At 44.4% G+C, this 254,870-nt stretch overlaps 2 protein-coding genes across 2 annotated transcripts; one reads left to right on the forward strand and one right to left on the reverse strand.

Moving 5' to 3' along the window:
• The first annotated feature begins 60,151 nt into the window (after positions 1–60,151).
• On the forward strand, positions 60,152–188,285 carry LOC135205360 (RNA polymerase II-associated protein 3-like). Its single transcript, XM_064235849.1, is given in 12 exon segments — positions 60,152–60,399; positions 100,274–100,426; positions 102,973–102,988; positions 102,990–103,117; positions 131,978–132,105; positions 150,515–150,647; positions 167,396–167,636; positions 167,638–167,756; positions 169,493–169,675; positions 183,423–183,557; positions 185,010–185,190; positions 188,081–188,285. Coding segments are annotated over 12 exon segments (1,689 nt in total). The 5' UTR covers positions 60,152–60,213; the 3' UTR covers positions 188,167–188,285.
• A 34-nt stretch (positions 188,286–188,319) lies between these two features.
• LOC135205256 (large ribosomal subunit protein uL29m-like) lies at positions 188,320–237,969 on the reverse strand. The gene is made up of 6 exons (XM_064235606.1): positions 237,869–237,969; positions 203,709–203,879; positions 194,577–194,673; positions 192,143–192,260; positions 190,625–190,778; positions 188,320–188,647 (listed from the first exon to the last, which is right to left on the reverse strand). The coding sequence occupies exons 1-6, from the start codon at positions 237,967–237,969 to the stop codon at positions 188,500–188,502; spliced, it is 789 nt and encodes a 262-aa protein (XP_064091676.1). The 3' UTR covers positions 188,320–188,499.
• Between the last annotated feature and the right edge of the window lie 16,901 nt (positions 237,970–254,870).

Consider the following 254,870-nt stretch of genomic DNA (forward strand, 5'->3'; position numbering starts at 1 on the left):
GTGTTAGAGCAATATGGTAGGCTAGACAAAACTGTTGGGTAAGGTAGGTAGAAAGGAGATCGGATCTTCAATTGTTAACTACTAGGCAGAGTCAGGGGAAACTATGTTACCTGCTGCAACTGCTGAAAATTTCAGAGATTCCAAAGACTTCAAGTAGTGACGCTTAAATACTGTCGGCGATTTCCATCCAGTATATTTTTTCAAATCATCAAAGTTCATATGTTGAAAATAATTAATTGAGGTGGCCACTGCCCTGACATCGTGTGCCTTAGGGAAAGATTCAGGGTTAGCTTGTTTAATAAAGTATAGGATCTGTTGCCTAATACCTTTAATTGATTAAGGTAACCACCACCCTTTTTCTCTCCTAAAGAGGTGGAACCCGAGAGGAGGAGGATGTCCTAGACAGAAAGGCTCGTAAGGTCATCACTGGACAAAGAGAAAGGTCTTGGGGAAGGGGAATGACTTTCCATGGTTCCACCTCAACAAAGGATCCTCATTTTTTGCTAAAAAGCTGCGATCCGGAGAAAGCAGAACTTCTCCTGAGGGGAGAAATTCTACATGACCCGAATCTCTGGATAGTGCCGACAGTTCTGAAATTCTAGCTCCTGAAGCCAAGCTTAATAAAAATAATGTTTTTTCCTAAGAGCATTATGAATGAACATGTCGTATTATCGTATCTGAAGCCAGTTTTAGAACATCATTTAGAACCATGACACTGAAGTAGGCTTACGAAGGTCCTAAGTCTAGCACAAGCCTGGGAATAGACGAAAAGTAAGAGTCTGTTAAGTCTATATTAAAACCCAACTGAAAGATCTTCTTCAAGGCTGACTTGTTTGTCGTAATAGTGCTAAGTGTGCGAACCCTTTTCAAATAAGGACCTGAAAAAGGATATAGCTGAGTTGACTGTCATGATTTTAATGTCCGATTCTCTCAGAAAGATGCCCAACTTTTTAACTGCAGCGTCATACTGCCTCAAAGTTGAATCCCTTTTATCTGATTCTAAGAAGAAGGATATTTTGTGGATCTATATTTGCATCCCTCTGGCCGCAAACTTCATGAAGTCCATAAAGTTAGGGCTTTGAGAATTCCTGAGGAAGCGAACACAGTCTTCATTTGTAACCGACTGGGAGAGTCTGGGATTGGGAATCCGAAGGGGACGAAGACCCAATTACCAGCAGCAGGGGGTACCAATTGCTCTTCGGCCAGTCCAGAGCTACTAGAGCTACCTGACCCTTGAAAGTCCTGATTTTGCTCAGAACTTTCAGGAGAAGATTCACCGGAGGAAAGATGTAAATCTTTCCCAGTTGTTCCAGTCTATGGATAGAGCGTCTGTGGCATAGGCCAGAGGGTCCAGGGTTGGGAGCCACATAACAAGGAAGTTTGTGGTTCGCTTGAGAGGCAAAAACAGATCAATACTTGTAGACCTGGTACCCTCCGGAGTATCCATTGGAACGAACTGTTGTCCAGCGACCATTCCGACTCCAGTGGAACTGAACGGGATAGAGCATCTCGCTATAATATTCCTCACTCCGGCCAGATGGGTGGAGGAGAGGTGCCAACTGAAACTTGTCCGACCAGGGAAAAAGATGGCTACCATGACATGATTCAGGTGTCTTGACTTGGAGCCTACCCCTGTTTATGCAGTGAACTACTACTGCGCTGTCCCAGCAACTAACTTTACATGAGAGTTCTTTGGTGGAAGGAAGCCTCTCAGAGTCAGGAACACTGCCATTGCTTCCAATACATTTATGTGAAGCTGGCGGAATTGGGGTGACCACGTTTCCTTGAACTTTCTTGAACTGAGAATATCCTCACCCAGCCGCTTAATGAAGCGTCTGTGTGGGATAGTGATTCCCGGAGGAGGGAATTGAAGAGGTACTGACATGGACAGATTCTTCCATCTTTGTCCAAGGACGCAGACGATTTCGGAGAATTTGCGGTATTTGCTGACAAACTTGTCCCTGGATCTGACATTTGCTCTTTGAGCGCCAGATCCTGGTTTAAGTCTTTCAGTTTGGCTTTCATCAAGATGTTTGTCACTGAGGCAAACTGAAGGGAACCTAGGATTCTTTCCTGGTTTCTCCTTGAAGCATATTTGTACTTAGAAATTTGCTTCACTGACTTCGCTATTTCCTTTCTTTTGGTTACTGGAATCGACAGATTGTGAGAAGATAGATTCCATTGAATGCCCAGCCATTGAAAGCGGGGACTCCCGGAGTGAGTCTTGACTTTGTCCTGTTTATCTGGAAAACCCCAGATATTCCCAGGAACTGAATGGACTTCTTTGTGGCATTTGCGGCATTCCTCGACTGTTGGGTGCCCAAATCAAACCAGTCGTCGAGGTACGCTACTACCATTATCCCTTGAGACCTTAGTTGTTGAACCACTACTTCGGCCAACTTGGTGAATACCCTGGGGGCTACGTTCAGACCGAAGGGAACTACCTTGAAGGAGAATGCCTGGTCTCCCAGCTTGAAGCCTAGGTAAGGGAGGGGGGCCGAAATGTGTCTTGCAATAGGGATATAATAGTATGCGTCTGTAAGATCGATAGAGGTGGTGACGGCCCCACGGGGAAGTAAGGTCCGCACCTGCGAGACAGTCAGCATTTTGAACTTGTCGCAGCGAATGGCCAACTTTAACTGGGACAAGTCTAAGATTACCCTTCTTTTTTAATGAGCCTTTCTTTGGCACGCTGAATAAGCAACCTTGAAAACTTTAATCGCTTGACTCTCGCTATTGCTCCTTTCTGAAGGAGTTCCTCTGCATACTCTGTCAATTCCTTCGATGGAATGTTGAAGGAACGGTCTGGTGGAGGGGGGCCTCCGATCCAACTCCAACCCAGGCCTTTCGACACAATACTTTGGTTTGCCCCCCATTTGATGAATCCCCACCGGATGCCAGAAGAGAAAACAGTCCCCTCCCTCCTACCTTGGAGATCTCACTGCTGCTGAGCCAAGTGACCTCCGCGGCCTCCACGGAAGTGCTTTCCCCTGTTAAGCAACCTTCCTGATCCTCTCTGACGAAAGGATCCTCTAGCTCTACTTCCCCTGGCGAACCGGTCGAAGTGTTGGAAGGCCTGGCCTTCGAACACCTGGTTAAATGCCGGGGAGACAGCATAGGATGTGGAAGGTTGAGCTTGTGGGGAAATCAGATAGATGGGCTGAGCCTGAGCTTTCGACGTGGAAGGCTGCCCTGGCTGAATGACCGGTACCGCAGACACAGCCTGACTGAAGTGCTGAGGCTTCTTTTGGTAAGGCTGAAACCGTTTGGTCTTCTTTAGTTTCTTGCCTGTAGACGAAGGGTCTTGACGTCTTGTAGCGGAGAGACCCCAACGGTCTTTGAGGCTTTGATTGAGCCTCGTTGCCTCGCTTTGAACCTCTCTAACCATCGCTTCTGGGAAGAGGTCTGCCCCCCAGATGTTGGAGGAGAGCAACTTATTTGGCTCATGCCGAATAGTGCTTCCTGGAGGCATGCTTACGGCAGTTGACCCTCGCAACCACAAACTCCGTACAAGTCCGATTGGACTGTACAAGTCTGTGATTTGGTCAACAGCTTGAATAGCAGCTCCGAAGCGTAAGATATGGCCGCTACCTCCCAGTCATGCCATGGTTGTTAATAGACCTGGCCAGCTAATTCTAGCCCTCAAACTCGGACTGAATGAGGCTATCGGGGAAGTCTTGGAAGCTTCTCGCCGAACTGATCCATCACACAGTCCGGCTTAAGCTTGCTACCGAAAAAAAGTATTTGGCATGGTTCTTCCCACAAACCCACCCCAAGCGAAGGGAGCAAGGGTGATGTGGGGTATGCCTTTTCTTCCCTCAACTGTGGCAAGGGCTCTCCCTTTAAGCAGCCGGGATGGTAACGCTGGCGATCTTAGTCAGGAAAGGAAGAGGAGTCTCTTCCTCCATCGTAAAGATGGTGAAAGGACTCTTGAATGCCTGTATTCTGGTGTTGGAACAGTCCATTTCATCCAGACACCGGAGCCACTCTCTCTGAGCCTGGTCCCTGGAGTACAGCACTGTCTCCCTAGGAACCTTATCCTCCCTATTCATAGCAGCCTCCGTCAGCCTGTGTAGCCAATGAACGGAGGTTGAAGATTCTCTGGGTAAAACTCGAAGTCTTCAATTCTTCGAGTATAACCACACTCCGGGATAGAAATGAACCCGTCCTGGAAAGGAGCGTAGGAAGCCTACTCCGCCAGGGATTGTTCATGGAGGAATGGAGGTGAGAGAATCATGGGGTTAGGAGGGAGCTGGGAGTAGGTGGCCCTGCGCCAGGGGTGCCAGGGAGAGGCAGCTTGAGGGGCCTGATTGAAGCCAGACATAAGATTTCCTGAGTGGCAATCCTGTGTCGACAATTGGGAGAACATCTGCTCCATACTCGTCCTCAGGGACCCTACCAAGTCTCCCATCTGCTGCATCATCCCGACGGAGAAGCGTTGGGATCGAAGCTAGGAACAGATGTCGACGTGGACGGTGTAAACTCACCAGAGGTACCGTAGGGGAAGGAGAGACCACTGACTCCGCCGGAGTACGGGGTCTCTCCTTGGAGGACTTGCTCTTCGAGACTCTAGAGCCTGAAGCAGATGACTTACCCTTCTCTGCTCCGGGATTAGAAGCCGAAGACTTACGAGAGGAAGACGCCGAAGAAGTCTTTTTAGACGACGACGTCTTAGAGTTTTCTGCGCTCTGTGGACCCTTCACTTGGGAACCACAGAAGCGGGCTGGCGGGCGTAGTATACGAGAGCTCTGCTCCCGTTAAAGCCCTGGAAGGAAGCAGGAGAAGGAAGCAAGCAGCAGGGAGAAGAAGATCCAGTGGGAGCCCAAAGGGAAAGCCCTTGAGGCGGCTCCAACGTACCTACCTCGACCAACAGATCATCTACACCTACCATAGGCTCTACATTCAAATCTAAAGTGGCGACCTCCGCCGAGATATCCTGGCCTGGTTCCTTCATACACGCGGCGACCTGCCGTTGGATCGCCGTCATCGTCGGGGCTGCCTCCGCCGGGTCGACGTACCCCGTCGGCTTGCCGCCGGGAAACAGCAGGACAGCCATCCTCTTCTCTAGGATGTAGGGCTGTCCCTTGGCGGCGTTCTTCCCGAAGCCGCCGACCCAAGCTCTCAAGGTTGCAAGAGCAGTCTCTCTAACCACGGCAGCCTGGAAGAGAGGGTGTCTGTTAGATTTTAGGCTAAAGTTGAGGTTCAACCTTAGAATAAAATAAGCTTAAGACTAGACAGTATCAGCATATATTCCATAATATTATGGGGAACTTAAGCTTAAAACATATTTCAGAATTTATAGCGTATGTATATACTGATGGAAAATACTTACCCCGTCCAAAAACTGACTCATGAGATCGTAGCAGATCGTACACGTCTCGTGGAACCAGACCTGCAAATTCCCGTGAGGAGTCGAACACGGAGCATGAGACCTGCAGACCTCATGCCCGCAGGGGTCCTGGAGCACAGCGTTGCACCCCGGGTGCTCACAATTTGGTAGTCTGTAAGTGGAAGGATACATGAGTATCGATATAAACACCTCAACAGGGCTACTTAGTACTCCGTTGCATGCCGGAGAATGATAAATTTTTGGGCATAACCCCTCCCCTATCACCTTAATAGGCATAAAATGAAGACTCCAGTGTAGGTCGGAGAATGAAAACAGCAAGGCAGGGGAGGAACCCGGCTTAAGATAACTTATAAATAACTTATAATTAACTTGAGCATAAAACAGTTAAAATAAATCCGGAGAATGACTCCGAATCGCGGCGCTGTCCGACTCCGCCGGCTACGCCGGAGAGACGAGACGGTGTAAAGCAAAAGTGACCAACTGAAACGCATACACTCCGCCGGCAGGCGGGGCTACCGTACCTCCCCCCCGTAATCGATGGGGCTCCAGGAAAGAGAACAGAGATCCGTCATCACGGGGGAGGAGGCGAGGAGGGGCGAAAACAGTTCCCGAGCATACATCGGAGCGCCGGAGCACAACAAAGAGCCGAGGCCAACCCCCCGACTCCGTCACAGTGAAGCACCACCGAAACCAGGGAGACAAGGTCACTCCCAGCCAAGTGTCTGTCCAGACTCCCCTACTCCCTCCGCGTAGGGAGAGAGGGAGTCAGGCCCGGATGGATGGCGAGCAAGGACAAAACCTCCCTCCCCCCTACTCTATGGTGAGAGCGGGGGGAGGGAAAGGCGACTGGGACGGGCGTCTGGCTGTACCGCGATCACAGGGTGACCAAGGTACGATAACACAACACAATCGATAAAATCGGTAGCTAGGCTAATGCAACCAAACTGATCAGAAGATGCAACAAACGTGATGCAACAAAAACTGACAAAAAGGATGCAACAAAAACTGAAAAGAGGACCATGGGACCACTGATATCTAGGCTAAGCGAACAGACCAGACGCCCTAAGGCTAATCAAAACACAATAAATAAAACAAAAGTAGGGGAAAATAAAATATATAGTAAGAGAAAATATCCAGGAGTGTACGACTAACCCGAAAGAAAGTCTACCACTCAAAGCTAGCCTGGGCCGATACGAAGAGCGATGGCTAGGGTCTGGACCAGAAAAACCTGAATGCCTACGTAAGGTAGAGAGACATGCATGCATGACCTAAAACCAAACAAGGCAGGCTAAATCCCCTAACAATATCATAATAAAAAGGACTAGAGACGCACGTTTAAAAAATAAGGGAAAGGTTCCAGGTATGGGTGAGACCGAGAAAAACCAAACCGCCATGAGGCAGAACAATGCTGCCATGCTCCACCCGACCGGGAAACCTGTATTTATACCTAAAAAACGGCAAATACAGGCTCGTGGAAGGAACGAAACTAAATCGAAACCTTTCGGAATACTTAACTTAGCCGCTGCAATAGCTGAAAGTTCCATGGTGGCGAAAAATCACGCAAACACAGCACAAAAAACAAGAGCAAAAAGAAACGCGTGGGGTCTCTTGGCCTGCTAACATAAAGGATGGCCACCAGAGGCGCGGCAGTCGCTTGGCTTGCGTGGGTTGCAGTAGTAGTAGTTGCCCGCCGCGTTCTGTGGGTCAGCTCTCTCCTTGAGGGAATTTGTTGTGGGAAATTTCTAAATGGCAAGAAGTTCGTGGTAGTGGTCTCACTCGCCCTAGTGACCCATCTGACACCCTTCTTTTATTTTGGGTTTTGTTTTTTTTGAGCGAGTCAGTTATACTGACCTCTTCTTAATTTTGTTTATTCTCTGGTATTTGTTAGATCATTTACCTACGAAATAATGAACTAAAGGATTATTTCGCGCAGCGACACGAACTGAGCCCAGAAAAACAGTTTAAGAGATGCTTGGCAACTAGCAAAGGAGAACGAGAGGGAGAGTCAAGGGGAAACTAAACGGAAACATGATCTTAGAGTGAAAGAGAGACATCTCTGTGTAGGAGATAAAGTTCTAGTATTAGTCCAGAGAGAAGGTCCCTCTTTATCGTATAAGTTCAAAGGTCCTTTTTAAATTTTTGAGAAGAGAGGGAATCTGAATTATTTAAAAGATATGGGTAAACGTAGAGCAAAGTGGCTGCATGTAAATTTGCTCAAGAAACGGTGTCCCAGAAAGAAATTAGTTTTGAGAAAATGCAAGAGGTGTCTTGGTATTTCAAAGTTTTAATCAGAGTTCAGGAAACCGAAAAAGTAAGAGAGAAGGATAATGTTAAAGCAGGTAGCCTCTAGAGACTTCTCAGAATGAGTAGCCTCATGACCGTTTTATGTTTTCGCACGAGTGAGTGTGTGAGTGGAGAAGCGTGCATGTTTGACTGGAATAAAGCTTTATGCAGAATTGTTCCCCTGCTGTTTAATTCTTGTTTCTCTTTAGAAAAAAAATAAAATCAGTTGATTTCATTTTTTTTTTTTTGGGGGGGGTGCGTAATGGTAATCGCTTCATAGCAAAAAATTACGAGTTAAAGGAAAGGAAAACGCATCTTTGAGAAGTTCTGCAGCACAGAGGCTTTCGCGCGTGTGTTGGAGGCGCCTGTTCTCATGATGGTTCTAGAATCGGCAGGAGTGTTGTGGAACTTAACAGGCGCCAATGTGTCATGAGAAAAGCCACGATTTCTAATGCAATACATCTTCGAGACTCTTCTAAATCGTTCCCTTAATCTCGGGAGTCTGTGACGTTCATTGGTGAGCTCCGCCCCCAGAATGCCTTATAAATACAACTGACCAAGTAGGAGACGAGAGAGATCATCAGTAAGAGTCACAGATCAGATTATCAGAGACAGCAGCAGAGATCATCATAGAGAGATAAGAGAAGGAACAGACGAAGGATCAGAGAGGAAAAGTTACTAGAGAGTTTGGTCGAATTCTGGTCAAGTCGTCGTCAGGATTGGACGACAGAGTTATTTCGACGTTGAGCAAACCTTCGGAGAAGAAACGTTCTACAAGATGTTTTGGGGAGTTCCTGCCCTTCAAGTATCAAGAGTAGACATTGTTTTCTGCAATACGGAGGCAAGAAGGCGTCTGCAATTAGAGTTCTCCTTTTGTGAAGCCATCGCTTCGAGTCGCAAAACTGGCCAGCAAGTACTTTCATTACCCCACCGTTTCCCCAGTTCATGCCGTGTAAGATTTTACCTTTTTAATGTAAATAGGAGATACCATTCTGCATTAATCTTTGCTAGTAAGCTTGTAAATAAACCTTTGTTGTGTTTGTGTATCTTTCTATATTCGTATCCCCAGTTTCAACTGTTGGTGTTGAATTCTTTTTTGTTTATTTTCATATCGAACCTGAAGCGGACCTCTCTCGGTACGTAACAGGCATAGAAAAACTTCTGATGGCAGATAGACAATCTTCTGAAGGCTTGTAGGAGTCCCAACTGATGTCAAACCCGACAAATTCCACTTCTTTCTTGCAGAACTTGAATTTTTCTGGTTTTAAGGTGATGCCTTTATGTGCACAGACTGCAAGGAAGTCATACACATGCCAAAAGGCCCCATCCATGCTTGAATCATAGAGAAGTGTGTCGTCCACACACTTGAACTTCCTGGATACTTCTTCAATGGCATCATCGAAACGATGTGTATATGTATCAGAGGCAGAACAATGCCCCTTTGGTGTCCTTTGTATTGTTACCTGCCCCAGGTGTGATGAATGTAGTTAGGGTATGCTTTCCTTGTCCAGTTCTACCCTGGTGAAATCCTTTAATTGGCATCAGCCACAGTCCCCCCCCCACTTGTATGAGCAGAGGGGGAATGCTAGATACCATATTGAAGGGCGTGGGGGTATAGTGGGTCTCCCTTCTACAACTTGCGTTGAGCTTTTGATAGACAACTGTACGTCTTGGTTGCCCTGATTTCTTGGCCACAACCATCATACGCAAACAGCATTCTGTGGGCTCTCCAGGGGGAGCTCGCTGTAAGACCCCTCTCTTGACATCCTCCTCCAACTGGGCTTTCACCTCTTTTTCCCATGCTTAGGTACTGACGCAGGTGTTGTGGTAGGCATAAGGAGCTGCGTCAGGTAAAAGGTGGATACGGTGGGGTTCCTCTTCCAGTACTGGGAGGGATTCACTCTCGGTGTTGAAGGTCGTACTTGAAAAATGGGCTAATAACCAGTCTTCTAATCTGGTAATATTCTCCTCAGTAGGGGGGAAAACAGGATGGTCGGTGGTCTTGCAGGATGATTAGGGTTGATTGTTCTTTTTTTTTTTTTGGCCTAATGTATGGGTTGCACTTGGCTGCTGTGGGGGCGAAGTCCGCGAAGGGAGCATGGTTTGGAAACGTTTCTGGCACAAGACTAGTTTCTTGCAAGCGTCCAAGGATAGATAACAGTCAATGGAAGACTTTATGTACAACTACTATCCGACTTACAACCTGCTCGACATACGACCACTCGTACTTACAACCTTACTTCAGACAGTTGACCATTGAGTTACTTGGCACTGCGCCATCTCATGAGAACTCTCATCACTCAGGCAGCATCAGTTTGAGTTACCCTGCCCTATCTGCAGCATCATTTGGTATTAACTGTATACTGTAGACTGAATTGCAAACCAATTTACGTAAGAATCGACTTCTGACATGCATGCAAGAACCTAACCCCATTGTAACTCAATGCCTGATTGTACGTAATATATACTATTACATAAATGATTAAAATGTATTAGTAGAAGTACATTATGGTAAAAAGATTGAAATAATGATTGTACATTACATTACAGTACTAAGTAGGCACTTTTATATAGCAAAGGTTTGATAGTATACCCTACCCAGTATGTTGGCCACTTTCTAAGGTTCGACTTACATCCATTCTGACTTACAACCAGTGGGTCGGAACCAAACTTGGTTGTAAATAGGATAGTACTTGTAGTACACTTCCTGGGTTGTGTGCCTTCCCTTGTATTCTATAGTACAAGAGGTCGACCCTAAGCACTTCAGATGCAGGTGGCAAAGTCTCGCAATCCTCCCTTCAACCTCAACTTAGCTGGTCTGATGTTCGTCGCAAGAATAGCGGGTCCCGCAACACAAACCTGGGCACCAGGGTCTGGAACTGCTCGTACACCGGACTACTCTCCTGAGTTGGCCAAGCATACACCAACACATATAGTGGGTTGTGGGGACGGCCCATTCCACAACCTTGCCTCTGCTGCTATGACAACTACAATCGCTGCACTCGCTATGTCTGACTCCGCTGCCAGACCACCGACATTTTTCCGGGCTTACCACAGGGTCACTCCTATCACAGTCACTAAGGGCGGCTGCCACCTTGGGCTCCTCCTCACACACTCCAGCAGCAGTTGCTCTAGGGGAGCTGCTAGGCCCTGCCCTATTACGAAGGGCGTTGTCACGGGCGACCTCTAACCAACTGCACATGACTCTGAGGGAGTCAATATCACGAATATCATTACATGATTGAAATACTTACCTTTTGAGCGCTTTATCACTTAGGCCTACCATGAGCTTAAGCAATAGCATATATTCAGATAAATCATGATTACAATTAGGGCATGTGAATGCACAATCGGTAGACTTTTGTGTACAACTAATAAAAAAAATCACTAAAGGCCTCACTAGACTCTTGGGCCAAATAAAAAAACCTAGCATTGCTTGATTAAAAGCTTTTACCACTAATTACTTGAATGCATTGAATGCCCCTTCATTAGAGAGGGCACTCCACTGGGCGTTGTTATATCTAGGATCAAGGGCACATTGCAGTATCGGGACACAATGTTAGGCTTCAACTTGCATAGCTGCAACCAACACTCCATCGACCGTTTCCAAGACCTGAAGGCTGCAGGGGACACCTCAGCCTCATCGCACTTTTCTGGAGCTGCTGACGAAGGGATCCTTGGCCTGGGGGGGGGACACTAAAAATGATACCCCCCTGAGTGGAACAATGCTGCTCTATTCTCAGCCTGAAGACTCTGGATCGCTTGTTGCTGGGTTTGTAACATGTGGTGAGCCTGTAGCATTGAACCTGGCAATATCCTGATGCCGGTACCTGAGCTTCCTGTCCTTGCAATCTTGCCCGTAGGGAATGCAAATGAGGGTCGTCCTGGCAGTGGTGCCATGCTATGCTGTGGTAATGGCTGTGGGTCCTATTTCTTCATTCACTGCCCCATGTTGGATCTAAGGCTAGGCAGGATCAGGAAATGATACTCAGCGTGGTTCAGTATCTTTATTGCAAATAACTCACAGCGGAAGGAAGTACAGATAGCTCCTGACGTGGACAATGACATCACTTACATGGGCGGTGCTCAGGCGCTGCCAGCAGCTTCATCTTAACACATCCTACAGGATTTTAACCTTTTATTATCACAATATTACTGCCAATAAGGTTACTACTTCCTGAAAGATACTTTGGGAGAGATGGGTTGTCTATGGTGCGTCGTTTGATCTGTGAAACTGACTTCTAGTATTGCAAGCTTTCCGTTTTCTTCCATATTAACTAACACTAACAGTCCCTATCTCCTCCCCACACCCATTGTTCACTGGACACTCGGATCATACTTATTCCCACCCTCAACCATTCACTCATTCACATTTTCCCCCGAACATAGTACTGTGGGTTAATTCCCTCCACATACGGAGCTGGTTTATGGTGTCCCCCTAACTCATCCCATCCCTTCCACCTACTCGCAATTTCCCCAGAACATAACACAATCCACTCAGTCCCACTTCCAAAATCTCAAAAGGCCCTTCAAATTTCTCCCTTACTTTATTCACATTCATTCTTCCTATCTCAACCACCTCTTTCAAGACTTTATCCCCAATCTTAAAACTTTCAAATCTTTCACTCGCTTTCTTCCACAAATCCTGGTCACTTTCTGACAGACCCAACTGCAGCCTGACAATCCTTTCAAAATTCAACATATATTTACAAGGAGACATACCTATGCCCTTCTGCAGTGTGGCTTTATTTATCCACACTGCTCGTCCTACATACATATCCCAATCATTGTCGCCCCTACTCATCATTCGCAAAATCTGTCATCGTTCTAATTGTCCTTTCAGCCAAAACATTCGCACTGGGCATATACAGAGTAGAATACACATGCACAATGCCCCATTCCTTCAAATTCCCATCCCACAAACTCAGGTCCATTATCACTCAACATTTTTGCCGGCTTACACACACACATAGGCAACATCACTTGACCCACCATTCGCGCAATAGTTTCACTCCTCTTACCTTTGATGGGAACCACATAGGCAAATTTACTCATGTGATCCACCATCACAATCATCCCCACGTCCTCAGCAAAGAAACACAATCAATCACAAGCATTTCACATGTGACAACTACATCCATACAAATCTTATTCAACTCAGGTGCATACAATCTCTCTCTCATGCATTCCCACAACTTATTTTTCCCAATATGCCCAAATTGATCATGCACCAACAAACACATACTCACAGCAGACTCAACAGAAAACACCAGCACATAAACTTCCCGGTCATACACCCCTTCCTGATGCAAAATGTACACTATGTTTATACACATTACAAACCATTTAGCAACCATCTTATATACATACAACTCACATGGCCAATCTTCCACATGTACTCCTCCCAAAACACGTTGTCGTAACATACTTATCTCCTGGCACTTGTCTTGCATTTCCTCAATCTCCTCCTCACTCAACAGATCATTCTCACTCCTAGCAATATTAATCGTACCCACAAAGTTTGCTACAAATACATTACTATCTTGAATCCTAGCTATTTTTCTGGTCCCCTTTCTAAGAATTCCGTTTCCTACATCTACGCCTATATCATGCATCCTCTAAAAATCTATCCCTATCAAAAAACAAGCTGGCTTATCGTTTTCTCCTATAACTATAAAGTTATGTATTACTTCAAGATCTCCCAACCTAACCTTTAACCATACCACTTCCCATGCTAAAACACTTCCTTGTCTTAACCCATGTATTTTTATTGTACACTGCCTTTTCACTTCCCAATCGCATCTCTCAAGTTCACTCACTACTGACCCACTCACTAAGGAAACTTGTGCCCCCGTATCAACCAAACTACTTAACTCACTATCACTTATTCTGACAAATGTCACCATTTTCCCTTGAGTCCAATGCATTCACACACTCACTACTACGTCCACCTGGTTATCCACACCACAATCATCCTCACCACATTCATCCTCGGTTATTTCCCCATTTCTGCAATTCTGACTCAACTCCCCTTCACAGTCCCTTTTTGTAACCAACCAATTACAACCACATTCCCCACACTGAATCATCAAAACCCCATGCTCACTACTTGTACTTACCCTCCCTCAATAATCAACCAGTCTGTCCAATCCAAAATACAAAAACACTTATATTCCAAACAACTCAGCTACTGCTGACAACAATTTATGCAATATTTCCCCTTCCCCACCTTGTTCCTCCGTATATGCCACTTCCTTCTGCACATCACTCATCAACTTCACTCACAACACATTCGCACTACCGGGTACTTCTTCAACCAGACCCTTACCTTCCAAATCTTTCAATGCTGAAAACAACATCCCTTTCAAACCTCTCTTTTACAACCCCTCAGGTACCATATTCGGATCCCAGTCACTTTTCACGATACCATTGCCCTTACCATGCATCCTAGACATCGTATCAGCAATCACATTTTTACTCCCTGGCACATATTCTAATCTAAAATCAAACTTACTTAAATCCTCAATTGTCCTCGTGATCCTTGCATTCACACTTTCCTTCTTGATCCGTCCTTATGACAAATTTTACCCCATACAACAACAATTTCAACGTTGTCACACAAAACCTTATTGCCACAAGCTCCTTCTCAACCACCGAATACTTAAGCTCTGCTTTATTAAAGGCTTTACTCACATACGCAATCACTTTTACATCTGCACCAAGCATCCTCCCAAACTAAACTTGCTTGCATCAGTATACAACTAAAGCTTACTCGCATCCTCACTATAGTCAGGAAAAGCCAAGGTGACATCTCTAGCAGCCTCCTCTTTCAGTCTCTCAAATGTTCCCACATTCACTCATTCCACCTCAGCTTAGTACAATTTTTCTTCCCAGTCCATTCAGTCAACAGCTTCCCTATACCCGAACAACCTAACAAACTTCCTCCCGAACTTGATCAAACCCAAAAAAACCTTTAACTCACACACGGTCCGGGGACATGGAAACTCCCTTACTTTTTCCACAAACTTTTCACTCTTCCTTACACCACTCGCACTCACCTTATGGCCAAGAAATTCCACTTCCCCAGCCAACCACATACACTTCTCCAGCTTCACTTTCTCTCCAACCTCTTCTAACTGTTCTAACACCTTCTCAAGCAGTTCTATTTCTCCTCAACAGTCTCACTCGCAATCAAAACATCATCTATAAACAGTCATCTTCCTTATATCAAAACCAGCCAAAATTGCATTCATCGCCCTCTGGAAGGCGGCAAGCGTGTTAGCCAATCCAAAACTTAACTGCTTGAATTGATAGTGACAGCTACCACTCAAAAAGGCCTAACATGCCTGCTCCCTTCCTCAAGAGGCATCTGGTAATAGCCCCTTACCAAATCTAATTTTGTGAATACTCTCATCCCATGCATCTTTTACACACAATCAGACACCACATTCATCAGGAATTGCTCCTTCACAGTCACTTCATTTACCCTTCTGTAATCCACAAACATCCTTAAGCTTCTATCTGTCTTACTTAATGGGACTATGGGACTATTCCAAGCACTCTTGCTCCTCTCGATCACTCCTGCTCTCTCAAGTTCATCACACTGTTCCTCAATCTCGAGTAATAGGCGCAGAAAAGTGTCAGGGATGCTGATATATGGGGGTATCATCTTTCAAAACTATCTGGAACTCAGGAAGCTTAGATCCCCCATAATCCTCGTCACCATGACTCAACGCACCCCGCCTATCCCACAACATCTGCATAAACCGCTCCCTCTCATCACCACTAACATTTTCATCCACCTCAATTCTTTCTCTCAACTCATAATACTTCCACTCATCACTTTCTTTCACGTTACCTATCATCACCTGCCATACCTCAACATATCTTCCATTGTCCACATTCACCAACGTATATAACAACCCTACACAATCACCTTCATGTATACCTCGCACTCGCTTTTTCCTAACACTCGGCAATGAGGCTACAAAAACCTGAGGATTCTTCATATCTAAAATCCCATCGTATATATCCACGCTTGCTCTTAGGGTCCACACCCTCAACCACATAAGCACACTTGCCACCTCTGACAATCACATGACTATCCAGCCAACTTTCACACTAACAACTTCTCCAACTACTCGTGGCACTTTTACACTCTTTCGCAACCAATCGCACTCCCTTCCATATTTTGCTGATTACCCCTCCATCCCTATCCAAGTACAACTCTTCACATACATTCCCCTTCCTAATGCAATTCAATCATATTCATGCTCGGACAGACCACCATCCCACACTTCTTCAGGAACCTGTACCCTAACAAAATATCATACTTATCACTCATTCCCTCGATCACATAAAAGTCACTTTCATCCATCATTACCCCTTTGACTTCTACATTTTCACGTAACATTTCCACCACAAGCATACCTAAATTTACTATTCCTAATTTCACACTCACTCTGTAACTTGTCACATCCATTCTTAAAAAGAACATTGACACTGTACCCAGTATCAATCAAAGCAACCAAACACACTCCTTTGCACCTCACTTTTACACTCATACATTCATGAGCTCTCCCTTCAAACCCTTTTTCATGCAACAATCACTTCACACACATGTATCACTCTTACTGACTGCACACCAGAGGACCCACCCAACTGAATCCTCTTTGTACTTAGTTTCCCGAATTCCCAGCCTGAGTCATCCTCCCACCCTACCACACATTCACTTACCAATGCCCCCTTCCATTCCCACTTTCAACACTTTTTCGCAATGCTTGTTTTTTTTCACAACCTCCGAGCCATAAAAGCCCCCCGTTTTTCCCCTTTGTTCCCGGGAATTAAAAAAAACCGCAAGATTTTACAATTCCCCACGTACACGAATTTCCCCACCTTGCTATTTTGCCCCTGCCCCCCCTGTCCCCCCCCCCCTTAAAACACCTGGGTACACTTTAGTAAATCAACTAATTCCCTTTCACCCTTAACACTCCACCTTTTTTTTTTTTTCCTTAAATGCCCCCCCCCGTTTTTTGGCCCACACTCGAAGCACACTCCTTACCCCCACTGACATTCATTCTTCTTGTGTCCTGGCTTTCCACATTAGTAACACTCTTGCTCTCGTTCACGACTATCTGACCCTACTCATCCAATGCTTGCACTCCAATTTCTCTTAGGGTTAACTATATTTATGCTACTTGCTCTAACGCTCCTATCAAACACTTGCTCTGCTATTCGCCTCGGCCCTTCTAAAACTAGTTCCCTATAGCTCTTAAACTCTGGTATAACCTCAGCTACTTCAGTCCTAACACTTCTACTATCTTTCATACACCTATCTAACTCATAATCCTCTACTATTTGTAATATGTTGTTCCACATCAACCTTTCATTCGCCCATCACATTTTCTCCTTACGTTTCAGATTTATAAACTCATACACACTCTTAGGCACAGTCACCAACAACTTCCTCAATAACTCTTTACACACAAACTTTTTCTTAGCTAATGCTTCCAACCTGCACACATACATTGACAATAGACTCACAACAATTCTTTATCCCCTTCACCTGTTCCACAATCCTGGCTTTCACACTCTCATTAGCCACATTCCCCACACTCATCATTACCCCATACATACTCAACAAAAATCCCGTCAAAAAGCTACCCAGACTCTCTTATTATCCCCAAACTTAGCCACACAATACTTCTCATATTCCTTAAAAAAAGTCCCCTATATCCCTACTACCATATTCCTCATATTGTGCACATCGGAGTACCTCTCTCATATACACAGCCTTTTGGACTTCCTGTTCACTCTCACTACTTCCATTCTGATCCCTCTTAACTTTGTCTGAATACAATGAATCAACTTCCATACTAACATCCATGCTCTTGATTACACTCTTCTTACCCTTCTTTCCACCTACCTGTTTCCACTCACTGCTATCTAAATCACTCTCAGTCCTTTCCCCAATGTATTCAGTCCTAGTCTCATCCTGTCCGTCATCCTTACTAACCTTCTTTCCCTTAGCCTTCTTCTTTTCCTCAGCCCCCTTCTTATTCTTGTCCTCAGGTTTATCCTTATCCTGTGTCTTCCCCTTTCTTATCACAGCCAAATCACCTTCGTCACTTGCACTCTCATCCACTTGTGCTTTCACTTTCTTAATTCTTCCTGGCCCATCACAAGACCCAGTAGACCTACCTCCTACTGCTCCCTCTCCCATTAATCCCTTCATTTCCTGTATCATCTCTTGCACACTACTCATCATTACTCCAAATTTTTTGTCTATTTTCTCAACCATTCTCTCTTCCGCTCCTTTCCCCTCTTCTTTCATTTCCACTTTTGCACTCCCTAGCATTCCTCTCATTTCCTCTAACTCTTTCTTCAGCTCCTTACACTCTACCCTCAACCTCTCATTCTCCACTTCCAATCGTCCTCTCACTTCTCTCTCCAACCTGACCTCCTCCTTCAGCCTCTCCACTTCAGTCAAACCTTCCATACTCACTTTCTTCACCAATCATACAACCCACCATACCAACCATCCTGCAGCTGCCACACCAGCAGCCCCATTTTTGGCGCCAAAAAATAATGTGGCGGGATTACACAAGCTAAAAACAAACTCAAAACACTGCTGTCCGCTGGATCTATAGCTAGGCTAGCCGTCGTAACAATCCACAAACAACAGAACATGGCAAGTGCCACAACAGACACACACTTACAACCGCCACTAAACCACTCCCATTTATTCCTCCACCAATCTCTCTCTCTTTCACGCAACCCTCAGAGACGTTGTCAAATATAAACTATCATTATCACTCCTCCATACCGTCACACGTACATATGGAAAAAGGGAGCGGACCCCAGCTGTGATTGTGCTTTCTCGCACCTACAAATATACATATAATTAGGCGTACAGGATGTGTAAATTTATGATACATATATTGGCAGAAAGGCTGTAAACTGCTCTACATTTTGGTACATGTAAAAAAAAGAGGTACATATATACACTGGGAGAACGGACATTTTGGTGGCAATGTCGTCTTTACAGATCTCCCCCCAAAACACAATGATTATGGTAAAGATCATTGGATGATTGGTCATCTGTCGGGGGATGTCTTCTGGTTCCTCGTCTTCAGATGAGTCAGGCAGCAGGATGCTGCCCCTGGTGGTAGCCCTGGGGAGTTCGACTGCTGTCCTTGGGTAACCACGACAATGCCTAGGGGAGCTGGCGGGTCCCAGTGGAACGTTGTTCTGAGGGGAAGGCCTGAGAGATACTTCTGCGGTGTCATCGTCAGAAATGGAGGCGGGTTTTAGCCGATCTATGGAGACCCAGTCGTTGCAACCATTGATTGTGATGAGAAATGCCTTTTTATCTTGGAATATGACTCGATACTGTCCTTGATAGGGTCTCGTTATGGGTGGGCAGGTGGCGCCGTTCCTTACAAAAACGTGTATGTAGGAATCCAAGGCTTTTGGTTGGAATTCCTTTGTTTTGTCAGAGAAGGTTGCACAGAGTCTAGATAGGGGGATGTCCTCATCATGGCTGTCGACCAGGAAAAATTCACCTGACACTGTCAAGGTTTCCTCGTAGACTTTCTCCATGGGTAATGGGTCACTGTTGGCTCTTGGGCTGGTACGGAGGCCAAGGAGGACCCACCCAGGGTAGTTGTGCTTTCCAGTCAGGGCCCGTACAGTGTGTTCATGGAGGCCTTGAGGGCGCGGAGAGTCCTTTCCATCGTGCCATTTGCTGCAGGGTTGTAGGTCATGGTGGTGTGGTGGTTTGTCCCCACCAGGTGTGCACTCCGAACAGCTGATCCAGCTGGAGAAGAGGGCTTTGACACAAGCGTCAGCAGTGACTTCCGACATCAGGGTGGCCTATGGCCCCTTTGTGGACCAGTCGACACCCACCCCCCCTTTTTTGGTCAGAAGGTATCTGGCGCCATCGGATGGGGGAAGCGGGCCGATGACGTCTATGTGTATGTGCCCGAATTTCCGCCTGGATTGGGGAGAGGTGTCTACTCCTGATTTGGTGTGCCTTCCTGTCTTGCAGCTCTGGCATGCAATACAGTTATTGGCCCACTCCCGGAAGTCCATCTTGATGCCGTGACACACGAACTCCTGCGTCAGGAGCCTGGTGGTCGTGTGGGGCAACGGACACAAGAGGCCGTGTATCGCGTTGAATACCAACTTCCGCCGGGAGGCTGGGACCAAGAGGAGCGGGTGGCTGGTGCTGGTGTCGCAGAGGAGCATAGTTTTGGAAGGACCGAAAGGGATGTCCTCCCACCAGAGGGAGATGATGGAGGTTTGCTCCTGTGCTAGGTCCTCATAGTCCACGCCAAGGTGCAGGGGATTTATTTTGATTCTCGAGATAGTGTCGGCTACGGGGTTCCTCCCGCCAAGGACATACTCAATGGAGCACCTGAACTTAAGATACGGCCACAAAGTGTCACTGCTGTCTTGCGGACTAAGCGTCTCCCGCCTTGATGAAGGCGTGGACCAGCGGCTGGTAGTCCGTCCTTATGGAGAACCAGACGCCTTCTAGTAGGTACTTGAAGTAGCGGACAGCTTAGTAGACAGCGAGGAGCTCGCAGTCGAAAGTGCTGTAGTAGGTTTCGATGGGTTTCAGCTTCCTGCTGAAGAAGGCCAGCAGTGTAGGGACTCTGTTGGTTAGCTGTTCCAGGACAGCACCACAGGTGATGCTGCTGACATCGGTTTTGAGAGTCAAGGGTGTGTTGGGATCCTGGTGTGCCAAAGTTGTAGCTCTGCTGAGGGCCTTGGTGCGATTGAAGGCGCGCTGCTGGGCCTCCTCCCATACCAGCCTCTTTGGCTTGCCCTTCAGGACCTCGGTCAAAGGGCACATGGTGCAGGAGACGTCTGGGATGAACCTCCTGTAGTTGTTCACCATCCCAATGAACTCCTGTAGAGCCTTGACTGTTGTCGGTGTCAGAAACTTCACTACAGCTACCTTCAACGTCATGGGATGTACTACGAGCCTGTTCTCCTGCAGGCACTTGAGGACAGCCTGGAGGTGGATCAGGTGTTCTTCCAGCGATCTGGAAAATATGAGGATGTCATCTATGTAGCAAACGCAGATGGGTAAATTACCGAGGATGCTGTCCATTAGGCGCTGGAAGGTATCTCTAGCGTTCCGCTGGCCAAAGGTGGAGAAGGGAAAGACAAAGGGCCTGAATGGCGTGATGATTGCCGTCTTTGGGATGTCATCGGGATGGACGGGGACTTGTAAGTAGGACTTTGGGAGGTCCACCTTTGAAAATATCTTTGCCCCTGTGGAGGGGACTGGAGAGGTCCTGCATGTTCGGCAGGGGGTAGCTGTCGGGCATGGTGATGAGGTTGAGGTGACGGTAGTCCCTACAGGGCCTCAATGTGTGGTCTGCCTTCCTCACCATGTGTTGGGGGGATGCCCAGGGACTTGCAGCCTTCTTGCAGATACACATCTGCTCCATTTCTGTGAACGTGTTCTTTGGTTCCTTAAGGAGCTTCAGCGGGAGGCAGCGGAACTTTGTGTGAGTCGGGGGCCTTAGGTTTTGATGTGGTGGTACACACCGTGCTTGGGCGACCCCTGCTGCCTGGCGGAGCTCAGGTCAGAAGACTTCCGGAAACTCGTGTAGGAGGGAGCCGTACTTGTCGGGGAGGATGGAGCAGATGGAGGGAGCCCTGGCCAGGTCCCATGGTGAGAGGGCAAGAGAGGCAGGTTTCTGTAACCAGGAGGCATTGGCAGGCTATGTCCACTATAAACCTGTGGTGAGCCAGGAAGTCTGCTCCGAGGAGGGGGGGGGGGGGGGGTTTCTGATGTCTGCGATGACAAAGAGCCAGGTGTAGGTCCGATCCAGGAATGCTATAGTCTGGGTCTTGGTGCCCTCGGAGCGATTGGGGGTCCCGTTGGTGGCTACGAGGGCGGTTGGGGCATCAGGGGCGTGGTTGCAGTCCTCTGCTGATGGCGGGAATACCGATTGTATGGCTCCGGTGTTGACCAGCATCCTACTGCGGGAGATTGCGTCTTTGAAGTAGAACCCTCTAAGGTGGGACCTGGCTACTGTTGCAGCCAAGGAGGGTGCTTTTGGGCGCTGCCTTCCTTGTTTTTTGGATGCATGAAGGAGCAGGGGTGCAAGCACTTCCTTGCTTTTTTCCTGTATCTCTGGTGGTAGATAAATCAGCTGACATTCTGGCAGGGCTGCGGGGGTCCCCTCCTGTGGAGGACTGCGTCGATCTCTACATCCTCAGGGTCTTCCTGCTGCAGGCTGTTGGCTGATGACGGGGAAGTGAGTTTATTTGGCATAGGTGGCGTTGTAGTGCGTGTGCGCTCATTCCACCAGGCTCTCCATCACCATGTCGTCGGCGTTGGCGGAGGAAGAGCTGCCTCAGGATGCTTACCTCCTTCCTGCACCCTTGGTAGTCTCTCTTTGGCAGCAATACCAGGGCCTGTAGCTTGTGCCAGGCTAATCTTGGGTCCTTGGTGATCATGGGCCTGACCACCAAGTCAAAAATTTGGTTGGCCCTTTTGGGAACCGGGAGGGAGATGATCTGGATCAGCTGCATCTTGAGGTCGTTGTTGGGGATATCTCCGGATAGGTTGGACATCCACGGGGCAAGAAGGTCAAATATGTCCTCCGGGAGAGCTAAGGTGACCAGGTCCGACTTGGTGTCCTCTGTGGTGATCCCATGACCAAAACTGGATATCTGCGCATTGGAGCCAGGCTGCAATGCTCTGCCATGAGAAGGGTAGCAGTTTGATGGAGTGGGGCTCAGGTGGCATGGCGGCGGCTCGCAAGGGCCACAGGTCAGGGCATCGAGGAACTGTGCAGCGGGTTGGGGAGGGGGGACTGGTAAGCTCCCATGCTTGACTCGAGTTCTCCAAGTCCGCCATCTCACTTAGCTACAGTTGATAGATGTTGTCCATGGCACGCCAAACTGTAAGTTGAGTCCGCTAATGGCGTTTTGGTCGACCGCAGATAGGAGCATTTGGACCTAAACTAAGGCACCATGATAGAGCCACTAAAGGTCTCTGAAGGTAAGCGGCAGTAATTAGTCCCTTAATGACTGAGCCAAGACCACTGATTCACCATCCTAAATCAGGGAGGACACCAGTTGTGAGGACTGGACTGAGACAAGGAGAAATGCTTACTGATTTATTGGTCAGAAAAGGACATATATAAGGAGGCTGTGTGGATGGAATTCTAGTGTCCGTCACACGTACATAAGGAAAAAGGGAGCAGAAACCTGCTGTGATTGTGCTTTCTCACACCTACAAATATACATATAATTAAGCGTACAGGATTTGTAAATTTATGATACATATATTTGCGGAAAGGCCGCAAACTGCTCTTCATTTTGGTATATGTAAAAAAAAGAGGTATATACATTGGGAAGACGGACATTTCGGTGAAAATGTCATCCTTACACTAGTCTGAGATGATGACGACTGTCCCCTACTTATAAATAACTTATATAAATCTGCAAATTACTAAATATCCCAATTTTTGAAAGTAAATTGTATTTTTCCTAACTATACAAACTTGAGGTCCTTTACATAAGGAATTACTTTTGGTGTAGCTGGAATTATGGCCGGTAAGTTCTTGAACAAGGTGGTTAGGCAGTAAATACCGTGTGGCAGGCGGGTGGGCTAGCCTGCCCAGATGTAAACACTCCACTTTGCCTTTCGGCCCAGGTTCAGATTGAGGGGTGGCATGAGGTGGGTATATATGTAAAGGACCTCAGGTTTGCATGGTTAGGAAAAATACAATTTACTTTCAAAAACTGTGATTTGTTCCTACATGATATACAAACCCTCGGTACTTTACATTAGGAAGAATCACTGATTGAAGGGAGGAATATGAGTGAGCCTCTTGAACTGACTGGAGTTCTACACACCTAGGCTACTCCTGATCGTAAGAGCGAGGACGGAGTGCCCTGACTCCTGACAACTTGATCGGAGTATAGGAGCGCATGATCAAGAGTCAAACTTCTGGGCCTTTTCAAAATGAGTGAGGAATCGTAACTCATCCGAAAATGGGCTGTGAAGAATATTTGGAGTCGGAGGCATTAATGCAAAGTTCTGGGAAGGGTTTGCATTATTACCAGTCTCCTTCCTCCCCTTGCTAGAGGAAGGAGTGGGATTGCTTCTATAATTCTGATAAGAAACATAGAAAGGAAGCGCTATGTGTAAGCTTACCGCATCAATCACCCGACCAGCCAGTGTAAGTTCGAGTCCTATCCTCAGCCCAAAGGAAGAGGAGTGGAAGGACGAAGTGGGGAAGGTGGAGAGGCCAGTCACTCTCGCATCCTTCTTACCTCTAGAACTGCACACCATAGGTAAGATGCAACTTGTCCTCTTGAAGGAGCTGGGTAACGTAACCTGCAAGCATCCACCACCAGTCCAGGGAAATGAGGTTCCAAGGACCTGTGGGCAGGCCCGAAGGAAAAAATATTCTTCAGAGTGATGACAAGTACCCATCCACTGGACTATCCAACTGCAGAAAAGTCTCTCACAGTCTCGTAATGCTTGGAGAAAGACGTTTCGTTGGACACTTCTGCAATGGCAGTCCACAGCGGATAAAGACACTGACACTCCATGGTGGGCGTCAATCCTTATGGGTAAAAAACAGCCAAACAACACCAATAGGGAAAAAGTATGACTGATCTGGATCAACCAATACAAAGTCCACAGCGTAGCTCATGACAGTCTTGGACTCTTCAACAGCTGCCGACTGACTGCTCTCAGTGTGAGCTGTCATGCATCTGAGACATAGTCACATGACACTCGCCTTTTGAAGGGTTATGCTGAGAACAACCATACAAATCATCTATCTTGTTTGCCACCAATGTTGGGAGACGAGATGATGATTCTCTCAAGGCATGCGCCTATCAGACGATAGTCAATTGCCTTCTAGAGACCGAGGTCCCTGATGGCAAGACAGAAGTTCTCATAGTAGTTGAATCTCAACTAAGGAGAAATAATACTATATGCTAGTGAAAGACCAAGGTGAATGTGGACCTACGTCTTCATGGCTGAATCGAGAGAAGTAAACTCTCAAGATTCTGAATGTAGAAAAAGTCCTGTCGATGACACCAACCAGTGAAGATGGCTTTAATCCCTGTTGTTTTACAGAGGACTGAAAACGCTAAACCGCCATTTTGTTGCTGTTCGGTGAGAAGTCGGAGTTTGCAATGAAAGTGGAGCGTCTTTCAGTAATGAAAACACAGGGGGGTACTGCCTGAAGAACCGCTGCTCATTGGGCTGGATCAGGGATGACATTTCTATTTACTTTGGATGCAGAGCTGGCAGGGGTGGGGAACAGGCAAAGTCTTCCGTTATTCATCTACAATTCGGGGTGAACAAAGAATAATTGCACACCTACAAATTACGAGATGCATTTTAGAAGACAAACTCAGATTGTCTGAAGAAATCATTCTGCATCATCGCAGCGGCAGGTGCGATAAAGTGGAAGACTAGGCTACAGACTTCTGTTACCGTGAGGTAAACAGAAAGACAATAACGAGTCTGATGAGATATCTGTCTGAAAATTCTCGCAACGGCAAAAGGCGATGCAGGAGAGATGGTCATACATGTATGCGAGAATTCCAGCCAACCAGAGACCTAAGTCTGTGATTGCAGGGCAGAGATTCGATTCAGTAGGCAATCATCACAGAGGAGGAGAGACAATGCCCGACTGAACTATCTCGGAGAGCCAGCCGTACTGGCTGCAGCAGGCAGGCTGGCAGCACCGTAAACCACCGCTAGTTCTCGATAACTGGGGTAATCCATGAGTTGCCAGGTAAGGATGCATTCGGCTAGAACCCAATTGAGCCGCAAGAAAAATAAAGCTCGAGCATTTTGCATTTTAAACAACCAAAATGGGAGGGAAGAAAACCCTCCTATTCGGTGAATGCAAATGCTGTGGTGTTATTGTAAACAATGCCACTAGTATCTCAAAATCGAAACCGGTAACTCTTGGGAGGCCTGCAAGGCAGTCCCTAGTTGTAGGTCAATTAAGAGAAGATACTATTCGTCTTGGTCACATACCCGTAGAGTTAACTACAGTTATCTGTCTACTACTGATAACAATTCACTGTAATTTCATTGCAGTAACTACATTGTGGTAATTTCATCACATGGTAATTACATCTCATACATTTTTACTGCATTGTAATTACATCGTAGTAGATCACATCGTCAGTGATTTCATCGTAAGGTTTCTTTAAATACAAAAAATAAAGTAAAATTATATATTTAGTGATGGGTTTTAAATCTTTTTATTTTTCATTTATTCAATTAATCAGACTAAGAAAAAAAAGAGGATAATAAAGAAAGCAACATTCTTCAAAAAGCTTTTTTAATTATTTATTTTCAAACAAATACATATAGCGCATGTATTAATAAAATATTTCAAGAACAAAAATGAACAAAACAATCACATAGCACATGAACAAAGCGAAGGGGAGGACGTACTAAGGGACGATTTGGCCTTCCAATCCACGTATCCTCAACGTAATCTAAGACAAGCTGGGCTTCCTCAGGAAAATCATTATTGTCAATTAAATATTGAAAAGTGCTAACCACATCGGAGACAGGAACAAATGCAATGGCTGCTATCATACAAATTTTTAATGCGAATTCAGCATCACTTTTGTACAGCTGTTGCAGACCATTTGATTGAATGGTTCTTAATAAACATTGAGAGAAGTGAAAAAAAACTTTTTGATCTGAATTAGGAAAAAATGCTCTAAATGCATTAATCACTGCACGTTCAAAATCAGTCATAATTATGCTTGGTAATAAGGTTGGCTCTAAAACTTTTAGTTCTGACAAAAGCTTATTGTAACTATCTTCAGTTTTGTTACTCATTAAAACGAAAACAAAAGACAAAACGTCACCTTTCATGATACCATGTATTGTGTATAGTTGTTTAAATAAAAGCAGTGCTCTTTTGACAGTCCTATCTGCATACCAATTGCTAGCACTAGATAATACCTGAAGATTTCTCAGAGTCGAAAATAAAATAATCCGGTCTGATCCATCATCACTGTCAAACAGAAGGAATTGCTGATTTGAATGTGTTATCCTATATTGCAGAGGAATGCTTAACTGGAGTAAATTTTCTGGATTTGCAGGAATTTGTGCTGCGGTAATTCTAGCATTTCGTACATTGCTTTTTACGTACTGCTTGGGATACTCCAATGTACACTTGGGTTGCGATGCAATGTGTTGATTCTTGAGTTGTGATTGCTTTTTCTTTAGTTAAGTTAATCACTTTGGCAGCTTCAACACAAGCAATATCTCCTGCATGATTGTGTTCTCTCAATCGTTTTGTAATGGAATCTTCATTTGTATGAACTCTTGCATGGCACTTTGTTTTATCAAACTGGTCACATTTCCAAATAGTTTCTTCGCCACTTGTTCGTTCCTTCACAAATAGATGACTATTATAATCAATGCACTTTTTCTTATTCCTTATGCTTACGACGTACTACAGAGCCATCTTGGGTTTAGTTTTCGTTATTTACAAAATGCCAAAAATGTTTACCACTCAGAAAACAAGTTGATTACAAAACCGAAAATTCTTATGAACAGTTTCTTATATAGGAAAAGTCAACAAGCAGGCCATTTGCTAATAATTAGGTCATTTGCTAGTTAGATAGTTAGAGACTCTGATCTCATCAAAAACTCTAAGAGTCATACTTGGACGTTTTATATTTTATTGTTCCTTTATTTTTTTGCGGCGAAAGAAACCTGACGATGAAATCACTGATGATGTGATCTATTACGATGTAATTGCAATGTGGTGAAAATGTATGAGATATAATTACCATGTGATGAAATTACCACGATGTAATTACTGCAATGAAATTACCTCCAGCCTAAATTCTCTTCCATTCAAGGAACAAGAATAAGGACTGCAAGCAGACCTTCATTCTCTAATGAAGAGAGAGAAGGTGAAGTTTTCCCAAAGGAAGACTTCTATGGTGATAACAGGATACCAAAGACGACTAGTTCAAGCCAAAACAATAGCACTGGAGAGGCACTCAAACTCTCGGTGTTATCCGTCCTGAACAGATTGACATATGTTCGGTAAGATCCTAGGATTGAATAAAAAACGTAGTCTCTCGGGTTTGAATTCCAAGGAGTAAACTCCATCGAATTCCTCTTATTTCCTTGTGTCATTCTGGTAAAACCAAGAAGTAAGGAAAAAAAAAAAAGAGAGGATTGGCTGTTATTACCCATTCTATCCCGGGGGTGATCGTGTACTGAGGCGACGGACGTCAGGTCCATCCAGGCCGAGCCCCTCCCGAGATAATTCTTCCTTCAACAGCAGTACTTCCTTCGAACGCTAGATATTCCAGGAATTTAATGGCTTAGCGAGACTCCCGAGTTTGTAATAACAATTACCGGGAATGTCTGTCTCGACAGTGTGTTTGGAAATTACAGGAAAACCAAAACTCTCCTGAGATGCTGTCATGTTAATCGCTCTATAGTGAAGTATCATATATTAAAGGAAAGGAAAATGGATCTTCTTCGATTAGGTCTGCAGCAAGGAGGCATTCGCACACGTGTTGGAGGCATCTGTTCTCATGATTGTTCGAGAATACTCATGTGTGTTATGGAACTCAGCAGACGCCGTCACGTCGTCAGAAACGCTGCGTATTATGATGTAACTTTTCATCTGGATACTCCTAAAAAGTTCCTGTCGGGAGACGGCGTTCGGTGGTTAAGCTCCGCCCTTTTCAGCCCCGCCCCCAAATTGCCGTACATATATATGCCCTGAGGAAGTAGAAGAGATCAAATCATCAGAGAGAGATAAGAGAAGAAGGAAGAGGTGAAGGATAAGAGGGGAAGAGGACACACGAGAGAGAGTGTTAACGGAAACAAGTAAAGTCGTCTGTAGTCGGAGAGAGAGAGATCCCGACGTTGAGCAACCCTTCATAGAAGAAATGTCCTACAAGTGGTTTTGAGGACTAACCCGCCCTTTAAGTTTCAAGATTAGACATTTCTTCCTGCAGTACGAAGTTGAGAAGCCGTCTGAAGTTTCTACTGTCCCCTTTTGAGAAGCTCTCGTTTCGAGCACTGATTTCAACAGCTGCACAACTGGCCAGCAAGTATTTCATTACCGCACTGTTTCCCCATTTTACAAATTGTCAGTTTTAATTTAGTTATGTAAATAAGAGAAACCATTCCACATTTATCTTTGTTACTAAGCTTGTAAATAAACTTCTGTTCTGTTTGTTTCTTTCTATATTCGTATCCTGAGTTTCAACTGTTGTTGAATCCTTTTTGTTTATTATAATAAAGAACCTGAGCTTAACAAATGCCAGAAATTCCAAGGAATTTGAGCATTTTGCGAGATTTCCGATTATTGTAGTAACAATTATTACAAATTCTCATCTCGCCCAAATGTTTGCAGATCGTAGAAGGCAAAAACACTCGGAGAGTGCTAGAAATTCCGAAGAATTTTAAGCGCTCGGCAAAACTCCCCGAATTTCGTCAAGACGATCATTGGGTGGTGGTCCTCGCCGATTCCTGTGGAAATCGAGGAGGAACGGGCAAGATCCTTCTTCAACGACGTGGACTTGCATCCGGTAGGACCCAAAGGTCCCTCCAGGAACGCAGTCCAGGAACCCCAGTCCCCGACGCTGAATCCTACAGTGAACGCTCTGCAAGATCCCTCCCATTCACGTCGCCCTTCCCGGTGTAGCCATAGGAAGAGAGGGAATGGGGAGGAAGACTGGACACTCACTCGCCTTGCCAGCGGAACTAGCAGCTGGAAAAGCGAGTCACGGGCAGCCATCAACCTGTGGTGATGGCCGCTCCAAGAGTCTAGGAAACTTTACCGTCTGGAGAAAACGTTTTCCCGAGGAGGGTTAAAAAAACTCATACTTTAGGCGAAACGTTTGCTGCTATCGTGACTGTCGTCTGGGTGGGGCTGGGCGTGCACCTGACAGGAGAGAGTCAATACCATCCTTCGACACATCCCAGTCCTTGTCGAGGGTGAAACCTCTCAAGAGGACTGAAGGGGGAGCCCACACCGGTGTCTGCGCGTGCGGTACAGCGGGACTGTCACATGAACAGCGGTGATGGTCACTCCACAAGTCTAGGAAAGCGTCGTCGTCCTCGCCAGCCGCTCCCCTCTCCCCCGCCAACCCCGGATCTCCTCCAACCACTTGAGCGTATGATCTGTTCAGTCCCAAGACCGAACCAGGCTCATAGGCTCTCATGGCTGGACCGTAGGGAGCGCACTCCTCACGGTCTCTCCTGTTCGCCTCGTTCCTCCCTGTGTAGCCCACGCCCAAGGAGGTTTAGCTCAAGGAGGTTAAGAAAGGACAGTGTGAGGGACACCTGATGCTCCTCTCCTGCCTACCAGCAGAACCAGCAGGCTGGGAGGACTGCAGGCAATCGCCAACCCGCGGTGGTGATTGAGCTGCAGGCCTGGACCAGCGGTCTCCTTGCAGCAGCGAAGCACTGGACCAAGGATGGTAGCATCGGTTTCGTGGTCAGGGGAGCTGCTACCAGTGCTCCTATCCTGCCTACCTGCAGAACTAGTAGGCTGGGAGCTGCTACCAGCTGTGAGAGCTGTCCGGTCCCGATGGGAGCGACAGTCAGGTGATTGGTAGCGTCCACTAACTCGGTGAGAATGAGCATCGTCCTTACGACACGCCACAGTCCCTGAAGCAACCGAAGTTGTTCCTGGAGACCAGAGGGGGCGACCTCTTCCCAGCCTCGCCACGTGAACGGTCTGGTGGGAACCTCACTTCAACCCTGGGTACTGGACGATCACTGCATGAGCAATCGCCGGTCTGGTGAGAGTCACCTGAGCGACTCTTACCATCCTTTCGCTCCGTGCCTGGTGACAGTGAGAGTACTCTGCCGTCTGGACCTTGGCTGCACGGTCACCTGTAGGTGACAGTACACTCGGTGACGCTTGAGAGTGAGTGGCCGAGACGGTTCCCAGTCCAGAGGTGGAACCTCTGGAGCTGGAAGTGGAGGTGCGGTGGCTGGTACCTCCATGGTCCCTGTCTTCTTCTTCCCTGAGCAAGGAGAGACGGGCCCCGTTCCCAAGGAATGGGAGGACCAGCGGAAGACCCACCTGTCTCACTGGAGCGAAACAGACCCTTAGAAGTCTCTGTGTGAGACTTCTTGTGGGGGGAGGCCACCTTATTCTTCCTCGATTGGGGGCCTTGGAAGTCGAAGGGTAAGAGGCGGCAGAAGACAACGATGACACCTTCCTCTTCTTTTTCGCCAACTTCCTCAGGATGGCAGAAGGTTCTCCCATACAGGACGGGGCTGCGGCGGCTGCCGAAGCAGCAGGCCCCAGCGCGACCTGGGATGGACCTGATGGAGCAACAGTGGAGAGGATGCTTCCCCGAGGGGGATTACGAAACTCTCGTATGGCAGGCAAAGCGTCTTCCACCACCAAGACTGGTCAGTCGCGTGAACGTAACCGTCATCTGGGTGGGACTAAATGTGCACCTGACTGGAGAGAGCCGATACTGTCCTCCGACTCATCCAGGTCCTTGTCGAGGCTGAAACCTCTCAAAAGGACTGGATGGGGAGCCTCCACTGGTCTCTGCGCGGATGGGGCCGCAGGACTGTCACGTCAACCCTAGGAACCGAGCAATCACCGCAAAAGCGATCACCGGCAAGGCGCGAATCACCTGAGCGACTCGCTCCTTTCTTCCACCCCATGCCCAAGTCATGACGGTGAGCGGACTCAGTGTCAACGACTCTGGATGCACACAAATCCTAAGTCATGCACTCGGGGACTCGCGAACAAGCACCCGACACGGAACTAGTCTTAGGGGCAGAAACTCTAGGACTGGCAGCAGAAGTGCAAACCGAAGCTTACGCTTCTACGGCTCCCGACACGCTAGACCCTGGGGACAGCGTGACGGTTCCCATTCCCAAAAGTATGTAAATAATATAGATGTTGGCACACCTTTGCCGTCGACTCTTAATACAAAGTAGAAAGGCAGTTAAAACGGCTATCACAAAAAGTGGGTTTGCATATTAATTGAATTGATTGAATTTAATATTCATATCAAACACCGTATATACATATTATTCAAAAAACAAAAAGAAAGTTCCCACCAGGAAAATGATCAACGGCCAGTCAGCAAGAGGTCACAAACACACATCTTCATCGGAAGACAGCCAAAAGCAAAATGGAGTACTTTACATCTGGGCAGGCTGGCCTACCCGCCTGCCACATGGTAGTTACTGCCTAACCACCTTGTTCAAGTATTTAATGGCTGTAATTCCAGCTACACCGAAAGTAATTCCTTATGTAAAGGACAGAGGGTTTGTATATCGTGTAGGAACAAACAAACCTGAATAATACGAAATAATACGTTTGAAGGGGGAAGAGAAACATAAGAGATCCATTTAAGGAAACAGTGGATATTTATTTATTTGTCGATTTTGCAAGATCAAATGGAAAAAATTATTATTCTTAACCCTTAAACGCCGAATGGACGTATTAAACGTCGAGTCAAAATGTCTCCCGTATGCCGAATGGACGTACCATACGTCGACTCAAAAATTTTTTTTAAAAAGATTTGCGGAAACAAAAATACTTATAGGCCTACCAGCCGAAAACTTTTGATTTTGCTCACGCGCCTTGGGGGGATGTTGGGAGTTCACGGATCGAGGTGTTGTTTTGTTTACAATCGTTACGCAGGCGCGCAAGCGCGAATTTCTTTCTTCCCGCACTAAAAAGTATCTGTGACACATCTCGGAAATTATTTAGTCACTTTGACATAATTTTTGTACCATTTTAAATTAGCCGTTACATAGAGCATTACATATGAAAATGTGCGCATTTTTATGTAAAATACAACAAAAAATACTCATGATTGTAGCCTTTATCAGTTTTGAGATATTTTTATATAAATAACGATGTGCAAAATTTCAACCTTTGGTCAACTTTGACTCTACCGAAATGGTCGGTAAAAAACGCAATTGTAAGCTAAAACTCTTATATTTTAGTAGATATCAATCATTTACCTTAATTTTGCAACTAATTGAAAGTCTCTAGCACAATATTTCGATTTATGGTGAATTTATGAAAAAAAATTTTCCTTACGTCCGCGCGGTAACTCTTCCGAAAAAAATCATACATGCGATTGTGGTAATGTTTGCACCATTTTAAAATTAGCCGTTACATAAAGTTTTATATATGGAAATGTGCGCAATTTGCCCGCAATGCAAAAAAAAATGACAAACAATACACTAAAAAAACAAAAACCCAATTGGTGTTAGGCTTTCAAATTAATCAATTATTTTGACTATTGTCATATAAAAATGTGACAAATTTTTCGGTAACCTTCGGAAAAAATCAACTTTGACTCTACCGAATTTTCTGGTCGAAAACGCATTGACGCTTAATACTCTTACAGTATAGTAATATTCAGTCATTTATCTTCATCTTGAAAACAAATTCGAAGCATTTATCCTTCATCTTTGAAAACAAAATTCGAAGTCTCTTAGCACAATTATTTAGAATTTATGGTTGAATTTAAAAAAAAAAAAAAAAAAATTTGAAAAAAATTAACCATTTTCTTTACGTTCCGCGCGGTAAACTTCTTACCGTGAAAAATCCATCAAATTGCCGAAAATGTGGTAATGTTTGCCCCATTTTAAAATTTAGCCGTTACATAAAGGTTTTATAATATTGAAAATGTGTGCAATTCCATGTAGGAATTTACAAAAAAAAATAATTTGAAGGCGTAGCTTTTCTTTCATTTTGAAATATTCGCATATAAATCACGATTTTAAATAGAAAAAAAAAACCACGTTCGGTCAACTTTGAAAACTACCGAATGGCAAAAAAAAGCAATTGTAAGCTTAAAACTTTACAGTCTAGTAATATTCAGGCATTTAACCTCAAAATCTGAAACAAAAAATTCGAAGTCTCTAGCACAATATTTAGATTTAATGGTTGAATAAAAAAAAAAAAAAAACTTTCCTTCCCTCCGCAGCGCGGGATTTCTCCGCACAAACTTTTCCAAAATGTGTATGTTCCCATTCTTTTTCGGAAATAATTTGCTCCGGTTATATTAGGCATTTCAGAGAGTTTTATATATGAAAATGTGCGCAATTTCATGTAGGAATATAAAACTAAAAAATATTTGAAGGTGTAAAAGCTTTTCTTATTTTTGAAATAATGGCAAACAAAATATATATATAAACCAAAATCGACATTCAGTCAAACTTTAACTCGTCAGAATTGGTCGAAAAAACTGCATTTGTAAGCTTACAATACTCGTTACAGTATAGTTAATAGTTCAAATCATTTGTCTTCATTTTGGAAAAGAAATTCGGAAAGTCTTATAGGACAAAAAATATTTAGATTTATGGTTGGGAATTTTTAAAAAATGATAATTTGTTAAGAATACAACAAAAAGTTTTGTACATGAACTTACCTGGCAGATATACACTTAGCTATAGAACTCCGTCGTCCCATGACCAGGAAATTCGAATTTCGCTGGCACACGCTGCAGGTAGGTCAGTCGGGATCTACCGCCCCCTGCCGGCTGGGTGGCAGGAATAGGAACGGATTACCGTTCTAGAACCAGACTTTTCTCTTCCACTGTCTTCCTGAGGGGAGGCTTGGGTGGGCCATTCATAATACGTATATATCTGCCAGGTAAGTATGTACAAAAACTTTATTGTCATTATTTAACAAAATATCATTTTTGTACATGGAACTTACCAGCAGATATATTACTTAGCTGATTTGACACCCTTGGTGGTGGGAAAGAGACAACAACTATTTACTGAATAAGACAGGTAAACAAACAAATACGTTGTAGTGTTAAGGTAAATAAATTAAAAAAACCTTGGGTTCCCTACTTGATTCAGGGCGGAAGGAAGAACTCCATGGCTAATGCCTACGGAATCTGCTTCGCCTCAAGAAGGCCTCAGCGAGGATAGTGGGACCTATGGCTAAGAGTTCTTGGTGGAGGGTCTGTTCTCCCTCTATCGATGGGGTCTTATCCTATTTACTAGACCAGAGCCTCGTTACCATGACAAATATGACCTATGCCTAGTGGCCATAAATTAAGGAGCCACAACACCGATCACCCGATCACCTGATTCCTAACACGAGGGTTTTATTGGGCTTAAGTTGAAAAGAGTTATCTACAAACTCCTTTTCAAACAACCCCAAAGGAAAAAAACACGACGGCTTTTTAAAAAAAATAAAATTTTAAACGCACTAAGTTAAGGATTCAGTATCTGCTCCCTATCCCAGCAATGTATCCAGCAGACAACGTCATTCCAACCAAGAGAGAAGGATCCCTCGAAGGTTATTCTTGACAATCCTTCGGATAAGAGGAAGTCAACACAGAGTTGCATCTCCCGTATTGTGGACAGTCTAATATGTCCTTATGGACATATTGTTAGGGAAAGGGAAAGAACCAAGAATTCGGAAAAGCTCGCACTTCATGCACTTTTAATTAATTCCAGCTGTTTGAAGGAATCATCAATGCACTTATCAAGTGCTTAGGAGATCACAATGTCTCAAGAAGGCCAGGGCGGTCTTTGATATAGGATCTCTATTCTTGTGGGTGAAGCCTGGAGCCTGGCTAGCGCCTTACGTGCCTCCCATGGCAGGCGCCTTAGAGCCATGGTCTAGCGGCCTCGCGCCTGGGCTTGGAGCCTTTGCGCCTGAATGGCGCCTAGAGCCTTGGCTGGAGCCTCGCGCCTAGATGGAGGGCCTTGCGCCTGGCTGGCGCCTCGCGCCTGGCTGGTGCCTGATTGGCTCCTCCATTCCTGGCTAGCGCCTAGCGCCGCCCTGGCTGGAGCAATTGCGTTGGCTGGTTGGTGCCTTGCGCCTGGGAAGGCACCTGAGAGCCTGGCAGAAGACTTCATGATTACTGTCTATGAGTCTGCATGCCTCAAAGAAGTTTCAGCCGAGGTAGGGACTACATGCCAAGGGACAAAACCCTTCTGGATCATGCTCCAATGGGGGATAAGCCCGCTTACACGACAGAGCCTTATTCCGGATCGTGCCAATGGGGGCGGGGCGGACCCACTTTACATGCAGAGCCTTACCTGTATCATTATCAATGGGGACTAGCCCTCTACATGGACAGAAAGCTTTAGGGTCTTTTCTTTACTGGAAGGAGGGCCTTGCGTCTGGATGGATCCTCAATCCGGACTGGAGCCTAGCCTTGAAGGAGCCTGGCCACCTGGATGGCTTGCTAGAGGCCTGGCTGGCTCCTAGGCAGCCTGGATGGCTCCTAGAGCCTGGCTGGCTCCTAGAAGAGCCTGGCTGGCTCTAAGAGCCTGGCTGGCTCCTAGAGCCTGGCTTGGCTCCTAGAGGGCCTGGATGGCTCCTAGAGCCATGGCTGGCTCCCGAGAGGCCTGGGCTGGCTCCTAGAGGCCTGGTTGGCTCCTAGAGCACCTGGTTGGCTCCCTAGAGGCCATGGCTGGCTCCTAGAGCCTGGCTGGCGCCTCGACGCCTGGCTTGGCCCTCCACCCCACTTGCTGGAAGCTTCGAGCTTGGGAAGAGTCTCTTAGGCTGTCCTGGCAATGTCCAAACATCGGACACTCTTATTATCCTGTTCCGATTTGTTCGCCTCAGGTGCATTTTGCGCCAGGTATTGGAGGCCCGCTTCCTTCTCGCGGTATCCGACCATGACCAGAGTTCTTGGAACTGTCCCCGCATCTGGCGTTATTTTTTTCGCCTGTATTGGCATTTTTGGCGCTTGGCTGGCGCGTACATTGTCCGAGAGTCCTGAAACAACCACATAGGTTTATCAGGACGGACTGGAGAAGGGTGGAAAGAAAAATTATTCCCCTTTGAGCTTTTGGCCCCTGGCAAGGGTGGGGAGGTGGAATTTGATTTTAGTCAGCTACAACCCAGTAGACGACACAGGATATCTAACAATCGAGAGAGGGAAGAAGGTTCTTCCTCCCGAGGAGGAATCCTTCTGTGGAACACTTCTTTTGCTAAACGAGATCTCTTCTTACATGTTGATGAGGGGGTTTTTGGGGGGATTCCTCGTTGGCAAGAAATCTTTCCCCTATCCTTGCACCCGGAAGGTAAGGGAAAGGAGTCTGGAAGTAGAAGGAGACCTCTGAGCTGAAATTGGGCGGAACCCTGAGTTTTCTAGCTCTTATTTGTATCCTTCTGAATACCTTGCTGGAAACGCATTTTTGAGCCCTCATCGCACCCCGAAAGGGACTCTGTAGGCAAACGTTTAAACCTATCTCTTCTTCTGTAGATGAAAATGTAAGTACCTGCCTGGGCAACTAAACTTCTATACTGAAAGGAGAGGGTCAGGAATAGCGGACGGGATTTATTTCTTTTGCCAGACATTACTATGCTGGCAAGAAACCCATTGCCGATGTCTCCATTGAATTCTGATGCTGAGATTACCATGCAACAAAAAATTCACTTGTCTTTCTTGGTCGTTTAGGGCTAAGAGAAACAAAGAAGTTCATTCATAAACTTCCTCAAAACGAAGTTTTTGATGAGGAGCAGTTCCATTTTGTCGGACCAAACGGAATCTGTGGCCAACAAAAAAAAAATCCCACCATTCGAAAGGACAAATGATATCCTACTCTTGTCGTTATTGCGGGTTATCGTATAAAGATCCCGAGAAATCTTTAATCCATCTGTTATCTTCTAATTCCCTTTTGTAGGAGACAAGAGTATGGCCTTTTACTGAGTTTCTTTGATTAGCAGATATATACATAAGGTGATTTCTTCCATCTGAAAAGTGAAGAAAAAAACCTCGCTATGTGGTTCACAAGAGGTAGCGGAATGAGGGACAGTTTCCCATAATTTCCATTCTAGCAACGATCTCGCAGCAACTTCTAATGTCTTAGCCAAAAAAATTTGAAAACCCATAAATTGTCCATTTTACCTTGAAACAAAACACCTCTCATTTCATGTCCAACTTCTGGTCAGTCTGCACGCCGGACAGACTCAGAGTGGAGAGGTTTTATAGGTCTATTTTATAATAGATTCTGATAGAATTATCCAGATTACTCTTGGAAAAGCCTTACGAACAAAACATGCTGTGGAGAAGAACGTGAACTTCTGTGAATCCAAAACCTCCTCCTAGGCCAAAATGAGGCATACATCCTTCTCTTCCTTTGAACGCCCAGTTATCGTTACAATATCTGTTAAGAATTTTATAAAACTAGGGGAAAAAAAAAAGGCTAAAGTTTATTCCCCTTCTTTAAATTTAAAAGATGTCTTTTTATAGTTGCTACCTATCTTGGTTCGGAGGGAAAAAAGAAGCAGTCTAAAGGAAGCCTGTTCGTCTCTTTCTAACCTTACAAAGAGATATATGAAGAAGACTGTTCCGACAAGGTTCTTTCACAACTCTTTTCAATAAGTGGTTAGACATACGTTAAACAGTTTATTATCTTCGATCGAGAAGGTTCTCACCGGACAGCAAAATTCTTGCATCGAACCTCCCTTTAAGGATCGTTACGGTTCCGTGTCTGTTCCCAAAATAGGTTCTTCTTTTTTGTTAACGCGAACAGGGGGCGAAAAAAAAGAGGAGTTCTCGATGCTCCTTTGCCGATATGAGTCGCTGGTCGTGGAATTGGCCTAAGTGATTAAAAAAATCAAATCTTCATTTCATTCATTCCTTGTAAAGGACCCCGACCCTTTTCGAGTTAAATGGGTAACGAAATCAGGAACGAATCTTGGCCAGTTACCGAGCCTGCTGTCCGATGGAGGCTACTGGACTCGTTAGGTTGAATAACTCGCTAAAAACGAAGAAAATAAAATCTTGGATGGTGATTCTGGCGCGGCAGGCGCCTTCTGGCGCAATTTGCGCCAGGCTGGCGCTTACCTTATAGTTCTTGTTTTTAGGTTAATGTGTCCATAAAACATCTATGCCTTTATGTGTACCCGACCATCCTTCACATGTTAATTTCCGTTCTTAGTGGGACAAAAACTTTTTAGATTGCCGTAGTATAGTCCATTCACGGGAACAAAAACTTCTGAACCACTAAGAGAATGTTGTTTCCCATCCGCACTCGCCACCCAAACTTCTCTTGAAGCAATATACCCGAATTTAAAAAAGGTTGTGTGCGTTTCTTCCGAAAGGATGAGAGAATAATTTAGAATTATCGCGGCCGCTTGCCGTATTAGAATCCTTTATAAATACTGGGTCCACATTGTGGTAAAACAGCATTAATCTAGGAAAAACCTTGTAAGGGGATACTAGGAATTCTCGTAGTTAACCTCGGTATGTTGGCATAAAGACGTTGACCATACCGTAGTCTTAAAGTGAATTCTTCTTACTACATTCAATCTTCTGCACTAAGCATGTACTCTAAATAAGCCATGCTTTCGTAAGCATGAGTAGCATTATACAAATATTAGAGGTTCCGCATGCGTTTAGAATCTTTTAAAAAATGTTACCTACGGTAAACAGGCATTGAAATGTTGTAATATCCTTTCTTTTATTGAAAGCTCTTTTAGCAAAAGGCAGACAATATTTATTTATGTTTGCTTAACTATCCCCTCAATCAGATGGCACAAAACCACGATTGTAGGGGAGAGACACGGTTATTTCATTCACATCCCGCAGGAGAGAGACATGTTACCGACCACTCATGAACCGAACACCTACACGATACTGCAGTTGGTGTCTAAGCGATAAAGCCCAGTCTCGTTAGCCTGGAACTGGACCTTACTCTTCCAGAGTTGCCCAGCTACTCCATGTTTAATTAAAGGAATCTTATAAAATTTATTAATCGAACTTCAGGAAGTTCTTATAATGCCCGAAACAAAAAGAACTTCGATAAATATAGAAGCTAAGTAGGTGGTTTTGTCTAACAAAATCCTTTAAAGCAGGTAGTAACCCCACCTTCATCTAGGAAATTCCTGGAAGGATACTGAGGTAACTGAGGTTGCGATCAGCAAAGAACCCCAAGTAACTACGGTAGTGTGCCTTATGATTTGCCCGTATCGTGGATTCCTCCCAAACAAGCAGATAACTCTACTAACCTTCTTTCCTGCCGAGGCATGATAGAGAAAAGGATATTCTGGTGCCCTGGGATCCTTGCACCTAGCGGCCTGGAATGTTCCGAGCGCGCCGGAATGGCTCTAACTAAACCCAACGTTTCCGCACGCTAGAAAGGAGACTCCGCTTCCTGGAACGTTCCGCTTGCGCTTGGAAAGGTCCGTGCGCACCCTGACAGTTCCGAGCGTCCCTACTAGACCCCTTTTTAGAAAGAGCCTTCTTGCCCGGGAAACGTTTTCAATGGAAAGGATCGTTCTGATTGCCCACCTCTTACTGTAAAGGCTACCTTGCTCTCAGCCGTCTGGTTTTTCTGGCGCCAATTTGCGCCACAGGCTGGCGGCTTCGTCTCTTTGGGAATTTTTGGAGTTCCGCCTTGCGCCAAGAAAAATTTCTAGAAACGCTGGCTCGCGTAGTCTTGTTAGCTGGAACGCGCCTCAGCTGCTGGCTATAGGAACCGTAGCTAACAACCAATGCTAGCTTGCTGGGAACGCGGCTTACCTGGCAGCGGCTGGCCCTCAGTGTTCTCTTAGTTTCAGAGAACGCGCTAGATCAAATCGCTCCCAAAACATACAATTCTTCGTCTTTTAGGATGTAAGATGAAGAGAGCGCACTTTTTTAAGGATGCATTATCAATGGCTATCCTTGGCAGTCATGGGGACGTTATACCGACAACCTGCCTAGAATGGGGACGCCTCGACCGGGTGGGGGTTCTCCCCTAACCTTTCCTGCGGGATGTCGACTTTTCCTCCTCCACTGGGGTCTGGGAGTTTGGAAGAGGTCTAGTCCTGGAACGCGCTACGGAAGCGATCAGAACGCCACCCTCCACTGCCACTGGGAACATCTATATTCACTTCTTACCTTTTTAGAGATTAGCCTTTTGAGCTTTCCCCCAATTTTTTTCCCAATTTATCTTCAAATTTGCACATATGGGGAATTTGTAGATTCTGTGTGGAGTAAGAAGGTGACGGAGGACTGCAACAACTACTAGAATTGTCAAATAACTCTTAATGCTCGTTAGGTACGAGAGTCTCTTTAAAGCTTCTAAAGGAAGCGTATCTAGTTATATGCTTTCGGACGCTTCCTAAAGTAGGAACGTTAGATCTTATGAATTGTTTCCTTCATCAAGTTCTAACAACCTTATACACGTATTATGAAAAAAAAAAAAAATCAAATATTTCACCCTTATTGCAAAATATAAGTGGTCTTACCGAAAAATTCGGTAGTTTCACATAATATATTTTCTTCGAAATTCGAAGCCAAAATTCATTATTAAAAAAAAAAATTTAACTTTTTTTTTTTTAAAAAAAAAAAACAAAAAAAAGGGGCGTATAGCCAAAAACCAAAGAACCCAGTACTTCCCTGCAAAAAGACAAAGCCAGAAGGTCGATGGCGATGAAAAAAACGAAAATCAAGTCAGGAAGGGTAGCAAAACAACATATTTTGACAACTACCGCGGACAAGAAGAAAAATCTGGTTTCTAGAACGGCTAATCCGTTTACCATATCCTAGCCACCCAGCGGCATGGGGCGGTAGATCACCTGACCTACCTGCAGCGTTGTAGCCGCCTCCCCCCGAAATTCGATTTCGTGCGGGGGACGACGGAGTCTATTAGCTAAAGTATATATCTGCTGGGGTAAGTTACCATGTACACAAAAAAATATTTTTACTGCATGTCCCCGATTTAACGGAATTCTATGCCATTAATTATTTTGTGATAATAATTTTGCTCTGGTTGCTTTTATCGTTTTACAAGTGGGTTATATACCAAAATGATCGTAATTTAGTGTAAACATTACAACGAAAAAAAAAAATAACTTGTTACCTTTAACCGTTTTGCGCACAGCGCGATTTTGAATACAATTTTATATATGAAATTTAGTTTTTGCGCTATCATATATCCGCAAATTATTTAGATATGATAATGATAAATTTTTTTAATTTTTGATGGTTGCATACTAAACTTCCAGCCATGAAACAAAAAAAAGGAGCCAAAAAATGAACTCTTTATCTTGAAAACTAAGCGGCCGCTGTGATTTTTTGAAAAAAAAAAAAATTTTTCCGGATTCCGTGAAGCACTCTGAAAACACCTCCGGCAACATGGGAGACATTTTTTTTTTTTTTTACCGCTTCGGCGTTTAAGGGTTAAATTTACTTATCAAGAGACAGAAGCTTTAGTTAGTGCTAAGCAAAGCAGCACTTAAATAGTAGTGAATTATGGACAAATGTGTAAATTTATAAAATTCTGTACTAACCTACATCTCTATACTTAACAGATATGACTTTTTTGTAAAACCTGTATAAAATTTCATATTAATCGTATAAAATTTCCTATTAATCTTTGAAACTTAACATTTTCTTCCAAAAAGCTTTATTTATCTATTTGATTTTAACAGAAATAAAAAAAATCATATAAAAAATTATATTTAAAAAGCAAGAAAAGGAATCTTTCCTGGTTCCTCGCCCTCAGCGAGTTGACTGTGGATACGTTTTACTCTGTCAACATGTATTCTATTTTCAGCAGATTAATGTAGCACATAATTACATCGATGAATCCAGGTTTAAAACTACAATATCATTAACCATTTATGTCACATAACATTTAGAGTAAAAACCATCTTGATCAGTAGTGTCTATAAAGGTCAGAACGACTTAACCAAATTGCTATGAATCACTTCTCATAGTGTGGCGGGATCAGAAGCTTAAAAAACAAGTGGACAAATCTAACCACAACATAAACTTAATCAATCCAGCTACCAAACTCACCTTCAGTCACTCTTTCCTCTTTACACTACAGAATACACGCAGGACAATTGACCTATACCTACACACAGGAAAAAAAAAAAAAACACAAACACATGTACGTACTTACTTAACTCCAGATACTCCGGGCTATGATGTGCTGTCCGCTGGTCAAGGTCACTGAGACACCACCAACAACAACAAAGAACCACAAGCCCACAACCCAACAACCCAGGACCACAAGCCCACAACTCAACAACAAACAAGGAACACAACCACAACTCAACTCAACTACAAACAAGGAATACAACAACAAAATACCACTGCACAAACAACCACCAACGCAAAAACGACGACAAAAAAGGCAAGAGACACACCCACTAACAACACCAAGGAATCCCAACAGCTCACTAACAATAACTCTCAACAACTAACAACCACACCAAGAAACTACAACAGCCCCCAACAACAACAACAACCCTAACTATAACAATCACATACAACCCTCAGGAACTCAAAAACACAGCAAATCCAACAGCACAGGCACAACAACTCCAAGCAAACAACATCAAACTCAACAAAACAAACAACAAATCAATAACACAACACAAATGACTTTCAATTCCTTCAAGGCTTAACAGACCACTGCCGACACTACTTACTTCACCAATTCTGACCAAAGACCGACTAAAGACTGACTCCAAAACACAGAACTCTAACAGCTAACTCCAGCTGCACCAGCAGACAACCAAGAGCTCACCAACAGCCAATTCAGTCATCAACCAACCAACCACCAATTAACCCCGCCCCCTTCTCTCTCTCTCCCTGGTAGTTGTGATGCCAGATAACTCACAATCAATCAACCAACCTCTCTCTCTTTCTCTCTCTCTCTCTAGAACACACAGACATTGTCAAATGGAACTCCTTAACTCCTCCATATTTCCTCCCCCATTACATTTGACATCTCCTTACACTCACAACACCTGCACTAAATAGCCTTCTGCAACACCCACGGATGCTTGGACGCAAGCCCCCTGGATCTCGTTTGAGGGCCCTCATACACACTCTCAGTTACACTACCATCAACTTCTCCCAGACCACTTCCAGTCAGACTACCACTACCATCCTCCCAAATCCCATTCACTATCTCACCTACCCCTTCTAACTCTTGTCCGAATATCTCTCATAACTCTGCCACCAAATCACTTACCTCATTTACACTCCTGTCAAACTCCCAAAGACTCATTCATACTGCCAACCACATCCTTACCACCTGATTCCCTTCCTGGTGAAACTTCACTAAACACTGACAATTCAAACCCACACACGCTATATGTGTTATTCCTCCCCTCAAAGTCATCCATTTTACATGCCTTAATCACCATTTTTACCCTAACACTAACCCCTCTATCATGCAGCTCACATTTCTCCCTCTCATTCCCTGTCCTTACCTTCTGCTTTCTTCCATACTCAACCAACACTAACTGCCAATCTCCCAGACCCATTTGCTCACTGATGCTCGGCTCACATTTATTCACTTCAAACCACTCACTCATCACATTCTCCTGAACATACTGTCGCATACTTGAAGACCCACCCAAATGAATCCCCTTTTCACTAAGTTTCCCGAATTCCCAGCCTGACTCATCCTCTTACGCCTACACACAATCACCACATGACCTTCCATCCCACAGTCAGCACACTGGGCACGCTGTTCTTTAAACATCCTAGCATAATGCCCGTTCTTCCCTCAGTTGCCGCAAACCACGTTCATATGTAAGTGTTTACATAATAAAAATATGGAATGTTAGTCCATATATATAAAAGATTGCTTGCAGGAATGTGATCAGACTAGAGACGCTAAAGATGACGTATACAATAAGTATGTAGGCTAAGATAACATGCCGCCACCTGTAGTCATTCAATTGTTTATAAACATTAGTCCAAGCTCCCTGCTTGAGACAACTACCCCGACCTATAATTCAAACGGCCTACGTGATCTGTAGCGTGTCTCATTTTGATTGTTGTGTTCGTATGAAAACTATGTCATTTGTATGTATGTTCATATGTTCGAAAACTACTGTCTGTTCCATTCATAACTTGTAACAGAGATGGTAGACGAGGAGAACAGAGTTAGCTATCGTCATTAGAAGACCTGTACCTCTTTACCTAAGCTTTATCATGTAGAGGAATAGGATTAGCCATCATCATTGGCAGAAGCGATCAAGCTATCGTTATTAGAAGACTTGTACAATCATATCTGATCTTCAGCATGTAAAACTTCAGAAGAATTTATAATTTTTTATACTTAGTGTTTTCTACAAGAACCTCCTCACCATGAGTTTAACACATCGTCGTAATAACCAACAAGATAATACCGACTTCGTAAATGATCTACAAACCCCCAGACACTCCATTGAAGATGGAAGTGCAATACCAACCGACTTAGCGTAAGATTATCGCTAGTCTAACATTACCTCATAGGGCGCCTTATCATACAAGGCACAAGACCTAATATTGGTGGCCAGCGTACCAGAAGAACTCTACAACGTCCTACGAAGAAAAACCAGAATAGTAAATCATGGTATCATAAGAAGTCAACGACGACGGAAGCAGCAGATTCTTCAAGCAACCTAGTATCATCGTTAGTGAGCGACTTCAGAAAACAATAAGAACTCTTTAACGACGACGAAAGCAAGAGATTCTTCAAGCAACTTAGTATCATCGTTAGTGAATAACTTCAAGAAACAAAACCGACGTGTCCTTTTTCCTACGACAACGCAAGCTTCGTCTCTCATTAGAATCATTCAAGAAAACATCGTTAGTGAGCGTTTCCGGCACTCCAAGAAACAAACCGAACGCGTCTGCAGCATCGATCTTTCAAGGGCTCGAATCATCGAAAACAACGCGCACGGGGGGAAACTGAAGCCAAACCAGGTCATCCGCTAAATAGAGAAGGAGGACCAAGGCCGTGTGTCGTTATCGGAACACCGTGACTTCCCACAAAAAGCAAGCTAAGTACAATTTTTTATTCATTTGGAGTAACTTTGAGTGTTTCCTTTGCAGGTCGAATTTCGTTATTCCTGTGGCTGAAGTTACGAGAAATTCTTAATCTTACTTTTTTACAGAAATTATCTACATCATTGAGATTTCGCTACTGCGAGCTTTTATCTTTGAGTGTCTGTTTCCAGAAGTTCTACTGAAATATCATAATCATATACTATGTTAATTTTATCATTTTGGGTGATTATTAATCCCTTACGTAACAAATCATATAAACAGTGGAATATGCGTTTACGCAGTGGACGTCTGTATTTATACAGATGCATGGATAGGGTCGTTAAGCACCGTAGTGATTAGAAAACACACAAAAACAAGTGGAACACCCGTACAAAATCTAGATAAATTAGAGGTAACACTATTTCGGGTCATGACAATAAATGCTCCTTTGCAAAGTCCCGATCGCAGTTTTAGCCTTGAGTTTTTTTGAGTTATATAAAATATCGAACCTCAATGACTCAACTTAACTTTTAAAATATGGCTGGATTGCAAGGAATAACATGTCTGTAAAAAACTTTCATCAGGCTAAATGCGCTGACCAGGATCCCTCACTATTTCAAATTTTAGCAAAGAATGAAGTACAAACAGTTAATATTGAATGCAGTAGTGATAACTTGTCTTAATAGTAATCGCTCAGTTCCTAATAGTTCGTCCATTCATTGCTTTATACGTAAACCAGCAACATAATGCTAAAAACAAAAACACCAATACGTTGCCGATGGTAATAAAAAAAAAATAGAAACAGTAGCCCGTTCAGAATCAAACAAGCAAACTCGGTGACTGTGTCACCTAGTCAAGCGGTCAAGGTCAGTCAAAAAACTGCCGAAGTGTTCAAAGCATAGCAAATTCCATACAATAAGCGACTCTAGCAGAGTGGGGAAAAGCGATGTTGGTTCATACATACCGATATCTTTTTTGAATTAAAAAGGATTTTTCCTATGAAACACACGACCGTATAAAGTAATCAGAGCAGGTTTTCGTTTTTTTTTTTAATACGTAAGTTATTATAAGTAGTGGTGGATAAAGCCCGACTGTACGCGCCGTAAAAATTAGAATATCTTGTTTATTCCTTTAGTACACGTTAATATCCTGTATTTACGGACTCACCGTCTTGTTGTTCGAACTTCCCTAATGAGAAGTCCGGATAAGCGAGCGTTTACAGATACTCTATAGTTATAAAAAACATTGATCTGTATCTATGTGTAATTGTAAGATTCATCTAGGGGTATAACAAAATATTAACTTACATCCTTGCAAAATAAGGCGTGTTTATCAAAGGGAAATCCTATAAACCTTCAAACATATTAAAATCCCGTTTGAACAAAAATGAGACAGTTAATCAAATAATAACTTATATAAAGGGAACTATACATTTGTCTCATAAATCGTAAACATTGTTCAAATGACCCAACAGAATTCTCCCACAACCGCAGTCGCACTTTGCACGGCAAAATCTTGAGAAGCATGCACCCTCGAATGTCTTAGTGCGTGTAAAAAGACTTTGCTGGAAATGAAATTTTAATCCTTCCCGACACTCTGAAATATAACGATTTCCGCGAACAAAGCCCTAGACACGGTTGACTCGCTGCAAACAAGTTAATATAGTAATCCACAAAAACCTATACATATAAATATCGCATTTCTTTTATTGTTGCTAACTTTTAATCCCGCCCAACCAGTCGTGGATGAATCTCTCTGATAATCTATCTAAAGTAATATCAGTAAAGTCATTCAAGCAGAGGTGATTCAGCAGAAATTTTTTTTTTTATCTTTTACCTGAATACCAGGAAGTTTCTCCACTAGCGAGTGATCTCTGGGAAAAACGGATGTAATTTAACACAAAATACGGTCTAAAGACAAACATAAAGCTATATACGTACCTCCGTATAGACTCTCACTGCAATTTCAAAATAGAGATAAATGACGAAGTTGAAATATGTTAGTAATAGGAGCCATTAGGAAATCAAATAGCCCATATAATTTTCCCTCAAAAGTCATGCCATAAAAGATCGGACTTGGCGTATCTGCGTAGATTTCTGTCGCTTAAACAAGGAAACGACTCCCGATAGTTTCCAGTGCCATGTAGCGACGACATCTTATCTCTGTTAGGTTAGAATAAATTTTTCACCAGCTTGGACTTACTTAAAAGCTTTTACCAGATACCATTACCTAAGTGATTGTACCTCATACTCCGTTTTCAGCACACTCAGGGGACATTATCAATTTTTTACGTATGCCTCCGGCTTACGTTGCGCCCCAATTACAATATAGTGTTTGGAGACTTTTAGGGGATAACCTACATGCCTATATGGATGATCTTGTAATCTTTTCTAATACCTTAGAAGTACATTCACATAAAGTAGAGCTAGTGCTACAGAGACAAAGACAAATAATCTCAGAGTAAAATATCTAAATGTGAGTTTTAAAACCGAACATGTTTATCTAGGTTTTATGTGTCTGGTCAAGGTCTTAAAAGTAGTCCATGGTAAGGTGTCGGCTATTCATAACTTTCCGGTACTTATTAACGTAAAAGGGGGATACAGCACTTTTGCGCTGTAGTGGGTATTACAATCGTATGTAAATATGTAACTCTTCAATCATGACAGCTCCTTTAACAGATCTTACGAAGAAGAGCGTAGATTTATTATGGTCTAAAAAGCATCAACAGGCGTTCGATATCTTAAAAGCGGAATAATGCAGCTCACCTAACTTAAAAAATCCCTGATTTAAATAAGGAATTTTTTTTTTATTGCAACAGACGCCTCAGACCAAGGGGTAAGAGGGGTACTACTTCAGTAATATGATAAACAGTTCTTCCCTATAGCTTTTTATTCACGTAAACTAAAGCCCTCTGAAAGTAAATATACAGTAATAGGCAAGGAAGGGCTAGGTATCTTTAACTCACTAGTACATTTTAAGTTCATAATCTATGGCTATCCTGATAAAGTCCTTACTGAACATGAGTCCTTTACCGAGTTTTTCAAAGGCTTTAATCACAGTCCAAAAGGAACTCGGTGACAAATGATCATTCAGGTCTTTGGAGCCAAGATAAGATATCTACCTGGGAAAGCAATTATCATAGCTGACGCATTATCCCGCAATCCCGCACCATACAGCAAAGAACCATTAATTGGACTAAAAGATATAGAAACATCCGTGCCTATTGTTAAAACCGTATCTAAACAAGAAAATTCCTTAACCCAAGAGATCGCGAGCATTGAATATCTGGGTTGGAGCGCAGAACTGTTACAAACTGAACAAAGCAAGTGTCAACAGCGATAAGCAAAACAACAAACACCAAACAATAAACACTTCGAAACGGAAAACAGGGTCAGCGGCTAAGCAAAAACAATAAAAACACTTCGAGCAGAAACCCTAAAGCAAAAGTATATTTAAAGTATGTGTATCAGAATTATGTAATCAAATGTAGTATTATATAGGTAGGTCCGACGAGGAAAACCCGAAGAAACACAGCAGGTGACTAACGACCAGGTGTAGTAATAAATCTCTTTCATACCAATCGTCATAAGCTGGTTGCATTCCGTCATCCAGGGTTCCCTACTATGTCACAGAAGCCAAACTCACTATTTTACTGGCCTACAATGCTTACAGATATAAAAAAGCACATAACTGATTGTAACACGTGTCATGAAAACAAGGGACACACTAAGACACCTGTCAGTTAAGGGCCTATCCTGTGCCAAATCAATCCTTGAAAGAATATACGTAGAATTATTAACAGAATTACGAGTCTGACAGAGGGAATAAACACTTCTTAGTGTTAATAGTTCCTTGACACGTTATATAGAATTAATAGCACTAAAAAACAAACACCGCAATTGAGTGCGTTACGAATATTTATGAGTGCTAAATCAGTAAATATGGAATTCAACACATAATAATCTGTGACTCGGGTGGTGTAAATCAATAATAATCTCCTTAACACGTTGTGTGAATTCCTTTCCATTAAGAAAACAAATAATATATTTTATCACCCAGAGTCAATCGGTTTGGTAGAATAACTGATAATTAAATAGGAAGTGTCAATGTCTTACGAGTTACAACTCGTGATATTGGATCCGAACTGGATTATAGCGGTTCTCGCGGTTTTAAATACCTTTATCATTTATATCTTGTATCTATAGAATTGATGCCGCAAGTAGCCTTATACGGTACGCCGCTAGAACACTTTTCCACATATTCAAGCCAACCATTAATTTATCAAATATATATAAAAAATATATAAATAAATAAATATAAAAAAAATAAAATAAATATGGATACAAGTGGAGTCAATATAATACACTCCGTAAGAAGTCGGAAGGGTTACAAATTATAATAAAAAAGGAATCACGATAAAATCAATAAGCAAAACGTAACCATAGATTAATTAAATATCCAAATATATATGCGTATATATTTAGCAATGACATATAAGCGAAAAAGTTCAAACACATATCAAAACCTACTGACATATTGTCTGTCCCGGTGATTTATATTCGTAGTCAATGAAAAAAAAAAAAAATAATAATAATAATAATAATAATAATAAATAAAATAATAAATAAAATAAAAGAGATTTTAAAGTCAGGAAATCTAGAAGTGAAAATGTTATCTATGAAATAATCCTATATGAATCTATACAGGGCTAATAATATATATAGAATTTGTATGGAAACCTTTTTCATTAGTTTCAATAAGGAATATTTAATTTAACATAATCATGCAGTTTTCCAACATGAAAACTAATATATTGTCAATTTTGGTACTGTTTTTTTTCAGACATTCTTCTCATGTGGGTCGAGTATTAAAAAAACAAAAAACAAAAAAATTTATCCTAAAGTCGTATTTATTACAGCAAGTAACGTAACTCTTAGCTGGCTGAGAGCAATCTCCTGCCAAGTGACGACGTCATCATTGCCGTATCAGCATTTGTTCCTTTTAACCTCAATAATCTGCTTACACAGGCTTCATCTGTGTGTCGTCTCTGCTTGCAAAAGCAGATTGACTGGAGAAAAGGAATGCTTAGCCCGAACTTCTTCATGGGCAAGGCAGACGTTAGGTACAAGTGTCTATCGGTATGCGCAATGCAACTTGCAATCATTTTAAAATTAATAAACAAAATAAGGAAATAGAATTTCTATAACATCAAAATGAATTAATTTTTTCTGAACCTCATAGACATTTAGAAGTATCACGATATGGATATGGATTATTTACTTGACAACATTAGCTTATTACAATCCAGGTAAATCACATTCATGGGAAAAATGTTACATTTTCTTGAAAAACCCAAAGTTTATATAGAAATTAGTTACATAGTGGGTTTTTCGTTGCATCTCCTACCTATTAATAATGTTTTAAAAGTTAACCTCAGAGGATACGCACGAGAAAATTGAATATGAAACTTTTGTTAGGGCACATAGAATCATGATTAATCTTCTCTTTTGACTCTTATGTGCCTGGCAATCTTACAATTAGCTCCGTTTTCCACTTCTTTGTCTAGTAACTTACTACAGTAATATCGAATTTTCTTTGAGATTCGTAATGATATCTATTTATTTTTTATAATTATGGATATTTTTACAAGTCATCATAGACCTGGATAGGTTCACTCATTGTTAATGCCATGGATAAAAAAGTTTGTACAGCGGACTCTTTTGAATTCCAAAATATCGGCGAATTCATGTGGGTTAAGTCTGGTCTAAATGGCTCTCTTCCCTCCCCTGTATTTGGATGTCGTCTGAATTTACTTTGCCCTTGTGACAAGTATAATTTCACTTGCAGGCTGATTAATGGAACCTGGTTACAGTATCCTGCAGTACGAGAGTTTCACATCGCAACTTCAAAAAATCGTTCGTCGCAGCGGACGACTACAGTCAAGTAACAACCGCCTACAATGTGAAAGGAATTTCATGGACTTCTTCGACCGACACCGTATCTCGTCGTTAATCTCGTTTTAATGCGGAACGCTCCAGCGACTGTCGGAAATCGACTACGAAAGGGACATACTTCCGACAATTACGACCCGAAGGATATTCAACTCTACTTTGCTGGCGAAGGACTCGTGCTGGGGATGTTTTTTTTATTCATCGCGAACGTAATCGTGTAGCTTAGGATGCAGAGAATAAGTATGAGCGCAAAAATAGAACGTTGGACCCGCCAGGCAAATTTCCCCTTGTTTTAACCCTGTGAAAATAGGCCGTTTCATTGGGCCATAGGTGGTTGTCTGGAACTGTGTAATGGACGAAAAGTGGTTCGAAAGCTAGTTAAATGTGAAGTAGTATAACCTCGGTCATGTATCCTATATATATAAGTGATCATAAATAACAGAATCGAAATATATTTTTTGCGTGTACGCACTAGGAATCTATATATAAATGATCATAAATAACGGAATCGAAATATATCTTTGCGTGTACGCAATAGGAATCTATTTAAAGTGCACATATATTAATCATAATTATATGAATCCATATACATATGTATAAACAAATCAGGTAGCCTATAATCAATCTGTTACCTTTTATCTTACCAATATCTGCAGTTATATGAGTTAGTATATTGATTAATGTATCAGATATATAACATTTAGCATAAAAATCAACGAATCAATCAGCATAAACATTAATAATTTTATCAATTCATATATGAAATTTTTTTATCAGTTTAAAATATGATTTTTATCATGTTAATCTTCATTCTATGCAATTATCAGAGTACATTAGTATTTTCTGTAGCATATGTATCTTAATGAGATGAAGTGAAAAAACTGTATCATTATATATCACGTGATCACTATTATTTACCAATATCATTGTTTTATATTTTATTACTTGAATCAATTCATGTACACCATGAATTTTTATTTACTTTATATATATATATATATATATATATATATATATATATATATATATATATATATATATATATATATATATTCACATAGTGTCTGTATCACACTCCTATAAGTCAAATGCAAGTCAAGTTTGAGTAATATTCAGTAGCTGGTTTTGGTAGCTGATCGAGCTAATGTAAGTGTTTACATAATAAAAATATGGAATGTTAGTCCATATATATAAAAGATTGCTTGCAGGAATGTGATCAGACTAGAGACGCTAAAGATGACGTATACAATAAGTATGTAGGCTAAGATAACATGCCGTCACCTTGTAGTCATTCAATTGTTTATAAACATTAGTCCAAGCTCCCTGCTTGAGACAACTACCCCGACCTATAATTCAAACGGCCTACGTGATCTGTAGCGTGTCTCATTTTGATTGTGTGTTCGTATGAAACTATGTCATTTGTATGTATGTTCATATGTTCGAACTACTGTCTGTTCCTTCATAACTTGTAACAGAGATGGTAGACGAGGAGAACAGAGTTAGCTATCGTCATTAGAAGACCTGTACCTCTTTACCTAAGCTTTATCATGTAGAGGAATAGGATTAGCCATCATCATTGGCAGAAGCGATCAAGCTATCGTTATTAGAAGACTTGTACAATCATATCTGATCTTCAGCATGTAAAACTTCAGAAGAATATATAATTTTTTTTATACTTAGTGTTTTCTACAAGAACCTCCTCACCATGAGTTTAACACATCGTTGTAATAACCAACAAGATAATACCGACTTCGTAAATGATCTACAAACCCCCAGACACTCCATTGAAGATGGAAGTGCAATACCAACCGACTTAGCGTAAGATTATCGCTAGTCTAACATTACCTCATAGGGCGCCTTATCATACAAGGCACAAGCCCTAATACATATGGGTACCCTGACATCCACTAGCTATGTGCCCTACCTGCTCATACCTTTAACATTTAACATCCTTATCTTCCTGACACTCGCTCACTAAATGCCCCATTTGCCCACACCCGGAACACGCTCCTAATGCCCTCCGACATTCACTCTTCTTGTGTCCTGGCTTACCACATCTGTAACACGGCTGCTCTCGCTCACAACTAACTGACCCCACTCTTCCAACACTCACACTCCTATCTCTTTTAGGGCTAACTACACTCACGGTACTTGCTCTAACCCTCCTATCTACCAATCGCTCTGCCATTCACCTCAGCCCTTCCAAAACTGCCTCCCCATAGTTCTTAAATTCTGGTATAACCTCAGCTACTTCAGTCATAACACTAACACTCCTACTCTCTTTCATACACCTATCTAACTTGTAATCCTCTACTATCTCTAAAATGTCGTTCCACGTCAACCTTTCATCCGTCCAACGCATTTTCTCATTACTTTTCAGATTTAAAAACTCGTATACACTCTGGTACAGTCGCCAACAACTTTTGCACTAAGTCCTTACACTCATTCATCCCTTCATCCCCAAACTTTTTCCTAGCTAATGTTTCCAACCTGCACAAATACACCGACAACGACTCACCAACATTCATTCTTGCCTCTTCAAAATCTTGTTTTCTCCTATACCTAACACTACTCTTTATCCTCTTTGCCTGCTCTACAATTCTGGATTTCACACTCTCATACGGCACATTCCCTACACTCATCATTACCCCATACATACTCAACAAAAATCCCATCAAAAAGTTACCCAACTCTCTTGTTATCCCCATACTTAGCCTTACAATACTTCTCATATACCTTAAAAACGTCCCTTACGTTTCTACCACCATATTCCTCATATTGTGCACATCGGGGTACCTCTCTCATTTACACAGCCTTTTGTACTTCTTGCTCACTCTCACTCTCGCTACTTCCATTCTGATCCCTCTTTCCCTCTTCCGAATACAGCGAGTCAACTTCCATACTCACGTCCATACTCCTGATTACACTCTTCTTACCCTTCTTTCTCCCAACCTGTTTCCACTCACCACTATCTAAATCATTCTCAGTCCTTTCCCCAGTGTATTCAGTCCTAGTCTCATCCTGTCCGTCACCCTTACTAACCTTCTTTCCCTTAGTCTTCTTCTTTTCCTCAGCCCCCTTCTTATTCTTGTCCTCAGGTTTATCCTTATCCTGTGTCTTCCCCTTCTTTCCCCTTCTTATCACAGCCAAATCACCTTCGTCACTCGTACTCTCATCCACTCGCTCTTTCACTTTCTTTACCACTCCTGGCCCGTCACAAGACCCAGTAGGCCTACCCCCTACAGCTCCCTCTCACATGAATCACTTCATTATTTCCTGCATCATCTCTTGCACTGTATTCATCATTACCCCGAATTTTTCGTCCATTTTCTCAACCATTCTCTCTTCTGCTCCTTTCACCTCTTCTTTCATTTCCACTTTCGCACTTCCTTAGCATTCCTCTCATTTCTCTAACTCGCTCTTCAGCTCTTCACACTCTACCCCCAACCTCTCATTCTCCACTTCCAATCTTTCCTTAGCTTCCCTCACCATCTGTAACTCCTCCTTCAGCCTCTCTACCTGCTTCAACCCTTCCATCCTCATTTCCTCCACCAATCACATAACTAAATACCTCAATCGTCCTGCAGCTGTCGCACCATCAGTCCCTGTTCGGGTGCCAAAAAATAATGTGGCTGGATCAGAAGCTTAAAAAACAAGCGGGCAAATCCCCCCCCAAACATAAACTTAATCAATCCAGCTACCAAACTCACCTTCAGTCACACTTTCCTCTTTACACTACAGAATACACGCAGGACAACTGACCTATACCTACACACACAACAACAAAAACACAAACACATGTACTTACTTAACTCCAGATACTCCGAGCTATGATGTGCTGTCCGCTGGTCAAGGTCACTGAGACATCACCAACAACAACAAAGAACCACAACCCCACAAATCAACAACAAACAAGGAACACAACCACAACTCAACTCAACAACAAACAAGAAATACAACAACAAAATACCACTGCACAAACAACCACCAACACAAAAAGGCAAAACACACACCCACTAACAACACCAAGGAATCCCAACAGCTCACTAACAATAATCCTCAACAACTCACAACCACACCAAGAAACTACAACAGCCCCCAACAACAACAACAACCCTCAACTATAACAATCACATACAACCCTCAGAAACTCAAAAGCACAACAAATTCAACAGCACAGGCACAACAACTCCAAGCAAACAACATCAAACTTAACAAATCAAAACAAATCAATAACACAGCTCAACTGACTTTCAATTCCTTCAAGGCTTTACAGACCGCTGCTGACACTACTTACTTCACCAGTTCTGACCAAAGACTGACTAAAGACCGACTCCAAAACACAGCACTCTAACAGCTAACCTCAGCAGACAACCCAGAACTCACCAACAGCCAATTCAGTCGTTAACCATCCAATAGGACACGAAGACATTGTCAAATGGAACTCCATAACTCCTCCATAATAGTAATGTAATAGCAAGGAAGTAGGTTGTTAGCTTATAGGTAACTAGGCTTATGTCCTCAAACTGCTCATCAACAAATAATAGGGACTCTATTTTATTCCTATATTTCTTTTGAGCGTCAATGTGTTCAGGGTTAGCAGGCGATCGGATGTGGGTCTTCGATCCCTCTATGCCACCACATTCTGATTGGTTAATAGTTTCCTTCGTTATTTCCATCCTCACTTTCAAATACCTTGCTTATGTCGCCAGTAATGAATATTCCTCACTTGTTTCTCAATTCTAGTTTGGTGTTTTTTTTTATGTAGTGATATTATTTTCATTCATCTCACGATAAATAGTAATGACAAGGAGGTCCCCTGCCCAGCCTATATAGTAGCTATCAATGGTCGAAATGAGTTTAAGACTCATCTGCGCATGTGATTTTGTGACGTCACCCAAACCGGTTGAAGCAAAGTGTAACAAATGCCATTTTCATTAAGTTTATATCAGTAAAGTGTCGCTTCGACCAGTTTGGGGGACATCACATGGTAACAGATTATGGCTATAGGACTGTCATTTCTATTTCGTGGGGCGTTGTATCACAAGAAAGCCTTTCTTGTCAAAACGCGTATTAACTGACCATCGTACAGTGAAATCACCGACAATCGTATTTTTCATGTACTACGAAACAAGCAATTTTTGAAAAAAGGAAACAATAGAATTGGCTCGTTTCATTTTATTGAGCACCAAATAGTTGTGCTTACATTATTTTCCATTCACGAAAGCGATTGCCGTGAATTACTCAAAATTATAAAAAAAAAAGGAAAATATAATGATACACAATGGCTCCCCTCTAGCAACGAGTTTGGGACTGTGATTTTGTGACGTCGCCCTAAGAAGTCAAAGCGACAATTTACTGATGTAAACTTAGGGATAATTGCCTTTGTTACACTTTGAAATGCATTGTAATAAATATCCCTCCATAGATTTCATTGGTGGATGCTATTTACATAATTTTATAAGAAAATGGTAAACCCAAACTTTACCACACAATTAAACTATGTAAATTTTACATAATTTTATAAGAAAATAACCCAAACTTTATCACACAATAAAACTGTGTAAATTTAACAAAATCCGTAAACTGAAAAACAGAATTGCCAACAAACAACTTGTAAAACAAATCAACATTAAAACAAGTCCCAAATGCATACAAGAGCAAGACAAGGAAGTTTAAAAAAACCGTGGTGACAGGGAAACTTGGGAACATATAGGCTAGACATGGTGAGAGGAAAGACACCTCAGAAAAAGAACTGCTCAGGATATACGACGAAAATACGAAGCAAGAGATTAATGAAGAAACCCTAGCGAAAGCACTTGTAAAATTCTGGTGTAAGGACATCGATTTTCCCTATCTTTACTGTATCTAATCGTCAAGTCGCGTTGTTCCTTTAACCATTCTAAAGAGCGTTCTGCGGCCTTTCCACCGATGCATAACTCGTGTAATTTCATTGTTTGTATGTCTTATTATCTTTAAATGTATGTATCCAAGAAAACACATCCTTCAGGTCAGTTTCTCTGTTCAGGTAGGATACTACATATCTGTCCACAGCCTCCTTTATAGCCTGTTTTTACCTGTAATAAATCATCAGTACCCAGCTACCTGTCTTACTCTCTGGTCCTCACACTGGCAAACAATATACCAAAAAGAAGAAAACAAAACAAGAGTGATACGGAATGGGTGAAAAATGACAATTTGTCCAAAATTGCATTTTTCCTAACTATACACACCTGAGGTCCTTTTACACATAGCCCCACCTCATGCCACCCCTCACTCTGTAGTTTTTGCTTGGGCCTAAGCAAAACTGATTCTTCACCTCCCAGTCGCGCGGTGCGCACATTGTTGGACAAGCAGTTAACTACCCAACTCCCTTGTTCGAAAGCTTACGACCTATCCAGCTGCCGCTAGTAACCTTCCTATTGTAAAAGAACTGATAAGGTCTGTATCCCGTGTCGGAACAAAAGAACTGTATAAACAGGACATGGAAGAATTGATGAAAAGACTAATTATAGCAAGATTATGACAGCACAGTATATTATATACTATAAGTATATCACTAAGATGGGTAGATTGTATGACCTCCTAACAAAGACAGAAATTAAACCCTTGGAAGAAGTCAATTTAATTGAAGATGTAAAAATCAACTTGAGAAAAATGAAATCAAATAGAGCAACGTATGTAGTACAGAAGAAAGAACCCGTTATTTTGTGGTATCAACAGACTTCCAAAAAGCATTTGACTTATGTATAACAGAGAGCTAGATGTAACGAATTGAATAAGACATGGTGTGGTGGGATCACAAACTAGAAACAAAAATCCTCTCAAAACCACACACTCAGGGTGAGGAGCCGCGCTGCTGTCTGCTGGATATAGTAGCTAGGCCAGGATTAAGAGAGTACAGGGTTAGACTGTCCCATCGTTACTGCCATATTTGTGACATCATTGGTAGGTGGCCTTACAAGAAAACAAATAATTTAAAGGCCACTATGAGAATTGTTTGCCCAAACCCATTCTCTATCTCTTTCACGATCTTGTGTGAGAGAGGTCTCCATTAATCGCCAGGTACTGGATGATAGTTTCCTTGTTCTTCACTCTGGTGAGGTCAAATACTGACTGATGGCTTTTATATTTACCTGAACCGAAATCAGATCAGCCACGTGACGTCATGTGCGAGATTGTCACATTTGGTCAGAAGTGGTCTAACCCTGGTACTAATAATAACCTGAGCTAGGCTAGCTGTTTGTAACACAATACACAAACAACCAAACAAGGACAACAAACCACACAATAATTCAATAACTATACAACAAAAGACCACAGCACAAATAATCACTGTCAACACCAAAAAAAACGATGACAACTTCACCAACAGCACAACCGAACTCAAAAGCACAACAAATTCAACAACACTGGCACAACAACCTTCAAACATACAATACCAACAACAATTCAAACAACAGCTTCAAAAAACACACAAAATAACTGACCGCCAATAGTATGCAATGACAGCTCCCAGTAAACTGACTCTCCAACAGAAGATAGCTCACCAACTCCCTCACTTCTGACTCATTACTCGTAACAGACGCTCGCCACTGATACTCTCGGCGTTCGCCACAACAGACATACACTTACGACTGCCATCAAACCAATCCCATTTATTCCTCCACCAATTTTGCTTTATCCCTCTCTTTCAAACAACCCTCGGAGACGTTGACAAATTTAAACTACCACCATTACTCCTCCATAAGGGATACAGTGGCTCAACCATATTCCTTTATCTAATAACTTACTTGATAATAGAAAAACCAGAAAGTACAGCAGAAGGTTTCAGAGGTGAAGTTATGGGGATGGTGGCACTATTGTTTGCAGACGATGGATTAATACTAGGTAGGACACAAACACATCTGAAGAAATAACAAAAGCAACACAAACCCTTATGAAAATAGCTAGGGAATGTGGCCTAAATATAAACAAATATAAAAGCATTATATTAATATACAACGATTGGTATATTATCGACGATGTGGAAAATATGGAGCACATAGAAGGAATAAAAATATTTGAGTAGATGAAATACCTAGGAGTAACGATCAGCAACATAAAAGATCGTTTCAGAGAACAGACAAAAAGCTCCCAAACTAAAGCAAAGCAGATGGCAAATATGGCTATAATGCAGTCATTAATAAAAGCTGTAGCAGGATAAAAATAGGAAAATTATATTGGAAAGGATTAGTGATGCCATCCTTCATGTATGCCATGGAGGTTATGAACACTCGACAAGAAAACCATAGATGAATGACAAAAAGAAGACAATCAAGTATACAGGACAATTCTGAAAGCACCAAATTACACAACAAGTTGTAAGTTCGGATCTGAAATAGGGGCCTTTCCCTGCGGCTCCCATACAAGGCAACCAGGGATCGGTAAGAAAACAGAAAAACCCCTGGGTAATGCAAGTAAAGGAATATGTTCGAAAGAAATGAACATGAGCTTAAGAATAATTGAATCGTTTAAAGGAAAATAGTTAAAAGAAATAATGAATAAATGGGACGGGAAAGAATGGCAGAAAAAAATGAATGACAAGACGTTAAGAATCTACAGAAAACACGAGAAGAAATCTGATATGACGACACTGAGAAAACAATACTGACCAGTAGGGCCAGACTAGGCACACTGATTAAATGATAGAAATAGACTAAAAGGAGAAGATACAAAACAAAAACAAAATTAAACAAAGACAAAGAAAGTAGGAATAAAAAACGAGCAAGGGAGCCGTTTCAAAGGTAAATATCATCATCTACTACTACTACTACATTGTATATGTTGGTAACGTTGGTACTTGGTTGTCGTGACTCGTTTGCGACGACTTCACGAGTAGCAGTCATGTCTGGAGTAGGACCGTCCATCAAACTACAGAAGGAGATAAAGGAGAATTCGTTAGAAGTACAAGACTTTATCGCCGATCTTCGTCAATGGGAGAAGGACGTCAAAGATAACGAATGTCGGGAGAGCCGAGGCCGAGAAGAGAAGACGCAGGTCAGGCAATGGGTGGATCCCGAGTTTGTGTATGTGAGCAAAAGCCATCGACGTATACCTAGGGTAAAACACAGCTTTACGGACATTGATCCGCCAAACGGTCCCATTTTTTCACTCGATATTTAGGTAATTGGTGAAACAATACAATTTGAGGGGAAACAACCGAATGGACTACCTATAGGCCAGTCCTGCCCGCTCGTTGACCCACCTTCCAGAAAATGTTATTTAGGTAACACGTCCTGACACCGGAGATGGACACCTGTCATGAGTCATCGGTCGTGGAAGTAACACCTCGAGACCTCTGCTTTCCTCTCGAAGTAAGAGTTTCCTCCCAAAGTACAAAGTAATGTCATAATTTAAGACTAAACAGAAGTTAATGACAATAGTCCTGCGCAATGCAAACTTGCCTCCATGACGCTTTTTGAAGCACCTTAAGTGCAGAAGATGGTAAAATTACAGTTTCAACCATTATGGGAAAACTGGAATAAAAATATATTTGTTGCATCAGAAATAATGTAGTTCCAACGGATTTAACATTTATTTTGACTGCAAACCATCAGATTTAGAGATTTACTATGTAGCCTAATTGGAGTTAAAAAAAAAAGTGTTTTTCCAGAAAAAGGTAAATGTCCAGGAGAAGGCCGCACCCGTTTTTCAAGTATTAACGACGAAAAACGGCAAAAAAACGACCAGATTGGTGTTGCACATCGCATAGAAACATGAGGAAATGAATAAAAAAGAAACAGAGTTACTCTTACACACAAAATCTAAGCATAAACCTACTACTTCTTCAATTATAGGGGATCCCAGTGGGAAGCGGGGTTTTTGGGTGGGGGGAGGAGGAGAAAAGTGATTTTCGGGGCACTACCGAACCTAAAACACCCACCTAACCTTACCTAGGGCCCTGTACCCCTACCTAGGCCTAGCGGGGGGGCTCCGCCCCCCTGCGACCCCCCCTTAAGGCCACAGTGATTTTCGGGGCACTACCGAACCTAATACAACCACCTAACCTTACCTAGGGCCCTGTACCCCTACCTAGGCCTAGCGGGGGGCTCCGCCCCCCTGCGACCCCCCCTTAAGCCACTACCTAACATCCATCAAACCCAAATCCAAAGTGATGGTACTGCTGTATACATCGTTATACTACCACCATTATAATATACTCTATAAATTAATGAAGCTTACCTTAAACTGTTGGTTGATAAAAATGTGCTGCTGCTTTGAGGAAAACGTGAAGCCGTTGCAAGGTTCCCTGACATGCAACTTAAAGTAGGAAGTGGCCAGGTACCCGACGACCACATTGCACTGCAAACAATCGGTAAGAAATCGAAGGTCTGTCAAAATTAATGCCAGAAGGGCCAGCCACTACCTCTGCCATAGGTACAGGAAGACAAAATGCCGTTTTTTGCTTCATTATTCGAGTATTCAGTCAAACAAGGATACCAGTGGACACTAGACAGGTAACTTTATTACTCCGCTGAAATGCTAGTGAAACTTAGTTTTCGACTAAAGTCGTTCGTAATTGGTTATGAAACCCATGACGTCATAACGATGTCACACCTCTCAGCCAATAATGAGTAACTGGAACTGCTTTTGTTTGCGTAAGAAAGTAAGTTAGAGGCTCATTAAAAGTAAACATTACCGTAGAGGAAACACCTATCCCGACTCTTAGGAAAAAATTCGAGGTGGGGTTAAAACTTAATTTTTTTTTTCTCTGTAAGTATGCTTTAGCGACAATAATGTATTGAGAAGAAGTGTTTTGTTATCATGTGCTTTACTCGGGAAAAATATCAATATAATAGATTTCCCATAATGGTTGAAACTGTAATAATACCCAGAAGATTGATGCCATTTCGATATTTGCGGAGTCACTTGTGTCAATAAACTTTCCATTTCCTGTGCTAAATCCGCACACCACTCATATAGGTAGACGCTGGAGCACTCCTCACAACAATCTTAAACGATGACAACGTTTGCCCTCGAGTCTAAGGAAACTCACGATTTTTCGGGAGGAAAAAGGAAGAGTGCGCTAGATAATTTTGGAATCATTCATTGAAGGTAAATCCATAGAGTAAACAATCGCAGACGATCCATCATCATCGCACTAGCCAGGCCTTATTCACTCAATATTTAGCTAACCTACTAGGCTAATTGGTGAAACAAGAATACAATTACAACTTTGGTGTTTCTACAGAAGCAATCCGCGGTGTCCTAGACAATGGCAATTGACGTCTTCCTATGTTATTTTACTTGCTGTACAAGATTTTAAAGTAATATTTATTCAGACGACTGTAACTAAGGAGTAACTTACCTTTGAAGACTAGGTACATGACGGTACCAATGGGTCGACGTAGCGAGTTCAAAGGTAAATTAAAGTTTAGTTCCAGTGGAACGAAAAAAATATTCCCTTCAACTCTTGTAAAGCAAGTAAAATAACATAGGAACATGTCAACTGCCATAGTCTAGATCGCCGTGGAATAGTTCTATAGACCAATCTACCAAGTGTTTGGTGAAATGTAAACAGCCGCAATGTTTGAACTCCGCAACCACCACGGAGCCATATGTTCACTAAGGGGAATGTGGGGTACTGGGGCGGGGGGGGTGGGGGGGGTGGGGGGCACAGGAGGTACGAGTTTGGCTAAGTGACGATGGGTCGTTGGGTAGTGGATATGGCAAATAACGATAACTAACCAACAAAATCTAACACTTCTAACTGAAAATTACTAAACCACGATTGTTCTAACAATAGGGGAATATAGTTTCTTAACTTTACCTTAAAGGGGCAGATGGTACAATTCAGATACGCACTTAGGTATGACAAATCTCGTCCTGGTCTTCGATTCTTGAAAGTCTGCCCATCTTGAATCTTGAACAGATTTTGGGCCAAATACTAAACGAATCACGAACACAGATAGGTTTCTGAAAATTATATTACGACGTCCATATATCATAACAGAGTTTTTAACACTATTACTGGTGAAACACGGTCACTTTGAGAGTATGGAGTGTGCGGTGTTAATACTACCAATACTTCTTGCTAAATGATTTTAAAACACAATCTGTTGAGTTTGGTATCGGTAGCAAATTCGTGACAAGGCTTCTGATTGGTCGGAAGAATTGTGGGCAGGTACATCGAGGGGGATAATTTCACACGTATGTGGAAACTAACAACGTATTTTCATAAATGGAAAAAAATTGCAATACTGCATAACACATACGTGAACAGGATCTTGTAATGAACGGACAGTTACTAGAAATCAGGGAGGCCAGTTGAAGGGACAATGTGAACTCTGTAAAATCGTAAAACTTAGTATCTTTTATTTCCATGAAACCTAAGGCATTGTGAATTATTATCAAAGGAAATAATATTGAAATGAAATGTTGTGTAACCTAACCTAGTAGAACATATTACCTGGCCGGGGAGCGGAGCCCACCCGTAACCCCCCCCCCCCCCCCAGTAAAGGGAGACAAACTTGAATGTAGACTAAGATATAAAAACCTAACTTCACCAACCTAACCTATCCTAGTAGAACGTGTTACCTGACTGGGGGGCCTCGCCCCCCTGTACCCCCCTTAAAGAAAGACAAATTTGAAGGAAGGCCAACATATAAGTTACCATACTAACCTAACCAACCTAACCTAGTAGAACATATTACCTGACCGGGGGGCCAGAGCCCCCTGTACCCCCCAGTAAAGGAAGACAAACTTGAAGGTAGACTAAGATATAATTAACCTAACTAGTAGAAAGTTTTACCTGACGGGGGGGGGGGGTGGGGGGGGGCGCTCTGCCCCCCCCATACCCCCCCTACAAACTTGAAGGAAGATCAACATATAGGTTAACATATTTGACAGGGGGGGGCAGAGCCCACATAGCCAGCGGCAGCTGGACGGTCGTAGGCTTCGAACAAGGGAGTTCGGTAGTTAACTGCTTGTCCGACAGTGCGCGCACCGCGCGACTGGGAGGTGAAGAACCACTTTTGCTTTCGGCCTTGTGGTGTGAGGACGTGCTCGCCATCGCTCTCTGCCCGCTTCATCGTCGTATGCTTTATTGGATTATTGTGATTTATTCTACTACTGGTTTGCGTGTGTATAAAAGTGAAACTGTAAGTACTGCTTTTCATTTTTCATATAATTGTGATTGTGTATCATGGATCAAGGATTGGATCAATCTCCGCCCCCCACCCCCCCACCCCCACCATGAACCGGCGACTGTGCCCCGGGGTGGGAGGCCGCAAGTGTGAAAAATTCAGGTCCTTTCTTTCCCTAAATAGATCCTCATGTCCTTTGCGCTCGGTGCCGAGGGCGGGAATGCTCTCGAGCCGAGCCTTGTGATATATGTTGTGATTAGTCGGAGGTGCAGTGGGGGTTGTACGAGGGCAGGAAGAAGCAAAGGCCTGCCAAGGAGTTGTCGGAAAGCTCTCCCGCGACTCCTTTGGTAACCGATACTTCATCTTCTTTCTTGCCCCCTGCTCAGCTCCCACGTATAGCACCTTCCCCTTCGGGGAGGGTATCAAAGTCCTTCTCTTCGCCCGATCCGTCGAGCGTAGAGGAGGGCGCTCGGTACCCCGACGTACAGTTGTATTCGGGGTCTTCTGTTCGTTCGGGGTGGGGCTCGTTCCCCCCCCCGCGCGAGGGGGAACCCCTCCTGTGTGCCCGACTCTTGCTTCCGCAGGTGCTTCTGCTGTGGGGGATGACCTTGGACAGGTGTGGGCGTCTGGGACTGCAGGGCGTGCCAAGTATCCAGGGGCTGCTCCATCATTTGGCGGGGTCTGGGACGGTCACCCATGGAGTGGTGACCACAACCACCACCACTATCTCTACTCCAGGGTACGCCGCCCCTCCTCACCTGGTAAATACCCCCCACGTGATGTCAGTGACTCCTACAGCCTCCGTGCATGGGCCAATTGCTGCCGTACCGAGGAGGGGCATTCCGCCGCCGCCTGGGTTTGTCATGCTGCCTTGCCCGGACTTCCGCTGCCCAAAGAGCTCGCCCCTGGACTTGCCGCCGGTACCCAGGATGTCGCTGGCTGCTGCCCCGTCTCCTGGCCTACCTGTGCTACCTGCCGTACCTGCCGATGTCATCCCAGTCCACGGTGTTGCTGCCCCAGACGCTGGTCTGTCCGGACAGGTGCAGCCAGGCCCTGTTGCTTCGGCAACAGCAGCCCCAGCTCCATCCTGGATGGCTGATCTCACATCTGTCCTGAGGAAGCTGACGAAGAAGAAGAGGAAGAGGAGGAAGGTGTCGTTGTCGTCTTCGTCGTCTGCAGCCGCCTCTTCCCCTTCAACTTCCAAGGCTACCCAGCCGTGGAAGAAGAAGGCTGCCTCCACCCCTCCTAAGAAGGCTCCTTCGGGAACTTCTCAGGGCCCGTCCCACTCCGGTGGGGTGGGGGGTCTTGCTTGGTGAGTCGTACCCGCGTGAAGTCAGATTAATCAACAGATATCACAAGTTTAACATACGACTAGAATTTGAGAAATATCTAGAAGTGTTCGTGAACTATCGGTGATAAGATTAGTGTGAAAATAGTAGGATAAAGCGTCTTCTAAGTTAGTTTATCAAGTGTAATACATAAATCAGAACAAGATGGCAGTAAGTTCCAACTGGGGAAGGAAGAGGTGGCGTAATTTGGCGTGTCTAGCAGATTCGCAATACGATGAGGTAGCAGGAAGGGAACTGGCATTTCTCATCTATGAAATCAGCAACAGTCCTAACCAAAAAGATACAAAAGCATTCATAGATATATTAGAAGGATATAATCCTTCAAACTGGAACAAATCTAATGAAAATATCTTGAAAATAATTGAAGAAGTTCCAAATAAAATCCAAGTGGTCAAGAGATCATAAAGAAAATATACATAAACCAACATATTCCGACAAAGAAAATGAATAAGGTGAATCTTGTGAATATCCTAATTGATGCATTCAGGAAAAAGAATGCCAAAAGCATGCAAACTGTGTAAGGTTTGGTATAGCATAGTCAATCCACAAAACCTAATCAGAAAATGTGCTGCATGCAACATTCCGACCCATCCACAGTGCTGAGTAATACAAGATTTGAGAAAAGATACAAGAATTTTTGTTCAACATGTCTATCATGGATAGACAATGTTATTAAACTCAAATAGATTGAATGTACAAATAGTTGAGGATGAAGAAGAAGAGGAAGAGGAAGAAGAAGAAGAAAAAGAAGAAGAGGAAAACGGAAGAGAAGTAAACAAAAATGAAATGACAGAAAAAAAAATAAGGAAAACAAAGAACAAGATAAAAGTATGGATGCAGAGATACTCATGATACTACATATGAGCAATAAAGCCAGCATACCTACGAAGAAATAAATTACGATATGACAACAGAAAAAAAGCAAATCCCGAAGAGGCATCTACCAGATCTATACAATGAAAAAGAGGGGAAAGAGGAAAATATAGACAAGAAAGACAAAATCTGCAACCTTTTGAAAAGAGGGGAATTGCAGATTTGGAGAAAGATGTTACTACAAACATCCTAAGATATGTCAAAACTATGAAATATATGGTAAATGTGCATACTTAGATGGATATGGGGATGATTGCAGAGATCTGCATCCAAAAATATGTAAAAACCTAAAAAGAAGGAAAAGGATGTAAGTTCGACAAAAAATGCAAATATATGCACCTGTAGCCATGAATCATAATCAAATAAATAACCAACCAAGTAATAAAATCCTAAAATAAGAAAGAAAACAAATAAAGAGAGAAATCAAGAATATCAGGTAAAAGAGAAAAGCAAACCACCAATGAGATATGCAGAGGTGTCAGCAAAAAATTTCAAAGCATCAGCTCCGAAATTCTACTCAAGAGATAATAACTGTATTTATATGCAAGAGGATATTGCAGAGAAACGGAGAAAATTGCAGATTCAGACACAAAATGAATAATTATGATGAAGGAAGATCAAATATTATGGAAAAGTGGATTTTTTTAATGTCAGAATTTCTGGAAATGAAAAAAGAACAACATACCAGAACAGGAAAGAGACATGGGAAAATCCTTATTACTACCCAGTATTAAATGAAGGAGAAAACACGCAAACCATCATAGTGATGAATGAGCAGGGTTTAGTTACGAGTAACTCAAAAAGAAAAATAGAGTACTTAGAAGAACTAACCCAAAATGAAAAGAAAATAGATATAATGAAATATAAGTGAAACCTGGTATTCCAAGAGACTGGGAAGGATGATCTAAAATAAAAGGGTTCCAAACTTATAGATCAGATAGAAAAAATAGGAATCAAGGAGGAACCGCAATATATGGGAAAGACAAAAAACAAGGAAAAATATATGAGAAATATAGTAACTCAGAATGTGAACTAATAGCGGTAGAATTTGAATCTGAAAAATTTTATGAACATAGTAATATATAGACCTCCTAATACTAAAGAGTTTGACTTAATATGAAAAATTGGATGATATATGTAGAAATCACAAGGACTTGGACTATTCTTTCCTATCTGGTGACTTCAACTTTCCTTTCGTAGAATGGAAAGAACGATAGGAGAGTGGTTGTACTTTATTTACATATAAAAAGAGAGTAATAGTAGTGCAGAAGATAAGAGGCAATTTGAAAAGCTATTAGATATGCTACTAGAATCAACATTCAACAAATAAATCACCTGCCAACAAGAATGGAAAATACTTTAGACCTAGTATTTGTGAACGAGATGAATTATGTTAAAGAAATAATAGTTTATAATGCGAATATTTCAGACCATAATGTCATAGAATTAACAGTTCATTCCAAAGCAAGTGAAAATAGAGATAAGCAAGAAATGAAAAAGTGGGAAGGATATGGAAAAATACAACTTCTACAGTAAAAATATAAAAATGGTCAGAAATAATGAATGAATTAAACAAAGATTGGGATAACATTTTCGTAAGTGATGACATAAGGGTAAATACGGAGATATTATATAAAATATTGGAGAAAATAGTGGAAAAATATATACCGAAGAAGAAAAGTAAACATCATTCATGCATACCAAGAGACAGAAGGATCTTGTTCCAGAAAATCAGAAAGTGGAAAAAAGGTCTTGCGAAAAGAAAAAAAAATGCATGGAAAGTTATAGAACTAAAAAGTAAGATAGAAAATGCAGAACAAAAGATTATACAATCAAAAGAAAATGAAAAACGGGACTTGGAAGAAAAAACCCTATTAAATATCAAGCAAAACCCCAAGCTACTTATACTCATATGCGAAGAAGATGAATAAAAGAAGAATTAGAACTAGGCCCTCTGAGAATTGAAGGGAGATTAACGAATGAAAAAAGGAAATTTGCAACATACTGGCAGAACGATATAAGAGAGAATTCACCCCTAGAATAGATAATGAAGATAATGATATAGAAGTAAGGGATTGAAAATAGTGAATATTTAGCTGACATAGATATTAATGAAGCTGATATTGTGCAGGCTATTAATGAAATTAAAAATGGAGCTGCTGCAGGGCCTGATGGAATTCCTGTCTATTTTGTTAAAGAAAGTAGTTCATTCTATCGCAAAGCCACTTGCAATATTATTAAGACAAAGTGTAGATACAGGCAAGATTTATGATGAGCACAAATTAGCATATATTACCCCTACTTTCAAAAGTGGATCAAGACTAGAGGCAAGTAATTATAGGCCTGTGAGTCTAACATCACATATTATGAAAGTGTATGAAAGGGTAATGAAGAAAAATATTATGAAACATTTAATAAAAAATAATTTGTTTAATAAAGGACAACATGTTTCGTACCGGAAAAAGTACACAAACCCAACTGTTAGTCCACCGTGAGAACATATTCAAAAATATGAAAAGCGGAAATGAAACAGATGTGGTTTATTTAGACTTTGCAAAAGCTTTTGATAAAGTAGACCATAATATATTAGCGAAGAAAATTAGAAAAACACAATATCGTGGATAAAGTAGGAAGACGGTTAAAAGAATTTTTACACAACAGAAAAACAGATAGTTATTGCAAACGACGAGAAATCGGATGAAGTCAAGGTAATATCCGGTGTGCCGCAAGGTACGGTGTAGCTGCAATACTGTTTGTTATTATGATTGAAGACATAGACAATAATGTGAAGGATTCGGTAGTGAGTAGTTTCGCAGATGACACAAGAATAAGTAGAGAAATTACTTGTGATGAAGATAGGAACGCTCTACAAAGAGACCTTAACAAAGTATATGATTGGGCAGAGGTAAATAGGATGGTATTTAACTCTGATAAATTTGAATCAATAAATTATGGAGACAGAGAAAGAAAGCTATATGCATATAAGGGACCTAATAATGAGACCATTCACAAATAAGGAAGCAGTTAAAGACCTTGGTGTGATGATGAATAGGAACATGTTATGCAATGATCAAATAGCAACTCTGTTGGCAAAATGTAAAGCACAAAAATGGGAATGTTGTTACGGCACTTCAAAACAAGAAAAGCTGAACACATGATTATGCTTTATAAAACATATGTTCGTAGTCCACTTGAATATTGCAATATGATATGGTACCCACACTATCAAAAAGGATATTGCACACAAATAGAGAAGTGTACAAAGGTCCTTTACAGGCTAGAATAGAAGAAGTTAAGGACCTAGGACTACTGGGAAAGACTACAATTCTTAAAATTATATAGTCTAGAAAGGAGAAGAGAACGCTACATGATAATTCAGGCATGGAAACAGATAGAAGGAATAGCAGAAAATATCATGGAACTAAAAATATCAGAAAGAGCAAGCAGAGGTAGATTAATAGTGCCCAAAACTATACCAGGAAAAATAAGGAAAGCACACAGGACATTAATCCACTACGCACCAGCATCGATAATGCAGCGTCTATTCAATGCGTTGCCAGCTTCTCTGAGGAATATATCAGGAGTGAGCGTAGATGTGTTTAAGAATAAGCTCGACAAATATCTAAACTGCATCCCAGACCAAATCCAATAGATTGGAAGATGCAAAATATACCGGAAGATGTACTAGCAACTCTCTGGTAGACATTAGAGGTGCCTCACACTGAGGGACCTGGGGCAACCCGAACAAGATGTAAGGTCTGTAAGGTAAGGTCTCCTGCTGTTTCGGGAGTAGGACCCGTCTCTCCTTCCGCAAGGAAGAAGAAGACGGGGACCAGAGGGGTACCGGCTAACACTGGTACTTCCTCGCCTGGCGCTAGAGGTTCTGCTGCTACACCAGGTTCTGTCTTGGCCTCTCGTTCACGAGAGGTACCGAGTGTACGGTCACCCACGGGTGGCCGTGCAGCCAAGAACCAGACACCAGGTGACTCTCGCCAGGCTAGCCGCCGCTCTCGTAGCGACCAGCCGGTCACCCGGGTTGACGTGACGGTCCCAGACCAGCCACGGGCTGAGGCTGGGAAGAGGTCCCCCCGATTGCTGGTGCCAGTGGTTCGACGCACCAGTCTCACCGGTCTGACTGCCGCTCCCACAGGGACCGGACGGGTAGGGGACCAGCAGCAGTTCCTCTGACGCACGAGATCGGGGGCCGCTGTTCTCGGTCCAGCCGCTCTCCCCAGGGGAGCGGCGCGACCAGGCCTTCAGCTCGATCCCCACCGGGGGTTGGTGATTGCCTGCAGCCCTCCAAGCACACCAGTTCTGCCGGTGAGCGAGGGGGAGCGTCAGGTCTTCCTCTCCCGTACCTTCAACTTCCTTGGGTTACACTGGGAAGGGCAAGGCACTGAGGAGTGATCGTGAGGGGCGCGCCCTGCACAATCCCGTCACGACGCCGTACGTACCAGGCACGGTCTTAGGATCAACCAGGTCCTATGCGTAAGTGACAGGAGGAGACCGAGAGGGGTCTGTCGCTGCTCCCCCTCCTGAAGGGGGAGGGTCTCGGGAGTCGCTCTTGTTCGAGGGGCTTGGCGGTCCAACTCCACAATATGCTGTCACTCCGGAGATCCAGAGGAACTTTGCCGAGGTTATTGCGCTGATTCGTCAGCACAACGACCTCAGGGAAGGATTGCCGCTCCCACCTTCCAAACCCACGTCCCGGCTCGAGTCATTTTGGGGTCCGAAGAAGGAACCCAAACCAACGGTGGGTCTGCCGCGACCAGAGCTTGCCGACGCTGTTCTAGACCAGGTGGAGTCTCTCGTCTCCGGACAGGAGGGTTCGCTGAAGTCTGGCAGGTCATCCAAGCTACTTCCTCCTCCTCTACTGCGACAGCGGCATTTCTACGTGCCATCGGAGGATCCAATGCCGCCCAAACAGGTGAACCCGGAGTTAGCCAGGCCAACGCCAAGTGTCTCTCTGCAGCAGCTCCTGTCAGAGAACCTCTGGTTCTCGCAGCGAGAGGCGCTAGGCCTGGAATCTACCGCTATGGCAGCTTTCCAAGCTGTCTCCTGGTTAGACCTGTGGTCCCTCACAGTGTCGAAAGTCGCAGCCACCTCTGGGAGTATTTCTCCTGAAGATGACTCTGCCAGTCTGGACGAAGGGCCATTTCCTTCCTCGCCCATCAGACGGTAAACCTGTGGGCCAACCTGGTACTTCGCCGTAGGGACGCAGTCCTTACCCGAGTATCCAGGGTGGCCGGGCCTGAGGCGACACTTGGACTACGAAACCAACCGGTACGGAGTTCCTCCTCTCTCTTCCCAGGAGAGATGGTGGACACTGCGGTGGAAAGGCGGCGCACTGATGACGGTGACCGCTTAGTACACCAGGCAGTCTCGAAGGCTTCTGGGCAGCCTCGAGCTACTACGGCCAAACCCAAGAGTTTGGCTATCGCTTCCTCGGCTGCTAAGACGGTTGCCCCGTCGAAGCCCCGAGGAAAGACTCTGGCTTCAACTTCTGCTAAGGGAGGTCGTCATCAGCTCTCCTCCCAGCCCTCCTTCTCACGAGGAGGGACTGGGAAGAAGTCGAAGAGAGGCGGGAAGCAACGCTAGGGACGGCGTTCCCCCTCACCTGCTGCCGGAAGTGGGGGGGGTGCCTGGCAAGCCATTGGGCAACCTGGCAGCGCTACGGTGCCGAGACCTGGATAGTAGACGTCCTTCGGGAGGGATATCTACTACCCGTCGAATCTTGGCCACCCCTCACCTCCACCCCGGTCCATCTTCAAACACACGTCCCGGGATCATCAAAGGACGTAGCTCTACGACAGGAGATCGAGACCATGCTGAGCAAAGGAGCTGTAGAGATCGTCAGGGATCAATCACCGGGCTTCTACAGTCGCCTTTTCCTGGTGGAGAAGTCTAAGGGGGCCTGGTGCCCGATGATAGATCTCTCTCCTCTGAACCGTTTCGTTCGCCAGACTCGGTTCAAGATGGAGACGGCATGTTCCGTGCTCGACTCCATCAGGGAGAACGATTTCATGCTTTCAGTGGATTTGAAGGACGCGTATTTCCAGATACCCGTCCATCAATCCTCCAGGAAGTACCTCCGCTTCATCCTTGACGGGACGGTGTACCAATTCAGGGCACTTTGTTTCGGTCTCTCAACTGCCCCACAGGTGTTCACGCAAGTGTTCACTCTGGTGTCTGCTTGGGCCCACTCGTCCGGGATACGTCTTCTGAGGTATCTCGACGACTGGTTAGTCCTGCAGGACAGGGATCAACTACTGGAGTTCTGCCGCGATCCGGGGATTGTGGTGAACTTCGAGAAGTCCGATCTCGAACCCAAGCAGAGGATGAAGTACCTGGGTATGCTGATCGACACGGTAGCAGGGCGAGTCTTCCCCGCGAATTCACGGATCAGCAGATTCAGGGAGGCAGCCGACCGGTTCCTGTCTCGGCAGGAACAGTCAGCTCAGCAATGGCAAGTCGTGATCGGCCACCTGTCGTCATTGATAAGTTAGTCCCTCACGGGCGTCTTCACCTGCAGTCTCTCCAGTGGAGACTAAAGGAGAGTTGGTCACAGGCAGAGGATCCACCGGACTTCCCCGTGTCCCTCACGCAGGAGGTAAGGCAGGACCTAGCCTGGTGGCTGGACGACAGGAACCTCTTAAGAGGAGTGCCTTTCCGCACTCCCCCCCCTGGAGATGCTGCTGTTCTCAGACGCATCAAACGAGGGATGGGGCGCACACCTGGAGGAGTTGCTGACTGCAGGAGTGTGGGACCATCACGACAAGCACCTTCACATCAATGTCCTGGAACTCAAGGCGAATTCGGTGGGGGTTTTGCCGAGTGCTTTAGATTCTTCGGAAGTTCTAGCACTAGCAGTGTTCGAGTTTTTTACAATCTCTTAACACTTAAGCGAAACCATGGTCCAAAGTGAGCTAGACGAGAATCCCCGATAATTATTACGATATTTGGGAACCTCGCCAAATGCTCGAATTCTTGGAATAGGTTCTGTCATGTAAGTGGGTTGGCCCCCATTGACAAGATCCAAAAGGTTCTGTCATGTAAGTGGGTAAGTCCCCATTGACAAGATCCAAAAAGGTTCTGTCATGTAAGTGGGTAAGCCCCCATTGACAAGATCCAAAAAGGCTTTGTCATGTAAGTGGGCTAATCCCCATTGACAAAGATCCTAATAAGGTTCTGTCGCGTAAGCGGGTAAGCCCCCCTTGACAAGATCCAGAAGAGCTCTCAGTCATGGGTCACTACCTCGCTGAGGCTCTTGAGGCAAAGCAGACTCATAGACAGTGTCCATGAAGTCGTCTTCCCAATAAGGTAAGAAGCTTGAACTGTCGTCTTTGGTACTCTGTTCACAATTGAAGATTTCCTTCGGGAAAGACTTCTCCTTCATTCTCTTGACTAGAGAACGAAGGCGGTCGATTTCGAATCCTAACTCTCATTCCTCATAGGGGAAAGAATGTAGGATGGAGGTAGTTGTACAGAAACCTACAAAAATACTACGTATTTTACCTTCGCGACATGATTCTGTTAAGCAGTTGAACTGTCCGGGGTGTAGGCGCATACCGTAGTTAGCTCTACGGATGGCGACCGAGACAACTAGTATCCTAATTGAACTGCTAATCGGGGCTCCCTGCAACCTCCCACGAGTTAACAGTTTTGATTTTAGATACTTATGGTATTGTCATGACAACACCAACTCAGCTTTTGTATTTACCGAAATCCGTTTCGCTTAAATATAATTGCTCAAGCGTATTTTTATGCTCGATGGTTTTAGCCGAACGCATTCCTTCGTGGAATGGATTACATGGCAACTCAGGATGACGAGTCGGCGAGAGCTAACGGTGTATGAGTCTGCTGTCACTGAGATAACAGCTCAGTACCAGCTAGCTCTCCGAGATGCACGGTCGGTTGCTTCTCTCTCCCCTGCAATGATTGGCTGCCAAACCGTATCTCTGCCCAACAATCACGGACTTAGGTCTCTGATTAACGGGGATTCTTGCATACATTTAATGACCATCTACTGCTGTGATGCTCGGTTTCATCGCCTTCGACATTGCGAGAAATTTTCAACAGAGATATCTCTTGGACTCTTTCATTTTTCTGTTTACCGCACTGTAGCAGAAGTCTGTACTAGTCTACCGCTGGATCGCACTGCGATAATGCAGAATGTTTTTTCTTCAGACATCGGAGTTTGTCTTCAAAAATATCTCGTATTCGTAGGTGTGCAATTGTTCATTGTTCACCCCGAATTAACAGATGTATTGGAAGACATCACCTATTCCCAGGCTTGACAGCACTACTTCCAAATGTTCAACCCATGAGAAGCAGTTTTGCAGGCAGTACTTCCCGGGGTTTTTCATTACTGAAAAACGCCCGCTTTCATAGCCATTACGACTTCTCACCGGACAGCAATGAAATAGAGGTTAGCGTTTTAGTCATTGGTAAGCACGGGTTCAGAATCTTGAGAATCTTTCTCTCGATTCAGCTGTGAAGAAGTACGTTGCATTCTCTGTCCTCCTTCGTCTTCTACGGCACATAGTGTTGTTTCTCTTTAGCTGAGATTCAACTACAATGAGAATGTCTTGCCATCAGGAACCTCGGTCTCTAGAAGGCAATTGACTTTCACCTGTTGGGCACATGCCTTAACAGAATCATCACATCGCCGTCCGGCATCGGTGACAAATAAATATACGTTTTATACATTCAACTTCCCTGCCAGATATATACTTAGCTATAGACTCCGTCGTCTCCGACAGAATTTCAAATTTCGCGGCACACGCTACCGGTAGGTCAGGTGATCTACCGCCCTGCCCTGCCCGGTGGCAGGACTAGGAACCATTCCCGTTTTCTAATCAGAATTCTTCTGTCGCCCGGCCATCAACATTGTTGTTGGTTCCTCTCGATTGGTTTTTTCTTTTTTCACCGGCAATTGATCTTCTTGACCGACTTTTGGTGACGTATCTGGATTGTGGATTGGCATACGCTTGTGGACTTGATTTTGGATTTTTCTTTAAAAATGTCTGACTCTGGAATGGTTGTGAGACGTTGTGTGAATGTAGGCTGTAAGGTGAGGTTGCCGAAAGCTTCGGTAGACCCTCACACTGTATGCAAGGGTTGCAGGGAGTATGAATGTTACTACTAATACTTGCAAGGAATGTGAGAATTGAGTGAGAACGAATGGAAGAATCTAACTAATTATTTGAAAAAGTTAGAGAGAGAAAGAGTGAGGAAGGCTTCTTATAGAAGTTTTAAGTAGTTCGAGATCTGAAACTAATTCCTAGCTTGGGATCTTCCCCAAGGGTAAGTATTGCTACTTCTCCTTCCATTGCAGCCCCTTCTCCTATTGCAGAACCTGTAGATTCAGCGAAAAAACTTGCGGATCTAAAAGCAGCCTTCAAGTTGATGGAAAACAAAATGGCTGCCATACAAGGTAAGGCTAGTGATTTTTCATGGACAGTGATATGAGTGTCCCCAGTGTAGTGGAGGGGGCATCTGGTCGGCTCCGCAACGCTCCTAGGTCTAGACCTCTTCCAAGCTCACATGCCCAGAGGAGAAGGAATGTCGAAAACCGAAAGGAGGTTGTGGAGAATCCCCACGATCAGGTGTCCCTTCGGCGGTTTCTGTGACACCAGACTGCCAAGGATCGCTATTGCAAAAAAAAAAAAAGCGTCCTGCGTGAGTGTTTTTCGTCGTCGGGATCTTCAGCTCCGAGACGTGATTGGAGGGATTCAGATCGCTCTCGACCACTCAAGAGGAGTTGGAAGGCTCCGACGATTGATTCGAGCCCAGAAAACTCCCTGAGGAGTCTCCTTCTTCGGGAGTTAAGAAGGCAAGAAGAGCCATTCTTTCAACCAGAGTGAGAAGGAGTCAGGAGGTGGAGGCTATGGACTCCTCCCCTCCTCCTTCCCCTCCTCCCGAAGAGGATAAAGAGGAGGTTACGAAGAGGTTCATGATGGCTATGCAAGAACAGATTTCGTCTTTTGTAGGAGTTCTTCAAAGGAGCCTCCTAGAAGGAAAGACTCTTCCCTTCCGATCAAAAGATCCTCCAGACGTATGGAGGTATCTGCCGCCAGGATCGATGCTCCTACTCGAGGTGAGGCTTCCTGTACGAACGTGGATGAACCGATCAGACGTCTGGCACCGGCCAGGAGTGAGGAGTCACCCAGGAGGCAGGAGCCAAGAGCCAGGAGTGAGGAGTCAACCAGGAGGCAAGAGCCAGGAGTGTGAAGTCATCCAGGCAGGAGGCAGGAGGCAAGAGGCAGGAGTCAGGAGCCAGGAGTCAAGAGGCAGGAGTCAGGAGGCAGGAGTCCGGAGTCAGGAGGCAGGAGTCCGGAGTCAGGAGGCAGAGTCAGGAGGCAAGAGTCAGAGCCAGCGGAGGCAGGAGTCGGAGACTCTTTCCTGGAATTTATGACTCTTCTCCAAATAGAAGCTCCTCTTCAGATCGTAGGAGGTCTTGGAAGGACTCTCCCTCCAAACGAGAGCTTTCTCCTTCGTCTGATCGAGGTTTAGACGATTTGTCTGATGACGAACCTCCTGCAAATGAAGGACTCTCGAATTATAAGGTCTTAGCCTCATTGTTGCTACAAGAGTTTGGAGACTCTCTTAGTCCTGCGGCTCCTCCTCCTCCTCGTTCTCTCTTTTCGAGCTCGGCTACGGCAAAATCTTCGGCCTTTCTGAAAATGAAGCCTGCAATTTCGATGAAGAAGGCACTCCATTCTTTAGATTCTTGGAATGGACAAGAAGAAAGAGTTGGGAAAGACTGTATTCTGCATGCCTCCTTCCAAACTCCATGGAAAGAGAGGTATTTGGTATGGGACAGGAGAGACTATGGGTCGGGTTTCTCTTCCTGCCTCGGGATGGCGACTTTCCAATTTAGTGGAGGCCTCTAGACGTCACTCCTTAGGATCGGTCAGATCGACGTGGAGCATTTCGGAGTTGAACCACTTTTTAAAGGGACTTTTTGTCACTTTAGAGTGTGTTTCAACTTTCTGGATGGTTCACTCTGATTGGGTCACTATGAGTTCTGGCCAACAAATCTAAAGATCCGGAGTTTCTTAAAAAACCCAGAGATTCTCCATAGCGTCCTGTCTTGCATGGACAAGGCAGTACAGGACGGTTCGGGAGAAGTGGCTTCCCTTTTTGGTGCTGGTCTTCTGAAGAAGAGATCAGTATAGGATCCCTATTATCAAAAGGGGTTTCTCCGAGCCAGAGGACTGCTTTATTTATTGTTCGCCCTCTGTCGGATCATCTGTTTCCTTCTCAGTTAGTGAAAGATATATCTCTCTCGCTAACTGAGAAGGCAACACAAGACCTACTAGTACAAACGTCCAAGAAAGGACGCCCTGTAGTGTCGACGGTTAAGAAGGACTCTCGTCCTCCTCAGCAGCCCTTTCGTGGAGGTGCAGCGGCTCATCCCCCTGCCCAGAAAGAAGAGCTCTGACAAGAGAGGAAGGTCTTCCTTTAGACCTTTCAAGAAAACCAAATGACTTGTTGCTCCTTCAAGCACCAGTGGGCGCCAGACTCCTGAACTTTGCAGGAGTATGGGCAAAAAGGGGAGCCGACCCTTGGTCAGTGTCGGTCCTAAAGAAAGGATACGTAATCCCCTTCGAGGACAGCCCTCCCCTCCCCTCGGGAACTGTCAGCGAGGTACAGAGACCCTGTAATGAGAAAGACTCTCCTTCAAATGGTGGAACAAATGTGGGAAAAGGAGGCCATCGAACTTGTGCAGGATCCACACTCCCTGGGATTTTACAATCGCCTTTTTCTAGTACCAAAGGCATTGGGGGGGTGGAGACCAGTACTGGACGTAAGCGCTCTGAATCGCTTTGTTCAGAAAAAGAAGTTCCGCATGGAAAAAAAAAAAAAAAACGGACCGCTTCAGTAATGTCGGCTCTTCGTCCAGGAGATTGGATGTCTCTCTGGACTTGCAAGATGCGTATTTCCACGTTCCCATTCACCATTTGTCAAAGAAATATCTTCGATTTGTAATAGGAGACAAGATTTTTCAATTCAGGGCTCTGTGCTTCGGTCTGTCTACAGCTCCGCAGGTATTCACCAACCTGATGGCGAATGTGGCAAGATGGCTTCACCTAGAGGGAATAAACATCTCCCTCTACTTAGACGACTGGCTGATCAGGGCCAAGTCGGAGATTCAGTGCTTGGAGGACTTATCAGTAACAAGAAACATGATAGAATCGCTGGGATTACTCGTGAACCTCGAGAAGTCGCAGCTGATCCCCAGCCAGAGCTTGGTCTATCTGGGGATTCAGATGGATTCTCGGGGTTTTCGAGTATTTCCTTCGCGAGAAAGAATCACTAGAGGTTTGTCGAAAATCTCGAGCTTCTTAGAGAGAAAGAACAGTCAGCGAGGGATTATCTGACGCCTTTTAGGGACCCTGTCCTCACTAGAAAAGTTCTTCTCTCTGGGGAGGCTTCACCTTCGCCCTCTTCAGTTTTTCCTGAAAGGGGTGTGGAGTTGGAAGACGGGACAACTCTCGGACATCTTCCCGCTTCCACAAGAGATAAAAGATCACTTGAAGTGGTGGATCCTTCCTCTTCAAAAAGAAAAACGAAGGGGTATCGCTTGCCCTGCAGAACCCAGACAAGTGTTATATTCCGACGCTTCGGAGTCGGATGGGGAGCGACGCTAGGAGCAAGGGAGGTGTCAGGCACCTGGACCAAAGTTTCCGCTTGGAACAGGTGTCCTGGCACATCAATTGCAAGGAACTAGTGGCCATACACCTAGCCTTAAAGTTCTTCGAAGAGATAGTCAGAGGCGGGGTGATACAGATAAACTCGGACAACACCACGGCTCTGGCTTACATACGCAAGCAGGGAGGCACGCACTCTTTCTCCCTCTTTCAGTTAACAAAACACCTGTTAACCTGGACAGAAGAAAGAGGCATAACTCTCCTCACAAGATTTGTACAAGGGATAAAGAATGTGAGAGCGGACAGACTGAGCAGGAGGAATCAGGTCCTTCCCACAGAATGGACTCTACACGAAGAAGTGTGTCGAAGTCTTTGGTCCCTGTGTGGGAGACCTCACATAGACCTGTTTGCGACGTTTCTCTCCAAAAGAGTAGAGATCTTTTGCTCTCTAGTGGAAGATCCGAGAGCCTTCGCAATAGACGCGTTTCTCCTGATTGGTCGGGTGTGGACGCTACGCCTTTCCCCCGTTCAAGATCCTGGGGGAAGTGCTCAGGAAGTTCGTAGCTTCAAAGAGCACGAAGTTGACACTAATAGCCCCATTTTGGCCAGCCAGGAATGGTTCACGGAGGTACTGGAGTGGATAGTGACTTCCCCAGATCTCTTCCAAACAGACCAGATCTACTCAGACAACCCCACTTCGAGAGGTTTCATCACAACCTCCCAGGTCTCGCTCTGACTGCCTTTCGACTATCGAAAGACTTGTCAGAGCGAGGGGCTTTTCTCGCAAGGCTGCGGGCTCTATCGCTAGAGCCCGCAGAGCTTCGACGAGAAGAGTATACCAATCGAAGTGGGAAGTCTTTAGGAGGTGGTGTAAGAGTCAGAAGCTGTCCTCCTCCAGTACCTCTATAGTGAATATTGCCGATTTCCTCCTCTTTCTGAGAGAGGAATCTCACCTATCTGTCTCAACAATAAAGGGATACAGAAGCATGCTGTCTTCAGTATTTAGAAATTGAGGGTTAGATATTGCAGACAACAAAGATCTACACGATCTAATTAGATCCTTTGAAACTTCAAAAGCAGCAACTCCTAGAACACCTAGTTGGAATCTGGACGTGGTCCTGAAATTCTTTCATCGGATAAATTCGAGCCTTTACATCTGGCTTCCTTCCGCGACGTCACTAGGAAATGCTTATTCCTGTTGTCTCTCGCTACAGCCAAGAGGACGAGCGAATTGCACGCTCTAGATTCCACAGTGGGGTTCAAAGGAGATGCTGCCATCTGTTCGTTCCAGACAATGTTTCTGGCGAAGAACGAAAACCCGTCAAAACCTTGGCCCAGAAGCTTTGAAGTAAAAGGTCTATCTAACCTCGTAGGCAGAGAGACAGAGAGGTCTCTCTGTCCAGTGAGAGCTCTTAAATTTTATTTAGAGAGGAAGAGACGGATGGGAGCTTGTCAACAAGGTCTTTGGTGTGCTGTGAAGAACCCCAAAAGACTCATGTCCAAGAACGTCTTGGCTTTCTTTGTGAGAAGCGTAATTACGGACGCTCACAAGAACTGCTCGAGGCAATCCTTCGGTCTTCTAAAGGTTAAGACCCATGAAGTGAGAGCAGTAGCAAGTCCTTGGCGTTCCAAAAGAATATGTCTCTTAAAAATATCATTTGAGACTACGTATTGGAGTGCAATTCAGTGTTTGCATCTCATTATCTGAAGGATGTGAGAGTGACCTATGAGAAGTGCTTCTCTCTAGGTCCATTTGTATCAGCAGATACAGTGCTGGGTCTTGGAGCAAAGACTGATCCTTAAAACAAATATTTTGATTTTAACGTACATAAAACTCCTCTTGGTCAGATATGGCGTTGGCTTTTCTTTTTATTGAGCAAGATCACGGATGTTGCACGGGCGCATAGTGTCATTGCTGGTAGGGGATCAAGGATATGTATGGCTAGTCGGGGAGTACAAAATTTTTTTTGTATATTTTGTATAAATGAACGTGTAATTATGTTTCGAGTTTTTGGTTGTTTGTAAGGAGTTCGGGGATAACTCCTTGCAATCTTAGAACTAACATGGATGTTAGGATCAGGTGTATGGGATCGGTGTTGTGCTCCTTGAACAAGGTGTATTGTCATGTTTAGTGGAATAGCACCCAATGACAAAGGCCTTTAGCTCTGCCGAGTAAGTGGATAAGACCCCTTTGGCAGACCCACAAGAACTCTTAGCCATAGATCAATATCTCGCTGAGGCTCTTGAGGCTAAGCAGACTCCAAGGCAGTAGCCGCGAAGTCTTCAGCCTAATAAGGTAGGAACCAAGGTTTATTAATACCTACAACATATGTTGTTTACCTGTCTATTTCAGTAGTTAGCTGTCTCTTACCCACCACCAATGGGTGCTAATCAGCTAAGTATATATCTGGCAGGGAAGTTGAATGTATAAAAATTATATTGTCATGTTACAATAAAGTTTTATACATACTTACCTGACAGATTTATACGATTAATGGCCCACCCAGCCTCCCTGCAGGAGACAGGTGGAAGAGAAGAATTCTGATTAGAAAACGGGAATGGTTCCTAGTCCTGCCACCAAGGGCAGGGCGGTAGATCACCTGACCTACCGGTAGCGTGTGCCGCGAAATTTGAAATTCTGTCGGAGACGACGGAGTCTATAGCTAAGTATATATCTGTCAGGTAAGTATGTATAAAACTTTATTGTAACATGACAATATCATTTTTTTATGGTCTCTTGGCATAACCCTTCTAAGGCGATGGTCACGTGACTTGCTCGGATTCTTGGACAACTTACCTCGATACCGAACGCAGTCAGTCGGCAGCTGTCAGAGCGCCGGGTCAGTAACGAACTACCATGTAGACTTAGTTCGAGTGTGCCAATAACTTCGCTGCGGACACCTTCCCGAGCCTGGAAGGGGTAAAAAGGAGCTGAGTTGGTGGTTTTCCCCACTCAGAATGAACAAGGGCTTGTCTCTTCTAAAAGCCGGAACCGCACCTAGTGTCGTTCTCAGAAGCCTCAAAGTCGGGATGGGGAGCAACACTAGGGACGAAAGAATTGTCAGGCACCTGGAAAGGGGACCAGGTGAACTGGCACATCAACAAGAAGGAGTTGAATACAGTCTTCCTGGCCCTGAGGAGTTTCGAACCAGAAGTCAGAGGCTCGGTGGTCCAGGTCAACTCGGACAACACCACGGCTCTGGTATATATAAGGAAACGGAGGGACTCATTACGTCTCCCTGTACGAAACAGCAAGAGACTGGTTGCTGTGGGCAGAGGAGAGAGAAATTACACTTCTCACCAGATTTGTTGAGGGAGAGAAGAACGTAATGGCGGACCTGCTGAGCAGGAGAGATCAAGTCCTCCCCACAGAATGGACTCTTCATCAAGACATTTGCCAGAGGTTGTGGAGCCTTTGGGGGCAGACCACACATAAACCTTTTTTGCCACGAATTAGAACAAGAGACTGGACAACTTTTGCTCCTCCATTTCGGATCCAAGAGCAATAACGGTAGACGCACTCCTTCTAGACTGGACAGGGATAGACGGCTACGGGTTTCCCTCATTCAAGATTTTGGGGGAAGTATTGTGAAAGTTCGTCCCCTCAACAGGAACGAAACTAACTCTGGTCGCTCCCTTTTGGCCCGCTCAGGAATGGTTCACAGAGGTACTGGAATGGACGGTGGACTTCCCCAGATCTCTTCCACTCAGGAGAGATCTGCTCAGACAACCCCATGTCGACAGGTTTCACTAAAACCTCCCCGCTCTGCCTGACTACCTTCAGACTATCGAGAGGTTTGTCAGAGCGAGAGGCTTTTCGTGCAAGGCTGCTAGCGCGATCGCCAGAGCCCGCAGGTCATCAACCTTGTGAGTCTACCAGTCGAAGTGGGAAGTGTTTCGGAGATGGTGCAGGACGAAGAAATTATCCTCATCCAATACATCTGTGACCATAATTGCTGACTTCCTTCTCTTTTTAAGAGAAGAATGCAGCTTAGCTGTCTCTACGATTAAAGGTTATTGTAGCATGCTATCCGTGGTGTTCAGGAACAGGGACCTGAATATCACGGAGGATAAGATCTGCATGATCTTATCAGATCTTTTGAGACGACTAAGAATTAGTACTCTAGACCGCCTAGTTGGAATTTAGATGTGGTTCTCAAGTTCCTAGTATCGGACAAGTTCGAACCCCCTCAACAGGCGTCCTTCAGGGACATAACTAGAAAGTCTCTGTTTCTTTTAGCGCTGGCGACTGCTAGAAGAGTTAGCGAGCTTCAGGCTCTGGATGCTAGATTAGGGTTTAAAGGAGAGTCGGCAATCTGCTCTTTTAAACCTTGGTTCTTAGCGAAGAACGAGAATCCCTCCTAACCCTGGCCTTGAAGTTTTGAGGTCAAAGGGCTCTCACCCTTAGTGGGAAGAGAGATAGAAAGATCCCTGTGCCCTGTCAGGACCCTTAAATTCTACCTGGAAAGAAGAAAAAAGAAGATTAAGGGCAACCTAAAGAGTCTCTGGTGTTCTGTCAGAGATCCCAGAAGACCCATTTTTAAGAACGCTCTGGTGTTCTTTATGAGGAGCGTCATAACAGAGGCGCATGCGAGGTGTGATGATGAACAGTTTAAACTCCTTAGAGTTAAAGCACATGAAGTAAGGGCCATTGCGACATCTCTGGCGTTTCAGAAGAATATTTCGCTGAACAATATTGTAGCCTCTACATACTGGAGATGCAACTCAGTGTTTGCCTCTCTCTACTTGAGAGACGTGAGAGTGACTTACGATTAGTGCTTCTCTTTGGGGCCCTACGTATCTGCAGTTTCAGTGCTGGGACAGGGAGCTGAGACTAATCCTTGTTAGTTTAGTTTAATTTAATTTTAATTTGGTGTTGTTTTTATATATTTGTTTGAAAGAGGGTTAAGTGGTAACCCCTTTCAATTGTTAGCTCTAACACGGGTTAGAGTTGGTCAGGTGGTAGGGATTGGTTTTGTGCTCCTTGATAGTGCCAGAGGCAAAAGTTTTGTCAAGTAAGTGGGTTAGCCCTCATGGACAAAGATCCTAACAAGGTTCTGTCATGTAAGCCCTCATTGACAAGATCCAGAAGAGCTCTCAGTCATAGGTCACTACCTCGCTGAAGCTCTTGAGGCAAAGCAGACTCATAGACAGTATCCATGAAGTCTTCTGCCCAATCAGGTAGGAACCAAGGTCTTTGACCTACAACATGTGTTGTTTCCTGTTTCTATTTTTATTATTTAGCTGTCTCTTACCCTCCACCAAGGGTGCCAATCAGCTAAGTATGTATCTGCCGGGGAAGTTGCATGTACAAAAATGATATTGTTATGATACAATAAAGTTTTGTACATACTTACCCGGCAGATATATACGATTAATGGCCCACCCAGCCTCCCCTCAGGAGACAGGTGGAAGAGAAAATCTGATTAGGAAACGGGAATGGTTCCTAGTCCCGCCGCTGGGTGGCGGGAGGGTAGATCACCTGACCTACCTGTAGCGTGTGCCGAGAATTTTGAAATTCTGTCGGGGACGTCGGAGACTATAGCTAAGTGTATATCTGCCGGGTAAGTATGTACAAAACTTTATTGTATCATAACAATATCATATTCTTCACAGCCCATTTTCGGATGAGTTACGATTCCTCACTCATTTCGAAATGGCCCAGAAGTCTGACTCTTGATCATGCAGCTCCTATACTCCGATAAAGTTGTCAGAGGCAGGGCACTCCTCCTCGCTCTTACGACCAGGAGGAGTAGCATAGGTGTGTAGAACTCCAGTCAGTTCCAGAGGCTCACTCAGATTCCTCCCACCAATCAGTGAGTCTTCCTTATGTAAAGGACCGAGGGTTTGTATATCATGTAGGAACAAATCACAGTTGTTGGAAGTAAATTGTATTTTGTTCATGAAACTTACCTGTCAGATATATATCATATATATTAATATTATAATATATATATAGATATATATACATAGCTGTATTCTCCGAAGTCCGACAGAATTTCAAAACTCCCGGCACCCACAGTGGTCGGCCAGGTGGTTAGTACCCATTCCCGCCGCTGGGAGGCAGGTATCAGGAACCATTCCCATTTTCTATTCAGATTTTCTCTGTCGCCGGTACTGTAAACACCTGTTTCCAGTACCTCCACCTAGGATTTTGAAAACTTCTTTTGCCTTGAGTATCCTGATTGTCTTTTGGTTTTTTGACTGGATTTGTGGCTTGGCATACGCTATCGTTGTTTGAATTGGATTTTGGCTTTGACTTTTCTTGAAATAAGATGTCTGGATGTAGTTCTACTAGTTTCAGGGTGTGTTGCGTACAAGAGTGTAAGGTGAGGCTACGGAAAGCTTCGGTAGATCCTCACACGGTATGCACGAGGTGTAGAGGGCGTGTTTGTTTAATGAATGATAGATGTAAGGAGTGCGAGAGTTTGACTGATAGTGAATGGAAGATATATGATTCTTATACGTATACGTAAGCTTGAACGTGATAGAATCAGGAGGTCTTCCTCCAGGAGTGCTTCTGTTAAAAGTCAGGGTAGTAATTTACCTCAGTCTAACCCAACTGTAGATGTTGTTGCACCTAACCCTGTAGTATTGCCTTCGGGCAATGAGGTGGTATCTACAGAAGGGAATGCCCTTGCTACAATTATGGAATCGATTCCTGCCCTAGAATCGAAAGTGCTCGCGCTCCAATCAAATGTGAAGTGTAGTGATAGTGTTGGTGCCCCTAGTGTTAAGGAGGGGGTGTCAGATCGGTCCCATAACGCCTCTAGGTCTAGACCTCTGTCGGACTCCCAGGACATAGGGAATGGACAAGTCAAAAGCCGAAGGAGGGTTACGGGAACTATCCACCGGTCTGGCGTCCCTTCGGCAGAACCTGTGGACGCTTCCCATGCTGCCAAAGATCGTGCACGGGCACGAATTCTGAAAGAGTGCTTCTCGTCCTCCGAGGCGTCCTCCCCTCACCGGGGTTGGAGCTCTCTGAGGGCTTCTCACGATGAGAGCGGTAAAGACGCAAGATGTCGCACAGGCGGCCGTCGTCTTTCCCGCCCTCTTAAGAGAGGTTTTAGGGAAGAGGAAGCTTCACGTCCTCCTTCTCGACCTGCGCTTTTGTCCTCTCCTGAATGCTTCGAGGACATAACCCCGCAGAAGAGATTCAAGACGTCTTCAGAAGAGGACAGTTTTGAGCACTCAGACCGTCCTAAGTTTATTCCTGAGAGAAAGGAGAGGGCATCCCCTTGTCCATCTTCTTCTCACATGATGAGTCCTTCTCCTGGACATGGATCTTCTCCATCCAAGGAGACTCTTATAGCGATGCGTCAACAGTTGGCTTCATTTTTCGCAAGAAGAGAGGCGGAACCCCGTCGTCGTAGGAAGGATCTTTGGCTACCTGTTAAGAAATCCAGGCAGTCTCCTTTGTCTTCTCCTCGTTCTTCAACCTCCCCTGCTTCGTCGCCTTCTGGATTCCGCCGACTCAACCAGGAACGCACAAGCGTTCCCTGTGAGAGAGTTTCTAGAAGCGATGGAAGTGACAGAGGCGCTAGATGTCGCACAGGCGACCGTCGCCTTTTTCAGGAGGTCGAGAACCTTCAGAAGACTCGTCATGACGACGTTCGCCGGTCTTCTGAGGAGGACCCTCGAGACTACCCAACGTCGGGGATCTTTCTTAGACGCTTCTCTAGATGTGGATATCTCTCCTCGAGACATACTTCAAGATTCTTGTAAGCGTCAAATCTCTCGACAAGATCCTTGTAAAGACGCCCTTCCCTCACGACGTCTTTCGCATCAGGACGCTCGCGATGATGCTGTTCTGACAACTCGGCGCTTTTTACACACTTGCCAGGGCTCTCGAGAGGACGCCTATCATGACGTTCGACGTCCGATGTATCAGGACGCTCGGCAAAGCTCTCACAGGGACTCCCTTCAGAAAGCTCAGCGTTCGAGGCAACATGAAACTCTTCAAGCACATCGTGAGCACATCTTTCACCGAGACTTTCAACAAGACGCTCGCGAGTTCGAGTTGGAAAAGAAGGACACTATTGAAGACGCTCGACGTTCTACGTATCGTGGCTCTCGCCAGGACGCTTGCGAGGACGCTTTTATAGTTGCTAGACATCCTTCAAGTCAAGACATTTACCAGGACGTTCGTGAGGACACTTTGAAAGACGCGGGACGTCATAAACATCGGGACGCTCGACAGAAAGCTCGCGAGGTTGCTTTTGAAGACGTTCGACGTCCTACGCAACAGATCCTGCTCGATCTCCTTGAGCAAATGATAGAGAAGAGAGCCGTAGAACGGGTTCTATCGTTGGATTCCCCAGGCTTTTACAACAGGTTATTCCTGGTTCCGAAGCAGTCTGGGGGATGGAGACCTGTCCTGGACGTCAGCAGGCTGAACCTTTTCGTAAGAAAAGAAAAATTCAAGATGGAAACGTCTCAGTCTGTTCTAGGAGCCTTAAGACCAGGGGACTGGATGGTGTCTTTGGACCTCCAAGACGCCTACTTCCGTGTCCCGATTCATCCTCGGTCCAGGAAGTTCCTGAGGTTCGTCTTGAAGGGACAGGTCTTCAAGTTCAGAGCTCTCTGCTTCAGGCTAAGTACAGCTCCTATGGTCTTCACGCTTCTCATGCGGAACGTGGCGAAGTGGCTTCACCTCTCGAAGATAAGGGTCTCACTCTACCTAGACGATTGGCTCATCCGGTCGTCGTCGGAGGCAAGGTGTCTGGAGGACCTTCATACGACGTTGCAGCTGACGAAGGCCCTGGGCCTACTAGTCAACTTCGAAAAGTCCCATCTGACCCCTACACAGTCCATCGTGTATCTGGGGATTCAGATGGATTCAGCGGTTTTTCGATCTTTTCCATCTCTAGAACGTCAGCAGAAATGCTTAGAAAAAGTGTCAGCCTTCTTAGGGAAGGAGACATGCTCGGCGAAGGAATAGATGAGTCTGCTGGGGACCATTTCCTCGCTGGAGAAGTTTGTTTCCCTGGGGAGGCTGCACCTCAGGCCGCTCCAGTTTTTCCTAGCGGAAAACTGGGAAAACAAGGAAGATCTAGAATACTTTGAGAATCTCTCAGTCGGTCAAGGACCACCTGAATTGGTGGCTCGATCCCGTCAAGCTTTCGGAAGGATTGTCCCTCGATCTTCGGAGCCCCGACCTAGTGTTGTTCTCAGACGCGTCCATGACAGGCTGGGGAGCAACTCTTGGGAAGGAGGAAGTGTCAGGCCTCTGGAGAGGGGAACAGAGGACTTGGCACATAAACCTCAAAGAATTGGAAGCAATTCGGTTGGCTCTTCAGTTCTTCGAGGGACGAGTTATGGGCCGAGTCGTCCAGATCAACTCGGACAACACCACGGCTCTTGCATATATCAAGAAGCAGGGGGGGACACACTCTCGATCCCTGTTCAAGATAGTGAGAGAGATCCTGCTTTGGGCGAAAGCGAGGAACATAATGATCCTGACGAGGTTCGTTTTAGGAGTCCAAAACGTCCGTGAGGACCTTCTCAGCCGTCGAAACCAACTGCTTGCAACCGAATGGATTCTTCATCTAGAGGTCTGCCAAGAGTTGTGGAGACTTTGGGGACGCCCATTAGTAGATCTCTTCGCGACATCGAAGACGAAGAGACTTCCTGCTCTCGACCCAGGAGCTGTAGCTATAGACGCCATTCTATGGGACTGGACGGGGATGGACGTCTACGCCTTTCCCCTGTTCAAACTCCTGGGAGAAGTGATCAGGAAGTTTGCAGTGTCGGAAGGAGCGAGAATGACCCTGATCGCCCTGTTTTGGCCTTCAAGCGATTGGTTCACAGAGGTCATGTCCTTTCTGGTGGACTTCCCAAGGACCCTACCAGAAAGAATCGATCTACTCAAACAGCCCCACTTCGAGAGGTATCACAGAAACCTCTCCGCTCTGAGTCTGACTGCGTCCAGACTATCGAGAAGTTGGCCAGAGCGAGAGGTTTTTCAAGAGCGGTGGCAAGAGCTATTGCCAACGCAAGAAGAGCTTCCTCTCGAGCTGTTTACCAGTCGAAGTGGGCTGTCTTTAGGAGATGGTGTAGGAAGAAAGGCATTTCCTCCTCCACGACCTCTGTGAACCAGATCGCTGATTTCCTCCTTCATCTAAGGAATGTTGACAAGCTCACGGTCCCCATGATCAGAGGGTACAAGAGCATGTTATCAACTGTCTTCCGACACAGAGGCCTAGACTTGACGAACAATAAGGATCTTCACGATCTTTTGAGGTCCTTTGAAACCTCAAAAGTACCGCAACTTAAGACTGCATCATGGAACTTAGATATAGTTCTAAAGTTTTTAATGTCGGGTCCTTTCGAACCTTTGCATGCGGCCTCTTTAAAGGACTTAAAAAGAAAGGCTATTTTCCTAACCACTCTGGCCACAGCGAAGAATGGAAACCCGTCCAACCCTTGGCCCAAGAGCTTTGATATCAAGGGGTTAGCAGAGATCATTGGACGAGAACCAGAGAGAGTCCTGTGCCCTGTCAGGGCTCTCAAATTTTATCTGGAAAGAACCAAACAATGTCGAGGTCCGTCGGACAATCTGTGGTGTTCCGTCAAAAGACCAGACTTACCAATGTCGAAGAACGCCCTAGCGTTCTTTTTGAGAAGCAACATCAGGGAAGCCCATTCGTCCTGTCCAGATGGTGATCTTAAACTTCTGAAGGTAATGCTCACGAGGTTAGAGTTGTCGCAACTTCGGTGGCATTTCAGAAGAATATGGCACTCAGTGATATCCTGAGGGCCACATTTTGGTGAAGCAACTCTGTGTTTGCTTCACACTACCTCAGGGATGTGAAGACGGCATATGAGAACTGCTACTCGCTAGGACCATACATTTCCGCAGATACAATCTTTGGGGGCGGGAAGCAGCACGAATCCTATCCTATAGAAAATGGATAGGTGTGCTTTTAATTTGTTGTATTGTTTTATGGTTGTAGGGTCGGCCGCTTGAGGCGGACTTCCCTTTCTTTAGCCTAAAAGTTTATGGGATTAACTTTCGTTAGGCCAGGTTAGGTGGTGGTTTTATGCTTCGTTGCCATCAGAGTATGGTCAATATGGTCTAGTCGCATTGTGGTCACGCTCCCGTTGACAGATCATCTAGAACTCACCAGCTATACAGGTCACTACCTTGCTGGAGACTCTAGTAAAGCAAAAGCAGACTTGGGTGACAGGAATCACGAAGTCAGCTATGCTAACAGGTAAGGAACCAAGATGTCAATCATCTGCATGTAATTTGTTTCCAAAATCATTCTATTCTGTCCCTTCCCACCTCCAAAGGTGGGATGTATATATAGCTATATATATATATATATATATAGATATATATATATATATATATATATATATATATATATATATCTGACAGGTGAGTTTCATGAACAAAATTATATTGTTATGATACAATAAAGTTTGTTCATACTTACCTGGCAGATATATATATATATATATATATTATATATATATATATATATATAATATATATATATAGTATATATATATATATATATATATATATATATATATATATATATATGTTTATATATATGTATATATATATATATATATATATACATATATATATATATATATATATATAATCAAGTACCCACCCACCTCCCCTCAGGGACAGTGGCACTAGAAAATTGGAATAGAAAATGGGAATGGTTCCTGACACCCGCCTCCCAGCGGCGGGAATGGGATGGGTACTAACCACCTGGCCGACCACTGCGTGTGCCGGGAGTTTTGAAATTCTGTCGGACTTCGGAGAATACAGCTATATATATATATATATATATAGATATATATATATATATATATATATTATATATATATATATATATATATATATCTGCCAGGTAAGTATGAACAAACTTTATTGTATCATAACAATATAATTTTTCCTAACTATACAAACCCTGAGGTGCCTTTGAACATATATGCCTACCTCATGCCACCCCTCAATCTGAACCTGGGCCGAAAGGCAAAGTGGAGTGTTTACATCCGGGCAGGCTAGCCTACGGTAGTTACTGCCTAACCACCTTGTTCATGAATTTAACGGCCCTAATTCCAGCTACTCCAGAAGTAATTCCTTATGTAAAGGACCTCAGGTTTGTTTAGTTAGGAAAAATACAATTTACTTCCAAAAATTGTGATTTTCATACATTCAACTTCCCTGGCAGATATATACTTAGCTATAGACTCCGTCGTCCCCGACAGAAATTCAAATTTCGCGGCACACACTACAGGTAGGTCAGGTGATCCCGCCGCCTGCCGCTGGGTGGCAGGAATAGGAACTATTACCGTTTTAAGCCAGATTTTTCTCTGTCGCGGTACTAGTACATCGTTGCTAGTTCTTCCTGACTTGAATTTCGAATTCATTACGCCGTTGATCTTTGGACTGCTATTTGGTGACGTATGGATCTTTGGTTTGGCATACGCTATTGTGGACTGTTTTTTGGATTTGGCTTTGGAATTTCTCATAATGTCTGACGTGTCGATTTCGTTCAGAGTGTGTGTGAATGAGAATTGTTTTGTGAGACTGCCGAAAGCGTCGGTGGATCACACCACTTGTAAAAATTGTAGAGGTAATGTATGCTCTCAATTGAATACATGTGATGAGTGCAAGAATTTGAATGAGGAGGAATGGAAGTTGCTTAATTCCTACCTAAGAAAGTTGGAGAGAGATAGGGCTAGAAAAGCCTCTTCCAAGAGTGTAAGTAGGTCGGTCTCTAACGAGCCAGTTAGCGGACTATTGCCTATTGATAACCCTATTGTTTCCTCCCATACAGCTTTACCTTCCCGATTATCGGACTCGGCAAGCTCAACATCTGAAATTGCGAGTCTGAAAGCTTCGCTTAAACAGATGGAACAAAAAATTAAAGAACTGGAAGGTAAGTGCAGTGAAAGTGTTCCCAGTGAAGTGGAGGGTGCGTCTGATCGGCTCTGTCTCGCTCCCAGGCCTAGACCTCTTTCAAGCTCCCAAGACCAGTGGAGAAGAAATGTCGAAAGCCGCAGGGAGGTTTCAGAGAATCCCACCGGTCAGGCGTCCCCTCGGCAGATCCTGTAGTTACGTCCCGGGCTGCCTAAGGATAGTCGTTGGAAAGACGTCCTGAAACAGTGTTTTTCTTCGTCTGATTCCTCATCTAAAAAAGGATGGAGTTCAGATAGATTGTCGAGACCTTCGAAGAGAACTTGGAAGTCTCCTCATTCGACTCAAGCCCTGAAGAATTCCGGAAGAATATCCTCCGGAAAAGAGGAAGAAGAATGTATATTCAGAAGCTTCTTCTCCTGCATCGGAGGTTGGAAAGAGAGACGTAGCTACGAAGATGTTAGAGGATATGCAGAAACAGATATCTTCCCTAGTAGTTCTTAAATCTGATCAGCCTAGAAGGAAGGATAGATTTCTCCCTATCAAAAGATCCCGTCCTTTAGAAACTATCTGGGAGCTCGGACGAGGCCGGCCTGCCAGAAGCCTGGTGCCAGCCAGACGTCAGGCTACTGTCAAGCGCAAAAACGCCGTCAAGGCGACAAGATGTGTATAGGGAACTTCCTACTAGAAAGAAAGCACATGAGATGTCCGTATCGAGGAGTAAAATTGGAACTCCCGAAATCGGACGAACTCCTGAAAGGAAGCGCAAAGAGCCTGAAGGGAGGCGCAAAGTAACTGAAGATCCTGGAACTCTTTTGGCGAGGCGAAAAGAGTCTGGAGCGCCTGAAATGAGGCGTAAAGCTCTTCAAGTAAAAGAAATGAGGCGCAACGTGCCTGAAAAGCCTGAAGTGGCTAAAAGGAAATATTTAACTCCTGGAGAGCCTAGAGCGCCTGATATGAAACATAGGGCGCCTGGGAAGCCTAGAACGCCTCAAAGGAAAAAGCAAAGAGCCTAGGAGCCTGAGGCGCCTGAAAAAGAAGAAGCAAAGCGCCTAAAGAGCCTGAGGCGCCGGCGTGAAACGAGGCGCAAAGCGCCTGAAGAGCCTGAAGCGTCCGAATGGAGGCGCAAGGCGCCTGCAAAGCCTGAAGCGGCTGAAAACAAGACGTAAAGCGTCTAGAGCGCCTGAAAGCAGGCGCAAGGATTTGTACAATCCAGAATACAATTTGGATGACGGTTATCGGAGTTTGAAGCGGACTTGGAGGCTCCTCTTTGGGATTTTTCTCAAGATCAATTTTCCCCTGACAGGGCCTCTAGGTGTCGCACAGGTGATCGTAGCCCCTGTCGGGAAGGAATTGATCATGAAAAAAGGGAACGACATTTAAGGACTTCTCCTGGTAGGGACGAAAGTTGTCGCACAGGCGACCGTCGTCCTTGTCAGGAGGGCCTTTAGGGTAAAAGAACATCATCGGCCTTCTCCTGGCAGGGACTCAAGAGTCGCACAAGCGACCGTAGCCCTTGTCAGGTTGCAGCCGGTGTTGCTGCAAAGCCCTGTGCATTCCCGAGAGAGGAGTCCTCCGGTCGCACACTCTTCTTCAAATAAAACTCAACCGGAATTAGAGGATGTTCGGACTCTGAAGAAAACAAGGGGGCAGGTCTTTCTGATTATAAGATACTAGCAGCCCTCTTGTTAAAAGAATTTGGAGAGTCTCTGAGTCCTGCTGCCCCTCCTTCTCCTCGGTCTTTATTTTCGAGTACGAAGGCTGCGAAGTCTTCCTCTTTCTTGAAGATGCAACCGACCATTTCAATGAAGAGGGCTTTGCAGTCGGTCGGGAATTGGCTTAAAACCAAGGAGGAGGCGGGGAAGACTGTGTTTACCTGTCCCCCTTCCAGGCTATCAGGGAAGAGAGGGATTTGGTATAGCACAGGAGAATCTATGGGACTTTCTCTTCCCTCATCTGCTGAAGCGGACTTCTCGACCTTGGTGGATTCGGCAAGGAGGCATGCACTTCCATCGGCCCAAAACAAGATGGACAATGTCTGAAATGGACCATCTCTCAAGGGAATATTCCATGTCTTGGAAGTTTTTAACTTCCTATTATTGGTCCCTTGGGGCTTTGGCCAACAAGACTCAAGACCCTTAGTTTGGAACAGAAGTCTTGCATAGTGTTTTGGCATGCATGGACAAGGCAGTGCAGGACGGATCGGCTGAAGTGGCATCCTTGTTCGGGACAGGAGTATTAAAGAAGAGGGCTGTCTTTGGTTCTTTTCTTACCAAAGCAGTCTCTCCAGTACAGAGGGCTTCTCTTTTTATACGCCCCTCTGTCTAAACAGCTGTTCCTTCTCAGTTGGTAAAGGACATTTCCCATACGCTTACTGAGAGGCAAGGCAAACAGGATTTGCTGGTACATTCTGCTAAGAAGCCATAGGCCAGCTGCTTCTGTCTCGAAGAGGGAGCCAAGACCTGCCCAACAGCCTTTCGAGGTAGAGCTTTTAGCCGAGCCCCAAGGAGAGAGGAGGAGAGAAAAGAGGAAGATCTTCCATTAGATGTTCCAAAGAAGAACGCAAAATGAGATTCCAGTCCTCAATCACCAGTAGGGGCCAGACTTCTGGGATTCTCGGAAGCATGGGCTTCAATGAAAGCAGATTCTTGGTCCCTGCAAGTGCTGAGGAAAGATACCTCATCCCCTTCAAGAACAGACCTCCATTGACGACGACTCCGAGGGAGCTGTCAGCGAGATACAAAGACCCTGTAAAGAGAGAGATCCTTCTTGGACTGGTGCAGCAAATGTTGGAGAAGGAGGCCATCGAGGTAGTACAGGATCCGCACTCCCGAGGTTTTTACAATCGCCTATTTTTTGGTGCCGAAAGCCTCGGGGGGGCGGGGGGGTGGAGGCCTGTCCTGGACGTGAGTGCATTGAATCGCTTCGTGGAGAAGACAAAGTTCTCCATGGAGACATCCAACTCGGTTCTCTCTGCTCTCCGTCCAGGAGATTGGATGGTCTCCCTCGACCTGCAAGATGCATACTTTCACGTCCCCCTGCATCATTCGTCGAAGAAATATCTTCGATTCATGGTGCAGGGAAAGATTTATCAGTTCAGGGCTTTGTGTTTCGGCCTCTCGACGGCTCCTCAGGTGTTTACAGCGTTGATGAGAAACGTAGCAAGATGGCTACATCTGAAGGGGGTGAGGATATCTCTTTACCTAGACGATTGGCTTATAAGAGCGCAGAACAAGACAAAAGTGCATTGAGGACTTGGAGATAGCTCTTCAATTGACCAGATCTCTCGGATTGCTCGTAAAACCTCGAGAAGTCTCACACAATCCCCAGTCAGACTATCGTCTATCTGGGGATTCGGATGGATTCTCGGGGATTTCGAGCGTATCCATCCCAGGAAAGAATCTCGAAAGGGTTGGAGAAAATCTCGGTCTTCCTAGAGAAAGAACGAAGCTCAGCGAGGGAATGGCTCAGTCTTCTGGGCACTCTTTCCTCGCTGGAGCAGTTCATCTCTCTAGGAGACTGAATCTGAGACCCTTGCAGTTCCATCTCAGAAGGAGTTGGAACAGAAGAAAAGGAGATCTTTTGGATACCTTTCTTATAGGAGAGAGTATCAAAAACCACTTACGATGGTGGTTAGGACCACTGACAAGAAACGAAGGAGTGTCCTTGGCCCTTCAGAACCCTCACCTAGTGTTATTCTCAGACGCTTCGGACACGGGGTGGGGAGCAACACTAGGGACGAAGGAAGTGTCAGGCGGTTGGACAGAAGAACAGAAGGCCTGGCACATAAATGCAAAGGAACTCTTAGCAGTGCACTTAGCACTGCAGTTTTTCGAGAACGAAGTCAGAGGCGTGGTGGTCCAAGTCAAACTCGGACAACACCACGGCTCTGGCTTATATAAGAAAACAAGGGGGGACACACTCTTTCTCCCGTACCAACTAGCAAGGGATCTGTTGATATGGACAGAAGAAAGAGGGATTCGACTCCTGGCGAGGTTCGTGTTCAAGGAGGGAAGAATATAAGAGCAGACAGATTGAGCAGGAAAAACCCAGGTCCTTCCAACAGAGTGGACCCTTCATTCACAAGTCTGCCAGCAACTATGGTCTCTTTGGGGGAAGCCGCAAGTGGACTGTTGCAACATTCCTATCCAGGAGGATGGAGAACTTTTGCTCGCTGGGGGACGATCCCAGAGCCCTATCCATAGATGCCATGCTCATGGATTGGGAGGGCATAGACGCGTATGTGTTTCCCCCATTCAAGATGCTGGGGGAAGTAATGAGAAAGTTCGTGTCCTCGGAGGGAATGAGGATGACATTGATCGCTCCTTATTGGCCTGCAAGAGAATGGTTCACAGAGGTACAGGAATGGATAGTGGACTTCCCCAGATCTCTTCCCGAAAGGACAGATCTGCTCAGACAACCCCACTTCGAGAGGTATCACAAAAATATCCACGCTCTCGCTCTGACTGCCTTTCGACTATCGAAAGATTGGTCAGAGCGAGAGGCTTTTCTCGCGAAGCGGCAAAAGCAATTGCTGGAGCAAGAAGGTCCTCAACCATGCGGATATACCAATCGAAGTGGGAAGTTTTCCGTAGATGGTGTAAGGCGAAGAAGCTGTCCTACCTCCGATACCTCTGTGACCGAAATTGCTGATTTTCTTTTGTTTTTACGAGAAGAATCTCATCTGGCAGTGTCAACCATTAAAGGCTATAAGAGCATGTTATCAGCTGTGTTCAGGAATAGGGGCCTGAACATAGAGAATAACAAAGATCTGCATGATTTGATTAGATCATTTGAAACTAAAAAATTAAGAACTTCTCTCGCCCCTAGTTGGAATCTGGATGTGGTTCTCAAATACCTTATGTCGGAGAGATTTGAACCTCCCGATAAAGCTACTTTCCGGGACTTGACTAGAAAATGCATTTTCTTAATAGCTCTCGCCACTGCGAAAAGAGTGAGTGGAGCTGCAAGCGCTGACTCTAGAGTGGGTTTAAGAAGGATTCAGCTGTATTGTCCTTTAAACCTTTATTTCTAGCAAAAAATGAAAACCCCTCGAGACCTTGGCCTAGGACTTTTGAAGTAAAAGGCCTTTCTCAATTAGTTGGGAATGAAATGGAAAGAACTTTATGTCCTGTGAGAACTTTGAAATTTTACCTGCAGAAGAAGAAGCAGTTGCAGGGTTGCAATCAGAGTTTATGGTGTGCAGTTAAAGACCCTAGAAGAGCTATGTCAAAGAATGCCTTAGCATTTTTTTGTTAGGAAACATCATAACGGAAGCCACATGAGCTGTGATAGTGAGGCAATATAAGACCTTAAGGGTAAAAAGCACCGAAGTACGTGCAGTCGCTACATCATTGTCGTTCAACAAGAACATGTCAATGAAGAACATCTTAGCGGCCACGTATTGGAGATGTAACTCAGTGTTCGCCTCACATTACTTGAAAGATGTGAGAGTGACATATGAGAAAGAAATGCTTCTCTCTAGGACCTTATGTATCAGCGATACAGTGCTGGGGAAAGGAGAGGAAGACTGATCCTTAATATAATTTTTGTCCTTATATTTTATATATTGTGATTTTAAAATTATTGGTGTTGAGTTTTTAGGTTGTTTGAAAGGTGTGTTTGGGGATAACGCCTTTCAATCATATTTACTAATCCACGGTTAGGATCGGGTGATCGAGATCAGTATTTTACTCCTTTATATGCCAAGAGGCATAGGTATATTGTCATGTAAGTGATAGACTCCAGTGACAATTGCCATTAGGGTTCTGTTGAGTAAGTGGATAAGACCCCATTGACAGTCCTTTTCAAGAGTTCTCAGCCATAGGGCACACCCTCGCTGAAGCTTTTGAGGCGAAGCAGACTTCTCAGCACAAGCTAAGAAATCTTCCGCCTAAACAGGTAGGAACTAGGGTATTATTAATTAACTTGTATTACCTACAACATATGTTGTTTACCTATTAGGTCAGTAATTAGCTGTCTCTTGCCCTCCGCCAAAGGTGCCAATCAGCTAAGTATATATCTGACAGGGAAGTTGAATGTATGAAAATGATATTGTTATCGTACAATAAAGTTTCATACATACTTACCTGGCAGATATATACGACGTATGGCCCACCCCAACCTCCTCAGGAGTCAGGTGGAAGAGAAAAATCTGGCTTAAAACGGTAATAGTTCCTATTCCTGCACCCAGCGGCAGGCGGCGGGATCACCTGACCTACCTGTAGTGTGTGCCGCGAAATTTGAATTTCTGTCGGGGACGACGGAGTCTATAGCTAAGTATATATCTGCCAGGTAAGTATGTATGAAACTTTATTGTACAATAACAATATCATATTTCAGGTTATATATCAGTTTTTACCGATATATGTTGGTAATTGTTTGTTTGTGTGCACCGTTTTACTAGTACAGTAGTGCCTCAGGGTACGAAATTAATCCGTTCCGAAGCGGCCTTCGTAACCTGATTTTTTTGTATCTCGAGCTACGTTTTACATGTAAATTGCCTAATTTGTTCCAAGCCCTACAAAAACACCACAGTAAATTTTATAATAAAGCTATATTGACCAATAAACAATGAAATACAACAATTTGGACCATTCAGTACCTAACATAACTTTTATTGTAGTACGTACGTACCTGTAAATAAAGTGTACATATTAGTGTACATGGTACAAGAAATATACTGTACGTACATGTACATGCATATGTAGTAAAATGTGGAACCTTACCTTTCGAGTGAGGTGATCTCCGAAAGTGGCGACAGAGGAGGAGGACAAATGGCAGAAAACATGAACACTTAACTTTACGAAAACACATTAAAAAAAATGCAGAAAAACATTAACACTAAACTTTACGAAGCACATTAACAAATGGCAGAAAAACATTAACACTTCTTGATTATCTCCATCTTCATTCTCCCATAGAAAGCCTCCTCTTCTTTCTGTGAACTTCAGCAACATTCTTGGGACCCATGGCTAATAACGTAAGTTCACACACAACACGATAAAGTAACTTACAGTACAATGAAAGCGAAACCACTAACACGAATTTACATTAACAAACTAAATATATGTGAACGAACGAATTCCAGTGTTTACGATAACACTGCCGCAAAAAATGGTCAAGGAACGCCTTTACATAAAGGCATGATGTGACAGATGGACAGATGCTGACCAATAGGAGAGCAGGATCTTACAGCGGTGACTAGCATCAGGAACCAATGGGAGAGCAGGAGGATGGTGGCGAGTCTACTGAGTTGGCGGCGCGCCAGTTTTAAAATTGTTCTCGGTGGTGTTGGCGAATCTCGGACTTTACCCTTTCGCAACCTGAATTATTTTCGTATACAGAAGCAAAAAAATCTTCGTCTTTGCTTTCATAACTTGGATTTTTCGTAAGTAGGGACTTTTGTATGTCGAGGTTCCACTGTATAATAAATCCTATTTATTCCATTTTATTCCTTCCTCCCCCCCCCCCCCCCCCCCCAAGGAAAAAATAGCAACTTCTCTACTGTAGGATTCAGGTAAACTACTCTGACAACATGAAATAAGGGTTTTGGAAGAGTAATTTTGACTTGTGTTTTTATACAGTGGTCATGGAAGTTCTGAACCGAATAGGGCCACTTGTCACTTGGTGATACTGTAATTAATTTTGAGGATGAAGACTACTATACAGTGGTGACAAATGATTGCCATAACATATATATATTTGATAAGTTATTTAGGCCTCCTTTAGAGAAATACAGTATGTATATTGGTAGAACTGTATAGTTGTAAATGAAAAGGATATTGCATCTTCTACAAAGGAGAGGAAATTATACATGCATGGACAAGGGGAACAAAGTGGAATTTTTCGTAAGTTGTGACAAGCATCACAGTTTGTGGTATTTGTATTACCTCATCTTGTAACTGTTCTGGTGACATTGCTCCTGGGTAATTTGTTCTTAGCCTTTTGCTTAGTTTTATGCAGTTAAGGTACTTTGTGTAAACAGGTACTTACATTAAACTGGGGTCTACAAAGTCATGCATGTTTTTGCTTATAATATTTCCTTCCTTTCAGGAATTGCCTCCTGTCCGTTGCAGAAAATCAGATGTTTTGACCAGGAATATAATAACTGACAATAGGAAAAGGAAAGAAGAAAGAGAGCCCGACATGAAAAAAAAAGAAAGGATCTCATCATATGATTATGCTGCCTGGGATAGATTTGATGTGGTATGGTATAACAATATTCACAGATATTTGCTTGAAGTTACGCTAAAGTATTTTGCCAACAGTCTTCTTGTTTTGATATGATAGCAGAGTTCAGTGTGCAGACCATGGTTTTGACTTTGAATAATCACTCCCTATAGTGCCATAAGGGGTACCATGTTCTATTAAGTTGTGGTTGTGTTGATGTACAGTTTTGAGTAAGGTTACTGCAATCTTTAGAACAGTTTGGCCAAATGAGCAACACAGAAAAGGCAAACAAAGTTCAAAGATTACATGAGAGTGGTAATTAACACGTGGAAGCATTCTCCTGTTGCTGCCACAGTAGGTCAGCTAGATCCTTTTCTTGGGTTTATGCAAGATGGTCATTTGCTTGTTTATATGAACATCTGGCATAGTCATAATGTTTTATACCATTTAATTTTATTTGATATTTGTTAAGTCTTTCTGACTCATTGTTTTACATTGCATGAATTGTTTGTGGAATGAAATGCAAAAAAACTGGTTACCATTTAAAGTCTACCATGATGTGTTAGTTACCTGTAATCAGCAATTGAAAATTTTTTTAAAGGAAGGTTTTTGGTGTTCTAAAGCATAACAAATATTAGGAAAGTGTCATGTGTACCCCCACTTGTTTGTGCTTCACTTTATTACAGATTTTGTGGAAAATCATTATATGTGGGAACTTTCACCAATTCGCCAATTTTCTAAGGACCCTATCTCGAAAATTATCACCAATTCCCTTTTTTTTTTTTGGTATTAACTTAGGCAGTAAATGTTAAAATAGGCAGTTATAAGAATTTTAGTTTACGGGGTACATGGTGTTTGGCAGTTTAAAAGTGCTTTTAGAGGGGATTTTGCATTTTTGTGATGGGACCTAGAACTTATCCCTCCAAAAAGGAAGGTGAGCACTCTATTGCCTCAGTAGAAAGGAAGGATAGGTCAGTTTTTATTTTAAAGAAATATGATAGAAAGGATGGTAAAGAGTACTTATTAAGCTGGTATCACACTAGTCATTTCTTGCTCGCTGTTTTGGCCAGCATCCAGCCGCTGCTTACGATCAAAGTGTTGATAGTCCACACTAGGACCTCGTAGTTTCAAGGAGCAGTAGGAAAAAGTAAACAAAACTGATCAGCTGATATCATCATGGCGCCCAGAAAGTTGTCGGACTGTTGCAAATGTGCTGCAGTGATGTGTTTTCTCGGAAAACGTTTGTGGGTTCGAGAGTGGCTCAGGAGAAGAGAAGCCAAACGTCTGAGAGTACGTCCTTATCAGCAGCAGCCATTCTTGTTTGTGTACACTACGCGGTTGCTCGCGGTTCATGGCTTGCTGCTTCCCGACTCTCGAGCTAAAAGCTCCCAATTTTCCATTTTCGGCAGCAACGGCTCGCTGCTGGAGAAAAAAAGGTCTAGTGTGAGGCCACCTTTGGAAGGACAGTAGGCCTGCATCAGAGAGGAAAGTTGGAAAACAAGTAACAGGCGCAATTATGGAGAAGCGCAGTTTTTCTCTAAATGCAAAAAAGGAAAGATCAAGGTAAATTAGGATATCATGTTGTCTGCTTCTTCTGGCGTTCTGAAAATCAGCTACCCCCAGGGTCAAATTGGCCCAACCTCCTAAGGCGGTTTAGGTTCTAGTTCTCCGCCCAAATGGATTCTTGATTCGTGGAGCGGATCCTTTCTTATCTTTCCCCATCCCCTTTTAGGTGGGGTTAACATGTTAATTCCTTCTCTTCCAGGTGGAGTCATTTAATTTAACATGCCAATTCCTCCTCCTGGAGGTGGAGCTTCATTATCGATAGAAGCTGAGTAAGTCTCATGCAAGGTCACAGGTCAAAGATTTTTGGTGGTCTAAGATTTCAATTGCGACAGTGTTATGGCCCAACGTCTGTGACTAAGGTTCTGTTACGTCTAGGCTTGTTGATGAAATTTTGACTCACACACCAAAGCTCAATTCTCTCTCTCTTTCTTTCTCTTTCTCGTTATTTTCACTGTACTTTGATTATTCTCTCTCTTTCTGTTTTTACACTACCCTATTTACTATTATTTCTTATAGCTATCATTACAGACTGTCATTATTTACTTATAATAAACAATCAAGATTCCACTGTTGGATTTAATATTTTTATACCATTTTTAGGAGGAGTGTTGTCATAGGGAAGCATGCTTTCTTGTTGACTCTGTGGTCACTCAGTGATTCATGCTTGTGGAGGGAGAAGCACAATGTTGTATTATATATTAAACAAACACTTGAAGATCCTCTGAAATGTCATGCACAAGAGAAAAGACTAAAAGGAAAAACAGGACTTTGGTATTTATTTCCTTTATTTATAATACATTTAGATGGAATCTGTGTACCTTGGAGTCATGATGTAGATTTGAGTGTTCTGTTTTCTTTATTTTGATAAGTGAATTACTGTTTTCATGCAGTGCCTGAGTGTTCCTAGTGTAATGCATTAATTGTCAATCTTTTCTTCATATAGAATGTAGGAGGCAATACAGTACAGTATTTTTAGTTAGTTTTGCTGATGCTCTCATATAAATTAATTTTTGCAGAGTAAAGCCCTGATCTGATGATGATGATGACAAAGAATTGCCCATCAGAAACTCAGAATCCCAAACTACTGAAACAAGCTCACATAGTTCAAACAAAACACCCAGCCTTAGTAAGAAGGAAAGAGCCGTCAAACTTAAAGATGAAGTAAGTCCACTAGTAATGTTGAAGTTTATATTTTCACCAGTAAGGTAGGATCATCTAGAGACTATACAAAGCTTATAATTTATTCTTAACCAAAAATAGGGCAAAAATTAAGAATTGCATGTATTATAAAACAAATAAAATTAAATAAAATAAAAAAAAAGCAGACACCATAATGGAATAGCTAATTTTATACATTCAACTTCCCTGCCAGATATATACTTAGCTATAGACTCCGTCGTCTCCGACAGAATTTCAAATTTCGCGGCACACGCTACCGGTAGGTCAGGTGATCTACCGCCCTGCCCTGGGTGGCAGGACTAGGAACCATTCCCGTTTTCTAATCAGAATTCTTCTGTCGCCCACCGGGCCATCAACATTGTTGTTGGTTCCTCTCGATTGGTTTTTCTTTTTTCACCGGCAATTGATCTTCTTGACCGACTTTTGGTGACTATCTGGATTGTGGATGGCATACGCTTTTGTGGACTGTTTGTGGACTTGATTTGGATTTTTCTTTAAAATGTCTGACTCTGGAGTGTTGTGAGACGTTGTGTGAATGTAGGCTGTAAGGTGAGGGTTGCCGAAAGCTTCGGTAGACCCTCACACTGTATGCAAGGGTTGCAGGGAGTATGAATGTTCTTTCAACTAATACTTGCAAGGAATGTGAGAATTTGAGTGAGAATGAATGGAAGAATCTAACTAATTATTTGAAAAAGTTAGAGAGAGAAAGAGTGAGGAAGGCTTCTTATAGAAGTTTAAGTAGTTCGAGATCTAATGAACTAATTCCTCCAGCTTGGGATCTTCCCCAAGGGTAAGTATTGCTACTTCTCCTTCCATTGCAGCCCTTCTCCTATTGCAGAACCTGTAGATTCAGCGAAAGAACTTGCGGATCTAAAAGCAGCCTTCAAGTTGATGGAAAACAAAATGGCTGCCTGCAAGGTAAGGCTAGTGATTTTTCAGTGGACAGTGATATGAGTGTCCCCAGTGTAGTGGAGGGGGGCATCTGGTCGGCTCCGCAATGCTCCTAGGTCTAGACCTCTTCCAAGCTCACATGCCAGAGGAGAATAAGTCGAAAACCGAAAGGAGGTTGTGGAGAATCCCCACCGATCAGGTGTCCCTTCGGCGGTTTCTGTGGGACACCCCAGACTGCCAAGGATCGCTATTGCAAAAGCGTCCTGCGTGAGTGTTTTTCGTCGTCGGGATCTTCATCTCCGAGACGTGATTGGAGGGATTCAGATCGCTCTCGACCACTCAAGAGGAGTTGGAAGGCTCCGACGTTGACTCGAGCCCAGAAAACTTCCCTGAGGAGTCTCTTCGGGAGAGTTAAGAAGGCAAGAAGAGCCATTCTTTCAACCAGAGTGAGAAGGAGTCAGGAGGTGGAGGCTATGGACTCCTCCCCTCCTCCTTCCCCTCCTCCCGAAGAGGATAAAGAAGAGGTTACGAAGAGGTTCATGATGGCTATGCAAGAACAGATTTCGTCTTTTGTAGGAGTCCTTTCAAAGGAGCCTCCTAGAAGGAAAGACTCTTCCCTTCCTATCAGCAGGAGCCAGGAGGCAAGAGCCAGGAGGCAAGAGGCAAGAGGCAGGAGTCAGGAGTCAAGAGGCAGGAGTCAGGAGGCAAAAGGCAGGAGTCAGGAGTCAGGAGTCAGGAGCCAGGAGTCAGGAGCCAGGAGTCCGGAGTCAGGAGGCAGGAGTCCGGAGTCAGGAGGCAGGAGGCAGGAGTCAGGAGGCAAGAGTCAAGAGCCAGGAGGCAGGAGTCGGAGACTCATTCCTGGAATTTATGACTCTTCTCCAAATAGAAGCTCCTCTCCTTCAGATCGTAGGAGGTCTTGGAAGGACTCTCCCTCCAAACGAGAGCTTTCTCCTTCGTCTGATCGAGGTTTGGACGATTTTGTCTGATGACGAACCTCCTGCAAATGAGGGACTCTCGAATTATAAGGTCTTAGCCTCATTGTTGCTACAAGAGTTTGGAGACTCTCTTAGTCCGGCGGCTCCTCCTTCTCCTCGTTCTCTCTTTTCGAGCTCGGCTACGGCAAAATCTTCGGCCTTTCTGAAAATGAAGCCTGCAATTTCTATGAAGAAGGCCTCCATTCTTTAGATTCTTGGATGGACAAGAAGAAAGAGTTGGAAAGACTGTATTTCTGCATGCCTCCTTCCAAACTCCATGGAAAGAGAGGTATTTGGTATGGGACAGGAGACTATGGGTCTTTCTTTCTTCCTGCCTCGGCAGATGCGGACTTTTCCAATTTAGTGGAGGCATCTAGACGTCACTCTTTAGGATCGGTCAGATCGACGTGGAGCATTTCGGAGTTGAACCACTTTCTAAAGGGACTTTTTGTCACTTTAGAGGTGTTCAATTTTCTGGATTGGTCACTCGGAGTTCTGGCCAACAAATCTAAAGATCCGGAGTTTCTTAAAAACCCAGAGATTTCATACAATCAACTTACCTGTCAGATATATACATAGCTAAGACTCCGTCGTCCCCGACAGAAATTCAAATTTCGCGCACTCGCTACAGGTAGGTCAGGTGATCTACCGGCCTGCCCTTGGGTGGGGGCAGGACTAGGAACCAATCCGTTTTCTACCTCATATATTTTCTGTCGCCGGTGGTATCAACATCATTGCTGCCTCCTCTTGACTGGAATTCGCTTTTCTAAGCAATTGATCATCTTTTTGTGGACTTTTGGTGAAGTACCTGGATCGTTGTTTTGGCATTCGCTACTGTGGACTGGATTTGGACTTGCTTTTTGAATTTTTCTCCAGAATGTCTGATTCAAGTGTTTGTGTTAGAATGTGTGTGAATGTAGGCTGCAAGGTGAGGATACCGAAAGCTTCGGTTGATCCTCACACTGTATGTCGCAAATGTAGGGGTTTGATTGTTCTATTTCTAACACCTGTCATGAGTGTGAAAGGTTGAATGTTGAGGAATGGAAGACTCTAACTTCTTACTTGAAGAAGTTAGAAAGGGATAGAGTAAGAAGGGCGGCATCTAAGATGGCGGGTAGTTGTACAAGGCCTATTGAGCTTTAGACAATTCTAACTCTCTCTTAATTATGATTCTCTATCAGGACCCTCACTGACTGTACATTCAGATTCAGCTTCGGAAATTGCTGAACTGAAGGCTACCATTCTCAGGATGAAAGCCGAAAGGGCTACCATAAAAGGTAAGGATGGTGAAAGTGACTTTAGTGAGTGAGTGTCCCCAGTGTTGTGGAGGGGGCGGGGGTCGTCTGACCGTCTCTGCGACGCTCCCAGGCCTAGACCTCTTCCAAGCTCCCAAGCCCAGAGGAGAAGGAAAAAGTCGAAAGCCGTACGGAGGTTGTGGAGAATTCCCCCCGGTCAGGCGTCCCTTCAGCAGGTGCTGTGCATAGACAGCCTGCTCAGGACCGCTATCGAAAAAGCGTCCTCAGAGAGTGCTTCTCTTCGTCCGCTTCTCCCTCTCCTAAACGAGGGTGGAAGGATTCGGACTTGTCCAGGCCCCTGAAAAGGCACTGGAGAGATCCTGGTTTGGATTCAAGCCCGGAACGCTTTTCGGAAGAAGAACCTCCTTCTATCAAGAAGGCGAAGAGGGTTTCGCCGTTCCATGATCGGGGCAACACGCTTTCGAGTCTTCCTCTCCCGTTCAGAAGACGCAGGAGAAGCGTCCAAAAGGATCATTTTGGCGGTACAGGAACAGCTTTCCGCCCTAGTAGGAGTCCTTTCGAAGGATCCTCCTCGTAAGAAGACGTCAGACTGCGGTCAAGAAGACTCGTCTTCCTCTCACACAGGAGTGAGGCTCCTGCGAAACGTGAGTCTTTTGAGATCTCAGATAGAGACTCGTGGGAAGATATGGATCCGCCAGACAAGCGCGTAGCAACAGCTAAGCGCGAGGCGTCCTACAGACGAGAAGCGTCCTCTAAGAGAGAGTCAGACAAGCGGGGGGGAAACGCATTGCAGACGAGAGGATTCTCCCAGATGGATACGTCTGACAGATCAGTAGCTTCAGCCGAGCGCGGAGTTACAAACAGTTGAGCATTCATCCAGCGTGAGCTCAAGCAAGAACATCTGTCACGCAAGGAGGGACTTCAGGAAGACGCGAGTCTTCAACAAGGCACGAGGTGTCAGTCAGCGAGACGGTTCAGAGGCGCGAGACACCAGTCAGGCGAGAGGCGCCAGCCAAGCGCGAAGAGTCAGTCAGGCGCGAGACACTAACCAAGCGCGAGATCTTGCCAGGCGCGAGGCGCCAGCCAAGCGCGAGGAATCAGCCAGGCGCGAGACGCCAGCCCAAGCGCGAGGCGCCAGACAAGCGCGAGGCGCCAGCCAGGCGCGAGGCGCCAGCCAAGTACGAAGAGCCAGTCGAACATAGGAGCTCTTTACACTCTCTTAGCCCCTCTCCTATTAGGAGTTTGTCCCCAGTAGAGAGAATGGTTGGACAAGAAGACCAGGAACGAGAAGTGGTCTCTCCTGCTGATCCGATTATGGAAGAGGAATCAGAGGACGAGTCTCACAGTAAGGAAGGACTGTCGAACTACAAAGTCTTGACAGCTCTCCTTCTCCAGGAATACGGAGACGCATTGACCCTCCCTGCCGCTCCTCCTTCGCCTCGTTCTCTGTTTTCATGCTCGAAGACATCCGAAATCGTCGGCTTTCGTGAAGATGAGACCGACGATTTCTATGAAGAGAGCTCTGCAATCGCTTGATAACTGGATGCTTACTAAGAAGGAGCTTGTAAGGACAGTCTTTTGCATGCCTCCCCCTAGACTGACCGGCAAGAGAGGGATTTGGTACCAGACTGGGGAGAATATGGGTCTCACTCTCCCTGCTTCAGCTGAAGCTGACTTTCCAGTCTGGTAGACGCATCCAGGAGACATAGCCTTCACACGGCTAAGATTACTTGGGGCCTTTCAGAGTTGGATCATCTCCTCAAGGGACTTTTTCACATTCTAGAAGTCTTTAACTCCTAGATTGGTCCCTTGGGGTGATGTCCAAGAAGGCTCATGCCCCTGAAGGGCTAGAACCGGATGTTCTCCTTGCAATTCTGTCATGTATTGACAAGGCGGTGCAAGACGCTCAGGGGAAGTTTCTTCCTTGTTTGGAGCAGGTCTCTTGAAGAAGAGATCTGTGTTTAGCGCTTTCTTGACGAAAGCAGTATCACACTCACAAAGAGCAGCTTTGTTATTCGCCCCTAGGTCTGATTTTCTGTTCCCGTCACAGTTGGTGAAAGATATTCCCGATCGCTGACGAGAAAGCGACTCAAGATCTTCTCCTGCAATCGTCCAGGAAGAAGAGACCAGTAATGGTGGGTGAAAAGAAAGTGGCGTCTACTCCTGTTCGGCCCTTTCGAGGCGGCCCTCCAACTAGAGTTACCGCTAAAAGGAAAAACGACCGAGAAGAGAGGTCGAGCCTCGTTCCGCCCCTTTAAAAGGGAAAGTGAAGTGGCGCTCCTCCAAACACAGTAGTGCCAGGCTCCGGGGATTTGCGGAAGCCTGGACTCGCATCGACACAGATCCTTGGTCGATGTCGGTTCTTCAGAAGGGATATCTCATTCCTTTCCTGGACAATCCTCCCCTGACGTCAACTCCGAGGGAATTGTCCGCCAATTACAAGGACCCTGTGTTGAAAGATACTCTTCAACAAATGGTGGATCAGATGTGGGACAAGAGAGCTATAGAAACTTGTGCTGGATCAAAGCTCCCCGGGGTTTTACAATCGTCTTTTCTTGGTTGCGAAAGCCTCGGGGGGATGGAGACCAGTTCTGGATGTCAGCGCTCTGAACAAGTTTGTTCAAAAAACAGAAGTTCTCCATGGAAACCTCTGCTTCAGTCCTGGCGGCTCTTCGCCAAGGGGATTGGGATGGTGTCTCTGGATCTCCAGGACGCATATTTTCACGTCCCGATCCATCCTTCGTCGAAGAAGTACCTCCGTTTCATGACGGGGGGAAGGATCTTCCAATTCAGAGCCTTGTGCTTCGGCCTGTCGACGGCGCCTCAGGTTTTCACGAACCTTTTTGAAAAATTGTGGCGAGATGGCTTCATCTGAAAGGAATCAGTATATCTCTTTATCTAGACGACTGGCTTATCAGAGCAAAGTCAGAGGAACAGTGTTTGGAGGACCTGAATGTGACACTAAACCTTATAAAGACTTTAGGATTACTCGTGAACCTCGAGAAGTCCCAACTGATCCCCAGCCAGAACTTGGTCTATCTGGGGATTCGGATGGATTCTCGGGGTTTTCGAGTATTTCCTTCTCAAGAGAGACTAGCAAGAGGTTTAGAAAAAGTCTCTCTCTTCCTAAGGAAGGAACGGACTTCGGCGAGGAATGGTTGAGCCTTTTAGGGACCCTTTCCTCGCTCGAACAGTTCTTTCACCTAGGAAGACTTCATCTCCGTCCTCTTCAGTTCTTCCTCAGAAGTTCGTGGAACATGAAGACAGGACTACTCTCGGACTTTTTTCCCATTCCAAATCGGATAAAACGACATCTAGAATGGTGGTTACTCCCACTGAGGGAAAACAAAGGTACTTCCCTGGAAATACAGAGCCCAAACCTTGTATTGTTTTCCGACGCGTCGGAAAAAGGTTGGGAGCAACTTTGGGAAAGAGAGAAGTGTCAGGCACTTGGAATGCTCTTCAAGTGTCCTGGCACATAAACTGCAAAGAACTGCTAGCTGTACACCTAGCTCTAAAGAGCTTCGAACCGTTAGTTTGCAACAAAATAGTTCAAGTGAATGCGGACAATACAACCGCTCTAGCATACATTCGGAAGAAACAAGGAGGTACTCACTCGTATGCCCTTTACGAACTCACGAGAGAACTTCTGTTGTGGACATCCCAGAGGAACATCTCCTCTCTTGACGAGGTTCGTTCAGGGAGTAAGGAACGTACGAGCGGACAGGCTGAGCAGGAGGAACCAGGTCCTTCATTACCGAGTGGACCCTCCACTCAGAAGTTTGCCTCAAGCTCTGGTCTCTTTGGGGAACTCCTCATGTCGACCTCTTTTGCCACGTTCCTCTCGAGGAGACTGGAAGTCTTCTGTTCAGTGGTAGAAGATCCCAGAGCTCTAGCAGTAGACGCCTTCCTTCTAGATTGGTCTCAGGTAGACGTTACGCATTTCCCCCATTCAAGATTCTGGGGCAAGTACTCAGGAAGTTTGTGACTTCAAAGGGGACAAGAATGACCTGATAGCCCCCTTTTTGGCCAGCTCAAGAATGGTTTCCAGAGGTACTGGAGTGGATAGTAGACTTCCCCAGATCCCTTCCACAAAGGAGGGATCTTCTCAGACAACCACACTTCGAGAGGTTTCATCAAAACCTCCCGCTCTCGCTCTGACTGCCTTTCGACTATCGAAAGACTTGTCAGAGCGAGAGGCTTTTCTAGTAAAGCAGCAAGCTCGATCGCTAGAGCACCCGGAGAACTTCCACTATCCGGGTTTATCAATCCAAGTGGGAAGTTTTTTAGAAGGTGGTGTAAGTCAAAGAAGTTGTCCTCCTCCAGTACCTCTGTAGCAGAAATAGCTGATTTTCTGTTATTTCTGAGGGAAGAGTCGCAGCTCTCCGTAGCCACGATAAAGGGCTATAGGAGTATGCTATCGGCCGTCTTTAGGAATAGAGGCCTAGATTTGGGAAACAATAAGGACCTGCATGATCTGATTAGGTCATTTGAGACCAAGAAGTATAGAATGACTTCTCCCCCTAACTGGAATCTAGACGTAGTACTGAAGTTCTTGACTTCAGAGAGATTTGAACCCTACATTTGGCCTCGTTTCGTGATATAACGAGAAAATGTTTATTCCTTTTGTCACTGGCAACGGCAAAAAGGGTTAGCGAACTGCACGCCCTTAGTGACAAAGTCGGGTTCAATATAGATTCAGCCATCTGTTCTTTTTTCAAGGAATTATTCTTAGCGAAGAATGAAAATCCTTCGAAACCCTGGCCGAGAAACTTCGAAGTAAAAGGATTATCGGTCTCGTCGGCAGGGAACCGGAGAGGTCTCTTTGCCCAGTAAGGGCATTAAAGTTTTACTTAAAGAAAAAGGAACAGTTGGGAGGTTCTAGACAAGGCCTGTGGTGCTCAGTGAAGGATCCATCAAGACCTATGTCTAAGAATGCATTAGCCTTTTTTGTCAGGAGCGTAAGTTATGGACGCTCATAAGGCTTGCACGGACGATCCTTAAAACTCCTAAGAGTAAGAGCTCATGAAGTGAGAGCAGTGGCAACGTCTCTCTCTTTTCAGAGAAATATGTCGCTGAAGAATATCTTGGAAGCGACATATTGGAGATGTAATTCTGTGTTTGCGGCTCACTATTGAAGGACGTGCGTGTGACCTATGAAAAATGTTTTTCATTAGGTCCTTTGTGTCTGCGGGCACAATCCTGGGTACAGGAGCTTACAACAATCCTTAAAATATAGATATGTTCTAGACTTTCTTCTGAACAAGTGCAGTTGTCGCACAAGCGTCAGTCACTTCAGTTCAGTAAGGAACTCTTGTGATATCTTGTAATAGAAACCTTAAATATAGATATGTTCTAGACTTTCTTCTGAACAAGTGCAGTTGTCGCACAAGCGTCCAGTCACTTCAGTTCAGTAAGGAACTCTTGTGATATCTTGTAATAGAAAATTTTTTTTTAAATTTTTTTTATTGTGTACTTGTGCATTGTGGTTTGAGTTACGGTTGTTGCGAAGAGTTGGGGATAACTCTGAGCAATTTTTAATACTAACATGGTGGTTAGGATCAGGTGGTCGGGATGATTGTTTGCTCCTTAATAAGGTGTGTTGTCATGTAAGTGGATCAGCACCCATTGACAAAGTCCTTTCAGGCTCTGCCGAGTAAGTGGATAAGACCCTTCGGACAGACCCACAAGAATTCTTGGCCATAGATCACATATCTCGCTAAAGTTTCTTGAGGTGATGCAGACTACGCGGGGAAACACCCACGGGAGTCTACCACCTATCAGGTAGGAACCAAGGTTTTTAATTTATACCTACAACAGATGTTGTTTACCTGTCTATTCTAGTAGTAGCTGTCTCTTACCCTCCACCGAAGGGTGCCAATCAGCTATGTATATATCTGACAGGTAAGTTGATTGTGATGATGATTGTTATAATACAATAAAGTTTCATACATACTTACCTGGCAGATATATACGATTAGGGCCCACCCAGCCTCCCCGCAAGGAGACAGGTGGAAGAGAAAATATATGAGTAGAAAACGGGATTGGTTCCTAGTCCTGCCACCCAGGGCAGGCCGGTAGATCACCTGACCTACTGTAGCGAGTGGCGCGAAATTTGAATTTCTGTCGGGGACGACGGAGTCTTAGCTATGTATATATCTGCCAGGTAAGTATGTATGAAACTTTATTGTATTATAACAATATCATTTCTCCATAGCGTCCTGTCTTGCATGGACAAGGCAGTACAGGACGGTTCGGGGAGAAGTGGCTTCCCTTTTTTGGTGCTGGTCTTCTGAAGAAGAGATCAGTATATGGATCCCTATTATCAAAAGGGGTTTCTCCGAGCCAGAGGACTGCTTTATTGTTCGCCCCTCTGTCGGATCATCTGTTTCCTTCTCAGTTTAGTGAAGGATATATCTCGCTCACTAACTGAGAAGGCGACACAAGACCTACTAGTACAAAACGTCCAAGAAAGGACGCCCTGTAGTGTCGACGATTAAGAAGGACTCTCGTCCTCCTCAGCAGCCCTTTCGTGGAGGTGCAGCGGCTCGTCCCCCTGCCAGAAAGAAGAGCTCTGACAAGAGAGGAAGGTCTTCCTTTAGACCTTTCAAGAAATCTAAATGACTTGTTGCTCCTTCAAGCACCAGTGGGCGCCAGACTCCTGAATTTTGTACAAGTAACTTACCCAGCAGATATATACTTAGCTATAGACTCGGTCGTCCCGACAGAATTTCAAAAACTCGCGGCACACGCGACAGTAGGTCAGGTGATCAACCATTCCCGCCCGCCTGGGTGGCGGGGTTCTGGAAACTATTCCCGTTTTCTAAGCCTTAATTTCTCTGTCGGTTGAACGAACAACACCTATTGTTCGTTCCTCCAATCTTGGATTTCAACTCGTTTGCCGAGAATTTGGATTGGTTTTTTGGTGACGTATTCTGGTGTTCTCTGGCTTGGCATACGCTTATTGTGGACTGTTTTTCGACTTTGGTTTTGACTACTCTTTCACGATGTCTGACGCTAAGGCTTCACCTATGTTTAGAGTTTGCAGTAGGGAAGATTGTAAAAGTTAGGCTGCCTAAATCGGCATTAGATCCTCATAGATTTGCGCTAAATGCAGGGAGAATGAATGTTCTTTTATTAACACCTGTGGTTGAATGCGAGAACCTTACGGAGCTTGAATGGAAGGAATTATCATCATATGTTAGGAAGCTTGAGAGAGATAGAGTGAGAAAGGCTTCAGCTAGGTCATCTAGTAGATCTTGCTCCTTAGAACAAGAAAATTAACTCTCCTTCTAACAATTTTCCCTTAGCCTCAGCTGCTTCTCCCGTTTCTGAATCCAAAGATTCTTCGTCAGAGAGGGAAAATGTAAAAGCTTCAAAATTAAGAAACTTCAAGCTCAGCTACGAGCTCTAAACCAAGGTAAGAGTGGTGATAGTGACTTGTGCAGTGTCCCCAGTGCAGTGGAGGGGGCGTCTGGACCGGTTCCTCATTGCTCTAGGCCTAGACCGCTTCCAAACTCCCAGGACCAGGGAGGAGGAATGTCGAAAGCCGCAGTGGGGAGGATGCAAGAACAATCCCCAACGGTCAGGCGTCCCTTCGGCAGATCCTGTTGTTAAGTCCCAGGCTGCCTCGGATTGCCGCAGAAAAGGCGTCCTAAAGGAGTGTTTTTCGGCCTCAGACTCTTCCTCTCCTAAACGAGGATGGAGTTCGGCCTCTCTTTCGCGCCCTTTGAAGAGAGCCTGGAAGGCGCCTAAAGGAGACGCGGCTGACTCCAGCCCAGAGCGTTTTCCGAGGATTGGCCTTCGGGACCTAAGAAGACTAGACAAGAGGAGCCTTCTCTTCAGGATCCTACGAAGAAGTTTTTGGTTAATCTGCAAGAGCAGTTAGCTTCTCTCGTAGGCTCTTTTGCTAAGGACTCTACAAGGAGGAAGGATGTCTCGCTCCCTGTTAAGAGTTCCGCTAAGCGCCCCGCTTCGTATAGGAGAGAACCCTCACGATCTTCAGGGCGTTTATCGCCTTCGTCGAGAGACTCGTCTGATAGGAGTTGTTCTCCTGAGAGAAGAGCCCATTTCGCCCTATAGGCTGTCTTCCCCGAAGCGCCCTCTGAGACGTCGCGAATCGAGCAGAAGTCTCGATCGGTTTAGGTGCAAGGACCGGAAAACCGATTTAGGTATCAGGATCCCCTTGGGTCTGCAGGACCAGGAGCCAGACAGGCGCAAAGAGGCAGCAAGACGCAAGAAAGGGCGTCAAGAGCCTCTTAGAACACAGGATTCAGGACGTCAGGATTCTGCTAGAAGGCAGGAATCAGGACGCTATGAGCCAGGACGCCAGGAGTCAGGGCGCCAGGAGTCAGGGCGCCAGGAGTCAGGGCGCCAGGAGTCAGGGCGCCAGGAGTTAGGACGCCAGAAGGCAGGACGCCAGGAGTACGTTAGGCGTCAAGTGTTAGGGCGCCAAGAGCCTGTTAAGCGTCAGGAATCAGGACGCGGGGATCTTTTCAAGCGCCCTGAATCAGGACGCCAGGAGCCTAGCAAGCGCCACGAACCTGACGAACCTAGACAACAAGAGTCTAGTAGGCACAAGAGTGTTTCCGACAGGCAGGAGCCTCACTCTTCGTATAGAAGTGCTAATGTTCCGCGCTCCCCTTCTCGGGAAAGGAGTTCTTCTCCCGGGAAGAGCCAGATCACTCAAAAACGATCTCCTTCTGTGGATCAGTTGGACCAGGTATCGGAAGACGAAGAGCCAGTAGATGTAGCAGTTTCTGACTACAAGAGACTTTCTCTTTTGCTGCTAAAGGAGTTCGGAGACTCCCTTCATCCTGCGGAACCCTCCTTCACCAGGATCGTTGATGTCCAGCACTAAAGCTCTCAAGTCGTCTTCCTTCGTCAAGATGCGCCCGCTCTTTGTATGAAAAAGGCATTAAAGACTTTTTCAGAGTGGTTGACTTCCAGAAGGGAAGCGGGCAAGACAGTTTTTTCCTGCCCTCCTTCCAAGTTAACAGGCAAACCAGGAAGGTGGTACGAGACCAAAGAACCTATGGGGTTAGGTCTGCCTTCTTCCGCAGATGCGGATTTTGCTTCCTTAGTGGACTCTTCTAGGAGGAAGTCGTTGCTGTCTGCTAAGGCGACTTGGGCAGTGTGAGCTAGACCACCTTCTAAAGGGCCTATTTAAAAACCCTAGAAGTCTTCAACTTTATGGACTGGGCTTTGGGAGCGTTAGCGAAGAGAGCTCAGGACACTGACTTTGTTTGTTTCCATGGAGGAACTTTCGAGCGTCCTGGCTTGCCTGGACAGAGCGGTCATGGACGGTTCTGTGGAAGTTGCCTCTCTTTTTGGAACGGGAGTATTAAAGAAGAGATCTGTCTTTAGCTCTTTCTTAGCAAGAGCAGTATCACCTTTGCAAAGGACATCTCTTCTTTTGCACCGTAGCCCCGCACCTTTTTCCACAAGAGACTGTTAGAGAGGTTTCTAAATCTTACGGAGGAAGGCAACTCAGGATCTCCTCACGCACTCAGGCCAAGAATTTAGGCCGGCAGTGCCTATAGAGAAAAAGAAAAAAGAGACCCTCTTTTGTTCATTCCCTTTCGAGGTGCCTCCTCTTCTAGAGCCCCCTCTTAGAGGTCGCAGACCAGAGAGAAGGAGTAGACCATCTAGAAGGTCCTTCGGGAAGTCTAGATGAGGCAGGAAGTCCTCCTCCAGACGAAAGTAGGCGCCAGGCTACTCCACTTTGCCAAAGTAATGGGCGCAGAAGGGAGCGGACTCCTGGTCCTCTCTATCCTGGAAAAGGATACTTGATCCCTTCAGGGAAAATCCTCCCTTGACGACAACTCCAAGGGAGTTGACCGCAAGATACTCGGATCCGGTTCCGAAAAAGCTTGCTATGTTGCAAGCAAGTGAGAAAACAGATGATTTCCAAGGAAGCGGTAGAACTGGTTCAAGATCTCCAGTCTCCAGGATTCTACAATCGGCTATTCCTGGTACCGAAAGCATCGGGGGGGATGGAGACCGGTTCTAGACGTCAGTGCCCTGAATTTCTTTGTATTGAGAAGAAAATTTTCAATGGAGACCGTTTCTTCCTCTGTTCTATCTGCTCTTCGTCCAGGGGACTGGATGGTGTCCCTGGACCTTCAGGATGCGTATTTCCATGTGCCAATTCATCCGGCAGCAAGGAAGTATCTGAGGTTCATGTTCCAAGGGAAAGTGTTCCAGTTTCCGAGCGATGTGCTTCGGACTTTCGACTGCCCCTCAAGTCTTTACGGACATCATGAAGAATGTAGCTTATTGGCTACATCTGGAAGGGATCAGGATCTCGTTATATCGGACGATTGGCTAATAAGAGCCCAATCGGAGAAAAAATGTCTGGAGGACCTATTAGTTACTCTAAAGTTGACAAAGTCCTTAGGACTTTTAGTAAATCACGAGAAATCCATGCTGACTCCCCAGCAGAGTATTGTCTATCTGGGGATTCAGATGGATCTCGGGATTTTCTAGCGTATCCTTCGCAGGAAAGGAGAGAACGCTGCTTAGAAAAGGTGTCAGTCTTCTTAAGGAAAGAACATTGTTCCGCGAGGGAATGGATGAGCTTACTGGGGACCCTCTCCTCGATGGAACAGTTCGTTTCCTAGGAAGACTTCACCTACGACCCCTTCAATTTTATCTGAAGGAGAAGTGGGATTGGAAATCCAACAATCTAGGAGATACATTTCCAATCTCGAAAGGGATCAAGGAGAATATCCGTTGGTGGTTAGATCCACAGAAACTAAGCAAGGGAAATCTCCCTTCGCTTACAGAACCCTCGCCTAGCGTTGTTTGCAGACGCCTCAGATTCAGGGTGGGGAGCGACCCTAGGTTCGGAAGAATGTCAGGCACTTGGGAAGGAGAACAAGTGTCCTGGCACATAAACAAGAAAGAGCTAACAGCCATTCATCTAGCTTTGGTTCATTTCGAGGAACAGGTCTCAGGTCTGGGGATTCAGTTCACTCGACACACAGCCCTCGCTTATATAAAGAAACAAGGGGGACGCATTCCTTTTCCCTGTTACGAATCAGCAAAGGATCTGCTGATTTGGGCACAAGAAAGGAAGATCTCTCTCCTCACAAGGTTTGTGCAGGAGAGAAAAATGTCCGGGCAGATCTGTTAAGCAGAGAACAAGTCCTACCACGAATGGACTCTCAATCCTCAGATTTGCCAACAACTTTTGGCATCTGTGGGGAAGGCCAATATAGACCTGTTCGCGACCAACAAGAATCACAGATTAGAAAAAACCCTATTGCTCCCCGATCTCGGATCCTCAAGCAGTAGCAGTAGACAGCTTTCTGCTAGATTGGACGGGCTTGGACGCATACGCCTTCCCTCCTTCAAGATAGTAGGAGAAGTATTTGAGGAAGTTCGCTTGCTCGGAAGGAACAAGAATGACTCTCATCGCTCCCTTCTGGCCGGCTCTCGATTGGTTCACAGAGGTGCTGGAGTGGTTAGTGGATTTTCCAAGATCGCTTCCACTAAGGAACGATCTTCTCAAACAACCCCACTTCGACAGGTTTTCACAAAACCTCCCCGCTCTAAGTCTGACCGCCTTCAGACTGTCGAAGGACTTGTCGAAGCAAGGGGCTTTTCACGAGAAGTGGCGAAGGCTATCGCAAGAGCCAGAAGAGTCTCCACTTCTAAAGTATATCAGTCGAAGTGGGAGTTGTTTAGAAGATGGTGTAAGGGTAAAGAAAATATCCTCCTCCAGTACCTCTGTAACTGAAATTGCAGATTTTCTCCTATATTTGAGAAAATGACTGTAACCTGGCAGTTTCAAACAGTGAAGGGTTACAGAAGTATGCTGGCCTCAGTTTTTCGACAGAGGAATAGATCTGACAAATAATAAAGATCTTCATGACCTTATAAGGTCTTTTGAGACCACGAAAGAACATGTAATCAAGAAGCCTAGCTGGAACTTGGATGTGTCCTCAAGTTCCTAATGTCGGAAAAATTTGTACCGTCTCACGCAGCTTCGTTTTAGAGGACTTAACGAGAAAGTCTTATTCCTTTGCGTTAGCAAACAGCCAAGAGAATTAGCGAGTTGCAAGCTTTGGAAAGGTAAAGTGGGGTTAAAAAGGATTCAGCGATTTGCCCTTTAAACCATTTTTTTCTAGCGAAAAATGAAAATCCCCAAAACCTTGGCCAAGGTCTTCATGACCTTATAATTCCTTTTGAGGACAACGAAAGAACATGTAATCAAGAAGCCTAGCTGGAACTTGGATTGGGTGTCAACGTCTAAGTAGGAAAAATTTGGTAAAAAAGTCTCACGCAGCTTCGTTTAGAGACTTAACGAGAAAGTCATTATTCCTTTTTGCGTTAGCAAACAGCAAGAGAAATTAGCAGTTGCCAAGCTTGAAGGTAAAGTGGGGTAAGAAGGATTCAGGATTTTGTCCTTTAAAACCATTTTTCTAGCGAAAAATGAAAATCCTCCAAAGCCTTTGGCCAAGATCTTCATGACCTTATAAGGTCTTTTGAGACCCCGAAGAACATGTAATCAAGAAGCCTAAGCGGAACTTGGATGTGGTCCTTCAAGTTTCATAAATGTGGAAAAATTTGTACCGTCTTTCCACGCAGCTTCCGTTAGAGACTTAACCGAGAAAGTTTTTTCATTTTTTTTTGGTTAGGCAACAGCCAAGCGAAAATTAGCGAGTGCAAGCCCTTTGGAAGGTAAAGTGGGGTTTAAGAAGGATTCAGCGATTTGCTCCTTTAAAACCATTTTTTCCTTAGCGAAAAATGAAAATCCCCAAGCCTTTGGCCAAGAAGCTGAGAAAAAGGACTATTCTTCATTAACAGGGAGAGAACTAGAAAGGACTTTGTGTCCAGTCAGGGCACTCAAGTTCTACCTGGAGAAGAAGAAGTTGCTGAATTACAAAGAACGTCTTTGGTGCTCTGTAAGAGATCCGAAAAGAGCGATTTCTAAGAACGCCCTTACATACTTCATAAAAAGATGTAATAAGGGAAGCTCACCTTAAGTGCGAGAAGAGCATCTCAAGGTTCTCAGAGTGAGAGCTCATGAAGTGAGAGCCATAGCTACGTCTATGGCATTTCACAAAACATGGTTGCTTCAGGCTCTTATAGAGTCGACATTTTGATGTAATTCGGTGTTCGCCTCGAATTACCTAAGAGACGTTAAATTTCGTACGAAAAGTGCTTTTGCTCTGGGAGCGTATGTTTCGGCGAATTCAGTGCTGGGAGAAGGGGCTGAGGCTAATCCTTCCTATTTAGTTTAAGGCTTAATTTACTGTTTATTGGTGGTTGTTTTATTGGTTAATTGTCAGAGGGAATAGGGACCTCTTACAATTCATAGATTGTAACAAGACTAACATGGTCAGGTGATCGGGATTGGCTTCAGTGCTCTTTGTGATTTGTTTAATAACCTTAACTCTGTCATGTAAGAGGGCGAGTCTCCATTGATATGACAAAAGGTCAAGGCTCTACCATGTAAGTGGGTCAGCCCCCATTGGTACGATCCAGTATAGGCTCTGTCGCGTAAGCGGGCTAGCCCCCATTGACACGATCCAAAGAGTTATTCAACCATAGGTTCATTCCTCGTTGAAACTCTTAAGGCAAGCAGACTCATCGACAGTAGTCATGAAGTCTTCAGCCCAATAAGGTAGGAACTATGGATTATGTTATCCAAGAACATAGGTTGTTTTTTCCCTGTTTTTTAATGTATTTAGTTTAAGTATTATTTTGTTTTTAGCTGTCTCTTGCCCGCCACCAAGGGTGCCAATCAGCTAAGTATATATCTGCTGGGTAAGTTACTTGTACAAAAATGATATTGTTAAGATACAATAAAGTTTTGTACATACTTACTGGCAGATATATACGATTAATGGCCCACCCAGCCTCCCCTCAGGAGACAGGTGGAAGAGAAATTATGGCTTAGAAAACGGGAATAGTTCCAGACCCCGCCACCCAGCGGCGGGAATGGTTGATCACCTGACCTACCTGTCGCGTGTGCCGCGAGTTTTGAAGTTCTGTCGGGACGACCGAGTCTATAGCTAAGTATATATCTGCCAGGTAAGTATGTACAAAACTTTATTGTATCTTAACAATATCATCTTTGCAGGAGTATGGGCGAAAAGGGGAGCCGACCCTTGGTCAGTCTCGGTCCTAAAGAAAGGATACGTAATCCCCTTCGAGGACAGCCCTCCCCTAACATCTACGCCTACGGGAACTGTCCAAGCGAGGTACAGAGACCCTGTAATAGACAGACTCTCCTTCAAATGGTGAAACAAATGTGGGAAAAGGAGGCCATCAAACTTGTGCAGGATCCACACTCCCCGGGATTTTACAATCGCCTTTTTCTAGTACCAAAGGCATCGGGGGGGTGGAGACCAGTACTGGACGTAAGCGCTCTGAATCGCTTTGTTCAGAAAAAGAAGTTCCGGATGGAAACGTCCGCTTCAGTAATGTCGGCTCTTCGTCCAGGAGATTGGATGGTCTCTCTGACTTGCAAGATGCGTATTTCCACGTTCCCATTCACCATTTGTCAAAGAAATATCTTCGGTTTGTAATAGGAGACAAGATTTTTCAATTCAGGGCTCTGTGCTTCGGTCTGTCTACAGCTCCGCAGGTATTCACCAACCTGATGGCGAATGTTGCAAGATGGCTTCACCTAGAGGGAATAAACATCATCCCTCTACTTAGACGACTGGCTGATCATGCCAAGTCGGAGATTCAGTGCTTGGAGGACTTATCAGTAACAAGAAACATGATAGAATCGCTGGGATTAACTCGTGACCTCGAGAAGTCGCAGCTGATCCCCAGCCAGGGCTTGGTCTATCTGGGGATTCAGATGGATTCTCGGGGTTTTCGAGTATTTCCTTCGCGAGAAAGAATCACTCGAGGTTTGTCGAGAAAATTCTCGAGCTTCGTTTAGTACAGAAGAGTACAGTTCATTTCAGCGAGGGTAATTATCTGAGCCTTTTTAAGGGACCTGTCCTCACTAGAAAAGTTCTTCTCTCTGGGGAGGCTTCACCTTCGCCCTCTCTTCAGTTTGTCCTGAAAGGGGTGTGGAGTTGGAAGACGGGACAACTCTCGGACATCTTCCCGCTTCCACAAGAGATAAAAGATCACTTGAAGTGGTGGATCCTTCCTCTTCAAAAGAACGAAGGCGTATCGCTTGCCCTGCAGAACCCAGACCAAGTGTTAATATTCCGACGTTCTTCGGAGTCGGGATGGGGAGCGACGCTAGGAGCAAGGGAGGTGTCAGGCACCTGGACAAAGGAACAGGTGTCCTGGCACATCAATTGCAAGGAACTAGTGGCCATACACCTAGCCTTAAAGTTCTTCGAAGAGAGGGTCAGAGGCGGGGTGATACAGATAAACTCGGACAACACCACGGCTCTGGCTTACATACGCAAGCAAGGAGGCACGCACTCTTTCTCCCTCTTTCAGTTAACAAAACACCTGTTAACCTGGGACAGAAGAAAGAGGCATAACTCTCCTCACAAGATTTGTACAAGGGATAAAGAATGTGAGAGCGGACAGACTGAGCAGGAGGAATCAGGTCCTTCCCACAGAATGGACTCTACACGAAGAAGTGTGTCGAAGTCTTTGGTCCCTGTGGGGGAGACCTCACATAGACCTGTTTTTGCGACGTTCCTCTCCAAAAGAGTAGAGATCTTTTGCTCTCTAGTGGAAGATCCGAGAGCCTTCGCAATAGACGCGTTTCTCCTGGATTGGTCGGGTGTGGACGCCATACGCCTTTCCCCCGTTCAAGATCCTGGGGGAAGTGCTCAGGAAGTTCGTAGCTTCAAAGAGCACGAAGTTGACATTAATAGCCCCATTTGGCCAGCCCAAGATGGTTCACGGAGGTACTGGAGTGGATAGTGGACTTCCCCAGATCTCTTCCAAACAGACCAGATCTACTCAGTCAACCCCACTTTCGAGAGGTTTCATCACAACCTCCCAGGTCTCGCTCTGACTGCCTTTCGACTATCGAAAGACTTGTCAGAGCGAGGGGCTTTTCTCGCAAGGCTGCGGGCTCTATCGCTAGAGCCCGCAGAGCTTCGACGAGAAGAGTATACCAATCGAAGTGGGAAGTCTTAGGAGGTGGTGTAAGAGTCAGAAGCTGTCCTCCTCCAGTACCTCTATAGTTAATATTGCCGATTTCCTCCTCTTTCTGAGAGAGGAATCACACCTATCTGTCTCAACAATAAAGGGATACAGAAGCATGCTGTCTTCAGTATTTAGAAATCGAGGGCTAGAAATTGCAGACAACCAAAGATACTACACGATATAATTAGATCCTTTGAAAACTTCAAAAGCAGCAACTCCTAGAACAACCTAGTTGGAATCTGGACCGTGTCCTGAATTCCTTTCCTCGGATAAATTCGAGCCTTTACATCTGGCTTCCTTCCGCGACGTCACTAAGGAATGCTTATTCCTGTTGTCTCTTGCTACAGCCAAGAGGACGAGCGAATTGCACGCTCTGGATTCCACAGTGGGGTTCAAAGGAGATGCGGCCATCTGCTCGTTCCAGACAATGTTTCTGGCGAAGAACGAAACCCGTCAAAACCTTGGCCCAGAAGCTTTGAAGTAAAAGGTCTATCTAACCTCGTAGGCAGAGAGACAGAGAGGTCTCTCTGTCCAGTGAGAGCTCTTAAATTTTATTTAGAGAGGAAGAGACAGATGGGAGCTTGTCAACAAGGTTCTTTGGTGTGCTGTGAAGAACCCCAAAAGACTCATGTCCAAAAACGCCTTGGCCTTCTTTGTGAGAAGCGTAATTACGGACGCACACAAGAACTGCTCGGAGGAATCCTTCGGTCTTCTAAAGGTTAAGACCCATGAGGTGAGAGCAGTAGCAACGTCTTTGGCGTTCCGAAAGAATATGTCTCTTAAAAATATCATTGAGACTACGTATTGGAGGTGCAATTCAGTGTTTGCATCTCATTATCTGAAGGATGTGAGAGTGTCTTATGAGAGAAGTGCTTCTCTCTAGGTCCATTTGTATCAGCAGATACAGTGCCGGGTCTTGGAGCAAAGATTGATCCTTAAAATATTTGATTTTATCGTACATAAACCCTCTTGTCAGATATGTGCTTGGTTTTCTATTAGCAAGCTCTCGGATGTCGCACGGGCGCATAGTGTCATTGCTGGTAGGGGATCAAGGGTATGTATGGCTAGTGGGGGGGTACAAAATTTTTTTTTTGTATATTTTTGTATAAATGAACATGTAATTATGTTTCGAGTTTTGGTTGTTGTAAGGAGTTCGGGGATAACTCCTTGCAATCTTAGAACTAACATGGATGTTAGGATCAGGTGATCGGGATCGGTGTTGTGCTCCTTGAACAAGGTGTATTGTCATGTTAGTGGAATAGCACCCAATGACAAAGGCCTTTAGGCTCTGCCGAGTAAGTGGATAAGACCCCATTGGCAGACCCACAAGAACTCTTTAGCCATAGATCAATATCTCGCTGAGGCTCTTGAGGCTAAGCAGACTCCAAGGCAGTAGCCGCGAAGTCTTCAGCCTAATAAGGTAGGAACCAAGGTTTATTAATACCTACAAAATATGTGTTTACCTGTCTATTTCAGTAGTTATATCTGGCAGGGAAGTTGAAATGTATGAAAAATGATATTGTTCATGTTACATAGTAACATACTTACCTGAACAGATATATACGATTAATGGCGGCCACCGCCTCCCCGCAGGAGACAGGTGGAAGAGAAGAATTCTGATTTGAAAACGGGAATGGTTCCTAGTCCTGCCACCCAGGGCAGGGCGGTAGATCACCTGACCTACCGGTAGCGTGTGCCGCGAAATTTGAAATTCTGTCGGAGACGACGGAGTTCTATAGCTAAGTATATATGTCAGGTAAGTAGTATAAAACTTTATTGTAACATGACAATATCATTTTTATATAAGTAACTTACCTAGTTACTACTTAGCTAAGTGTCTACTAGATGGCAGCTAAAAAATTGAAAATTCGGGGTAGCAACATTCTCCTGTTTATGTAGGTGACTAAGTCCTGCCCGCTTTCAGGTTAAGAGAGGAACATCTCGGCCCAGAGGCCAATTTATTTCTGCTGGCTTAAGACTACACGGTGTTAAGAATCACAGCTTGGATTTGAATTCTATTTAAGTCCCATTATGACTTTACTACTTGTTGACAGTGTCAGACTAGCTCTTATAGCTTTCGATATATTGCAGCCTTTCCGAAAGCTTGCTATGACTTCCATACCTTGTGCACTGCACGTAGAGGACAGGTCTGTTCTTTTGATTTGATGTGCAAGGAGTCTGAAGTAAAGAATGGGATTAGAAAAGATGGAAGAGATTAGCTTCTCACCTTTGTAAGTTAGAGAGATTATAAAAGGAAAAGCATCTTCTAGAGCCGAAGTAAAATATTTGGCTAGCCAGTGTACTAATCTTACATCAAGTAGCTGTTGTCTATCCTACTAAATTAATCACTTTCACTACCTTCTTTTTCTTTCCCACTGTTATCCCTACATTACGGGGTGGTTTGCTTGATGCACCTTCTCCACTGCTTCTATCAAAGGCATCCTCAACCAGACCTCTTCTTTCCATATCTTCCTTCACTTTATCTCGCCATCTAATTCTCTGTCTCCCTCTTGATCTTCTTCTGCTAACCGTTCTTTCCAAGCCCTCTTCACTCTCTCCTCATCCTCCATCCTTAACACATGCCCATACCATCTCAATCGTGACTCTCTTATCACCTGTGAAATCTTTGCTAAGCCAACCCTTCTTCTTATTTCATCATTTTCCATTCTCTCAAGCTGCGATATTCCCATAATCTACCTCAGCATTGTCATCTCTGTTCTCAAGCTTTACTTCCTCTATTCTTCTTAGAGCCCATGTTTCTGATCCGTACATTAACACTGTCTTTTCACTGTGCTATAGATCTCGACTTTTAGCTTGATTGGCCTTTTCTTATCACATACTACACCAACTACATCTCTCCACTTCCCCCAATGCCGCTTTTATCCTACTGTCAACTTCAGCCTCACATCTTCCTTCTTGGCTTAAAGTAGATCCTAAGTATTTAAACTTTTCAGTCTGTTTTATAGTTGCGCCTCTTCTTTCTTGTATTACTATTCTGTCTCTTATCTTTTTTGCTGCTTACCCAAACCTCTGTTTTATTTACATTCACCTTTAAGCCATCCCTCTCTAAAGACTCCTGCCACTCCCCAGCCCTTCTCTGTAGGTCTTTCTCATCTTTGGCAGTAATCAACCAAGTCATATCCTACAACAGTCACACAACACTTCATTCCTGATTTCTTCACACAACACATCCATGACCAGCACAAACAAAAATGGGCGTAATGCTGACCCCTGGTGTAATCCAACACTAATTTCAGAGTTTTCTGTTTCCCCAACTGCTGTTATTACTTTTGTGCTCATTCTTAACATATCATCTCAACCATCCTAACCAACTTTTCCGGGATATTCCTCTTCCTTAACCCTTTAACGCCGATTGGACGTATTAAACGTCGATATAAATTGTCTGTTGGGTGCCGAATGGACATATGGTACGTCAATATAAAAAAGTTTTTTAAAAAAATTCGCAGAAAAATAGTTATATGCCTACTAGGCGAAAACTTTTGAATCACGCACCTTGGGGGATGCTGGGAGCTCACGGATCAAGGCGTTGTTTTGTTTACTATGGTTACGCAGGCGCGCAAGCGCGAATTTCTTTCTTATCGCACTAAAAAGTATCAGCGACACATCTCAGAAATTATTTAGTCACTTTGACATAATTTTTGCACCATTTTATATTAGCCGTTACAGTGAGTATTATATGAAAAATGTGCACAATGTCATTTAGAATACAACTAAAAACAACTCATGGTTGTAGCTATTATCAGTTATGAAAAATTTTTATATAAATAATGATAAGTGCCAAAATTTCAACCTTTGATCAACTTTGACTCTACCGAAATGGTCGAAAAATGCAATTGTAAGCTAAAACTCTTATATTCTAGTAATATTCAATCATTTACCTGCATTTTGCAACAAATTGGAAGTCTCTAGCACAATATTTTGATTTATGGTGAATTTATGAAAAAACTTTTTTCTTACGTCTGTGCAGTAACTCTTCCGAAAAAATCATAAATTTTTCGTCCGATTGTCGTAATGTTTGCACCATTTTAAATTAACGGTTACATAAAGTTTTATATATGAAAATGTGCACAATTTCATGTAGAATACAACTAAAAACAACCCATGGATGTAGCTTTTATCAATTTTGAAATATTTTCATATAAATAATGATAAGTGCCAAAATTTCAACCTTCGGTCAACTTTGACTTGACCGAAATGGTCAAAAAATGCAATTTTAAGCTAAAACTATTACATTCTAGTAATATATTTAATCATTTACCTTTATTTTGCAATGAATTGTAAGTCTCTAACACAATATTTCGATTTATGGTGAATTTATGAAATAAACTTTTCCTTACGTCCGTGCGGTAACTCTTCCGAAAAAATCAGACATTTTTTCGTCCGATTGTCGTAATGTTTGCACCATTTTAAATTAGCTGTTACATAAAGTTTTATGTATGAAAATGTGTGCAATTTCATGTAGAATACAACTAAAAATATTTGAAGGTTGTAGCTTTTATCATTTTCGAAAAAAATTGCATATAAATCACGATAAATAGAAAAAACTACGTTCCGTCAACTTTGACTCAACCGAAATGGTCGAAAAACGCAATTGTAAGCAAAACTCTTACAGTCTTGTAATATTCAGTCATTTATCTTTAATTTGAAACAAATTCAAAGTCTAGCACAATATTTAGATTTATGGTTAATTTTTGAAAAAAAACTTTTTCCTTCCCCCCGCGCGCCAATTCTCCGCCGCAAATCTCTGAAATGCGTACATCGCATTCTCCTAATATTTGCTCCCTTTCCTATTAGGCTTTTCATAGAGTTTTATATATGAAAATGTGTGCAATTTCATGTATAATACAACAAAAAATATTTGAAGGTTGTAGCTTTTCTCATTTTTGAAATAATTGCATATAAATCATGATAAATAGAAAAAAAACAACGTTCAGCCAACTTTGACTCAACCGAAATGGTCGAAAAACGCAATTGTAAGCAAAAACTCTTACATAGTAATATTCAGTCATTTATCTTCATTTTGAAACAAATTTGAAGTCTCTAGCACAATATTTAGATTTATGGTGAATTTTTGAAAAAAACTTTTTCCTTCCCTCCACGCGCCGATTCTCCACCGCCAATCTCCGAAATGTGTATGTCGCATTCTCCTAATATTTGCTACCTTTCATATTAGGCATTTCATAGAGTTTTATATATAAAAATGTGCACAATTTTATGTAGAATACAACAAAAAATATTTGAAGGTTGTAGCTTTTCTCATTTTCTAAATATTTGCAAATAAAAAAAATATATAAAAATTTTGACATTCGGTTAACTTTAACTCGTCCGAAATGGTCGAAAACTGCCATTGTAAGCTAAAACTCTTACAGTATAGTAATATTCAATCATTTATCTTCATTTTGAAACAAATTGGAAGAACAGTATTTTGGTTTATGGTGAATTTTTGAAAAAAACATTTTTTTTTATGTCCGCGCATTACGAATTCATGCATCATATTGTGATAATATTTTCTCTGTGTTGCTTTGATCATTTTACAATGTGTTATATACCAAAATGATCGCAATTTAGTTTACAATATAATGAAAAAAAGTTAACTCATTAGATTCAACCGTTTTGCTCACAGCGCGATTTGAATACAATTATATATGAAATTTTGTTTTTGCGCTATCATATAGGCATTATTTATATATGATAATGTATTTTTTTTCATTTCTGATGGTTGCATACTAAAACTTCAGGCAATGACAAAAATAGGAGCCAAAAATGAACTCTTAATCTTGAAAACTAAGCGCGCTGTGATTTTTTGAAAAAAATATTTTTTCAGCTTCCGCGCTCACTCCGAGACCTCCCCGGCATACGGGAGACAATTTTTATTATACCCCTTCGGCGTAAGAGGGTTAAGTTTCTCCTCCGAGCAAGAGGCTTTTCTCAGAAGGACGGCAGGGCGTATGTTCAAAATTCTCAGAGTGTCGACCTCTACAGTTTCCAGGCAATAAGCGATCTACTGTGATTGGTGTCTTAACAGGGTTTTTCTCCTCTCGCAACCTCTATTCAACAAATAGCAGACTTTTAACCTTCCTCAGAGACGATAAACATTTGGCCGTTTCTGCCATTAGAAACTACAGGGCGGCCCTGAGTTTGGTGTTACGCCTTAAAGGTATCGATATCTCCTCTTCCTGGTAACTTTCCTTGCTAGTTAAGGAGTTTGAGCAGTCAAGTGCTCCTAGAGAGCTCAAGCCTCAGACGTGGGATGTTTCCTTTTCTCAAGAGCTTCACTAAGAGTCCATATGAGCCTGTGTGTCGCTCATCTGACAGGAACTTGACGCTCAAGGCAGTTTTTCCTTCTAACCTTGCATCTTCCAACAGGGTAGGAGAGCTCCACAATCTGAACTATGACGTGAAGTACGCCAGGTGTTGGCACGATCTGAACTATTGACGTGAAGTAACGCCAGGGGTTGGGGGGTTGTTGTCCTTCGAAATTGTGCCGGATTCCGTGGCCAAGACCCTATAATCCCTCTGTGCACGATTACAGGTTCACTTAGTTTTCCATTCCATCACTGAATGACTTGTGGGTGATGATGCTCAAGAGTGTTTGTTGTTCCCCGTGTGGGCCCTGCGTTTCTTTCTTAAAAGGACTCGGCACCTTGGACCAGGCTGCTGCAGACTTATTGTTAGCACAGGCCGTACGAGAAAGAGGTGTCTTTTTGGATACGGGAAGCCATCAGACAGGCATACTTGTCTCTTGATGATTCCACTACCACCTTGTCTGTGCAGGCTAGAGCACGTGACGTCATTCGCTGGACTGGTCTGATACAATGAGTAAGGTAGTCATACTGATAGTGTGGTCACTTATGCAAATGTCAAACCCTCTATTCAGTAGCATATGCTCCGCTCCTAGGCAAGGAGGAGTTGCAAGTAGTACAAACCATGGTGTGTTGGTTTGCTATTAGACGTCAAGTTTCTTTTTGGTTCCCGAATGCAATGATTCTCCCACATATCATTGTATATCACTCAGGGTCTGAGTGGTTAGATATCAATTTATCTAGCTTCTCAATGGGCTTCAGTCCCTCTCCAGAAGCCATTTCTTATGGAAGCTGGACTGGTGGGTAGGCCCCCAGCCAGTCTAGGATGTCTTTTACCTCCCTCCAAGTATGAGTCTATCCTATTGTTAAGACCGAAGGTTTGTTTGCGTATGAACAAATGACAAATTTTCTAAGACAATTTGTATTTTTCATAGCTACAAACCTGAGGTCTTAACATTATACTGCCCGCCTCTTGCCGCCCCTCTTTTTGTTAAGACATCCTGAGTTGGGAAAGACTGACGCGAGATCACAGGTGAACCCTTCACCTAATATACGCATGCGTGCCAGATATCACAAGATTCCTTGCTTTCAGCTGTTTTTTTAACCGGATCCAGCTAGGCGCTAGAAATTATCCTATTCTATCCTATTGTTAAGACCTCAGGTTTGTAGCTATGAAAAATACAAATTGTCTTAGAAAATTTGTCATTTTTTCTGGTTGTTAAGTTTGTTTTACTGCTGCTTGGGCAGGGGCAAATATTGTTTGCTTTGTTGGTCTTCGGAAATATCCTTCGTCGTAAAAGCTTCCACTTGTAAGTCACCAGCAGTTGGACTACTTCGGTGAGAAGTACCCACTTCAGTGGAGGTGATCCTGGCCATACTGCCACGCTGCTACAAGGTTGAGACAAGCGCCAACCAGTGGCAGTATCTACCTGGAGCAGCTCTCTCTCCAGGTGAAGAACAACAAGCATTGTATAAGTTCTAGCCTTTTTTCTATTCTTGATTTCATTATCTTTACTATTAATGTTTTGGGGTACACTATTGTTATACTGCTGTAGAATGTTCGAGTGTATGTTCTCTTACCTGCTTCTTTCTTCTTGATGATCTGTTCTGCAGTCTGGTTCTGTTTTTGACTTTATGCTTCTTCTTAAATGTTAGTTCTGGATTAGTAATATTATTAGTCTCTCAGGAGAAGTTTGAGTGAGATGAACAGCAAAGTTTCTTTCTTCACAATTGCAAAGAATACAAGTTACAACTACGAGTTTAAAAAATGGAAAATATGGTTTGGACCACTGACAAAGTTTTGCTTCTTTACTGTATGGTGGCAGCTGGTCCTCTCTCTATCTTCTGGCTTTGCAATCAGCTACCCCAGGATCGAATTTGGCCCAACTTCCTTAGACGGTGTAGGTTATAGTTCTCCGCCCAATGGATTCTTTATTTGTGGAGTGCCCCTTTTAGGTGGGGTTAACATGTTAATTCCTCCTCTTCCAGGCAGAGTCAGTTAATGTAGCATGTTAATACCTCCTCCTGGAGGTGGAGCTGTATTATCGATAGAAGCTGAGTGTTACAGCCCCCTTTATCGGGTCGTGGTGCAGGTCTTTTATTGCACTATTTATACTCTCAGTGATGTTCAAAAAATACTCTTCGTAAAATGGTTAGTGGAGACGAAAACAAAAGGGAAAACTCAACATTATTTATTCACAAAAAATAACATATTAAGTCAACCTTGTGACTGAAAAGGACGTACAGTAGTCCTCAAATAATCCCGTAGGATTCCTAAATGCTAAGAAAACTAAGCCGTAGATAGAAACATGAAAGAGAACGAACACAGGAATACAACTAAACCGGAATATACCCATACAATGGCTGGCCAGACCAAAATCCAAATATACCTATAACTATAGTGAAGGAAAGAAGGTGAAGGATAAAAGTGAGAAAACACTTAAATTCCTACCTATGAATTACAGTCTAAACACCTTATAATAACAAACACCAAGGCCGATAGGCCATAAAGACCACCAGGAGTCATGCCGCACTCGAAAAATAAACAAACCACAATCGTTAAAACGATAGTTAAGGCAATTACGTGAGCGGGGAGGAGGCGAGAAACTATACCGTAAACAAAACACTAAATACTTAACATTAACTGCCTTAAGAAATAATGTACTTAAATCTAGAACAAGGTTGACTTGAATAAATCAGAAAATTACGTTACTCTAATACTGAGTGAGTCTGGTGCGAGGTCACAGGTCAAAGATTTTATGGCGGTCTTAAGATTTTGATTGCGACAGTGTTAAGGCCCAACGTCCTGTGACTAAGGTTTTATTACATCTAGGCTTGATCAAATTTTGACTCACACACCAAAGCTCAATTCTCTCTCTCTTTCTCTTTCTCATTATTTTCACTGTACTCTGATTATTCTCTCTCTTTCTGTTTTTACACTACCCTATCTACTATTATTTCTTATAGCTATCATTACACTATGTCCATGAATCCTTCAGCCTGTCAATATGGATTCAGATAAGTAATTACTGGGTAAGTTAGTTAAATAAAAATGGACCTTTGAGCATGAACAAATTGAGCTCATGAATGAATTGTTCCTCTTACCCTGAAAGGGGCCAGTCTAGTCACCTACATAAACAAAAGTGTCACTATTGTGAATTTTCAATTTTAATCTGCTGTCAAGATGAAACTCTTAGCTAAGTAATTACTGGGTAAGTGTATATAGAACTTAATTTTATATAAAAAATGTCCTTTTTATGCTTAAATGTAATTTTGTAAATGCAGTATTGTCATTTTCCCCATCTCTTGTAGGGTAATAAGCATTATAGTAACAACCGACTGGAGGATGCCATTGCCAAATATACCCAGGGGATGGCGCTCGATCCAACAAATCCCATTTTGCCAGCAAACCGAGCCATGGCATACATAAAACTAGAAAAGTAAGTGGATGTCTTTTAGTAGTATTTTTGACAAAATGTATAAATAATCACTTGTATAAATTTATTAAAAGTAATGGCTATGACAGCAGTGTTACGCTTGTAGAAATTCTTCTCTATTTTTCGAATAGCAGCGGAGAGAAATCGTAAATGCCTTTGATGACTATGATATGATAGTTTATCTGTAAAAATTGAATTACATACACCAATCTTGACCCTGTATTTGATAATGACCTCCTTAGGTTGCGTCAATATGCATTTGGAATTTCCCCCCTTGGGTGCGTAAAACTTCATAAAAAAAATGAAAATGTTCCAATTGGCTCTATATACCTCTTGCTATAAGAATAGGACCTATATTTTCCATATCTGGCATTATTTTTTTCTTAGGATGTTATTAAAGTCCTGAAAAATACTTTTTTTTTTTTTTTTTTTTTTTTTTTTTTTTTTTTTTTTTTTTTTTTTTTTTTTTTTTTTAGAAAATGGTAACAAAAAAGCAAAAACACCTTTGGAGTGCATGATACATGATTCTTGACCCAGCATTTTATTTGGGGAGCTAAAACTAAAGAGAAGGCATGTAGATTGAATTTGCAACCATTTCTTGATAAATAACTCTACACAAACTTTTTTTTTTTTTTTTTTTTTTTTTTTTTTTTGTTTTTTTTTTTTGCAAAATAGGTACCTTTTACGTATCACTTTTTTGAGATTTTGTAGTATTGAAAGAAAGACTGGAAAAGAATTTGCAATATAACTTTTATTTTGTACAGTTCAATTTTTATTACATGAAAATAACAGAGAGAACCTTTTATATATGATATAAAGACAGGAATGAAATCGAAAAATATTTAGTGGATTATATTTATAAAAAAATCTCTTCTCAAATGAAATGGGTATTTTCATTTAGAAAACTTTTAAAATAAAACTTCAGCTAACCACTGTTTTTGTATAGCTTTTTACATTCACAGGTCTTTTTGTACTTGCTTACAGTATGGTACATTTTAAAGCATGGCAAAATGCACAAAGGCGGTTTGTTAGGACAGGTTTCACAGTGATATGTCTTTTGTCTTCTTTGGCACTACCCTTTTTTCTTCAAGCAGCAGCCAGTACTTCTTATACTGCAAACAATATAATCAGGCTTGTGGTTTTTGTTTACAAATTGAGTAATGAAATGCCTACCTGTGAGTCTGTTTGATAATGGTGATTCCAGTCTCCTCTTACCAATCAGTGGCCTTTTTGAATAACCTTCCAACAATCCATTTGCAAAATCATGTCAACTGGTACAAGATAAGAGTTAGTTTGATCAGTGGTAACTAACCATTGATCAAAGGGTAACTCTTATTCAAACTTTTCCAGGCTGAAAACTAAGCTAACCTACACAGCAATAGGCTACATAGTTGTGTGAGTGATACAAAAACAAATAAAACAATCATTGTCTTAGATAAAAATGTAAAAGTAGAGCGGAAAACCAAAAGTAATCTGACCTACACAACCGTGCATGTGAAGCAAAAGCAAGGCAGGAAATGCAAGAAAAAGTAATAATGACTGGTGTTATGAGTTTAGCTTGCATTGCTCAGTCAGTACTAACTTTTCAACACTTTCCAAATAAACTGGCTAAATCAATCAGTACTCATTTATCATTTCCCAAAACAACGTCCACAAAGCCTAGCCCTCTAAAACGCATTTTTTTCCTTTCCCAAACGATGTCCACGAATCCTAGCCTACCTAGACTGTGCAGATCAATCCCCCCTCTCTCTCTCTCTCTCTCTCTCTCTCTCTCTCTCTCTCTCTCTCTCTCTCTCTCTCTCTCTCTCTCTCTCTCTCTCTCTCTCTCTCTTGTTAAAGAAAGTAGTTCATTCTATCGCAAAGCCACTTGCAATATTATTAAGACAAAGTGTAGATACAGGCAAGATTTATGATGAGCACAAATTAGCATATATTACCCCTACTTTCAAAAGTGGATCAAGACTAGAGGCAAGTAATTATAGGCCTGTGAGTCTAACATCACATATTATGAAAGTGTATGAAAGGGTAATGAAGAAAAATATTATGAACACTTTAATAAAAATAATTTGTTTAATAAAGGACAACATGGTTTTCATACCCGGAAAAAGTACACAAACCCAACTGTTAGTCCACCGTGAGAACATATTCAAAAATATGAAAAGCGGAAATGAAACAGATGTGGTTTATTTAGACTTTGCAAAAGCTTTTGATAAAGTAGACCATAATATATTAGCGAAGAAAAAATTAGAAAACACAATATCGTGGATAAAGTAGGAAGATGGTTAAAAGAATTTTTACACAACAGAAAACAGATAGTTATTGCAAACGACGAGAAATCGGATGAAGCCAAGGTAATATCCGGTGTGCCGCAAGGTACGGTGTTAGCTGCAATACTGTTTGTTATTATGATTGAAGACATAGACAATAATGTTAAGGATTCGGTAGTGAGTAGTTTCGCAGATGACACAAGAATAAGTAGAGAAATTACTTGTGATGAAGATAGGAACGCTCTACAAAGAGACCTTAACAAAGTATATGATTGGGCAGAGGTAAATAGGATGGTATTTAACTCTGATAAATTTGAATCAGATAAATTATGGAGACAGAGAAAGAAAAGCTATATGCATATAAGGGACCTAATAATGAGACAATCACAAATAAGGAAAGCAGTTAAAGACCTTGGTGTGATGATGAATAGGAACTGTTATGCAATTATCAAATAGCAACTCTGTTGGCAAAATGTAAAGCAAAAATGGGAATGTTGTTACGGCACTTCAAAACAAGAAAAGCTGAACACATGATTATCTTTATAAAACATATGTTCGTAGTCCACTTGAATATTGCAATATGATATGGTACCCACACTATCAAAAGGATATTGCACAAATAGAGTGTACAAAGGTCCTTTACAGCTAGAATAGAAGAAGTTAAAGACCTTGACTACTGGGAAAGACTACAATTCTTAAAATTATATAGTCTAGAAAGGAGAAGAGAACGCTACATGATAATTCAGGCATGGAAACAGATAGAAGGAATAGCAGAAAATATCATGGAACTAAAATATCAGAAAGAGCAAGCAGAGGTAGATTAATAGTGCCCAAACTATACCAGGAAAAATAAGGAAAGCACACAGGACATTAATCCACTACGCACCAGCATCGATAATGCAGCTCTATTCAATGCGTTGCCAGCTCATCTGAGGAATATATCAGGAGTGAGCGTAGATGTGTTTAAGAATAAGCTCGACAAATATCTAAACTGCATCCCAGACCATCCAAGATTGGAAGATGCAAAATATACCGGAAGATGTACTAGCAACTCTCTGGTAGACATTAGAGGTGCCTCACACTGAGGGACCTGGGGCAACCCGAACAAGATGTAAGGTCTGTAAGGTAAGGTAAGGTCTCTCTCTCTCTCTCTCTCTCTCTCTCTCTCTCTATTGTAATGGACCACACTCGGTCCTGCAGGATCTTAAAAGAAAAAATTAAATGGGACTGGAATGTCTGACAGCAGTTGGGACAAACAAAGGAGAAGGACCGGTGCAAAAACACAAAACTTGCCTTAATATTACTTTGTTTACAAAACTTAATTTTGTACATGAACTTTCCTGTCAGATATATACTTAGCTTTACGTCTCTGACGTCACGACAGAATTCAAAACTCGCGGCACACGCGACAGGTAGGTCAGGTGATCTACCTTACCCGCCGCTGGGTGGCGGCTGTAAGAACCAATCTCCCTTTCCAGTCAGAATTTTTCTGTCGCCGGTGACGACTACACCTGTGGTTGTTACCTCCTGACAGCTTTATTCGATTCTCGTTGCCGTGGATTTATTTGGACTGACTTTCGGTGAAGTACCTGATCTTGTTTGGGCTTGGCATACGCATTTGTGGATTGTTTTTGGATATTGATTTGGATTTTTCTTTGATTTCAAGATGTCTGATTTAGAGGTTAAGAATCTTCTATGTTTAGGGTGTGCTCTATGGATGAATGCAAGGTGAGACTACCGAAAGCTACAGTAGATCCTCACACAGTTTTGCTTTAAATGTAGAGGGAAAGAATGTTCTTTTGTTAACCCGTGTAATGAGTGTGAGAAGTTTGGATGAGGGTGAATGGAAGGCTCTTTCTTCCTACTTTGAGGAAGTTAGAGAAAGACAGGGTGAGAAAGGCTTCTTCTAGAAGTTCTAGTAAGTCTCGTATTAGCGAGGTAGAAGAAAATCCTGTTGTAGCATTAGAACCTTCTCCAGTTTCAGCTCCTGCGCCCTGCATCGAACCTAAGGATACGACTACGGAAGTGGCAACCATGAGAGCCACGATCCTTAGCATGGAAAAGAAGATTCGTTCGTTGCAAGGTAAGAGTAGTGAAGGTGAATTGTGCAGTGACCCCAGTGCAGTGGAGGGTGCGTCTGATCGGCTCCTTAATGCTTCCAGGCCTAGACTCTTCCAGACTCCCAGTCCAGTGGAGGAGGAAAGTCAACAGCCAGGAGGTTTAGGGAGAACTCCCACCGATCAGGCGTCCCCTCGGTAGATCCATGATGTTCGTACCTTCCAGCTGCCCTTGTTCGCGCGAAGAAGGAGGTATTGCGCCAATGCTTCTCTTCTTCTTCCTCACCTTCACCTAGAAGAGGATGGAGCACCTCGGATTCTTCGCGACCGCTGAAGAGAGCCTGGAAGGCTCCTGGCGCCTTTCCTTCCAGCCCGGAAGTTTTTCCACAGAAGAGCCGGAAGTAGAGATCTAGAAACCCAGGGCAGGGAGCAGGAGTTCTCGCCTCATAGTAGGCTTCGAGCCTCTTCTCCGGTGGAGGATTTTGCAAGATCTCCAGCTCGAATTCTTGCGGGGCTGCAAGCGCAGATTTCGGCGCTGGCGGGCTCCTTGGCAGGAGAACGCGTCGGAAAAAGACGTCTCTCTCCCTGTCAAGAAGTCTAGGATTCCTTCGCCTGTGTTACCTTCTCAGTCAGAGTCGGTTCTCTCTCCTGTATCAGGCGGATAGATAGGAGGCGCTCTTCCCCTCGGCAGACGCTTGTCGTCTTCCAGGCGTCAATCGCCCAAGAAGCTTTCTCCTGGTTGACTACTTTTCTCCATAAAGGGATCTAGTGCCTAGTAGGCGCTCGTCTAAAGACAGGCGTACAGCCTCGTCTTCTCGCTCCTTTCCGAAGATCCTTCATTCTCCGGATAAGAGAGCCTACTCTTTAATGGATTCGTCAAGAGACAGGATCTCGCCTTTGGTTAGGCGCCTTGAGCCTAGTAGGCGCTACTCCCCAAGTAGACGCTCTCCCGCTCGCACGCGCGCGTGCGGAAGATAGGCGCTTTTCTCCTGATAGCGCTGCTCTCCTATTAGCCGCTCTGTTCGGGACAGGCGTGTAGAGCTTGAATGTCTCTTCTGGGAGACTACCTTTTGAAGAGACACACAAGTCTAGATCGAAGTTTGTGGAGCATGGTAGACGCCGGTCACCTAGTAGGCGACCTTCTCCAGGGCTTCGCTCTCCTGTAAGTAGGCGCCAAGAGCCTAGTAGGCGTTCGCCTCATGGTAGGCGCAGCTCGCACCTGGCAGCCGCTCTCCTTTGGACAGGGCGCATGGATCCTGTTAAGCGCCTTGAGCATAGTAGGCTCTCCTCTCCTAGCAGGCGCTGCCCCTTTGGAAGCCCGGGATTCTAGGAGTAGTCTTAAGGATCAAAGAGTACGCACTCATCAGAGTAGGAAGGACTCATTCGAGAGGAGCTCTTCAGAAGCTTTGGCTTCCCCTGATAGGCGCCAGACTGCTACTAGACACTCACTAGACAGACGCACTTCTTTAGAGAAGTCTAACTGCCTTCGTAAAGAAGCGGAGGGTTCTTCAGTGGAGGAAGTTGAACCTTCAGAAGAGGATTTGGTGAAGGACTCTTCAGTTTCGTCCTATAAGATCCTTACAGATCTCCTTCTTCAAGAGTTTGGAGACTCCCTTACTCCCGTCGCTCCTCCGTCTCCTCTCTCTTTATTCTCGACTTCGAAGAAGACGAAAGTTTCCGCTTGTGTGAGGATGAAGCCAACCATCTCAATGAAGAAGGCTTTGAGAGGTTTTGGTGATTGGCTGCTTTCTAACTAAGGAGGAGAAAGGGAAGACTGTGTTTTCTTTCCCTCCTTCCAAGCTTACGGGCAGACTAGGGTTTTGGTACGAGTCTGGAGAACCCCTAGGCCTGGGTCTTCCTTCATCGGCGGATGCGACTTCTCTTCACTGGTGGATGCAGCACGACGCTCGGCTTTTTTGTCTCGCTAAGACTACCTGGGCTATGAACGAGCTTGACCACCTGTTGAAGGGAATGTTCAGAGTCTTGGAAGTTTTCAACTTCCTTGACTGGTCTTTGGGGGTCTTGGCTAAGAAGACTCAGAACCCGATGCTATTTCCGCCAGATCTCAACAGTGTTCTAACGTGCATTGATAAAGCAGTTAGAGATGGATCGAGCGAAATAGCCTCCCTGTTTGGAGCAGGGATCCTTAAGAAGAGATCAGTCTTCTGCTCTTTTTTCTGACAAAGTCTGTATCGCATGCAGAGCCTCGCTTCTGTATTCCGCGCAGCTCTCGCCTCTGTTGCTATTTTCCGAAGAAGATAATCCAGGACATCTCAGGATCTATCTCTGCGAAGGTGACTCAGGACATGCTCGCGCAGTCGGCACGGAAGCCTAGGACCTCCTTCCAGACGAAGACGAAGAAGGAGACTCCAGCTAGACAGGAGCCCTTTCGAGGTGGCCCTCCTTCTAGAGCCTCTACCTCGAGAGGTAATAGACCTTTCAAGAGAGGTAGATCCTTCTCACGCTCTTCCAGAGCTAAGAAGTAGGGAAGTAGTCCTCCAAACACCAGTAGGTGCCAGGCTTCTAAGATTCTCGGAAGCCTGGGCAAAGAGAGGAGCGGACAACTGGTCCCTCTCGATTATCCGAAAGGATACCTGATTCCCTTTACGGAAAGACCACCGTTGACGACGACTCCGAGGGAGTTGGTGGCCAGGTACAGGGATCCCATCATGAGCCTTGCTTTAACACAAGCAGTGGAACAAATGTTCGAGAAAGAGGCTATAGAGCTAGTGAGCGACCCTTGCTCAGCGGGCTTTTACAACCGCCTTTTTCTAGTTCCAAAAGCCTCAGGAGGATGGAGACCGGTTCTGGATGTAAGCGCCCTGCTCCATTTTCTTTGTAGAAAAGAGGAAGTTCGCCATGGAGACGACATCCTCAGTGTTGCGGCCCTTCGTCCAGGGGATTGGATGGTGTCCCTAGATCTTCAGGAGACGCTTACTTCCATGTGCCTATCCATCCTTCTTCAAGGAAATACCTCAGGTTCATGATGGAGGAAGGATATTCCAGTTCAGGGCCTTGTGCTTCGGCCTTTCAACAAAAGCCCCTCAGGTCTTCACAGGCCTAATGAAAAATGTAGCAAGATGGCTACACTTGGAGGGAGTCAGAGTGTCCCTTTACTTGGACGACTGGCTAATCAGAGCCAAGTCGCAGAAAAGATGTTTGGAGGACCTACAAAAGACCCTTTTCATGGCAAGTTCTCTGGGACTTTTGGTGAACTTTCAAAAGTCTCAGGTGATCCCCAGTCAAGATCGTATCTATCTGGGGATTCGGATGGCTTCTCTGGATTTTCGGGCTTTTCCGTCTCCAGAAAGGATAGCCCGAGGGTCAGAGAAAGTCAAAGCCTTCCTAGAGAAAGACGTATGCACAGCGAGGGAGTGGATGAGTTTGTTGGGGACACTCTCCTCGTTGGACAATTCCTTTCTCTAGGAAGGTTGCACCTCAGACCTCTCCAGTTCTTTCTACATCGAAACTGGAGGTGTCGTTCGCAAAACCTAGAGTTCTCCTTCGAGATTTCAAGGGAAATCAAGAAGGACCTCTCTTGGTGGGCCAACCCTCTCAGGTTTGCAGAAGGGATGTCCCTTCACATTCCGAACCCCAACCAAGTGTTGTATTCCGACGCCTCGGAAACAGGTTGGGGAGCAACGCTCGGCTCAAGAGAAGTGTCAGGCACCTGGAAGAAGGAACAGGTGACCTGGCACATCAACAAGAAGGAGCTGATGGCTGTTTGGCGAGCTTTGAAAGCTTTCGAGCCCCACGTCCTAGCTTCAGCAGTACAGATCAACTCGGACAACACCACGGCTCTGGCTTACATCAGGAAGCAGGGGGGGGGGACTCACTCTTTCTCCCTGTACGAGACAGCAAAAGAACTTCTGCTGTGGGCAGAGGAAAGGAAGATTTGTCTCCTTACCAGGTTCGTACAGGGAGAAAAGAACGTCAGAGCAGACCTCCTAAGCAGGAAAGATCAAGTCCTGCCTGCAGAGTGGACTCGTTCACGAGGATGTTTGCCAGGACCTGTGGAAGCTTTGGGGCAAGCCTCATATAGACCTCTTCGCCACAGCCAAGAATGCGAGGATAGCCAACTACTGCTCTCCGATATCGGACCCAGGGGGCGTGTCGATAGACCGCTTTCTACTAGATTGGAAGGGTCTAGACATGTATGCTTTTCCTCCATTCAAGATACTGGGAGAGACACTAAAGAAATATGCAGAATCGGAGGCAGCAAGGATGACGCTGGTAGCCCCGTTCTGGCTCGCACAAGTATGGTTCACAGAGGTACTGGAATGGTTAGTAGATCTTCCGAGAACATTACCACAGAGGATCGATCTGCTCAGACAACCCCACTTCGAGAGGTATCACAAAAACCTCCCCGCTCTAGATCTGACTGGCTTCAGACTGTCAAAAGTTTGGTCAGAACGAGAGGCTTTTCTGCAAGAGTTGCAACGGCTATCGTCAGCAGCAAGAAGGCCTTCTACCCTTAGAGTCTACCAATCGAAGTGGGTACGTCTTTTCGGCGATGGTGTAGGAACCATCACTTTTCCTCTTCCAGTACCTCTGTGACCCAAATACAGACTTCTTACTTTTCCTTAGGGAAGAAAGTGGATTGGCGGTATCAACCATTAAAGGCTATCGTAGCATGCTGTCTGCAGTTTAGGCACAGAAACTTAAACATTTCAGAAGATAAGGACCTTCATGATCTAATAAGATCGTTTGAAACATCCAAGAAGGTTTCTCCAGGGATTCCGAGTTGGAATCTGGATGTAGTGCTACGTTACCTGAGGTCCACTAGTTCAAACCGCCTCAGTCTGCCTCGTTTTTAGAGACCTCACGAGGAAGACAATTTTTCTCATGGCATTGGCTTCCGCAAAGAGGGTTAGTGAACTCATGCACTAGAAGGAAATGTGGGATTCAGAGGAGATGCAGCTATCTGTTCGTTCCTACCTTTGTTTTTTCTTGGCTAAGAACGAGAACCCCTCAATCCTTGGCCTAGAGCTTTGCAGTCCAAGGCTTTTGTCCCTGCATTAGTAGGCGAGGAAGCAGAGAGGTCGCTTTGCCCAGTACGAAGTTTAAAGTTTTATCTACAGAGAAAGAAAAAACTTAAGGGCAATGATGTCAAACCTTTGGTGCTCTGTAAGAGATCCAAGGAGGACTCTTTCGAAGAATGCGCTTTCTTTCTTTATCAGAAGCCTGGTGAAAGAAGCGCATGCGATATGTGATGAAAGTCAATTCAAAGTTCTTAAGGTCAAAGCTCATGAGGTAAGAGCGATTGCCACGTCATTGACTTTCAACAAAAACATATCCCTGAGTAATGATTATGAGGCAACATTCTGGCGTTGCAACTCAGTCTTTGCAAACCACTATCTGAGAGACGTCAAAATTACGTATGAAAAGTGCTTCGGTTAGGCCCGTCACGTATCGGCGGATTCGGTGCTGGGGCAGGGAGCTGAGACATATCCTTTGTAGTATATATTTTCCCCCTTGTTAGGTTTTTGGTTGTTTGAAAGAACATGCGGGTAGGCATGTTTTTCATTTCGTAGTTCTAACAATGATTAGATTGGTTAGGTGATCGTTTATGTTTGAGCTCCTTGCAATGATAGTGGTTAGGTTCTGTCATATAAGTGGGCGAATCCCCGTTGACAGATCCTGCTCAGATTCTATCAAGTAAGCGGATAACCAAATCCCTTTGATAGACCCAAAGAGTCTGTCAGCTGTATGGTCACGCCCTCGCTGAAGCTCTTAATGCAACGCAGACTCATAGACAGTAACTACGAAGTCTTCTGCCTAAACAGGTAAGAACCAGGTTGTATTTACATCCTACAACTAGTGTTGTTTTTCCCCTTTTTTCCATATTTATATTGCTGTCTCTTTCCCTCCACCAAGGGTGTCAATCAGCTAAGTATATATTCTGACAGGAAAAGTTCATGTACAAAATGTTATTGTTAGTAATAGCAATAAGGTTTTGTACATACTTACCTGGCAGATATATACGATTGATGGCCCGTCCCAGCCTCCCCTCAGGAGACAGGTGGAAGGAAAAATTCTGGCTGGAAAGGGAGATTGGTTCTTACAGCCGCCACCCAGCGGCGGGGGTAAGAGGTAGATCACCTGACCTACCTGTCGCGTGTGCCGCAAGTTTTGAATTCTGTCGTGACGTCAGAGACGTAAAGCTAAGTATATATCTGCCAGGTAAGTATGTACAAAACCTTGGTTAATTATTTTTACCCAACAATTTATGTAATTTCTAACAATACTTTTTTATTTTTCATTTATACAGTTGAGTCCGGGTTTAGTAAGTAAAGCAATTTACATAAAATTAACGTAATCAAACGGAGAGTCAGTCCAAAGAATTCAAATATACAAATATAGCTAAATAAGAGTTAAATAACAAAAAACCTGTAAAGTCAAAATATAAACTGGAGGCAATTTACCACAAATTCAAAAACACTTTAGCTATATCAAAACTAATTCACTCGCAGCGTAAACCATTGAATAAATAACAGGCAGCATAAATAATCAATATACATCATAAATAAGCAAATTATTAATCATAGCAAACAGGCAGTACGAACAATACTAAACAGGCAGCATGCCAATTATGCAATAAGAAATCAGCGGCAAAAAATAAACACTCACACAGCCCCAAAATAGCCTAAGTCCAGGTAGCATTACACAGTACACAAAAGCTGTAAACAATCTCCATAGAGATAACAAGACAGACCCAGCTGTCAAAAAAGAGAATGGACACAGACAGACTATCTACGCAAAACACAGAAGCAACAACCAAATGCTAACTGGAACAACGCATCCCTGACATAGGCGATTACTGCCGAATCGTCTGCTGCCAAATTGGAACAATCCGTCCCACAGATGACCATGGTTGATCATCTAACACTCCTCCTGCATACCAAAGCCAACAGGTAAGGTATACCCGCTGCAACGCCTCCATGCTGCTATGCTGCTGAGGACCTGACTCGCTGCCATACTAAACCCGACTGTCGAACTTCAGTTAAGACGACAGACATAAAAAACTTGCCCCACAGAAAAACAAGAACAAGTTAGGAGGCAACAACCCACCATGGTCAAACGATTGTTCAACAACTGAAAGATACCTCACTATATATATATATATAATATAATAGAATATTATTGATTATATATATTAATATATAATATATTATATATATATATTATATATATATATATATATATATATATATATATATATCCTATATATATATTATATATATATATATATTATATATATATATTATATATAAAATATATATATATATATATATATATATATATATCTATATATATATATATATATAATATCTATACATATATATATATATATATATATCTATATATATAGATATATATATATATTATATATATATATATATATATATATATTTATATATATATATCTAATAAAAGGAGCCCATAAAACACCAAAATGTAGAGAGAAAAGTACTATATTCAGAGACTGCTGTCTCTCTCTTCAGGTTATATGAATGAGAAAAGTTTACAGAAAAGGTGGTATTTATACCAAGAGATTCGTCCACAGTAAGCCAATTTAGGTCACCCCCGCTGATAATCTTCCTTTAATCTTCTTAAGCGTTGGTTGAATGAACACTGCGTCGACGATGTCCAATGTCCAATTCCCTTTTGAGAGTTCATTACCTGCTTCTCTTTTATTAAGGCCGATTCCATCATTTGACTCTTGTACCGGCAGTTGCTGCTATAAATTACACGTGACATATTCCAGTTTATTCTATGGTTATGTTCATTTATATGGTTGAAAATAGCCGAGTTCTGTTGTCCATACCTAACTGACCGTTTGTGTTGTATTAATCTCTGGGGAAGTGATTTACCTGTAAATAAACCGATGTAAGATTGGTCACAGTCCTGGCATGGGATCTCATATACCCCAGAGTCTTTGGGCGATGTCTTTTGTTGGACGTTAATCAGGGATTTGGCTAAGGTATTTGGGTAGGTAAATGCAAAGGTTTGGATTTCCCAAGGGTGTGAGTTACTCTCTTAATCGTCTCCAGGTGGGGAATTTTTATTTTATTGTTGGGTGTGTCTCTGGTCTTGTCTTTAGGGGGTCGGTAGAAAATTACGTTTGCTTTTTGAATTGCTTTCTCAATTATATGGTCAGGATACTTTAAAGATGAAAGTTGCTTGCGAATTAGTTTCCTGGAAAAAGAATTTGAACTAATTCGCAAGCAACTTTCATCTTTAAAGTATCCTGACCATATAATTGAGAAAGCAATTCAAAAAGCAAACGTAATTTTCTACCGACCCCCTAAAGACAAGACCAGAGACACACCCAACAATAAAATAAAAATTCCCCACCTGGAGACGATTAAGAGAGTAACTCACACCCTTGGGAATCCAACCCTTTTGCATTTACCTACCCAAATACCTTAGCCAAATCCCTGATTAACGTCCAACAAAAGACATCGCCCAAAGACTCTGGGGTATGAGATCCCATGCCAGGACTGTGACCAATCTTACATCGGATTTACAGGTAAATCACTTCCCAGAGATTAATACAACACAAAACGGTCAGTTTAGGTATGGACAACAGACTAGGCCTATTTTCAACCATATAAATGAACATAACCATAGAATAAACTGGAATATGTCACGTGTAATTTATAGCAGCAACTGCCGGTACAAGAGTCAAATGATGGAATCGGCCCTTAATAAAAGAGAAGAGGTAATGAAACATCTCAAAAGGAATGGACATTGGACATCGTCGACGCAGTGTTCATTCAACCAACGCTTAAGAAGATTAAAGGAAGATTATCAGCGGGGGTGACCTAAATTGGCTTACTTGTGGACGAATCTCTTGGTATAAATACCACCTTTTCTGTAAACTTTTCTCATTCATATACTGAAGAGAGAGACAGCAGTCTCTGAAATATAGTACTTTTCTCTCTACATTTTGGTGTTTTTATGGGCTCCTTTTATTAGATGGAATTCTGTTGTTACAGAACATTTTTACCAGTCATATATAATATATATATATATATATATATATATATATATATATATATATATATAATATATTATATATAATATATATATATATATATATATATACTATATATACACAGTGGTACCTCGAGATACAAAATTAATCCGCCGTTCCGAGGCGGCCTTCGTATAATGAGATTTTTCGTATCTTGGAACACATTTTACATGTAAAATGGCTAATCCGTTCCAAAGCCCCTCCAAAAACACCCTATTAAATTCATAATAAAGCTAAATTGACCTATAAACATGAAATACAACAATTTGGACCATTCAATACCTAAATTAAGAATAAAAATCCAAAACCTGTAAATAAAGTGTATATTAGTGTACAAGAAATATTATTACTGTAACGTAAAATGTGGAAGCTTACCTTTTGAGTGAGGCTATCTCCAAAAGTGGCGACAGAGGAGGAGGACAAACGGCAGATAACGTACGTACGTTTAACCCCTTCTTTACCGGGTGGGTGAGCAGAATGTAAACATTGCGTTCGCTGCCGAACTGAATCTCTCGGTAGTGACTCCAGTTTGGAGGGGTGCCGATCGTAAAATATTTGCCAAAAATACACTAATCAAGACAGCTAATGAAATTATCAGGTATTATTAGCACTATAATAACGCATATTCTTTGTTAGTTTTATCATCCTACAGGGAAAATAAAGGATTTTATGAAAAAAAATGTGAAACTCAGTGTCCCTTGTACAAGGGACACTGGTGGTCGGTGAGAAAACTACAGTCTTGAATAGAAATTCGGTCTTACAGAATGTTGGTATATCCACCTGGAACATGCACATAAAGTATTATCAAAATAGAACAGTAAATAAGCACGTAATAACAAAAAAAAGAGCAAAAACTAAAGCGAAAGCCCCGCCAATAATATGGAAATCACAAATTTTTATAGTATATCTTTCAAAAATTGGTCGATGTCATTTTCTACGTTTTCTAAGATTAGTTTCATCACAGAAAACAACTTTAGGGGGATCAGGGGTATCTAAACTAATTTTTCAAGTTTCTTGTCCTCAGAAAAAATCGCTTTTTTGCTTTTTCTCTGGTTTGGTTTTTTATATATAAAGTTACTATAAGGCTTTATTTTTACCTTCATTTATCTGGTGTTCATATCTTTTATTTTTTGTAAAATGTAATAAGTGAATAAATGGAATACTACAGTAAATGATGTGATGCAACTGGTTTGTATACTGGGAAAGAAGTAATTAACATGTTTACGCTTGTCTGGTTTTGTGATTTTTTTGTTTGAGACGCAGTTCATCTGTCACCTACACACTACTATAAGCAGTAATAATAATTTTTTTGGGTTCATCATACGTCTGGCATCGTGTCATACTGTTTATTTTGCTCCAAACTCTTCAAAACCGAAATTACAGAATGATTGGAAGTCCTATCTGAAAATAGGAGTTTTGGTGGTACTATGCGTACCACCTTTTATGCACCCGGGGCGGTGTAGTAGACTTGAATGGTGGTACCCACCTACCTCCAAACAAACTTTCGGTAATGAAGAGGTTACTTTACGCACATAAAAAATTTAAGGAAAACTATAAAACTAAAATTTACGAAACACCTTAACAAAACTGTAACACTTAACTTACAAAAATCTAGAAATTACGTAAAAATAAAATTTATTTATTTATATATATATTTTTTTTTTTTTTTTTTTTTTTTACTTTTACGTAGGCTTTTTTCTTTATCACCACTTTCAACGTTCTGTTTTTCATCACTTGGTTCTTCCTTTTTGCTTTCAACTTTCTGTTTTTTATCACTTGGTTCTTCCTTTTTGCTTACTCCTACTAATGCTGAAGGCCTCTTTAAAAATAACGATCCAAGGAAGATTGCTTCTGCCTACTTTTTCACAATGTTCCTGAAACTGACTCAGGCAAACGTCATGGAACTGCGCAAGCATACGACCTGTGTGAGCCTTTTCGGGGTGTCTTTTTTCGATAAACGATTGCACTTTATGAAAAGCGCCTAGAATATCCTTAATTTCTGCCGTTGTCATAGGCTCCTCCTCCTCGCCGCTGCTGGAGAACTCCTCTTGAACGACATTATGTTGCATGGCCTCTAACTCCTTCAGGTCATCCGTCGTAAGCTCCTCTTGGTGCTCCTCGAGAAGGTCGTTGATGTCGTCCTCGTCGACGACCAGCCCTATGGACTTGCTGAGTGCAACGATCTCGTCAAGATCTGGTTCCAAAACAGTTTCGGGATCGTCAACTGTTTTCTGACTCTGCAGCACTAGCTTCGCCCACCCCATCGAACCCTCGAAGTCTCGGGGGTCGGATCGGCATCAGGCCAGAGTTTCCTCCACGAGGAATTCAAGGTTCGCCTCGCACCTCCTGCAAGCTTGGTCAATGAGTCGGATGCAAATGACGATGTCGAAATGCTCCTTCCAAAATTGACGCAAGGTGAGGTTTGTGGTATCAGTGATGTCGAAACATCTCTTGAAAAGATGTTTCGTGTACAGCTTCTTAAACTTCGCTATCACTTGTTGTCTATGGGCTGGAGGAGAGGGGTGGTGTTGGGCGGAAGAAAAAGAATCTTAACGAAGGAATACTCCGCTAGGATATCTTCCTCGAGGCCCGGAGGGTGGGGAGGGGCATTGTCCAACACCAGCAGACATTTCAGGGGGAGGCGCTTCTCTTGCAAAAAACTCTTCACAGTCGGGCCGAAACACAGATTTACCCACTCCGTGAACAAAAGCCTTGTTACCCAGGCTTTTGCATTAGCCCTCCACATCACTGGAAGCTTCTCCTTCAACACTTTGTGGGCCTTGAAGGCTCGAGGAGTCTTGGAGTGATACACCAGTAGGGGCTTCACCTTGCAATCCCCACTAGCGTTCGAACAAAGTGCGAGCGTAAGCCTGTCTTTCATAGGCTTATGCCCGGGTAGCTTCTTCTCTTCCTCCGTGATGTATGTCCGACGAGGCATTTTTTTCCAAAAAAGGCCAGTCTCATCACAGTTGAAGACTTGCTGAGAACTGTAGCCTTCCTTGGTCATCATCTCGTCGAATGTCTTTTTAAAGGCTTCGGCCGCTTTCGTGTCCGAGCTGGCAGCCTCCCCATGACGCACCACTGAATGGATGCCAGTCCGTTTACGGAATTTCTCGAACCAGCCATGCGAAGCCTTGAACTCTGGGGTTGGCGTTGAAGTCCCTTCCCCTCCGTCGTCTTCCGCCTGCGCAATCAAATCGCCGAAAATAGCACTGGCCTTGTGGGTGATTGCCGTCTCCGTTACTGTATCGCCAGCGATTTCTTTGTCTTTTATCCAGATGAGGAGCAGCCGTTCCATCTCGTCGTGCACATGGCTCCTCTTGCTGGGAAAAACAAAAATAGTTATGCCCCTTCGACGTGTAGTTGCTTTGATGGCATCCTTCTGTTTAAGGATGGTGCATATTGTCGACGGATTACGGCCGTATTCCTTTGTGATCACACTCAATCGCATACCAGCTTCGTACTTCTTTATGATCTCCATCTTTGTCTCCAAAGAGAGCATGCGCTTCTTTCCGTGAATTTCAACTTTCTTGGGACCCATAACTAAGTTAATTTACGTTAAAGTTACACAATACAGTCTTCGCACAACACGATAATATGTACTGCAACGAAATCACTAACGAATTTACGTTACTAAACGAAATCGTTGGAGCGAACAAATGCCGATTGCGTACGGTAAAGTTTCGGGTGCGGAGTGGCCGAGCTAAGGCACGCCAACACGTACGTATAGAAGATGCATGATGGGAGGGATGCTGTCCAATTAGAGAGAAGGATCTCATGGCTTGGCTAGCATCAGGAACCAATGGGAGAGCAGGAGGATGGTGGCAAGTCTACTATAACTAAGATGGCGGCGCGCGGCGCGAGTTTCAAATTGTTATGGGGCGAATCTCGGACTTTCAGAAACCCTTCGTATCCTGAAAACTTTTCGTATGTAGAGCAGTAAAATTTTTCGTCTTTGCTTTCGTAACTTGGATTTTTCGTAAGTTGAGCCTTTCGTATCTCGAGGTACTACTGTATATATATATATATATATATATATATATACATATATATATATATATATATGATATATATATATATATATATATACTATAATATATATATATATATATATATATATATAGATATATATATATATAATAAACATATTTATATATATATATATACGAAGATATAATATAAATATATATAAAGAGAGAGAGAGAGAGAGAGAGATTTACATATACATGAAGAAAAGTATGTTTTTATGTAGCCTAACATAATAAAAATATACATCTTTTACTCATTCATATATTTGTGTACATTTACTATCAATTGAAAGGCTTAAAATTTATATGGCCGGTTAAAGAGCCAAACAATAACATTTAGATTCTGGCCATTATATCTGCTGCATTTAACTATTACATAAGCTTGTGGTAGCTTATCAAAATATTACTTTCAACCAGCATTGATTCATAAAAAAAAATGCATTGATATGTAAAACATACCAATTTATAATGAATAAATGAACAAAATACAAGTCATCTCTCGCCAGCTGGGCATAAACATTGAGTTCTTTTGTTATTGTTGTTTTGGGATGCCACCAATAGATGGTGCTAGATATTGCCATCAGGTTTTCTATGATTATGAATCAAAGAAAATGGACCAGTAATTTTAAGGGTAAACATTTTTCTATGGTGGTAAACCAGTGTTGATGCTCGCTCTTCTAAAACAAGTCTCTGTCGTCGCTCAGGAGCGCAGCCACACTCTAAGGGTTAAGTAGCATGGAAGAAGCCGCTTTTCGAAAAATAGAGAAGATTCTCTACAAACATAATGTTGCTAAAGTAGGCATTACTTTTAATAAAGTATGCTTGAGAGAGGGTCTGCTTCCTAAGTACACTTTTGTAAATATGATAAATGGTAAAACCAATGGTAATAAAATCTGCAGATGCAGCACCCAGACCTAATATTCATTTTTGTTTAGATCATATACCTGTTGTGAGTTGAGGACTGTCATTATGTACTCTTCTTTTCTGAGTAGGTTCCATGTATAGTTTTCTTCATTTCAGGTATGAGGCAGCAGAACTAGATTGTAGTCGGTGTCTCAAACTAGATCCCAGCTACATAAAAGCATACTTGAGACGTGGTACATCCCGTCTAAAGCTAGGAAAAATACAACGTGCAACTGAAGACTTCCAGAAGGTAAATACATACACAATTGCTTTTCAATATTCAAAGTTGTTTTAATAAATATGATGGCTTTTGTATCAGTATGGTCCAGTCAATTGTGCCTCAGTTTCAGTGATACAGTAACAGTCTTGTGAGCACATCAGGAAGCTGTTTGTGTTAGTACTGTGGACAGTACAGTACAAAATTTGAAAGAAAAGGCAGTGTTTTTTTAATTTTAATTTTTTTTTCTAACTTACACAACACTTGTTCATCACTGTTGAATGACTATGGCATTCTGGGCTGGAACAGTATAGAAAAATGAATTATGATTGCAGGAGAAATGTTTTTCCCATTGTAAATGTTTGGAATGATGGTATGCTGTAGAGGATGCAAGTAGGGGAAAGGTCCCAAGTCTAGGGTCAGAAATAATTTTGTTGGTCTGTTCAGATAAATGATCAACTATAGAGATAGAAGACAGGGAAGAGGAAGAGAGATGCATCCAGGAAAAAGAGGAGGGAGACCACAAGGGAGGTGGCAAGGGCAAAGAAGAGGAGGTTGGAGTGGAATCAGAATCTTAAAACAGCAGAGGGAAAAAGATAAAATATTCAGGATAGCCAAGTGGCTGACAAAAAAAGTGCAAAAGGTGTACAAGGGGCAAAATATATTTATTAAAAAGACATTATAGTTGAAAGCAGAGAAGTACTGTCCAATATTCCTTTGGAGCCTTCAGGATATGTTAGTGCAATGTGTTAATGATGAAACAAATGAACTTGAAAGAAACAAATTTACTTTTTAACAACCTTTTGTTTTAACTGAATTACCCTCCTCCTAAACCCACAACTCATTCACAGATATACTCTGTTTTTTTCCATCCGTCAATCCGCCTGTGGTGTTTTCGCATGGTAATACTGCGTCCCGGGCTTTAAATAGTTACGCTATGTGTAAACTTAGGTAAATAAAAGGATATCTGGGTGTACATTAGCAACTGAAAAGTGTTTTAATAATTTACTGTATGCGAATTACACCGTTAATATTTGAAATAGGATATTATTTAAAGCCTAGGACGCAGTGGTACCATGCACCAACACCACAGGCGGATGGACAGATGGAAAAAAAACAGAGTATAGATCAGACTACATAGAGTGATTCAGGTGATCACCAGGAACTTAAGGCTCCCCGTACATGCCCACATCTAACTGTCAGTTGGAGTGAACTAAGAGACTGAAGAACCTCAGTCTTATCCACACACTTCTTTTCGGATTGTAGTCAATGCCTCGGCTCTTCTTGAGGTTTGTTGTGAGAGGAAAGCCATGGTTACTCCTCCTGCGCCAAAAGATATCAAGACATTGTCTCCGAGCACAGTTGGTTTAGTGGTTATGATGGTAAACAAAAATAAACGTATAATAGAATAAAATGGACTAAAGGTTGGTTGTTAAAACAACAAAAGCTATCCCACACCAACATTTTGAAGTAACTTATTTGAAAAAGATGACTAGTTCAATTATAATTATCTTTGAATGGATTATGACCTTAGTTTGGAATTGCTCTCATTAGTAGAACTATTAATTAAGAAACAAGATACTTGTATGAGGAAATCCATACCAGCCCATGAAAGATTGATAGCTACACTACAACTTGTCGCAACTGGACAAAGTTATGAGGATTTGAAATTTACCACAGCCATTTCTGCTCGATTACTGGGGAAAAAATCACACCTGAAACTTGGAAGATAATGTGGACTTCTTTGAGAAAACAGTATTTGAAGGTAAAACAATGATAAACATAACATTTATTTTAATTGGGTGTCTACATATATGTGTATATTTATAGGCTACCATGTATTCACATATACATATGTATAAAAACAGTGTACAACCAAATAAAAAATTATTCTTTGCCTTTATTTCTGTACATAATTCTTATGTAATCATAGAAGTAGAAATTCCATATATTATTGATATATATATCTATATAATATATATATATATATATATATATATATAATATATATATATATATATATATGTATATGATATATATATATAATATAACTATATATAATACAGCCAACAAAATATATACTTCACTTTTATAAAATATATATGTATGGGGATACAATCCACAATGAAGTAAAATCCTCTTGTAGTTTAAAATATATATTTCTTGTACAGGATAAAGCTTTCAACCATCAGTTGATGGTCGAAAGCTTTAATCCTGTACAAGAAATATATATTTTAACCTACAAGAGGATTTTACTTCATTGTGGATTGTATCCCCATTTACTTCGAGGTACGACATAGTACCTGGCTTCTGCATATACTATATGTATATAAGGGATTTTGACGTAGGAAAAAATCTATTTCTTGGTGATTGGCTCGTGTCGCCCTATGAAGGATCCTTAATATCATTCTTTCTAGGCAAAATTAATCTAAATCTTACCAGAGAAAAACAAAATTAAGAAAATGTCAGTAAAACTGACTCGCTCACTCTATAAAAGAAGTGTCGGTATGAGAATAGGGGCGAGTGGGATCACTACCACGAGTCATTCACCATTTAGACCTTCCAATCCAAAATCCCCACTAGAGAGAGCTGATACTAACGGGTGATGCGGCCGCTACTACTACTACTAAGGACGCCACGGACAGCAGCGCCCCTAGCGGTCATCCTTAATCTATGAACATCTTGCCCTGCAGGGGGGGTGGGGGAAAAGCAAGACAGGGTGGGTTTCATAGGGCGACACGAGCCAATCACCCAGAAATAGATTTTTCCTACGTCAAAATCCCTTTTCTGGGCTCAGCTCGTGTCGGCCTATGAAGGAGTACCAGAGAAACAGGCAAGATGGGAAAAAAGGACAAATGAAAAAACAGTAGTAAAAAGAGATATATAATATAAGTGAATCAGGTATTACAGAATACAAATTAAGTACTTAAAGCTAACTTATGCTAAACAATGGCATAAAAAAGAAAACCAACAACATAAAGTACTTAAAACTAACTTATAATAAACATAGTAATATACAATAATGCAATGTAAGTTAACAAAACAGATTCACTTAAGCAAGGTATTTACATAATATACAAACACATTGTGTCCTACCCTAGCATAAAAATAAGGGTATGGGACACTGAAGTACCTTGATAAGTACAACGGTGTGGATGTCCCTAGCAAAAAATAAGGGACAATCCACTAATATGATCTCAGCGGCTAAGGGCTAGAGTATCTGAGTAGCATGGCGATAGGGTGAGGCATGTTAGACGAGGTAGGTAGGAAGGAGATCTGGATCTATACTATGACTACTATACAGTAACAGGAGAAACAATGTTTCCCGCTCCTACTGCAGAAAATTTTAAGGATTCCAAGGACTTTAGATAGTGACGTTTAAAGACTGTTGGAGATTTCCATCCAGTATACTTTTTAAGATCCTCGAAGTTCATATGTTGAAAGTAGTTAATTGAGGTGGCTACTCCCCTGATGTCATGTGCTTTTGGGAATGAATCAGGATTGGCTTGTTTAATGAAGTAAAGGATCTGTTGTCTAATACCTTTTACTGATAAAGTACCACCTTTTTCTCTCATGAAGAGAGAACCTGAGGATCTTGAGGATGTGCGAGATAGAAAGGCTCTTAAAGTTGATACTGGGGCAGAGAGAAGGGTCTTGCGGAAGTGGGATGACTTTTCCAAGGAGCCACCTTGCAAGAGGATCCTCATTTTTAGCTAAAAAGCTACGATCCGGAGCAAGCAGGACTTCTCCTGAGGGGAGGAATTCTACATGACCCGCATCTCTGGATAGAGCCGACAGTTCTGAAATTCTAGCTCCTGAGGCTAGGCTTAATAAGAATAACGTCTTTCTAAGGAGCATTATGAATGTGCACGACGAGTTGTCAGTATCTGATGCTAGTTTGAGGACGTCATTTAAGAACCTGAGACTGCAGTAGGCCTTGAGAAGGTCTAAGTCTAGCACAGGCTTTAGGGATAGACGTAAAGTAAGATTCAGTCAGATCTATCTGGAAAACCCAACTGAAAGATCTTCTTCAAAGCCGATTTATGCGTAGTAATAGTGCTAGCTGCTAAACCTTTTTCAAACAAGGATCTGAAAAAGGATATAGCTAAGTTAACTGTCATGGTTGTAGTGTTTGATTCTTTCAGGAAGGATGCTAATTTTTTAACAGCTGAATCATATTGTCTAATAGTTGACTCTCTCTTATCTGACTCTAGGAAGAGGATGTTTTGTGGATCAATGTTAGCATCTTTGTTAGCCGCAAACTTCATGAAGTCCATAAAGTTAGGGTCTGAAGAATTCCTGAGGAAGCGAACACAGTCCTCATTTGTACTGCCTGTGACAGCTTGGGATTGGGAATCCGTTGAGGTCGGAGACCCAATTCCAGAAGCAGAGGATACCAGTTGCTCTTGGGCCAGTCTGGTGCAACCAGCGCTACCAGTCCCTTGAAAGTCCTCAGCTTGCTCAAGACTTTCAATAGAAGATTCACTGGAGGAAAAACATAAATTTTCCTCCACTGACTCCAATCTAGCGACAGGGCGTCCGTGGCATAAGCCAGAGGGTCCAGGTTGGGGGCCACATAGCAAGGGAGCTTGTGGTTTGCTTGTGAAGCGAAGAGATCTACTTGAAGACCTGGGACTCTCCGGCATATCCACTGGAATGACCTGTCGTCTAGGGACCATTCTGATTCCAGAGGGACCGACCGGGACAAATCGTCTGCTATCACATTTCTTACCCCCGCCAGGTGAGTGGCGGACAGATGCCATTTGTGTTTGTCTGCTAGGGCAAAGATGGCTATCATGACATGGTTCACATGTTTGGATTTGGACCCTCCTCTGTTGATGCAATGACTACCACTGCACTGTCCAAAACTAGTCTTAGATGAGACTTTTTCGGGGGAAGAAGTCTCTTCAGGGTAAGAAATACTGCCATTGCTTCCAAAACGTTTATGTGGAGCTGGCGGAACTGAACTGACCAAGTCCCCTGAACTTGTTTGAATTGAGAATATCCCCCCAACCGGACAGGGAGGCATCCGTGTGAATGGTTAATACCGGAAGGGGATATTGGAGGGTACCAGTTTGGCCAGTTCTTCACTTTTGTCCATGGACGGAGTTGATTGCGAAGGATCTGTGGAATTACTGACAACTTGTCTCGAGATTTGGCGTTTGCTCTCGATCGCCAAACTCGGTTTATATCCTTCAACCTTGCTTTTAGGAGGATGTCTGTCAAGGAGGCAAACTGAAGAGAACCTAGGATTCTTTCCTGGCTTCTCCTTGATGTTTGTTTGCATTTGAGAAATTGTTTCACAGCTTTGGCTATTTCTTTGCGTTTGACCACTGGAATTGACAGATTGTGGGAAGACAAATCCCATTGGGTAACTGGGACGGCCTGAACGAATTGCTGCTGCTGCTGACGTTTCTGGTAAGGCTGGAATCTTCTACGCCATGCCTTCTTTGGTTTCTTACCAGCGGCGGGGGCGGATTCTTGTTTCCTCTTAGAGGAGATACCCCATCTAGCTCTGAGGCTCTGGTTGAGCCTAGCAGCCTCATGGTGTACCTCATTCACCGCGGACTCTGGGAAGAGGTCCGCCCCCCACATGCTGGAAGCCAGGAGCCTATTAGGTTTGTGCCTAATAGTGCATTCCTGCAGAACGTGCTTTCGACAGTTCCTCCTAGCTAGGAAGAAGTCGAAAGCATCCGTCTGAACCGTTTGAAGCTGAGACTTGGCCAGAATCTTAAATAGAGGTTCTGTGCCATACGATAAAGCAGCCATCTCAGTAATGATTAGAGAATTGAGGGATCTCCCAAACCTAGTTCGAGCGTCGAACTCTGCCTGAATCAAGGTATCAGGCAGCCTTGGAAGCTTTTCACCAAACTGGTCCATTGCACAGTCCGGTTTGAGCTTACCAAGCGTGAAAGTGGAAGGCAAGTTCTCCCACAATTCTCCGAAAGCTGGAAAGAGCGGAGAAGTAGACTCCGCTTCCCTCAGTTGTGGCATGGGCTCATCCTTGAGGACTGCCTGAAGAGTCGATTCCTACCATATTTTGGTAGCGAACGGAAGGGAAGCCTCCTCCTCCGTCGCAAAAATAGTAAAAGGACTCTTGAAAGCCTGGAGCTTGGTGTTGGTACACTCCCAGTCCTCAAGGCAGTGAACCCATTCCCGCTGAGCGTGCTCTCTACTATAAAGCACATGCTCTCTGGTGATCTTGTCTTCCCTAGTGAGTGCCGCTGCGGTCAGCCTAGCATACCCAATGAAAGGCTGCGTCAATCCCGGAGGATAAAACTCGAAGTCCTCAATCCTTCGAGTTCCACACTCCGGGACAGAGATCATACCGTCCTTGAATGGAGCGTAAGCGGCCACTCTCCATGGGTTCTCCATGGGAAAGGAAGGTGGTAGCGACTCATAAGGAGGTAGCTGGGGAATACCAGCACTTGCTACTGGGGAGACTGGGTAAGGAACCTGAGCAAGCCCAGCTACTCGTCCTCATTCTCTCTAACTCTGTTAGAGAGATCTTGGATGGGACTGGCCCGACTGACTCAAAGTGTTCGACAGTTGTGCGAAACATCTGTTCGAACTTGGTTCCGAGGGCGGAGACCTGTGAGCCGACCATCTCTCCTACCTGTTGCATCACCACTGCTGAGGAGAAGGGCAGTGGGATCCAAAGGTGCTCGGGTCCCGCTACTTCCAACCGGCGTTGCCGGAGTGGATGCGGTGGAGGCCGGAGAAGGCATTGGCTCAGCAGGAGCGCGAGCCTTCTCCTTAGAAGCCTTGCTTCTAGAGCTCTTGGAGTGTGAAGAGCTCGGCTTAGCCTTCACCGCGTCAGCATAGGAAGTCGAAGACTTCTTAGCTGAAGAAGACGAAGACGACTTTTTAGAAGTCGTCTTAACGAGGGTCTTCGGTTCTCTCTGGTCCCTTCACCTTTGGGGGTACGAGAGAGCGGGAGAGCGGGCGGTCTCAGGATCCCGAAAAGCCTTGGAAAGACGCAGTAGAAGAAGGGACAGGAGAAGATCCAGGAGCGCCCAAGGAAAGACTTGGGCACCCGACACACCTACCTCAACTAACAAATCCTCCGCACCTACCGCCATAGGCTCAATATTAAGGTCCAAGGTTGCGACATCTGGGACCGTCTCCTGCGTGGCCACGGCCCCTAACGATTGCTGCACCTCTTGCTGGATAGAAGCGATGAGAGGGGCTGCAGAGATGGGGTCAACATATCCTGTTGACTTGCCGCTGGGGAAGATCTGAATGGCCAGCTTCTTGTCCAGGATGTATGGCTGGCCCTTGGCGGCGTTCTTGCCGAAGCCGCCCACCCAAGACCTCAGGGTTGCTAGGGCGACTTTCCCTCACACCGGCAGCCTGAAGAGAGAAGGCGAAATGAAGCTTCTAGTGCCGGGGACGGGGTTAACAAGCTTATGACTAAGTGTTGTTAGTAATACGATAGAAGTCTACAATCGACTTACCCCCCCCACCAGCTGACTGACAAGGTCGTAACAGATGGAGCAGGCTTCCGGGTGCCAGACGATCATGGCGTTGTGATTCGTGGCACATGGGGCGTGAGTCCTGCACTCATCGTGGGCGCATGGGTCGTATAAGGTCGCATTGCACCCTAGGACCTGACAGTTGGTAGCCTGTAAGTGGAAAGATACATAAGCATCAGGAGAACCACTTACAGCCTAACAATTGCTCCGCTGCATGCCGGAGCGGTTAAAGTAGATTAAACCAGAGCCCCGCCATAAATAAACGTGTGGTAACAAGAAGGTTGGGAGTTTGTCCAAGGCTACGCCAGAGACAAGAGAAAAAATCCAACCAGGTGTGGTGGTGAGGTATGAAACCACGACGGAGAACGACGGAGATGGTATACACACAGTATATAATACTAAAATTCATCGTAAAATTAGGGTATATCCTTAAAAATAACAAAATAATTATCAAACTTTCCTCCCCCCGTCTACTAGAAGAGTGCCCGGGTAAGAAAAGCAAGCTCTCCTCCGGTAGCGGGGGAAAAAAGAAAAAAGGGAAGGATATAGTAGGCAAGCAATAGACCACGAGTAGTGACCACCCCGCCCGCTAGCGGAGCCAGACGACGAACTATAACCAAAGGTTATAGTTCGAAGGCTCCGTTCGTTATAGTGTGGGGAAGGGTGGGACTGAGCAACTGGGGGGGAGGGGGGAGGGGTCCCAGCGTAACGCGGCGGGAGAGAGAGAGAGGGGGGGGTGGCCTACTCCTCCCCGTCTCAACAACTACCCGCTCGGAGAACGACGGAGATGGTATACACACAGTATATAATACTAAAATTCATCGTAAAATTAGGGTATATCCTTAAAAATAACAAAATAATTATCAAACTTTCCTCCCCCGTCTACTAGAAGAGTGCCCGGGTAAGAAGCAAGCTCTCCTCCGGTAGCGGGGGAAAAAGGAAAAAAGGAAGGATATAGTAGGCAAGCAATAGACCACGAGTAGTGACCACCCCGCCCGCTAGCGGAGCCAGACGAACTATAACCAAAGGTTATAGTTCGAAGGCTCCGTTCGTTATAGTGGGGAAGGGTGGGACTGAGCAACTGTGGGGGGAGGGGTCCCCAGCGTAACGCGGCGGGAGAGAGAGAGGGGGGGGTGGCCTACTCCTCCCCGTCTCAACAACTACCCGCTCGGAGACCCGGTACCCGAAACAAGTGGTCGCCCTAAACCCCAGCTGGGGAGAACCCCTGGCCTCCTCAGAGAAGGAGGGAGGAAGGCTACTGAGGTTGTCATAGCAACCAAGGGGTCCCCCAGACCCCTCCCTATACCTGTTAGGGAGGGAAGGGGAAGGGTAGGTGCGATGGGACACGTGACCGCAAGTGGCCTAGGTCGCGATAGCAACACAACCGTGGGAGGGCCACGTGAACCAGGCTGTACCAATACATGGGACATGCACCTAGGCTAGCCTAACACCCTAAAATGAACTAAAATTACATCATAACAGTGGAAAAGACACTTTTCGTAAAAGAAAAAGAAGCCCAGAGGAGGAGGCAAAACTGTTCCGAGAACAGAAGACTACTGGTCAGGCCAGCCAGGTCGATAGCCGATGAAGAGCAAGAGCCGGGATGCTGGGCCAGAATACAGAATAGCCCTAAATACCAAAACTAAGAGAATGGTAAACGGGCTAACCTAGCTAAAAAGACGATGTAAAACGATGAACGTGATTATGTAAGCCCATAAGTACAAGAAGTCCCAGTATGGAAGACCGGGAATTCTTTAAACATGAGGCAGCATGGCGCCGCCACGAGCCGACCGGGAAACCGTATATGACCTATTAGAAGGAAAATACTGGTCCCTGGAAGACTAAAATACAGTAAAATACTACTTATGAGGCACTTAACTTAGCCTATGCGATGGCAGCACGTTCCATGGTAAAGAAGAGGGGATAAATCCAAGAGATTAGCACACGTGAAAAAATGCGTCCCAACGCGTACTGCTAAATATTAAGGATGACCGCTAGGGGCGCTGCTGTCCGTGGCGTCCTTAGTAGTAGTAGTAGCGGCCGCATCACCCGTTAGTATCAGCTCTCTCTAGTGGGAATTTTGGATTGGAAGGTCTAAATGGTGAATGACTAGTGGTAGTGATCCCACTCGCCCCTATTCTCATACCGACACTTCTTTTATAGAGTGAGCGAGTCAGTTTTACTGACATTTTCTTAATTTTGTTTTTTTTTCCTCTGGTAAGATTTATGATTAATTTTGCCTAAAAAGAAAGAAGATATTAAGGATCCTTCATAGGCCGACACGAGCTGAGCCCAGAAATATGTTTGTATATAATATAGGTCAGTCCCTGGTTATCGGCAGGGGTTCTGTTCCGATGGCGTGACGATAACTAAAAATTGCTGATTTTCAGTTATCGTCACCTCTGTTTAGGTAGGTATTGAGTCAACACTTGATTATTGACACCGATAAGCAGAAATCAGTGCATATCGGTGCCAAAAATGGACAATTTTCATTGCCAGACAAACGCCATAATCAGGTCGACGATAAACTTAGGGACTGCCTGTGTGTATATATATATATATATATATAATTATATATATATATATATATATATATATATATATATATATATATATATATATATATATATATATATACATATACATATACATATACATATACATATACACACACACACACACACACACACAGTGGCCCCCCCGTATTCGCGTTCTCCAGATTCGCTGACTCACACATTCGCGGATTTCTCTGGGGAACGTTTCCCTGCATTACAGGCGGCCCTCGGTTAGCGGCAGGGGTGGTTCCGTTCTGGCCACCGACGCCAAGCGATTTTTCGACGCTGAGCGATTTTTAAAGCCTACGGCCGCCGCACACCTTCTTTCGAACTCTAGACCAGTCAAAGGGGCCGTCAATCCACAACGGCGCAATAAGTCAAATTATATTTATGCAGTATAGTACTATAGAATTTACTGTACAGTAAATGTGGGTGTCTAAAGTATGTAAAGATATAATAAAGTTTATACAGTGTACAGGTAGCTGTAGTGTTCAGGTTACGATCATTAGTCTTACGATAGTTCGATTTTATGAGAGATCAAATTACAATGGCCTAACTTTATCCATCTTCTAGTTACATAAGTTCAATAACAGCAAAAGAGAATGATGAAAGTATGGTTTTAAAGTTATACTCGTTGCGTGAACGTGTACAACCATGAACAACCGAACGAGAAAACTACTTTTTTTTTTCTAAGTACAACCGAACTGGATAACATCTGTTTGGCTTGTATTTCGATCATCGTACTACAGTGCAACATTACCGTATTTGTTATAAATGGCGTTATGTATAGAATAGAACTGAGATATCTTAATGAAATAACTTTATTCGCTATAGATCAGAGATCAATATAGATTAAAGATCAATCGGGAAATATACCGTTAAATTTAAACCTAATTATGACTGAAGCTGAGAAAACTGTTCAAGCTGCTAATGACTATTATCGTACATCGGCAACAAGGATAAAACTGCAGTAAACGTCTGCCATCACACACAACCATAGATAAAATTGGGATAAAATCATTTTGATCAAAACTACTGTGCTTGAAAGAACACATTTTACTGTTGGTTTCACGCCGATTTAAGATAAATAACGTAAAGTTCGTATTACGATGATATAAAGGATTACGTATTGCGAACGGAATCACGTAATTTCTTACGCAATAAACATGCCGCCAACGTAATATGTTAACGAAAAAAATAGTAGTTCACATTCACAACGAGACATATTCAATAAATATTTCCACCTTAAAACACGCTGTATAAGGAAAAATAACTTTGTCTCATATAAGTCAAGTATCTAGATATTCGTTTATGCTAACTAGAAGCAAGAGCATTCGCTCAGAATTGCGTTATGGGGAAACAGACTCGTATTCATCAGCTGATTTCAAACCACAACATTGGCCGCTCCGCGGAATACGGGCTTAAGTTTGCTATAGTATTTTTAAAATACAATAATATGAGAATACATACAATATTCTTGGATACAGTGAAATAATGTATAACTTTTTAAAGGATTTATGGAAAAGATGCATAATTAATAAAATAACACAATGCATTTTTCGGAACTGGCGGACAAGAACGAACATGAAAAACCATCCCCTGACAACGTGGAGCGTAGTTACAAAGGCTGCCTTAATTTGTATCTTATTTCTGTACAAAAATGAAAATACCTTTACGCAATATATTTTCATACACATTTTAAACATAAAAGCATAAACATTTGAAAAATCGACACATCAATTGCTAAATTTGCATTTTTTTTTTTTTTTTTTTTTTTTTTTAAACGATATTTTTGGAAAGAGCGGCAGACGGCGGCAAAAAAGTGCAAATTAGCGATCGATGTGTGATTTTATAAATGTTTATGCTTTTATGTTTGAAATGTGTATCAAAATGTATTACGAATAGGGTATTTTTATTCTGTGCAGAAATATGATAAAAAGGCAGCTTTTGAAACCCCTTCAACGTTATCGACTACGATGTGTTTTTCAAGTTCGTTCTTGTATGCCGCCGCGGCATACAAGAACGAACTTGAAAAAAAACATCGTAGTCGATAACTTGAAGGGGAGTTTCAAAAGCTGCCTTTTTATCATATTTCTGCACAGAAATAAAAATACCTTATTCGTAATACATTTTTCATACACATTTTAAACATAAAGCATAAACATTTATAAAAATCGACACATCGATCGCTAATTTGCACTTTTTTTAAATTATATTTTCGGAAGAGCGGCAGGCGGCGGCTTACAAGAAGAACATGAAAAAACATCGTATTTGGTATCGTGAAGGGCAGTTTCAAAAGCTGCCTTTGTATCATATTTCTGTACAGAAATAAAAATGCCTTTCACGTAAACATTTTCACACACATTTTAACAAAAACAGAAACAAAAATTATGAATCGACACATCCATAGCTAAATTTGCACTTATGTAACTCGTATTTTCGGCATAGAACAGCGTCAGAGGCATATATTTTACCCTAATACCTGCGTAATAACTCTCCATAAAATTTGTTAATATAATTTGCATAACCTTTATGGTCTGAACGGCATTTCTACATATGTATGAACTCGTTAGACAACAGCGCTAGCGGCGCTGTTAACTGAAATTTGTGCCGTAAAGATACCTTTAAAATGCCTTATTTTTTTAATGAATATTTTTGACGACCGCCGTAAAAAACCGATTCGCCGTTGAGTGATTGCGCCGTTAACCGCGGGCCGCCTGTATTGCGGAAAAGGAAAATTCGCGCATTAGCTGTATTTTTCTATGATAAAATATCCACAATTCTGTTTTTTTTTTTTTTTTTTTTTTTTTATGAAATTAATCATAAAATGCACTTTTTGTGATAAAACTATTTAAAAACCAAGTATGAAAAATTTTTAGTGGGTTTTTTCTTGAGTTTTAACTAACAAAATAGGCTGTGTTTTTAGCATTTTCTTAGGGGTTTCAAACATTCGCGGGTTTCTAACTATTCACGGGGGGGTTCTGGTACGCATCCCCCGCGAATACGGGGGACCACTGTATATATATATATATATATATATATATATATATATATATATATATAATTATAATATATATATATATATATATATATATATATATAATATTTATATATATATTATATATATACACATTCCCCGTTTATGACGGGGTTTCTGTTCGTGAGATGTCTCATAAGCTGGAAAAATCATCAAAAGTTGTAAACAATCCTAAGAAATCCTTACTTTTAATGCTTTGGGTGTATATACTTAAAACTATGTACGTAAACTGCATTTTATTGTGTTTTTCATTAAAAAAGAAAAAATTTCAAATATTTTATTATTTTGTCTTTTTGGAGTCGGTACTTCTACCGTCGGATTGGCATTGTAAGTATGGTAACCCTGGAACATGTGTCGTAAATCTGGAAATAATTTCTGATGAATATAATTGAAAAGCATTGTAACCTCTGAACATTGTATGTTAAAACCGTCTTAAACCAGGGAACTGCCCTCTGGACCTCAGCACTTGCACAACAAGGGTTTAGAAGTTACTTGAACTCATAGAAAGGCCTGGAAGAGGTCTGGGCTTCAAACAATAAAACTCTATGGGTTGAAGGCTGTTACAGAGTAAGGGAAAAATTAAAGAGAAACTCTAAGGTTTGATTTATAGGGAGTATATTTACAAAACAAACTATGTGAATAATATGGAAAACACCTGAGAGGTGGGGTGGACTTTTAAAGGTACAAAGCATAATGCAATTTACAGGTAGTCCCTGGTTATCGGCGGGGGATGATAAGCGAAAACCGGCGTTAACTAAAACTCTGTGATTTATGGCATCAGGTGTTTTGGTTAATGTTGCCTCTGTTAGGTAAGTTACGACGCCATAAATGGTAGATTTTATGGTGCTAGACACCCCATAAAACCGGATTGCCATTAACCGGGGACTGCTTGTATAGGGGATGGTTGCAGACAGCTCTCTCATTATCTGACACGACCAGGACACGTGAATAAGATCTGGGCACGTGTAGATAATGGTTCCCAGAGCACAGGAGGGAGGAAATCCAGTGGCCCATGAAGACTTGATGGAATATCAGTAACAAGCGGTGGTTGCATAGGCACAGGTGCGATACACTTGGTTGCTGCTCACGGTACTGAAGCCAAATTGCAAAACTCCCTATCTACTTATTATGACTGAGCTCTCTCAAAAGCAACGGTATTACTGAATCAGTCGTAAGGGGAGAGGCACGTTAATTACTGATGGGGGAATTGATACACAATTACCAAATACATATGTTATTTCCCAAATAAATCACATTAGCGAACGCTAATCACAATGGGCTTTCCTAGCACAAAAGAAACAGTAATTCAAGCACAAAAGGGGGTCCACAGCATCCTGAATAGCAATGTTAATCTAGTAAATTTAGGTATAACAAAGGGTGAGAATGATACTGTGATTCACAAGGTGGGGGGAAAGGCACAAATATTGCACTTGGATAAGGAAATGGAAATTAGTTGGAGAAATAAGAGAACGTAACCTGACTGCCAATCTCGCTTTACACTGCCAATCTCGCTTTACAATACCTTAGTCAAAACTCGATCCACGTTCCTTTATGGTGCCGAATGGGGAAAGGAATGGAGGGGGCACAACAAAAGAAAACGCGTAGTGGCGGGCCGTAGGCAAAGAGATAAGGGGGAACGGGGAGGGGGAGATGTGTGTCAGGTGGCCAGTTGTTACTGCATCGGCAGGAGAGCTTGAAAGAACGTTTGTCCACTCCCCAGCCCTTGTATGACCTTGGATTGGTTCCTAGTCTTGCCACCAGATGGCGAGCAAGATAATTCATGCCCACATGGAAACCATGTGGGCATCTGCCCTACTTTTTATGCTGAGTCATAGGTACCTGGAAAGAGCAAAGGCAGCAGGAAGACAGGTTCAGATGAATAGGATTTCATAAATCTCTCAGATTAGTAGAGGGCCATGTCATTTCTGCCTTAGATTCTTATAATAAAAATAGTTTAATTCATGTTGAGAGAGGCTTAAATTCACAATATATATATATATATATATATATATATATATATATATATATATATATATAATATATATATATATATATATATATATACATATTTTTTGCTACTGTGCACCATCTTTAATTTCTACAACTAATTTGTGTTATATGTTTGTTTTAGAAACATATGCAAAAGATTGAGTTTGTATTTTGATTTACATAATTGCAACTATTCTTTTGTATTCATGTGTAACTATTTACTATGTGAAAATATTGAAATATTTGATATATGCCAATAACAGTACAGGCAGTCCCTGGGTTACGACGGGTTAGGCTTATATGACGTTCCGAGGTTAAGGCGCTTTTCAATTACATTCATCAGAAATTATTTCTAGGGTTATGATGCCTACAACGCTGATCTGGCAGAACAAATATGACACCAAAAATGCAAAATAATCAATATTTGAAGGTTTTTTTTAATGAAAAATGCAATAAAAATGCAGTTTACATAGTTTTTAAAAGTAAGGTTTTCTTAGGATTTTTGACGATGTTCTGGCTTACGACGATTTTCGGCTTACGACGCCTCAAAACAGAACAGACCCCGTCGTAACTGGGGACTGCCCTATATACGATATATTGAATTAGGAGCTTTTCCTTACCTCATCAACATTGTTTATGGATGGCTTGGAATGCCATAAAATTGGATGGTATAAATCTTTGCTGCTGGCACTTGACTTGTGCAAGTTAATTACTTTTTTATATTTTCTCAAAATTCAGAACCCATGCTGCTAATTTCTAGTTACTATATTTTTGTAGCTGAACTATCACTTTCTTGTAATTTTGCCACTAAAATGTGATACAATGCAGCCTTTTCATGTTGGTCAGAATAACCAGCATTTTTTATCTTTCGTGAGGAAGTTTGTTCTCTATATAGAGTTCAATAAACTCTAACCAAAAAGCCGTCTCTTCCTGTGAATCAGACATGACTACACTTGAAAATTAGCTAGAACTGATGCTTAACGTACACCCTCCAAAAGCGACGAAATAGGTTTGTCAGTGCTACTGTACTGAAGGCTAGTTTTTCATCAGTCACATCATTCCATCATTTCACACCACAAGCCAGTCATTCAGTTCCAACTACCCCCACACATGTTCGATTTGGTTTGCAAGCCTCTAGTTTGACAGTTTAACTGACGTTTGGTAGGAACGTGTAAGGGGGCCTTAGTATTGATATATATATATTAAACTGCCTGAACCCCCTGATTTCTCTTTCACATCCCCAGTGAAATTATGTGAATGGAATATTGGACAGCACACAAAAGAGGTTGTTTTAAACAACAGGTTATACTTTTTTTCAGATTTAATTTTGTATAAAAAAATAATATGCGTATTTCAGTGCCCTATTGTCTCTTATGAAACTTCTATAACGTTGTCCATTGTTCCAGACAGTTTTCTGAGAAAATAATCTTTGCATGATAAATTTAATTAAAATGTACATTTTGATACATTTCACTTTAGGTAATGAGGTTTTCTCTTGCTTCAGTTGTGTTTACAATAAAGATCAATATTTAGGTAATTGTAATTGAAGATTTGTTGTCAGAATTCCTAATTTGAAGAGATGAAATGTAAATAGCCATTGTGGGTTTGCAAAGAAAACAGAGGTTTTTCTTTGTATATTGGATAATTTAGTAAGTAAATTTTCTAATTCATGGGAACATCATTAGTTATGTATTGTTTACTCTATAACACTTTCTTCCTTTGCAGGTGCTTGAATTGGAACCATGGAATAAAGATGCAAAGAAAGAATTAGAAAACATAGCGAAACAAATTGATGTAAGTTCAAACAAAGAGAAATTGGATCAAGAAAAGAAGTCACCGCAGAGTGGAAAAAAGTTGATAGCAGAAACATCTGCAAACACTACATCACAAAAATTTGAGAAGAGTTCAGAGAAAACAATGGTATCAAATGAATCTACTGAAACTAAACAGAAGATTGGGAGGGGAAAAAAAAAAGATAAGGATTGCAGAAGTAGGCTATAGTTCCGATCTGCCCAGTACTATATCATTATCAGAAGGTTCAGAGGCAGTTATGCCCATTGTCAAATCACCACATCAGAGATCTCAGGTAAGCCTGGCTATTGTTTATTTCTGAACCTGGTATGAAAAGGTTAGACTGATATATATAGTAAGTTGCATTCTTCTTGACCTCTCTTTCATATATGGTTAACCATATTTTTAGACAAAGCCTTTGATGAAAAATATATATTTGTCTGGAAAAACTAATCCATCTTATTATTATTATATCATGGAAATATTTAGCTATGACAAGATCAAGAGATAGAGTATAATACAATTTTCAAATATGGAAGGTAGGCTTAGAATTATGAAGTATGTCATTATGCAAAGCACATGTTCATAATACAAATGGGTACCTCTTGTAATCGTTATCTGCTCAGCTTTTCATTCAGTTTTGTGTGTTTAGATTTTGTCATTTGGCATTTTTATTCCTGTTTTCCTCATACTTGAGGCATACATGTTCTGGTAGGGGGAGGCGTGCCTGCAACATGTTCATTTTGGCCACTATTCAGGACCCATTTTTGTTAATGCCCATCCTGTAGAGGCCAAGTCTTTTCACTGCTCTGCTTTGTAAAATAAGGAGGTTGGTCCAAACAACTATGCGTCTGTTTTAGTCAGAGAGACGCATAAACTATACCTCTGTTTTTTTCCATCTGTCCATCCGCCTGTGGTGGTCGCACATGGTAACACTGCGTCCCAGGCTTTAAATAGTTACGTTATGTGTAAGTTTAAGGTAAATAAAAGGATATCTGGGTGTACATTTGCAACTGAAAAGTGTTTTAACAATTTACTGTATGTGAATTACACCGTTAATATTCGAAATAGGATATTATTTAAAGCCCGGGGCACAGTGTTACCATGTGTAACCACCACAGGCAGATAAACAGATGGAAAAAAACAGAGTATAGTCTTAGTCTGATGAGGTGGAGGTTTTGGCTTGAACTCAGCGCCCATATGGGAGTTGCTGAATCCTACTGAAGTGCCACAACCAAAGCTAACAGAGGATGTCAAAAGAGTTCAGGGTTGCAAGCTGCCATGAAATAAGAGATTGGTGTATATGGCCATATATTAAAAGACTTAAAATATTCCTGCTGCCTTGGGGACCTACCCGACTGAACCGGTATTAAGATGACACTAAGAAATATTTTAGTAACAGCCAAGGTGAATAAAAAGAGATTGCTTGACTACTGGTCATGAATAAGGTGTCCCAATAGTAGACAGAAAACTCATGATGCATGCACAAGATATGTACTACGAGATTACAAAGATGTAACCACATAGTGCTGAGATACACGGCCAAAGTGCAGAGGGATGATCATGTTAGGTGAGAAGGGATGGAGACGTGATGTGCGATAGCTTGAAGATTTGGAAGATAGAAGTGATTTGGACATGTAATGAGAAGAATGGGAGACATTAAGTAAAAGATGTAGATGAGGAAGTGGCAGGAGGAAGGCTCGTAGGAAAGCCCTCGAAATCATGGGAGAAGGGCATAGACAAAGACCTAGACTTGATGGGAAATTTAGCAAAATGTGCATAAGAGATTGATAAGAATTCATTTCAAGTTAAATTCCCTGAGAGAAAAGATATATAACACGAGTGATGATATGTTTGTCATAAATTTTATATTTGGCTCTAATTAACATGGGTTTTAATTTCTCACACATGGGTGTTCTTAATGATTGAGTGTAGCTGGTCAAGCTACAGTAACTGGCTTTGTTTTGGGAAATTAAAGTCCAAGTGTAGTGGAGTTTTAGTGTATTTTACATTATTTTATTTTTATTGCAGAAACCTCTAAAAAAAATTGCAGTTTTGGATGTGCCATCTCCAGAATCTCTCCCTAAGAAATTGCCATCATGCTCAGTTCCCAAGGAAAGCAGAGTTGAGGATGTCCCAAATTCTGTTGCCAGCGAAGTCCGAGCCATAGAGAATTCAGCGAATTCTCGAGAACGCGACGTCGTCGCTGCCAAGGCAAGAGTACCTTCAGTAATCAAGTTATCTAAGTTAAATGTCTGTTGTTCCGACACGGCATACAAACCTTCGGTCCTTTTACAATAGGAAGGTACTAGCGGCAGCTGGATAGGTCGTAAGCTTTCGAACAAGGGGTTCGGTAGTTAACTGCTTGTCCGACAGGCGCGCGCGCGCGACTGGGAGGTAAACAAATCACTTTTGCTTTCGGCCTGCTGGCGTGTGGACGTGTATCATCGCTCTCTGCCCGCTTCATCGTCGTTTGCTTTCGCATGATTGTGTTTTTCTTTTTCTAATTATCTAGTGAAACTGAATTGTAAGTACAATCATTTCATTCAATTCTTTGTGAATTAAGGATCTTGGTGTCACCACGCCCTCCGATACCCGAGTGCCGGGACTGAAGGGCGTAAGTGCAGGAATCATTTCCCAGAAATGATCCTCGTATTGGGTATGCTCGGTGCCGAGGGCGGGAGCACTCGCTCCGAGCGTAGATTGGGTTGGAAATGTGTAGATGAAAATCGTAAGTAAGTGCTCTTTTCATTTATATTTTTTTTTTGACCTGTATGCCCGTTGCCGAACGAATGCGCTCGGCACGGAAACTTATTTAGTATGGAAGTGGAATCGCAAGTACAGTATTCTTTTTCATTCTCATATATTATTTTGATTGTAGCAATACTCATTTTGGATCAGTTTCCGAGCTTACCCGGAAATTGATCCTTCCCCCTTTTTATTTTGAATGAAGTGAAATCGCAAGTGCAGTTCTTTTTCATTTTCATTTTTTATTGAGATTGCATTGTTTACTGGGATCAATGTTTCTGCTATTCCCGGGAATTGATCCTTCCCCTTTATATTATTATTGATTGCATCAATATTTATTTGGTTCAAGTTCCGCTCAGTCAGGGAATTGATCCTTATGCCCTTGCATTCGGGCCGAGGGCACGATTGCTCTCGGGCTCTTATATTGTTGTTGGGTACTTGGGTACTGTGCGGGGGTGGGGAACGAGGAACCCCCCCCCGCTCAGCTCCCACAATGGCCCTTCCCCTTGGGGGGGGAGGTTATCGGCGTTCTTACTTCCTCTCGACCCGATCCGTCGAGCGCGGGGGAGGGCGCTCGGTGCCCGATGTACAATTGTATTAGGGGTCTTCCACTCGTTCGGAGAGGGCTCACCCCCCCGCGCGAGGGGACTTCCCCCCCACTAATCGCTACTACTGTTATTTCCGCAGGTGCTACTGCCACGAGGGTGGACCTTGGTGAGGTATGGGCGTCCTTCCAATTGCAGGGCGTGCCTAGTGTCCAGGGGCTGCGGTTCTATGTCTGGGCCTACTGCGGTCACCCATGGAGTGGTGACCACGCAACCAGGTGACGACGTCCCTCCTCACCTGGTGTACTCGCCCTCACGTGGTAACAGTCTTGCCTACAGCCGCTGTGAAGTGCCGTTCGCCGTACCGAGAGGGGGGCGTGCCGCCGCCGCTCGTGGTTGCCGCGCTGCAGCGACCACACTTCCGCTGCCCTAGAGCTCGCCCCTGGACCTGCCGCCAGTACCAGGAGTTGCTGGCTGCTGCTCCACTTCCTGTGTTTCCGGTGCTGCCTGCCGTACCTGCCGATTCTGGGCTGACTGTCCATGCAGTTGCTGCGCTGGCTGTCCCTGTCGTTGCTGCGCTGGCTGTCCCTGCCGTTGCTGCGCTGGCTGTCCCTACCGATGCTGTGCTGGCTGTGCTGCTGTTCCTGAGATGCCCATACCTGCTGATGTCGTCCCTGTTCGTGGTGGTACTACCCCAGACTTTGGTCTGTCTGTACAGGTGCGTCCGGGCCCTGTGGCTTCGGCTACAGCAGCCCCGGCTCCGCCCTGGATAGCAGATCTTACGTCTGTCCTGAGGAAGCTGACGAAGAAGAGGAGGGGAAGGTGTCGTCGTCGTCGTCTTCATCTTCTTCATCGTCGTCGGCTGCCGCCTCTTCCTTCGACTTCTAAGGCTTCACAGCCGAGAAGAAGAAGGTTGCCTCCTCCCTCCTAAGAAGTCTCCCTCGGGAGCTTCTCGGGACCCGTCTCACCTCGTGGGACGGGGAGGTTCCTTCCGCTGGTCCTCCTGCTCCTTCGGGAGCGGGGCCCGTCTCTTCTTCCGCAAGGAAGACGACTACGGGGACCAGAGGGGTACCGGCTAACACCGGGTACTTCCTCGCCCTGGTGTCAGTGGTTCTGCCACTGCATCAGGGTCCGTCTCGGCCTCTCGTTCGCGGGAGGTACCGAGTGTACGGTCCCGCCTACAGCGACCGTGCAGCCCAGAACCAGACCTCTGAGTCCGCTCAGCGTCAGGTTCACGGCACGGGGCGGAAGACTGGTGACAGCCGCTTATGCGACTCTCACCAGACCAGTCTCTCACTCTCGCGGCGAACAGCTGGCTACCCGGGGACGTGACGGTCCACGACCAACCACGGGCTGAGGCTGAGAAAGAGTCCTCCCGTTCGCCGGTGCCAGCCACGGCTGGAACCAGCGACGTGACGTGCCGTGAGGACAAGCACCGGTCTCACTGTGACAGTGGAGCCTGCAGGTCGCCTGACCGTCGCTCTCACAGAAAGCGACCGGGTACGGCAACCAGCACCAGCTCTTCTGATACTTGAGATCGGGGCCGCTGTGCTCAGTCCAGCCGTTCTCCACAGGAGACGGTTCGACCAGGCCTGCAGCTCGATCGCCACCGCGGGTTGACGATCGCCTGCAGCCCTCAAAGCCTGCTGGTGCTGCCAGCGAGCAAGGAGGGAGCGTCAGGTCTGCCTCTCCGTACCTTCAACCTCCTCGGGTTACACCGGGAGGAGCGAGGTATTGAGGAGTGATCGTGAGGGGTGCGCCCCTCACGATCCCACCACAACGCCCTACGTGCCAGGGGCACGGGTTCTGGGACAGGCCAGGACGTATGCGCAAGTGGATGGGAAGACCGAGAGGGCTGTCGCTGTTCCCACCCCCTTCTTAGGAGGAAGGTTCTCGGAAATGCTCTTGTTCGAAGGGCTTAACGGTCCCACTCTGCAAGATGCTGTGACTTCCGAGATCCAGAGGGACTTGTCGAGGTTACAGGCGCTGATTCGTCAGCACAATGATCTCGGGGAAGGATCACCGCTCCCACCAGCAGAGCCACGTCTCGGCTCGAGTCGTTTTGGGGCCCCGAGAGGGAACCCAAATCGACGGTGGGTTCTGCCGCGATCGGAGCTTGCCGACTGGGTTGAAAAACCAAGTAGTCTCTCGTCTCCGGACAAGAAGGCTCTCTCAGTTCTGGACGGTCGAACAAGCTACTTCACCTCCTCTACAGCGACAGAGGCGTTTCTACGTGTCTTCGGACACCGTATTTAAATACCCCTTCGGTCCTCCTGAGGTTTCGACCTCGACGAGGACTGGAATGTGTCGGAGCGGTATCGGCCCTCTCCTGTCAGGTGTCGATTAGCCCCACCCAGACGACGTTCACAGTGGAAGGACGGCGTTCCCCCTCACCTGCTGCCGGAAGTGGGGGGGTGCCTGGCCAGCCATTGGGCAACTTGGCAGCGCCACGGCGCCGAGACCTGGATTGTAGATGTCCTTCGGGAGGGAGATCTATTAACCTTCGAATCTCGGTCACCCCTCACCTCCAACCCGGTCCAACAGCAGGCGTACGTTCCAGGGGCATCGAAGGACGTAGCATTGAGACAGGAGATTCAAGACAATGCTGAGCAAGAGAGCTGTAGAAATCGGCACGGATCAGTCACCGGGCTTTTACAGCCGACTCTTCCTGGTGAAAAGTCTACGAGAGGCTGGCGCCCGGTGATAGATCTCTCTCCCCTGAACCTCGGTTGGTTCGCCACAGAAACCCGGTTCACGATGGAGACGGCACGCGCAGTGCTCGACTCTATCAGGGAGAACGATTACATGCTTTCAGTGGACTTGAAGGATGCGTATTTACAAATACCCATTCATCAGTCCTCCAGAAAGTACCTCCGCTCATCCTCGACGGGACGGTGTACCAGCTCAGGCCACGTTGCTTCGGTCTTTCAACCGCCCCACAGGTGTTCAACAGCGAGTGTTCACTCTGGTGTCTGCTTGGCCCATTCGCACGGGATACGTTCTGATGGGGTATCTCGACGATTGGTTAGTCCTGGCGAGCTACCGCTCGCAGTTGCTACAGGACAAGATCGACCTGCTGAGTTCTGTCGCGATCTGGGATCGTTCTGAACTTCGAAAAGTCCGATCTCGAGCACAAGCAGAGGATGAAGTACCTGGGTAGCGGATCGACACGGTAGCAGGGCGAGTCTTCCCCGCAGACTCGCGGATCAGCAGATTCAGGGAGGCAGCCCAAACCAGTTCCTGTCTCGGCAGGAACAGGTAGCTCAGCGATGGCAAGTCGTGATCGACACCTGTCGTCACTCTGGGAAGCCCAGTTCCCTAACGGGCGTCTTCACCTGCGGTCTCTTCAGGAGACTGAAGGAGAGTTGGTCACAGGCGACGGATCCCCAAGCTTTCCATTGTCACGGACACAGGAGGTGAGGCCAGGACCTAGCCGGGTGACTGGACGACAGGAACCCCTTAAGAGGAGTGCCTCTGCGCACTCTCCCCCCGGGACATGCAGCTGCTCTCAGACGCATCGGACCGAGGGATGGGGCGCACACCTGGAAGAGTTGCGGACTTCAGGAGTGTGGTACGAGAACGACAAGCACCTTCACATCAATGTACTGAAACTCAAGGCAGCGTTCCTCGCTCTCCAAGAGTTCCAGGACCGCTTGATGGGACACTCAGTGGTGTTGATGTACGTCAACACCACGGTGGTGGCTTACGTCAACAAACAGGGGGGGCCTAGTGTCTCTCCCGTTGTAGCAGTTGACTCGGCAGGTGCACGAGTGGGCCGAGGCGCACTCAATAGAGCTGTCGGCACGCTACATTCCAGGGACGGAATGTAGTAGCAGACACGCTCAGCCGTCGGGATCAGGTGATAGGGACCGAATGGTCTCTACACCAGGACGTGGCGGAAAGGCTCTTCGACCTGTGGCGGCGACCAGTCGAGGATCTGTTCGCCATCCGGCACAACGGAAGCTCCAGGTGTTCTCGGCCGTGCCGGATCCATGGGCAGCTGCAGAGGACGATCTTCAACACCCGTGGGACGACCTCTTCGCCTATGCCTTTCCCCCGTTCAGCCTGATTCGCAAGGTGATCAGTCGAGCACTGGTCATCCCGAATCTCAGGATGATCCCTGATGGCTCCCAAATGGCCACAGGCCATTGGTATCCGGACCTGCTGGCTCTTCTCGCAAGAGAACCGAGAGAAATTCCCCATTGGCACAACCTTCTCGCCCAGCCACACGTCGAGCGGTACCACCGAGCAGTCCAGTCCCTACGTCTTCACGGCTGGCTGTTATCCACCATCTCTTGCGAACGAGAAGCTTTTTTCGTAGCGCAGCAACAGAAATGGCTGGAAACGTCCGTCAGTCCTCTGCAGCTGTGTACCAGGGGAATTCGGCCGTCTTCTGTGGTTGGTGTCGTAGACGGGGCCTATCTCCTCTCAGAGCCACTCTTCAGCAGGTAGCGGTTTTCCTCGTTTTTCTTCGCCGAGGAAGCTCCTCTAAGTTCCCACAATCAAAGGATACAGAGCCGCCTTGACGCTCGTCCTGAAATTGACGGGATTGGACATCTCGAACTCGTTCGAGATCTCCTTGCTTAAGAGCAGCCTCCAAAGGTCTGCCCCAACCCAGGGAACTCACCAAGACCCTCTTCTTGCTGGACCTGCATCGGCGAAGAGAGTACGGGAACTTCATGCAGATAGTGATGTGGATGAGATGCTGCTTTGTCCTGGGAGGACGCTACGGCGCTATCTGAAGAGAACTCGACACCTCGGGCCTGAGTGTCGACGCCTTCTTGTTAGCAACGGGGTCACCAAGGAAAGAAGTATCAAGAACACTCTTTCGTCCTGGCTGCGTGAGGTCTTCAGGAGGGCGTATGAGGCTGATGGTAGTGACGACATCCGTACGTCCCGTCCGAGAGCTCACGAAGTCAGAAGTATTGGCCCCTCGTTGGCGTTTCGTAAGAACTTCTCCGTGGCGCAGGTTATGGAAGGCAGGGGTCTGGTACAACCAGACTACCGGCACCTTCCTTATACCTCTTGGATATTGCCCATAGGTCCTTGGATCGGTTTCCTTAGGACCCGTGGTGGCTGCTCAACACGTCGTCTAGCTAACCCAGACCCTAGCAGGCTGAACAGCATCGAGTCCTGGTGTGACTGTATGAATAGATAGTGAATGAGAAAGTGACTGGCTTCTCTTTCTATCTTTTTCTACCCCTCTACCCTGTGGTAGAAGGGATACGGTCATTACCTGCTGGATAAGGACGAGATGCCGGTGAGCTATATGACAGAGCCCCATCCTATCCCTTTCATAGGATAGGAGCAGAATATCCACCACTTCCTTCTACAAGGGGGGGAAGTGGATGCCTACAAGAGTCAAAACCATGACTTTATCTTTGCTCCTGTACAGGAACAAGTTCTTACATTGTGGTAACTGAAGAGATACGCTTGCCTCTCTCTTATTAGTACTCGGTCCAGAGGTCTGACCATTGATCTGCGCGGTGCACACCCCGATCAATCGGACAGAGGCTTGGATCCCTCCCTCGCTCTTACGACCAGGGAGGCTTCCAAGGTTGGGCGAACACCAGTCTGTTCACAAAAGACTCAGATTCCACCCACCAAGAAGTGAGTCTTCCTATTGTAAAAGGACCGAAGGTTTGTATGCCGTGTCGGAACAAATGACAATTTGTCCAAAATTGCATTTTTCCTAACTATACAAACCTGAGGTCCTTTTACACATAGCCCCACCTCATGCCACCCCTCACTCTGCAGTTTTTGCTTGGGCCAAAGCAAAAGTGATTTGTTTACCTCCCAGTCGCGCGCGCCTGTCGGACAAGCAGTTAACTACCGAACCCCTTGTTCGAAAGCTTACGACCTATCCAGCTGCCGCTAGTACAATTCCTATTGTAAAAGGACCCTTAGGTTTGTATAGTTAGGAAAAATGCAATTTTGGACAAATTGTCATTTTAATTGATTTCCTGACTTTGAATCTTAAAATGATTATAAAATGATTATGTGAATAGTTAAACTACTGCTACTCTGTAATCTGTATTTTTTAAAGTAAGTCCAGATTGATTTTGTTGAATTATGTGTAGATTTTTAGATTTCAGGTTCTAAGTATTGTGTGTATTTATTTTGTATATGAAAAGTTTGCAATTCTTCCATAACAAGCTTTGTTTGTTCTGGTCGTTATAGTGTTCAGTAGTTTTCTAATGCCCAATGCATTACCACCTCATACTCTTATTCTTGCATTTGTATATTTTTATACTATTTACTTCTTCTTCCTAATGACACCATATTCTTTGGAAGCTTGAATTTCAAGTCAGTGGGCCCTGTAGGCTGTTCCATATGAGTAGGTTTCATCTACGGAATAATAATATAAATAATAATAATAATAATAATAATAATAATAATAAAAAAACAAGACCATAAACCACATAGCAAGCGAATGTCTGGCACTTACACAAAACCAATACAAAAAGAGGCATGATTCAATAGCAAAAGCCCTCCACTGAAGCCTGTGCAAGAAACACCAGCTACCTTGCAGTAATAAATGGTATGAGCACCAGCCTGAGGGAGTGATAGAAAATGATGAAGCTTTGATCCTCTGGAACTATGGTATCGGAACAGACAGGGTGATAAGTGCAAGTAGACCAGATGTGATGTTGATTGACAAAATCAAGAAGAAAGTATCATTCATCGATGTCGCAATACCATGGGACACCAGAGTAGATGAGAAAGAAAAAGAAAAAATTTACAAGTATCAAGAACTGAAAATAGAAATAAGAAGGATATGGGATATATCAGTGGAAATTGTACCCATAATCTTAAGGACACTGGGGACGATCCCAAGATCCCTGAAAAGGAGCGTGGAAAAATTAGATGGTGAAATAGCTCCAAGACTCATGCAGAAGTGTGTGCCCCTGGAAACAGCGCTTATAGTATGAAATGTGATGCATTCTTAAGGAGGCAGGTTGCAACCCAGAACCCCACACTATAAACCCACCCAGTCAAATAGGATTACTTTGATAATAAAAAAAGAAAAAAAAATAAATAACAATATCTTATTAAAAAGAATGGTGGACTAGCTAGATATTATTAAGAAGTATGGCAGACTTAACCGAATTTATCGTATGAAGAATTTTCTCTATTTTTCTGACAATTGGTTTTTCATAATCAGCGAGACTGCTAATTGGCATATATTCATGGTGTTATTATGGTATTTTAATTGTTAAAGTTTGGTATTATCAGTACTAAAATATATGAAATCTATATTTTATTCTGATTGAATTTTAATATATATCCAGAGACTACAACAGTATTGTAGAAGGTGATCTCTGCTACAAAATCGTTATACAGTATTTTCTTATTATTGCTGTACAGTCAAACCTCAATTTTCGTACGGTTTGGTTTTCATAGACTTATTTCTACAAAATTTTGCCTCGGTTATTGTATGTTTCCTCGGTTTTCGTACTCTCGGAAACATTCCATCCGGGACCAGCGTGTGACTGGAACCCATATCAAGCGGCCAGGCAAAGCATCCCATCTCCTTTCGTGACCCATTCTGCTTTTGTGTTCATTGTTTTGTGCTATTTGTGGTTTTTTTATTTGGGTGCAACTGCTAAATAAGCCACCATGGGGCCAAAGAAAGTTCCAAGTGCTAGCCCTTCTGTAAAAAAGGTGAGAAACCACTATAGAATTAGAGATGGAGCTTGTAGCAAAGAGCTCGTAGCAAAATGTTGGAGGAAGTTGCATGCCGATCTCAGTGAGAAAATGCATACAGCAAGTGCTGCTGTTGGTGAAATTAAGGCCAGCAGATGCTGATTTGAAAAATTCAGAAAACAAATAGGCATACATATTGTGCCTACTTCAGGGATTAAGGACATGTTTGCAAAGTGGAATGATGTAAAAAAATTTGTGAAGAATGAACATCCCAACAAAGAAGTTGTAATCCGTGTCTCCAACATGTTTAATGACAATGCTGTGTTTAACTTTTGGCAAATTTTAAAGAAATGCCAGAAACAAATGTCTGTGTACAGTATTGTTGTGCAACAGGGGTCCAGTAACTCTCAAGCTGGTCCTAGTGCCAGTGAAAAACGAAGAGGGGAAGTAACCTCAGATAGTGCCAGTAAAAAACAAAGAGAAGTAACCCCAGATAGGTCCTTGATACCTGAAGTCCTTCTGGAGCGAGATTCCCCTCCTCTCCATCTTCCATACATCAACAAGTGTTTTCCATAACGATAAGAGTGATGTTAAATGTTAATTTATTAATTTCATTAGTCATTTATATTTATTTATGTGTATTCCCTATAAAATGTATCTTTTGTTAATATTTTTGGGGGGTCTGGAATGCATTAATTGTATTTACATTATTCCTTATGGAATTATTGTTTCGGTTTTTGTATGCTTAGGATTTCATGGGAGGTGTTGGAATGGATTATGTACGAAAACCGAGGTTCCACTATATTTTCAGAGTCAGTTGTTTCCTACGTCGACATGTTTCGGCCATCATCTGGACATTACAAGGGACATTCTGAATGGGTATTGTTGATGAGTCGTCTTTTATAGTAGGGTTGGGCGTGGTCACATCCAGGGTTGATTTATGATTAGCTGCCTGGGGGAATTTCTTCTCAGGCGAAGCCTTCTAGTCGTATGCAGAGGTTGCTTCTTGCTGTGAGCCCTGGAGTAGGTCTGGGACGAATCTTTTTGATTCTGCTCGCCTGCTGCTAAATTCTGATTAGTTCATGTGGGTCGTCTGGGAGCCGTTTAAAGGAGAAAGGTTTCCTTCGTAGTATTAAGTAAGGGCTTCACCTTACCAATATGGAGGGCTTCCAGGAGGTGCAGGCAGTGGTGGTCTGGAGCTTGATCGATGATTTTGAAATTTTGTACAATGTCTCATCGGGAGATCCTCTGATTATGAGCAGTCCTGGGATCCCTCCAGGATGTGGCAGGAAATTCTTTTCGAAAGGCACATCGTGGTCATACCCATGTAGGTGCTAAGGCATCCTTAGGCATGGCATGAGCTCCAGTACCCCACGTTGGTCTTCTTCAAGGGGTCCTGCTGCATTGGGGGGGGGCCTGAATTATTCTTCTTCAACAGGCTGCTGTTTTTCTACTTGTATAGTAAATCATCAGATGGATTGTGTTACTACTTTTATAGTAAATTATCAGACGGATTGTCTTATCAGGATTGGTTGTGCAGATGTTTTCGGTGCTTATGTTAGAAGAGCCCTCTGACACTGTTCCTCCTGGATTGACACTTATGACAAACTAGAGCAAGCTGCCCAGATCCTTGTTGATAAAGGCCACCCCAATCAAGAAATAGAAAAGTCTATCTGAAGGAACAGCAAATGCTGTTACCAGCAGGAACCATGGCCTGACACCCCTGAACAGGTGCGAGTTTTTCATAAAAGGCACTTCCACCACCGGAAGTATAAGGAAGACAAGGAAGCCTTTAAGAAGATCATTAAAGAAAACATCTGCCCTACCAATCCTGTTAAGACGATAAGACCTCCGTGTGAAATTGTGCCATTCATGTCCTTCCATTGCTTTTATTTCTCATAAATTTCCATTTATCTCCAGCGTCACATATTATAGCTCTTACTTAAGTAGGTCAGCATCATCCAACTTTTTTTGTGCTCACAGGAGCTTAGCTGCCACTATCACAGGCAGTCCCTGAGTTAAGATGGAGATACGTTCCTGAGGCGTGACTAAAGTCAGATCTTAACTTTAAAAAAATTTAAAAAAAAAAAAAAAAAAAAAAAAAAAAAAAAAAAAAAGGAACAAAAAAGTTATGAAATCCTTCCTTTATTCACTGGAAGTATGGCAACAATTACTTATTTACATGAGGGAGCTCAGAAACTAGTTCCCAGCCTAACATTGCCTTAACTTTGGATTTTCACCTGAAGTTAGAGACTAATATTTGTTTTATGAATATCTTTGAGAAGCGTCGTAAGATCGGATCAACTTATGTCGACACTGCCTTAACTCAGGGACTGCCTGGACAATCCTCAGCTGGGTGGTACACAGAACATTTCTGTGTACCACCCAGAAATGCTGTCTCCTTCTCCCCTTCATTATTATCTCGCCTACAAGTGGAACTTACTTTGTTAAATGATTTGCCATAAGGTATAATTTATTCTGCCATCTGACTCATATATTTCGTCTTAAAGGAGTTTAAATCCATATAAAGAAGTCTGGCTTGACAAAAGCTTTAATGACATTGTCCAATGCCTAGATAATTACACCAAAAGTAAAGACAAGCCAAAACAGAATGTACATATTAGACTCATTTATAATCTTTTCCTACAAAAATACAAACCATTACCTTTTTTATTAGAGTTTCCTCATTGCAAGCCAAAATCAATCATTGATTCCATCGAGACTTGGTAGCAAGGTAGAAAACGAATGCACAGTTTGGACAGAAAAGATGGTCGAGTTGAAGTCTGAAGATGATGTAGGGTAACTGGTCTCTCCACCTTCTTCCTTCTTGAGTAATTAGCTTGTTATATTGTGCATTCCTCATGTGTCGACAATTACTTTTTGCGATGTCCAGGGATTCAGTCTTGTTACACCATATCTTCACATATTGATATACACTTGTGATATTAATCCGATCCATATTAATTGTATGCACTTTCTTGTATATGGTTGGTAAGACACCAAAGCTATTCTGACCTCCATTTGCTAACATTTAATGTGCCAAACTGAGATAGTCTATATGTTTCTAATTTCAGCTTTAGTGTGGTCCTTATAAGTGCAAAAATAGTAACTTGCATGTATGTGTATGGACTTTATATGCAAAGTATATTACAGGACAAAAAGACTAGCAGGATTAAATGTAAGGCAAAATTTTATTCAAATTTGCTGTAATTCAAGTCAGGTGCTGGCTTTGGTTATTTATGAGATAGAATTAAATTTTATAAGCTTCCAGTACTGTCTGATGCAAAGGGCCATTATGAAATTCTGCCACTTATGGTCTTTCCTTTGCTTTACCTGAAGTCTCTTCTCATCTTAAGCCTTGAAGTAGGTTTGGGTCTTCCAGCTCCTCTGGGGACCACCTGTTTGGTGTGGTTCTCATAATATTTTTCATATTTTGGTTGTATTTATTTTCTGATTAGTAAATTTAACAATATTACTGTATAGGTAGATTGTGGAAAATGTGGGTATTTTTTAATAATGAGAGGGAAATGGGAGGGCAGACCAATCCACTTATCTATCCTAGGCAAAAAAAAAAAAAAAAAAAAAAACTGGGTGATTAATTCTGAATAATGAGCATCAGACCAGCCTCTTGAAAGATAAAAGTTTGTAAGTCATTAAAATATCAGGAAGAGTGTCCCATGTAGACCATTCTGGATATTTCTTGTGACTTCAGGTGATGTTTTAGTTGAGGCATTTTAGGAGATGGAACATAAAAGACTCATTTCTCTTTGTTTTCACCTACCGACCATGAAAATTTTACTATAGTTGATTCATATCAACCGTGCATTTGATGTCTTGCCAGTCCCTTATGATGCGCCTGATTGGCTGTTGATAAGCCAATCACAGGGCTGAAAACTCTCAGTCTCTCTTGAGAGTTCACATGGGCAGGCAGGGTCTATGTTCCACTTCTCCTGGGGGATGTCTTTCAGGAGAGGTGGAACATACATCCTACCCATGTGAACTCTCTCGAGAGAGACCAAGAGTTTCCAGCCATGTGATTGGCTTATCAACAGCCAATCAGGAGCATCGTAAGGGACTGGGCCTAGACATCAAATGCACGGTTGATGTGAATCCACAATAGTTCAGCAGTAGGAATGCTGTGCAAAGTATGTCAGTTATGCTCATCATATAACAGTACTGATGATGAACATTACCAAAGATTTATAAATACACAAGTTTTTTGTTTCGTTTGGTATTTTGCTGGTACAGTATCCTTAAAAGAAATTTTATTTACATGTTGGAAATTTAATCATGGCAGTATGCACCGATTACTCCTGGTTAAAGTGTCTGGGGTATGCTATATGTACTGAAAATAAAAGTGGGAAAAATATCAGCATCATACTCGGTATCAATTTTATGAAAAGTCAGCGTATGGGGGCTTGGATCCTTCTTTACAGATGGGTGTGAAAAATCAAAAAGGCCCGAATATTCCATAAAAAAAAGTGTTCTAATGCCCATACCTCCTATATGCCATCAAGTGGCAAGTACAATTTTGTATATAGTTACAGGTATACATTGAATGTGCTTCTTAGTTTAAGCCAAAAAAATGGAATCAAATATGGTAGTTTAATGAGACTACATTACTGAGTCCATTCAGATGGGCTAGCCCAAGGAATTTGTTCTTGAAAAGAGGTGAAAATTGGAGTAAGAAAGAGGTAAAGAAGTTAGTTAGCAAGAAGTGAATGAAAAATAAAAGGCAGAAAGCAGTGCAACTTGGACTCAAGAGATAGTGTAAAGAATACTTTTCATTACCATGTGCTGCCAAAGATAATTGAAGCTGGTATCCTTATGGGTCCTTAAACTGTGAATAGAGTGAAATACAGTGTAAACTAAGAAATTGAATGGAGAGCAGTAATGTTATTATTATTATCAATAGGGGTTAGTTTTTCCAGACCTCTGAGTCTCAAGTAGACTCTTCTCGGGCTGGTTATAGAGCAGTAATGTTAAATTTCAGTTAACTAAACTTTCTTGCATATTTCCAGAATGCACAAAATAAACTAGAAACTCAGGCTGTAGTTCCTTTGTCAGTCCCGCCAGTTCCTCGAACGTCATACCAGTTTTCACAAGATTGGCAGAGGATAAGTAGACATCAATCTCATGCTGTCGAATATTTGAAGGTTGGTAATTTCATGTAGTATTTGAAAGGAAAGTATTTCTCTTAATGATATATCAAAATTTGTAGGTTTGTGTCACTAAAACTTATAACAGCATATCAGTGATAATTGCAAACAACACGAGTCACTCCTGCAAGTGTTAATATGTTTTGTGCATGCAGGTGGATCCCTGCCTATTCGCAAATTTTTCTGTATAATGTATATCCACATTATTCAAGGAAATTTCATTTATTCATGGAATTTTTCATAGAGAAATATTCACTAATTACTTTATTTTCATATTATTTTTGTGACATACATTTTTCATGGTGACACTATTACAAAACTTGGGTATAAGTTTTTAAGAAGATTTTTTTTTTTTTTTTTGGGTGTTTGAACAATCAAAAGAAGCAGGTAATGAGCATTTTTAGAGGGGTGTGGTCCCTATCCCCCGTGAATCCCGAGTGTAGTGGGTTTTAAAATATTTAATCAGATCAGTAACATACAGTATTTATTTCTATTTGTCATTATCATTTTCAGGTGTTGCTTACTCTACTTCTATTTTCTTCATGTCTTTCTCTTTTTCATGCGTTTACATAGAGCTAGTGATGTTGCTGTACCATAACACTAGATTTAAAGTGAGACAATGGCAGGTAGAATAGATTGTAGAGATAAATGCTGGTATCTATCAAGGACAGCCATGAGTCCATTGCTCTTTAGTATAGTAGTGGAGGACGCTTCAAAGTGTGCAAAAAGGGGGATGTTACTAATAGGTGACCTAGTGTTAACAGTAGAATCAGAGGAGGAAGTCATAGAAATATTCAGGAGATGAAAGAGTGAAAATCAGTATGAGGAAAACAAAGTTCATGGTGACTCCTTCAAAGGAAGAAAAAGGAAAAAGCAGTCGGGAAAGTGGTCATGTGGAAGAGGGTGGGAGTGACCTTGGTACTGTGTATTGAATGTTAGATGCTCAGGATTGCAAAATAGAATAAGATTTGATTATGCTCAAAATGTAAGAAATAAAGTTGGAAAAGGGAGATGTATAAAAAATAATTAGTAGATCACTGATCTGATGATTAAAAATATGCCTACAGAAAAACAAATGTTTGAGACTTATTTAAGTTTCCTAAACCTTGTAGTAGATAAGGCAGTGATAAAAAGATAAAGAAAAAGGTGGAGATTGCTGGAATTCACAGCTGCAGTGTGGAAAGGTCATACATATTACTGATGAAGAAGTTACTTAGAGATGAGGTGTTCAGTAGATGAGAAATATTCTTCAGATCTTAAACGTTTGGATGTGAGAAAACTGGGGAACAAGTTAGCAAGAAAAATGGTAGTTTAGAAGTAGCAAGATGAAGACGTGGAAAGGGCTGCTAATTTTATGTGGAAGGCACAGATGCTTTGGAATCTTATTAAGTTAGTGGCTTATGGACTTGTTCCACTTGGAAATGTAATATTGTTATCTTAAAATTACAGGCAATCCATCCCTCGTTTTTCCATAACATAGACTTAGAAATGGAAGTGTTTGTTGATTTTGTATCAGCACTGAGATGGAACGAGTTCAGTCCTGAGGAGGTGGCGTCATACCTCAGTGCCTTGGCCAGGTCAGATGGTTTTGGTGTGAACCTAATGTTTCTTGATGATAAACAAAAGAAAGGTGAGACAGTTTTCTTCATTTGCATGTTTTGTGCACTTTGTTACATCTTGCATTTATAATTATGAAATTTACATAACTGAAATAATTTGTATTACTGTAATGTGAGAGTTTTCCCCTTGTGAAAGCATATTTTGCTTTCAAGGTTTAAGAATATCTTTTTCCATGATTACCCATTTGTGAAAAGTTATAATTGTGACATTTTTCTCTGTTTAGGCCAGTTGTTTATGTAAATTTGTCCAATATCATGCAAAATAAATTTGGAAAAAAAAAAAAATTTTATTGCTGAAACTTGGTATTTGATGAAGCGTACCTTTTGGCAGCTTAACGTAATTGGTGTTCTGGCTTCTGGAAAAGGGATGCTTAGCATTTCTTTCTTTTGGCTTAGTAAAGTGCCAGATTTTAAGGTAATTTGTATTTATACTAAGGATGCAAACTGTAGCCTTTCATATATGGAGTATCTTCCTGAGCTTGTACTGGACTGGCTGTGTAGTAAATAAACAAGAATGGTACACAGATAGAGGTGGGGAGAGGGAATGCCCATTCTCACCCAACTAATGCTACCCATTATTCTTCTTGCCTGTATTCCAAATGAAAAAAAAAAACAAAAGAAGCGCCTCGCTCCCCCCCCCCCCCCCCCATGGCAATGGAGGGACAGGAGGGCCACTCTTAATGGAACCCCTTTCTTTTCTTGCTGACTCAGGAAGGAGTTGCAAAAGGGGTGATAGTCGTCTGTTTCCTTTGTAGAGGTAGAGGAATGAGGTCTTGTCTCAATGTCATTTGCAGGGTTTTAAGTTGTGTAGACAGTATGTTAGACTTGGTCCGAGGTGGAGGTTTGGAAGTTGAGTCTACTCCCATGACTGGACTTGAAAGTGGGTTCTTGAGAGATGGTGTCACACAATTCTCCTCTCTTGATAGCCACTGTTGCTTCCAGCTTCCATGGGGAAGTAGAAGTGAGAGTCCAGAATTTAACTATTTTGAGGGAGAGCCATCTTACTTTAGATCCTCCTCTCGGCAGAAGGGAGAGGAACAAGCTCCTCTGTCAAAGGATAGTGTTGGCCCAATGGTAATCTGGAGGGCTAGGAAGGGAAGGGGTTTTCCACTCTACCTTACCTCAAGAGTTTAGGGGCAATTCCCTCATGAGAACGATAAATTGAAGTGTTACAAATCCAGCCAAGATGTGATGTCGAGTTTTGACAATAAACCTTTTCTAAATTGTTTGATTCCGTTGCCATAATTTCTCCAGTGGGACATTGTTGGTAATTAAACATGGTGCTGAGTTGAGTAGCAGCGAGTCATGAGCATCCTCCAGGAGGTAGTACTTTATTTATCTTCCACCAAAAGCTCTGGCTAATGCAACTTAACTGATGGTCTCGCTTCTTAGGTGGAATCCACTACTTACTCTGAAAGAGACTGCTGGTTAAGCAGAAGCAAAGGCTGCCTCCCCAAGATCATTAAGCACATGAATGAGTGAATTGACCTTATGGAACCATAGCTCTAGGACAGAAGGTAGAGTTCTGAAGGGGCAGGGCCATCCGGAGCCTGTTGTGTCATGTTGCAGAGTGATTCCCCCTGCTTTAGGAATAAGTGATCTCAGCTCCTAATCCTGTTCTTCATCCCTCATTGGAGGAAGCATAGAAAAAAGAATCTGTATTGACTTGGATCCTGGTGGAGATTCTGGTCGGAGGCCTTGGTGTAAAGGCTGGTCAGGGAGGTCAGTGGGAATGGGGGAAGGAATACCTCAGTTCAGTATTTTTGAATAGTGAGGCAAGAGGCTCATCTGAGAGTAGGGGTTGGGGAGAAAACCTCTCCTGGGAGATGGACTAGTCCCCATGTACACTTGTAGAGGAGTGAGACCATTTTAAATGGGGAGAATCCGGTCGGTTTTGTCTACAGGAGCTCACATGAGAATAGTGAGAATTCCTTGAACTCCTCAAGTGGTGATAGAGCCCTGGGGTAACCAGCTCTCTCCCACAATGAGTGCCTGCCCAGAGAGTGGAGAGAGAAGCGGGAATGCCTGTGGTGCCTGTCATTTCTGTGAGAAATCAAGGTCCTGTTTCTGTCTGATTGGAGAGGGAGCAAAGTCGGTCATGGGAGCAGAAGTTGCTGGATCTGCTCCATGTCCTGGGAAAAGAGCATCGATATTGGGAGTAAGTTCTCTAATGAGAGTGATTGCTCCTCTTAAGTCTTATATCTTTGATAGTCTGACGAGGAAAAGGAACACCAAGATGCACCGGGGGTTTTGTGAGAGGGCTGAGGAAGGGGAGGACCTTCAGATTCTCAGCCAATGGTTGTACCTCGCGGTAAGTAAACATGATAGGGAGGGGAGGTTTTACTGATGCCTACCTCTCCGCTCAGCCAAGAACTGGAAAAATGTTGCAAGGGAAGATGAGCCAAGAATGCTTAATGGAGGCTTGAGCATAATCAATTGCTGTAAGTAGTCCAGTTTCCTTGTCTGGTAAAAGTGTAGTTGTTTAAAAAAAAACTGCAGTTTAGGCTTCTCAGAAGTGGTGGGGAAGGGGGCCAAGGGGGATGGCTGTAGGAGAGTGAAAGTTCTTCCTATAATGCTTCCATTGTGGAGACCATGGAAAGGCCATTCAGCACATTCAAGGCAGAGGGAATTATGAGAAAATACCTTTCCTCCCTTCAAGAATACATACTGAGTGTGGCCAAAAGAACAATGAGTAGCATTAGTTAGGTGGAAAGGACATCTCATCTCTTCACTCTCCCCATGTGTACCAGTCCAGCGCATACATAGGAAGATACGTACTCATATATGAAAGGCATGGTGTTATTTAACCCCATATGAACAAATGCTATAGTTTCAGTTTAATGTGGATAGGGCTGCACCAACAGTACTTTTATAATGTGTATTTTTCCTCTTTCCTTTCAGTATTCCGTGAAGTAGTTGACAAATGCAAATGTCAGAGAAAGTTGCACACTGAATTAATATCAAAACTTGAAGCCAACTCTCTATAGGTCTTGGAGAACTTCAATCATTCCTGAAATTCACCTCTGCCCAACAAAACTGACACATCATCATTATAGTTCTCTGTAATTCTGCTGTTATAAACTTAAAATCATAAACTTAAAATCTTTGATTGTTTGTTTATCCTAAAATAAATGAGAATATTGTTTGTCTTGAACTGTTTGATGGTTTATTCAAATATATACATTAATGACATTACAATACAAGGGCGTTCCATATGGAAAAAATTCAATGACTTGTAACACAAAATAGTAAACTTGCTCATTATTATTATTATTACAAACCTCGGGTCAAACTAAAGAACACTGGGAATCTGTATTAAACTAAGCCTCATTGTACTGATGATGCCCTAGACTTCTCTTCATCCTCCTGAGAGTTGCAACATTGATTTCGGGAAACTGCTGCTGCAGTAATTCTTCACTCAAGTGTGGGAATCGACGAAGCAGGTGGCAAACGTGGTTTCGGAGACGGCTGAAATAGCAACATACATTAGTACAGTTGTCCAAGATATAAATATGAGAAAAGGGATTCAAGCTAAATAAGAATAGAAGGTAATTACACCATGTGACTTTGAAAAGCAGAAACCTCCACAAATTCAGCCTAATGACTACGCATTATGCACAAACAACAAACTAAATATACAAGAATACTGTTCAGAGGAATAATGTTAGTTTACTTAATTTCCTAACTATTTGACCACAGAATTTACATTAATGAGTATGATCAACTACTAAGTACCAATGAAATGCCCCTCATCTCTTAAAAATGTTTACTGTATTTAGTAAGCTGTAAGCCCAGTGACTTAGAAATTCTGACAAGTTATACAATACCTTTCACTTTAATGGGCGTATTCAAGGAAAACTGGTTTGGTTACTGAAGCTTTGGGTGGAGGGGTGTCTCGGCCACTTACATGGCAAAGCCCACTTTTTCATCGAGTGTCTTTTGAGTGCAAACATTACTGCTCTGCAGTGCTTAAACTCACTGCAAGAGAACACAAGGAAGAGGAGGAAGCAGCATGCCTGTCCTTATTTGCCTTACTTTCCTTCAGCGAGGCATGAGAATTGGTCAAGGCAAGGAATACAGACATCGATGGAGTACAAGCTGTGGTTAATACCATGTGGTCATCTCCAATGCACTGGATGGCTAGTTGTCTAAAAGGAAAACAAAAGATGGATGTCCTGAAAGCCTGAAGAAAGGCCAAATCTCATGCAAGTACAGTAGCCCTACATACAAATGAGTTTCATTCTGAGAGCTTGTTTGTTAGTTGAATTTTTCTTTAGTCCAACAAAGTTAGCCTAGGTATCCAGCACTGGATTAAGCTTATGGCATATAGTACTTAAGTAATAAAACTTTCCATCAAGGCAGTTTGACATTATACATATAGTTTATATTGAATAAAAATCTTCAATCTTCATGGATGTTTGTAGGTTGAAAGTTTGTATGTAGAGTACTGTCTTGACTCCAGCAATGTCTTCATACCATGAACAGATGTAGCATGGGTGGGAGGTTGCAAAACACACACATGACAGGGTCTCGCCTGTGAAGAAACCAGCACACACCAGTGTTATCATATAAGAGCTTGTGCTGGGCAACGCCCCCTTCCTGGCCTAGAGGGTTTGAAAGGAAGGGGGAGATGGGGTTGGGAGGAAGAAGCCCAAATAATTTGTTGGTGTCATAGGGGAAACTTCCTTCTGAACAACACCAGTAGTAAATGCTTTTTAGCTCTCCTCATTCCAAACTTGCTCCACTGCAAATATGACCAACTTGAACACCTCACAGGGAAGGTCAGGACTTCAATGTGAACAAAATCAGGTGGGATCCACAGAAACAGAGGACGTGAAGAGACCAAAAACTTGCTAATGTCCTTCACATCTACATGTAAACAAAGTACTTTACAGTACGTATACTAGTATTCAGTAAAAAAAAGCATGGAAAATGTTCAACTTGGCAGTTGGTAGGAGTGCAGCAATAGTATGTCTTTACTCAACTGTGGCCAAAGAAAAATTTCCTGATGATGGCAAGTGAGTTAAAGTTTCCAAGACAGATTCCAGCTTGTTGCTGAAGAAGACTCCTATGTAAAAGATGATGGTTTGTATTCTCACAGAAACAAGTGCATCTCAATAGTGAAGTATTTTCTATTTCAACATTCTAATACTGTACTACAAACTCTATAACAGATATATAAAAAATAGCTTACAGTATATGCCAATAGATCATCTTGCAATAGTTAAAAATACAGACCTTGGTTATGAAATCTGTAAGGAACTGGTCTTCTTCAAACACCACCTCTCTATAATAGTTCATCAAATACTATGTAGTTTTAAACAATGTATAGGTAAACTTTGTGTTTTTAAATCTACACATTTAGGGTATGAAAATTACACAATGTTTATTTAGGGCTTTCTGATAGTAACAAACTTTTTATGACAAAAATCCTAAATTACTTACTTATAATATTTTTTCTTTTCAAGGTACGCCTTCTCCCTCATCAGCCTACGAAATCTATTTACAGCTGATCCAAAATGAGGCATTTTCTTGTTGGTTGCATTATTCATAAATATTGGAACATAATACTCGGCATACTGTGTGGTAAATTTCCGACCTGGAAAAAAAAAAGGAAAATGACACAGTTCTCCAAACCACTTCAATTGGATTTCTTAATTTTTCAGTTTTGTTTAGTAAATTTTGAGGACTGTTTCTGTCACTGTAAAGTATGAAGATTCTATTACATTTTGATCATTGTCAAAAGGCAAAGTAGCAATACACATGTCGGGCCTTGGAACCTTGCCATCGACGGACTACAGAAATTGATTCTTAAGACGACTAAAGGAACCCCTTATATAATCATATAAAAAGCATTGTTCTGTCAACAGCTCTAATTTCACAAATTAACAACTGCCCCTGACTGAAAAATTCCTAGTGAACTTCTGTTTAACCTTAGCTCATTACTTTTACATTACTATCACTGTATAGTACGTAATACCTTACACAACTATTAATTCATCCCAGGACAAGTTAAAAAAAATGACTACTTATAACCCCTTTAAAATATGACCTAAACGTCCTACAAACACCTATAAGCAACCCCATAATGTCGCTGATACATGTACAATATATACAACATCATTTGACAGTTGCACATTTTCTTTTTAATACAGCATATTTATGATATTTAAGCATATTAATTACAAGCAGTCCCTGGTTATCAGCGGACTCGATTATTGGCGATCCGGTTTTATGACGCCTGTCAAGTGTCATAAAATCAACGATTTACTACTAATGTCATTCAGGGCAAAATAAAATGCTTGCTGTTGGCTCAAGCCCTTCAGTGTTTATATTAGAAACATTACCAGCAATGATCAGTGTGTTTTTCAGTGAATACTTGTGCATCATCTATCATCAAATGCAAAAGCAAAGTACTCATCCATGATAGGGACTTCAAAATAAGCTCTAATTTTCTCATTTTCTGTTCCTTCTTTCTTTATACTGTAGTAAATATTAAAGCTGGTTATATGTTCAGTATCTATTAGCAGATCTTTCAAGTATAATAGGTCAGAAGAGGTATTGTAGCTAAAAAAAAAAAAATGTATAAAATGTCACCCATATTATTATCAAATTACCATAAAGAAATCATGTCTTATAGACAAACTCAGAAAAAGACTAAAGAAAATAACCAGGAAGCAAGATTAATGATCTTAGCTAGATATTCAGTTAAATCTTACTAGACTGCATTTGTTAACAATGACAATATGAATGAATAGCTGAACCTGTCCACTTTCTTAAAATGCTTATCTATCCTTAGATTAGTTTAGTAATCTTCTTTGAATTATGCATGTTCTACATCAGAATTATTCCAAGTTTACTACACTTGTTAGTGTATTATGTTTTTCATTCCAAAAGTAATATTATCCCTATAAGATTACCGTAGAAAGAAAATTTCATAAAAAATTTAATGAGAAACATTACCTAAGGGATCCCTCACTGGCCCACAAGGACGCTCGCCTGTTTCTCCAGTCTCAAGAAGCCAATACGCTCTATTTCTCTCGCGGACAACCCTTTCTAGATTGTTCATACTCTCTTCCACCTTGGAATAAATAACAATAAAAATGATCAACATTGTTAAAACTCAATTTTGAATGTACTTTTATAAGTTAATGCAAAACAATTAATATGAGAATTCAATATTATAGTCTTAACTTGCAACAAAGCATACACATACTATACATTACAGAAAAACATGCAACTCAAGCTCAATATACCAGATGAGTAAGACCTATGTGCAATAAACTAAATAAAACTCCGGTCCTCAAAAAAAAAACCCTCATTCTCTACATTAGATTTTGCTTGTGAAGAAAAGCTGGAATGGCCAATCACTTACTGATAAGGTAGTAAACTACAGATAGGTATGGGAAGCCCTGCCTACCTGTCAGTCTCCACTTCATTTTACCTTCCAGCCAAGGTGGCTGAGGTAGGCCATTCATGAAAATAGGCTTGTAAATTGGGAAAAATACAGATAATTTTAAAAGTTGGCTATTTGTTCCTACATAAATACACACCTTCGTTCTTTAAATAGGAAGCTTACCCATTGGTGGGAGGAATCTGGGTACCCTCTGAAAGGCTGGTACATTCGCCCAACCTGGGGTGTTGCCCAACTCGTCTGTTTATGAGTAGAAGAAGGGATGCCACACCTCTAGCACACTGCACATAAAGGGTTAATGTATGTAAACGCCATTTACTCAATCAGGCTCTAAGAACCCATACTCTAGTGTCAGAGATAATAACTAGTAAATATAAATGAGTTTGCTTTACTGCCTGTTCTCCTCTTCCCTTGCCAAGAGAAGATGAGGACTTGCAGCTAGGTGTTGTGGAGTTCGAGGGACTTAGAGAATTGTGGCCCTCCCTAGGCCTCTTGGGGGAGCAGAGTGTATCTAGTCTTCTTCACCACTTTAAGGCTGCACAGGGCATTCTCATTACAGTCAACCCCCAACTATTTGTGGTTCAGAATTCACGGATTCATCTACTTCACAATTCATTGTGTATTCTCAAGTTCAGATAATTCCATACAGTTAGAGGGGTCTCGATGTATTTAAAAATTTTAGGCATGTGTGGGTTAAGGAACATAACCAAAAACGAATAAGCTAAAATTCGTGAATACTTGAACCACCCTCTAAAAATGCTTTTAACTGCCTATTTTAATAGTTCAAACCCAAATACACCTTAAACTATCATCCTAAAATTGCAATATCTATTTCAATTGATAAACACCAAATATGGCTTAACTTTGAATTATCATCCTTAAACAGTTTAAACATAATTTCAAAGTCACTTTACAATATTACCCTTAAAAATATATGGCTTAAAGCTATGAGAGAAAACACTCCTATAACTGTTACTGTTACCAAGGCAGACACTTATCAAGTCAACCCAATATTTTGGCACAGTATTCAAGCCTTACCGATTTCTTTCAATGTAGACTGGGGTAGCATTGGTACATATTTTGGTGTTTAAATTAATATTAATATTTGAAAATTAGTAAATAATTCTTTATTATAAAAAAATATAAGTTTTTTGTAGACTTGTAAACAATTCCTGTTTAGAATTGACAAAGTTGGAATATATGCCAACTGCATACATTTATCTGAACCTGAGTACACAATGAATTTGATCTGAACCTGAGTACACAATGAATTTGGAGTTACCTATGTTCCACAGAAAAAGTTGCGAATAGTCGGGTCAACCGCAACGGGAAAGCCCCGCACAGCCTTCAAGATACACTTGGCTCTCCCGAGAGGCCTAGGAAGGGCCACAGCTCCTTAGGACCCTTGGGCTCCACAACACCTGCAACAGAGTTTGGGTTAGGTGAGAGAGTCTCCCCTGCCTGAGAAGGAACGTACTCCCAAGGCAAGAAGGAACCAGAGAGAACCTTCAGTGTCACTGGTGGAGCATTGCAATTTGATAGCACCGGAACAACTTTCTTCTCTCTCTTCTTTTTCCTGGCAAACTTCACAACTTCACCCACTGTTCAGAAGGCCAGACCCAGTACTTTGAATGTGGACTTGATTGACTGGGGTCACGATTATGTCTTGATACACAAGTTTGGGGATCAACCTCAATAGAAGAGAGGAACCGATTACATGATTTGTCCTTCCCTGGGCAGAGCCTAAAGGCTATTGGTTTCCTCTCTGCAAATGGCAGCTGTAAATCAAGAGGTTTGCAAACTTTATTACCAAGCATGATATAACAGGCAGGTGCACAGGAAAAAAGCATGAAAGCAAATGACAGTTGAGCAGAGAGCACAGAAGACGTCTTCACTTGATGGCAGCCAAAGAACAAGAGTTTGTATTTGTGTAAGAACAACTATAAATTATATGAACAGGAGAAAGCAACAGCTATATCTTACCTTGTCTATTCTCTCTGGGTTTGGAAAAATTCTGTATTCTTCCTTGCATGCATGCTCCATGGTTAACAGCATGTTCTTTTCTTTCAAGAGTACATACCTAAAGGGTCAACAGATACATTAATATTCATGATGTGCACACACTCATTTCAAACACTGAAAAATGACAATTTGTCCAAAATTGCATTTTTCCTAACTATACAAACCTGAGGTCCTTTTACAATAGGAAGGTACTAGCGGCAGCTGGATAGGTCGTAAGCTTTCGAACAAGGGGTTCGGTAGTTAACTGCTTGTCCGACAGGCGCGCGCGCGCGACTGGGAGGTAAACAAATCACTTTTGCTTTTGGCCCAAGCAAAAACTGCCAGAGTGAGGGGTGGCATGAGGTGGGACTATGTGTAAAAGGACCTCAGGTTTGTATAGTTAGGAAAAATGCAATTTTGACAAATTGTCATTTGTTCCGACACGGCATACAAACCTTCGGTCCTTTTACAATAGGAAGACTCACTTCTTGGTGGGAGGAATCTGAGTCTTTTGTGAATAGACTGGTGTTCGCCCAACCTTGGAATGCCTCCCTGGTCGTAAGAGCGAGGAGGGATCCAAGCCTCTGTCCGATTGATCGGGGTGTGCACCGCAGGATCAATGGTCAGACCTCTGGACCAAGTACTAAGAGAGCCAAGGCAAAGCGATCTCTTCGTACTAGCAAACAAGAACAAGTTCCTATTTGCAAGAGGCAACATAAAGTTATGGTTGTCTCTTGTTGGCATCCACTTCCCCCCCCTGTAGGAGGAAGTGGTGGATATTCGCTCCCATCCCTAGTGAAAGGGGATATGGATGGGGCTCTGTCGAGTAGCTCACCTGCATCTCGTCCTTATCCAGCAAGGTGATGACCGTATCCCTCTACCCACAGGTAGAGGGGGAGAAAAAGATAGGAAGAGAAGCCAGTCACTCTCTCATTCACTTATCTATTCTTTACAGTCACACCAGGACTCGATGCTGTTCAGCCTGCTAGGGTCTGGGTTAGCTACACAACGTGTTGAGCAGCCACCACGGGGTCCCAAGGAAAACGATCCAAGGACCTGTGGGCAATATCCAAAAGGTAGAAGGAGGTGCCAGTGGTCTGGTTGTACCAGACCCCTGCCTTCAGTACCTGCGCCACGGAGAAGTTCTTGTGTAACTCGAGGGAGTGTACTTCTAGGTCATCTTGGTGCTGACGAAGAGTCTTCAACACTCAGCCTGGATGTAGAGTTTCTTCAGAAAGCGCGGTCGCGCTTTCACAGGACAAAGCAGCATCTCCTTCGCATCGAAGGCGGTGAAGTCCATTAGGGAGGGGATTGTGAAGGACTCTAACCGATCGTCAGGACCGAAGGGTCTGAGTCTTCGCTACGAAGTCAGTACGAAATCGAGCGTCACGAATCCCCATCCCCTGGATGCTTGACTTCGCAGGAAAAGTCATGCAATTACCTCAGAGGAAAAGAAGGGAATGGTCGTATGACCTATCCCTCTTCTCGACTTCGGTGATGTCCTGTACCCATACTGGTCTATCCGTCTGCAGCGAAGTGTCTCACATTCTCCTATCCCCAAGCAGTGAAGTTCTTCTTCTCGGTAGTGGATAGGACACCGACACTCAATGGTGGGTGTCGATGGTATGGGTACTGTGACAAGCCGTTAGGACGAAGAAAAGACTGTTATGGAACAACCTAACTAAGTCCACAGCGAAGTTCGTAACTGACTTGGGCGCTCTGACAGCTGCCGACTGACTGCGTTCGGTAGGAGGCAAGTTGTCCAAGCACCCGAGCAAGTCACGTGACCTTCGCCTTAAAAGGGTTATGCCAAGAGACTAAACAAATAATTTGTTCGTCACCGATGCCAGAAGGCGAGGTGATGATTCTCTTAAGGCATGTGCCCAACAGGCGAAAGTCAATTGCCTTCTAGAGACCGAGGTCCCTGATGGCAAGATATCTCATAGTATAGTTGATTCTCAGCTAAGGAGAAACAACACTATGTCTCGTTGAAGACGAAGGTGTACAGAAAATGCAACCTACGTCTTCACAGCTGAACCGAGAGAAGGATTCTCAAGATTCTGAACCTGTGCTACAAAGACTGAGAACGCTAACCGCTATTCATTGCTGTCCGGTGAGGATCGTAGTTGCAATAAAAGCGGAGCGCTTTTCAGTAATGAAGACACAGGGAAATACTGCCTGAAGAACTGCTGAACATTTGGAAGTAGAGCTGTCAGGTCGGAGAGTAGGCGATGTCTTCTGACACATCTGTTAATTCGGGGCGAACAATGAATAATTGCACACCTACGAATACGAGATATTTTGAAGACAAACTCAGATGTCTGCAAAAATCATTCGCATTATCGCAGTGCGATGCAGCGGGAGACTAGTACAGACTTCTGTTACCGTGCGGTAAACAGAAAGATGAGAGTCCAAGAGATATCTTTGTTGAAAATTCTCGCAATGTCGAAGGCGATACATCGAGCATCACAGCAGTAGATGGTCCTTCATTATTGCGAGAATCCCCGTTAATCAGAGACCTAAGTCCATGATTGTTGGGTAGAGATACGGTTCGGTAGTCAATCAAACCAGGGGAGAGAGAGACGTAACCGACCGTGCATCTCCGAGACCTAGCTGATACTGAGCTGCTATCAGGCAGTTCAATACGCAGTAGCTCTCGGTGACTCGTCATCCTGAGTTGCCAGTTAATCCCTTCCACGAAGGAATGCGTTCGGCTAGAACCATCGAGCATAAAGAATACGCTCGAGCAATTATATTTAAACGAAACGGATTTCGGTAAATACAAAAGCTGATTTGGTGTTGTCGTGACAATACCAAGTATCTAAAATCGAAACTGATAACTGCTGGGAGGTTGCAGGCAACTCCGAGTTGCAGTTCAATTAAGATACAATTCGTCTCGGTCACAAACCGTAGAGTTAACTACGGTATGCGCCTACCCCCCGGACAATTCAACTGTTAAAAGAATCATGTCGCGAGGGTAATATACGTAGTATATTTGTAGGTTCTGTACCACGACCTCCATCCTAAATTCTTTTCCTCTCGAGGAATGAGAATAAGGATTGGAGATCGACCGCCTTCGTTCTCTAGTCAAGAGAGTGAAGGAGAAGTCTTTCCCAAAGGAAAGCTTCAATGGTGAACAGAATACCGAAGACGATAGTTCAAGCCAAACTGGAAGTTCCCGTCCGTTCTTCTCTATTCCAGGTTAATCGCCTACTGTGAGATACTCTTCTTTCAGCAGCAGTCTTCTTCCAAATGCTAGAAATTACAGGAATTCGAGCATAAGCGAGGTTCCCGATTATCGTGTAACAATTATCGGGGATTCTCGCTCACTTTGGACCGTGGTCTCGCCTAAGTGTTTGGAGATCGTAAAAAACTCAAACACTCTGAGTGCGCTAGAAATTCCGTATAATTCTAAGCACTGCGAAACCCCCACCGAATTCGTCAAACGATATCGGCTGGTGGTCCTCTCGACTCCCGCAGAAATCGAGAAAGGGGCAGGATCCCTCCTCAACGACCGGGGCTTACGTCAGGTAGGACCCGAAGGTCCCCCCGTAGCGCAGCCCCTAACGTGGGATCTTACAGAGAAATCTCTGTAGGATCCCTCCCCTTTCCCTCGTAGCCGTAAGGAGAGAGGGAATGGGGGAGGAATTGGATATTGGCTCGCCTTCCCAGCGGAACTAGCAGATGGAGAAGAAAAGGAGCAGCCATCGCCCTCAGAGCCTGGGAAAACGTATCGTCAGGAGAAAACATTTTCCCGAGGAGGGTTACGAACTCATACTGTAGGTAAGGGTCTGCCGCCACTGTGAACGTCGTCTGGGTGGGGCTGATCGACACCTGACAGGAGAGAGCCGATACCGTCCTCCGACTCATTCCAGTCCTCGTCGAGGTCGAAACCTCTCAGGAGGACCGAAGGGGTATTCAAATACGGTGTCCGAAGACACGTAGAAACGCCTCTGTCGCAGTAGAGGAGGTGGAAGTAGCTTGTTCGACCGGCCAGAACTGAGAGAGCCTTCTTGTCCGGAGACAAGAGACTACCTGGTTCAACACAGTCGGCAAGCTCCGATCGCGGCAGACCCACCGTCGATTTGGGTTCCCTCTCGGGCCCCAAAACGACTCGAGCCGAGACGTGGCTCTGCTGGTGGGAGCGGCGATCCTTCCCCGAGGTCGTTGTGTTGACGAATCAGCGCCATAACCTCGGCAAAGTTCCTCTGGATCTCGGAAGTCACAGCATCTTGCAGAGTAGGACCGTTAAGCCCTTCGAACAAGAGCATATTCCGAGAACCTTCCCCCTAAGAAGGGGGAACAGCGACAGCCCTCTCGGTCTCCTCCAGCCACTTGCGCATACGTCCTGGCCGGTCCAAGAACCGTGCCTGGCACGTAGGGCGTCGTGGATGGATCATGAGGGGCGCACACCCCTCACGATCACTCCTCAATACCTCGCTCCTCCCAGTGTAACCCGAGGAGGTTGAAGGTACGGGAGAGGCAGACCTGACGCTCCCTCCTCGCTCGCTGGCAGAACCAGCAGGCTTGGAGGGCTGCAGGCGATCGTCAACCCGCGGTGGCGATCGAGCTGCAGGCCTGGTCGAACCATCTCGCTGTGGAGAACGGCTGGACTGAGCACAGCGACCCCGATCTCGAGTGTCAGAAGAGCTGGTGCTGGTTGCCGTACCCGATCGCTCTCTGTGAGAGCGACGGTCAGGCGACCTGCAGGCTCCACTGTCACAGTGAGACCGGTGCTTGTCCCTCGGCACGTCACGTCGCTGGTTCCAGCGCGTGGCTGGCACCGGCGAACGGGGGGACCTCTTCCCAGCCTCAGCCCGTGGCCGGTCGTGGACTGTCACATCATCCCGGGTAGCCAGCAGCTGGTCGCCGCGAGAGCGAGAGCTGGTCTGGTGAGAGTCGCGTGAGCGGCTGTCACCAGTCTTCCGCTCCGTGCCGTGAACCTGACGCTGAGCGGGCTCAGAGGTCTGGTTCCTGGCTGCACGGTCGCTGGTAGGCGACCGTATACTCGGTACCTCCCGCGAACGAGAGGCCGAGACGGACCCTGATGCAGTGGCAGAACCACTGACACCAGGCGAGGAAGTACCGGTGTTAGCCGGTACCCCTCTGGTCCCCGTAGTCTTCTTCCTTGCGGAAGAAGAGACGGGCCCCGCTCCCGAAGGAGCAGGAGGACCAGCGGAAGGAACCCTCCCGTCCCACCGAGGTGAGACGGGTCCCGAGAAGCTCCCGAGGGAGACTTCTTAGGAGGGAGGAGGCAACCTTCTTCTTCCTCGGCTGTGAAGCCTTAGAAGTCGAAGGGGAAGAGGCAGCAGCCGACGACGATGAAGAAGATGAAGACGACGACGACGACACCTTCCTCCTCTTCTTCGTCAGCTTCCTCAGGACAGACGTAAGATCTGCCATCCAGGGCAGAGCCGGGGCTGCTGTAGCCGAAGCCACAGGGCCCGGACGCACCTGTACAGACAGACCAAAGTCTGGGGTAGTACCACCACGAACAGGGACGACGTCAGCAGGTATGGGCATCTCAGGAACAGCAGGCACAGCCAGCACAGCATCGGCAGGGACAGCCAGCGCAGCAACTGCATGGACAGTCAGTACAGAATCGGCAGGTATGGCAGGCAGCACCGGAAACACAGGAGGTGGAGCAGCAGCCAGCAACATCCTGGTACCGGCGGCAGGTCCAGGGGCGAGCTCTAGGGCAGCGGAAGTGTGATCGCGGCAGCGCGGCAACCACGAGCGGCGGCGGCAAACGCCCCCCTCTCGGTACGGCGAAACGGCACGCACAGCGCTGTAGGCAAGACTGTTACCACGTGAGGCGAGTACACCAGGTGAGGAGGGACGTCGTCACCTGGAGTCGATATCGTTGTCGTGGTCACCACTCCATGGGTGACCGCAGCAGGCCCAGACATAGAACCGCCGCCCCTGGACACTAGGCACGCCCTGCAAATCGAAGGACGCCCATACCTCACCAAGGTCCACCCTCGTGGCAATAGCACCTGCGGAAATAACAGTAGTAGTGATTAGTGGGGGGGGAAGTCCCCTCGCGCGGGGGGTGAGCCCCACACCGAACGAGCGGAAGACCCACCGGAATACAATTGTACATCGGGCACCGAGCGCCCTCCCCCGCGCTCGACGGGATCGGGCGAGGAGAAGAACCCAGATAACCTCCCCCCCGAAGGGGAAGGGCCATCTGTGGGAGCTTTGCGGGGGGTGGGGGGGGGGGGATTCTCGTTCCCCACCCCCGCACAGCACCCATGTACCCAACAATAATAATAAGAGCCCGAGAGCAATCGTGCCCTCGGAACCGAATGCAAGGGCAAAAGGATCAATTCCCTGACTGAGCGGAACTTGAACCAAAATAAATATTGATGCAATCAATAATAAAAGGAATAACATGAAAAAGAATCTTGCATTACGATTCACTTCACAATGAATAAGGGCTTGGAGCGAGCGCATTTGCACCCTCGGTACCGAGCGCAAGGGAAAATAAAAAGGATCCATTCCCGATTATGAACGGAAACCTTGATCCATAATGAATTGATGCAATCAAAAATATATATGAAAAATGAAAAAGAATACTGCGCTTGCAATTTCACTTCATACAAATAAAAAGGGGAAGGATCAATTCCCGGGAAATAGCGGAAACATTGATCCAAGTAATAATGCAATCTCAATAAAATATGAAAATGAAAAAGAACTGCACTTGCGATTTCACTTCATTCAAATAAAAAGGGGAAAGGATCAATTTCCGGGTAAGAGCGGAAACTGATCCAAAATGAGTATTGCTACAATCAAAATAAAAATATGAAAATGAAAAAGAATACTGTACTTGCGATTCCACTTCCATACAAATAAGTTTTCGTGCCGAGCGCATTCGCTCGGCAACGAGCATACAGGTAAAAAAAAATATAAATGAAAAGGGCACTTACTTACGATTTTCATCTACACATTTCCAACCAAAATATAAGCTCGGAGCGAGCGCTCTCCCGCCCTCGGCACCGAGCATACACAATACGAGGATCATTTCTGGGAAAAATGAATTCCCGCACTTACGCCCTTCAGTCCCGGCACTCGGGTAATCGGAGGGCGTGGAGAAACCAAGATCCTTTAATTCACAATTGAATTCAATGGAAATAAATATGAAATGATTGTACTTACAATTCAGTTTCACTAGATAAATAGAAAATGAAAAACACAACCATGCGAAAGCAAACGACGATGAAGCGGGCAGAGAGCGATGATACACGTCTACACGCCAGCAGGCCGAAAGCAAAAGTGATTTGTTTACCTCCCAGTCGCGCGCGCGCACCTGTCGGACAAGCAGTTAACTACCGAACCCCTTGTTCGAAAGCTTACGACCTATCCAGCTGCCGCTAGTACCTTCCTATTGTAAAAGGACCGAAGGTTTGTATGCTGTGTCGGAACAAACATTACTTCAAGCAATGAAATAATAATAAAAAAAAAAAAAAATTGCTATGAAATGTAAATCTAAATGCAAGTAATGTACAAACTGGTCAAATTACCAATAAATTATAAAATTTATTCAACAGACATGTCAACAACTAAGAAATAAGTCGGGAAAACTAAGAGAAACATGGTGTTCAAGTATTAATTAAATTGACCTATTCATAAAGACTGCACAAATAAACTGGGCATTAAAAAAATTCCACACTCCTAAGAATTGTTACATAATCTTTTGGATACAAATAATTTTCTGAAAGTTGGAGCACCACAAAAGCTGAACTTACGAACAGGCGTAGTTTACTAAAGGTCCAACATTCTTCTGAAGTTCAGAAACATTGCACCACTCATGAAGCATCTGCTTGCTACTCTTCAATTCTGCTTAAATATTTGCACCCTCTTTAAGCAAATATGGAATAACTTTAATGCCAAACAAGCAATTAATAATGCATAGATGCAACACCTCTGAACATAGTTCTGAATATAGTTTTCAAGATGGAGCAAAACTACAGCAAAAAATAAATTCCACCTTTTTTAAACAATAAACAAGATTTCTCTCTCTTTGAGTGGCTCGTGGTGGTAGGTTTCTGTTTCCTAATACCAGCAGTTATGACTTGGATGGTTGGATCATTGGCGGATGGTCTCTAGTTTGTCAATTTTTCATAGGTTGTATTTTAACAGAGATCTCTCACATTCTCAGTTGATCCCTGATTGGTGCTGCTGGTCAGCAAAGTCTGGTTGCTTTCTGCAGGAGAAGGGAATCAGGGATCAACTGAGAACGTGAGAGATCTCTGTTAAAATACAACCTATGAAAAATTGACAAACTAGAGACCATCCGTCAATGATCCAACCATCCAAGTCATAACTGCTGGTATTAGGAAACAGAAACCTACCACCAGAGAGATAAATCTTGTTTATTGTTTAAAAAAGGTAGAATTTATTTTTTGCTGTAGTTTTGCTCCATCTTGCAAAACTACAGCAGTTCCAGAGGTCCTTTATTCCAAAATTCAAGCAAAGATACAATGCATCACTACCCTAATAATATTCTTGCATTTTTATCTATTTTCTAAATAATTTCTCTTTTTTTAATAGGCAAGATCTGTTCCGTATTTCCCCTAACCTCCTCTTACTTCTTTCTAATGAACACCATATTCTTTGAAAGAATGAATTTCAAGTCAATAGCCCCCCATGGGGTTGTTCCATATGAATTTGGTTCATCATCTGAATAATAATAATAAAACTGACAAGATATTTCACTGTTCAGACTTCTAGGAGAAAAAACGCTCCAGTCCGTAATTGTCTAGCCTTACACCTACATACAACTGCCCATTAATTTACCAAACAATTCAATTTAGTATAGTATTGTATAGCCTACTTGATCATTCTACATATATTGTTAACAGTATACTGTAAAGAAAAATGTTGAGCCTAAACTAAATTGTGTTTCACACTTATCTTTTAATTCATAACATTTACAGTGTCTGCAAAACGCATCACATCTAAAAAGGTAAGTACAAAAAATGCTCACAATAATGTTGAGGAGCAAATTTAACTGACATGATAACTGTGTGTCTTATAATACTTGTATAAGGTTTATATCATCCCATTTTTCCTTGAAATGGCTCAAACGCTCTTTCAACTTCAGCAACTTACCATAACTTATGAAGGTCCTCATTGCTTTTAATTCTGAGCTCTTCAACTTTCCAGGACCGGCCAACTTTAACCTCGACTTCACCCCAATTCTTTTTGTCATCAAAAAATTCAGATAAGCTCCTACGGTTTATGGAAGTATGGATACAAGCTGCTTGTTGAACAGATGTGTTCCTACAAGAAAAGAAATAATGGTTACAATACAACAATGAAATATACCGAGTTTGTTCATATCAGCAAATAATTTATATGTTGTATTATTTTTAAAATACTGTACTACTGTACTTGCATACGAGCAGGGAATAGAAACTCATAGAAATTAAAATTTTGTACATATTAGGGGCAGCAGATTAAATATACGTACCTATGAAAAAATAAACAATTTTAAAGTATTTTTTGTTTTTCCTAACATAAACATCTGAGGGTCTTTACATAGGATTTAGCTTGCAAGTAGGAGCTGGAACAGTCATTTAATTTTCAAACAAGGTCTGTATTCCATTTTGCCTTTGGGTCCAGGTACCAGAATGAGGGGTGGGTGAGGTTGGCTGTAAATGTCAAGACCTTCAGGTTTGTATGCTAGGAAAAATACAAATTACTTCAAAATTTGCTACTTGTTCCTACACATATACAAACCTTTGACCTTTACATAGGAGACTTACACATTGCAGGGTGGATTCTGGGTAAATCTCTGAACTAACTGGAAATTCTACCAACCCAGGAATCCCTTCCTGGTCATGAAGAACTAAGGAAGGAATTCCTTACCTCTAGCCTGTTGAACATATGGGAACTTCTAATGCCAGACTTCTGGGCATGAATTAATGAGTTTGTGTCATTACTTAAAAAAAAAAAAAGGCTTGGATGAACCCATACTGTCGGAAACACTAAGAAGCTAACAAAAACAAACAGGATTGTTTCTCCACCCCTCTCAGCCCTTGCTAGGGGGGCAGGGGGAACTTGCATCTAACAATCTACCAAAGATGGAAGATGAGATACTCAGTTAACTAAACTTGCCTGCATGACAAGCCTGTCCATCATGTGATGGCTCACTACTTGCCTCTCTGCCCTACGAGAGAGCGAGGTAAAAGAGAAAAAGGAGGAGACCAATCACTCGCACACATTCTCTCTTGCTTACTGTTCGTCTTAGGTCAGATGCTACCTGTCCCTCTAAGGGAGCTGGGTGAGCTACACATTTTGTTGGGCAGCCACCACAGGACCCAAGAAAATCATGTCCAAGGACCAACGGGCAATGTCTGGAAGGTAAAATGACATGAATGTGGTCTGGTTGGACCACACCCAGACCACACCTTTGCTCATGATACATTGAGAACTAACAGATTCTTCTGGAATGTGAGGGATGGGCTCATGCCCCTACCTTGTGAGCTCTCATTTGCACCAGATTCCCGTCTATCTCGGCAGATGAAGAGTACGCCTGCTTGATTGTCTCATAAAGGTAGAAAGAGATTGTGTTCTTGGACACCTCCTCCTTGGTTGAGCTGGTACTAACAAAGTCTCATCAACAATCAGGTCTGAGATGCCGAGTCCTCTTAAAGTAGTAATGAAGCACTCAACCAGGACACAGTAGCATATCACATAGATCACCACCAACAAAGTCCTCTAGGGAGTGGATCGAAAAGGACTCAAATCTGACATCAGCTTATGATTTTATAAATGTAAACTTTATCATGATGCAAATAGCACCTGAATGCTATGTTCATAAATTATAGTAATACAATAATAATAGGACAATAATGCATGAAATATAACTGCATACAGTATGTAAAACAAATTTTAAGATAACCAGTCTTAATACAACAGTGGTACCTCATTTGTCAAACATTTCTTATGTTGAACATTTCATTTTTTGAACGAAATTTTCGACAAACATTTTGTCATTTGTCGCACAAATACTAGTATACTTTGAACTGACCAATTATCTTGTTTATACTTATATTCGACAGCGTACTGTGTCCTACAAGAAAAATTGTTAACATATTTTTCCCTTTGAAATACGTATATAGTTTGATGATAACCACATTCAACAAAAATAAAATAAAGCATTTCAGTATAAAATTTAGCATAAAAGATGTACAAAATCATATGTCACCCTGGTGACATCACATGCAGCTAACTTGAGACTGAATAAGGAAGCGTTGATACTGTTGAGGAGAGAGTAGATAGTTAAAATATTACGGTATGTATGTAAAAGCAGTAATAATTTACATAAAAAAAAGTAAGAGGGAATTTCACAATAAATCTAATATAATGATAAAATATAAAAATGTTATTGTTATAATACAATTAAGTTTGTTCATACTTACCTGGCAATATATATATAGCTGTATTCTCTGAAGTCCGACAGAATTTCAAAATTCGCGGCACACGCAGTGGGCGGCCAGGTGGTAGTACCCATTCCCGCCGCTGGGAGGCGGATATTAGGAACCATTCCCATTTTCTATTCATATTTTATAGTGCCACTGTCTCCTGAGGGGAGGTGGGTGGGCACTTAATTATATAGTACATCTGCCAGGTAAGTATGAACAAACTTAATTGTATTATAACAATAACATTTTGTTAATGAAACTTACCTGTCAGATATATATATATATATAGCTGAATCCCACCTTTGGAGGGTGGGAAGAGACAGAATAGGATTTTAGGAAACAAATCTATGTAGATGATAGACATCTTGGTTCCCTACCTTTTAGCATAGCTTGACTTTGTGATTACTGTCACCAAAGTCTGCTTCTGCTTTACTAGAGTTGCCAGCAAGGTAGAGACCTGTAATGCTGGTGCGCTCCAGATGATCTGTCAACGGGGGCGTGACCACAATGTGACTAGACCATATGACCATACTTCTGAGGGCAACGAAGCTAAAACCACCACCTGACCTAACCTATCAAGGTTAGTTCCATAACTTCTAGGCTAAAGAAAGGGAACGCGCCTCAAGCAACCGACCCTTCAAAGTTAAAAGCACACCTATCCCTTTTCTATAGGATAGGATTCGTGCTGCTTCCTGCCCCCAATAATATATCTACGGATATGTATGTCCCCCCCCCCCCCCCCCCTAAGCGACTTGCAGATCTCATATGTCGTCTTCACATCCCGCCGAGTGTGTGAAGCGAACACAGAGTTGCTTCGCTAAAACGTGGCACTCAGGATGTTACTGAGTGTCATGCTCTGTTGAAATGCTTCCGAGGCCGCGCCCTCACCTCTTGAGCATTCAGTTTAAAAAATCTCAAATCTTTATGCAAACATAATGAATGAGACTCTTTAAAAGAACTCCTTAACTATAACGCCAGGGCGTTCTTGGACATGGGCAAGTCTGGTCTTTTTACGGAACACCGCAGATTGTCCGAATGACCTCGACTTCCTTTAGTTTTATCAAGATAAAACTTGAGAGCCCCGACATGGCACAGGACTCTCTGTGGCTTTTGCCTCATAATTTGCGCCATCCCCTTGATCTCCAGCCCTCTGGGCCAAGGGTTAGATGGGTATTCGTACTTAGCAAGAACGGAAGCCTTAGAGGGCCACCGCATTATGTTCTCTAAAGCCAAAACCTCTGATGATGGCTAAAACCTCACTAACCCTCTTTGCCATAGCTAGAGTGGTTAGAAAAATAGCCTTTCTGGACATGTGTATAAGTTTACAGAAAGGAGAAGTTCGAAATGCTTTGACATCCGGAACTTCAGACTACGTCTAAGTTCCATGCCAAAAGCTTTGATCTAGACAATTTCAAGATTTCCACAGACCTCAAAGATCGTGAAGGGCTTTGTTGTTTGACAGATCCGAATCTCTGAGCCTAGAGGCCGTCAACAACATATTTCTGTATTCTACAATAGTAGGGACTGCTTTGGAGGGTGGGATAGCTTATCCCAATACTTCAGACGGAAAGGGAAGACGGTAAAGAAATTCACAGAGTTCAAGGTGGAGGAACAGTCTTTCTTCCTACACTATCCCCAGAAACGGTCCAGTCCAATTGTTACACTGCAAAATAGGCAGCACTGCTATGTCTTGGAAATGAGACTTGCCATTAATCTTGAAGATCCTCTCGCTTCTCTACAATCTGAACGCATTCAGACTCAGAGCGGAGAGGTTTTAGGTACCTCTCGAAACGAGGCTGTTAGAGTAGATCGATTCTCTCGGGAAGGGTCCTTGGAAAGTGCTCTCTGAAGGACGTGGCCTCTGTGAATCCAGCCTCTCGAAGACCAACCTGGAGAGATCAGCGTCTTTCTCGCTCCCTCTGACGCCAGCAATTAAATTATATTTCCTAAGCTTTGAATAGGGGAAAAGAGACTAACCAACTATCCCCATTCCATACTAAAGGATGGCGTCTATTGCTACTGCTCTCGGATCGAGAATAAGGGAGCAACGTAGAAGAAGCTTCTTCGTCTTCACTATTGCGAAGAATCTACGAAAGGACGTCCCCAGAGTCTCTACAACTCTCGACACACTTCTAAACAAGGATTACTCAGACTTCAGAAGTTGCTGCCGTAGATCGAGAAGATCCGCACTGACGTGTACTCGTGTAACGAACCTCTTGAGGATCGTTACGTTCTATGCTTATGCCCATAACCATCTCTCTCTTCTTGAGACATGAGAGAGCTGTGGAATTATCTAAGATGATTTTGACCACTCGGCCAAAACTCACTCTTTTAGGAACTGGAGAGCCAACCAAATTGCTTCCAATTCTTTTAGACTATGTGCCAGGACATCTGTACCTCTGTCTAGATGCCTGGAACCCTCTCGCTATCACCTAAGGTGATCGTCAACGCCATTGAGAGATGTTAGAATTATTTCTAGATCTTTTTTGATGTTATTTCAGTTCTCCGTAGGAAAAACTGTAGAGGTCTGAATTGCAGTCTATTCAGGGAAACAAGCTTCTCCAGAGAAGAAATGGTCCCCAGCAGACTCGTCCATTCCCTCACAAAGCATGCTTCCTTCCCTAATAAGGCTGCGCTGCATAAACAGGAGAGCATTATAGTGATATGCCGCAGTAGACTCGTACAGAACTCTATTACGGTGTGGTAAACCGCACCGAACAGGTCTAAGAGATATCTCTGTTGAAACTTTCTAAGTAAACGGAAGGCATGTTCAGACATGATTACTAGAAATCCCCTCAACCCGAGGCTAAAATCCATGATTGTGGGGCAGAGATACGGCTAGTCAGCCATTCCCGCAGGAGAGAGAGACGTAACCGACCGCGCATGTCAGAGAGCTAGCCGGTACTGCGTTAATCACAGTAACAGCAGCCTTCATTCATCGTCTCGCACCATTCTGCCTGAGTTGCCAGCTACTCCATTTACGAAGGAATAGGTATGATATTATCGAGCAAAAGGAAACCCTCAAGCAGGCATATATAAACGAAGCAGAATTCGCTAAATGCAGAGGCTGAGTTGTTGTTGTCGTAACAATACCTTAAGCGCTGTTCTTACCCCCGGAAACTTTTGGAAGGTTGAAAGGGAATATTGATTAATACACTTAGAACAACAGTCCTTTCGGTTGCTATCCGTAGAGGTAAATACGATATGCGTATATGACTTGACCCATAAGTTAGTAATATGACGCAGAGATAAACTACGCAAATATTGTAGTAATTTGAGCATCAAATTCTCTACTACATTCTTTCCTCGACGAGGAAGAGAGAGAGAATGGAAATCGACTGTCTTCTTTCTCTTTGCCAAGAGAACGGATTAAAATTATTCGAATAGAGATCCTCAAGTGAGAACCGAGGATCGAAAAGGACCATTCAAGCTTCTTATGATACTGGACATAAGACTTCATGGCGTAATCTACAAGTCTTTTTCCCTTCCCGGATGAGCCTCTGATATGAATGAGAGCTCTTCCGAACCTTGTTAGTAAGAGCTTATCCGCTTACGCGATAAAATGTTATTAAGATCTTTGTCAATGAGAACTAACCCATTTATGAGGGGTCCCCGACTTACTTGACAAAACATTTAGTATCTTGTCAATGGGGAAAACCCCCTTACTTGACAAAACAATTAGAATCTTGCTAAAGGGGGAAACCCACTTACATGACAGAAAGCAAGCCAGGAATTTGAGTATATAGTCCTCCCGATTCCCGCAGAAATCAATGAAGGGGCAGGAGAGTTCGAAGAAGAAATTCGGGTATGCCTCATCGCTAACTCCAAATCTTTTTAAAATTTCCTATAAAGAAATGTCCTGTGGAGCATCCTGAAGAACGTCCTCTTGATGTGCAGGACGCCTATTGTTCTGCAGAACGTCCTGGCAAGTGTTCTGCCGAGCGTCATGACGTGTAGGATGCCGAGCGTCTTCAAAAGCGTCCTTGCTAGCGTCCTGGCGAGCGTCCAGATGTGTAAGACACACAGCATCTTCCAAAAAGCATCCTGGCGAGCGTCCTTGCCAACGTCTCAATGCTATGACGTCGAGCGTCCAAAGCGTCCTGGTGAACGTCTCTACGAGTAGGACATCGAACATCGAAAAGCGTTTTCAAGGGACGTCCTCGCGCGAGTCTTGCTGAGCATGTCGGTGCATAGAACACCAAGTGTTCTGAACGGCATCTCAGAGAGGATCTTGTCACCCAAAAGCATCAACACAAGTAACTTGAGAGACTCCCTAGCGAGGGGAACACCGCTCATGAAGAGCGAGCGTCCTAAGCAGAAATAAGGTGATCGTCATCAGGACGAGTCTTAAGGACGTTCGCCACTCTTGACAAAAACGACGGCCGCCTATGCGACATCTTGCGTCTTATCAAGCTCATCTACACTTGCAGAAGGGTATTTAAAAGGACGCCTGTGTGTTCTTATGGGGAATTTTTTGCCCTTCTCCTGTCGAAAACTAGGATAGTCTGTCCAGCGTTGCTGCCGAACCAGAGACATCTCTGGCTGCTGACAGAGCGTCCCTTAGGGACGAGTAAGAGGCGTCTTGGCGAGCTGTTTGACTATGCAAAGCAGCTTGCCGGACGTCAAGCTCATCAGCTTGAACAATATCCTGTTCCGTAGTAAAGCGAACGTTACGTAACGTATATGGAGCGCCTAACGACGTTCCTTCCTCTTGATAGAGCGTAGCATGTTTAGAAAGGTATCCTCGTGAGGATATTTCCTTATGGACGTTTTCTATTTCTTGACCAAGATGACGGCCGCCCTTTGTCACACTTATCGATATAAAATACTGCCGAAGGGACGCCAGATCAGTGTGTAGTCCCCGTAATCCTCCATCGGCTTTCGACATGCTCTCTCCCTGTCCTGGGAGTCCGACAGAGGTCCAGGCCTAGAGGCATTATGGGGCCGATCTGACGCTCCCTCCTGACGAGAGAGAGGACGTGAAGCGTCCTCTTCTCTAAAGCTTCTTGTAGAGGGCGCGAGTCCTTCCGAGAGCTCCAACCCCTGGGCGGGGAGGACGCCTCGGAGGACGAGAAGCAATCCTTCATGATTCGTGCACGTGCACGATCTTCAGCAGCCTGGGAAGCATCAACAGGTCCTACCGAAGGGACGCCACATCGATGTGGGTTCCCCGTAACCCTCCTTCGGCTTTCGACATGCCCTCTCCCTGGTCCTGGGAGTCTGACAGAGGTCCAGGCCTAGAGGCATTATGGGACCGATCTGACGTTCCCTCCTGACGAGAGAGAGGACGTGAAGCGTCCTCTTCTCTAAAGCTTCTTAGAGGGCGCAAGTCCTTCCGAGAGCTCCAACCCTTGCGCAGGGAGGACGCCTCAGAGGACGAGAAGCAATCCTTCAAGATTTGTGCACGTGCCCGATCTTTAGCAGCCTGGGAAGCGTCAACAGGTCCTGCCGAAGGGATGCCAGATCGGTGGGGAGCCCCCGTAACCCTCTTGCGGCTTTCGACATGTCCTCTCCCTGGTCCTGGGAGTCCGACAGGTCCAGGCCTAGAGGCATTATGGGGCCGATCTGATGCCCCCTCCACAACACAAGGGGCACTACACTTCACAACACTGATTGGAGAGCGAGCACTTTAGATTCTAAGATTACTTGATGTAATCCTCCCCACAGACACTTCTTCTAGGCCCGTAAGACATACCACAGAGTTAGGCAAAATAAAGTCTATAGGAGGTTAGTAGGTTCATTATTCTAATTTCTGTTTACTGTGGAGGAAAACCTCCTGATTCTAACACGCTCTAAAATGCGTACACGAATCATACTTCTTCCATAATCAGTCACACATTACACTTATTACATTGATCTTTTAACAAAGAAAACATGTAAACGTCATGTATACTAAGCGAGTGTCTACCGAAAGTTCCGGTAGCCTCACCTTACCCCATGCAGACAACAAAGTCTGAAACTAGGCTAACTAGCTTCAGACATCAAATGGACAATGACAAAAAATTTGAAATTTAATTTATGAAAAGCGTATGCATAGCCACAAATCCAAGTCAATTATTGAAAGAATAATTAGGATACTTAAGCGGCTAATGAAGTTTCAAAATCCTAGGCGGAGGTACTGCAAACAGTTGATTACAGCACCGGCGACAGAAAAAATATGAATAGAAAATGGGAATGGCTCCTGATATCCGCCTCCCAGCAGCGGGAATGGGTACTACCACCTGGCCGCCCACTGCGTGTGCCGCGAATTTTGAAATTCTGTCGGACTTCAGAGAATACAGCTATATATATATCTGACAGGTAAGTTTCATGAACAAAATCAAAAGCAATATGTACAGTAAAATAAACAATAAAAAATGTCTAATTGAGCCAGTGTTCTATGTGCTGAGTGACAGAGTATAGTTTAATGATAACCATACTCTACAAAATAAATTAAAGAATACAGCTTTTCACGATAAAATTTACCATAAACGACAAACAAAATCATAAGTCTTTGCACTGATGCACAGCCAACTAGAGATAGAGGGAGGAAGTGTTTATATTTTGGAGGAATAATGAATAAATGATTTTAAGTTATCAGGCATCTTGATATTGTTGAAGAGAGAAGAGACAGTAAAGACATTATTGTACGTACATAAGAGCAGTATGCACCAATTCACCTGGAAAAATTACATGGAATTTCACAATAATTTTAACATAATGATAAAACATGAGAAAATTGAAAAAAAAAAAAAAAAAAAAACTTATTTGATTAAGCCAGTGTTTGGAGCGCTGAGACGATAGAGAGAAGAGGGAATGATGGTGGTGGGTTATTGGGTGGAAGATGGAGGTCAGCTTCCAACTGACTTACCAGCTGGGCTGGAATGATTATTCGCCCATTTCTTTCACTTACACTCCATTTACCCATAACACTTCTTTTTTGTTAGGGTAAAATACTATCGAGTGACATTTGCTTCTTACGATTTTTTAGCATTTTAAAAGTAACTCAGCTCCATAATAAACACGCTGGCACTGCGTTCAGCTTCTGAGTGCCTTCAATTGTTAGTTGATGCATTGTTGCATAATTAATCTTCTTGCACTTAAGATCCAAGTGTAAACATGTTAACAATCATACACGCTGATTACTCTATCTCTATCTCTCTCTCTCTCTCTCTCTAACAATTCCTTTGATTATCCTTGTAAAATGTGAATAAAATTGATTTTGTTATCAACCTTTGCCTACTGCTACCATTTTGGTTTCCTCAAAGGGTTTCCGTCTCTCCTTCCCCAGCTGGCCAGGCACCATTTTCACCTAGTTCATAAATTGTGCAGAGAAACAAAATTCTTCAAAAATTTTACTTTGTACTGTTTCATTACTTAAAGCTCTTAATTTAACTTTTGAACGGATTTATAATGGAAAAAATTTGGAAAGGGGGACATTTTGAGTTGGCTGGAACGAATCCTGATTGCCTTTATTTCTTATGGGAATATTTGTTTCATATTCTGAACAAATCGCATTTCGATCAGCCTTCTGGAATGGATTAAGTCTGAAGTCTGAGGTACTATTGAACTTACAACAGTTATTTGAATTTTGCAAATGGATATCTTTCAGTGTAATAACCTTTGTGGGGTTGAGTCTCTCTCTCTCTCTCTCTCTCTCTCTCTCTCTCTCTCTCTCTCTCTCTCTCTCTCTCTCTCTCTCTCTCTCTCTCTCTCTATGTGCAGATATTTAGATTTTTGCTGAAAACAAAAGCCAGAAACATTTGAAGTGCTGGAAAACACTGAAGGGTGCCGGTTCAGAACTCGATATGAGCATTTAAATTGGTTTAAGCCCTGACGAACCGAAGTGTAAACATTTTTGGAAAGATTCTTAATGGAGCAGGCCAGAATTTTCATAAGGAGCTAACCCTAATAAATGACTGATTATTCATAAGCTTTGTTCTACTCTTGATAACACAGCAATATATATGTGGAATGAGCTGGCAAGAATTTGTTTACATAGGAATTTTTTAGGGGTGATTTCTTTTTTTCTTTTGTCTGGGATATTCTGTGGTCTGGCTATGGCCAAATCTCAAGGGAGCTGGTTTAAAGAGGTTGGACTGTATGAGGGCTAGATTGATTACAGTCAATCTTACAGCATGATACGCACAATGAGTATGGATCAACAGGTATTTCAAGAGAGAGGAACTGATTGCAAGCCATGTTCTTACCTGGACAAAACCCAATAATTAAAGGTTTCCTCTCCCCAGGCTGTTGTAAATTAGGGACTTGCATATAAGTGCACCCAAAAGCAAAGACCGATGAGCAGGCAGGGCTTCCTCCCCTACCAGTGGTGGCCAACAACCTTGTTTGAAAGTGAACGACCGTTCCAGCTTGCTTCCGCAACTAAATTCCCTATGTAAAGACTGAAAGTTTATGACCTCACCAGATCTACCTTGACCTAACCTTACCCCAAATGCTATACGTTCCTACCAGGACATGGTGTGTCCCCCACCTTTCTTCCCGACTCTCCCTCTAGAGAACTAGGGTAAACGACCAGGGCCACGACATGTTGGCTCACAGAAAAACTACCTTTTCTCTCAATATTTAATTGGTGAAACAATACAATTAAATCTTTAAGCATGCTATACAAAAAATGATATTGTTATGATACAATAAAGTTTCATACATACTTACCTGGCAGATATATACATAGCTAAGACTCCGTCGTAGGTCAGGTGATCTACCGTCCTGCCCTGGGTGGCAGGATTAGGAACCATTCCTGTTTTCTATCATATTTTCTCTCTTCCACCTGTCTCCTGTGGGGAGGCGGGGTGGGCCATTCAAAAATTTTCGTTATATATCTGCCAGGTAAGTATGTATGAAACTTTATTGTATCATAACAATATCATTTTCATACAATCAACTTACTTGTCAGATATAATACATAGCTGATTGACACCCTTTGGTGGAGGGTAAGAGACAGCTAACATGGAATAGACAGGTAAACAACATATGTTGTAGGTATAAATAAACCTTGGTTCCTATCTGATAGGTGGTAGACTTCATATGGCTGTTGCCAAGGAGTCTGCATCACCTCAAGAAACTTTAGCGAGATATGTGATCTGTGGCCAGAGTTTACTTTCTTGTGGGTCTGCCGATGGGGTCTATCCACTTACTCAGCAGAGCCTAAAAGGTTCTTGTCAATGGGTGCTAATCCACTTATATGACAACTACACCTATGCCTATTGCATAACTAAGGAGCGCAACACCGATCCCGATCACCTGATCCTAACACGAGGGTTCGCACTCAAATTGAAAAGAGTTATCCCCACACTCCTTTCAAAAACCCCAATAATTTTTCTAAGTTAAATAACTTTAACTCAAAGTTAAGGATCAGTGTCGGCTCCTTATCCCAGTAACGTATCCGCAGAAACGTATAAACCAAAAGAGAAGGATCTCTCGTATAGGTTAACTTGACATCCTTTGTGTAATGAGAAGTCAACACAGAGTTGCCTCTACCGTACAACACAGCTAATATGTCTTATATGACATATTGTTATGTAAAGAACAAGAATTTGCAAAAGCGTGCACTTCCTGCGCTTTAATTCTCAGCTGTTTGAAGGAATCAAGTCACTTATGAAGTGCTTAGGAGATCTCCATGTTTCAAAGAAGACCAGGGCTTTCTTGAAATGGATCTCTCCCGTCTGAAGCCTGAAGCCTGAAAGGAACCTCGCGCCTGGCTGGTGCTTCGCTCTTGGTTGGAGCCTAGCGCTTGTCTGGTACCTTTCGCTTGACTGGCGCCTCGCATCTGGTTGACGCCTCGCGCCTAGAGCCTGGCTTGCGCCTGGCTGGCTCCTCGCGCCTGGCTGGCGTCTCGCGCCAGGTTGGCGCTTTGTGCCTGCCTGGCGCCTTGCGCCTGCCTGGAGCTTCGCGGCTGGCTGGTACCTCGCGCCTGCCTGGCGCCTCGCTCCTGCCTGGCGCCTCGCTCCTGCCTGGCGCCTCGCTCCTGCCTGGCGCCTCGCGCCTGGTTGGCTCCTCCCCACTTGCCGGAGCTTCGAGCTTGGTAGAGTCTCAAGGATGTCTGGCAATGTCCACATCGGACACTAATTACTCTCCGATATTTCGTTCGAATCTCAGCACATCTGTGTCAGGTTGTAGGTCCCGGCCCGGTCTTTCTCCTCATCAGACAATGACAGTGTTCTTGGGGCTGTCTGCCTCTGGCGTTTTTTTTACGCCTGTTTTGGCATAAGGCTCCTGGTTGGCGCTACATTGTCCGAAAGTCCTGAACATCCACAATAGTAAATCACAAGACTGGAGAAGGGTGGAAGAAATTCTTCCACTTTGAGCTTTGGCCTCTCCGGCAAGGGGAGGTGATTGTAGTCAGCTACATCCAGTATACGATAGGATATCTAATAGTACGAAAGATAAGAGTCTTCCTCCGAGGAGGATCCTTCTTGAGTACTTCCCTTGCTCACGAGATCTCTTCTTACCTGTTGAAGGGGTTTCTCGTTGCAGAATCTTCCCTATCCTTGTCCGAAGGAAGGGAAGAAGCCTGGAAGTCGAAGGAGACTCCGAGCTGAAATTGGGAGGACTCCTGATTTCTAGCTCTTTATTGTATCCCTCTGAACACCTTCTGGGAAGCATTTCGAGCCGTCATCGCATTCCAATGACTCTGTAGGCAAACGTTTGAACCATTCTACTGTAGATGAAAACGTAAGTACCCTGCCTGGACAACGAAACCTCTATCTGAAAACATTGAATCAGGAATAGGGGTTTTAGTTCTTTTGCCAGACATACTATGCTGGCAAGAACCCATTGCCTAGTCTCCATAGAATCTGATGCGAGATTCCAATGCTCAAAAAAAAAAAAAAATTCACTTGTCTTCTTGGTCGTTTAGGACCAAGAGAAACAAAGAATTCCCTCATAAAAAATTTCTCAAAGAAGTTGATGAGGAGCAGTTCCATCTTGTCGGAACATGGAATCTGTGGCCACAAAAAGATCCCATTAGAAGTACATGATATCCCTACTCTTGTCATATTGAGGTATCATATAAAGATCCCGAAGATCTTAATCCTCTGCTATCTCCAATTCCCTTTGTAGAGACAGAGTATAGCCTTTTACTGCATTCTTTGATAGCAGACATATACAAAGGTGATTCATTAAATCATGAAAGGGGAAATAAAAAACCGCTATGTGGTTCACAGAGGTATCAGAAGAGGACAGCTTCCTCATTCCCTCTAGCACGATCTGCAGCAATTCTATGTCTTGGCCATGACTATTGTCATTTACCTTAAAAAATCCTCTCATTCATGTCCACTTCTGGTCAGTCTGCACGCAGACAGACTCAGAGTGGAGAGGTTGTTAAGGTCCATTTATAATAGATGCTGATAGAATATCCAGACTCTCTTGGAAAAAACTTCCAAAACATGTTGTGAGAAGAACGTGACCTCTGTGAATCCAACCTCTCTAAGGCCAAAATGAGGCATAAAGTATTATCCTCTCTTTCTTTGATGCCCTTTATCTTAAATTCTGCAAAGAATTTATATTTAGGGAAAAAAAAAATGATATTGTTATAATACAATAAAGTTTCATATATACTTACCTGGCAGATATATACATAGCTAAGACTTCATCGTCCCCGACAGAAATTCAAATTTCGCGGCACACGCTGCAGGTAGGTCAGGTGATCTACCGTCCTGCCTGGGTGGCAGGATTAGGAACCATTCCCGTTTTCTATTCATATTTTTTCTCTTCCACCTGTCTCCGCGGGGAGGCTGGGTGGGCCATTATTAATCGTTATTATCTGCCAGGTAAGTATGTATGAAACTTTATTATATTATAACAATGATATTGTTATGTTACAATAAAGTTTCATACATACTTACCTGGCAGATATATACATAGCTAAGACTCCGCCGTCCCCGACAGAAATTCAAATCTCGCGCCACTCACTACAGGTAGGTCAGGCGATCCACCGGCCTGCCTGGGCGGCAGGACTAGGAACCATCCCGTTTTCTATCATATTTTTCTCTCTTCCACCTGTCTCCTGCGGGGAGGCTGGGTGGGACCTTTAATTGTATATATCTGCCAGGTAAGTATGTATGAAACTTTATTGTAAACATAACAATATCATTTTCATACAATCAACTTACCTGTCAGATATATACATAGCTGATTGGCACCCTTCGGTGGAGGGTAAGAGACAGCTTCTATATGGAATAGACAGGTAAACAACATATGTTGTAGGTATAAATAAAACCTTGGTTCCTACCTGATAGGTGGTAGACTTCGTGGGTGTTTGCCCAGTAGTCTGCATCACCTCAAGAAACTTTAGCGAGATATATGATCTATGGCCAAGAGTTCTTGTGGTCTGCCGATGGGGTCTTATCCGCTTACTCGGCAGAGCCTAAAAGGACTTTGTCAATGGGTGCTGATCCACTTGATATGACAATACACCTTATGAAGGAGCACAACAACCCAATCCCGACCACCTGATCCTAACCATATGTTAGAACTAAGGATTGTTCGAGTTATCCCCCGAACTCGTCACAACAACCGTAACTCAAAACCACTACGCACACATACATAATTTTCAAAAAAAAAATTATACTCATCTAATTGGATATGACAAGATTCTCTTACTGAAACAACATAGACGGCCGCCCGTGCTAAACCAAGTCCTCCATTGTTCGAAGAGACTCCAGACCATATCCAAAAAGAAGAAAAGTATATACATTTAAGGATTGGTGTCGGCTCCACGTACCAGAATCGTATCCGCCGATACGAAAGGACCTAGAGAAAAAACACTTCTCATATGTCACACGAACGTCTTTCAAGTAATGAGATGCAAATACTGAGTTGCATCTCCAAAATGTCGTATCTATGATGTTTTTAAGCGACATATTCTTATGAAACGAGAGAGACGTCGCTACAGCTCTCACTTCATGAGCTTTTACTCTCAACAGTTGTAACTGTTCGTCAGGACAGACATATGAGCGTCTGTAATGACGTTTCTTACAAAGAATGCCAGCGCATTCTTGGACATCAGTCTTTGTGGGGTCTTTTACCGCGCACACAAGACCTTGTCTAGAGCCTCCCATCTGATGCTTTCTCTGAAGGTAGAACTTCAGAGCTCTAACAGGGCATAGAGACCTCTCTGCTTCTCTGCCTACGAGACTCGACATGCCTTGACTTCGAATGACTTAGGCCAGGGATTCGGGGGTGGGATTCTCGTTTTCGCTAAAAACAGGGTCTTAAACGAGCAAATAGCTGAGTCTCCTTGAATCCTACTTTATCCTGCAGAGCATGTAATTCACTAATTCTCTTGCCGTAGCTAAAGATAATAGGAATAGGCATTTTCTGGTGATGTCTCTAAACGATGCCAGATGAGGAGGTTCGAATCTTTTCCGATGACAGAAACTTGAGGACTACGTCTAGGTTCCAGTTCGGAGGTACTGGTTCCTTAGACTTTGAAGTCTCAAAAGACTTATGAGATGTGGAGATCTTTATTATCTGCCAGATCCAATCCTCTATTCCTGAATACAGCCGAGAGCATACTTCTGTATAAACCCTTTATTGTGGTATACGGCTAGATGAGATTTTTCTCTCAGGAATAGCAGGAAATCAGCAATTTCCGCTATAGAGGTGTGGAGGAGGACAACTTCTTGGATCTACACCACCTTCTAAATACCTCCCACTTCGATTGGTATACTTTCGTAGTGGAGGTTCTGCGTGCTCTCCGCGATCGCGCTTGCCACTTCGCGAGGAAAAGCCTCTCGCTCTGACAAGTCTTTCGATAGTCGAAAGGCAGTCAGAGCGAGAGCGGGGAGGTTTTGATGGTAAACTCTTGAAGTGTGTTTGTCTTGAGAAGATCCGTCCTTCTTGGTTAGGGGATCTTTGGAAAGTCTACGATCCACTCTACCACCTCCGTGAACCAATCCTGGGCCGGCCAAAAGGGGGCTATTAACGTCATCCTCGTCTCCTTTGACGCCACAAACTTTTTCATTACTAATCCCAGGATTTGGAATGGGGGAAAAGCATATACTTCTACTCGAGACCAATTTAGCAGGAACCGGCCTTCTACCATAAGTGCTCTTGGATCTTCCACGACCGAGCAAAAGACTGGCAGCCTTTTGGAAATGAATGTTGCGAAGAGATCCACATGAGGAGTCCCCCACAGAGACCAGAGATCGAGACACACTTCCTCGTGTAGGGTCCACTCTGTATGAAGGACCTGGTTCCTCCTGCTGAGTCTGTCCGCCCTCACATTCTTTACTCCCTGTACGAACCTTGTCAGCAGGGAGATGTTCCTGTGGGACGTCCAAAGCAATAGGTCTCTCGTCAGTTCGTAAAGGAACGAGGAGTGAGTCCCCCCTGTTTCCGAATGTAGGCAAGTGCGGTGGTGTTGTCCACGTTTACTTGCACTACTTTGTTCGACACCAGAGGTTCTAGACTCTTCAAAGCCAGATGCACGGCGAAGAGCTCTTTGCAGTTTATGTGCCAAGTCACCTGTGCTGGTTCCAGGTTGCCTGACAACTCTTCTGAGCCTAATGTCGCTCCCCAACCTTTCTACCGATGCGTCGGAGTACAACACTAGGTCTGGGTTCTGTGTTTTTAGAGAGATCCCTTTGTTCTCTTGCAGAGGGGGCAACCACCACTCCAGGTGCGATTTATCTCCACTGGAATGGGAAAAACGTCCGAAAGCTGTCCGGTTTTCCAGCTCCAAGACTTCTTGAGGAAGAATTGAAGCGGACGTAAATGCAGTCTTCCTAGTGGGAAGACTCTGTTCTAGCGAGGAAAGGGTCCCTAGAAGGCCTCAACCAGTTCCCTCGCCGACGTATGTTCCTTCCCTAAGAAGAGAGAGACTATCCACAAACCTTTTGCGATTCTCTCTTGCGAAGGAAATACTCGAAAACCCCGAGAATCCATCCGAATCCCCAGATAGACTAGGTCCTGTCTGGGGATCAGCTGAGACTTCTCGAGGTTCACGAGCAATCCCAACGCTTTGATCAAATCTAGCGTTAACTTTAGGTCCTCCAAGCACTGTCTCTCTGATCTGGCCCTGATGAGCCAGTCGTCCAGATACAGAGAGATATTTACTCCTTTGAGGTGAAGAAAGAAACCTCGCCACATTCGTCATCAGGCTTGTGAAGACCTGAGGAGCTGTGGACAGGCCGAAACACAAGGCTCTGAACTGAAAGATCCTTCCCCCCGTCATGAAACGGAGGTACTTCTTCGATGAAGGTGGATCGGGACGTGAAAGTAGGCGTCCTGGAGATCTAGAGACACCATCCAATCTCCTTGTCGTAATGACGCTAGGACTGAAGCAGAAGTCTCCATGGAGAACTTCTCCTTCTGAACAATTTGTTCAGAGAGCTGACGTCCAGTACTGGTCTCCACCTCCCAGCCTCCCGAGGCTTTCGCAACCAGAAAAAGGCGATTGTAAAACCCCGGGGAGTTTTTGATCCAGTACTAGTTCTATCGCTCTCATTGTCCCAACATTTGTTCCACCATCGATCGAAGAGTATCCCTCAGCACAGGATCCTTGTACTTGCTGATAGTTCCCTTGGTATTGACGTTAGGGGAGGAGTGTTCAGGAAAGGATACGATATCCCTTCCTTATGATAGCCAATGAAGACGCGTCTGCGTTTATCAGTGTCCAGGCTTCCACAAATCCCAGGAGCCTGGCACCTACTGGTGCTTGGAGGAGAGAATCTTCATATTCCCTTTTTAAAGGGACGAAAGGCAGACCTACCTCTCTTCTCCGGAGCCTTCCTTCTTGCGGGAGGTCTGGAGATCGGACCACCTCGAAAGGGCTGAACAGATGTACTAGGTCCTTTCTTGTCCGATGCAGAAACAGGTTTCTTCTTTCTTGCTGACTGCGTCAAGAAGATCCTGAGTCGCCTTCTCAGTTAAAGAATGCGCAATGTCCTTCACTAACTGAGAAGGGAACAAAAAGTCAGATAGAGGCGAATACAGTAGAGCTGCCTCTGAGCGTGTGAGACTGCCTTGGTTTAAGAAGGCGCCATATACAGTCCTTTTCTTTAGAAGACCTGCTCCAAATAATGATGGAGATTTCAAAAGATCCATCCTGTACCGCTTTGTCAATACAAGACAATATGCATAACAGGGCTTCAGGTTCGATTCCTTCCGAATCATGGGCTTTCTTGGACATCACCCCAAGGGACCAATCTAAGAAGTTGAAGACTTCCAATACATGAAAGAGTCCCTTGAGGAGATGGTCCAGTTCAGAAATTCCCCACGTAATTCGTGCCGAATTGAGACCTTGTCGACGTGAAGCGTCAACTAAGGTCGAAAAATCTGCTTCCGATGTAGAAGGGAGAGCAAATACCCATATTCTCTCCCGTCTGATACCAAAATCCTCTTTTCCAGCTAATCTTGCTGGAGGCATGCAGAAGACTGCTCTCACTAAGTCTTTCTTAGACTTCATCCATGAGGTCTAAGGATTGTAAGGCCCGCTTCATCGCAAATGGTGGGCTTCATTTTGAGAAAAGACGAAGGCTTCTTCGTCTGGCTTAGCACTGGAAAAGAGAGAGGCGGAGAGGAGGTAGAGCGGCAGGAGTCAACTCGTCTCCATACTCCTCAAGAAGCAGGTAGTCAAAACCTTATAGTTCGACAGTCCTTCTCTTCCCTGATATTCATCATCATCCGAGTTTTCTTCCAACTCGGATCTACATGAGTCTCCGCTCTCCTTTCCGTACGTTCCTCTTCTGGAGGAGACAAACTCCTAATAGGAGAGGGGCAAAGGGAATGAAAAATCTTTCCTCTTCCCGCTTTAATAGTCTTGGAAGGCGCCACAAGCTCAGGCTTCTCTTGAAAATTAGAAGACGCTTCCGACTTGTATGACGCTTCCGTTCGACCAAGCGTCCTGGCTGACGTCTCTCGCTCACTTTGTCTGCTGACGTCTTGATGACGCTTCGCGCCTGGAAGACGCTCCGCTCTCCAAAGGCGTCCTACTTGGCGTCACAATATTGGTCGGAGCGTCACGTCTATGATCCGATTTCAATGACGCTTCACGTCTAAAAGACGTCTTACGTCTCTCTGGCGTTACGAAACTTTCGTAAGCCACCGTTCTCGTCCTCGAACTCGAAGCTTCTGTAAGACGTTTAGCAGCTTCACGTCTGCATGACGCTTCTCGTTGAGCAGGTGAGAGAGGACGAGACTTCTTAATTGGAAGCGTCACGTCCTTCCGACGAGGCGCTAAAACTCCCACTAGAGAGGACAGTTGCTCTTGAACTGCCATAATTATCCTCCTTGACGCTTCTCCCACGTCCACTGCATGACGCCTTTCGTCATCACTCGGGGGAGAAGAAGGAAAGGGTACTTCTGCGTACACGTCAGGTGACGCTGACGCCACCTTCGCTTTCTTAATAGAAGAAGGAGCGTCATCTGAGAAGTGCTCTGGGCTAGATCTATTTCAGGTTCTTCATATGACGCTTCAGCGGTCCTCGACAAGTTCGACTCCTTCCACCCTCGTTTTAGGTGAGGGGAGAGGGAGAGGACGAGAAAACACTCACGAAGGACGCTTTTTCTATAGCGCCCTTGAGCCGCCTGCCACGAAGCAGAGCTAGCTGAAGGGACAGGTCTGACGTTGGGGATTCCCCACGACCTCCTTAAGGCTTTCTTTGACTTTCCTTCTCCTCTGGGCAATGGGAGCTTGGAAGAGGTCTAGGCCTGGGAGCGTCGCAGGGACGATCAAACGCCCCCTCCCACAACACTGGGAGAACTCACTTCACTGTAATGCTCACTTTCACTAGCCTTACCTTGGAAGTCAGCCATCTTGGACTTCATGTCTCTAATTGTAGCTTTCAGATTGGCGATTTCCGAGGCCGAATCCGAAAGCGCACTCTGAGAATGAGATACATAGGGAGAATCTACATCAGTAGGATTAGAATTATCGTGAAAGGCTCAATAGGCCTTGAACTCACACCTTTCAGACGTCTAACCCTATCCCTCTCTAACTAATTTCTTCAAATAAGAAGTCAAAGTCTTCCAACTCTTCTGCATTTAATCCCTCGCATTCCTTACAGTATTATTAGCAGAACACTGAAACCCCCTACATTTAACGGCATACAGTGTGAGGATCAACCGAAGCTTTCGGTATCCTCACCCTGCAGCCTACATTCACACACATTCTCACACTCACATTTGAATCAGACATACTGAGAAAAATCCAAAAGAGTTATTCCAAAAACAGTCCACAGTAGCGAATGCCAAAACACGATCCAGATACGTCACCAAAAAGCCGAGAAAACGATGATCAAAGGATGAAATATGAATCTAAGTCAGGAGGTAATAGCAACAATGTGATACCACCGGGCGACAGAGAAAATATGATAGAAAACGGGGAGGTTCCTAGTCCTGCCGCCCAGGCAGGCCGGTGGATCGCCTGACCTACCTGTAGCGAGTGGCGCGAGATTTGAATTTCTGTCGGGGACGGCGGAGTCTTAGCTATGTATATATCTGACAGGTAAGTTGATTGTATGAAAATATCATTTTCATACAATCAACTTACCTGTCAGATATATACATAGCTGATTGACACCCTTTGGTGGAGGGTAAGAGACAGCTAACATGGAATAGACAGGTAAACAACATATGTTGTAGGTATAAATAAACCTTAATTCCTATCTGATAGGTGGTAGACTTTGTGGCTGTTACCCGGTAGTCTGCATCACCTCAAGACTTTAGCGAGATATGTGGATCTATGGCTAAGAGTTCTTGTGGGTCTGCCGATGGGGTATGAACCGCTTACTGGGCAGAGCCTGAAAGGACTTTGTCAATGGGTACTGGACCACTTCTATGACAATACACCTTATGAAAGAGCGCAACACCGATCCCGATCACCTGATCCTAACACGAGGGTTCGCGCTCAAATTGAAAAGAGTTATCCCCACACTCCTTTCAAAAACCCCAATAATTTTTCTAAGTTAAAAAACTTTAACTCAAAGTTAAGGATCAGTGTCGGCTCCTTATCCCAGTAACGTATCCGCAGAAACGTATAAACCAAAAGAGAAGGATCTCTCGTAGGTTAACTTGACATCCTTTGTGTAATGAGAAGTCAACACAGAGTTGCTGGTCTACCGTATCAACACAGCTAATAATGTTAGTATGACATATTGTTATGTAAAGAACAAGAATTTGCAAAAGCGTGCACTTCCTGCGCTTTTAATTCTCAGCTGTTTGAAGGAATCAAGTCACTTATGAAGTGCCATGGAGATCTCCATGTTTCAAAGAAGACCAGGGCTTTCTTGAAATGGATCTCTCCCGTCTGAAGCCTGAAGCCTGGCAGGAACCTCGCGCCTGGCTGGTGCTTCACTCTTGGTTGGCGCCTAGCGCTTGTCTGGTACCTTTCGCTCGACTGGCGCCTCGCATCTGGTTGACGCCTCGCGCCTTAGCTGGAGATTCGCGCCTAGAGCCTGGCTTGCGCCTGGCTGGCTGCTCGCGCCTTAGCTGGCGTCTCGCGCCAGGTTGGCGCTTTGTGCCTGCCTGGCGCCTCACGCCTGGCTGGCGCCTTGCGCCTGCCTGGAGCTTCGCGGCTGGCTGGCACCTCGCGCCTGGTTGGCTCCTCCCCACTTGCCGGAGCTTCGAGCTTGGTAGAGTCTCGAGGATGTCTGGCAATGTCCACATCGGACACTCTTATCTGTCCTATATGTTCGCATGTAGCACATCTGTGTCAGGTTGTAGGCCGGGTCTTTCTCCTTATCAGACAATGACAGTGTTCTTGGGGCTGTCTGCCTCTGGCGTTTTTTACGCCTGTTTTGGCATAAGGCTCCTGGTTGGCGCTACATTGTCCGAAAGTCCTGAACATCCACAATAGTAAATCACAAGACTGGAGAAGGGTGGAAGAAATTCTTCCACTTTGAGCTTTGGCCTCTCCGGCAAGGGGAAGGTGGGATTGTATTGTGCAGCTACATCCCAGTATACGTAGTAGATATCTAATAGTACGAAAGATAAGAGTTCTTAATCCGAGGAGGATCCTTCTTGAGTACTTCCCTGCTCACGAGATCTCTTCTTACCTGTTGAAGGGGCTTCCCGTTGCAGAATCTTCCCCTATCCTTGTTTCCGAAGGAAGGAAGGGAAAAGCTTGGAAGTCGATAAGGAGACTCCGAGCTGAAATTGGGAGTACTCCTGATTTCTAGCTCCTTACTGTATCCCTCTGAACACCTTCTGGGAAGCATTTCGAGCCGCCATCGCATTCCAAAGACTCTGTAGGCAAATGTTTTAACATTCTACTGTAGATGAAAACGTAAGTACCCTGCCTAGACAACGAAACCTCTATCTGAAAACATTGAATCAGGATACGGGGTTTTAGTTCTTTTGCCAGACATACTATGCCGGCAAGAACCCATTGCCTAATCTCCATAGAATCTGATGCGAGATTCCAATGCTTAAAAAAAAAAATTCACTTGTCTTCTTGATCGTTTGGGACCAAGAGAAACAAAGAATTCCCTCATTAAAATTTCTCAAAGAAGTTTGATGAGGAGCAGTTCCATCTTGTCGGAACATAGAATCTGTGGCCACAAAAAGATCCCATTAGAAGTACATGATATCCTACTCTTGTCATATTGAGGTATCGTATAAGATCCCGAAGATCTTAATCCTCTGCTATCTCCAATCCCTTTATAGAGACAGAGTATAGCCTTTTACTGCGTTCTTTGATAGCAGATATATATAAAGGTGATTCTTCCCTCTGAAGGGAAGAAAAAAACCGCTATGTGGTTCACAGAGGTATCGGAAGAGGACAGTTTCCTCATTCCCTCTAGCACAATCTGCAGCAATTCTATATCTTGTCCATGGACTATTGTCATTTACCTTGAAAAAATCCTCTCATTCATGTCCACTTCTGGTCAGTCTGCACGCTGACAGACTCAGAGTGGAGAGGTTGTTAAGGTCCATTTATAATAGATGCTGATAGAATATTCAGACTGTCTTGGAAAAGACTTCGAAACTTGCTGTGAGAAGAACCTGACCTCTGTGAATCCAACCTCTCTAAGGCCAAAATGAGGCATAAAATATTATCTTCTCTTTCTTTGACGCCCTTTATCTTAAATTCTGCAAATAATTATATTTAGGGGAAAAAAGACTAAAGTTTATTTCCCTTTCCAAAAAAAATAAAGATGGCGTATATTGCTACCTCTCTTTTGTTCGATTGGAAAAGGAAGCAGTCTATAGGAAGCCTGTTCGTCTTCTACCTTACTTAAGAGATCTATGAAGAAGACTTTCTGCAGGTTCTCACAACTCTTTCCATAAATGTTAAACATGTTAACAGTTATTATCGTCGATCGAGAAGGTTCTCTTTGTTAACGCGAATAGGAGCGAAAAAAAAAGAGATTCTCGATGCTCTTTGCGATATGAGAGAGTCGTGGAATTGGCCTAAGTGATTAAATGGGTAACGAAATCAGGAACGAATCTTGCCGTTACCGAGCCTGCTGTCCGAGAGGCTACTGGACTCTTAGGTTAATAACTCGCTAAAACGAGAAAATCTTGGATGGTGCTCTTGGCTCACTGCGCCAGGCTGGCGCTTCCTTCTAATTCTTTTTAGGTTATGTGCCAGAACACCTGTGCCTTTATGGTACCCGACATCCTTTCACATTTAGTTAATTCCGTTCTTAGTAGGAAAAAACCTTATATAACGTAGTATAGTTCATTCAGGGAAACCAAGTTCTGGCCACCAAAGAGAATGTTTCCCATCCGACTCATCCTCTTCTTCTGAGCAGGTACTCTAATAAGCTATGCTTTCGTAAGCCTGAGAGCATTATATAATATAATGTTCTGCTGCGATAGAATCCTTTAATAATGTTACCTACGGTAAACAGCATTGAAAGGTTGTAATATCTCTCTTATTGAAAGCTTCTTAGCAAAAGGCATACAATATTTTATTTATGTTAGCTTAACTATCCCCTCAATCCGAGGCTAAGACCGCGATTGTAGGGGAAAGATACGGTTAGTTATTCCATCCCGCAGGAGAGAGAGATAAGCCCGACCACTCATGACTGACACCTACAAGGTACTGCGTTGGTCTCAGGCTCTCAGCGAAAGCAGTCCCCGTTAGCCGTCTGGCCTTACTCTTCCAGAGTTGCCAGCTACTCCATTTAATAAAGGAATTTTATAAAATTTATTATCGAACTTCAGGAGTTCTTATTAAAGCATATTTAAGCGAAACAAGACTTCGATAAATCTAGAAGCTAAGTAGGTGTTGTCTTAACAATCCCTTTAAGCGTAGTCCTTCCTAGGAAAGTCGTAGAAGGATACTGGTAATTGAGTTGCACAGAAAAGAAGTAACTACGGTATGTGTTTATGATTTGACCGTATCGTATTCTCATACAGCAGAAACTCTACTACCTTCTACTATCTTCGTTCTTTTCGTTAATAGAACGATAGAGAGAGTAAATATATATACTTAAGGAAGGCAGTTAATCCAGGAACTCTTTAAATCTTTGTGATTTTCTCATAAATCGCAGAAGAGAGAGAATTCCTGTTCATCACTAGGGTTTACGGAAGGAAGTAGATATTTCCTATCTGCCATCATACCCAAACGTCGAGGAGATTCTTATTAAGAAAAACTCCCAAAGCTCTTGCCTCCTCAAAACGAGGGAAGAGCATGGATGATGGAGAGAGTCCGCATTGAGAGGAACTGCCTAACACAGGAGTCTTCTGAATAATGAAAAGGGGCTTCTCTTAGTATCAGAATCCTTCTGACAAAAGCAACGGCCGCCTGTGCGACATCTTGCACATTTGCCAGGGGGAAGTTGCTCAAGTTAAAAAACTCAAAGAGGAGTCTCGCGACTGACCTCTCTCTCAAATGAAGAATTTGGAATATTCTGACGCCTGGCGTCTGGATCCTTGCGCCTAGCGCCTGGCGTCTGGATAGTTCCGTGCGCCTGGAATGTTCCGCACGCTAGCAAAGGAGACTCGCTCGGAACGTTCCGCTTGCGTGGAAGGTCCTGTGCGCCCTGATAGATCCGAGCGACCTCTTAGTCTTGTTTTATACCGAGCCTCTTGCCATTAACGTTCAATGGAAGCATCCTTCTGATTGCCACTCTACTATAAGGCTCCTCAGTCTAGCCGTCTGTTTTCTCTTTGAAGGCGCCTTGCGCCAAGAAAAAAGTTCTGGAACGCGGCTTGCGCTAGTCTGTTGGAGCGCGGCTCGCTGCTGGCTGTTGGAACGTGGCTCGCGCTAGCTTGCTGGCTGGTTTTGGAACGTGTCTCGGCGGTAGCCTTGTGGGCTGGTCTTCAGCCTGTTCGGTTCAGTTCTTCAGTTTTCAGAGAACGAGCCAGATCGTCCGAACTCCAAACATGTACAATGTACATTCTTTGTCTTTTCGGATGTAAGATGAAGAAACGGAAGAAGAGACGCACTTTTTAAAGGATGCCTTTCCAATGGCTATCCCTGGCAGTCTGGGACGTTTTACAGATCCTGCCGAGGGAATGCCCGATCGGTGGGGATTCTCCATAACCTCCGTAAGGCTTTCGACTTTCCTTCTCCTCTGGGCTTGTGAGCTTGGAAGAGGTCTAGGCCTGAGAGCGAGACAGAGCCGATCGGACGCACCCTCTACTAATTAGGACGCCTTTCCATGGCGAACTTGGCAGCTCTGGGACGTTTCTACAGATCCTGCCGAGGGGACGCCTGATCGGTGGGGATTCTCTATAACCTCCGTAAGGCTTTCGACTTTCCTTCTCCTCTGGGTATGTGAGCTTGGAAGAGGTCTAGGCCTGGGAGCGAAACAGAGCCGATCAGAACGCACCCTCCACTGCACTAACACTAAAATCACTTCTTACCTTTCAATAGCTCGTATTTTGAGCTACATTCCTTTGTCTTCAAATTGCAATATGAATTTGAAGATTCGGGTGAAGTAAGAAGGAGATGAGGATAACAACACTACTAGTAATGTTAATGCTCTAACTGCTCGTTAGTACGAGAGCTATAAAAACTTCTAAAGGAAGCATAACTAATTCTATTCCTGACTTCCTCAAGAAGGAAGTTAGCTCAATCAATTCTAACATTTACTACACGTTATTATGAATAAATATTAAAATTTTCCTTCTTGCAAACTATGAGTGTCTACCGAAAAGTTCGGTAGTTACACGTAAACAATTCTTCGAAATTTTTGAAGCCAAAGTTATTAAAACAAATTAATATGCGTATGCCGAACCAAAGATCCAGTACTTCCCTGCAAAAGATAGCCCAGAAGATCGATGGCGATGAAATCCAAAAATCAAGTCAGGAGGAACTGCAAACGTTGTTTACATTCCAAGCGAGAAAAAAAATATGAATAGAAAACGGGAATGGTTCCTAATCCTGCCACCCAGGGCAGGACGGTAGATCACCTGACCTACCTACAGCGTGTGCCGCGAAATTTGAATTTCTGTCGGGGACGACGGAGTCTTAGCTATGTATATATCTGACAGGTAAGTTGATTGTATGAAAACTAAAGTTTATTCCCCTTTCTAAAAAAAATAAAGATGGCGTATATTGCTACCCTCTCTTGGTTCGAGGAAAAGGAAGCAGTCTATAGGAAGCCTGTTTCGTCTTCTACCTTGCTAAGAGATCTATGAAGAAGACTTTCCACAGGTTCTCACAACTCTTTCCAATAAATGTTAGACATGTTAACAGTTATTATCGTCGATCGAGAAGGTTCTCTTTGTTAACGCGAACAGGAGTGAAAAAAGAGATTCTCGATGCTCTTTGCGATATGAGAGAGTCGTGGAATTGGCCTAAGTGATTAAATGGGTAACGAAATCAGGAACGAATCTTGCCGTTACCGAGCCTGGTGTCCGAGAGGCTACTGGACTCTTAGGTTAATAACTCGCTAAAACGAGGAAATCTTGGATGGTGCTCTTGGCTCACTGCGCCAGGCTGGCGCTTCTGGCAAAGGCGCATTGCGCCAGGTTGGCGCTTCTAGCGCTTTGTGCCAGGCTGGCGCAACTTGCGCCAGGCTGGCGCTTCCTTCTAATTCTTTTTAGGTTATGTGCCAGAACACCTGTGCCTTTATGGTACCCGACATCCTTTCACATGTTAATTCCATTCTTAGTAGGAAAAAACTTTATATACGTAGTATAGTTCATTCAGGGAAACAAGTTCTGCCACAAAGAGAATGTTTCCCATCCGACTCATCCATCTTCTTCTGAGCAGGTACTCTAATAAGCATGCTTTCGTAAGCCTGAGAGCATTATATAATATAATGTTCTGCTGCGATAGAATCCTTTAATAATGTTACCTACGGTAAACAGCATTGAAAGGTTGTAATATCTCTCTTATTGAAAGCTTCTTAGCAAAAGGCATACAATATTTTATTTATGTTAGCTTAACTATCCCCTCAATCCGAGGCTAAGACCGCGATTGTAGGGGAGAGATACGGATAGTTATTCCATCCCGCAGGAGAGAGAGATGAACCCGACCGCTCATGACCGACACCTACATGGTACTGCGTTGGTCTCTCAGCGAAAGCAGTCTCCGTTAGCCGTCTGGCCTTACTCTTCCAGAGTTGCCAGCTACTCCATTTAATAAAGGAATCTATAAAATTATTATCGAACTTCAGGAAGTTCTTATTAAAGCATATTCAAGCGAAACAAGACTTCGATAAATCTAGAAGTTAAGTAGGTGTTGTCTTAACAATCCCTTTAAGCGTAGTCCTTCCTAGGAAAGTCGTAGAAGGATACTGGTAAATGAGTTGCACAGCAAAGAAGTAACTACGGTATGTGTTTATGATTTGACCGTATCGTATTCTCATACAGCAGATACTCTACTACCTTCTACTATCTTTGTTCTTTTCGTTAATAGAACGATAGAAAGTGTATATATATATCCTTAAGGAAGGAAGTTAATCCAGGAACTCTTTAAATCTTCATGATTTCCTCATAAATCGCGGAAGAGACAGAATTCATGTTCATCACTAGGGTTTACGAAAGGAAGTAGATATTTCCTATCTGCCATCATACCCAAACGTCGATGAGACAGACCTGACGCTCCCCCCCGCTCGCTGGCAGGACCAGCGTACGTGGGGGGCTGCAGCCGATCACCAACCCGCGGTGGGGATCGATCTGCAGGCCTGGCCGTGCCGCTCACCTGTGGCGAGCGGCTCGACTGAGCACGTCGACCCCGGTCCCGTGCGTCAGACGAGCTGCTGCTGGTCACCGTATCCGCCCGGTCCCTGTGGGAGCGGCGGTCAGGTGACCTGCAGAGCTCGCTTTCGCCGTGAGACCGGTGAGCGTCCTCGCGGCACCGTCAAACCGCTGGTACCCAGCCGAGAGGCTGGTACCGTCGGTCGAGGGGACCTGGGGGACCTCTTCCCAGCCTCAACCCGTGGCCGGTCAGAGACCGTCACGTTCCATACCGAGGTACCGGCTGGTCCGCTGCGAGAGCGGCCGCTGGCCTGGCGAGAGTCACCTGAGCGGCTCTCGACAGTCTTCTGCTCCGTGCCTCGGTCATGATGCTGAGGCGAACTCAGACGCCTTAACTTTGGCTGCACGGTCACCCGCCGAAGGAGATCGTACACTCGGAACTTCTCGCGGACGAGAAACCGAGCCGGTACCTGGCTTAGCAGCAGAGCTGCCAAGACCAGGCGAGGGTGTACCAGCGGTAGCCAGCACACCCTTGGTCCCCGTCTTCTTCTTCTTCTTTTCAGGAACGGGGAGGACGGGCCCCGTTCCCGAAGGAACAGGAGGACCAGCACAAGAAGAACCCCCCCCCCGTCAACACCGGAATGTGACGAGCCCTTCGAAGTTCCCGAAGGAGTCTTCTTAGGGGGAATAACAAAACCCGGTTACCAGCTGGTCGCTGCGAGAGCGGCCGCTGGCCTGGCGAGAGTCACCTGAGCGGTTCTCGCCAGCCTTCTGCTCCGTGCCGTGGTCTTGGCGCCGAGCGAACTCTGGCGCCGAAACTTTGGCTGCACGGTCTACCCGAGGGAGAGCGTACACTCGGGATCTCCTGCGAACGAGAGAGACCGAGCCGGAACCTGGCGTAGCGGCATCGCCGCTAGCACCAGGCGAGGAAGTACCAGAGCTAACCGATACTCCTCTGGTCCCCGTCTATCTCTTCCTTACGGAAGGGGAGACGGGCCCCGCTCCCGAAGGAGCAGGAGGACCAGCAGAAGGACCCCCCGTCCCACCGAGGTGGGACGGGCCCTTAGAAGTTTCCCGAAGGAGACTTCTTAGGGGGGGGAGGCAGCCTTCTTCTTCTTCGGCTTATGGGCCTTAGAAGTCGAAGGTGGGGAAGAGGCAGCAACAGACGAAGATGACACCTTCCTCTTCTTCGTCAGCTCACGCAGGACAGTCGTCAGGTCCTCCATCCAGGCCGGAGTCGGGCCTATTGCCGAAGCAACACGGCCCGACTGCACCTGTCCGGAAGGACCTGGGACTGGGGAAGACACACCATGGACAGGCGCAGGAACCAGGAGCGACAGCAACCAGCTCAGGAGCGCGGCAGCGGTAAACACAGAAGGGACAGCCAAGCCAGTAGCGGGAACCACATCAGCGACAGGTACGGCAGGCCCAGCCATCGCCTCGTAGAATCATCGGCAGCCAGCGTGGTACTGGCGGCCGGTCCAGGGGCGAGCTGCTGGAACAGCGGAAGTCTGGGGCAGGCAACACGAAGAAAACACAGGCGGCGGCGGCATACCCCTCCTCGGTACGGCGGCGACCGGCCCTAGAAGCGGCAGACGGCATCACCGACACAGCATGGGGAGTGTAGACCAGCGGGGGGAAGCAGCATAAGCGGCCGTGAAGGTTGTAGTGGAGACCACTCCAAGGTCACCGCCCCAGACCTCGCTAGACTCTGCAGCAGATCGTGGATGCTAGGCACGCCCTGCAGCCGCAGTGGTCCATACCTGTCCAAGGTCGTCTCCCACGGCTGTAGCACCTGCGGTAGCACAGACAGATTAGTAAGAGGGGTTCCCTCACGCACGGGGGGGGAGACATGCCCCACCCGAACGGAAGGAAGACCCCAAAACAAAATACGAGGAAGCTGAGCGGGGGGGCAGGAAAGAAGACGAAGAATCGGATACCAAGGGAGTCGCGGGAGAGCTTTCCGACGACTTCCTGGCAGACCTTCGCTTCCCCTACCCCCGCACAGCAGTGAAAAGTAATATGAAAATGAAACAGAATACTGCACTTGCGATTCACTTCATAGAACTTAAAGAGGGAAAAATCAATTCCCGGTAAGAGCGGAAACTTGATCCATAATAATATGATGCTATCAAAATATATATGTGAAAATGAAACAATACTGCACTTGCTATTTTCACTTTCACAGCAATAAATCGTAAGGATTAATTCCCGGGTAAGAGCGGAAATTGATCCAAAATTAAATTTGATGCAATTAATAAATGAAAATGAAAAGAAAACTGCATTGCGAATCCACTTTCATTGCATTCTATTCATACAAAATAAGAGGCTCTTGCCGAGCGCAATCAAGCTCTCGGCAACGAACGCACATGGCAAAAAAATAATGAAAAAAGAGTTACTTACCAGCTTGCATTTCATCGCATTACACACTTTCGCCCACCCACATGACATCGGCGCGAGTGCGCCCGCCCTCGGCACCGAGACATAATTCAAGGGTTCAATTCATGAAAAGAGCGGAAATCGCCGTCTCTACGGCGATTGCTCCATGTTGATTCATAATTAAGTAATGAAAATGAAAACAGTGTACTTACAGTTTCATTTTCAAGTCAAACCAAACCATTAGTAGAAAACACAATATAAACAAAGCATACGACGATGAAGCGGGCAGAGAGCGATGACGAACACGTCCTTCACACCCGCGGCCTGAAAGCAAAAGTGATTCTTCACCTCTCGGGCGCGCGGGCGCGCGCACGATCGGACAAGCAGTTAACTACCGTTCTCCCCTTGTTCGAAGCTTACGACCGTCCCAGCTGCCGCTAGTTACCTTCTTATTGTTAAAGGACCGAGGGTTTGTATTACGTATCGGAACAACTGAAGTTTCATCAACAAAATGAGATAGTATATGAAACCATCATATGAACTAAATAAACATAGAAGTCTACGTAAAGTCACAATTTTTTTAAGTAAATTGTATTTTTCCTTACTATACTAACCTGAGGTCCTTCACATAAGAAATTACTTTCAGCGCCAGCTGGACCGGTCGTAAGATTCAATAACCAGGTAGTTGGGCAGTAACTGCTTGTCCGATGGTCGGGAGTCCCGCCCAACTGGATGTATACATTCCACTTTGCTTTAGGCCCAGGAACAGAGTGAGGGGTGGCATGAGGTGGGCCTATATGTAAAGGACCTCAGGTTTGTATAGTTAGGAAAAATACAATTTACTTTAAAAAATTGTGATTTGTTCCTACCCGTTATACAAACCATCGGTCCTTTACATAAGGAAGACTCACTTATAGGTGGGAGGAATCTGAGTCTTGTGAACAGACTGGTGTTCACCCAACCTGGGTTCCCTTCCTGGTTGTGAGAGCTAGGGGGGGAACCTAGCCTCTGTCAAACTAATTGGAGTGAGAACTGCAGGATCAGCGGCCAGACCTGTGGACCACTTCATAAGAGGGAGGCATGCATATCTCTTATGAACAGCAAGCAAGAACTTCAAGTCATAAGTAAGAGGCCAAATATAAAGCATTTGGTTTGTCTCTCACTGCTGTCCGTTTCCCCTGTTAGGGAAGGGATGGATAAATGCTTCTATCCCTAACTAAAAGGATAGAATGGAGCTCAGTTATGTAACTTACCTGCACCGTCGTCCTGTGACAACATGTGATGACTGCTACCCTCTGCAGCAGGAAGAAGGAAGAGGAGCCAGTCACACTCTCATTCATTCTCCATTCACGCGATATCAAGAGGACGAGATGCAACCTTGCCCTGTTAAAGGAGCTGGGTAACCTACACAACTTGTTGAGCAGCCACCATGGGTCCTAAGGGAAGAGTGCCCAAGGACCTATGGGCAATATCCCAAAGGTAGAAGGAGGTGAAGGTGGTCTGGTTGGACCACCCCCTGCCTTCAGCACCTGTGCAACTGACAAGTTCTTGCGGAATGCAAGGGTTGGACCAATACCTCTAACTTCATGGGCTCTTGGACGAAAGGTACTGGTGTCGGCACTCCTCTCGGAGTTGTACGCTTTCCTGATTACCTCACAAAGCCAGAAAGACACAGTGTTCTTGGACACTTCTTTCTTGGCCACCCCGGTGCTAACAAAGAGGTGTCGACACTCAGGCCTGAGGTGTTGAGTTTTCTTCAGATAGCGCCGCAGCCCTCTAACAGGACAAAGTAGCACCTCTTCCGTATCATTACCAGTAAAATCCTCTAGGGAGGGGATCATGAAGGACTTGAACCTGACGTCAGAGACCGAAGGGTTCTGAGTCTTTGCTATGAAATCCGGAACAAAATTGAGTGTAACTGATCCCCATCCCCTCGATCGTTTGACATCAAAGGAAAGACCATGAAGTTTCCTACTCTCTTCACTAATGCCAGGGCCAGCAGAAAGACGGTCTTGAGGGTCAGATCCCTGTCTGATGACTCCCGGAGAGGCTCGTAAGGTCTACATGTCAAACTGTAAGACAAGAGTCACATCCTACTCAGGGGGCCTGAGTTCCCTGGGTGGGCAAGACTTCTTGAAGCTCCTCATTAGGAGAAATATTTCCATGGAGGAGGAAATATTAACTCCTCGAAGCTTAAGAACTAGGGCCAGGGTGGCTCTGTATCCTTTAACTGCGGAAACAGAGAGGAGCTTCTTTCAGCGAAGGAAGATCAGGAAATCCACTACCTGCTGAAGAGTGGCTCTGAGCCAAGACACCAACCACAGAAGACGGATCACTTTCCCTGGTACGTATACTGCTGCAGAGGACTGTCTGAGGTATCCAGCCATCTCTGTTGCTGCTCGGCAAGAAAAGCCTCTCGCTTGCAAGAGATGATGGATAACCACCAGCCGTGAAGACACAGGGAATGTACTGCCTGGTGATACCGTTCTACATGCAGTTGACACAGCAGGTTGTGCCATGGGGGAATCTCTCGCGGTGCCTCTGAAAGAAGAGCCAGCAGGTCCAGATACCAAATGGCCTGAGGCCATTTGGGTGCCACTAGAATCATCTGAAGACTGCTGGTGACCGGCACCCTACTGATCACTTCGCGAATTAGACAGAATGGGGAAAAGGCGTACACTACGAGGTTGTCCCACGGGTGTTGGAACGCGCCCTCTACAGCTGCCCATGGGTCCGGCACAACTAAGAAGAAAACCTCGAGTTTTCTGTTGTGCTGGGTGGCGAACAGATCCACTACTCGACGCCCCCACAGGTCGAACAGCCTTTCCGCTACGTCTGGGTGTAGAGACCATTCTGTCCCAATCACCTGATTCTGACAGCTGAGCTTGTCTGCCACTACATTCCTCTTGCCTGGAATATATCAGGCTGACAGCTCTACCGAGTGAGCTACAGCCCACTCGTGCACCTGCATCGTCAATTTGTGTAACGGGAGGGACACTTGGCACCCGTTTGTTGACGTATGCCACTACCATGGTGTTGTCACTCATCAACTCCACTGAGTGTCCCATCAGCTGTTCCCGGAATTCTTGGAGCGCAAGAAACGCTGCCTTGAGTTCCAGGACATTAGTGTGAAGGTGCTTGTTGTGTTGGTTCCACACTCCTGCAACCAGCAACTCTTCCAGGTGTGTGCCCCACCCTTTGGTCGATGCATCTGAGAACAGAAGCATCTCCGGAAGGGGAGTGCGTGGCGGCACTCCTATCAAGAGGTTCCTGTTGTCTAGCCACCAGGCTAAATCCTCCCTACTTCCCCCGTAAGAGGAACCAGGAAGGATTGTGGATCCCGCGCCTGTGACCAGCACTCCTTTAGTCTCCATTGCAGAGACCGCAGGTGAAGACGCCTGTGAGAGACTAACTTACCACTGCTGAGCTGGCTGTTCCTGTTGTGACAAAAACCGACGAGCTACTTCCCTGAACCTACTGATCCACGAGTCTGCGGGGAAGACTCGTGCTGCTACCATGGCAATCAGCATGCCCGGGTACTTTATCCTCTGCTTGGGCTCGAGATCTAAATTCTCTAAATTTACCACGATCCCCAGATCGCAGCAGAAGTCGAGAAGGTGATCTCTGTCCTGTAGCAACTGTGAGTGAGAGCTCGCCAGGACCAGCCAATTGTCGAGATACCTCATCAGATACCTCCTGGCTAAATGGGCCCAAGCCAATACCAGAGTGAACACTCGCGTGAACACTTGTGGGGCGGTTGAGAGACCGAACAAAGTGCCCTGAATTGGTACACCGTCCAATCAAGGATAAAGCGAAGATAATTCCTGGAGGACTGATGGATAGGTATTTGGAAATATGCATCCTTCAGGTCCACTGAAAGCAGGAAATCATTCTCCCTGATAGAATCAAGCACTGAGTGTGCCATTTCCATTGTGAACTGAGTCTGGCAAACAAATTGATTTAAAGGCAAGATCTACCACTGGTCTCCAGCCCCCCAAAGACTTCTCCACCAGGAAAAGTTGGCTGTAGAACCCCGGTGACATCTTGTACGATTTCCACAGCTCCTTTGCTCAGCATGGTCTGCACTTCTTGAGTCAGTGCTACATCACTGGCAGAACCAGGAACGTAGTGAGAGGTGGCCTTGACTCGTAGGGAAGTAGATATCCCTCCCAAAGGACATCGACTACCCAAGTCTCAGCTTCGTAGCACTGCCAAGTTACCCAATGGCTCACCGGGCACCCCCCCCCAACTTCCGGCAGCAGGTGAGGGGGAATGCCATCCCTAGCATTTCCCTCTCTTCCCCTTTCGCTTAGCCCCTTTCCCGCGAGAGGAGGAGGCATGAGAAAAGGGCTGACACTCACCTCTCGAAGCGAAAGAGGAAGGCTGGGTCTTTCCCTGAGCTACCCTAGACAGTACTGACGTCTTAGAAGCGGAGGAAGTGCTAGCTAAGCTCCAAGGCTTAGCCGCAGTTGAACGAGACTGCCCAGAAGTCCTAGCAACTGCCTGGTGTACTAGGCGATCGCTGTCCTCAGCTCTGCGCTTTTCCACTGCAGCGTCCACCATCTCTCTGCAGAAGAGAGAGGAGGAACCCAGCAACGGTCTGTTCCTCAAACCCAACATTACCTCATGACCGGCTACCCTGGCCACAGTCAGGACTGTGTCCCTCCTCCTCAAAACCAGGTTGGCCAACAGGTTGGCTGTCTGTTGGGCGAGGTAGGAAATGGCCCTACCTCCAGACTGGCAGTGTCTCCCGAACGCCGAGTCTTCCCCAGGAACTATAGCTCCCAAGGAGGCTGCAACTCTGGATATTGTGAGGGAACACAGATCCAGCCAAGAAATGGCCTGGAAAGCTGCCATGGCAGTGGATTCCAGGGCCAATGCCTCTTGCTGCGAGCAGCAGGTGCTGAAGAGGCACTCCCGGAGTTAGGCGAGCTAACTCCGGGTCAATCTGTTTGGTCGGCAATGGGTCTGTCGAAGGCACGTAGAAACGCCGCTGACAAGGAAGAGGAGGGGGAAGCAGCTTGTCTGACCTATTGGCCCTGAGGGAAGCTTCCTGTTCAGAGACAAGAGCGTTCACCTGGTCCAGCACTCTGTCGGCCAAGGAAGACCAGGGTAGCCATACAAAAGCTCAGGGTTCCTTCTTAGGCCCTCAAAACGACTCCAACCTCAATGGACGGTCAGAGGGGGCAACCACCAATCCTTCCCCGAGGTCGTGCTGATGGATCAGCGCAATGTCCTCTGCAAAAGACCTCTGTATCTCGGGGGTGACTGCGTCCTGAGGCGATGGACCGTCAGATCCATCCAGGCCGAGTCCCTCCCGAGACACTCTTCCTACAGGAGGAAGAACCTCGCCAGACCCCCCGTGGTCTCTAACCACTTGAGCGTGTGACCTGTACAGTCCCAAAACTGAACCAGGCTCATAGGCTCCCGTGGCCGGACTGTAAGAAGCGCACTCCTAACGGTCACTCCTGTTCGCCTTGCTCCTCCCTATGTAGCCTGAGGAGGTTGAGGGGACAGGTGAGGCAGACCTGACACTCCTACCTTGCCTACCAGCAGAACCGGTAGGCTGGGAGGACTGCAGGCGATCGCCAACCCACAGTGGTGATCGAGCTGCAGGTCTGGACCAGCAATCTCCCTGCGGAGAAGTGCTGGACTGAAGATCGTAGCATCGGTCTCGTGCGTCAGGGGAGCTGCTAAAAGCCGTGCGGGCCGTCCGATCACGCTGGTGTGATCGACGGTCAAGTGACTGGTAGGGTCCACTAACGCGGTGATAGGGAGCACTGTCCTCACAACACACCATGGTCCCAATAGCAGCTGAAGCTGTTCCCGGGGGACCTCTTCCCAGCCTCCCCTCATGTCAGATGGGACCGTCACGTCAACCCTGGGTACCAGTTGATCGCTATGCGAGCAATTGCTGGTCTGGCGAGAGTCACCTGAGTGACTCTTACCATCCTTCCGCTCTGTGCCTGGGTCCTGGCGGTGAGCGTACTCAGCCATCTGGACTTTGGCTGCACGGTCACCAAGCAGGTGACTGTACACTTGGTGATGCTCGCTGTGCGAGTGGCCAAGACGGTTCCCGGTCCAGAGGTGGAACCTTCAGAGCCAGGAGCAGAGGTACCAGCGGTGGCTTGTACCTCCATGGTCCCGGTTTTTCTCTTCCCTGAGGAAGGAGAGACGGGCCCCGTTCCCGAAGGAACGGACCAGCAGAAGACCCACCTGTCTCACCTGAGTGAAACAAACCCTTAGAAGTCTCTGTACAAGACTTATTAGTTGGGGGGCCACCTTCTTCTTCCTCGGCTGGGGGGCCTTGGAAGTAGAAGGGGAAGAGGCGGCAGAGGACCACAACGAAGACGAAGACGAAGACAACACCTTCTTCTTCTCGTTGACTTCTTCTTCGCCAGCTTCCTCAGGACAGCAGACAAGTCTCCCATCCAGGCTGGAGCTTGGGCGGGTGTGGGGGCAGAGGGCCCAGCTCCACCTAGGCAGGAGAAACTGAAGGAGCAGCAAACTTCCATGGGCAGGAACAGGGGCAGCAGGCATGGCGACATCAACAGGTGGAAGATCCAACGGCGAGCTCTTCGGGCACTCGAAGTCAGGCGGAGGAATATACTCCCTCTTGGGAGTATATTCCCAATGTCACGTGCTGGGTGTAGACCAGGTGAGGTGGTGCAGCGTACTCCGGGGTCAAGACCGTAGTGGTCATCCTCGATTCCACCCCGTGTGTAACCAGGACTGCAGCCAGATGGTGAAGGAGTCCCTGGATATTCAGAGTGCCGGGAAGACTCAGCAATCGCCACACCTGCTTCAGATCCCCACCCGCGGAGGCAGACAAACCTGAGGAAGGAACAGACGGGTTAATGGGGGTGGGGGGGTTCCTTTTCACTCAGAGGGAGAAAGATCCACCCCTGAGCTGACAGAAGACCCCAAGTACAACTCAAGGTCGGGATGTCTCCCTCCCTCCTCTGCACTCGACAGATCGAGTGAAGAGGTGGCGAGAGACATGTCCCCCGAAGGAGAGAGAGGTAGCTGACGAGGGGGGAGGAAAGAAGACAACGTGTCTGTCACCAGAGGTGTTGAGGGAGAGCTTTCCGACGACACCTTGGCTTACTTAAGAAGCTTCTTCCTCTTCTCGTACCGCTCCCACTGCTCCTCCGACCAAGAGAAACAACAATCACAGGTCAATTCACGATTGCATTCACGCCCTCGGCACCTTGTGCAAAGGGCATGAGGACCCACAAATTTACTAGATCGGAACGCACCACACTTTTGTCCCCCCACTCCAAGGCACATTCTCCGGTTGGATGGGGGCGCAAGGGCTTATCCGATTTGTGGGATTGCATTCTTGCAGTACCAAATCAAAAGAAATATGTTATTGTTATTATACAATTAAGTTTGTTCATACTTACCTGGCAGATATATATATAGCTGTATTTTCTGACGTCCGACAGAAATTTCAAAACTCGCGGCACACGCAGTGGGCGGCCAGGTGGTAGTACCCATTCCCGCCGCTGGGAGGCGGATATCAGGAACCATTCCCATTTTCTATTCATATTTTTTACTAATGCCTCTGTCTCCTGAGGGGAGGAGGGCGGGCACTTTAATTATATATATCTGCCAGGTAAGTATGAACAAACTTAATTGTATAATAACAATAACATTTTGTTCATGCCACTTACCTGACAGATATAGCTGAATCCCACTTCGGATGGTGGGAAGAGACAGAATAGGATTTTTTAGGAAACTTAAATTAAGTAGATGATATACATCTTGGTTCCTTACCTGTTTGCAAAGTAGACTATGTGATTACTGTCACGTAAGGCTGCTTTTGCTTAAACAGAGTTGCCAGCCAGGTGGAGACCTGTAGTGCTGGTGCGCTCTGGATGATCTGTCAACGGGTGCGAGACCTCAACGTGACAAGACCATCGAGGCCATACAAATGAGGGCAACGAAGCAACTGACCACCACCTGACCAACTATTCACAAAAAAACCCTTAAAACTAACTAAAGGATGGGAGATCTTCACATAAGACTCACCACAACCTAAAACACAACAACCTAACCTAATCCTAACTAAGGGATAGGGAAAGAGCTACGTACCGGACCCCAATACTGTGTCCGCAGAAACGTATGGCCCCATTGCATTACAATCGTCATAAATCGTTCTCACATCCCTTAGGTAATGTGAGGCGAAGACGGAGTTACTCCTCCAAAAGGTGCAATCAAGGATGTCCTTGATTGACATGTTCTTTTGGAAGGCAAGAGAGGTAGCGACGGCTCGAACTTCGTGCGCTTTTACTCGGAAGAGGCTCAAATCAGTCTTCTGGAAAGATGAATGAGCCTCCCGAATGAATGTCCCTCAGAAAGAAAGCAACAGCATTCTTCGATAAAGGTAACTCTGGTCTCTTCACAGAGCACCAGAGATTACCTGAGGGACCTCTTACCTCTTTCGTTCTATGCACGTAGAACTTGAGAGCCCTGACCGGGCACAGGACTCTCTCTGGTTCTTGGCCCACCAGATTTGACATACCCTTGATCTCGAAAGTCTTCGGCCAAGGGTTCGAAGGATTTTCATTCTTCGCCAAGAAAGTTGGGTTCAACGAGCAGACAGCATTGTCCCCTTTGAATCCCATTAACTTGCTAAACGCTTGAATTTCACTAACTCTCTTAGCCGTCGCAAGAGAAGTTAGGAGGTAGCCTTCCTTGTCAGGTTTCGAAGAGACGCTGCCTGAAGCGGTTCGAAAGGGCTTGACATAAGGAATTTAAGGACTACGTCCAGGTTCCATGATGGAGGTCTCATTTGAGGAACCTTCGAGGTCTCGAAAGACTTTAAAAGGTCATGAATGTCCTTGTTGTCAGACAGGTCGAGGCCTCTGTGCCTAAAAACCGCTGACAACATGCTTTTATATCCCTTGATGGTAGGGACCGCTAATTTCTGCACATTCCTGAGAAAGAGCAGAAAATCAGCTATTTGGTTCACAGAGGTCGAGGAAGAGGAAACTCCCTCCTTTTTACACCATGCCCTGAAGGAAGCCCACTTCGATTGGTAAACAGCTCTTGTGGAAGCACGTCTCGCATGTGCGATTGCTCTCGCAGCTGCTTTCGAAAAAACCTCTCGCTCTGGCCAACTTTTCGATAGTCTGAACGCAGTCAGACCCAGAGCGGAGAGTTTTGGTGAAACCCTTTCGAAGGGAGGCTGTTTGAGTAGATCTTTTCTCCAGGGTCAATGTCCTTGGAAAGTCTACAAGGAAAGACATGACCTCTGTGAACCATTCTCTCGCTGGCCACATCGGAGCGATCAGGGTTAACCTCGTCCCTTCCGAGGCCGCAAACTTCCTCATGACTTCCCCCAGAATCTTGAATGGTGGGAAGGCGTATAAGTCTAGGCCCGTCCAATTCCAAAGCAAAGCGTCTACCGCGATTGCTTCTGGATCCAGGACCGGGGAGCAGTAAAGAGGAAGTCTCTTGGTCCTTGACGTTGCGAATAAGTCGACCAGTGGGACGTCCCCACAACGTCCACAGGTCTCGACAAACGTCTTCGTTCAAGGTCCATTCCGTCGGTAGGACTTGTTCCCACGACGACTGAGAAGGTCTGCCCTGACGTTTTGCACTTCCTGCAATGAATCTCTTCAGGATAGTCACATTTCTTCTCTTTGCCCACAGCAGAATCTCTCTCGCTAGGGAAAACAACGTTCTGGAGTGTGTTCCTCCCTGGTTTTTCAAATAAGCGAGTGCTGTGGTATTGTCCGAGTTTATCTGAACAATCTTGTTCTCCAAACTCCTTCGAAGAACTGCAGGGACAGAAATACTGCTGCCAGTTCTTTATTTATATGCCAGGCCTACCTGTTCCCCTCTCCAGGAGCTGACACTTCCTTCCCTCCTAGTGTTGCTCCCCATCCCGTGATGGAAGCGTCTGAAAAACAACACTAGGTCGGGGCTCAGAAGACTTAGGGACACGCCCTCCTGAAGCTTCTGAGGATCCAACCACCATCTTAGATGGTTCTTGATCGGAAGCGATATTCTCAATATGGCATTGAGGATCGTCCTTGGCCTTCCACTCGTCCGCAAGGAAAAATTGGAGAGGCCTGATGTGCAGTCTTCCCAAGGAAACAAACCTTTCTAGCGAGGAAATGGTCCACCCCAGAGACTCATCCATTCCCCTCGCCGAACAAGTCTCTTTCCTTAGAAAGGCTGAGATCTTTTCTAAGCCTAGCCGCTGACGTTCCTAGGGACGGAAACGCTCGAAAAGCCACTGAATCCATCTGAATCCCCCAGATACACGATGGACTGTGTTGGGGTCAGATGCGACTTTTCGAGGTTGACCAGAAGTCCCAGGACTTCGCTAGGCTAAAGTGAACTGCAAGTCCTTCAGACACTTGTTCTCTCTCGACGACGCTCTGATCAGCCCAGTCGTCGAGGTACAGGGAAACTCTTATTCCCGAAGAGTGTAGCCACCTCGCTACGTTCTTCATTACTACTGTGAACACCATCGGAGCCGTGGTCAGTCCGAAACACATAGCTCTGAACTGCCATACTTTGTTGTCTAAGACAAACCTTAGATACTTTCTTGAAAGAGGGTGGATCGGGATGTGAAAGTACGCGTCCTGCAAGTCTAAGGACACCATCCAGTCGCCCGGTCTCAAGGCTCCCAGAACAGAATGAGGCGTCTCCATCGTGAATTTGGTCTTTTCCACGAAAAGATTGAGCCTGCTACATCTAGAACTGGACGCCAACCTGACGACTGCTTCGGTACTAGGAAGATTCTGTTGTAAAACCTGGAGACCCCAGGTCCGCGACTTGTTCCACCGCTCTTTTGTCGATCATCTGCTGAAGGAGATCGAACAATACTTTCTTCTTTTCTCCCTGATAGGATGGAGAAAGGTCTCTGGGAGTCGTAGAAAGAGGAGGAAGATCTAAAAAGGGGGATCTTGTACCCCCTGCTCCACGATCTTGAGGGACCAAGAGTCCGTGTCTCTCTCTCTCCACGCTCCCGCAAAAAAACTTCAGTCTGGCTCCGACTGGTGTCTGAAGGACATGCTTCTCACTTGAAGGCTTTGGCTTAAAGGAAGCTCTTCCTCGTGAAACCCTCTCCCTCGAGGAGTGCTCTCGAGGGGGGAGCCCCACGAAAGGGCTTAACTTTCTTCGGCGGTCGAACCGCAGCTGAAGAGGTTGAAGGTTACGGCTGACCGTCTTGTAGACTGGGCCAAAAGGTCCTGAGTTGCCTTCTCTTGCAAAGCTGTTCGTCAGGTCCTTTACTAAAGTCTGGGGGAAGAGATGGTTCGAAAGAGGCGAAACAGCAAATCCGCTTTCTGAGCTGGAGTCACCGAACGAGCTGTGAAGTTGCACAGCAAAGCTCTCTTTTTTAATAAAGCCGTTCCAAAATGAGATACGAGCTCCTCCGAACCATCCTGACGGCTTTGTCCATACATGCTAACACGCTGACAGCTCCCCCAGACTGAGAGATTCTGGCTTCTCGCTTGCAGATCCAGAACTCCCAACACCACCTCAAGGAAGTTGAACACTTCCAGCGTCCTGAGCAGACCCTTCAATGATGGTCAGTCTCCGAAGAGGTCCAGGTTACCTTAGCAGAGGGTAAAAGCGACCTCCTCTGCAAATCCACTAGGCTGGAGAAATCTCCTTGAGCCGAAGAAGGGATACGAACTCCTACTTCGTCTTTGGTTCTATACCAAATGCCCCTTTTCCTCTAAGTCTAGCTGGAGGTAAGGCGAAGGTCGTCTTGCCTTGATCTCTCCTTCGTACCATCCAATCTTGGAGCTTCTTAAAGGCACGTTTCGTGGAGAGAGAAGTTTTCATCTCTACAAACTCCGGGGTTTTTCCATTTTAGATGAAGAAAACTGCGAAGGAGGAGACTTGGGAGCTGCGGGCTGAAACTTGAAACTTGTTCTTCAAAGAAGAACGCAAGAGTCGCACGAGGACTTTATAGTCCGAGATTGACGGGGCCGCAGAAGGTTCCTCTTCAACCGATTCAGCCGAACTACTTAGCTCTCCTTCTTCTCTAAGCGGAAGAGGAGACCGTCTGTCCGGAGAGGCGTCCTAATATCGGGTCTGGCTTGATCAAAGGACCCCTATCCTTGCTAGAGGCAGCCTTATTTCGGCTGTCTTCTCTATGACGCTTACTACTCGATGAAGGTATAGCGTCCTGACGAGGACGAGCGTCCTTAGCGCCATCCGCAGCAGTCTCACTTGCCAGAGAAGCGTCCTTACGTTTCTCAAACGAAAGGGAAGACCTTTTCGCTGGAATACGTGCCTGTGCGCATAAAAACTGCGTCTGGGTGGGGGTACGACTTCTTGGTCGGAATCCCCAAAAACGTCTTGAAAGGAGCCCTGAACGTCCTGGCGAGCTTCCTGCCAAGCGTCCTGGCGAGCGTCCTGTCGAGCGTCCTGGCGAGCGTCCTGACGAACGTCCTGCCTAGCGTCCTGCCAAGCGTCCTGACGAACGTCCTGCCAAGCGTCCTAACGAGCGTCCTGACAAGCGTCCTGACGGGCGTCCTGCCGAACGTCCTGCCGAACGTCCTGCCAAGCGTCCCGCCTAGCGTCCTGCTTAGCGTCCTGACGAGCGTCCTGTCGAACGTCGTACAGAGCGTCCTCCTCAAAAGCGTCCTGACGTAACGTCCTTCTAGAGGACGAACGAGATCGGCGAATCGCCGAAGGAGAAGCGATCAGCGAACGAGACGAAGTAGGTGAAGGAGAAGGAGACTGCTTAGTCCTCTTGACAGGCAGTCTAAGGTCCTTCCTCCGCTTAGGCTCGACTGCTGCTGGGCGAGTCCTCTGAGCCATAAGCGAGGATAGCTGGTCCTGAAGGGACAAAAGAATGTTCTTCGTCGTGGGGAAGAATGAACAGAGGAAGCAGGACTGATCCTGTGAGAAGACGAGGGGCGAGGGGACGCCTCCTTCCTTCTCACAGGTACAGCTACCTGCTTCTCAGGTATACGCGCCTGTGCACGCAACCCAGCGTCCTCATCGGAGGAGATCTTACCTCTTTTCTGAGGCGGAAACGCGTCATACGCGTCCTCCGACGAAAGTGGCGAAAGAGGACGTGAAGCGTCCTCCGCACGAAACGTCCTTTTCAAAGGACGAGAGTCTCTCCGAGCGCTCCACCCTTGCGCGGGGAGGAGGACGCTTCGGAGGACGAAAAGCACTCTTTCAGGACGCGCGCTCGTGCGCGCTCCTTGGCAGCCTGGGACTTTGCTACAAGGCCTGCCGAAGGGACGCCAGATCGGTGGGAAGCCCCCGTAACCCTCTTGCGGCTTTCGACATACCTACTCCCTGGGTCTTGGGAGTCTGATAGAGGTCTAGGCCTAGAGGCATTATGGGGCCGATCTGACGCCCCCTCCACAACACTGGGGGCACGATCACACACTTGCACCGAGCCAGTTTCTAAGGCTTTCACTTTGGTCTCCAGAGTGCGAAGAGACTCCAAAATCAGAGAGAGAGCATTCGCTTCTCCCGACACAGAATCAGAGCCCGAAGGCAACACAGGTTTAGGGGTTGTAAACACTACAGGTGTTAATGCAGGAGAGATGTTAGCCTTACCTTTGGTAGAAAAACCACTCCTGGATGGAGGAAACCTCCTGATCCTATCGCCGCTCCAATTTAAGGCAGATAGGACTCCATACTCTCCAATCATCATCGGTCAATTTCTCACATTCATTGCACCGATTATCAATCAAACAATTAAGCCCCCTACAACTCATACATACTGTGTGGGGGTCTACCGATGCTTTCGGTAGCCTCACCTTACAATCAGCCCTCACACACACTCTGAAACTCACAGCACTTGATCCAGACATATCTTATATAGAAAAGTCAATCCAAAATCAAAAAACGGTCCACTATCGCGCATGCCAATTCAACAATCCAATTCAATACCAAAAAAATCAATCAGATACTTAAAAGCGAGTCAAATTCCAAAAAATTCCTGAGCAGAGGTCGTAAACAGTTGTTTTACCGACCGGCGACAAGAAAAAAATATGAATAGAAAATGGGAATGGTTCCTGATATCCGCCTCCCAGCGGCGGGAATGGGTACTACCACCTGGCCGCCCACTGCGTGTGCCGCGAGTTTTGAAATTTCTGTCGGACGTCAGAAAATACAGCTATATATATATCTGTCAGGTAAGTGGCATGAACAAAACACACAGTTGTACAAACAAATACACAAGAATAAAGGCTAAAAGCCAAAAAGAACATCAATGATCTCGAGACAGAAATGGGCAGAGAAGTCAACACACATCTGCACCCGATGGCAGTTGAAAGCAAAGTGGAATGTATACATCCAGTCGGCCGGGACTCCCAACCATCGGACAAGCAGTTACTGCCTAACTACCTTGTTATTGAATCTTACGATCCAGCTGGCAATGAAAGTAATTCCTTATGTACATGACTGATGGTTTGTATAACGTGTAGGAACAAATATGTGTTCAAGGCAATTTTTAATCCAATATGGCGTCGCTTCAGGACATGAGCGACTCATCCCTCACAGAACGGCCACATCCTCCCCAGCGCTCATTTGAACAATATTTGTGTATATATGTAACGTTTATTGAAATTACTCAAGATTATAATTGTAATCAGCACAATAAAACAACATTTTGCTGCCTATACTAGTGAAAGTATGAGACATCTTATTCCTGGGGTCATGTTTTGAACTGAGAGGCATTTTAACTTTGTAATCAGTGGTTTTATCCATCACAACTGAAATGCCACATTGCTTGTTTTTTTATTATAATTTTGTTCTTAATTCACTCCAAATTTCACCTGAAATGTACGTGAGTTTGTTTACAGCGAAACTGTAATGGGAACAGTTTTTCAGCCTTATTGTACATCTGGCTGCCAAAACCATCCTCGAGCAGACGATGCATAAGTGAATTGTTTATGACAAAAATTTTGTATTTTGTTGCTAGCACTTTTCATCGAATCAATAGCATGTAAAAAATGACAATTTGTCCAAAATTGCATTTTTCCTAACTATACAAACCTGAGGTCCTTTTACAATAGGAAGGTACTAGCGGCAGCTGGATAGGTCGTAAGCTTTCGAACAAGGGGTTCGGTAGTTAACTGCTTGTCCGACAGGCGCGCGCGCGCGACTGGGAGGTAAACAAATCACTTTTGCTTTTGGCCCAAGCAAAAACTGCAGAGTGAGGGGTGGCATGAGGTGGGGCTATGTGTAAAAGGACCTCAGGTTTGTATAGTTAGGAAAAATGCAATTTTGGACAAATTGTCATTTGTTCCGACACGGCATACAAACCTTCGGTCCTTTTACAATAGGAAGACTCACTTCTTGGTGGGAGGAATCTGAGTCTTTTGTGAACAGACTGGTGTTCGCCCAACCTTGGAAGCCTCCCTGGTCGTAAGGAGCGAGGGAGGGATCCAAGCCTCTGTCCGATTGATCGGGGTGTGCACCGCAGGATCAATGGTCCCAGAACCTCTGGACCGAGGTACTAAGAGAGAGGCATGCGTATCTCTTCGTACCAGCAATGTAAGAACTTGTTCCTGTACAGGAGCAAATATAAAGTCATGGGTTTGACTCTTGTAGGCATCCACTTCCCCCCTTGTAGAAGGAAGTGGTGGAGGATTCTGCTCCTATCCCTAGTGAAAGGGATAGGATGGGGCCTCTGTCATATAGCTCACCTGCATCTCGTCCTCATCCAGCGTAGTGACGACCATGGGCCCTCTGCCCACAGGTAGAGGGAAGGAAAAGATGGGAAGAGAGAGCCAGTCACTCACTCACTCATCACATCCATCCACACAGTCACACCAGGACTCGATGCTGTTCAGCCTGCGAGGGTCTGGGTTAGCTACACAACTTGTTGAGCAGCCACCACGGGTCCCAAGGAAAATGTATCCAAGGACCTGTGGGCAATATCCCGAAGGTAGAAGGACGTAAAGGTAGTCTGGTTAGACCAGACCCCTGCCTTCAGGACCTGCGCCACGGAGAAGTTCTTACGGAACGCCAACGACGGGCCAATACTTCTGACTTCGTGAGCTCTCGGACGGGACGTACGGATGTCGTCACTACCATCAGCCTCATAGCCCTCCTGATGACCTCACGCAGCCAGAAAGAAAGAGTGTTCTTGGATACCTCTTTCTTGGTGACCCCGGTGCTAACGAAGAGGCGTCGACACTCAGGCCTGAGGTGTCGAGTTCTCTTCAGATAGCGCCGTAGCGCCCTCACAGGACAGAGCAGCATCTCATCCGCATCATTATCGGTGAAGTCCATTAGGGAGGGAATCGTGAATGACTCGAACCTGTCCGTCAGGACCGACGGTTTCTGAGTCTTCGCAACGAAGTTCGGGACGAAATCGAGCGTCACGGATCCCCATCCCCTGGAGTGTCGTACATCATAGGAAAGACCATGAAGTTCCCCTACTCTCTTCGCCGATGCCACCCGGGCCAGCAAGAAGAGGGTCTTGAGGGTCAGATCCCTGTCTGACGACTCCCGGAGTGGCTCGAACGGCGCTCGAGTCAAACTCCTAAGGACGAGTCACATCCCACGCAGGGGGCCTGAGTTCCCTGGGTGGGCAAGACCTTTCGAAGCTCCTCATAAGCAAGGAAATCTCGAACGAGTTCGAGATGTCCAACCCCCTCAGTTTTCAGGACGAGCGCCAAGGCGGCTCTGTATCCTTTGACTGTGGGGACTGAGAGGAGCTTCTCTCGGCGAAAAGAAAAACGAGGAAATCCGCTACCTGCTGAAGAGTGGCTCTGAGAGGAGATAGACCCCGTCTACGACACCAACCACAGAAGACGGCCCACTTTCCCTCGGTACACAGCTGCAGAGGACTGACGGACGTTTCCAGCCATCTCTGTTGCTGCGCTACGAAAAGAAAACCTCTCGTTCGCAAGAGATGGTGGATAACAGCCAGCCGTGAAGACGTAGGGACTGGACTGCTCGGTGGTACCGCTCGACGTGTGGCTGGGCGAGAAGGTTGTGCCAAGGGGGAATCTCTCTCGGTTCTCCTGCGAGAAGAGCCAGCAGGTCCGGATACCAAATGGCCTGTGGCCACTTGGGAGCCACCAGGATCATCCTGAGATTCGGGGTGACCAGTGCTCGACTGATCACCTTGCGAATCAGGCTGAACGGGGGAAAGGCATAGGCGAAGAGGTTGTCCCACGGGTGTTGAAGAGCGTCCTCTGCAGCTGCCCATGGGTCCGGCACGGCCGAGAAGAACACCTGGAGCTTCCTGTTTGTGCCGGGTGGCGAACAGATCCACGACTGGTCGCCCCCCACAGGTCGAAGAGCCTTTCCGCCACGTCCTGGTGTAGAGACCATTCGGTCCCTATCACCTGATCCCGACGGCTGAGCGTGTCTGCTACTACATTCCTCTTCCCTGGAATGTAGCGTGCCGACAGCTCTATTGAGTGTGCCTGAGCCCACTCGTGCACCTGCCGAGTCAACTGGTACAACGGGAGAGACACTAGGCCCCCCTGTTTGTTGACGTAAGCCACCGTGGTGTTGTCGCACATCAACACCACTGATGTCCCATCAAGCGGTCCTGAAACTCTTGGAGAGCGAGAAACGCTGCCTTGAGTTCCAGTACATTGATGTGAAGGTGCTTGTCGTTCTCGTCCCACACTCCTGAAGTCAGCAACTCCTCCAGGTGTGCGCCCCATCCCTCGGTCGATGCGTCTGAGAACAGCTGCATGTCCGGGGGGGGAGGGGGGGAGTGCGCAGAGGCACTCCTCTTAAGAGGTTCCTGTCGTCCAGCCACCAGGCTAGGTCCTGCCTCACCTCCTGTGTCAGTGACACTGGAAAGCTTGGGGGATCCGTCGCCTGCGACCAACTCTCCTTTAGTCTCCACTGAAGAGACCGCAGGTGAAAAGACGCCCGTGAGGGACTAACTTTCTCGAGCGACGACAAGTGTCCGATCACGACTTGCCATCGCTGAGTTACCTGGTCCTGCCGAGACAGGAACTGGTTGGCTGCCTCCCTGAATCTGCTGATCCGCGAGTCTGCGGGGAAGACTCGCCCTGCTACCGTGGTCGATCAGCATACCCAGGTACTTCATCCTCTGCTTGGGCTCGAGATCGGACTTCTCGAAGTTCACCACGATCCCCAGATCGTGGCAGAACTCGAGCAGTCGATCCCTGTCCTGTAGCAACTGCGAGCGGGAGCTCGCCAGGACTAACCAATCGTCGAGATACCTCATCAGACGTATCCCTTGCGAATGGGCCCCCAAGCAGACACCAGAGTGAAACACTCGCGTGACACCTGTGGGGCGGTTGAGAGACCGAAGCACAGTGCCCTGAACTGGTACACCGTCCCGTCGAGGATGAAGCGGAGGTACTTTCTGGAGGACTGATGAATGGGTATTTGGAAATACGCATCCTTCAAGTCCACTGAAAGCATGAAATCGTTCTCCCTGATGGAGTCGAGCACTGAGCGTGCCGTCTCCATCGTGAACCGGTCTGGCGAACAAACCGGTTCAGGGGAGAGAGATCTATCACCGGGCGCCAGCCTCCCGTAGACTTTTCCACCAGGAAGAGTCGACTGTCAAAAGCCCGGTGGACTGATCCGTGACGATCTCTACAGCTCTCTTGCTCAGCATGGTCTTTATCTCCTGTCTCAGTGCTACGTCCTTCGATGACCCTGGAACGTACGACTGCTGTTGACCGGGTTGGAGGTGAGGGGTGGCCGAGATTCGAAGGGTAATAGATATCCCTCCCGAGGACATCTACAATCCAGGTCTCGGCGCCGTATAGCGCTGCCACGTTGCCCAATGGCTGGCCAGGCAACACCCCCCCACTTCCGGCAGCAGGTGAGGGGGAACGCCGTCCCTAGCGTTTCCCCCCTTTCTTCGACTTCTTCCCAGAGCCTCCACGGGATGAGGAGGGCTGGAGGAGGGCTGTTTACGGCTCCCCCTTGCCAGAGAAGTCGAAGAAGACAGAGTCATTCCCCGGGGCTTCGACGCAGCAACCGTCTTAGCCGCCGAGGAAGCGCTAGCCGAGCTCTTAGACTTGGCCGCAGTCCGAGGCTGCCCAGAAGCCTTCGAGACTGCCTGGTGAACCAGACGGTCACTGTCGTCAGTGCGCCGTCTGTCCACCGCAGCGTCCACCATCTCTCCTGGGAAGAGAGACGTGGACATCCGTAGAGGTCCGTTTCGAATAAAGTCCCAACGCCGCTTCACGCCCGGCCGCCCTGGAAAACCCGAGTAAGGACAGCGTCCCTTCGTCGGAGAACCAGGTTGGCCCACAGGTTCACCGTCTGGTGGGCAAGGAAGGAGATGGCTCTTCCCCCAGACTGGCAAATTCTCCTGAAGGCCGAGTCATATTCGGGGGAGAAATTCCCGGAGTTGGCTGCGACCTTAGATACTGTGAGGGACCACAGATCTAGCCAGGAGACGGCCTGGAAAGCTGCCATGGCGGTAGATTCCAGGCCGAGTGCCTCTTGCTGCGAGAACCACAGGTTCTCGGACAGGAGCTGTTGCAGAGACACACCCGGAGTCAGCCTAGCTAACTCCGGGTTCACGCCTGTTTGGGCGGCATCGGGTCCTCAGATGGCACGTAAAACCGCCGCTGTCGTAGCAGAGGAGGTGGAAGCAGCTTGCTAGACCTGCCAGACTTGAGCGAAACCGTCTTGTCCGGAGACAAGCGATTCAACCTGGTCCAGCACTGAGTCCGCAAGCTCCGAACGCGGGCAAACCCACCGTCGGTCTGGGTTCCCTTCCCTCTTCGGGCCCCAGAACGACTCCAGCCGGGACGTGGGCTCGGATGGTGGGAGCGGCGATCCTTCCCCGAGGTCGTTGTGCTGACGAATCAGCGCAATAACCTCGGCAAAGTTCCTCTGGATCTCAGGCGTTGACTGCATCCTGCGGAGTTGGACCGTCCAGTCCCTCAAACAGGAGCACCTCCCGAGACCCTCCATCCCTCAAGGAGAGGAGCAGCGACAGCCCCCTCTCGGTCCTCCTCCACCACCTGTGCGTACGACCTGGCTGGTCCGAGAACCGAGCCTGGTGCGTACGACGCGGTGGCGGGATCCTGAGGGGCGCACCCCTCACGATCACTCCTCAATACCTCGCCCCTCCGGTGTAACCCGAGGAGGTTGAAGGTATGGGAGAGGAAGACCTGACGCTCTCGTCCTCGCTCGCTGGTAGAACCAGTGGGCTTGGAGGACTGCAGGCGATCGCCAACCCGCGGTGGCGATCGAGCTGCAGACCTAGTCGAGCCGTCTCGCTGTGGAGAACGGCTGGACCGAGAACAGCGGCCCCGGTCTCGTATGTCAGAGGAGTTGGTGCTAGTTCCGTACCCGATCGCTCTCTGTGAGAGCGACGGTCAGGCGACCGGCGAGCTCCACTGTCGACGGTGAGATCGGTGCGTATCCTCACGGTGCGTCAGTTCGCTGCGGTACCTAGCCGTGGCTGGTGCCGTGAGGCGAACGGGGGCGGGGGGGACCTCTTCCCAGCCTC

Source organism: Macrobrachium nipponense, chromosome 49 (genome assembly GCF_015104395.2).
Source record: "Macrobrachium nipponense isolate FS-2020 chromosome 49, ASM1510439v2, whole genome shotgun sequence".
Lineage (NCBI taxonomy): Eukaryota > Metazoa > Arthropoda > Malacostraca > Decapoda > Palaemonidae > Macrobrachium > Macrobrachium nipponense.

Bases quoted from the DNA above. Each gene is read 5' to 3' on its own strand.
- LOC135205256 (XM_064235606.1), bottom strand. From the start codon at position 237,969: ATGGTAGCAGCACGAGTCTTCCCCGCAGACTCGTGGATCAGTAGGTTC. The intron at 203,880-237,868 runs GTAAGTTAGTCT...CTTTTCTTGTAG, and splicing joins GAACAGCCAGCTCAGCAGTG to GAACACATCTGTTCAACAAG. The intron at 192,261-194,576 runs GTAAGATATAGC...ATTTATTCCAAG, and splicing joins ACCCAGAGAGAATAGACAAG to GTGGAAGAGAGTATGAACAA.